The following is a 212,591-nucleotide window of genomic DNA, read 5'->3' on the forward strand; positions in this document are numbered from 1 at the left end:
AACAGATAGAATTCCTTTTCCCATGAGACAGCTCTTCTGCCTCTCTACTTTTCCTTCAACTCCTCCTCGGGCATTGTCTTTAGTCTCCTTTTCCTCCTGGTTGCCCGTCTCTGAACCTGTAACACACTCAGCTGAAGGGTGCTGAGCTCTACAAGCCAGTCCAGGGGCACTAAAAGGGAAATGAAGTGGGAAGGAAGGTATCTGCATTTGGATCATACCTGCTACATCTATAAGCTCCCTGAGGGGAGGGACCCTGCCTGGGCAAAGCTTTGTGCCTCCTTCAGTGCCTGGTAGAATTCTCGCTGCACAGGGCTGGCCCTTTAATGTTTGCTCAACTGAACTGACTTCAACACTTTAAGCCAGAATCCTTTATTTCATGATCACTATCTTTTGCTTTTGCTCATCTTTTTCATGGTTTTTATGGCTATTTCTGCATGTGATTGAATGAACAGACGGGTGAGAGAAAGATAGGAAGGTGCTCAAAGTGAACGATGGCATATTTGCTCAGGACCACCCCGCTCAGAATATTTTCTCGAACCTTTTCTTTTCTGTAGAAAAGTGTTCAAAGAAGTGTCCAAATTTCCTGCTGTTGTGTCCATATCACTGTGGAGGTGGCCTAAGATACCCCATATTTGGCATTATCCAGGTCACCCATCAGAACAAAAGATTGTGAAGACCTTTCTCCTAGATTCCCCCACTGGATCCGCCCAAAGAGGGCAGGTTGAGGGACTGTAGTCCTTGACCCTCAGGAGAGAGGGGAACTGGATTTGGAGCGAGGTTCCAAACCAGGACACAGGTACGGGCAACTGTACCAAGGCGTAGTTCTAAATTCCAGAATGCTAATGATAATGGCTGACTGTATGTTATACTTTCTGGTAGGGGTTCTGTGTGTGTGTGTGTGTGTGTGTGTGTGTGTGTGTGTGTGTGTGTGTTAGTCTAGTGTAGCCCATATCTTCTCAAAATCATGTTTTAAAATAATGGAAGGAAATGCTAAGTTATTAATGATGGTTAATCCAGCCCCTGCCGGCTGGAACTGTGAACTTCCCCATCCTGGCTCACAAAACCTCTGAAATCTATCGATGGAGGCCTTGGAAAGCCCTGGATGCCAGGTTAAGAAGCCCTACCCACATCCATGGTTTTAGGGTGCTTTATATCAGCTCATCTGATCCTTGCAGGGAGGCAGGGCACGAATTTCTACTCACTTGACAGAAAGGGACCACTGAGGTTCAAAGAGATGGGCTGAGCTGTCCAAGGCCCCACCAGTCGGTGAGTGTCAGTGCCCTGGCTCTGATGGTGGTCTCCTGACTCTACTCCACAAACAATTTGTTATCTGGATATTTCTGCTCCTTCTTGGCCCTATTCTGACTTTCAGACTATACGTATTCCATAGGGCAGATGTTCTTCAACATCATTATTCGGGTGTGACATAGGATGGTATTTCATTTGTCCCAAACTTGCCCATCTACATTTAGGAGGTTCCTAGTACCGGAAGCTTGGTGGAGAAATCAAATATTCCTGCCTTCCCAGGATGGCACCTCTTCCCATGCTTTGCATCCCTGCCAGCTGAAACTATGAACGTTCTCTGAGTTTTCCTCCATGAATCTGCCCAGAGTCCTTAGGCATAGGGTCGGTCCCACAGCAGAACTGAATTCAGTGAAATCTGTCTTCAGCATCGCCAGCCTCTCTATTCCTATATCCTTTGCCTCACTCTGACATGCCCTTCCTTCCCCTTCAGCTGCGCCTGTTAACATTCTCTTTCCTACATCTCTTCTATGGAAACCAATGTAGAGAAGAAGAATGAGGTAGTCAGTCACACCCCAGTGTAAATGAGTTTTAAGGGTCCCCCTGGACCCACTAAGTCCTAGGGGAGAAATCTCCTTGTAAAGCAATTCCAAATGAGAGTGAGGCAGTGAGACAAAATAGAAAAGAGTGCTGAATTCATAACTGGAGGACCTGGGAACTTTCCCATATGGGTTACTAATTATTATCATCATTATTATTATTACTTACAGCAGTGGGACCTGGGGTAACCTTTTAGGACCTTAGTTTCCTCATCTGTAGAATGGAGATAGTGCTTGTATCACCTACCTTACAGGGTTGTACAGAAAGTAATTGACAAATCTATAGAAATGTGAGCTGATTATAGGAGATGAGCTGGAAATAACCCCAGAGATCATCTAGTCCAATCACCTCATTTCACAGATGAGGGAACTGAGACCCAGGGAGGGGGGTGACTTGTCCCTGATCATGAAGCTGGTAAACTTTCTTTCTTTCTTTCTTTCTTTCTTTCTTTCTTTCTTTCTTTCTTTCTTTCTTTCTTTCTTTCTTTCTTTCTTTCTTTCTTTCTTTCTTTCTTTCTTTCTTTCTTCCTTTCTTTCTTTCTTGGAAGCAATCATGGTTAAGTGACTTGCCCAGCTAGTAAGTCTGAGGTTGAATTTGAACTCAGGTCCTCCTGACTCCAGGACCAGTACTCTATCCACTGCACCACCTAGCTGCCCCAGCTAGACAGTTTCTGACGCCGTATTAAAGCCCAGGTTTTCTGATGCCAAATCCAGTGAATTTCTCCCCACTAAATCAAGCTGCAGATGGGGTGTGTGTGTGTGTGTGTGTGTGTGTGTTTGTGTGTGGGTGGTGGTAGTGAGAAAAACAAGACTGACATTTCTAATCTACACATTGATCTGTGATGGCCCAATGTTTTTCTCTTCTGAAGAGGTGGCTGGTTGTAGCAGAAAGAGCAAGGGTCTGGCGGCAGTCAGGAGGACCTGAGTTCAAATCTGACCTCAGACCAAACACTTGTCACTTACTAGCTGTGTGACCCTGGACAAGTCACTTAACCCCAATTGCCTTGGGAAAAAAAAGAGCAAGGGTCTGGGTTCAACTCCTCACTTATCTGACCACGTTTCTCAGTTTCCTTTACTGGTCTTCATCCAGGCCATGTCCACTAACTTAGGGGTGACCCACAAGTCCAGGGCTCTTTCCTGGGCCCTTTCTCTTCTCCATCTAGACTAGACTACTTCACTTAGTGGTCTTAGCAGCTCCCATGTAAAGATTTTCATATCATCTCTATACTGATGATTCTCTATCTATTGTATGTATTTACCCAGCCCTAATCTCTCTTCTGACCTCCAGCCTTGCATTTCCAACTGACTATTGGACACCTCAAACTGGATGTCCTGTAGACATCTGAAATTCAATACATCCCACACTGATCTCATTATTCCCCTCCCAACCCACCCCCCTCCCAAACTTCCTTATTGCTGTTGAGGACATTGCCATCCTCCCTTTCACCCAGGGTCATACCCCAGGTATCACCTTTGTTCCCTCATGCTCTCTTTCCTCACTCTCACATCTAATCTGCTGCCCAGACCTGATAATTTTAACTTCATAATATCTCTTGCATGTGCCCTTTCTTTCCCCTGATACTACCACCACCCAGGTGCAGCCAGGTCTTTATTACCTCATGCCTGGACTATTTTAATAGCCTGCTGGTTGCTGTGCCTGCTGCAAGTTTCTCCCCACTCCAGTAAATTCTCCACTTAACTGTCAAATTGATTTTTCTAAAGCTCAGGTCTATGTCACATCTCTACTCCATAAACTCCCATGGCTCCCTATTACCTCCAAGCTCAAATATAAAATCCTGTGTTTAGTATTCCAGGCCCTTCATAACCTACCCTTCCTACCTTTCTAGTCGTCTTATGCCTTATGACCCTTATCCTTCATGTACTGTTCCATCCAGTGACACCAGCCTCCTGGCTGTTCCTCTAACAAGACTCTCTGATCTCTTGATTTCATCCTTTTCTCTGGCTGTTCTATATGCCTGGAATTCTCTCCCTCCTCAACTCCGCCTCCCGGGTCCCCTCTCTCTTCATCTCTGTCTCCCAGCTTCTCTCCATTCCTTCAGGTCTCGGCTAAGAGGAGGCCAAGCTCCTCTTAATTCTAGTGCCTTCCCTCTGCTAATTATTTCCAGTTTATCCTGTAGAGAGCTTGCTTTGTGCATATTTATTTGCAGAGTGCCTCTCTCATTTGACTGTGAGCTCCTAGAGAGCAGGAAGGTCTTATATTCAGCACTTAGCACAGTTCTTGGCATATAGTAAGCACTTAGTAAATGGTAATTGACTAACTGGATCACTTTATCATTTTATTACCTGTGTGATCCTGGGTCATCTACCTCTGAGCCTCAGATTCCTTATCTGTAAAATGAGTGGGTGTTACTGATTGATGGCCAAGGTTCCAGACTGCCCCAAGTGCTATGATCCTAGGGGAATGACATTCAACTTCAGTTGGTTCCGTTTTTTTCCCATTTTTTGGTTTCCATAAAGAATGACTTTCTGGGAGGAGGCTGAGGGAAGGACATACTGAGAAGGGAAAGTGATGTAAAAACAAAAGATTTCAATAAAATTTTTTTTTAAATGAATCGGTTCCTATCTCAAGTACTTTCATGGGTCTGTGATCTCATTGCCTGCCATCCTGTGTGATGCTGGTCCCTGTACTTTCATTTGTTTGCCATAGAGGATCCACCCAACATTGAGGCTGGGGGGAAGGAGGCCCTTCCTCACAGTCTTTAGGGTGGACATCACTGGATATGAATGGATCATGCTCTCTGTGTTTTTTCTTCCTCTCCCCCACCAGAGGCAAGAGGGAGCTTGAACTAGCTTAAATGGAAAACTTACTCATTTAACATATTTTCTGGGGGGTCAGGGTTAGGGATGGGCAAGTAAGAAAGAGGAAAAGAAAGGGTTTGGGGATATGTGGGGAGCCACTTTCTGAATTGGAGGGACAGAATAGGGAAGCAGTTCTGGCCAGCAGGGGGTAGTAGATGCTAGAGTTCTATTCCTCATCACAGATATAGAATCCTGAGTCTTATAATTCCAGATATGGACTGCTGCATTAATTCTTTAGTAGAGTCTGGGGCCTGAGTGATCTCAGACAGGATAATAAGTCTCTAACTGATCTGCCTGAGAGAGATCTGAAAAAGGTTTGACAGGGCATGGGAGAAAACTGACTGTAAAAAATAAAAGTTTTCGTAGACATCGAAAATATGTTGCTCCCTCTGACTTTGTATGGGATGGACCCAACCCTGGACCATCATGCCCCTGTAGTTCTGTCAATTGATGGGGGAAAGAGACAGAGGATGACAGAGATTAAGATGAGCCAAGTTCATACAGTTAGCTACTAACACAGCCATAACTAGAAGCAAGATCTCCTGATTCCCAGTGGAAAACATCCTTCTACAACACTGCTGAGCCAATTTTGTTGGTTTTGTCTATGCTTGACTGAAAAATCACAGGGAATATAGATGATGTCTTATCCAACTGTAGAATGTGAAATCTGAGAATGTCATCTATTTCTCTTAAGGTTTGGTCCTTTGTAAATACCATGATACCCAGTTTATTCGATTGAAGAGGTATTAGAGTCTTCTCTCTACATTCAGTCTCTTAACCTGTTTCATTAAAGGTTCCAGACAGGTCATCTGTGCCATGGGGCGTCCCTCTAAAGCTTTAGAGATGATCTCCCAAGGTGAGAGCTCAGGAAAAGTTCTTTGGTCTTGGATTAATTGCCAGAGTGGGGAGAGGGGCACTCTGGCCACTCAGTTCCTTGTCTGGCATGATGGTGCCAGCAGGGATCTATAGAATCCTCAAATCTGCCCTCTAATTCTCAGCTAGGAAAGCGACAAACTTCCAAATTGGTAGTTTTTCCTTGAATTGGGTGGAAATTAATTTCCCTCCAACTTTCATCCACTGTTGTCAGATCTGTTCCTTGTTTACATGTTCTTTGCAGATAGTTTTCATGTCTCATTTCTAAGTCTTCCCCAGGTTAACCATCCCCAGATCCTCATACTGGCCCTCAGAAGTCACATATTTTTCAGTCCTTTCAACATCTGGACACACTCCACTTTATCAATGTTCTTCCCTTCAAAAAAGTAGCTCCTAGAATTAATTACATATAATATTCAAAACATGTCTCTCCCTCCACGCCAAGATTGAAAATGCGTTTTACTAGGACTGAGAGCCTTGGGATTATCTCCTCTCTCAGCACAGTAACTATGCTCTTATTAATGGAACCTAAATCTGCATTAGGTTTTTTTTGGGGGGGAGGGGAAGGGGTCCGCCATATTCCCCTGTTGATGCCTGTTGAGTTTGCAGTCTGCTAAAAGCCAGGTCTCTGCTATCCTGTATTTATTCAGTTAATTTTGTGGAAGCCAAGTATAGGCATTTACATATACCACTATTAAGTTGTAACTTATTGGGGACCATAGGCCCATTGTTTTAGCCTACTGAGGTCTCTTTAGATCTTCATTATGCCATCCAACATGCTTCGCTCAGCCCAGCTCCTGGCACGTAGTAGGCACATCATAAATGTTTGTTGACTGATGATCGTGCCCAGTGTCTGGTCATCTGCAAATCTGATGTCCTTGTCTTCTATGTCTTTATCCAATTCAATGATAAAAAATGTGGAAAAGTACTGGGAGATTATTCCACCTGAGATAGGGCGGGGCGGGGACAGGACAGTGAAGGCAGTTGGGGCACGCGGTACAATTTATCCCCATCTCCCTCTCCCCATCTGTCCATATCTCTCCCCAGCCCTACGCACTTTCTCCTCATTTCTGCTTCTATGAATCCTTGTCTTTCTTGAAGGCCAAATTCAGGTGTCACCTCCTAGTGACGTAATAGCCTTCTGGCAGGCCTGCCTGCCTCCCACCTCTTCCCATATCAGTCCATCCTTTATTCAGCCACCCAAGTGATTTTCCTAAAGTGCAGGTGCAGCCATGTCAGGCCCCCAATTCAATTAAGTCCAGTGGCTCCCTCCCACCCCCAGGATCAAATATAAAATGCCTTGTTTGGCATCTGAAGCTCATCCTCTCCCACCTCTTCCGTCTTGTTAAACCTCACTCCCCGCCCCCTACTCTGTGATCTGGCCGTACTGGCCTCCTGGCTGGGCCTCACACACGACACTCTAAAACCACTCGGTGCCTTTTCATCGGCCCTTCCCTCATTCTTGAGATCCTACCTCCTGACCTCCCTGGTTTCCATGAAGTCCCAATCGAAGTCCCATCTTCTACAGGAAGCCTTTCCCAGGCCCTCTTCGTTCCAGTGCCTTCTCTCTGTTAAGCACTTCCCATTTACCCTACATATAGCCTGCTCGATACGTATTTGTTTACATGTTGTCTTCTCCGTTAGACTGTAAGCTCCTTGAGGGCAGGGACTGACTTTTGCCTCTTTTTGTGTCCACACAGTGGCTGACACATAACAGACACTTAATAGATGTTACGTGACTGACTGACCGAAGCCTTCCCTGATCTCTCCAAGTCTCCATTTCCTGTATATTACACTTATCTCTGTGTGTGCTGTACGCCCTCTAAGTTCCTTGAAGACAGAGACCTCTTCGTTGCTGTCTTTATCCTCACTAAGAGAATATAAGGTCCTTGAGGACAGGGGCTGTTTCCTTTTGGTCTATAACCCCAGCAGACACGAAATAAATATTTGACTGATTAGCGCTAATGTAGGGCCTCGAACATAATCAGCATTTACTAAATACGGCTGCCAATTTGAATTGAATTGAGCTGCATCCCCCTCCCCCAGGCCTGGCCCTGCTTCCTTCCCTTTTATCCCACCCTAACGTGTTTGCAGAGCTCGACTTTTCTCTGGTGACCTTAGTTAGCAGTATTGTCAGAGTGTGGGAAATGGTGACGTGCTGAGACGGCCCCGTGGTCCGTCCAGCCGGGACTTTCGTCTCTCGTGGGGCATCTGGGGACAGTGGCTCATTGTGTGGAGCAGGGCTAGCCTTACAGGAAGGCCCCTGCTTCTGCTGAGCTTTCCAGGACTCAGAGAAAGCCTGCCAAGTTCTACTCTCCTCCAAATCATATCCACCTGCCTGCTGGGTGAGGCCTGTGATGCCTTCACTGGGCTGGAGTTTTAGATTCCTGGGAAAACACAGACACCACCCCCCTTTGTCACTCCTTTGAGCTGTCCTCAGTCCTGACCCCTGGTCCTTGGGCTCTAATGAGAAAGGAGAGAACATGAAGGTGTCTCCAGCGGACACTGGGGGCTTCGAGACAGGGAGAACATTAAGAAGGTTGGAAAGAGTGATGATGCCCAGGAGACACTTTAGGGAAGTACATGGACAAGAGGCACCCAGGGGTGAGAAGTCCTGGATGGGGGCCACTAAACAGGTGGGAGGAAGCGCTCCCACCAGTGACATCACAAACTCGTGAGTGCCTCAGAGCAACTCTCCCCTTGGAAGAGAGGGGTAGTGCAAGGATTATTCCTGTTTTTCAATAATCTTTCTCTCCACTAGTTTTGGTGATTCATTTTGTTTTTATTTCATAATCACTTCTGAATATATCTCCTCCATTATTGTCCTGCCTTGTAACAAAAACAACATAACAAAAAAACTGCATTAAGCAGAAGCCAAGTGACAAGGTTACCGTGGCTGACAGAATCTGCACCATTCTTCATCTGAAGTTACCCATGTATCTACCAAGAGGGAGGAAGAGTGTTTCATTGTCTCTTGGCTGGGATCTAGCCTTGTCATCGCAACCAGCCGTAGCTCAGGAGCATGTTAATGATTGACTCCATTTTACCGATTAGGAAACTGACAGAGAAGTTAAGCAGCAGGCCCATACATGCACTAGGAAGTATCAGGTGTATTATTTCCTCCATTCCAATTGCCAGGGAACCTCCAGGAAAAAGCCAGGAAGTGGAGGGTGCTGATGGCATAGCACCAGAAGCGGGCCTTTCAAATTTTCCTCGTCAAAGACAGGTCTCAATTCATTTGATTTATTCAACAAACATTAACACATATGACAAACAAAATGTAGCATAACAAATATTAAATGTCTATTGTGTACCAGACAGTGGGGATCCTGAGACCAAAATAAAAGTCTCTGTCCTTGAGAAGCTTTTATCCCATTGGGAGGAAACTACTTGAATACAAGCAACTACAAATTAGATATAAACAAAATAAATACAAAGTGATTGTTTGGGGGCATATATTAGCAAAAGAGGGAATCAGAATAACCCTGTAGGAAGTGGGCCTTAAGCAGAGCCTTGAAGGAAGCTGAGAATTCTTCAAGGTGGAGGGAAAGAGAGAGTACATTTTAGGCACGGGGGGGGGCGGGGGGGACAACCTATGCAAAGAGATGGAAGGTGAGGTCATGTACTGGATACAGCAAATAGAAGAGTTTGGCTTGGACATAAAATGCAAAATGCATAGAGGCCAGTGATGTGCTGTTAGCCTGGAAAGGGATGTGGGAGTCAGCCTATGAAGGCTTTTAAATGACAAATTGAGGTGTTTGTATTTGCTCCTCAAGGTGATTGGGAGCCATTGAGCTTCTTGAGCAGGTGAGTAACATGGTGAAATGACAATCCATTCGGCAACTTTATAGAGGGTGGAGTTAGAATTAGGGTTAGGGGAGAAACTTGATGCATATACGGAGAGGCTACTGCACTAGTCCAGGTAAAAGTTGATGCAAGTCTGAACCAAGCTGGTGGCCATCTGAAAGAAGGTAAGTGGGGACATGCAAGAGATACTGAGGAGGCAACACGGTCAAGTCTTAGCAATGGATTGGCTAGAACAAGAGAAGGGGGCCATGTTTGCAGAGATGGAGAAACCTCAGCAGATTATTAATTTCTTTCAGTGCATCAAAGGATCTCATCACTATGATGTAGCAAGCAACCCATTACTACCTTCCTAATCTCTGCAACTTTCCTCCTTGTCTTCCTTTATGTGTTCCACTTGGGTTTATCCAACATGGCGATAGCCTTCCCTTTGACATTGGTAGGGGACGAATACAACATGAAAGCTATCTGTCAGTCTTCCCTTGCTCTTACTCCATGATTTCTCTACCTTTTTTTCTAATTGTGTGTCTCTTTGATGATATTTCATATTTCTTTATGCACTTATATTGGCATTTGTAATCTACCACAGTCTCTTTACTTCCACTATACCATTGCCCTTTGGGTGACCACAATTTTGATTCTTCATAGATTATGATATTCTGAGATTCACAGCCAATTTAACATCTGTCACAATCAAAACATTTATTAAATATCTGTTATGTGCCAGGCACTGAGGAGATAATTACAAATAAAATATAATCCTTGCCCTCAAGGTACCTCCATTTTAGTAAAGTGATACAACATAACATATGTCAGGGAGCAGTGGCCAGGGAAGGGAGCTTTGGTCTATGTAGTCATAGAGTTGTGAGTAGGGCTGTAGGGCTATAGATTGTCATATCTTTCTGGCAGCAATGGCAATACATATTTGATTGAAGTTTTCTGGGCAAGATGTGGAAACAAAATTGGGGTATGGGAAAGGTTGATTGACTCTCTCACCTTCCAAACTGGGCAGCCCTTCCCCAGGGCAGAATCCCCAAACTGAGTAAATTAACTCCCTGAGCTTGAGGGATGGCAGGGTCCAAAGGGATGCTGTGCCTGTGTGCCTCACTGGTAGCCAAATGATGTTAAAAGATTGAAGAGAAAGCCTCTAGCACACTGGGTGGGTAGGTTTACAATAAGACATATGCAGGAATCACACAGGATGTGTAGGCATGAATGGGGTGTGATATGCAGCACTTTTACATCACAGATTCATCCATGGATGGAAGTACAAATCCAATCCAGTCTCTTTTTCCTTTTCAACTCTGGTTTCAGCTCATTGTCCAAGATACATAGAATGTAAATGCCTCAAGAATAGAGACTATTTCATTGTCTGCCTTTGTATCCTTAGCCCCTAGCTCAGTGGAGTATGCAGCAGTTGCTTAATAAATATTGATTGATTACTACATGTTCTGATGGACCAACTCCAAGGGGTTTTTATCCAATTAAAACCATAGACTGGACAATAAATTTTTTTTTTTTGGCAATTGGAGTTAGGTGACTTGCCCAGGCTCACACAGCTAGTATGTGACATGTGTTTGGTCTGAGGCCGGATTTGAACTGAGGTCCTCCTGACTTTAGGGCCAGTGCTCTATCCACTGTGCCACCTAGCTGCCCCCAATAAATATGATTCATCCATTTGGTTTTTCCTGTGTGAATTGTTAGGCTGAACTCTTGAGTAATTATGACTTTCATTTTGTTTCATCCAGTTTCTGCATTGTTCTGGAAGTTGATGCAATCAGCATAATGTCATCTTCAAATAGGAGCATCTGGAGGGCTTTCTCCTCTACAGGGAATCCCTCTTCCATACGACTTCTGCCTAGGACATACTCCATCATGCTTGGGGACCACATGTCTTCCTATCTAATGGCTCAGTCAATAATAATAATCCAAGGATCACTGAAAATGTTATCTCTCTTTTTGTCCCTTTCAGGAAATCTTCAATGATCTTAACACATCTATGAGAGGCATTTTAATGAGGTATAGTCTCTAACCTGTTCTAGACTATGGCGGGGGTGGGGGTAGAGAAGGAGAAGGCAGAATGCTGAGCTTCAAGGAGCTCGCAGTCTAGTTAGTAAAATGTAGGGTCATGGGAAAACACTGGATTTGCTGTTAGATACCATGGGCTCACATTGCAGCATCCACTCTTTTCTCCTGTATGGGTCTGGGCAGCTCAATTACCTTCTCTGGATCTCACTTTGCTTCCACTTAGCACCTGTACGTCCCTGGACGACTCAAGTGCCCTTCCTGGACTTCACTTTTCTGACTATGTCTCTCATGCTCAGTCAATTCTAGTGACTCTCTATTACCTTTAAGATCGAATACAAGCTCAACTCCTTGGCATTTAAAACCTTTTAAAAATAAGGTCCAGACAATCTTATCAGGCTTATCGTACCTAGGCCCCTTTCATACTCTTTGGTCCCTACAAATTGGCCTTCTTTCAGTTCCTCCCTCCTGACGTTTCATCTTCTACCTCTGGACCTTTGTACGATCTACTTTCACGTCAAGCCTACCTTCCTCCTACTCTCTTCTTCTTAGAATCTCAGCTTTCCTTCAAGGGTCAGCTCAAGCAGCCTTCACTATGTGAAGCCTTTCCTGCCATTCCCCAGCTACCACACACTCCTATCCAAAACTACCTTATATTTATTTTTAAAAAATGTATCTGTCTTGTAGAGCCTTACTTCCATCCATTCTGTATGTGTCATATATACACCTACTATATTATACGCACATATCATCTCCCCTAATAGACTATAAGCACCTCAAGGACAGGAGCTGGTTCCTTTTTGGTCTTTCTATCCCCAGTGCTGAACATAGTGCCTGCAACATAGTGGGAGCTCAATAAATGCTTGTTGATTAATTGAGTCTTTGTGTCTATGTGGTCTCCCCTGAAAGAACATAAGCTACAGAGACTTTCCTTTTTGCCTTTGTGTCCCTGGTACCGAACATGGTGTCTGGCAAATAATATCCCAAGATTCACAGCCAATTTAGCACCTTACAGAACACAAAGCACACAATATCAGAGCTTGGGCCTTGGAGATCATCTAGCCCATTTCCCCTCATTTAGAAGAAAATTCATTTCATTGATGCCTTTTGTTTTTACATCATTCCTGAATATTCCCTACCTCCCTGAAATTGAACCTTCTCTTGAAACAAAGAAAAAGACTCAAGCAAAAACAACCTGTGCTGTGACTGCATCTGATTATGGTGCACAACATTCTACCTCAGGCTCCCTACCTCTCTGCCCAGAAGAAGGAAGTTTATTTCATTATGTTCTCCTGGGTCATTAGTGGTTTTTCAATTCCTCAGCGTTTGACTTGGGTGCTCATGTCATTACAGTCATTATGAGTCTTGCTCAACTTTTGTTTATTTTCCAGTGTGGCACCAAATATCTCTTTTTATGGAGGAAGATGTTCAAGCAGAGGCTGGATGAATGAGCCACTGTTAAGGAGGCTGCACTGGGGCTTCCTGCAGTAGGTAGGAGCTTGGGCTAAGTCTGAGGATCATAGAGGGATCACAGGCTTTAGAGCTGTCAGTAACCTTGGAGGTCATCCAGTCCCCAAACTACATCTTACAAATAAAGAAATTCAATCCCAATGAGGTCATCGCATCATGGGATCACAGATTTAGAGATTGGAAGGGACTTTAGAGATTATCCAGTCTAGGAGTTCCTTGACTGGGGTCTATAAGCTCTTTAAAAATAAAAACAAACCTTTTTTTTCCAATAGCTTTTCAATATCATTGGTTTCTTTTGTAATCCTTTGTATTTTATTTTATTCATTTAAAATATTTTTTCAGAGAAGCATCCCATAGACATCACCAGGCTGCCCAAAGGGGTCCAGGACACAAAAAGGGTGAAGAACCCATGACTAGTCTAGTATTCTCATTTTATAGGTACGGAAATTGGGACCAGAGATGTTAAATGATTTGCCTAGGGTTACACAGTCAATAAGTGGCAGAATTAGGATTGGAACCCAGGTCCCAGGCCTCACTAAGTAGCACTTACCCACCTGGACTGTGGTGGGGATGGAATGAGATATGTTTGTAAAGCTCTTAGCACAGAGCCAGGCACATAGTAGGCACTTAAAAAATGCTTGTTCCCTTCCCTTTCCCTTCTAAATCCTAAATGGTTCTGATTCCATTCTGCTACCTCCAGGGCAGGGGATGGGGGAGGAGAGAAGGAAGGAAGGAGGCAGAGGAGGGAGGGGAGGGAAGGAGTAAGGGAAAGGTTGACATTTTCTGGGGAGCAAGGAGAAGCCACAGACTTGACTGAACCACTTCCAGTGTAAACGGGGAGCATCTCTCTCGCGTATTACACGTCACTGATCACTTAAATTTAAGGTCATATCTCAGTTTCACTAATCCTCAGTGAATCCTGGACCACCTTTTCTCAGTCCTTTAAAAACTAGGATTGAGTAGAAAACTCCACGCCCCAGAAGTTCCAGAATTCCAGTAGCTGATTGGCTGGGCGTCCTGGGGGCAATTTGCATCAAAAAGCGCACTGTTCTTATTGAAATTCTCCTCATGATTCACTCAACTGAAGAGAGCTGGAAAGGACAGCTCCCACACTGGACAACCTGCAATTCCCAGACTTTATGAGCATGCTTCAAAACAGGGAGGGGGGAGAGGAGTTGGCTTTGGTGGGACTTTTGTCTCCTCCCCCCACTGCCTTAAGTTCTCTAGTTACTGTGGCTGCCTGCAAGTGCTCAGTCAGTCACTTTTATGCTTCTTGGGATCCGTTATCCAGTGCTGCCCAGTCAGCTCCTCAGGACCCCTTCAGCATGCCTGACAGTGAAGAAAACCTCAAGAAGAAAGACTTGGATGGGAGTTTAGGGAAGACTCCAGAAGGCTTCGAAACCAGGTACAAAGTCAGAGCCCATTCCTCTAAGGGAGCAATTCCCTGATTAGTCCCTTGGACAGATGGACAGGTGATGGTGAAGAGGCCAGGGCATCCAGGGCAGTGGGGCACCTCTTCCTCTCCGTCTGAGCATTAGGTCTCACAGGGGACCAGGTTCCACCTTTCAATGGCTTTTGGACTGGGACTTGTACGCTGACGTCCTGAGTGGAGGAATTTTGGAAGTTTTTTGGGTGTATAACAGATGTTCCCTCTGGAAAGAATGTGGCCATTTCACCTGAATACTCTTGTGAAAAAAGTGCTGGATTGAATTCTAGTTTGGCAGCTTACTAGCTGTGTGACCTTGGTCAAGTCATTTTCTTTTTCTTGGCTTCAGAGTCCTCATCTAGAATATGAAGGATCACTCAGAGTTGTAAAGGACCTTAGAAATCATCTAGTCCACCCACTTCATTTTGCATATATATGTTTTTATTAACAATATTTATGGTGTGTGTCATTTATGTACTAATTGTTTCAACCATTAGAATGTAAGCTCATTGCAAATAAAGATTGTTTTGTTCTTTGTACTTGTATTCCCAATGCCTAGCACAATGTCTGGTATATAGGAGGTGCTTAATAGGTACTTATTAACTGAATTGTACACCAGGATATTAAATCCTAGAGAGGTGACTTACTTAAGGTAACTGCCCCTTCTGCAATATCATCAAATTGGAGAGGGGAGAGGAGGCAGGGCACAAAGGGGTGGTTTTCCTGGATCAGAGATGTCCTGAAAGGAAAACAAAATCCATTGGTGGAAACTGGATATAGTGACCAGGCTGCAGCTAATTCCTGAGCATTGTGGACCGTCCTGAATCTTGGTTGGGTTGAACAGGAATGGAGGGGAAACATCTTGGGATGGGCACAGCCCTAGTGTCACCCATCTGGGAGATTTCTGGGGAATGATGGGAGAACTTCAAAGACAAAGGAAGGTAGACTGGCCTTTCCCTCTCACGGCTCTGGACTCTAGCTCAGAAGACTTTTCACCATGCTCAGTTCCTACGCTCACCTGGCACCCTGCTCAGGGCTCAGATGCCCACAATTTAAGAAACATTGTACTGAAAAGAATCTGATCTTACACCATCTTGTTGTTGCTCATTCCATACTGGCATACCCTATTTTGGAGGGAGGAGGGGCATGCTAGTGGGCTATCAATCAATCAACATTTATTGAGTACCTACTATGTGCCAGGCTCTGTGTTAAGCTCTGGGGTTACAGAAAGAGGTAAGAGACAGTCCCTGTCCTCAAGGAGTTTACATCTAATGATGTTACCTAACCCTACACACGGGGTCTATTCTGACACTATTGTCTCTCTCAGAGTTTCTCTAGCTCTCCCCCTCTAACTTGAGTTAGTCCCTCTCCATCACTTTAGTGCTGGACTTGGAGTCCAGAAGACCTTTGTTTGAATCCCACCTCTTAACTGTGTGATCTTGGGCCAGCCATGATGTCTCTGAGCCTCCATTTCCTCATCTGCAAGTGGGGATAACAATGGCACTTACCTATCTCATGGACTGTGAGAATAAATGAGAAAATGTTTGTAAAGTGCTCAAGGGATAGGGACTGGCCTTGTGATGTCCCTGGCATAGAGAACTTCTAGGTGAAGGTTAGCAGCTTCTACAGACTCAGAGAGGCTCCTAGAGCCTTGAGCAGTGAAGCAATGCGCCCGGGTCATGTGGCCAGTCTATGTGAGAGTGAGCTTCTCCTGGCTCTGAGGCTCTTCCTCCAGTGCTGCCTCTCTGGTGCTTAGAACATTCAAGAAATGGAAATCATTGTTATCATGAGGGCATCAGCATGGAATGGTGCCTAGAGAGCAGATTTGGAAGCTTGGGACATTTGTGGACACCACCCTCAGGACCCCAGGAAATCCTCTAAGCAGCTAAATTGCCAAGAATTTAGACCTGCAATGTAGACTGTTTCTCACTGGGATTCCTTTGACAGTGTTGAAGTCTCAGGTCTATTTTAAAAAGAAAAGTTGTTATGGAAAGTCTCAAAGACACTGCCTTGTTTCCCAAGCTCCATATTACCACTTGCCCAGCCTGCCTCCCTGATCCTCTTATCAAATGCAAATTTATTCCCAGAACAGCCTCTCATCACAGCCACTGACTCTTACTGGGGACCCACTCAACTCCAGGCTCTCAGACTGGTTTTCCAAACCACAAGCGTGAGAGAGAGGACTAGGCTTTCCTTGATCTTTCTGACCCCATTGCCCAGCACAACGCCTTGCCCAAGGCTGGCTTTCAATAGATGCCTTATAAATGGAATTGGATTCCCACTGCTCCTTGACACCCCCCACTGACCTGGCAGCCCTGGCTTCCTCTTGCAGCCATCCCTGCCATGGCAAGAGGGGGGAAGAAATCTGGTCCTGGTTCCCCCTGGGCTTCTCGCCATCTCAGCCCCACAATGACTCAACTTCCTGAAGTCTGCCCCTCCCCAATCCCCATCTTCCTCCTTTTTTTCCTGGGGAGAGGGACCGTCTCCTTCTCTCTGACTGCCCCAGAGAGAAAGCCACCTCATTCTTGCTGGGCTAGTGGGTCTGCATAAGACAAGTCTTTAATTAATGGCTTCTGAGCCCTTCTGAGCAATCTGTCAGGCCTCTTGCAATTCCTTTTGTCAATGGCCGAAGAAGTCTGCAGGCCCGCCTGGTCCACTCTCCTTTTTGCAAAGGTCTGTCGTCTGAGTTAGAAGCCTGAATTTAAAAGCCTGGTCCAGGCTTGGGGGTGAGAGTCTCCTCTTCCTAAAATATGAAGTCTCTCTTTGGGACTGAGGCTCTCTCCCCCCTCCCCTGTCCCTCCTCCTGGACCTTGCAGCCTTTCCCCTTTGGTGACTTTGGAGTTGAATCAGAATGCTCACTCTGCTGCTTAGCTACTCCTGTGAATTTAGGCAAGACTCTCTGAGCCTCAGTTTCCTCATCTGTAAAATAAGGGGCTTGGACTAGATGGTCTCTGAGCTCCCTGCCAGCTCCAAATTCTTTCCTATGATTTTAAGTTCTTTTGAGATCATGAAAGGGGTCATGGGCCCCAGTTTGGAGGAGGAATATTGATTGCCCAGTTTCTTATCAAGGTGGGGGTCATCTTGACTACATCAAAGGGCCTCCATATTGGAAGCTGGGGCCCTATGCAAACCCAGATCAGCTGTACCCTGGGGGAATAGAAAACTCTGTTTGCTAAATACCATATCTCTGCTTTCCTTTCCTATCCTGAACCCAGTATCAGGTTCACTGGTGGTCCAGATACCCCAGGACTCCATACTGAAAACGTGGGTCATGGTGGATCCTTTCTCATCAGCTCTGAGAAGGGGGCCTTCTTGTGTCAAGTGACTCTAAGCTACGTGGGTTTGGAAATCTATCTTCCTCAATCTCATGCTCTCCTCCTCTCCCCTGTCAAGTTGTCCTACCTCCAATCCATCGTGCACAGGCTGCCAGAGTAATTTTTCTCAGTATGGAGCAGCTAGTTTAAGGGGAAGAAGAGTCTGTAGTCAGGATGAGAGTGTGGTCCAATGAGCCTTGTTAGAGAAGGATTTTAATAGTTAGAGGTGGTATGGGCATGGAGTGAGGGTAGGAAGGTGTAGTAGTCGGACAGGGAACTTTCAGTCATGAAGAATGGCCTATGAAAAGGTTTAGGAGCTAGAAAGAACAGGGCAAGACTGGAGAATGTGGAGTAGGCCACTGGGCTGAAATGTAGCTTGGATGAAGGTGAGTGGCGTGAAACATTTCAGAGCAGTGTTGCAGAGACTATGGGAGAAGAGATTATCCATAAGGAGCAGTCAACGGTGTTGAATGATGCAGTCGGGTCAAGGATGATGAGGCCTGAAAAGAGCCCATAAAATGTGGCGATTAAGTATCACGGGTGGCTGTGGAGAGAGCAGTTTCAGTAGAATGGTAGCTCCAGAAGCCAGATTTCAAGAAGTCTGAGGAGTTCATGAGTGGTAAAGAAGTGGCCTAAGCAAGCATAGGCTATTCTTTCTACGTTTGATATTGAAAGGAAGGAGGGCAATAGGAAAACAGCTTCAGGGTCAAAGGAGGTTTTAGGATAGAGGAGATGGGGATACTAACACAATTTCGTAGGCAGCAGAAGATGAGTCAGTCCAGAGGAAAGAGTGAGAGAGAGACAGAGAGCCACAGAGAGAGAGAGACAGAGAGAATGAACGAGGGAGCAAGGTCATAAAGGACATGGAAGTGGATGAGATCAAGAATACGAGTGAAAGGGAAGGAGATGGGCATTTCCTCCTGAAACTAGAGAGAAGAAGAAGGTGGAGAGGGGATGAATTGGAACTTGGGGGTGATACACAGAAGTTTTCAGGTATGGGGGAGGTCAGGTGATAGAACTCTCAAGGTATGACCTCAGACCCATAAAGCCATCTGTCACTCAGCCACCTTAGACCTCAGTTTCCTCATCTGTAAAATGGGGGAAGGTTGGGCTAAATGGCCTCCTGGGTCACTTTCAGCTCTGTATCTGTCATCCTATGAAGACTGCTATTTTCTGAGTGGACCTTGACTGTATCTGGGTTCTTCCACAGCTGTCAAAGGGGCCTGGCTAGAGCCTTCACTGTCTTCCTCAGCTCTTTATACCTTATTTAAGGGTTTGGGTCCGAGGGCTTAAGTGGAACTTGCCTTCATAGCCATCTAGGTCTACCCACTTGGACCACTTCCTGCCTATTTCCCATAGCCTGGGAAGACTTTGGCTGCCCCAGCCCTGTCCACACCACCACCCCAAAGTCCAAAACCAAGAAGTGATTATTCCTTACTTGGGTGTCACAACTACTTCCCTGTGGTTTTGGGGCTGTGGTACCCCCCTCTTACTTTCCTTAAGGTCTGTAAACTCTAGTATTCAAATGAATGTAGACTCCACTGAGGAGGGCCTCTCTCTCACAGAGTCTACCATCTCTGGCCATGCTCTGGGTAATTGGAGTGCAGTGATGATGCTTGGTATTCACCTTCTTGTTATCCATTGGCTAGAGCCTAAGCTCCTCATGCATGTACATTTCACTAGAAAAAGCAGATGGTGGATATGACTGGCAACTCCTAAGTATTTTTGAGTCTTGCGGGGGAGAAGGAAAAGGGATACACTATCTCCTTTTGTAGCTAATATGATTCAACAGAAGGAGTCCTGGTTTGTGAAGTACGTACCTTTGTTTGAGTCCTACCTCTGTCCAAACTGGACCATGCTTTCTCATTTGGGAACTTGGACTAGATGATCTCCAAGTTTCCTCCAAGTTTTATGTTTCTATGAATTGCTTCGGGGGTAGAGGTGATAGAGAACATGGTAATAGCTAGATGGAAGACCTGGGTTCCAGTCTGGGCCCTTTCACTGACTTTCAATATGCCTTTAGGCAAATCACTTCTCTTTCAATGAGTCTCAGTGTCAGAAGACTGTGGCTTTAGAGCTGAAAGGGATCTCAGAAGGCCATCTAGACCCACCTGCCCATTTTACAGATGAGAAAACTGAGGCACAGAGGAGTTAAGTGACTTGCTAGACTGAAGTAGGATTTAAATTCATGTCTTTCTGACTCCAAGTCCAGTGCTTTATCCACTAAGCCATGCTGCCTCTTTAATGTTATCTATGCAATGAGGGGGTAGGACTCTCAAGTCCCCTCCAACTCTCAGTCTACGATCCTTTGACTGTCCCTTGTCTCTCACATCCAGAATTACAAGGTCCTGCTAATTCCTCTTTGATTATATTTCTTGTATCCATTCCCAGACACTCCATTGGCATTGTTACTACCCTAATGCAGGCCTTTATTACTGCCTTCTTAGATTCAAATGGAAAAATGGTTGGGAAAGCACTTTGGACCTTCCATTGGTGAGCTCTGATGGACCATTCGTTTTGGTGGAAGGGCCTAGATCGGCAGCTATGTGTGTGGTGCAGTGGATAGAGTAAGGAGGACTCATTTTTGTGAGTCCAGCTTCAAACACTTCCTAGCTGTGTGACCCTGGGCAAGTCACATAGCCGTGTTTGCCTCAGTTCCCTCATCTGTAAAATGGGCTGGAGAAGGAAATGGCAAACCACTCCAGCATCTTTGCCATGAAAACCCCAATTGGGGTCACAAAGGGTCATACGTGACTGAAAACAACCACCGGAGCAGCCACCCCTGATTCTCCGGACTTAGCCTACCCCATTACTTTTCAGTTCCTCTTTTACGTGCTGTCTTCTCCTATTAGGATGGGCAGGGACTGTCTCTCTTTGCCCTGTATTTGCATCTCCAGTGACTGGTGCACAGAAGGTGCACAATAAATGTTGGTGGTGGTTGTTCTTGTTATTATCATTGGAAATGAGAGAGCTTGATTCCCACATAATATTATCATCGTTATTGTAATGATGATAAGGAAATGCAGTTAATAGAGAGAGCCAGGAAGACTTGCCTCTGACACATATAGGCTGTGTGACCCCTGGGCAAGTCACCATACCCTGAGGCGCTCTGGACAGCCCTAAGACTGTAAGCTATGGAGCAGGTGCTGATCTGTGTTGGTGGAGGGAACACCCTCATCTGGGAGTTCCCTAAGCCAATGAAATCACACATCCAGTCCTTGTCCCAGTCCTATGGCCCTTTTAAGGTTTGCAAAGTAATTGATAGCATTATGTCATCTGTGTCTCACAATAGCCCCCTCCCTCCCTAAGGTAGGCACTGCTGGTGCCTGGGAGGGAGAGAGCTGGCTTTGGAATCCAAAACCTTTGATCTGAGGCCGAGTGCTTCCACTGTCACTCCTCTCCGGGCCTCAGTTCCTCAACTATGAAATGAGAAGTTTGGCCCTCGTTGGCTCTTCCAGCTACAAATCTCTAATCATATGATACACATTTTCCTGATGGGAAAATTGAGGATGAGAGAATCAAGGTGTCTTGCCTATTGCTAGTGAGGGTCACAGGCAGGATTTGAACCCTGGCCTTTCTGACCCCCAGGTCTGTTCTCCTTACACCTTTGTCTCCTCCAATAAGACCTTTCTGAATTTATTGACAATTCTTCCCACCATGAGATCGGATGCACCTGTGAGATGGGGGAGAGTAGGTCCGGTGGATTGGGGGAGGAAGGTGTGCAAAGGGTTAACATTCCATAGTTGATAGGATTCTGTGTGCTTCACTGTGTCTCCCTGGGTGTTCCTCAGAGGGATCAAGTAGGACCTCCTTCCCCCCCCCCATGTTCCTTTTGCCAAGGACACAGGGGAAAGAGTTCCTCCATCTGCTTGCCCCACATTCCTTTTAGGGGATTAACGTCCTGAATAAATGCCCTTTGTGTTACATAGATGGCTGTACTGGAAGGGGGAAGGGAAAGGAACAGAACTGAGAAGATCTGACCCTAATGACAAGGCCTTGGGTGGTTCATTTAGCTGAGTGACGTTTTAATACATCACATTTTTAAAAATTTCATAGATACTGGAGGGTGGGGTGGTCCTGGTGAGACACTCCCTCTCTCAATGAAGACTAACATTTTATTCTCTTAGAGAGTGGCCCAGGGCCCTCGCTCGGGGTCACACAGCCTGTGTGTATCAGGCGAACCATGTCACATCACCTTAATTCAAATCAATTGTCAATATTCACGGAATACCAGTGTCGGGAGATTTGGGTTCTACTCCTGGTTCCTCCATTAGTTCACTGTGTAGCCTTAAGCAAGTCATAGGGGTACAGGATTTTAGAGTTGGTAAATACCTTAGGAGCAGCTAGGTTGCTCAGTGGACAGAGCTCCAGACCTGGAGTCAGAAAGAATCATCTTCATGAGTTCAAATCTGGCCTCGGACACTTACTAACCCTGGGCAAGTCACTTAGCCCTGTTTGCCTCAGTTTCCTCATCTTTAAAATGAGCTGGAGAAGGAAATGCCAAACCACTGCAGTGTCTTTGCCAAGAAAGCCCCCCAAAAGGGGTCACTAAGAATCAGGCAAGACTGAAAAATGACGATAGTCACTTCCCTTCTCGATTCCCCAGGAACCGGGGCCTCAGGTTCCTTATTAGTAAAGCAAAGAGGTTGGAAGCAGCGTGAGTTGCTGTATTTAGAGATGGAGGACAAGGATTCAGATCCTCGCTCTGACACTTGCTCAAACATGACCTTGCCCTTCTGGGTCCTAAATGCCTCATCTGTAAAATTATGGGGCTGGTGTGGATGGCTTCTCAGGTCCTTTCCAGTGGTCCTAGGATCACATAACCTCTCTCAGTCTCAGTTTCCTCAACAAAAATAAGTGAGTCAGATGAGATCCCGTCTAAGATCTGTGATCCTATGATCTCTCTAAGCCTCCTGTGCTTCATCCATAAAAATTTGGGCTCTATGACCAAACACTGTCCAGTAGAGTCAATTCCAATGCTAAGTGGATCATCCTAGGCTAGATTATAGAATCTCTGAACTGGAAGGGAGCTTGGAGGTCAGCTTTCCCCTCGGTAACATCTCTGGGAAGTGGCATTCAGCCTCCCCTCGAAGACCTCCAGGAACTGGACATTCTCTTCCCTAGGCAGTCCACTCCACTTTAGGGCAGGTCTGAATGCTGGGAAACTTTTCCTCCAAAATGTGACTCTCAGAAATATCTGCCCATTACTCCTACTTAGATGATTTCTGTACTTTCTTTCAGTTCTTCCATTTCATGGTTTGATGCTAATACCGAATGGTGTGTGGGGTGTGTATAAACACAGGGCTGACACAGTCCCTGCCCTGTGGGAGCTCTCCTCGTAAGGGAGAGAAGCCATTCTGAAGCCAGTGCACGGACTGGCCGATGAAGGTCAAAGCAGCAATCTGGGCAGACAGGGACCCCAGGAGGTCGTACAAGGGGTCACACAAGCCTTCCTAGAGGAGACTGGACTTCGGAAGAGAGAAGCTGAGCCGTTTTCTAATGGCTTTGCTTAGTGTGGGTGGTCTGTTTAAGATCCTACAGGTCTTGAGCCTACTTGAGCCCAGGAGGCAGAATTAACACCGATAAAGGCCCAGACGTGTAACTTAATTGGTGTACAACCCAGGTTTCCAGCTAAACTTGGGCCACTTTGAACCACTTTGCAAGAGGCTCTCCTGAACAGTGGAGAAAATGCTGATGGATTGCTTCAGGGAAGGAGTTGGTGTGAGAGCTTTGGAGATGAGATACTTTTTCATGCTTTTTTTGAGAGAGGACATTCATGGTTCCAGATCTCTTTGGGACCAACTCCAGATGTATGAGGAAGAGAGAAAAGGACTTTGGGAGCATCAGATACATAGAGGAAGCCAGTTCTTCAATATGTCTCCGATTTCCAGCCTGTCTCCCTAAAGATTTGGGGGACTTTCCACTTGCATGAGATCTTTCTTGGTTTGATCTATTTTGCTTCCCCTGTGAAAGTTCATTCACTGTGTATTTTCTGGTATATCTTAATCTGTATGACTTTTCTGATTTCTGTTTGGTGTTTTTTGGATAAATAGGTTTATTCGCTATTCACTATTTGTGATCTTTTGTGTAACAACATTTGGTGAGCTGTCAAGTTGGTGAGTGTAAGCTAAAAGCTATCCTTCCCCTTTTAAGCAATCAACAAAGCTAGAAACTTTTGCTTTGACAATTTTATTTTTACAAACATTTATAATTATGTCTTCCACTGCCCTTCATCGAGCGATTAAAAAATAAATAAAAACAAAATAACCTTCTTTACCAACATGCATTTTTTAGCAAAACAAATTCCCACATTAGCTATGTCTGAATAATTTTTATCTTGCTTTCTGCACTTAAATTTACCACCTTTCTAGCAGGAAGTGAGTATAGTCTATTTCATCTTCAGGCTTTTGGTATATCATTGTGTCAGTCTGAGTTCTAAAGTCTTTCAAAGTTGTTTTTCTCTGAAATGTTGTCATTGTATAAATTGTTCTTAGCTCTGCTCACTTCACTCTGTATCATTTCATTTTCAGCAGCTTGTGCTTTGAATCAAAAAAATCACACACTTAGACAAGCAATATTTAGGGGGAAAATAAATGTGATTCTGCCCCAGTACCATCTTTTTGATGGGAGCACTGAAGCTCATGGCTCTTCTGCTCCCTCAAGGCAGGACTCATTGTCTCCCTTGAAGAGGGCTGGGCAAGGTTCCAGAGATCTCTATCAGTGCCTCCCCTGGAGGTATTTAGATACCTTGCATGGATGGACACATCTTACTTGGGCACATGCAAATTACATATGGAATTCCCAAGGTGGAAGCTCCTACAGCTGATACAGGTCAGCCACTGTTCTATAGCATAGTCTTACAGACTACTTAGTGGTTTAGTGGTTTGCCAAAGGTTACATGGAGTGTGTGTGTGTGTGTGCGTGTGCGCGTGTGTGTGTGTGTGTGTGTGTGTGTGTGTGTGAGAGAGAGAGAGAGAGAGAGAGAGAGAGAGAGAGAGAGAGAGAGAGAGAGAGAGAGAGAAGGGCGGGGAAGACAGATAGAGACGGATAAAGAGACAGAAAGTGCTGAGTGACACCTCTTTGAAGTGGAATAATGTGTCTACAGAGACTGGAGTTTCTGGGTAACATTCTCTGTGCATTTATATTTGTATTCCCCTCTGTTTTATATGTCAATAAGGAAGTCTTATGGTGTAATGATCATGACCACTGGAAACTCTCTTTGGGAGTCAGTGGGAAAAGAAAAAAACAGCTCTGGTTCTGATAGGAATAAGACAAAGGATATTGTGGGGACTGAGATGAGGTGGAGTGGCTGTTTCTCAGGTAAGATGGTGGCTTCATATGGAGCCAAGGCCAAGTTCTAGTGGAGGCGATTCCTTACTCTTCTCTATCAGAGGTGGGAGAAAGGGACTGAGAGGCATGAGCCCTTTCCATGGAACTGAAAGTAAGCCTTTCTTCAGAGTTTTAGCTGCTAAAAAAAATACATTAGAAAAAGCCAGGGAGCAGGGGCCAGGGTCATGCTGAGGCAGAGGATTTTTTTTTGTTTTTTAGTAAGATCTTTCCTATCCACCTCTCTCTCCCCTGCTGCTCCTAGTTCTGGAACCACAATCAAGTAAATTCTTTGAGTGTTCCTGGTTGGAATGTGCCAATCTAATGCCCTCTGGCCCCATTCATCATGACAGGAACTTTCTGGACCAAAGTGCACCTCCTGAGTCCCAGTTCCCTTTTATAGGTTGTCTCCCCTTATTAGAATGTATGTATATTGAGGGCAAAAACTGACTGCTTTCTCTTTCTATTCTAAGCACTTAGCACAGTGCTAGGCACATGGTAATCACTTAATAAATTCTTTTTATATTCATTCATACAGCAGAAATGTTGGTAGGGAGAGAATAATTGGTCATTTTGTGACCAAATTAAGGGGATTTTTAGAAAAGATTCCTGTCCAATGATTCTCTCTAAATTTGTTGCTGCTTCTGTGTTTTTAGAAGTTGCTAATAAGTGCTAGTAAAAGCCTTAAAAAAAACCCACTTCTGTTTCTGGGTGACCTATCTTTGTGTATGAAGTAAGAGGCATTAAACCATAATAATGCAGGTTAAGAAGTCAAGTCAAGGTGTAGTCTGTTGGCTGCCATAGAGAAAGGCTCAATCTAGAGATAGGGAAGTGGCAGACAGTATCATTGGTATTACTGATAAATACAAAGGTAGCTATGAGTCTCTGTGCATTTGGTTGGTGCAAAACCTTTACAATTTTATGTGTAACATGGCTGTGTATAAGGCATGAGTGCCACGTGAGGCATCTCTACCCGTGGACCCAACGAGCACCACACAAGGTAGACCCATAACCCCTCTCACAGGATGTGGCAGACCCCATCCCTGAGACGCACTTATTCTTTCTCTGCATTTAACTTGTTCACTCCAACCTGCTCTCATATTAGCATATAGCTCTCATATTAGTTCAGAGTTCCCAGAGATAGAACATCACCATATGATTCTGTTTAAACTCTTTCAAAGTCATAGGGATAACCCATTCCGCATAGTTACTATTACTCTAGCTCTTAGCCCCCATCTAACGTATTTTCATATAATCAACACTTTTAAATCTTAAGCATGACCATTTACTTAACAATAAAGCAAAAATAATCACAGATAGTGATATAGTAGAGCAAAGGCATAGATAATAAAATACATCGTAATACACATATAAAAAGAGGTGCTGCTCTCTTATCAGTGTACTCAATACCCATGGGAAGGAGTAGGCACACATAGGAACTTGGCAGAGAAACACACGAGGGAGAAAATTCACATGTTTAGGGTGACTCACAACTGTGGACTTAAGGTTTCAATATTATCGGTCCTGAGGAAAATCTCTTCTCTATTCAAACATAGAATTTACAAGCTCTTTCAATTAACCATCATCCTTTAAAGGGTATTTAGGAAATGTTAGGTCTTAATATAAAAAGCAGTTCTCTTGAAGCCAGAGAGCTACAAAACTCATCAGAATGGCTCTCTCTGAGCTCTACAGATGAGCCCTACCAATTGTTCACTCACCCAGATGCAATACTGTTTAATCAAAATGGAGATCACAGCAACATAGATAGGGTTGACTGTAAGCCACCTCACCAAAAAAAACTAATGGCACTGCAAAGCCCCCTGTGCTTTTCCTTCTCAAGCCAGAGGTGACAGCAGAAAGCAACACACTCAAACACTTCTTTCACTTCTAGGTGGCACAAAAGGGTAAGAGATGTCAATGTAGTTCTTGGCCAATGAAGACATCTCTTTCCTGGACCAATCAGGAATCACTCATCTGAATCCTTTTATCAGCTTCCCGCTTCTAAATTCCAAGGTTCTGACTAAGTAGCTTTTTAGACCCTCCTCCTCCCCCATCCAAATCTTCAGGTTTCTATGTCAGTTTCTTCTGCATTTCCTATATTGGTTCCTATATCCATTTCCTATCCTCCAGTTCTCTTACTTTCAATGGCATAAATGTGAACCTTCAGACTCTGTGATTCACTTTTCACTTTAAAAAGTCACAACTTCCTAAATTTCCTCTATCAGATCAATTATCCTTTTAAAAATCATACCTTCAATTGTTCATGTGATTTTTGTTTGAGTTTTACCCTCTTTAATCATAAAACATGTTTGTACAAATAGCTAATATGCCAGAATGCTTTATAGCTCTTAAGTCTTCAATATGGTCTTCCATCTCTTCGATGTCCTTGAAACTATGTTTCTTATGTCTACTAAGGAAGTGTTTTGCATAACTGCACATGTACAACCTATATTGAGTTGCTTGCCTTTTCAGTGAGGGAGGGTGGGGAGGGAGGAAGGGAGAAAATTTGGAACTCAAAGTTTTAAAAACACGTGTTTTTAAAAAAGTGTTTTCACATGCAACTGGGAAATAAGAAATACAGGAAATGGGGTACAGAAGTCTATCCTGCTCTACAGGAAAATGGAAGGGGTAGGGGATAAGAGAAGGGAGGGGGGAGAGATAGAAGAGAAGGCAGACCAGGGGAAGGGGTATTCAGAATGCATGCCATCTTGGGGTGGGGGAAGGGGTGAGAAATTTGGAACTCAAAAACTTGTGGAAGTGAATATTGAAAACTAAAAATAAATAAATTTATATTAAAAAAAAGAAACTATGTTTCTTAATGCTCACATTTCTCTAGTTCTTAATAAGGATCTTTCTCTGCCTTTTTATAACACTAAACTGCTCCCACACAAGACAGGTATCATTCTATATGATTCACAAAGAGATTCAATTCTTAATATTTTACACAATGTATCTTTTTCTCCTCTAAACTGTCCAAATATTGTCTGAAAGGTGCATTTTTTACACGTATATTTACCATGTGTAGTAAAAGAAAGTTCTTTTTTCTATTCCTATCAAGCATCAACATGTTCAACTACAATAGAGGCAATATCTCGAACCCTTTGGTAATTAATACACTTCTGTGTTTACTCAAAAACACTTCTCTGCCCTTTTCTTTTTAAAGTGGTTTAATTAAAATTTAAAAAAAATTAACAAAGATTTATTTTCTCTCCCTCCCATCTCCCCCACACAAACTGAAAAAAAGGAAAGAAAAACAAGTTTTGGTAACAAATATACATAGGTAAGCTAAACAAATTCCTATGTTGGTCATGTCTGGAAATGGTCATTTCATTCTGTCTTTTTGACCCATCATTTCTCTTTCAGAAGATGGGTAGCATTCTTTATCTTTTTCTGCCCTTTTCATCATTAAACTACTCCATAAGAAAAGAGCCTAAAAAAGGACAGTGTGACTTATGTCTGTAATCAAAATTGTCCCTCTTGTCTTCTGAGATACTCTCCATCCTTTGGTTAGAAATGAACTCTTCCCCTATCCATAGTTGCAGAATATATTTCCTTCCATGCTTCTCCAGTTTGTTTATGATGTCATCTTTCATATCTAGGTCATGTATCCACTTGGAGATTATTTTGGGATATGATCTGAGATGTTTGTCTAAACCTAATTTCCACCTGACTGTTTTCCAGCTTTCCAAACAGTTGTTGTTGAATAGTGAATCCTTACCCCAGCAATTGGGGGTCTTGAAATTTACTGAGCATTGGGCTACTATGTTCATTTGCTTCTATGTGTTTCATACCAAATATGTTCCACCAATCAACTTTTCCATTTTTTAATCAATGCCAATTTGTTCTGGTTACCTGTTCATTCCAGCAAATACTTGATCTCCTTGCCAAGTGGAGAAATGTGGCAGCCAAGGGCAACACTGGTTTCTAACTTAAATCATTGACAAAATACCCTAGAGGAAAATGGTGGAAGATTATGAGCAATATTTTTCTCATGAAATAATGAGCTGCAGTGGAGGCAAAAACAAGTCTACTGAGAGTTCAGTGTGAGATCCTGTTTTGGAATAGTAAGCAACTAATTAATAGCAACTAGGTCTAAGGCAAATGTACATTGAGTTCAGTCAAGGTGACTGGGGTAATTCATCCCTCTCTCTCTTTTGAGATCAGGACTTTCACAGAATTCGAGAGCTGGAAAGGACTTTAGTGGTCATCTAGTCCAACTTATACCTGAAAGGAACCTCATCATAACACTCTTCACAAGTGTCGACCCAACCTCTAATGGCCTCCGCAGAGAGGGGACCCTCCACTTCTCAACACAGCCTATTCCATTTTTGGACTGTTCTAATTATTAGAAAGTTTTCTCCAACATTAAGCCTAATTTGACCTTTTTGTAACTTCCACTCATTACTCCTGCTTCTGCCCTCTGAGGCCAAACATATTAAATCTAACCTCTTTTCCATACGGTATCCCTTCAAATACATGAAGGCTGCCATCATCTTCTTGAGACTTCTCCAGGATAAATATGCCTTGTTCCTTCAGTCATTCCTTATATGTCACAAACTCAAGACCCATCACCATCATGGCTGCTTCCCTCTGAACATTTTTTCTGCTTATCAATGTCCTTTTTAAACTGTGGTACCCAGAATTGAACATAATGTTCTAGATGAAATCTGAAGAAAACAAAGGACAAAGGGATTAGCATTTTTATTCTTGGACGCTATGCCTTTCTCTTTAAAAAAAAATAAATTTTATTTTATTTTTAGAGTGTCACTGTTTCTTCCACCCACATCCTCACCACCAATTGAGATATCAAGAAAAACAAACCCCCGATTATAAACATGTATAGTCAAGAAAAGGAAATGTGCACATTGTTCATGTCTGAAAAAAGTATGTCTCAATTGGTACTATGACTCTATCCACCTCTCCATCAAGATGTGGGTAACATGATTCATCTTGAATCTTCTGAAATTATGGTTGGTCATTGTGTCAATCATTGTTTTCCTAAATCTTTCAAAGTTGTTTGTCTTTATAATACTACTGTTATTATATAAACTGTTTTCTAGTTCTTCTCACTTCACTCTGCAATATAAGTCCACATAAATCTTTCCAGGTTTCTCTGAAATGACCCATTCGTAATTTCTTACCACACAATAGTATTCCATTATATACGTAAACCATATCTTGTTCAGTCATTCCCCAGCTGATGATCACCTCCTCAGTTTCCAATCCTTTGCCACCATAAGAAGAGCTGCTACAAATACTTTTGTACATATAGGTCCTTTTCTTCTTTATTTGATCTCTTTGGGGTATACATGTAGTAGTGGTATCTTTGGGTTAAGGGATATTCACAGCTGAATAGATTTTTAGGTATAGTTCTAAACTGCTTTCCAAAATTCCTGGACCAGTTTAAAACTCCAACAGTGCATTAATGTACTTGCTTGCCATAGCCCTGGCAACATTTGTTGTTTTCTTATTTTTTGTCAGCTTTAATAATCTGATGGGTGTAAGGTGGAACCTCATCATTATTTAAATTTTCATTTTTCGAATTATAAGTAATTTAGAGCATTTTTCATATGATTATTGATAGCTTGGATTTCTTCCTCTGACAATTGTCTATTCATATCTTTTAACCATTTATCAATTGGGGAATAATTCTTATACATTAAATTTTTTATGTTTTAAAATACTTATTATTTGTTCATTTTTAACATCCTTTCCTTCTTAAGTTTTGGGTTTCAGATTGTCTCCCTCCCTCCCACCACTCCCCCATTCACAGAGAAAGTAAGCAATATGATATCAGCTTTACATATGAAATAATATAAAATACTTCCCCCCCAAAAAAAAAAACAAGAAGAGAAAGTGAGAAAATTATACTTCAATTTGTACTCAAACTTCATTAGTTTTCTCTCTTTGGAGGTGGATAGCATTTTTTCATCCTGAGTCCTTTGGAATTGTCTTCGATCACTGTATTAATCAGAGAAGGAAAGTCTTTAACCATTGATCACAATTACAACATTGCTGTCACTGTGCACAATGATCTCCTGGTTCTTTTCCCTTCAATTTGCATCAGTCCATATAGGTCTTCCCAGGTTTTTCTGAAACCATTCACCTTGTCATTTCTTATAGTACAGTAGTACTCCATTACAGTTATATGCTGTAGCTTGTTCATCCATTCCCCAATTGATGAGCATCCCCTCAAATTCCAATTCTTTGCCATCGCAAAAAGAGCTGCTACAAAATTTTTGTACATGTAGGTCCTTTCCCTTTTTATTTGATCTCCCTGAGGTATAGACCTAGTAGTAGTATTGCTGGATCAAAGGGTATGCACAGTTTTTTTTTGCCCTTTGGGCATAGTTCCAGATTGTTCTCCAGAATGGCTGGATCAGTTCACAACCCCACCAACAGTGCATTACTGTCCCTGCCTTTCCACATCCCTGCCAGCATCTGTCATTTCTGATAGGTGTGAGGTGGTACCTCCAAGTTGTTTTAATTTGAGAGCGCTAGCTAATGGAAGCCCTCCCCCATTCATTGCCATATCTATCTTATATGGCAGGCTTGTGCCAGGTTTAGAACCTGCTTCCCAAACTACCATTCCCATGATATTTCTTCTTTCTGTTCAGGATAGCAGTCATATGCTGCAGTGACAAAACTACTTTCTATTTTTCTCTCCACCAGCTTTCACTCAAACCCTTTCCGCCATGCTTCCCTTCCCAGGTTCCTGGATTTTCTCACATGTATGCTCCTTCTTATCATATAGTTCTACCCCACCCTCCCTTTTAGCTATCCTATTCCTTTTGAATAAGGTCTAGGCATTCAGAGCCATGGTCCAGTCATGAACTTCATCCACGGGTAGTCTGAAGACAGTATACAAGCTCTTAAGAGTCCATTGTTAAATTTTCAGTGTGAATATTTACGCCTTGGAAATTGGCGGATGTTACAATTAGGGCTTGATTTATTGTTTTGTTGGTTATTTAGACCGACGGAAGTTATGGAGGAAATATTAATAATGAAGATTAAGCTCACAAGTTGCTGGTTGGTCTTGATGAAGGTGAGACGCCTTTTCCTCTTCCCCTAAACTTCATGCAAGCTTGTGTCTCCTAGGCCTGTTTAATCCCACATCAATATGAAGTATAAATGCAAAATGCAGCCATCCATTGATCAAGTGCAGTGTTGCCATATTCTCCACGCTATGTGGAATGAAAAGCCTTTGAGACAGAGAGACCTAGCACGAGAAATCGAGACCATGTGGAAACTGGATGAGATATGTATCGTCCTTTGGCTACTGGAGAGAAGATGAACTTACATGCCAATACTTTTATTCAATTATTAAAATTCACAAACAGTGATTTCCTCTCCTCCATGGGATGGTCTATAGAATATGACCTACAGAAGAAAAATAGTTAGAATACTGACTTATCACAGAAATGTTTCTATCTGAACTTCATAAAAAAATGAGGGAAATGAGATTAATAATAGTAATAATAACACCGACACATTTATATAATGTTTTAAAGGTTTGCAAAACACTTTATATACATTATATCATTTGATCAATTGGACCTCCCCTTTTCTGTCTTCTCTTGCTTTTTTCCTAAAGTGCTTTCTGTTTCCCTACTCCTCTTTTATGATCTGGGCCTTCTTATTATCTCAGCGGGTAAGGACAAAGTGACCTTGTCTGTGGTTTGATTCTTAGGATTTTTTTTTTTTTTGGTAACCGTCATGTATGGCTTGTTTCTTGCATGGGATTTACGGATCGATTTAACTGATGGATACATACAGACCCACAGAACAGAATCTCATATAGTGAGACTCCTTATAATATTTTTAAAACATGAACAAAAAGCAAAAGTTTTTTGATATAGTCTACTTGGTGATGTGCAAACATTTCTTTTATCAGGGGTCTCCTAAATAAAATCTTGGGTTTGCAGTTACATTGAAGGGTTTTCCAATATTTTTAGTTTGACCTAACAGCCAATTTATTAGGAATTAATTTGGGCTTCTTGACTTAGACCTAATGAAGTCATATCACCCCCAAGACCCCGCATGAATAAAGCTAGTGAGAGAATAATAAATCGATGTAAAGTGGAACAGATTTGTCATTGCTTCTGTAGTGATCTAGTGGTATTTTCAATACAACAGAACTAGCACATTTAGACCCCCTTTGTCTCCAGTGTGAGAAATGAGGAATCCAAATGGTGCCAAGAAGATGAAATTGGGAAGAGAAGCTGGACCAGACCAGTTATATGCTAAGTGAATCTGTGCTGGGGGCAACAAAATCTTGACAATGTCAAAGGATTGTTTTACAAGACATCTCAGGAAGATGGTAAAGTAGAAGTCTCCTAATATTCCCCTTCAAACAACTTTAAAATAACACAAATTGAATTCTAGAGTGGCAGAGCCAACCAAAGGTTGGGGTGAGACATTTTTTGACCCAAGACTATTTAGGAAGTGAGAAAGAGAGATCTCTGATGCTGGGATGGACACTGGCCCAGAGCATGTGAGGCAGAAACATCAGAGGCCTCAGAGGTGGTAACAGCAGCAGCAGCAGCAGCAGCAGCAACAGTAATAATAGCAGTATTAGCAGCAGTGTGCAGAGCTCTCAGCCCAAAGACGGTAAGGGGGTCAGACAACTGGTCAGAAAGAAATTACAGGTGATCCGGAGCTGACAAGGAGAGGGGAGGGGGGAGAAGCATGCACAACCCACTTGCCCACATACATTTCTTGGTCACATTCAAGGGTGGAGAAGAGCATTTGTGGTCAGTTACAAGGGAGCAGGGACCCACTTCACAGTTCCAGGGCAGAGAGGGGTGCTAGTGCTAATATTTGTGGCTGCAGGGGTAGCAGGAGCTCTTTCTGAGTAATAATGACCAACCAACCTATCTTTAGATCACAGCACCCTGCAAGCACCAAAAAGTTGCAAACCCCCAGAACTAGATCTGAAAACAGCAATACAAAAAGCCTGAAGCTTGGAACAATGTCTCCCCACCCCCAAGGGAGCAGAGCCGAACTTTAACATAAAGTTCAAAGTCAAGAAATGGATGAGAAATGAGCAAACAACAAAAATGAACCTGACCATAAAAAAACCTACATTGGAAGGTAAGACCCAGAACAAACTCAGAAGAAGATTTTTAAAATGTTGAAAATAGCTACAAGCAAAGCCTCAAAGAAAAATGCTAATTGGATCCAAGGCCAGCAAAAATTCCTGAAAAAGTTAAAGAAACAGATAAGAGGGTTTCAAGAAAATTATGGAAATACAATTAACAGTTTGGTAAAAAGGATACAAAAATATGCTGAAGAAAATACCTTAAAAATATAATTGGTCTAATGGTAAAAGAGGTACAGAAATTAACTGAAGAAAAGAACTTCTTTAAAAGCTTCAGTTTATATTCAATCAATATTAGTTCTTTCTCTAGAGGTGGATAGTATACTTCATCATTAATCCTTTGGGATTATCTTGGATCATTGTATTGCTGAGAATAGCTAATCATTCATAGTCCTTCATCAAACAATATTGCTGTCACTGTGTACAACATTCTCCTGGTTCTGTTCACTTCCTTATGCATCGGTTCATGTAAGTCTTTCCAGGTTTTTCTGAAATCATTCTGTCAAGCATTCTTGATGAAAAGACCATAGCTGAATTAAAAAAAATTGACATTCAAACACAAGACTCAAGAGAAGCATGAAGGTAAACATGAAAGAGAAATTTCAAGAAACTTGATAGGATTAAGGGCAATTAGAAGGAGTCTACATAGACAGAGGGCATGGGTGTGAGTCAATTACATTGGGATGATCTTCAAAAAGAAAAGAATGTAAGGTTGAGAAAGAGTAATGCAGTGGGAGAAGGGGTAAGGGAGAGGAAGAATGGTGGAAAATATCCCACATAAAAGAGGCATGCAAGGAAGAGCTTTTACAATGGAGGGGAAATGGGGGGGATGGGAAATGCTTGAACCTCACTCTCATCAGAATTGATTCAAAGAGAGAAGAATATATATACACACTTAGTTGGGTATTGAAATCTATCTTAACCAATATGGAAGTAGGAGGGGAAGGGGGAAAGGGATAAAAGAAAGAAGTAGGAGATAACAAAAAGGAGGGTGAATTAAGGGAAGCAGTGGTCAGAAAAAAAACAGACTTTTGAGGAGGGACAGGGTAAAAAAGAGAGAAAAAAGGATTGACAGAAATGCAAAGTTAGTAATCATAATTGAGAATGTGAATGGAATAAATTCACCCATAAAACAGAAGCAGACAGCAAAATGGATTAGAAACCAGAATACAACAATATGTTGTTTACAAGAGACATATTTAATATAGAAAGACACATACAGAGTTAAAATAAAGGACTGGACTAGAATCTATTATGTTTCAACTGAAATAAAAAGGCAGGGGTAGCAATCATGATCTCAAACAAAGCAAAAGCAACAATAGACCTAATTAAAAGAGATAATCAGGGAAACTATATTAAAATTTTTATAGCAAATTTCTCTGATAAAGGCTTCATTTCTCAAATATGTAAGGAACTGAGTCAAGTTTATAAAAATAAGAGCCATTCTCCAATTGATAAATGGTCAGTTTTCAGAAGAAGAAGTCAAAATTGATTATGTTCATATGAAAAATGCTCTAAATCACTGTTAATTAGATAAATGCAAATTCAAACAATGGTGAGGTACCACCTCACCTTAGCCTATCAGATTGGCTAATACGACAGAAAAAGAAAATAACAAAAGCTGGAGGGGGTGTGGAAAAATAGGGACATTAATGCATTGTTGGTGGAGTTGTCCAACCATTCTGAAGAAAATCTGAAACTATGTCCAAGGGCTATAAAACTGTGCAGACCCTTTGATCCAACAATACCACTACTAGGTTTTTGTCCTGAAGAGATAAAAAAAAAAAAAGAACTGATATGTACAAAAATATTTATAGCAACTCTTTTTGTGGTGACAAAGAATTGGGAATTGAGGGGACGTTTGTCTATTAGGGAATAGCTGAACAAGTTGTGGTATATGATTGTGATGGAACACAATTGTACTATAAGAAATTATGAGCAGTATGGTTTCAGAAAAACCTTGGAAGACCTATATGAACTGATGCAGAGTAAAGTGAGCAAAACCAGGAGATTATTATATGCAGTAACAGCAATATGGTAATGACAGCCATGAAAGACTTAGCTACTCTGATCAATACAATGACCCAAGATAATTCCAAAGGACTCATGATGAAAAATACTATTCACTTCCAGAGAGAGAAATAATGAATTTTAAGAGCAAATTGAAGCATGTTTTTCATTTTATTTATTTTTCTTGCTTTTTCATGACATGGCTAATATAGAAATATATTTTGCATGATTTCATATGTATAACTGATATTTTGTTTGTGTTCTTCATGGGTGGGTGGGGGACTAAAGGGTAGGAGAGAATTTGGAACTCAAAATTTTTTTTAATGTTAAAAATAAATAAATAATAAATTGAAAAAAAAAAAACCAAGATAACTTAGGAGAAAATACTCAAAGAATGGGGAAAATCATGACTGATGTCCCACACAAAAATGGAGATCAAGGGGATATTGTTGAATACTGTTCCATATTCCCACTTTCTTATATCCATAAAATATTTCTGAAATTGAACTACACATGTATCAATGATATCCTTGATATAAATAGGAGAAGAAAACAAATAGGCTTCAATAGGCAATTTTCTACTACAGATCACAGTTTTAAAAATCACATCACTATGCTATCTACCACAGGTATCTCCTTTTCCTTTTCACTCTCTACTTAACTCTTTGCAATCTGGCTTCTGATCTCATCATTCAACCAAAACTGCTCTCTCCAAAGTTAGTGATGATTTCTTAGTTGCTAAATCAAGCAACCTTTTCTTTGTTCTCATCATTTTTTACCTTTCTGCAATCTTTGACACTATCAATCACCTTCTTCTCTCTAGGTTTTCATGACACTGCACTTTCTTGGTTCTCTTTGCTGGATCTTCATGTCATACCTGCTAACTACTCTGGTCCCTCAAGGTTCTGCCTTAGGTCCTGTTCTCTTCTCCCTCTATACTATTTCACTTGATAACCTTACCCGCTCCCATGGTTTCCATTATTATCTCTACGCAGATGACTCTCAGATCTACTTCTCCAACCCTAATTTCTCTCCTGACCACCAGTCTTGCATCTTCACTTGCCTATTAGACATCTCAAATTGGATGTCCCATAGATGTTTTAAATTCAACATGTCCAAAACTGAACTCATTATTTTTTTCACATAAACTCTCAACTCTTCCTGACTTCCCTACTACTGTTGAGAGTACTACCATCTAGTCATCAAGGCTTTTATAACCTAAGTGTCATCGGTGACTCCTCACACTCCTTACCCCCATATCAATCAGTTGTCAAACCCTGTCATTTCTACCTTCATATCATCTCTTGTATATATGACTTCTTTTCTCTTACACTCTCACCATCCTGGTGCAGGCTCTCATTACTTCATACCTGGACTATTGCAATAGTCTGCTAATTAATCTCCTTGCCTTAAGTTTCTCTACTCTAGTGAATCCTTCAATCAGCTGTCGGGTTGATCTTCCTAAAATGAAAATCTGACCATCTCCCTCCCTCCATACCCCCATTCAATAAATACCAGTGGCTCCCTATTACCTCTAGGATTAAATATACAATCCTTCCTTTGGCATTCAAAGCCCTTCATAACTTAGCCCCTTCTGGCCTTTTCATTTTCTTTATGTCTTGCTTCCTACCATGTATTCTATAATCCAGTGACACTGGCCTCCTTGCTATTCCTTGAACAAAATACTCCCTCTCCTGATTCTGAGCATTTTCTTTTAATTTTAAACAATTACACATACACATGCACATATATATTTCAGTCAGCAAAAATCTGCCTTTTGTCCCATCTCAGCCCACACCATTACATTGATAATGAAGGAGAAACCCTGTTACCAACACGTGTAGTAAAGCAAAACTAATTTCTGCATTGGCTATGTCAAAACAAGATGTCTCATTATGCACTCTAAATCCTTCACCTCTCTGTTAGGAGGTAGGAATCATGCTTCATCATGAGCCCTCTGGAAATGTGGTTGGTTATTACACTGATCAGAATTTCTGATCCTTTCAAAGTTGTTTGTCTTTATTGTATTGCTGTCTTTGTATAGATTGTTCTACTGGTTCTATTCACTTTGCTCTGCATCAATTCATATAAATCATCTCAAGTTTCTCTAAAACCATCTCCTTCATAATTTCTTAGATTACAATAGTATTCCATCACATTTATATAATTTTTCAGACATTTGCTATTTTATGAGCACTCTCTCAGATTCCCATACTTTGCTACTTCAAAGAGAGCTATAAATATTTTCATATATTCTTAGGAATGGTTTTACTTAAGACTAAGCCCTTCTTTAGTCTACTTTTTCTCTAATTCCCCCATCTCCCTTTTATCCTTCCCCTCCTATTTCCCTGTTGAGTAAAGTGTGTGTGTGTGTGTGTGTGTGTGTGTGTGTGTGTGTGTGTGTGTGTGTAGCCTTCCTTACTTTGACAGATTCAGATGAAAGTGAGGATCAAGTGTCAGCTACTCTCCCTTGCCATTCTTCTTTGTACAGATGTCCACTTGTACATCCTGATTATATGATATTTTCCCTAACCTTGTTCTCCCTCTCCTCTCCCCAACGTATTCTTTTCTCCCCCTTTTTCCATTCTTTTCTTAAGATCATCAAGACATAACAGAATCATTCCCAGCACTTGTCTAATTAGACACTTTCTATAAACCCTGATTATGGTAGGGTTCACAGGGGACACATGTAAGACCTCCCCATATTAGAATGTAAGCATTTTATCCTTGTTTAGTCCTTTTATCATTTTTCACACTTACTTTTTATGTTTCTATTAATTTATCTATTTATTATCTATTTCTATTATTTTATCTATTATTTATTAGCTATCAATTTACCTATTTATAATGTATCTATTTATTTATGTTTCTATTAATTCCTATGTTTGAACTTCTAAGATCCTTAACAGCTCTGACCTTTTCATCAGGAATTCTTGGAAGTCCTCTATTTCATTAAAGATCTGTTTTCTCCTGTAGTATTATACTCATTTTTTTCTGGGTAAGTTATTCTTAGCTGTAAGCCCATATTATTTGCCTTCTGAAATGTCAAATTCCAAGTTCTCTATGTTCTAGGTGATGACAAATATTGGCCACCAGGATCTGGATAGGGTGATAAATTTGGATAGTGTGAACTTTAAAGGAGTCATGGTGGTATGGAGCAAGGAAGTGGTGATGGAGAAGGAGTATTCCAACTCTCCCACCTCAACCAGGTAATCAGCATGGGAGGAAAAGAATGAAAGTGCAACCAGCACTACAGAAGGTGATGGGGCAGTGTCATCAGGGAGAGCTAGGTCCCAGTGAGTGCCGAAAGATAGGAGTGAGAAAGAGGCTTAAAATGAAAGACAGTGAGTTTACTGTGGATGGGGTATTTCAGAGATCGTGGTGGAAGGGACAGGGACATTTGTAAAGGGACACTGGGGCCTGATGGAGGGGCGCATTAACAAAGACAGCTGCCCTCCACCCCATCCATCGGGCTTGCTGAAAGCTTCCCCAAATAGCCATCCAACTTGGGCTCCCTGACCAGAAGGAATGCAACTGTTCTGAAGGTTATGGGGCAGAGTGTTATCAACTGCCTGGCACACACTTCCAACTCCTGTTGCCATAGTCTTTGCAGCAGGATTTACATTTGTTTGCTTACCTCTTGGACTGGTAACTTATTGTGTGGGCTCTCCTGGCTTGTTTTTGTTTTGTTTTGTTTTAAATAGGATTACTCTTATTAATCTCTGAGCTCCTAGACCACTCGTAGCCTGTGGGTAACAAGAGTTTAGCTCTTCATCTCATGACTGGCCCCTGTGGCTCACTATTGTTCCTTACATGTGACTGGTGTTTTTTTTTGTTTTGTTTTGTTTTTTTGGCTAGGCAATGGGGTTAAGTGACTTGCCCAGGGTCACACAGCTAGTAAGTGTTATGTGTCTGAGGCCGGATTTGAACTCAGGTCCTCCTGAATCCAGGGCCAGTGCTCTATCCACTGCACCACCTAGCTGCCCGAACATGTGACTCTCTTGTCTTGTCTCCCCCACAATCTAAGAGCATCTCCTTGGTCTTCCCACAAGGTAGCTGAACATGGGATGGGGGATGGGCAGGGGAGGGGAAGGGGAGGGACGCTCAGAGAAGATGATTTTACACTTCTCCCCTATACAGCCCAAGGGTTGTTCTCTCTATGTAGATGAGCCAAGTATCTCAGTAGGGGAATTCTGCGGCTGCTTTTACTATGCCTGGACAGACTCTGTCTGTATACCTGCTGTCATAGGATTCAGAGCTGCAAGACACCTTAGAGATTGTCTAGGCCACTTCCATCATCTTACTGAGAGCCCCAGAGAGCTTCAATTACATTCACAAGGTCACACAGGCAGTAAATGACTGAGGTAGAAGTTGGACCCAGGTTCTCTGACTTTAAATCAAGATTTTCAGATTTAGTGTGTCACTGTGGTCCCAGGATCTCCTTGAATGTGACATTTGGGATTGGATTTCTCACACATGCACCCCCACACATTCATTGTGCATTCACTGAAGGAGATTGCCCTCCATGGTCCCCTCCCCTCCACCTCTCTGCCTCCTCCTGGGCTCTGCTTCTGTTGCTGCTAGCATCATGTTCTGGCTCCAAGCAAAGACAATTCCCATAGGCAGCCTCTATTTGTTTTCAAGAAACTTCTATGGGAGCAGCTAGGTGGCTCAGTGGAAAGAGCACTGGCCCTGGAGTCAGAGAACCTGAGTTCACATCTGGCCTCAGACAGTTCTAGTTGTGTGACCCTGGGTAAGTCACTTAATCCCGATTGCCTTGAAAGAAAAAAAAGAAACAAAACGAAATGAAACTTTTGTGGAATTAGCTGCTCCTCTGGGATCAGAGAGATGGGGATTCTGGGGGAAGGACCTAGGGAGACAGAAAGATTATATAAACCTCCCTTCATGGGTTGGGTATGGGAAGACCAAGAATGCAGGATAAAGGTCATGGCTGCTCTCAAGGTCTCACTGAGTGGAAGATAAACTTGTCTGGCCAGTCAGGTCCAGGCAAGCTGGGGTTTCCTCCTGGGCAGGTTGGAGCCCGGCATCTAGTCTAGCTGAATCAATTAAATTGAAGTCATTACTATGTACATTGACCTGTACCAGGTGCTGAGGGAGATATTAACATAAATAAGACCCTGATTCTGATCTCAAGGAATTTATAGTCTAATGAGGGGATGAGACACGTAAATCAAATAATCAATAGACTGTCAAAGTGAGAGAATACCATAGCAATTAGCCAGGACCCAGTCCTCTCATTTATTTCCCAAAGGAGGAATCTTAGGTTCAGAGAGTGGAAAGAGTTTACCCAAAGCCACCCAGTTAGCTATTCATAGCTTATACTTACCTGAAACTTTTTGGATGTTCGTTTCCTGCTAACTTATGCAACCTTGTGAAACTTTGCACCTAAAAGTTCTCAGGCAGGTAGTGATTGCACTACCAGGGAAGGAGGGGTGTGGGACACCACCATCTATACTCCTGGGTGTTTCTTCTTTCTTATCTTTTGCAAACAGCCCCTAGGAAGGCTTGATATTAACCTTTCTCCACCCCTAGAGATGTTTATCTATCTTTAAGACCAGATAAGAACGGCAATACAGTTCTCTCAGTAGCTTTGGGTTCTTGCAACGTAGAAAGAAGCCTGACAAATGGAGGTTCAGAGGTGGCAGGGACCCTAGGGGCCTCTAATCTAAGCCTTCTCTTTGAGAGTGGAAGAAACAGAGGCACAGAGGGGGACAGTGTCGGAGCAGACGGCCCTTGTGGGCCCTTCCATCTCGAAACCTAGGTCCTTGTGCAGTGACTTCCCCCAAGCCAGTCTATAGCTCTCTCTTCCTTGGTGGCAGTGAGGCTTTAAGATAAATGTGCATTTTGTTAATCAGAACAACATCTCTGCCCATTTGAAAAATAGTTCTTAGCATACTTTTAAGCTTTTGTTGTTGTTTAGTTGTGTCTAACTCTTCTTGATCCCATTTGGGGTTTTCTTGGCAAAGATACTGGGGTGGGTTGCCATTTCCTTCTCCAGCTCATTTTACAGATGAGAAGACTGAGGCAAACAGGGTGAAGTGATTTGCCCAGGTCACGCAACTAGTGATTGTCTAAGGACCGATTTGAACTCATGAAGATGAGTCTTCCTGACTCCAGGCCTGGTTCTCTATCCACTGCACCACTTAGATGTCCATTTTAAGCCTTTGTAGCCTTAAAAAAAAAGCATCGGACAAGAGTAGAGAGTCCATTCTTAGGCCAATGTCCAAGATGGCAACTTATTAATCAAAAACCAAAAAAGGCACATTTTCAAATGTTCCTTAAGGGTCCTGAGGAGATACTCCAAGCCCATCTGGCTCCTTCTTCCTGGTCCCGTATCTCAATGAAAGGCAGTTAACCTCTGAGGCCATCGCTGGGTCCTCTTCCATATGGCTCAGATCTTGCCTTCTAAGACTGGTGTAAACCATTGTCATTCCATTAGCCCACAGCTTGGAGAAGGGCTACTTTAAGCTTTAATAGTTTAAAGCCATACTCGGATTTTTGGGACACTGTACATAGAGGTACAAGACAGATTTCTTCTAAGGCAGGGATTCTTAATCTTCTTTTGCACCACAGATCCCTCTGACAGTCTGGTGAAGCCTATGAACTCCTTTATAGATAATGCTTTTAAATAGTTGAAGGAAATTAACAAGAATAACAACAACTGCTAACATTTCTATAGTGCTTACTCTGTGACAGGCACTGTGCTAAGTGCTTTACAATTATCTCATTTGATCCTCACAATAATCCTGGGAGGTAGGTGCTGTTATTATTATTATTTTTTTTTTTTTACAGATTTTATATTTACAGATTTATATCCCCATTTTATAGATGAGGAAATTGAGGCATACAGATTAAATGACTTGCCCAGGGTCACAGAGCTAGTAAGCATGTGAGTCTCGACCCCAAGCTTGGCGCTCTATCTAGTGCATCACCTCGCTGCCCCTAAATTCAGTTAGAAGTTGGTGAAAATGAGGATGTCATTTCTTCCCTATGCACAGACCCTATGAAGGGAGTTGTCTATGGACCCCAGGTGTAGGACCCCTAGTCTACAGTCTTCTGACTCCAAGACCCATTGCAGAAGATAATTCATTTATGCACTTAGAAGTTATTAGAGGTTTTTTTGACAACTCTTTTTCATGTAAAGTTCTTGTTAATAGCAGCAGAAAATGAAACCTCTGAGAGAATAACTAGGCAGGTCTGGCCAAAGTCACTGGTGAGACCCTGAAATCTTTTTCCTCTTCAGCTTTGGTGGAGACTGGCTGTGTCTGGGTCTTGTCCTTTCATTATTTCCTCCTTCCTATCAGAAGATGCTGCTGCTAGCCCATGCAAGTGCAGCATGGGCCAAGTTGTGTTGCTGATGGTATTTTTATCCCTCCCACCCTCTTGCCTAGAGAACCCCATGACCACTGATAGAGGATTGGTAGGAGGCCCAGGAGGATTAGCTATAAACACTTGCTCTACTCAACCCTGGAAAGCAGAGCAAGGACCGTGGGGGAAAGTTGTAAGGAAGCAGATTTAGGTTCTGCCCAGGGAAAAACGTTCTACAATCCTAGCTGTCTCAAAGTGGAATGAGATTCCTCATAAGGTAGAGTTTCCTGATATTGGAGGTATTCAGGAAGACTGGAGAACCACTTGTAGAAGGAATTCCTGTTCAGGGACAAAGAGACCCCTGAAGTCCCCTCCAGTTCTGTGACTTGGGATACACAGGACTGAGTTTTCCCTCAACGTTGATGCTGACTGGACCACACGGGCGCCTGATGTGTGCCATGGTTGGCCTCCCTAGCACCCCATTGTCATCAGCTGAACCAACCAACCCAGAGAATCTCCACCAAGTAAGAGTAACATTAGCTGATGTTGAGATATCTTAGTCGTCCCCTTCCATCTGCTCAGGAAGCTGCCAGGGTAGTGGCCTTGGAGTCGGGAAGACCTGGGTTCAAATCCTGGCTATACCACTTCAATTAATCCATCGGAAAGTATTTACTTGTGTCAGGCACCACACCGTGCTTTGGGCATACAGACAAAGACAAAAACCAGTCCTTTCTCCTAAGGAATTTATGTTCTAGTGGGGAAGACAACAAGTAAATTATAAGGTATTCAGTACACAAAATATATCCTGAGAAGCGGGAAGGCAGTCTGAAAGGGGAAGGCATTAGCAGCTGAGGGGTATGTGGGGTGTTGGGGCAAAAACTGGAAAGGTCTTGAAAGGTAAGATTGGAGCCGAGTCTTGAAGGAAGCCAGGATAACTACAAGGGGGAAGAACATTCCAGCCTTGGGGAATGGCTAGTGAGGAATTATAAGTGTAGCTAGATCAAAGGGTCTTTGGAAGTATAAGACTGGAAAGACAGGAAAAGATCAAGTCCAGAAGACCTTAAATGCCAAACAGATAATGTTACATTTGATCCTGGAGGTCATGGTGGTCCACTGGAGTTTATCAAATGGAAGGGTGAGAGCAGAAAATGACAAGATCATTAGTTAGGCATTAGAAAATATCAAGTAAGGAAGTAGAAAAGTCAAATTGTCAGCTGAGTAGACTGGGGAGACACTTGAGTCCGGGGTCAGTCGGAAGGCCATGGCAATAATCCAGGGAAAGGGTGAAAAGGGCCTTACCATCTTGAGAAATAGGGAGGTGGCAGGCATTATGTAAGGTTGGAGAATGTCAAGATATAATCAGTGATAGGTCAAGGGGGCAAGGGAATTGAGAGAGGAGGACAGTTTAGAGATGAGCTGGTCTACCAAGGGCTTAAGACAGGGAAGGGAGGAAAGTATAGTCAGTGGGAGTAAGATGGCCTTGAAAAAATGGAGGGGTGGAGGGAATGGAGGTCACAATGAGAACAAAGAACAGAGTTGGAGGCATGAGGCATGGAGGAAAAGTGAAATTATAAAAGCTTTATGATCAGGAAAAGAATTTCAGTGGGACACTTGGGTAGGTGAGATCAAGGGCTTGGTGTGTATCTGAAGTGAGATGGAAGAGTAAGCCAAGGAAATTCAGTAGACAGAGCAACTACGATATTAGAAGAATCCTCAGTATTTCTGTTGAAGTTCTGTTCTATGAGGGAAGCAGATGGAGAGAAAAGAAAGTCTGTTAGGCAGGCACTAAATTTATTTATTTAGGAAGGAAGGTATCCTTGGGGTCTATAGATAAGAGCCACCAGGATGTGGGTTGAGCGATAGATTGGGATCATGTGCACCATTCCAGTGGGCACAGTGGAAGGACTCCCAAGATCTGGAGTGGGCCAGTGTTGGGGGTGGGGGTTTGAGGGAAGTAAGGTTTGAGGTGGGCAGACCTGAGGAAGGACTGATTTGGGAACGGGAAACTATGAATGTACCTCAGCTGACAGGGGTTCAGGATCATTAGTGTGGGGGTAAGCATAAGAGGATAGGAGTGTCCAGGAAGGGTGAGTGGTTGGAATGAAGGCATTGAGAGAGGAACAAGAATAGACCGTTGAGGTCTCTCTGAGGTTCAGCCTCCTGGTGGAGGATATCTTAATACTAGTGTGACTTTGGTCAAACTACTTAACCTCGCTGAACCTCTGTCTTCTGACATCTAAACAAGCTCTGAAGTCCCTCCAGCTTCAAGTCCATGATAGTGACCCCTAGAACTTACCTACTGAGTCCCAGATGGGGAATTCTGCTCTGTTTTGGGGGAGGGGTTCCCCACCCTGACTGATCCTTCCCAATGCATGTAGTCAAATGGTCATCCTACCTCCTGGAGACCTAGAAGCATGTAGACTTTCCTCTCACCCAGATGTTAGAAGCTAATTATGATCCTCATTAAGATAACAATAGCAAAACAGGGATCTAAACAATGGTGCTAGGAAAAATTCCATGTGGGACAGACCTCTTTTTCAGGCTACCTCTTCAAGACCTGGGCTCTAATCATAGAGTCTGCAAGCTGGAAATGCTTCAAGTGACCAAGATTTGCCCTTAACCTCTCTGGCCAGCGGTCATTCCGCTTCTGCTTAGAAAATTATAGGGAGAGGGAACCCATTGCTTTCCAAGGCACCCCATTCTACTTTTGGATATCACTCATTGTTTAGAAAGTTTTTCTTTATTTAGAACCATAGATTTAAAGTGAAAAAAAACAACAACAACAATGAAGGCCCGGTGTGAGTCCATACAGGTGGGCAAGCTGAGGCACACAGCTAATAAGGATCTGAGGCAGGATTTGAACCCAGGTCTTCCTGACTCCAAGTCCAGTGCACTAATCCTACAATACTTATGTTGTATCTTAAGATTTACAAAGCACTTCATACGTGCTAGCTTTTTTGATCTTCATAACAACCTGGGGAAGCAGGTGTTATGATTATCCCCATGTTACAGATGAGGAAACTGAGGCTATGAGAGATGAAGTGACTTGCCCAGGGTCACACAGCCATTAAGTACCTGAGGTTAGTTTTGAATTCAGGTCTTCTTGACTCCAGGTTCAGCACTCTGTTTATTACAACATCAGCTGATATAGTGGAAAGTGTGCTGCCTTTGAAATCATCAAATCTGGGTTCAAAGTCAATCTCTGACACTTAGCACTTACCAAATAAGATACTCATCCAACCCCAGTTTCCTCATTTGTAAAGCAAGATCTAATTCTAGATCTATGACATGTTTAAATAGTTCTTTTTAATTAGACCTTTCCCTTACACTAGTCCATCCAGGGCTAAGCAGGGCTAACCATGCCTTTAGGAACAGCTGGTTTAACCCTGCCCAGCCTTTGGCAAATGGGACCTCTGCCTGGCACATGTGGCTTCCCCTTCTGCAGGGCTGCAAACCCATGGGCTTTCCCTCTCCTCATCACTCCAGCAGCTCCCTTCCTTTTCCTCTCTTCCTTCAAGTGCTGACACAATTCCTTCTGTTCTTGGGACATCTGACCCTATAGATCATTCTGGGACATGGATCATCACATAGTCATGCAACATTTGCAGATTTTACTTCACAATGACCCTATAAGGTCAGCAGTTAAAGTATTATCTCCCCCATTTTAGGAGAAAACGTGGAGAGGAAGGTACAACTTGTACACAGATATGCAAATACAGGATGATTAAAGGAAGGAGAGAAACCAGGGAGATCAAAGGAGGCTCGTAGAAGGGGTGGCCCCTAGCAGGATACCAAAAGTAAGCAAAGGATTCTAAGAAGTGGAGGTGAGAAGGGAAGACTTCCCAAGTGGAAAGGAAGGGCTGCCTCATGAGATGGGGAGTTCCCTGTCAAGGAAGCTCTTAACAGAGGCTGGAGAACCCTGATCTGATTTATAAAGCCTCTTCATTTTTAGGAATGAGTTAGACTAGATGACCTCAGAAGTTGTTTCCAACCTCTCAGATTCCATGGCCAGGTCAAGATTTTGCTCTGACTTGTCTTAGCTGGTTGACTCTGTGCTATGTCCCACTGTCACCTGCTCTGGTCAGACCACCCCTGGATGTCTGGGTTCACTTCCACATTTGATGACTGAAGAGGCTGGGGTTGTAGAGCCTGGAGAAGAGAGAACTCGGGAAGGGAACAAGACAGCTGGAGCTGATAACAAGTATTGGAAGGGCTGCCTTATGGAGGAAGGGTTAGATTGTATCTGTTGGGCCTCAGGGGCAGGACCAGGCACGATGGAGGGAGGCTGCAAACTGGCAGGTTTAGCTTTGATGTTGGTAGCAACCTCCTTACAATGACACCCATCCCAAAGTGGAAGGAGTGACTTCCAAGGGTATTTAGTTCCCTCTCCTTAGGGGTTTTCAAGAAGACTCTGGATGAACACTTGTAGGTGATAATGGGGAGCTCTGTTATGGATGGGTTGGATTGGTGGGTCACTATGGTCCCTCCAAATCTCCGATCCCATGACTGTGATTTGCTGCCATGTTTGGGAAGGAACATTGACAAGTCAGACAACATCTAGAAGTCTGTGCAAGATGTAAAGGGAATGGAAGGAAAGGAATGGAAGGAAAAGAATGGGAGGATCTTAGGTGGGGATCTGGAAGGGACCATAGAGGTCAGCTAGTCTAATGCCCTCACTTTCTAGAGAAAGAAACAGAACTCTGAGAAGGTGACTTACCCAAGGTCCCATGTCCCAAGTAGTAGTCCCATGAGTAGTGGCCCCCAGAGGTGGAATGCTGTGCCAAGTGAAGGAGGATCAGTTGAAGGGACTAGGCACGTTGGAGAAGAGAAGAGTTAGGGAATGTTCTAGCTGCCTTTGCCTCTGGCGGGTTGTCATGTGGAAGAGAGCCTCGATTTACTTTATTTGGCTACAGAAGACTAAACCAGGGGGTTTATGCTTAGAGAGTTTTCGTGTTTATTTATTCACTTCACAGATGATTTTCCAAAGCATGTCAGTCAAGGACCATTACCTAGCTTCAACAACTGCCAGTTTATCTATGACAACAGATACCAGAGAATTATTGGACAGCAACAGTGGATCTGTATTAGCTCCTAGGAAAAAAGGATAGAGAAAAAAATGGGATTTTTGAAATATTGACTACTAGGAACAAATCAGACAATATTTTTGAAAAATCAGACAATTTGAGATTCAGCAGCTCTTTTACACCAGTCAATGAATGTATCTAATTTTCCAACTGACCCAGAACCACAAGTTAAGTGTTACAATGGAATGCTGTCCAAAGGAACACATGCATATGTTTTAAGGCATGAAAATCCACTTTTAATGCCAACTTTCAAAATTGTTTTGATGGAAAGCTATACATACATTATTATTATCCTTTCTCAATGGTTTTGTGTTTTACGGTGAATTCTCACACATTCTATTATGAAATCTAAAACATTCCAGGGGCTAAATATGGGATAAGACATCTAGATTTTGAAATTGCTCCATAGTATCCACTGATAATATTTTTTGTGCAAAACATAAAATGTTTTCAAACAATGAGTCTTTGCTAGAGACTACAAAAGTATTTTGATCATTTTTACTGTTATACATTTTTTGATGGTAGTTATAGGTAAACAGATCTCAATTCAATTGAAAGGAAAACATTAAAATTATTTATTTTTAACATTCATTTTTTAAAAAAAATTTTGAGTTCTATATACTCTCCCTCCCTTCAGCCCTTCTACTGCCCTAGAAGGCAAGCAATATGATAATCAATTATTTATGTGAAGTCATGCAAAACATTCCATATTAGCCTTGTTGCGGAAAAAAAATGCAAAAACACAAGGAGAGTGAGAAAAGGATTCTTCAGTCTGCACTCAGGATTTGTCAGAGTTCTCTCTTGGAGGTAGATAGCATTTTTCATCACGGATCCTTTGGAATTGTCTTGCATCACTGTATTGATCAGAGCAGCTAAGTCTTTCACAGTTGACCACTCTTACAATATTGCTCTTACTGTGTACAGTGTTCTCCTGGTTCTATTCACTTCACTCTGCATCAGTTCATGTAAGTCTTCTCAGGTTTTTCTAAAACCACTTCCCTTATCATTTCTTATAGCCCAATAGCATTCCATTACATTCGTATACCACAACTTGTTCAGCCATTCCTCAACTGATGGGCATCCCCTCAATTTCCAATTCTTTGCCACCACAAAAATTGAATTGAAATCTGTTTTCCTGTAACTACCATCGAAAGTATATAACAGACAAAAATGATCAAAATCCTTTTGTAGACTCTAGCAAAGACAGTATTTGAAAACATTTTATGTTTTGCTATAAATATTTTTGTACATATAGGTCCTTTTCCTTTTTCTTTAATCTCTGTAGAATATAGACCTAGTAGTGGTATTGCTGGATCAAAGGGTCTGCATAGTTTTATAGACACCTAGCTGCCTGCTATGAACCCCTTCTTGGAAGTAGGTTTTTAAATGCATAAAATAAAATACATAAGATTGTGGAGGTAATTATATTGGAATATGGTTATCAAATTATTTAAAGTACTTTAGGAACTTTGCTCCCAGAGGTGAGAGAGACCCACTGGAGTTTATTGGGAGGAGGGGGTGCAGTGTGACATGATCAAAACTGTGCTTTAGGAAAGTCATGTTAGTGGCTGCACAGAGGATGGACTGGAGTGGGGAGAGACCTGAGGCAGGCAGACCCACTCCCCCCAATCAGGCAATTATAATAATACAGGTGTGAGGTGATGAGGACCTGCACCAGGGTGGGAGTAGTGTCAGAAAAGAGAAGGGGCTGTAATAAGAGTTGTTCCAAAGGTGAAATCAATAGGCCATGGCACCATATTGGATGTGAGGGATAAGAGAGAAGGAAGGGTCCAGAATGACTCTTTGGTTGTGAGCCTGGGAGATTGGGAGGATGGTGTTGTCCTCAATAGTAATAGGGAAGGGGGGGCAGGTTTAGGGGAAAAGATAATTAATTATGATGTTGTCTGTTGGATGTCTACTGGAAATCCAGTCTGAGGTATCTAGAAGGCAGGTGGATGTATGAGACTGGAGGTCAGCAGAGAGTCTGGGGTGGCCAAGATGGTCAGTTCAACCAGAATTTAATGATTACCTGTAGTATCTGCCAGGCTCTGTACTAACCACTGGGGATGCAAAAACAAAAACAAAACAGCCCCTGACTTCAAGGAGCTGGGATTCTATTGGAACACACACACACACACACACACACACACACACACACACACACACACAGAATCAATCCCAATCTCAGACATAAAGGAGACCTCAGAAACCACCCAGTCATACCCACATCTGTCCTGGAATACCTCTATCCCACATTTAACCAGTGGCTATTCAGCCTTTGCTCCAACATCTTCAGTGACAGGGAGCCCACTACCCCTAGAGTTGGACCATGTCATTCTTTTAAAGTTTATTTTTATTAACATCTTTCATCTTCATGCTACCTTAGCTTCTCCCATACTCTTTCCCTGTCTCTCTTACTTTTACACTTTCTCTCTCTCCTCTCCCATATCACCCTCCCATGATATGTATCTCTCTCCTTTCTGAAAGCCCACCATGAGGAGTGGCCACAGGGCTCTGGGCTGTCCTTCTCCTGCGCTCCCTCCAGACCCATCTATATCTCTTCCTATGCAGTGGCCCATCCCTGTTCTCCTGTAACTCCTCCTTTGCTTTTTGGGTATCACTGGCCCCTTTAGCCCTTTAGTCTGGGGAAGCCTATGGACCCATTCTCTTTTATTTTTCTGGGGCAGGGAAAACAATCAGGGTTAAGTGACTTGTCCAGGGTCATACAACTAGTAAGTATCTGAAGTTGGACTTGAACTCAGGTTCTCCTCATTTCTACCAACTGACTTCCCTGGCTTTATTCAAATCATAGCTAAAATGCTATCTTTTCCCAGAAGCCTTTCCCACCCCTTTTAATTCTAGTGCCTTCTCTCTGTTAATTATTTTCTATTTACCTTGCATATAATTGTTTGCATGTTGTCTCACTCATGAGATTGTGAGCTGCTTAAGGGAAGGAACTGTCTTTTGCCTCCTTTTGTATCCCCAGTACTTTGCACAGTGCCTAGCATGTAGTAGGTGCTTAATAAATGTTTATTGATTGACAGAAGAGCTAGCAGACAGATGGAAGGACAGAATGACTTACCCATGAAAGTCTTCACTGAGGAAGATGTAAAGTCTCATTGAATACAAATGTGTTAGAGGTAATTGATCCAATGTCAGTGAATGTACAGAATGTCCTAGATCTAATCAGCATATTATTGTTGTTCAGTCATGTCTGACTTGCTGTGCTCCCATTTGGAATTTTATTTTCTTTTTTTAATATAATATTTTCTATTCCCAATTACATGTTTTTGGTGTATATCTAGTATTTTATTTTTTTCCCAATTACATGTCAAGACAAATTTTAGCATTCATTTTTACAAGATTTTGAGTTCCAAATTTTTCTCCCTCCCTCCTCTCCTCTCTTCCTTAAAATGATAGGTAATTTGATATAGGTTATAATGTGCTATCATGTAAAGCATGTTTCCATGTTAGTCACACTTGTGAAAAAGAAACAGATCAAAAGGAAAAAGTCACAAAAAAGAATAAAGTGAGTGAAAAAAAAATAAGCTTCGATCTGTATTCCTGAGTCCATCAGTTCTTTATCTGGGTGTGGATAGTTTTTTTTTTGTTTTTTGGGGGTTTTTTTTTGGTGAATGCTTTGTACTTGGCTTAGTTGCTGAGAAGAGCTGAGTCCTTCATAGTTGATCATCATGCAATGTTGTTGATACTGTGTATAATGTTTTCCTGGTTCTGCTTATTTCACTTTGTATCAGTTCTTGCAAGTCTTTCCAGGTTTTCCTGAAGTCTGCCTGCTCATCATTTCTTATAGCACAATAGTATTTTATTATATTCACATACCACAGCTTGTTCAGTCATTCCCCAATTGATGAACATTCCCTCAGTTTCTAATATTTTGCCACCATGAAAAGGGCTGCTATAAATATTTTTGCACATGTAGGTCCTTTTCCCTTTTTCATGGTCTCTTTTGGATACAGACCTAATAGTGGTATTGCTGGGTCAAAGGGTACACACACAGTTTGGTTGCCCTTTGAACATAGTTCCTAATTGCACTCCAGAATGGTTAGATCAGTTCACAACTCCACGAACAATGCATTGGTGTCCCAGTTTTCCCGTATCCTCTCCAATGTTTATCATTTCCTTTTTTGTTATATCAGCCAATCTGATAGGTGTGAGGTGGTACCTCAGAGTTGTTTTAATTTGCATTTCTCTAATCAAAAGTGATGTAGAGCACTTCTTCATATGCCTATAGATAGCTTTGATTTTGTTATCTGAAACCTGCCTGTTCATATCCTTTGATCATTTATCAATTGGGGAATGGTTTATATTCTTATAAATTTGACTCAATTCTCCATATATTTGAGAAAGGAGGCCTTTATCAGAGACACCAGCTATAAAGACTGTTTCCCAGCTTTCTGCTTTCCTTCTAATCTTGGTTGCATTGGTTTTGTTTGTGCAAAAGTTTTTAAATTTAATATAATTAAAATTATCTGTTTTACATTTCATGATGTGCTCTATCTCTTGTTTGGTCATGAACTTGTAACTCACTTAACTTATCCTTTAAGAATTTGGATGCTATGCCACTTGGTGCATATACATTTAGTATTGATATTACTTTATTGTCTATGGTACTTTCAAGCAAGATGTAGTTTCCTCACTTACCTCTTTTAATTAGGTCTTTTTTGCTTTTGCTTTGTCTGAGATTAGGATTGCTACCTTTGCTTTTTTTTTAAGTTTCAGCTAAAGCGCAATAGAGTCTGCTCCAGTCCTTACTTTTATTCTGTGTGTCTCTCTGCTTCAAGTGTTTCTTTTTTTGTTTGTTTGTTTTGTTTTTCTTTTTGTTAGGTAATGGGGTTAAGTGACTTGCCCAGGGTCACACAGCTAGTAAGTGTTATGTGTCCGAGTCTGGATTTGAACTCAGGTCCTCCTGACTCCAGGGCCAGCACTTTATCCACTGCACCACCTAGCTGCCCCTCAAATGTTTCTTGTAAACAACATATTGTAGGATTCTTGTTTTTGCTTCCCTCTACTGCCTGCTTCCATTTCATGGGAGAGTTCATCACATTCACAGTTATGATTATTAACTGTACATTTCCCTCCATTCTATTTTTCCTCCTGTTTGTCCTCTCTCTCCTTTCATCCTTTCCCTCCTCAACAGTGCTTTGCTTCAGTCTACCACCTCCCCTGTCTGCCCTCTCTTCTGTCAGTCTTCCCCCCAGCCCCTACCTCCCACCTTTACTTAATCTCTTCCCCTCCTACTTTCCTGTCAGGTAAGATAGATTTCTATATTCAACTGATTGTGTATATTATTCCCTCTTTGAGCCAATACTGATGAGAGTAAGGTTCAAGTGATTCCCATAGTTCACCCTTCCATCTTTCCCTCCACTATAATAGGTTTTTCATACCTCTTCATGTGAAATAATTTACCCCCTTCTGCCATTTCTTTCATTTTGCTCCCAGTGTACTCCTCTTTCTTATCCCTTAATTATTTTTGTATGTCGATCCCTCAAATTCACCTCATACCCTTACCTCTGTCTATGTATGTTCCTTCTAGCTATACTATTAGTGGTATAGTTTTTAAGAATTACAAGTATCATCTTCCCATGTGGGGATGTAAACAGTTCAGCTCCATTGAATCCCTTATGTTTTCTTTTCCCTTTTTAGACTAGTTTTGGGTCTTGATGTTGGAGATCAATTTCTTTGTTCAGTTCTGGTCTTCTCCTTATAAAAGCCTGAAGCCCTTCTATTTCATTGAATGACCATTCCCCCCCTCCCCCCAATGAGTTACGCTTAATTTTGCTGGGAAAGTGATTCTTGGTTGTAGTCCTGACTCCTTTGCCTTCCAGAATATCATGTTCCATGACCTCTGATCCCCTAATGTTGCAGCTGCTCAGTCCTATGTAATCCTAATTGTGGCTCTCTGATAATTGAATTGTTTCTTTGTTTCTTTCTGGCCACTTGGTGGCATTTTTTGCTTTGACCTGATAGTTCTGTAATTTGGCTACAATGTTCCTTGGAGTTTTTATTTTGGGATCTCTTTCCTGAAATGATTGGTAGATTCTTTCAACACCTTTTTTGCCCTCTGGTTCCAGAACATCAGGGCAGTTTTCCTTGATAATTTCTTGAAAGATGCTGTCCAGGTCCTCCTTTTAATTATGACTTTCAGGTAGTCCAATGATTCTGACATTGTCTCTCCTGGATCTATTTTCCAGGTCAGTAGTTTTTCCAATGAGGAATTTTATATTCTCTTCTATTTTTCATTCTTTTGAACTTGTTTGATTGATTCTTTATGTCTCATAGAGTCATTAGCTTCCATTTGCCCAATTCTAACTTTTAGGGAGTTATTTTCCTCAGTTAGCTCTTGTACCTCCTTTCCTTTTTGGCCAATTGTACTTTTTAAGGAGTTGTTTTCTTCAGAGGATTTTTGTATCTCCTTTTCCATTTGGCCAAGTCTATTTTTTAAGCAGTTGTTTTCTTTTTCCAAGCTGTTGACTCTGTTTTCGTAATCCTCTTGTATCACTCTCATTTCTTTTCCCAGTTTTTCTTCCACCTCTTTTGAATGGTTCTTAAGCTCTTTTTTGAGCTTCTCTATGAGCTCTTTCTGGGCTTGAGACCACTTCTCATTTTTCTGTGGGGTTTTGCGGGCAGGTGTTTTGACATCCTCTTCTCCCAATCATTTTTTAGGATTAGATTATTTAGTTTCCAATTATTTTTTAGTCTATCTTTCCATGGCCCTTTATTACATATAATTTTTATTGCATCATGATCTGAAAAGGATGCATTTAATATTTCTGCCTTTCTGCACTGGATTGTGAGGCTTTTATGCCCTAGTACATGGTTAATTTTTGTGTATGTGCCATGTACTGACGAGAAAAAAAAATATATTCCTTTCTATCCCCATTCAGTTTTCTCCAGAGGTCTATCATACCTAACTTTTCTAATGTTCTATTCACCTCCTTAACTTCTTTCTTGTTTATTTTGTGGTTAGACTTATCTAGTGCCGAGAGGGGGAGGTTCAGGTCCCCCACTAGTATAGTTTTGCAATCTATTTCTTCCTGTAACTCCCTGAACTTCTCCTGTAAGAATTTGGGTGCTATACCATTTGGTGCATATATATTTAGTAATGATATTACTTCATTGTCTATGGTGCCTTTTAGCAGGATGTAGTTTCCTTCCTTATCTCTTTTGATTAGATCTATTTTTGCTTTTGCTTTGTCTAAGATCAGGATTGCTACCCCTGCTTTTTTTACTTCAGCTGACGCGTAATATATTCTGCTCCAGCCTTTTACCTTTACCCTGTATGAGTCACTCTTTTTCAAATGTGTTTCCTGTAAACAACATATTGTGGGATTATGGTTTTTAATCCATTCTGCAATCCGTTTCCATTTTATGGGAGAGTTCATCCCATTCACATTCACAGTTATGATTACTATCTGTCTTTTTCTCCATCCTTTTTCCCCTATTTATGCTTTTCTTTCTCCTTTTTCCTTTCTCCCCTTCACTAGTTTTGCTTTTGACCACCGCCTCCTTCAGTCCCTTCCCCCTTTTATTATCCCTTTCGCTTTTCTTCCCCTTTATTCTTACTGCTGCTTTCTTCCCTTCTTTCCCCCCTTCCCTTTTCTTTCCCCCCTCCCTTTTCTTTCCCCCTTTTCCCTCCCACTGCCTATAGGGCAAGTTAGATTTCTATACTTAACTGATTATATTATGCCCTTCTTGAGCCTAATCAGATGAGAGTAAGGTTCAAACAATGCTCCCCCCCTTCCCTCTGCTGTAATAGGATTTTGTGTCTTTTCCTATAATGTAATTTACCCTTGTCTGCCTCCTCCTTTTTCAGTACCTTTTCTAAGATTAGGTTGATCCACTTATTTGGATCCATTTAACTTGATTAGATTTTTTTTTATCATTACATCAAAGTCAACTAATATCCACCCTCTTTATGTATACTTCTTTAACAAGGTGTAATAACAATACAATTCTCGAGGGTTGCAAATCTCATATTCCCTTGTAGGGGTTTAAACAGCCTCCCCCCCTTATTCGTAATATGAGTCTATGGCACGTTTCTTTTTACTCATGGTGTTTCCTTATTCGCTGGCCTTTAAAGAGATTGAGCTCTCCTGTGGGGAACAGAGGGTACTGACCCAAGCTTCTTGTGTTGGGAGCCTAGGTCTTGGTCACTGGCTTTGCGTTCTGGGGCCTCTTATGCTGGGATTTGGAAGCTGTAGGTTTCTGGCAGCTTACCTTGTGCTGGGCTGGAATCAGCAAGGCTGGAACTTTGAGGCAATTCTAGGTTGCCTGCTTTTCCTTTCCTTTAGCTTTCTTCCGCTCCTTTTAGATGGGTGCTGCAGGGTGTTTATCCGCCTGGGGCCCCTTGCAATGCTGCCTCCCTCGGTTCTGCTAATGCACCGGGAGATTCCTTTGCGGTGGATTGCCGAGGCACCTGGTGGTTTTCTGAGCTGGTTTCCACCGGTTCCCCGGCCCTCACTGAGGCACTTGGAGGTCCAGGTGTTGGTGTTTGCCTGCTCTACCACGTGGGCTTCAGGATCTCTTCACAATTGGAGGCTTCCTACAGCTCACCTGGTGTTGGGTTGGAAGCAGCAAGGCCGGGGCTTTAGGAAGCCTTTAGGTTGTTTTCTTCAGCTCCTTTCAGATGAATGCCGCAGGGTACTTATCGGCGGGGGGCCCCTAGTTTTTGCTGAGGCACTGAGAGATCCGTTTGCTGGGCTGCTGCACTGCTGCTCCTTGTCTTTCTCCTAGTTCAGGTGTTCCAGAGTTTTTTTTTTCCTGGGCTGATATTTTCTGGGTTTGCAGAGGTTGACAGGGGAGAGTGAGAGCGACTACCTTTTCACTCCGCCGTCTTGGCTCCCGGAAGCGGACTTGACATCCTCTTCTGAGTCTGTATGTTGGTCTTCTCTGTCACCATAATAACCTTCCATGGTCAGATTCTGTTTTTGCTGGGGTATTTTGCTCATCTTTTTTTTTGCCTTTTTCCTTTCTTTTAAATTTGAGCTCTGTTCCCAGGGTGGAAGGAGCACTGTCTCAGGCTTCTTATGTCAGGGGTTGCAGGCTCTAGCTATTTACCTGGTACTGTACTGACGTTGCCCTGAGGCCCATGCAGAACCCTTGTTTCTGGTGCTGTGCTGAGGGGGTGGGGCAAGGGGTGGTTGGCACTGCTGGAGATTATAGGGGTCTGGCAATTTACCTGGTGCTGAGCCAGGGTCCTAGTGCTGGTGTCTGGTGTGTGCTGAGATGGTGGGGTGTTTCTGCATTTCCCTGGGCCTATGCTGAAGCATGTGGTGGCTGGCTGCTGGAGGCTACCTGTTTGCCCAGGGGCATATCCCATTTGGGGTTTTCCTAGCAAAGATACTGAAGTGGGAAAATGATAAATGTTGGAGAAGATGTGGGAAAATTGGAAAGTTAATGCATTGTTGGTGGAGCTGTAAACTGATCCAACCATTCTGGAGAGCAATTTGGAACTATGCCCAAAGAGCTATAAAAATGTGTATACCCTTTGACCCAGCAATAGCATTTCTAGGGCTGTATCCCAAAGAGATCATAAAAATGGGAAAAGGACCCACATGTACAAAAATATTTATAGCAGCTCTTTCTGTGGTGGCAAAGAATTGGAAATTGAGGGGATGCCCATCAATTGGGGAATGGCTGACCAAGTTGGGGTATATGAATGTAATGGAATACTATTGTGCTATAAGAAATAATGAGCAGGCAGACTTCAGAAAAACCTGGAAAGACTTGTATGGACTGATGCTGAGTGAAGTGAGCAGAACCAGGAGAACATTGTACACAGTAACAGCCACATTGTTTGATGACTAACTTTGATAGATTTAGCCCTTCTCAGCAATGTAAGGATCTCAGACATTTCCAAAAGTCTCATGATGGAAAATGCTATCCACACCTAGAGAAAGAACTATGGAGTTTGAATGCAGATTGAAGCATAGTATTTGCTCTTTTTTTCCCTTCTGTTTTGTTTTTTTTTTCTTCTTGTGGTTCTTCCTATTCTAATTCTTTACAACATGACTAATGCTAAAATATGTTTAACAGGAATATATATGTGGAGCTTGTATCAGACTGAATACCCTCTTGAGGAGGGAAGTGGGAAGAGAGGAGGAGAAAATTTAAAACTCAAAAGCTTATGGAAGTGATTGTTGAAAACTAAAAATAAATTAATTAATTGAAAAAAGATACTGGAATGGTTTGCCATTTCCTTCCCCAGCTTATTTTACAGGTGAGGAAACTGAGACAAAGAGGATTAGGTGACTTGCCCAGGGTCACCCAGCTAGTCTTCCTGACTCTAGGCCAGGCACTCTATCCACTATGCCATTTAGCTGCCTCTAGTGTATAACCAGAAGCAATCTTGTAAACTGGTATTTATTAAGTCTGTGCTCAGTGCCAAGTACAGTGCTGGCCTGTGGGGATGCAGATACAAAGAATGAAAGGGCACCTGTCCTCAAGGAGCTTGCATTCTGGTCCTAAATAAATGTCACAGCAGGAGCTGCTGAAAGAACAATCATAATCGCCCCTTCCAAAGTTTTCCACCAATGCTCCAGTGAGGAGGGCAGTGCTGGTATTGTTACCCCCATTTTACAACTGGACACACTGAGGCTCAGAGAGGAGACGCATCCAGTCCAGCAAGTAGTAAAATGGAAAGAGGGCTGGACCTGCAGTCAGACCTGGGTTCAAATCCATCCTTGGACACTAACTAGCTGTGTGACCCTGGGCAAGTCACTTAACCTCTGTCTGCCTCGATTTCCCTCAACTCTAAAATAGTAATCATGGTAGCACCTATTTCCCAGTGTTGTTATGAGGATTAAACCTAGTACAGTGCCTGTACACAATAGGCTCTTAATAAATGCTGTTTCCTCTCATCCCTCACATAGGCATCAAATGTCAAGGCTAGGATTGAACTTGATGAACTTGGGCCTTTGATTGAAGCCCTCCAGTGAGGAAGATCCAATTACCCTCAAAGCTGTTGTGTTAGGAAGTGTTAGGAAGTTTATCTCTGCATCCATCTTCAATCTGCCTTTCAGGAAGCATCCAGCCAGGCTTTTCCCAATCCCTCTGCCCTGTCTAACCCTTCAAGTGCTGGGAGAAAGCTGCCTTCTCCTCCCGAGGCTTTTCTCTTCTCCAGACTAAGGATCCCCAGTCTTTGAGCCCCTTCTTATATGGCGCCAACATGGACTTCATCATCGTGGCTTCTCTCCTTTGCTTGTTCTTTAGCTTACTGTATTTTTGTCCAGTCTTGTGATGTGGATGTGGGTTGGTGAAGTGGAAGGAGCCCTGGATCTGGAATCAGAGGACTTGATTTCAAAACCCACCTGGGATACTCACTACCTTCCATGTGACCTTGGTCAAGTCATTTCCCTTCCTCCAGGATCATCTGTAGATGGGGAGCTTAGCTGGCCTCCAAGGTCTCTTCCTCTTCCTCTGTATGAACATTGGAGCTCCTAGGATTTTATCAGCTCGGGAAACTCTCCCTGTGGAAACTTTTCCCACTGATGCAGAAGGATGCAGGTGACTCGAAGGAGCTGTGGGGCATTTAGCCTCAGGGATGGGATAGTGATCTTGATATTTTTGAAGGTCTGTCACTGGAGGGAAAGCCAACTTGTCCCACTTAGCCATACAGGCAAGACTTAGGAGCAGTAGACTTGGAAGTTCCAAAGATTAGGAAAAGTTTCTAGACAATTGAGGAATTCAGAAGTGGCTGCCTTGGGCCAACCAGGGTAAGCAACTTGGCAGGCTAGTAAGTGTCTGAGGCCAGATTGGAACTCAGGAAGATGAGTCTTCCTGACTCCAGGCCCAGCGTTCTGTGCATTATGACACCCCCCCCCCCCCGGCCCCCAGCTGCCCCTGGAGTCAGGAAGACCTGAGTTCAAACCCAGCCTTAGGCACTTACTAGCTGGCTTTCTTACTATCCCTGGGGGAGTCACTTAACCTCTGTCTGCCTCAGTTTCCTCCTTTGCCAAATGGGGATAATAAGAGCACCTATCTTCCAGGGTTGTGGTGAGGATTGAATGAGATATTTGTAAACTTCTTTGCAAACCTTAAAGTGCTATATAAATGCTAAGTGCTATTATTATTATTATCATTAGGTAGACACTGAGGTCCCTTCTAGCTCTGAGGCTCTGTGAAATCACTTCATCTTTCTGGTTCTCAGTTTCTCTTCCGGAAAATTGGTATAATAGCATGCTCTATCATTCCACGTAGTACTCTGAGAATGAGAATTTTATTGTAGGGGCTACAGCTTATCCAGACTTTGTATTTTTCCCAGTACTTAAATGGTGCTTTGTACCCACTAGACCCCCCCCCCACCCTGCCCCAGTAAAAATTTGCTCCCTTGGACTTGAGAGGTCTATGACTCAGAGCTATTCATAGTCCTGACCTGCTAAGGCCCAGGGAGGTTGGGGGACAAGGGTCAGGGGTAGATTTTCTCTGTTCCTGTTGGGCTTCCCAGTCTGCAGAATGAGATCTTCAGGTCTTCTCATCCTTCCTTACTCAGAACACTCCATCTCCCATCTTGAAGCCTTTGCACTGGCCATCCCACATGCCTGGAATGCCCTCCCCTGTTCCCCTCTATGTCAGCGAATCCCTTACCTCCTCTCAGATGTTCCACATGGAGGTGTGGCAGCTGTGGGTAAACAGAAGGGGGCTTCTTAAGAAGCTGCTGAGTAGGTAGAAGTGGCGCAATTTGTCAGTGGATTGGATCGAGGCCTCAAGGCCACATGTGGCCCTCTAGGCCCTCAAGTGCGGCCCCCTGACTGAATGGCCACTCTAATCTTTCTCTTTTTAGTTGTCTTCCTCTTCCTTCAATCCCACGCCATTCATTTATAGACTTGGACACAAGTGATGGTAAATGGTCATACGCTGCAATTGCAAATTCAAATAGCACAGGAGTGCAAATAAATATTTAAAGGAACATGCTTCCTCTTGGGTGTCTAATCATTTCTCCCTGCCCCCTTCATCTCTTTTCTCATTGATCACAGAGGAAACAAGAAGTGAGTGATTGGATGGTCAGTCAGCCAATAAGCATTTATTAAGTGCCCTACTGTGTGCCAGGCATGACGCTAAGCACTGGAGATACAAAAAGAGGTAAAGAACAATCCCTGCCCTCATGGAGATCACAGTCCAGTGGAAGAAACAATAAGCAAATAACCATGTACAGACAAGCTGTAGACAAGGCAAAGAGGACCTGACCAACAGAGAGAAGACACTCGGGTTGAGAGGAGTTGGGAAAGGCTTCCTACAGAAGGTGAGATTTTTGCTGGGACTTGAAGAAAGCCAGGGAAGCCAGAAGGCGGAGTGAGGAGGAGAGTGTGCCAGCATAGGGGACAGCCAGGGAAAATGCCTGGAGCCAAGAGATGGGGTCTCTTGTTCAGGAGACAGCCAAGAAGCCAATGTCCCTGCCCTCAATGAGCTAATAGTCTAACGGGAGAGACAGCTCGTACATAACAAGACACATTCAGAGGCAATGAAAGGTCATTTCATAAGAGAAAGCTCAATTAGCTGGGAGGGACTGGGAAAGGCGGAAGGTGGGATTTGAGCTGAGCTTTGAAAGAAGCACAGAAAGCTAACAGAGATGATGGGTCAGAGCCCAGGGATGTAGAACAGCCAGTGCAAAAGCCCAGAGATGGGAGATTGAGTGGCATGTTTGAGGAACAGTGAAAAGGCCAGGATAGCTGGATTATTGAGTACTGGAAGAACAAGGTGTAAGAAAGCTGAAGGGTCGGTCAGTCTGGCGACAAGCATTTATGAGGCATTTACTAAGTGTGAGGCACTGGGTTAAGCGCTGGGGATACAAAGTAAGGCAAAAAGAGTCCCTAATTCAAAGGAGTTCACAGCCTAATGGCATAGACGACATCACATAACTATGTGTTTACAAGCTATATAATATCAGAGAGAACACAGGTAGGAAGAAACTGGGTTATGAAGAGCTTTAAATACCCAGCAGAGAACTTTCTTTCTGATCCCAAAGGTAGTAGGGAGCCACTGGAGAATCTTGAGCATAAGGGTGATGTGTTTAGATTTAGAAAAATCACATTGGCAGGTGAGTGGAAGATGGCATATAGTAGAGAAGGTCTTGAAGCAAGGAGATCAAACCTCCAGCTTCTGCAATAGTCCAGACCTAAGGTGATGAGGGCCTGTACCGAGATGTAGTTGTGGGAGTGGGGGGGGGGAACTTATCCAAAAGCAATTGCAAAGGTAGAAGTGGCAAGATTTGGGCACATGGGAGTGACACGTGGGGTGAATGAGGAGTCAAAGATGGCAGCCAAGTGTGAGCCCAGATGATTGGAAGGATGGTTGTGACACGGAAATTCACAACAGCGGAACTTTTTTGGGGAAAGATAATGGGTTTGGCTTTGAATGTTGAGTTTGAGATGCCTGTGAGACATTCAGTTTGGAATGTCTAAGAGGCAGCTGGACATGTATGATTGTGACTCAGGAGAGACACTAGGACTGGATGTGTGGATCTGGGAATTATCAGATGAGATAATATTGGCAAAAAGACTTACCATAACACCTGACACACAGTAGGTACTATATAAATGCCTATTCCCTTTCTTTCACTTCCTTAGCAATCATTTGCCTTGAGATGATTACTGAAAATGTTGAGACAAAATGTAGAATGGACAGAGAAGGGAGCCTAGGATAGAGCCTTGGGGGACACCCTAGGTAAGAGGGTGCGAAATAGAGAAGGAAACCAAGACAGATCAGTTAGATGGATAAGAAGACCAGGAGCGTTATGGAAATCGAGAGAGGAGAGTACAGGCAGAAAGAAGTGATCAGCAATGTCAAAGGCGGCAGAGAGACCAAGAAGGGCCAGGATTGAGAAAAGACCATTAGATTTGGTCGTTAAGCTCACTGGTGGCTTTGGAGAGAGCAGCTTAGGCTGAGTGATGAGTCAGGCTCCCTCTGACACACTCTGGTAGTGTAATCCTTAGCAAGAGATGGTTGTATCTCAGGGTCTGAGGCAATTCTCTAAGACTGTTTTTTTTTTTTAGGCAATTGGGGTTAAGTGACTTGCCGAGGGTTACACAGCTAGTAAGTGTCAAGTGTCTGAGGTCAGATTTGAACTCAGGTAGTCCTGACTTCAGGGCTGGTGCTCTGTCCACCGCACCACCTAGCTGCCCCTAAGACTATCTCAGAGGAGTTGATCTATACTGCGAGGGCTCTCCACTACACTCTCCCCATGCCAATGAAATCTCAGGTCTGGTTTAATACTGCCCCCCTGCCCCCCCAAAACCCCTCACCAATCCTGTGAGTAATTTATTATCTCTAATAACAAGGGTCCCAGAGCTAGGAAGAATCAGAGATGGGATGTGAAGCAGAATCTCCCCCAACTCTGATGCTAGCTTTATTTGGATCTGGTGATGAGATTCCTGTCACTGACAGTGTTTAAGAAGGGTCTAGATGGCTGCTTGTCACGGGTATTAGAGAGAGGGTTCCTGCTCATATATACAGGCTGGATGGGAATGTCTGAGGGTCCTTCTGAATCTGAGATTCTGTGATTCTGAGCTGGCTCAGGCTTGAGCCTGTGGCAGGATGGAGGAGGTGGAAAGGGGCGGTGAGTGATGAGAAAAGACGCCTCGTTTCCCTCAGCTGAGTTTTATCAGGTATGTATAAACACGTTGGGAGGCTGGCTCAAAGGATTTGGATGGTGTGGTGTTATTGTGTCCCTGAGGAGTCTAGGAGGGAGTTGGGGCTCCATGCATCCTTTGGGAAGGGCATCGTGGCAGTCCACAAAGAAATGGCCCTATTTAAAGAGAACAGTCAGGCCTTTTGGATTTCTATGGCCTTTCCTGGGGGGTCAGGGATAGCTGGAGGTGAGGTAAGAAGGGGCACGGGGACCTGACTAACTCTGAAGACTTCAGCTCATCCCAACCTCTGCATTGTCTGGGCAGTTCAGAACAGGCTTTTTTCTAAAAGACACCCTCCTCCACTTCCCCTCCCCCATCCAAACTGCCACATTTCTGTTGGGATCATGGCTTGCTCTCCTGACCCTTTCCCTCTCCCACATAAGTTCCTCCAGGACTTCCAAACCCTTCCCCCTAAGTTGGAGACTGAGCTGCCCTTCCATCATCTTTGTCCCAGGCTGGTTGTTATCCTACCAGAAATGGGGCCCACCCACAGCTTCTCCTCTGCCTCCTGGCAGGGGAGCCTGCTGCACCAGGGAGTGATTCTGCATTCTTCCCCCTCCCACTTTCTTCTCTCTCCCTTCTACCTCTTCCAAGTCCTTTTGGGCATTTGCAGAATTATCTGCCAGGCTGCTGCTCTCCAGGTGGGTAGCTGGAACATCTGTCGCAAAGGTTGGGGCTGAGCAAGGAGAGACACACCTCCAGCCCGAGCAGCCAACAGGCCTGCTTTGGGGAAAGTCAATACAGTGGGGAGGAGGGTAGGTCTTTCCACACCCCACTGCTCGTATTCCCCTCCCATTGTCACCTGAGGCAACTCCCACATTCATAGATTCAGTCGCCCAGGTGATGCAGAAGGCCTCACCTATTACCACCTGAGGAGCCTGGAGGAGCCCTAGTCAAACAGAAGAGCTCTTGGGGCCCGCGTTAGCTGATGCTGAGGCCCAGCAGCAAACATCTGACTCTGGGTGCACCCTCTGCTGTGAGTTAACCTTGGCCATGGCTGGGAACAAGAAAGCCAAGACGGGGAATGATTAAGGTTTCCTGAGCTAGGGGCTATGGGAGAGAGGAATGGGGCTCTTAGCAGAAATGACTGAAATCTATGATTATGAGCTAAAAGAGAGGCCAGGAAGACTCAAGTGTATAAAATGACTGGCTTAGGTGAGCCCAGTGCAGTTGAGACACGCTGATAGGGTCACCACCATGAGGCAGGGGGATTTGGCTGGGGGATGGTACCTCCACACTGGATAGCTATTGAAGCCAGGCTCTTACTTGCCCCAGGACTTTATCTAGAGTATCCTAGCTTGTGGGGTGGCTTTCCAGGTTTGGCGAGGGAACATTGGGAGCCACTAGGTCAAAGGCGAACCAGGGAGGCAACCAAGGAAGGGTCCCAGCTGGACTTATCCTAGGCTGAACGTGTTAGAGCCTGGAGGCATTGGAGTCAGGCACCAATGGCCCCAGGGAAAGACAGTGAGTCATCCCCAAAATGGAGCCACAGGTGGGGATAGAGGCAGAGGAAAGCACCCCACCCTTCTCCTTTTTCAGGGTAGACGTGAAGCCTGGTAGGAACCTGACTCATTTCCCATCCATTTCTGTTCCAGAACCATTTGGGGTAGCCCAGCCACTCTCAGGCTGATGCAGTTGACTCTCATCTCCCCGGGGTAAGCAAAGAGCCATTGGTGGGGCAAGATGCCCAAGGTTCTACTGCTCAGGTCAGCTCGCTCCATTCTGAAGACAGTGTAAGGACCATGGACTGACCCATTCCCTGCTCACCGAGATTGGGTTCCCCTCCCCTTCCCCCCACCAGACTTCTGCCTGGCATTCTTGCTCCCAAAGACATGAAATAACTATCCCTTGGTGGGGCTGGCTTGGGCCCCTAAATTGGGGACCTACCAACATACCTGGGTTCAGGTTTCTTTTTCTTGTTCATTCACCATCCTATTTCTAGTATCATCCAAGAGACTTTTTCATCTTCCTCTACTCACTCACCAAGAGACCTGTGTGAGCCCCCTGACAGATATCGGTTGTTGGCCAGTGATATTGGAGGACAATCGGGAAGCCTTCCTGGGGGTGGCCTTTCAAGAGGGAGTGGCCTCTCGTGGGCACTAAGTGAGGCATCCAAGGCCAGTCTCAGATACCTCCTAGCTGTGTAACCCTGGGCAAACCCACTTAATGTCTCTGAGCTTCCGTTTCCTCATCTCAGAAATAAGGCTGATAATAATGACACACACTTCATAAGACGGTTGTAAGGATCAATGAAATAAGATAGGTGTGGTTTATTGCAGACTTTAAAGGCCGCTCAAAGGCCAACTGTTATTAATGACTTTTCTTTTTCTTTTTTTTTAAAATCTGGCCAATGGGAGGTTTTTGTGAAATCTGTCCCCTGGTGCCTTGGTGCAGTAGAGCTGACCTTGGGCTCTCAGAAGCTGTGCCAACAGAGGTCCTCCACCAAGCTGGAAAGGCCAGCCTACCAATGGGCCAGTCCTATCTACCTTCTAAGGACAGCCTAAATTCAGGAAGTAGGCTCATTACCAGAAGTCCAGAGCATAGGATCATGGGACCCCAGACCTAGTTAGACCTGGAAGGAGTCACAGAAATCATCAGGTCTAATCTGTTCTTTTTTTCAGATGGGGAAACTGAGGCCTGGAGAGGTGATATGATCTGTCTAGGATCACCCAAGTAGTATGTAACAGATGTAGGATTTGAACCCAGGGCCCTCTGACTTCAAAACTAGTTCTCTTTTCCCTGTACCTTCAGCTGCTCCAGGTGAGCATTTGCTGAAGTGGGAAGGGTTCAAACTGCCCTGGGGGAGGGCTCACACGCATTAAAGAAATCCCAGCTCTTCCAGGTGTTCATAGGAGTCTCTGCCTCAGAACTTGGGATCATGGGATTTAGGACCTTAACTATCATTATTATTACTATATTGCTAATAATGATAACAACAACAACAACAATAATAATAGATAACACATATAAAGGCTTTCAGGTTTATAAAGTGCTTCATATATTTTATCTTATTTGATCCTCACAACAAAGCCGTAAGGCAGGTACTATTATTATGCCCATTTTACAGATGAGAAAATAGAGGCTGAAAACTATTAGGTGACTTGCCCAAGACTATGCAGCTAGCATGATCTGAGGCAGGTCTTCCTGACTGAAAGTCTAGCCCTCCCTCTAAGGCACCATATAACTGCTTTGGGCTCTTAGCGTCCAAAGCTAACTCCCCACTTTACAGATGGGTAAACCAAGATGTAGAGATGTCACCCAGGCTAGTGAGAGAGCTGGGATCTGGAACCAGAACCTGTGACTCTGAATTCAGGGCTCTCTCCTCTGCCCTGCGTTGCCTTATTCCATGAACATTCCACCTTTCAAAGTTCACTATGGTAAGGTATGTGGCCTGAGGGATGAGGGAGGTAGGGAAAACCTTACCCTAAGAACTGAGATGATGTAGGATAGAATACATAGCAGGGAAAATGAATCCCTTTCTGTCTTTCCCTCCCTCTTGATCCCTGCCCAGCCCCCTAATCACTGTTGTCAAAAATGTTTGTTAAGCATCTCCTCTGTATCCAGTGACCTATGGGTGACCATGTTATAGTTAATTGGTGACCCAGCTCTGAAGTGGCCTCTAAGTCAAACCCAGTACCTGCCGGGAATGGAGCAGTTTGGGGGCTCAGCAAGCAGACTGGCAACTGTCCTTTCCAGGACCTCCGTTTTTTTTCTTCCCAGGAAAGAGTGACACCCAAGACTGTCTGCTGAGTGCCATATTCACTGTTATTATTGGTGTGATTAATAGTGATGAAATATCAGAGGAAGTAGCTAATTGCCTCAGGGGCCTCAGCCAACTTCCCTAGTCTTTCAATGCAGGAAGAGTGTCTTTTTTAATATGATCACAATAATTATGGTAGTGGTACCTCCCTGAGGAAGTCGGAAGCTGGACCTCTCTGGGAGGTGCTAAGAACCAGGAAGGAAGCAAACGAGGCCTCTCAACAGCCCAACTGGACACTGCAGAGTCTATGCTCTAAGACTGATAGACTGTATTCATAGAAGTAAATCCCTCACAGAAGGATTATTGACTCCTATTTTGTATACACTTCTAATAAGCCAAGTCATCTAGTTTGAGAGCCCACGGCACAGGGTTTTGGAAGCATTTTCATTGAGCAGAAAGACAGAAAAATTATTTTAAGAAAAACATTGGGCATGAATGCTCAAAAAACCCAGTATTCTATAGTCTTTTGGTGTCAAGGCAATCGACGAAGGCACCACCAAAGGCTGGGTGGGACAGTAGAAAGATCTCTGGGTTTGGAGTCAGATCCAGCTGCTGGGTTTTGCCACCGGGTATGTGATTTCACCTCCCCTTCTCTGTCAAAAGAAGCTAGATTACAACAAAGATTTAGAGGGACCTTAGGGGTCCTTTAATCCAACCTCCTTACCTTAGATCAGAGGAACTGGAGGCCCAAAGAGGCTGTGATTTCTACATGGTCACACAGCAAACGGCAGAACTGAGATTCAAGCCTCAGTCTTGGGATGGTAGATCTAGAAGGAACCTCAGGGCTAATTGGTTCACAATGCCCTCCCACCTATCCAATTTACAGTTGATAAAAATGAAGCCCAGAGAAGAGAATTACCCCAGGTCCCGTAGGTGGTAAGCATTTGGTGGTAGGATTTGAACCCAGGCCCTCTGACTCCAAAGCCCATTTTTTCCCCACTGTCCCTTGCTACCTCCCTTAGATGCACACCCGTCTCTCTCTTCCAGCTCTAAACCCAGAATTCAGAACCAAGACTCATTCATTGTGATGGTCCTGAACCACAGATAGGCAGGGATCTGTTAGCAGAAGCCCCAGCACCTATGAACCATAAATTTGGTCCACATCCTTCTCAGCTGTCAAACCAAGGCCTTGGACCTTCAAGGTCCTGCCCAGCTCTAACATTTTGATTCCATTTACAAACTCAGGCTGAATTCTGCTTTAAGAAGTTCAGGAAATATATGATGCATTTTAGAAAGATTTCCATTTCAAATGTTTAAATTTGTTTTTCTCAGCTTTGGCACATAACGAGTTAAGCTTTAGCTATCTGGGAAACTCAGGTATGTGGAACAGCTCAATCCCCTGCCAGGATGTGGGGAGGCTCAGCCCTTCTAGACTCCAAATGAGGGCTGAAGGGAAGAGGAATAAGGGACCAGCAGGACGTGTTTTCTCTCATGGGTCAGTTGAAGGTAACCTCGAAAGCCTAAGCCAAGGGCATGAGCTAGGTCTTTCCTGCCTGGCCTAGGCTGCTCATTGTCCAAATGGAGAAAATTTCAAACCAGAATGGCTCCAGACCCTTACTCTAAACCTGCCCTGAAGTTACAGGTCCCTTATTCCAAAGCAGGAGAGGAAAACAGGGTACCACAAGAGAGTTCATTGAAAGGGAGATAACGTGTGTATAAAAGCGCTTCAAGGGTATGAATTGCTATAGGGATGGAATTTACCAGTCCTGCTAAGGGGTTTATTATTCCTCCTCAACATGTCTACCTAGGCCTTAGCTTCTCCATCTGTAAAATGGGCCAGAAGAACTCTAAGGTCCCTCCCAGTTCTAAACCTATGACCCCAGATAAACTCTAATGCTCCCTTCCAACCCCAGACTAATGATTGATTTTGTTTCTCATTTAGCCATTTAAAAAATGATTGGCTTTTATTGTGAGAATGGTTTGATTGTGAGAGATACTCTGGCCATACTTCTTGAGGGAAAAAAATATAGATTCATTTTAGTACAAGCTCAGATAATAATAGATTGCAGTCACCTGTGGGTTTTTTCTTTTTAACCTAGATAATAATAGATTGCAGTCACCTCTAAGCTTTTCTCTTTTTGACTTAGATGATAGCTAGGGAAAGAACCAGGGTCAGCGAATCAACATTCCATATACTAATTCAATGAAGAATCATAGGTTGTCCAAGCTGAAGGGGACCTTAAAACTTAGAATGTGAAAGAACATAGAATGTCCGAGCTGGAGGGGCCCTAGAACTTGGGTGTCAACACTGCCTGGGATCCCAGAGATCGTCTAGCAGTTCACCTCCCTCATTTTACAGATGAAGAAATGGAGGTCCAGAAGAGTCCTACCACTTAGAACCTAGGCCTTTTGCCTCCATATTTGGTTCCCTTCCCATTACATTTTGACACGTTCCTTGTGGGAGAAGATGGTTTGAGCCTCAGGTCTGGCCTTGTTGGTTCTGGAAAATTTGTAAACTCCTGGGTAAAGTCTAGGGAAGGGATGGATCAGTTGAAGTAGAGACCAGGAGTCCTCCAGGTGGCGGATAATTGAGGGTCTTTATGATTGAAGTCCTGTGATTGCCTCAACCTGGAAGGGTTTCAGGTCTTTTGTTCCTCTCTCTTGACCTTGAGGACGTGTTCCTAGTGGGAAGGGAAGAGCCCATAGGGACGCTGCAGTAGCTGGAGACAGTCTTGGACAGTGGCTGGAGTTCTTGATGCTTCTCCCAGAGCTGGGATGGTGTTTTATAAACACAAGGGCCCTTGCCTGACTTCCATCACCCCTCTCTCTTCTATCTCCTACACCTTCCCACTAATCTTTTGACTTGTGTCACTTTAAAATTAATCTTAGGTTTTTGAACAGACTTCCTCCTGGAGGTACTATACAGGCTCGAAAACTCAGTTTGAATCCACTGCGTCTGAAAGGATTAAGACAGAATGTTCAGAGAAGGTAACTCAGCCCACGGTCTGTCCTCTCCCCACCCCTACCAGCAAGCCTTTGGAAAAGGGAAGGGACGGTGGATTGGTCTGGTCCTGTGGGCATCAGAAAGGAGGATGACTAGGCTGGTTCAGAGGCTGCAAATGAAGGCCTTGGGGTTGTTTTGTTTGGAGAAAAGAAGACATGTCTTCAAGTATTTGGGTTGTTGTTGTGTAGGGAAAGGGTTAGGCTTTACCTGTTGGCCTCCCAGCTATGGAAGTTATACAAATGCCTATTTTAATTCCTCATAAGAAAAAGCTTCATAAAAATGAGAACCATCCAAAAGTGACAAGAGGTAGCGAGCCGCAACTTGGAGTCCCTCAGGCACTAGGGAGTTCCTCATTCCTGAAGGTCTTCAAGACATGCCTGGATGGCCAGGGCTGTTTTACACCAGATTCCAGCTCCAAAAAGGGTTGGGCTAATCACCCCTGAAGGACTGACTCTGGACTGTTCCTGAGGCTCGATGCCCTGCTGTGTTGCCGGGCCTCTGGTAACCCCAGGCACCAACAGGTCCTTTGGTGTGCATCACTGGGGATGAAGGATGGTCAGTGACCTTGTCTTCTCTTCCACCAGAGGTTTGAAGTCTGCCTGAGATGGGGAGATGACGAAAGCATGCCAAGGGCAGGGGTGTTCTCAGCCCTGGAAGGTCTTGTGGGTGGTCCTGGGTCAGCATCCCTGTGGAATCCCTTGCTGTCCCCAAGAACACGTTGAAGACTCCATAGGAGACAATGTGGACCATTTAGAAGATTCTAAAGGAGGCTGGAAACCACTCCCATGTACTCCTAGGTGGCTGGGGTGTGGAAGTGGCAAAGTCAACCAAGAGCATTGCTAGGTCAACAACTTTGGAGAAAGGGAGCAAAAAAGGCACTGGGCAGAGGCAGAGTACGTGGAACGGCTGGGGGTCCAGGATGGAAGCCAAGGAATTCTTTTTTTGTTTGTTTGTTTTTGTTTTTGTTTTTTGGTGAGGCAATTGGGGTTAAGTGACTTGCCCAGGGTCACACAGCTAGTAAGTGTTAAGTGTCTGAGGCTGGATTTGAACTCAGGTCCTCCTGACTCCAAGGCCAGAGCTCTATTCGCTGCGCCGAAGCCAAGGAATTCTTGAGCCAGATAGTACCACTGTGAAGCTGCACCCCTTCTTCCCATGCCCAGGGCCCCAGGCAGGCCTTTCTCTTCATTTCGGCTGGTGAAACCAAGAAGCTTGGAGCAGAGATCAATCAATGATCCTCTATTAAGTGTCCACTATGTGCCAGGCATTGCTGGAGGTGCTAGGGATAGGAAGATAAAAATGAAACACTTTTTGCCTTCAGGAAACTCTCATTCTGTTGGAATGGTGTCATTGTGGTGCCAGCCCTGCCTGCCCGTGGAAGAGTCCCCTTCTGCCCCTAGGGATTATGCCAGCTGTTCTGGTTCCAGCCGGGGATGGCAGACACTTTGGGAAGAGTCCTGGTTGACTTTGGGGTCAGGGCGCTTGGGTTTGGTTCCTAGCTCAGCCACTCGCTGCTTCCCCTCAGTTTCCTCCTCTGTAAAATGAAGAAGACAGACCAGTTGATGACGCACGTGCCTCCCAGCTCTAGATTTCCTGGCAGATTTCTGCTGCAGGATTTCCAAACAGAATCAAGGACTCCAGTCTCTAGCACCACCTTCAATGTCAAGAGGACAGTGTGCCCTTTGGGCTTGACGTCAAGAGCCTGAGCTTCATTCTCAGCTCAGGCACCTCTGGGTCGTGTGACCTTGGTTAAGTGACTTCCTTGGCTTCATCATCTACAAAATGGAGATAATTAACTGGATGTTCCCTCCTCCGCACAGGTCGTTGTGGGGTGAGGTGGGGGAGGGAAATGCTTTGTGAATTTGAGTCCAATAGAAATGAGAGTGATTGTTATTCCAGTCACCCCTGAGAGAGGCGGACGGGCCTTGGAGTTAGGGTCTTGGGATGTGGGACAACAGGATGGCCTTCAAGGAGGGGAATGAACGGTCACTGCGGGAGAATGGCTTTTGCCCTCTCCTTACCGTCCCCCTGGCCTGGGCCCTGCCTTAAACTCCCCACCCAGCCCCTTGTCAGAGATGGAATAATGGAGCTCACATAAGGTGGGAAATATCATGGTGGTTGTTTCAAATCTGGGTTTTGCCATGTTAGAGAGACCCAGTCAGGTTGAGTCACTAGGGATTTATTAAGCATTTACTATGTGCCAAGCACTGTGCTGAGCTTTGGAGGTACAAAGAAAGGCAAGAACATAGAACCTGCCCTCAGGAAGTCCACAGTCCAATGGGAAAGGCAACATACAAAGACTGTGTACAAACAGATGAGGGAAGGGACCAGCATTCATGGGGTTCAGGATAGCAGAGACATAAAGGGAGCCAGGGAAGCCAGGAGGCAGAAATGAGGGCAAGAGCAGGCAGAATGGTGTGCTTGTTGCTTTGGGCCCGGCCATCTCGGTAGTATCCTTCTTGGGAACTTGTCAATTCAAACCTTAGAGCATTGAATATCAGAGCTGGAAGGGATATGAGAACGGAGACCAGACAACAGAGAATGTCAGAGATGGGAAAGACCGACCGCATCATCTTATTTTTATAAGAAAGGAAATTGAGGTGCCCGGATGAGAAGGGACTTAGCTGAGGTCACGGCATAGGAGTCTATGGCCAAGGGAGGACTGGAACTCACATCTTCTGACTCCCAGGCCAGGGCTCTTTCCACAACACATCCCAGAGGTTCCTTTGTCTCCATAGTTTCTTACTTTCTCTTTCTCTTTCTTTTCGGGGGCCCAGCATCCTGCCTGCCCATCAGCATCTCTCCAAAGAGTCCCTCAACAATGCCTTGGATAACCTGTACCTTGAGAGGGCAGAGGATAAAGAGGAAGTCTCTGCAGGTAAGTGATTACTGAGATACTTTGCGCACTTTGAACTCTGGGCATGTGTCCATATTGAGGTCATTAGCAACATGTATTAGTCATCAGAAAGCCCTGGGTTCAATTCTCAGCTTTATAGAAACAAGCTTTGAGGCCCTGGGCCTCAGTGTTACCATCTGTAAATAAAAGGTTGGACCCATTGGCTTCTAAGGCTCCTTGTAAAGCTAAATCCAGGATTCTATGATCCTAAGATGAGAAGACAGAAGCATGTACAGAAAGGAGGCAGAAAGGAGAACCAAGAGAGTGTGGAATCTTGGAAGACTGAGGGGAAAGATTTTTGAAGAAGGTTTGCCCGCCCCCACCCCACTCCAGCCTCCCTGCCTCACCTTATTGCAGACTAATTCCCTTTGCACACTCTGTGTTCCAGCCAAACTGGACCACCAGATCCTTAATCTCCCTCAGCTGGCTTGGTGCCTTTGGGCACAACTTTTCCTAGAGCTCTGTCTCTTACTTTAAGACCTAACCCAGCTGCCACCTCCCCCATGAAGCCTTTTAGGATCTCCCAGCTGAAAGGGACTTTTCCTTTCTCACATTTCTTAGGAGGTTTTGTCTGGATATCTTCTTTGCCTCCATCATGTTTCGTTTTACACGGGGATCATTTATATGCATATTATTGTAATTCTTGGAGTATTGTTACTATGGTCTGAACCTGTGATGTAATCACTGTAGGAAACATACCCACAAGTTAGCATCTTGGAGGCTTGCCCAGGACACTAGAGCTTAAGTGACTGGGCAAGCCCTGAACCCAGGTCTCCTGGACTCTAAGGCTGGCCCCTTCTCCACTCTCCCATGATACTTCTCCATCTTGTGCAGACAAATGCTGGGTTAGCATCTGCTGAATTTAATAATAATCATGAGATATAATAAGCATACATTTATATGAATGAATGAAAAAACATTTAGTAAGCATTTACTGTGCGCCAGGCACCGTGCTGCGTGTTTGGGCTCAGGGAGGGTTTGCAAGTACGGAAGACATCTAGTCCTAGCTTTCAGGAAACTTCCCCTCTGATTGGGGCTTGAGGCACATGCAGGGGAGTGTTGGCTGGGGAAGTCTGGGAGATGGTGGGTGGAAAGATGGGCACAGTGGATTGACACGTCTTTCGCTAGAGTAATGGCCGTGTTGATTTGATTGTTGGAAGATGTGAAGGGTCTGGGGAGGGTGAGTCGGGGCAGGGGCGTAACAGGCTGTTGTGGGCTCTCTCCTCAGTCGGGATGGCCTGGCCCGCGGCAAGGTCGGTGAAGCCAAGTGGTAAAAGTGAGATAACCACATAAACACACAGGCAGCCCTCCCCCTCACTTAGTTATTCCCAAAGTCAGATCTCCGAAATATAGAATGAGGGGGGTGAGCTAGTTTTGGTACCCCTGGTTTCTTTGACAGTTTATACAGTTCAAGTTCCCTGGATGTTTGCTAGTGTAGTATAGCACTGTAGTATTTATCAAGGAGGCAGTGCAAGTATTATTAACCCCATTTTACAGATGGGGAAACTGAGGCTCAGAGAGTTGAAATGGTTTGCCAAGATCACATAGCTTTTTTTTTTAAGGCAGTGGGATTAAGTGACTTGCCCAGGGTCACATAGCTTGTAAGTGTTATGTGTCTGAGGTCGCATTTGAACTCATGTCCTCCTGAATCCAGGGCCGGTGTTCTATCCACTGCACCACCTAGCTGCCCCCCTTCCCCCCCCCAGTCATCTAGCTTTTGAAATGAATTTAATCAGATGAAAAGAATCTGGCAGGAGAGATGCTGGAGGTGAGGGACTGGAGGCGAGACTCCTGTAGCTTATACAACAACAACAGCTGCTAGCGTTTATCTAGTGCTCTACGGTTTGCAAACACTTTACAGGGAAAAAAATGAGCTACATGGTATAATGGTCAGAGATTTGAAGCTGGAGTCAAGAAAACCTGGGTTCAAATGTGACCGTAGACATTTATGAGCTGTTTGACCCCGGGCAAGTCATCTAACTGCTGTCTTTGCTAAACCTTGAAGTGTACATGTGTATATTTACACACACACACACACACACACACACACACACACACACACACATACACATATATAGTGTGTGTGTATATAGATATCTATATGGGCAGCTAGGTGGTACAGTGAACAGAGTGCTGGGCCTGGAGTCAGGAAGACCTGAGTTCAAATCCAGCCTCAGATACATGCTAGCTGTGTGACCCTGAGCAAGTAACTTAACCCTGTTTACCTCAGTTTCCTCATCTGTAAAATGAGCTGCAAAAGGAAATGACAACCCAATCCAGTATCTTTGCCAAGAAAACCCCAAATGGGATCCTGAAGAGTTGGACATGACTGAACAATAATATAGTTTATACATGCATATAAATACATAACACACACATGCAGGCATACATGTAAATGGTAGCTATTATTACTTTTTCCACATCATGTGATCCTCACAACAGCTCTAGGAGGCAAGTGCTATTACTGCCTCCATTTTACAGATGAGGAAACAGGCAGAGAGCTGTTGGCTTGTGCTTTGGGGAGGAAGGAGAGAAGGAAGAGTTAAAGATGGGGGGACTGGGAAGAAGGTGGTGCCGTCTACCGAGAGGGGGAAATTGGAAGTAAAAGCTAGGGAAGGAGGGGAAGGGGAGAGATGATAAAGCCAACCCATGTTGAGTCTGGAGTTTGGGTAGAACCCTCATTAAGTCCTTTGGGGTCAGTGGTGGGTAGCACAGAGGTTGGTAAGACGTGAGTGTGAGCATAGCAGGGCACAAGACCCTCCAGCAGCAGTAGCAGGGCAAGGGGGGGATCATGGGGTCCTATATGAAGATGTACACAAGGCCCTCCCATTCTCACTCCTAACCTGTCCCTCAGATAATCCCATAGGGAAGTTGAGTAGAACAGCTGTTGCCTTGGGAATAATCATGGAAGCTTGCCTTCCTCTACTAACTCATGCCAGTGCTTGGGCCAAAGCCCCATTGGCCCTGTGCTTGTTCCAGATTTGGGTCCTAGGAAGGTATTGGGAGAAGCGTCCTAGAGGTAGCCAAGAATCTGAGTTTAGAGGTCAGTGCTGTGATATTGCCCATAACAGCAATTCCTAACCTGGGGCCCATGAATTTGGTTTTTAAGAAAAAATATTTTGAGAATTTTGTTTAAATATAATTGGTTTCCTTTGTGTTTTATTTTGCGCATTGAAAAACATGGTGTAGAGAAAGAGTCCCATAGCCTTCTGTAAGCAGACAAGGGGCTCCATGGCACAGAAAAGGGGAAAAGCCAGGCCACAGAGAGAGAGATGGGGCTGAGAAGAACTCCAAGCTTAGAGTCATAGATTTGAGTTTAGATCTCCTCTGCAGTTTGACATCTGGGATGTGACAACCAATGAGACAGTAGCTGGAAAGCACTTAGCACAGTGCCCAACACATTCTTCCCTCCCTGAGCAAGTCATTTTATCTTTCTGGGCCTCAGTTTCCAAATCTGTAAAATGAAGGGATTGGACAAGTGAGTCCCTTGTTTGAAAGCCTCTGGCAGTCTCTTTTGGATTTGATCCTGTCCTTATAGCTAATTAGGTGCAAAGCAAGAAGGAGTGAGTCCTAGGAGATGGAAAGGTGTGGCAAGACAGCAGACTTGGGAGTGGGAGGAGGTGGAGGAGCCAGGCATTCTGCTTCACTCCCTCTAGTCCAAGTGGATTTTCTCCTGGCCAGATTTCAGAGTGTTGTATGAAGGTGCAGTTGGGTAACGTGAGGGAAGGGCTGAGCCCAGCGCAGCTCCTCACTTGGCTATGTGGTATCCCTGGGGCATCCTGTAGCCTGGCAAAGCTGATTCTGCTCTGCTGTGCCAGCTTATCGCCCTTGGAATCTCTGAGGCTCCATTTCCAAGATTACATCTCTGAACCTCTGCCAGTTCCCAGGGTGGAGATGAAGGGAGGCACTGCCCCTGAGAACAAACTGGTTTGAGAGGTGAGAGTTGAAAGGTTTTGTGGTCAGGATCTAAGAATCGGGCAGACCTCTACCGTTGGAATTTTTCAGGGCCTATACACAGTGGACAAAAAAGACTTGAGTCTCTACAAGGCCCCTGGAACAATGTAAATATATTAGCTGGGAGGGACAAATCATCAAGCTGTTGTTACCCAGTGACACATTAATGCAATTAAATTTATTTAGATTAGCTTTTACCTGACAGGGCCCTAAGGGAGCTGGACTGAGGAAATAGGAGGCAAAGTTCCTGGTGGGCTCATGGACTCACACATTCAGAGCTGGAAGGGCCTTTAAAGGCCTATCTGACCAAAACCTGAAAGCAATTCCTCTTACAGCATACCTTTACAGCATTTTCTTGAAGACCACCAGTGATGGGGAGCCCACTATCCTTCTGAAACAGCCCATTCTGGTTCAGGGAAGCTCACATTGTGAGGACAGTTTTCCTTCTATCCAGCCTCAGCTTACCTCTTTGTAACTTTCATCCACTGCTCCTTGGATCCACCCAAGTCTTCTCCTTCTTCCACATGACAGACCTTCAGATATTTGAAAACAAATCTTGTATTTGCTCTGAAGTTCTTTCTACCTATCAGAGATAAGATGGATCCATGAACAATACAAGATCATGAGTGATTCAGATCATCAATGACTAGGGGGTCTCATTATTGGCTGAGACGGTCAGGAAAGGCTCTCCAGTGGTGTGACTTGAGCTGGACCTTGAAGGATGAGTAGGATTTAGAAGGGGGTTATTAGCACTCTGATCACCACTGTATGTGTCTCCATTGGACTGGATGGCTTTGGATAGCCCTTCCAATTCCCATGTGCTCTGCTTCTTAAGCTAGAAAGAACTCCAAACAAACATGAAGAAAGGTCAGGGGGATCTCAGAAGTTACCTAGACCAGCACTTCTATCTTTATGGATAAAAAAACTGAAGGACAGAAGGACAGTGACTACTCAAAGTCACATGGGCAGAACAGTTCTAAATTAAATAGACAGTACATCCACATATTTGTTGAGAGGACAGAAGTCAATTGCCTCAGACAACAGCCACTTTGATCTTCTTGCCAAACAGGGAGATATGGCTTCCAAGGGCAATGTCAGTTGAGAGAATATACTAACTTGTAAAATATTTCAGAGGAATTTTATTGGCGGTTATGAGGAGTATTGTATCACAAAATAGTGAAAAGCAATAGGAGAGAAAAGAACTTGAGAAAGTTTGGTGTGAGAACCCACTAGGGCAGATGGTACCAAGAAGGCTTGAGGGGGAGAAGAAGCAAAAGGACAAAAACAAGGAAACAGTGAGCTAAATCTGCCTGTGCTTTTATAACAAGCTATTCTCATCATTGATGTGTCAGGAGTGACCCATTTGGACCCAACGCTTCAGTCCTTGATGTGCCATGTGAGGAAGGAGAAATGGGATGAAAGAAGATGAATGTGGAAAAAGTAACTTTATCTTATCAAGGACACAAAAGACATCTGTGTTATAGGCAACATGGTTTGAGCATTGAGGCATTAATTTTTAAGATATCTGAAAGAGGAATGACTGAGTGATTGGAAAAAACCACAGTTGTTGTAATTACCCACACTCCAAAGTGATACCAAGGTGATACCACCCCCCAAAAACGCCGAGGGCATCAACAATTATTGACTCATGCAGCTGCTTTGTCATCTCTATAAAATTATCAGACAACCAAGAAACATTTATTAAGCACCTACTATGTATCAGGAACTATGCTAAGCATTAGGGATACAGAGATTAAAAATGAAATAGTCCCTGACCTCAAGGAGCTTACTAAGGGAAACAAGGGCTAAATAGATAGATCTACACAAAACTTATGCACATATACATATATATGTGTACATATGTGTGTATAAATATATATATATATATATATTTATATGAAAAGCCAAGAGTATTGATTAAATTAATTAGTATTGTGAATTGCAAATGAGTCCTCAATCAATGTGAAAGAATCACAAGAACTTTGGAGTCACGGAATGAAAGTAGATGTCACATGGGAAACATCTTGTGATTGGTTAAAGAGAATAGGTCATGCCCTGTGGGACCATGTATACCAACCACAAGCTAGTTTGGAACCAGTCAGTACCTACTGGGATAAGACTCCAAATTCAGGAGCTGAGGATTCCAGGCCCCTGAGAGAGACTATGTCTTGGGAGAAAGAGAGAGTCCCTCTCTGTCCTACTGCCCCTCATTGACCAGGTTATTGGAGATGAATGAATGAGGAGACAATGGAGCCAGCTGGAAGTAGAAAGACTCCTGCTGAGGGCCAACAAGAGGCTGCCTGTGGAAAGGTACGAGATGACCCAATAATGGAATTGACCAGATTATGACCTGGTGAACTTTTTGAAGGCTAGAAGACCCAGATGCCCCATCAGCATTGTTAACTGAGCCTTTGATGAAAACATTGTAAGATCCCAGGTGGGTGTTCCAAATGATATTATACAGCAGACTTGGAGTCAAGAAGACCTGAGTTTGAATCCTTCCGCTGTCACTCACGAGCTGTGTGATCCTGGGCTGGTCACTTCATTTCTCTGGACCTCGGTTTCCTCATTTGTAAAATGAAGGGCTTGGACTCACCGACCTCTAAGGTCCCTTCCAGCTCTGCATCTAGCATCCTATGATTTTTGCAGTCATACAATAATAATTGCTAGCATTTATATAGTATTTTAAGATTTGCGAAGTCCTTTATAAATAAGGTTTTATTCTCGCAATAACCTGGGAGGTAGGCACTGTTATTCTTCTTATTCTACATGTGAGGAAACAGAGGCAAGCAGAAGTCAAGTGACTTGCCTAGAGTCACACAGCTAGCAATTGTTGGAGACCATATTTCCATTCAGTTCTTGACTCCAGGCCCATCATTTTATCCATCCCATTGCATCACTTAACAGCCTCCTCAGTAACTGGAAAATGTAGAGAATCCCAGATCTCCTGTTCTTATTGTTTGTTGATTTTTTAAAAATTGACTTGATAGTACAAAATACAGCCTTAAAGGCTTGTCCTCCATGCATATACTATGATTGCACAAGATTGCTCGACATGTGCAGAAGTCATTTTATTCAACAGTCTTCTACATATCAACCTGAAGCAAGCTATAAAGTAGGGAGACATGTATTTACTAATGGTGTAAGTTACTGTCATCGAGCAGGTCTTCCCCAAAGTCCAAATGGAAAAGGAGTTTCCTATAGATGGAGAGATCCTCCAGATGTTCTTGTTTACAGATGTCATCGGGCCAATTACATTAAGGCCCACAGCATCAAAGAACCCCCTTGTACAGATCTACAATCACTCTGTTGAACTTGGCCACATGAGCTAAATAGAAAAAACCAAAATGGATGAAGAATGTCAAATGTCTAGATTGAAACATGCAGTGGGAAGAGCAAGTCATCAAAATGGTCCATCAAATACATGAGTCTTGGACAAGTTCTGAAAAAGGACGATGGGCTGGATGCAAATCAAGTTGACAGAATTGACTGGGAGAATGAGAGCAGGCTGGATTGAGTTTAGGAAATACTGTCAGGATTTTGGTATTGTGAGCTGAGCCTTGGCACAAAAAGTTGCTTTTCTAATACTTGCTTTCTTTTGGTGATGTGGATTCGAGTCACGGGCAATGAACTTCTAACTATAATAATTACGGTCAATGAAAAGTGCAACGGAGAGAACCCACGTTAGCATAAGTAGGCTTGCCCCCATTAGCAAAGACAATTTGTACTCAGAACATGATTTTTATTTATCTTAATATATTTTATTATATTTAAAGTTTATTTCATAACTTACTTAGATTTCCCTCTATGTCTCCTCTACTTCATTGCCAGAGAACCATCATCTATAACAAAGGATTTTTTTTTCAAAATTTAAAAAAAAGAGGAAGAAGAGAAAAAAATTTAAGCAAAAGTGACCAACACATCGGAAAAAGTCAGACGTTCTATGCAATGCTCCACGGCTCTGCAAAGTAGTAGGGGGAAGTGCCTTCTCATAGCTCGTGTGGGAGGAAGCTTCTTCTTTGTAACTTTGCAACATTCAGTTTTGAACATTTGTTCTATTTACATTGTTGCAGCCATTGCAGACATTGTTTCCCTGGTTCTGCTTACTTCATTTTGCATCAGCGGGTGTAAGTCTTTCCCTGCTTCTCTAGTCTCACGATACTTGTCATTTCTTTCAGCTCAGTGAGACTCTGTGACATTCAAGGACAACACTTTGTTTAACCATTTCCTGACTGCTGTGATACCAAGGAGAACTTTTGCTCAAAAAGTAACTTTAAAAAAGCGAGGACCAGCAGATGGAAACCCAAGTGCTGCTCTGGTACCCAGAGACTGTTCAAAGTGTCACAGCATCATAGATTTAGGGCTGGAAAAGCCCTCAGAAGCCACTTAGTCCGCCTGCTTCACTTTGCAGATGAGGCGGGAAAGTGATTTGCCCAGGGTTACTAATACAGTAAGCATCAAAGATGAGATTTGAACCCAGATCCTTTGATTCTAGAGACGGTGCTCTTGCCTATGCTCTGAGTAGACAGTTCCCTATGTGGAGGATTCATGGAAGGAGAAGGACAAGAACCACCCAGGAGAAGAAGGGTTGCCATATGTACTATAGAGCTTCCCCATGGACGAGATTATAGACCCACTGTGGAATATGAGATTGACTTCTTGGCTTCTCCCTCCTTAGCCCCCACCTTTAGCCTATTCCTTCCCTTTTGGACTGTTCTTTGGGTTCACAGAGGCAGCCTGGCCCTGCCATATACTAGGTGGGTGACCATGGGCAAGTGACCTAATTTTTCAGACCCTCAGTTTCCTCATCTGTAAAATAGGATGAATAATAAGGATGGCATTAAGTGGCCTCTTGGAGTTGTGATGAAGAAAGAGCTGTAAGAATGGCAGTTATTGTAGTTAGCAGGTTTTTGTTGGGGAGCAGGGAAGGGAGAAGGCAAAGTTCCTTGGGTCAGGGGAGGGTCGCCTGGCTGGGTCACCGTTCCCCAGGGAACAGGATCCGTTCCTGGGGTATGGCCCTCACTTAGAGAGGCAAGCTGACCAAATGGCTGAGCTCCATGGGTTCTGTCCCAGGGGAACCCGGACCACAGTGGAGCCATTATGACCCCCTCACAAAGGAGGTCTTTGTGCCCAGTAGAGAGACAGATTTTTTTTCCATCACTTTTGAAGTAGAGCAAAGACTGACAAGTAGGTAACTTCCTATAAAGTAGCAAGGTCCTCAAGCCAGAATGTGAGGTCGTGAAGGTGGAAGAGTTTTAGAGAAGAGGGGGCTCTGCAAATAGAGCTACCACAGATTTTGCCTTTGTGGGATCACTGATTTTGGAACTGGAAGGAACACCAAGTTCAGCCTTCTTTCTACTGCACCCCACTCTTGGGCCTGGGGACTTCCCTTACCCTGGCCTCGGGTCAATGCCAGGGGAGAAGGTGACCTCCTCAGGGATTCCCTCCAGTTGTCCCCTGGCTTCTCTGGGTCCCCTAGTACTGTGTCTCACAAGGAGGGCAGCCTCCTACGCTCCTCATTTTCTTCCCTTCCTCCAAACTTAGCTGGAGTCTGTTCCCTTGGGGCCCTGCTATCTATGTGGGAATAGGGTCTAATAGTTCAGTCAGATTTTATTGTTGTTGCTGAGTCATTTTTCAGTCATTTGGGGTTTTCTTGGCAAAGATATGGTTTGCCGTTTCCATCTCCATCTCATTTTAAAGATGAGGAAACTGAGGCAAACATGGTTAAGTGACTTGCCCAGGGTCACACAGCTAGAAAGTGTCTGAGGCTGGATTTGGGTCTTCCTGACTCCAAACCTGGTGTTCTAACCACTGTACCACCTGGCTGACTTTTTAATCAGTCAAATTAAAGTGTCCCCATTCAAATGCTAGCTCCTTAACATATTACCTCTGCTGGGTAGTACAGATGCAGGGCAGTTTAAAAGAGTGACCTTAGGGTTTCTAGTATATCTAGACTATTGGGAGGTATCTGATAGGATTCACTCAAGAGTCTAAAACTGTGAATGGCTGAAGATTCCCCTACGCTCTGCCCCCAACAGTCCCCCTTTGGAGTTACAGACCCATTTGGGATGTCATAGTTTAAGAAGGACACTGGCACACTGGTTACAGTCCAGAAGAGGGTAACAAGGGAAGCAAAGGGCCTCATGATCCTTTGCTATATGAAGACCACCTGAAGGAAATGAGTATGTTTAACCAGGAGACGGGAAACTTTAGTGAGTAGCAGGACAGAGATCTTTTAAGTATTTGAAGGGCTGCCACACTGGGGAGCAACTGATCTCATTCCACTTGGCCCCAGAGGGGAGGTCTAAGAGCTATGGGTGGAAGCTGAACAGGATCAAATCAGGCCTAAAAACCTGAGCTTTCCAAGAGTGGAACGGGTGCTCCAGGAGGTTATGGCTGAGTCTTCAGTAGAGGCAAAGCCTCAAGCCAAGGCTGGTTAGATGGCCACGGAGAGTTCTTCATGTCCTGAGGTTCTCCAACAGTTAGAGAATGTCAAGTGTTGGCAATAGGTTGGTAGAGGTGACATTTTGGAGTTCGTTCCTTAAATCCCACCACAAAGATGGCTTTCTATCCTCTCAGAGCAGCACAAGAGCAATCCTGGGCCCAGGGCTGCTGTCTGCACAGAATTATTGGTGGTTTGGAGCTCCGAGAGGCCTTAGAGGCCATCGAGGCCAACCCCCTCCCATTCTACAGACGAAGATACTGAGACCCAAGAGGGTACATTCAGGGTCACACAGCTAGCAAGTGTCTGAGACAGGGTCTGAACTCCCTGACTCCAAATCCACCATCTTACCCACTACCATCTACACTTCCCCACCTTCCTAGGATCATGGAATTTTAGAGCTACAATGAACCTTACTGATCGTTTAGTCCAACTCTCTTGTTTTACAAAAGGGGAAACTGAGGTGCAAAGACATGACTGACTCATATCCATATGTTATGTAGTCTTGGAGTCAGAAGATCCAAGTTGGGGGCCTGGGTCTGTCACTTCCTGGTTTCTGATCTTAGGCAAGTCGCTTTGTTCATTCATTCAATTCAACAAATATTTGTCAAGCACCTACTATGTTAGGCACTGTACTAGGTGCTAGGATTACAGAGACAAATATTAAAATACTCCCTAGAGAGGTGATATTCCCACAGAATAGATGGGAATGAAGGCGCTGAGCAGCATGTGCTTACTAAGCACATAATGTGTGCCTAGGCAGTATGGTAAGTGCTGAAGGGACAAAGGCTCTAACTCCTTCAGTCAAAGAGCTTACATTCTGTCAGGGGAGACAATATGGACACACACACACTGCCCCCCGCCACATATATACACATACACTTATGCATGTGTGCACATACACAGACACACAGAGATACACACATATACACATGTATGCAGAATAAACATAGAGTAAATACAAGCTGAAGGAGGGTGTGGTCAGACAAGATTCCATCTCAGGTAGGAGATGGCCCATGAGAAGTCTTCAAGTCACCAGAATCTTGAAGAGGCAGAGATGGAGGAGTGTATCCCAGACATACCAGAGACACCATGCAAAGACTCACACGTGGGAGATGGAATATCGTGCGTGGAAAACTGACTCCGTTTCCTCATTTGTAAAATGAAGGGAGGAGCAGCTAGGTGGCACAGTGGATAGAGCACCAGCCCTGAAGTCAGGAGGACCTGAGTTCAAATCTGTCCTCAGACCAAACGCTTGACACTTACTAGCTGTGTGACCCTGGACAATTCACTTAACCCCAAATGCCTAAAAAATAAAAAAAAAAGAAAAAAAAAGAAAAGAAAAAAGAAACTGCATTGTAAAATGAAGGGGCTGGGCCGGATGATTTCCAAGGCCTCTTCCAGCTCTGACATTCTGTGATTCAGGATTGTCAGCTCCTAGAAAGCAGGAGCTATGTTTTCCTCTTCCTTCCCAACAGTACCTGGTACAGGGTTGCTTGCTACTGAGAGGAAGAAAGAAGTGATTGTGAATGCATGGAACTTGCCATGAATAAGACTGATCCTTCCTTGTCTGCTCAAGGCTTCTTTCACGTCTTCAAGGATCACAGATTTAGACCTAGAAAGGGTTATAGACAGGATATAGCCAGAGCATTAACTCAGAAGCCAACCAGACCAGCTCTCTGCCTCTTCCTCACCCCTCCTGTAGAAAAAGAGCTGAAGCTCAGAGAGGTTGAGTGTTTTACCCAATATCTCACAAGTACTACGTGAGAGAGCCAGGACTTGAACCCAAGACCTCTGCTTTTGAATCTCCTGCTCTTTTTGAGTGTGATTCCACGGGGGAGGGCTCCTGGGGCCTCATCACCCAGGAGAAGTGTTCTCCAAGGGAGATTTTTTTCAAGGCCTAAGAATGACCTTTACCCCAGTGAGAGCTCCAACTGTTCCAGCCTGAACAATGCATCCCATTCTCCCCACAACAACTCAGGCTTCTTTCCCACAGATTTAAAAAACAAAACCAAACCCACAAACCCAAAATACATGAGGGTTTTTTTTTTCATCTGCTGACATATTTCCCTTCTTTCCTCCCCATTGGGAATAGCTTCCTCTGGTCACTGAGTCTTTTTTATTTCAGGGCCTTAGAAACCGTTCCTGGTACTCCAAATTGCCCTGGTGCATAATGAGTAGATTGATAAAGTGCCACCGAGAGGAGGAGAGAGGAGAGATGGTGTGGGGGAAGGGGGGGAGGGAGGAAGAGGAGGGAGACTAACCCTCCCTTTCAAGGGAGCACAATGAGTAAGCCGTGGCTTCAGGCCAAGCAAAGATCAAAAGTCTAACTGAGATCGAGGCAGCAGGGCCTCAGGACCAAGCCTCGCTCTGCCTCTTGGCATTTATGTGACCTCAGGTCATCTCCCTTGACCTCTGCGGGCCTTGGTTGCCTCTTCTCTAGAACCAGGACACTGGATCACATGATCTCTAAGGTTCCTTGTAATGTGCGTCTCTGCGGGCGATTGGCTCGCAGAGTCTGATTCTCCCGATCATCGTCCGTAGTGTTGGCTTGTTGGGGGCCGTAGGGGGAAGCTAAGAAGATGTTGCTTCAGTATTGGCTCTGTTGGTTTGTGGTGTCATCAGATGTGCTCTTGGTTGGAATGAGAGGCAGTTGAAGTAGAAATATAGGGGTCCTTGGGACTCTATCTGATCCCCTGTACCTGCATTCATGAGGCAGAGCCTGGCTGGTTCTGTTCACTCTACATTAGTGCATACAAGTCTTCCCAGGTTTCTCTGTAGCCATCCCTTTCACCATTTCTTACAGCACAATTCCATATACCATATGGAATTCCACATGGCATTCCATCACATTCATATGCCAGAATTTGGTCAGCCATGCCCCAATTGATTCATGCCTTTAGTTTCTTATCTTTGGCACCATAAAAAAGAGCTGCTATAAACGTATGAGTGGTTTTCCTCATCCTTTGATCTCCCACAAGCATTTTACAAACTTGTAAATCTTAACGTGTTATATAGATGGAAGTTAATATTAACTGCTTTTGGGCAGGACTCAAAGTCATGAATTTGGAAAGCCAGTGTCCTGGTCTAGGGGAGGGTTTCCTCTTTCAGCCTCCTAGTTTTTAGCCCTCAGCTTCTAATCTATGTGTGTTTCTGTGTCTCTAGAGATGAAATATTCAGGGGCAGCTAGGTGGCCCTGGAGTCAGGAGGAACTGAGTTCAAATCCAGTCTCAGACCAGACAATTGACACTTACTAGCTGTGTGACCCTGGGCAAGTCACTTTACCCCATTGCCTAGCCCCCCAAAAACAGAGATGAAATATTCATCACTTTGGGCCTTTCCAGATTCCCACTCTGTGTTACTAAGAAGGAATGGCCAGAGCTTTTCCCCAAGTGCCACCATTTTGGAAGGGACAGATTAGCTCCTAGAAAGGTGCTCTTTTTCTTTGAATCAGTAAGCAGACCACTCCCCATGGTTTGCAACTTTCCACTGGCTTATGCCCCATAGGGGGAAGTAGAGGCAGGTAGGCCTGGGGAGACGCCCAGTGAGTGGACTCCTAGGCCAGTGAAGACCAGGAGAGGAAGAATAAGGGAAGGCTGCTCCTTCTTGAGAGGCAGTTAGGTGGCTCAGCAGAGAGAATTCAGGTCTAGAGTCAGGAGGACCTGAGTTCAAATCCCACCTCAGATATTTACTAGTTGTGTGACCTTGGACAAGTCACTTAACCTCTGTCTACCTCAGTTTCCTCAACCAGAAAATAGGAATAATAACAGTATCTACCTTCCAGGGTGATTAAGAGGATCAGATGAGGTAATAGCTGTAAATTGATCAGCACAGTGCCTGGCACATGGCGGTTGCCATGTAAATGCTAGTTACTATGAGTATGACTGCACCCTTGGTTGTATTGTACTGCCATCCCCCTAGCCCATATCCCAATTCACTTAATCCTAGGTGCTGGGATTCTTGCTTACGGTATGTATAGAATATCAAAGCTGGGAAAGAACGTTAGGACATGGAATGCAGAATGTCAGAGGCCCTTCCAGAGATCATCAAATCTAACCCCTCATTTTCTCATCTTTTTCTTTGAACGTTCCCTTTGTGCTTGTCCCCACTTGGCTCCCCAATGCCCATAGTTCAGGCACCTTCAGCTTCACCCCCTCTGGTGGCCGCAGAGGCCCATGGCCTGGTGTCCTGCTGGCAGCTGTAGGCCATCCAGGGGACAAGACATTCAAGGATGCAGATGGTTCCAGGGAAAGGGGCAGCCAGACCTGCCTTCTAACTTGGTGTCCTGCCAGCCCCTGCCCAGGGCCCAGGCCCTGAATGCTCCTTGTCACCAAGTGCAGCAACAGCCCCAGCCAAAGAACATCCTGCTTGATCAGACCGTCCATCCCTTGACTCGTCTTCATGAGCTGAAACCAGCCCATGGGCACTGAGGCAGAGAAAGTTGAAAGCAGGAGGTGATGGGAGCCCTGAGTGAAGTTCCCTGGTCAGCCAGAGAGCAGCAGGGTGAGCCAGGGACACTCTCACAGCCATGGGAAGGAGGCCTTCCCTGATCTGAACACCGAACGGCCTTTCAGAGAATTATTGGCTCATAATACAACCTGAGCTAGAAGAGACCTCAAGAGGTCACCTTGTTGAAGACCCTCATTGTTCCAAGAGAGGAAACTGAGGACCAGGGAAGGCAAGTCTCTTACAATCATAGAATCACAGATTTAGAGTTGTAATGGACCTCTAGTCCAACCATTTTACAGATGAAGAAACTGAGGCTTAGGAAAATGAAGAGATTGATTTACCTAAGGTCACATAGGTCGGAGGCATTCGAGGCAGGATTTGAACTCAAGTCCTATGACTTCAGAGCCTGGACTTTTTGCTTTGTACATGCCGTCATTACTAAGATTACTCAGCTAGTCAGGAACCAGAGCTCAATGTCTGGATTTCCAGCCCAATATTTTGCATTTCCCCTCTTTTCAGGGAGAGATGAGTGGGCAGAGGCCTGGGCTTGGTGTCAAGGGGCCTTGGGGTTGAGTGCCAGCTCTCTCACCCTTGGGGAAGACCCATCTATAACACCCGTCTATAAAATGGGCTCGCTCACATTTGTACTCTCTGAGTCATAGGGTTGTGATATAAAAAGGGTGGTTTAAAGTATAATGCATCATGGAAATATGAGTTTCTCCATCCATTGAACTGGGTGGAGCTTAGGGAAGCCTCAGGGTGGCAGAGACCAGGTCTTGATCTGCATCTTGAACTGGCAACTGGAGCCAGGTCACTTAGCCAAACCACCCCCTTCCTGAGGGCCCTGGGAGTCGCCATTTGCTCTCCCCATTCTGGTCCTTAATAGAGATGTAGCAGTCGTGGGGTCGGGGTCTCCGCCATTCGACTCATGAGTCTGCTATTTGGAAGCCTAGCATTAGTGCAAAAGGCTATGGGTAGCCTGGCCTTTCCAGCCCAAGGCACGCTGTCTCTAGGTGGAACAGGGATCCGCCTGTATTTGCTTAGCTCTCCAATGTCAATAATCCATTTACAGCTTACCTTCCTAAGAGGATCCCAGGGACTTTGCTGAGCCTTGGCAGTCTGTTCTGAATTTATCAATTAATTATTCAGGCACCTCTATAAATGTGCTATCAAATTTCCGTGTCCTCCCCTGTATTTCCTTCTGTGCTGTCCACTCCCTTTTCTTTGATCCTGATTGTCTAAGAACGTGGCAGGGACCCTTGCTCTTTGAACTCACTCTTGGAGTGTTATTGAGTCTCTCACCACACAGGAATATTCTCTGGCCATGTCATAGCCAAGGACAGATAGATGATTCATCTTTCACATAATCAGTCAGCTGACCAGCATTTATTAAATATCTCTTATGTACTAGGCACTGAGTGCTAGAATACAAATAATAATAACTAACATTCACTCCTCTTCCTACTATTAATAATAGCAATCATTTATATCATGCTTTAAGGTTTGCAAAGCACTTTAAATATATTATATGAATGTAATCATTACAATAATATATTAAGATAATTAAGCTATAGTAATAAAAACATTAATGTTATCCCAATTAAAATATATTAACACAATTGAAACACATTAATATAAAATAAATATTGTTCTATAAATGCGTTATTATCTCATTTGAGCCTTACAACAACCCTGTAAAGCAGGTATTATAATTAGGAAACTGAGGCATTCCAAGGTTAAATGACTTGCCCAGGACCACACAGATAGTAATTAACTGAGGAGCGGTTTGAACTTTGATCTCGCTGACTCCAAGCCCAACACCCTATCCATTTTGCTACTTTAAGGATGCCAACCTTAAAAGTGTCCTTGTCTAGAGGGGCTTAGGTAGTGAGGACAGGACAGCTTAGAATTATAACTGACGTTTATGTCGTGCTTTGAGGGTTGCTGTCTGATTTGTATATGTTGTTGTTCAGTTGATCCAGTCGTGTCTGACTCTTCGTGACCCTGTTTGGGGGTTTTCTTGGCAAAGATACTGGAGGGGTTTGCCATTCCCTTCTCCAGCTCATTTTACAGATGAGGAAACTGAGGCAAATTAGGGTTAAGTGATTTGCCCAGGGTCACACAACTAAGTGTCTGAGGCTGGATTTGAACTCATGAAGATGAGTCTTCCTGCCTCCAGGCCCAGCGCTCTATATGTCATCACCTTTCAATAGCTCTGGTCTGTCCTGTCCCAGTCAAGGCTCTTTCTTCCCAGGGTTGTAGAATCAGACCTAGATTGGACCTTGTGGCCATCTATCCCAACCCCCTCATTTTTCAGATGAGGAATCTGAGGTTTAGGGAAGTTAAGGGACTCACCCAAGGTCACACAGGTAATGAAGTGTCAGAGGTGAGGTTTGAACCTGGGTCCTCTGCTTCTTGGGCCAGGGCTCTCTGCTACCCAGGCAGAGGATTTCAGAACACATGGTCCTTCAGGCATCCCACACCTGCTGCGGCTCCCCCGGGGCCAGGCTGGTGTGGCTCTAGCAGACGGGCAGCCATCTCACATGAAACTATAAGTTCCTTGAGGTCAAGGGCTGTCTCACTTCTGTCTTTGTACCCAAGTGTTTATCACAGCCTGATACACAGAATCATGGGAATCGTAGATTTAAAGATGGAAGAAAACTTAGATATCAGGAAGTACAACCTCTCCATTTTATGGATGAGCAAACTGCAGCCATGAGAGGCTAAGTGACTTGCCCAGAGCCACAGAGCTAATAAGCATCTAAGGTAGGATTTGAACTCATGCCCTCCTGACTCCAAGTCTAGTGCTTTCTTTATCTATCTAGCTGCATTTTTTTGGTGTGGTTTCTTATTTTATCTTTTTCAATTACATGTAAAATTTTTTTTTAACATTCTTTTTTAAAAATTTTGAGTCCCAAATTTTCTGCTTCCTTCCCCTCCCCCCTCGCTGAGATGGCAAGCAATTTGATATAGGTTATACACTTGCAGTCATGCACTAATATTTCCATATTAGTCATGTTGTTAAAGAAAACAGACCAAAAAACCCCAAGAAAAATAAAGTAAAAAAAAAGTATGCTTTAATTTACATTCAAACTCCATGAATTCTTTCTCTAGAGGTGGGGGTAGCGTTTTTCACCACAAGTCCTTCAGAATTGTCTTAGGTCATTGTATTGCTGAGAATAGCTAACTCATTCATAATTGATCATCATACAATATGGCTGTTACTGTGTACGCTGCTCTCCCAGTTCTGCTCACTTCACTTTGCATTATTTTGTGTGTCTTTCCTGCTTTTTCTGAAGTCAGCCTGTTTGTCATTTCTCATAGCACAATAGTATTCCATTACATTCATATATCAAAACTTGTTCAGCCATTCTCCAATTGATGGGCATCCCCTCAATTTCCAATTCTTTGCCACCACAAAAAGAGCCGCTATAAATATTTGCATACATATGGGTCCTTTTCCCTTTCCCTTTTTTTTAAAGTCTCTTTGAGATATAGACCTACTAGATATAAGCCTAGTTAGAGGGCATGCACAGTTTTATAGCCCTTTGGATATAGTTCCAAATTGCTCTCCAGAATAGTTGGATCAGTTCACAACTCCACCAACAGCATATTAGTATTCCAGTTTTCCCAACATTTGTCATTTTCCTTTTCTGTCATATTAGCCAATCTGATAGGTTTGAGGTGATACCTCAGAGATATGTTTTTCCTTCTCTTAACAGTATTTTATTTTTTCCAACTACATGTAAAGACAGTTCTCAACATTCACTTTCATAAAATTTTGAGTTCTAAATTTTTTTCCCTCTCTTCCTTCCCTCCCCCCTCCCCAAGATGGCATACAATCTGATATAGGCTATACATGTACAATCATATTAAACATATTTTCACATCAGTCATGTTGTGAAAGAAGAATCAGAACAAAAGGGAAAAACCACAAGGAAGAAAAAAAGAGAGAGAAAATAGTATGCTTCAATCTGCATCCAGACTCCATAGTTCTTTCTCTGGATGTGGATAGCATTTTCTATCATGCGTCTTTTGAAATTGTCTTAGATTCTTGCATTGCTGAGAAGAGCTAAGTCTATCAAAGTTGCTTATCACATAATGTTGCTGTTACTCTATACAATGTTCTGTTTCTGTCAGAGCTGTTTTAATTTACCTTTCTGTAATCAATAGTGATTTAGAACATTTTTTCATATAAGTATAGATAGATTTGATTGAAGTCAGGAATGTTGGGCTTCAAATCCCACCCCACCCCTGGTGATATCTGGAGAATAAAATTAAGGAGTGAGAGAGGATTATACTGAAAGAAGGAGAAAGGGAGAGGTAGAATAGGGTAAATTACCTCACATAAAGCAGACAAGAAAAGGCTTTTACAATGGAGGAGAAGTGGGGGAAGATGAGAGGGAATGAGTGAATCTTATTCTTGTTGGATTTGGCTTAATGAGGGAACAACATACATACTCAATTGGGTATGGAAATCTATCTTACCCTACAGGAAAATAGGGGGAACGGGACAAGAGAGCAGGGGAATGATAGAGGGGGGGGAAATTTGGGGAGGGGGTAATCAGAAGCAAACACTTCTGAAGAGGGACAGGGTCAAAAGAGCGAATAGAATAAATGGGGGGTGGTGGAATAGGATGAAGGGAAATATAGTTAGTTTTTCACAACGTGACTACCATGGAAGTGCATCATGTTGCTTGCCATCTCAATGAGGGTGGGTGGGGAGGGAAGAAGGGAGAAAATTTGAAACCCAAAGTTTAAAAAAAAAGTTAAAAATTGTTTTCACATGCAACTGGGAAATAAGATATACAGGCAATGGGGTATAGAAATCTATCCTGCCCTATAGGAAAATAGCAGGGGGGGATAAGAGAAGTGGGAGAGATAGAAGATAGGATAGATTAGGGTAAGGGGTATTCAGAATGCACACCATTTCGGGGTGGGGGTGGGTGAGATGCGGAGAAAATTTGGAACTCAAAATCTTATGGAAGTGAATGTTGAAAACTAAATAAATTAACGAATCCTACCCCTAACCATGTGATCTTGGTCAAACCCCTAACCTCAGTTTCCTTATTTGCAAATGAGAGGGTTTGAGTGGATGGCCTCTGAGGTCTTTTCCTGCTCTAAATCTATTATCCTCTGTTCCTCAGGCTTAGATCCCAGGTTGCCAAGAGAGCAATGGATGGGACTATTTACCTGCTGTTAATCTGACAGTAGGAAAGACAAAGAGGGTCCTTACATCAAAGCTTCTTCCTCTTCCTATATAACAGTGAGAAGCAGTAAGGGCATTAGGAGGATACTCAGTCATGGAGACTGACCTGGGCTTAGCGGAGGTCAGCCAGGATGGTGAGTGAGTGGACAACCATGTCATATGAGGATTTGTAGATAGAACTGTGAATGTTTAGAACAGAAAAGGACATGATGGATAGTTACAGATAGATATATATGTGTGTGTGTGCGTGTGTGTGTGTGTGTGTGTGTGTGTGTGTGTGTGTGTGTGTGTATATGTATGTATTTATATACAGATATTTACCTAGAGATTGTCATGGGGAAGAGGAATGAAACTTTTCTTGGGCCCCAAGGGGCAGAATTAGGAATGATGGGTAGAATATACAGAGAGGCAGATTTCAGTTCAATGAAAGGAAAAGTTTTTTTTTCAAAATTAGATTTTTTTTGTTGCTATCTTTTGTTTTACATTATCTTGATTTTCTTTTTTTTCCTTTTTTTTTGGAGGGAGTACCTGCATTATCTTGATTTTCCTCAGTGTCCCTCTTCCTCCCCCTTCTCAGAGACCCATCCCTAATAACAAAGAAATTTTTGAAAAGGAAAAAAAAATAATTAAAAAATTTTAAAACAGTTTAATACATCAAAATATAGTAACATATGCCATATTTAACTCCTGTAGATCCCCCACCTCTACAAAGGATGAGGAGGGGTAAGGAGGAAGGCAACTTCTCATAGCTCTTCTATTGAGCCAAGCTCGGTCTTTCTCATTTTGTAAGATTCCCTTTCCACAGTTTTGTGGTTGTTTCTTCTGTTTACACTGTCATGGCCATTGGGTATATCCTTCTTCCAAGTCTGCCTACTTCTCTCTTTGAGAAGCTCACCATCCTCACCTTTGTCTCTTAGCATCTCCAGCTTCAATCAAAGCTCAAGCTCCATCTCCTATGAGAAGCCAGGAATAAGCACTGGCCCCCTCAATATTCTCCCGTGTATTATTTTGTTTGGGTTTTGCATGTTCTATTCCTTTATCTATGTGCCGGGTGTTTTTCTTCCACTCTAGCACCCCCCTCCCCCAGTAGAATGTGAAATCCTTGAGACCAGGGACTGTTTTTGTTGTCACATCCCATGGACAAAGTGACTTAACAAATGGTTATTGAACAAGTGGATAATAACAACGATCACTTTAGATTCATGTTGTGCCATAAAGTTGTAAAAGCATTTTCTTCACAACAAAATTTGTGAGGTAGATAGAGCTATTTCTTGTTTTCATTTTTTCAAATTTTGTTGATTTATTTTGTTTTTATGTCATCTTTATTTTTAGTAAATCCCTACCCAGAGATCCATCCCTTGTACCAAGATTACAAAAAAAAAAAAGCTGTTTGGTGAAACCAATCAACCAACCATGGGCCATAGCTGACAGTAGCACAATGTTCCACACCCCCAGCCTCCCACTTGTGTTGTGAAGGGAGGGGCATGTACTTTCTCAACCCTTTTAGGGCCAAACTTATTCATTAAATTGTTTAGCAGAACAATTATCATCACCCCCCCCCTTTTAACTGATGAAGAAACTGAAGCTCAGACATGTTGCATGACTTGGTCAAGGTAACACAGTGAGTCATAGCGGGGACTGGAACCTAGGGCTCTTTCCATGAGAACCACAGTTTCTTCTCACAAACAGCTTCTGGTGATGATGGAGGTTTCCTCATAACAACCTGGAGGTAGGCCATGCTAATGTCATCATCCCTATTTTATGGAGGAGGAAATAGGCTCAGGAAGGACATTGGCTTGTCCCAGGTCACCCAGCTAGCCCAGGACTTAGAATTTAGGACTCCAAGCATTGCCACAAATGTAGCTGTTAAGTGGCCCAGGCAAGACTCAGCGCCAGGCTCTGCTTCCCAAAGGCAAAGCTGTTAGTTCAGTGGTGGGGTACAGACCTGATGGTGTTGGCTGCTTCCTCCAGAAGGTGATGCAGGGGTAGACTCAGCTAATACAGGGGAGGTATTCAGCTCAGCAAGAGGGCTAGAGAGCCTTCTCCTCAGACAATGGTTAACATTCCTGCCAATAAGTGACCTACCCAGGCTCACATTCTTTCTGGGTGAGGGAAAAGCAAGATCTCCTCACTTAATCTCTTGTCCCTCTGGCCCGTACACTGTATTCTTTTTTTTTTTTTAGTTCAATTCATAAGCTTCCTAGAACTCCTCTCACCCCCATCAATCCTTGGCTCTTTGGGCCAGTCTGTCCTTCCTGAGATGGGATTTATCTTCCTCCCCCAAAGTTCTTTTATCTTATTTCTTTTCCATAAATACAGAGGAAGAGAATTTCTAAGTCTGGGGGTGGGGAGGGAGGGATGGAGGAAGGATAGAGACAAAGAGAGAGAGAGGGAGAGATAGAGATAAAGGGAGGAGAGAGACAGTAAAGACAAAAATAGTGAGAGAAGACAGAGACAGTGAGAGAGATAAAGAGAGGGAGGAGAGAGACAGACAGAGACAAAGACAGTGAGAGAGACAGAGACAGACAGAGGGCAGAGAGAGACAGTAGAGACAAAAACAGTGAGAGAAGAGGCAGAGACAGTGAGAGAGAAATAAAGAGAGGGAGGAGAGAGACAGAGACAAAGAGTGAGAGATACAGAGACAGAGGGAGGAGAGAGACAGAGACAAAGACAGTGACAGAAACAGATCAAGGAAAGAAAGAGGCAGAGAGGAGGCAGAGACAGAGACAGTGAACAAGAGAGAGAGAAACAGAGAGGGAGGAGAGAGACAAATAATGAGAGAGGAGAGACAGACAGAGACAGAGAAACAGAAACAGAGCCTGAGACAGACACAGAAAGACTAAATCTTAGTCTACAGTGACTGGAAAGAGCATTAACCCTGAACGTCGAGGACCTGATTTCAAATCTCACCTCTGTTGTTATGTGACCATGGACAAACCATTAACCTTCTCTGGCCTCATTTCCTCTTTTGTGGTATGAAGGGCCAGACCAGCTGCCTCAGAGGTCCCTGTCAGCTCTGGATCTAGGTTCCCATAATTGGAAGTCAGGTTCCATGTTCATATGTCGGCTCTGTGACCTTAGGCAAATCACTAATCATCTATATGGCTACCAAAGTTCTTTCTTGGTGGGAGCGCCTGCGTCCCCGGCTGCGCTCTGATGCCGGCAGAGTGTGAAGAGAGAAAGAAACACGGGCCAGGTGAGAGCAGTGAAGAACAAGCTCTGTTTATTGATCTGAGGGCTCAGGCTTACATAGTACTGTATCAAGCAACAGTAACATTGTTATTCATGAAAAGTACAAACCTAATTAGGTGATTTCCTTACTTCCTTGTACCTTGTCTGTTACATTCTTTCCTGCGTCCTGTCCTGTACCCCATCCCGTTTCCTCCCTTCCTGCATCCTGTTTTCAAGAGACAGAACAGGGGGGTGGTCAGCCGACATCCTGAGTTTCACAGCTGTCGGGCTTAGTACAAGCTGCAGGTAAGACCCGGGCTGGCCTAAGCCTTCCAACTCCCCAAAGCCGGCCCTCTCCACTTTCTAATGCAGAGATTTGATGACTCTGGTTGAGATGAGAGAGAGGTTCCCATAAGTCTCTTCATGGCTCTGAGCCTCACCTTCGTCATCTACAAAATCCCGACATTTGTTCTGCTCAGCTCAGCTCAGAGGATGTTAGGAAGCTCAAAGAGGCACTGTTTGGGTTTGGATATTGTCAGCGTGGGTGAGGCTCCATCCAACAAAGCAATCCCTCTGTGTCGGCAGACAGTCCTCAAGAACTATTGTGGCCAAAAGACTCATCCCCTACCCTCACCCCTGAAGCCGAAGTGGGGTGTTTCAAAAACTGTCATTCAGCAGACGTACTCAAAACCTCCTCCTCCTCCTCCTCTTCTTCCTTCTCCTTTTCTCCTCCTCCTCTTCTTCCTCTTCTTCCTCCTTCTTCTTCTCCCCCTCCTCCCTCCTCCCCCTCTTCTGCTTCCTCCTCTTCCTCCTCCCTTATCTTGCTAGAAGTTCCAGTGGCCTCTCAGGGGCCCTACCTCACCACTAATCAGTGCAGGAGCTTAGACCTGCTGTTTCTAACCTGTATTAGTTTTAGGCAATGTGAGGGAGCCCTGAGATTCCTATGGGCTCACCAAATTAATACCAATTGGCTTATCCCACGGTAGCTCAGAACTTCCAAGCTCAAGAGATCCACCTGCCTCAAACCTCCCTGTTGTAGGACACAAGAGCCAGCAAGCCTCTCCTTGGTTGACAAGCTGCAATGGCTTTGAGGACAGATTCAGAGAAGGGTTTCTAATGTCTGAGATGATTTTTGCCTTTCTTTGTATCACTGGTTCTCAGAATAGTGCCTGGCACACAGTAAATGTTTAATACGTGCTTGTCAGCTGACTGATTGACTAAGTGCAAAGATGCTCATCACCAGAAGATTGGCCACCAGATGACAATTTTTTTTTTGGCCTTAGCAACTCATGAAGACTAAAAAGAAATTGCTATCTGCCCTAGTGGAGGGCAAAGAAAGCACCGATGTCTCCCAAAGAACTGAAGATGTCTTTTCTACCCAGTTAGATTACAAATTCTCTGAGGGCAGGATCAAATCTTTTTCTGTTTCCCCTACAGAATATCTGATTATTGGATTAGGTACACGATAATGGGGTGATGAAATGAAATGAATGTGATGCAACATGACTAATGTGGAAATATGTTTCCGTGACTGAACATGTATAAACTGTATCAGATTGTTTGCCTTCGGGGTGGGGAAAGGGAGAAAAATTTGGAACTCATAATCTTGTAAAAATGAATGTTGAAAACTATCTTTACATGTAATTGGAAAAAATAAAATGCTATTTATACAAAAAAAGAGAACATGATGGCTAGTTGACCCACACCTGTACTTTCCCCTGTAGAGTCCCTGTGGACCACATCGGCTGATGGGCTGGTCAAGATCCGGATGGACCACACCTGCTCACAAACCCCAAAGACTGTGCACCAGGTATTCCTAGAGAGTCTGGAGAAGTATGGAAATCTGACCTCCTTGAGCAGCAAACGGGATGGGAAATGGGAGAGGATCACCTACTCTCAGTACTACCTTCTCTCCCGAAAAGCTGCCAAAGGTTTTTTGAAGGTAAGTGAGAAAAGGGCAGGGGTGGGGACCTCCTAGCAGCTGCTCTGGTTGGGTTTTGAGAATGTCTCTATAAAAACATGTGTCCTCACTTACTCCAGGATAGTGAAGGAAGTAGAGACACAGGAATGGGCTGAAGGAACTGGAAATCTTTTACCTGAAAGGGGGAAGACTTAGATGGGACATGATAGCTGTCTTCAAGGGTTTGAAGAGTTGTTGCAGAAAATAAAATACATAGGATTACAAAGGAAATAAATATGCTGAAATACAGTTATCAAAAATTTTTTAAAACCATACAAACAGACAAGTTCAGGACCCTAGGTTAAGACCCCTACTCTATAGAAAGGGAAGTCCTTTAGGCCCAGCTCTGTAATAATAATTTTGGGAAGGGGAGGGGCAAACTTATAATCTCAATGGTTTAGGAGATTCCTAATGAGGAACCTCCCTGTACCAATGAAGGCTAGCATGTGTTCTTAAACTTAATAGTGTCGGAGGTTTGCTTGGCACACTGAGAGGATAGGAGACTTCCCATAGTCACACGTGCATCAGAGATAGGACTTTTACCCTGGCTAGCTCTCAATCCATGGCACAAGGCTGCTTCTGGTCATAATAACATGTCATTACCAGTATCCATTAATAAGTGCTTCTTAGGCCTCTATGCTTATGGGCTAAGCACTGTCCTAGAGACTGATGACACAAAGCCAGAAATAAAGCAGTAAGTCCCGTCAGTGAACAAACATTTATTAAGCACCTACCATAGGCCAGCACAAGGGATACAAAGAAAGGCACAGTAAAAAAAAAAAGTCCCTGCCCTCAGAAAGCTTACATTTTAACGGGGAGACTACATATAAATGACTAGGTACTTACAAGATATATACAAGAAGATGGAAAGGTGTTAGCATCTAGGGCACTGGGAAGGGCATCCTGCAGAACCAGGAATCTGAACTGCCTCTGAAGGAAGCCAAGGAAACAGAGTCAGAGGTGACGGGGCAGGGCATCCCAGGAATGATGGGCAGCCAGGGAAAAGGCATGGATGGGGAAGTCTTGTGCAGGGAACAGTGAGGACACTTTTTTTAATTGTTTATTTATTTTAAACATTCTTTTTAAATTTTGAGTTCCAAATTTTCTCCTTCCCTCCCACTGCCTCCCACACTCACTGAAAAGGCAAGCAATATACACGTGAAATCATGCAAAACATTTCCACATTAGCCATATTGCCCCCACCCCCCAAAAAAAAACAAACAAAAAAAGAGAGAAAATTATACTTCAATTTGTGCTCAGAATTCATCTGTGACCTCGCTGGAGGTGGAGAGTATTTTTTGGAATTGTCTTGGAACATTGTATTTGGTCAGAGTAACCAAGTGTTCCACAGTTGATCATTGTTACAATATTGCTGTTGTTCTCCAGGATGATTGCTGGTTCTTCTCACTTCACCTTGCAGCAGTTCATACAGGTTTTGCCACATTTTTCTGAAACCACCACCCTGGTCATTTTTTCTAACACAACAGTATTCCATCACAATCTTATGCCATAGGCTCAGCTAGGTGGCACAGTGGATAGAGCGCCATCCTTGAAGTCAGGAGGAGCTGAGTTCAAATGCAGCCTCAGACTAAACACTTGATACTTACTAGCTGTGTGATTCTGAGCAAGTCACTTAACCCCCAATGGCCTAAAAAAATAAAAATTAAAAAAAATCGTATGCTATAACTTGTTCAGCATTCCCCAATTGATGGGTATCCCTTCAATTTCCAGTTTTCTACCACAAAAAGAGCTGCTATAAATATTTTTGTATGTATAGGTTCTTCGCCTTTTCCTTTGCTTGCAGAGTGCATTCTTAAAAGAGAGGCAGTAACCTCCAGTGGAAAGAGCCCTGGCTTAGAATCAAGAGACCTGGGTTCCTACCCCAGTTCTAGAACTTCTTAGTTATGTTACCTATACAAGATTATCCAGGGACATTCCTCAGTATTCTCATAGGCTACCATAGAACTACAGATAGGGAAGGCACTTCCAAGGCCAACCAGGTCTTTGTTTCTTTCTTTTTGGGAGGTGGGGAGTGAGGGCAATTAGGGGTTAAGTGACTTGCCCAGAATCACACAGCTAGTGAGTGTTGTGTGTCTGAGGTCGGATTTGAACTCAGGTTCTCCTGACTCCAGGGCCAGTGCTCTATGCACTGTGCCACCTAGCTGCCCCTAAGGGCAATCAGTTTAACTGATACTTGAACACAACTTCCCTATTCAATATCTCTGACAAGTGGGTGTCCGCTTAAAGATTCCCAGAAATGGGAAATTGAGTTCTCTCTTCGGCAGCAGCTTGTGGGCAGCTCATTATTGGGAAGGTTTTTGTTGTCCTGGGCTGGGGTTTGCTATAGCTACCACCTGCTGCTACTGGTTATGGCCTTTGAGGCCAAGCAAAATGCAAACATCTTCCAGATGTTGATTCTTCAAATACCCACCCAAGTCTTCTCCAGCTTAAATGTCCTGTCAAATATCTTCACTAACTATTCCTTTAATAACATATGCTAGAAAATTCTAGAAATAGTAAGGGGTCGTATTGGTAGACCACTGAGTCTAGAGTTGGGAGAACCTGAGTTCAAATCCCACCTTAGACACTTACTAGATTTATGACCCTAGGAAGTCACTTAATCTCCATCTGCCTCAATTTCCTCATCTATAAAATGGGGTTAATATTAGCGCCTACCTCTCAGGATTGTTATGAAGATAAAATTAGATAATATCTGCAAACCTTAAAGCATTATATAAATGCTAGCTATTATTCCTATTGTTACTAGAATTTTGATAAGAACAGAAATCAAGTTCCCTGGTATAAAGCTTGCAGACTCCACTGTGTACCCTTTCAAAAACAAAATGGGCTATGTATCCTCCAGGCCTGAGATACTGCTCCCAGACCCCATGAATTTTTAAAGATCACAGACAATCACTTAGAAATCATGGCTGCTAGTTCTCTCAGCATCTAGGAATGCTGTCTGACCAGGCCTGGTGACTTGAATTCATTGAGGACAGCTAGGTGTTTTCTTACTCCCTCTTATCTTTGTTTCCATCGCCTTGTAAAAAAAAAAAAGGTTTTGCTCAATCCTTCACAGCCCAAAGATCATTCTCCTTAGAAAAGTGAGGGAAAGCATAAGGGATTGAGTAATTCATCCTTCTGAGGGTCAACCGTCACCACAGCCATTGTGAAGATCAGACCTATCCATTCTTGGGTTCTATCACTCACACTAAAGTTTTGGAAAAAAGAAGACTACCTTTGGTACCTCAGAGCTGTTTTTTTCCTTCACTTAACTTGTTGAAATTCCTGCAGGACTATGCTGCTTTTTTGTGTTCATCCTCAATTACATGGCCCTGTTTCCATCTTCTAAGCATGTCTTATAAAAATCTGAGTTAATCCGTGTACATCCACATTGGCTTTCCAGCTGACCCATTTCTATTGGTGTCTTTAAAATTTTCTGATACCTTCCTCAACAGAATTATCAATGCAATCAGAGCCCCCTTGTGCTTTCTTGGAACCTTTTGAAATGTAGGACATATCTCAGACCATGTTTAAGATTACCTTTTTCTCCATTTTGAACCTTGTGATGAAGGGGTCACTGTTATTTCTACTTTAGCAATGAGTTCTACCATGTGCAACAGAATCAGGCTGAGAACAGCAATTTCCTTGTTGTTTCCTCCATCTTTTGAAGAATAAAGTTCTCATTGAGACAAGTCACAAGTTTATCAGTTGAGCAGATGTCTAACCCTTTGACCTGGCAATAGCACTTCTAGGGCTATATCCCAAAGAGATCATACAAATAGGAAAAGGACCCACATGTACAAAAATACTCATAGCAGCCCTTTTTGTGGTGGCAAAGAATTGGAAATTGAGAGGATGCCCATCAATTGGGGAATGGCTGAGCAAGTTGTGGTATATGAATGTAATGGAATACTATTGTGCTATAAGAAATGATGAACAGGCTGACTTCAGAAAAACCTGGAAAGTCTTGTATGGTCTGATGCTGAGTGAAGTGAGCAGAACCAAGAGAACGTTGTACACAATAACAGCCGTGTTGTGTGATGACTAATATTGATAAACAACCCTTCCCAGCAATACAAGGATTTAAGACATCCCCAGAGGCCTTGTGATGGAAAATGCTATCCACATCCAAAGAAAGAACTATGAAAGTTGAATTGCTATTGTTTTCTCTTCTGTTGAGTTTTGTTTCCTCTTTCTGATGGTTCCTCCTATTGGTTTTAATTTTTACTTACAATAGCACTAATGTGAAAATATATTTAATAGGAACGTAAATATATAGCCTATATCAGATTGTGTGCTGTCTTGGGGAAGGTGGTGGGGAGGAAGGGGGAGAAAAGTTTTAAGCTCAAAAGTGTATGGAAGTGATTATTGATAAATCAAAATAAATTAATAACAAAATTAAAATAAGCAGATATCTAGATGTCATACCTCTTTGCCAGGCTTATATGTTTCCTGAGCTCTTCGTCTAATTCCTTCTTCTATTTAGATGGTCTGTAGTATACTTCCACAACATTAACTACGATGACAATATCATTTCTATTTATGAGGACACTTTTCTCCTCTCCTTCCTTTTCAGTCTTAACAGAAATCTTAACTCCTAAGTTGTTAGAGCAGGAAGAGGGGCTTTTAGAGATCATCATCTCATTTTACAGATGAGGGAACTGAGTCACAGAGAGGGAAAGTGACTTGCCCAAAGCCACATGACTAGAAAGTGCCAATATTTTGATGCAATTCATAGATGCCAATCCATGGTGGGGGGCAGGATAGGTAGAAGGTAAAAGAGGAAGCATTTCAGGAAGAAGGAACAGAAACTTAGAGGTAAGAAGTTTAAGTTCATCCAGGGAGCAGATGGAGATAGATAGATAGATAGATAGATAGATAGATAGACAGACAGACAGATATAGACAGATGATAGATATATAGACTGACAGATGATAGATAGATAGATAGATAGATAGATAGATAGATAGATAGATAGATAGATGACAGATAGATGATAGGCAGGTAGATAGGTAGACATCAATAATCAATCAATAGATATCAATAGATAGATGATAGATACATATATAATGAATTTCTCTATGTGCCATCTTCTTCTAAGTGCCATGTACTGTGCTAAGTACTGGGGATATAGATAAAAGAAGCAAGCCAATCCCTGCCCTCAAAGAACTTACGTTCTATTAGGAAAGCCAACATATAAAAGGAAGCTGGAGAAGGAAGGGGAAAATATACATAGTTTGGCTGGAGATGTCCAGAAATTGCTGTGAAATGATGACCAGGTCCACTATATAAGTGTAGGTGAGAAGAATGAGATAAATTAGATTATGGTGGGACTTGTAGATCCGGCTGAGGAATTCATACTTTACTCAGCAGGGAACAGGCAGCCCCTAAATGTTCTTCCCTAATCCCTCCCCAACTCCCACCCAGTTAGTCTGAATCAGCCTGGCTGTCTCCCAGTGTCCTTTCTGCTGCAAACGGTGAGCTCCCAGAGCAGGCATCAACCTAGTTATCTGAGGTCTCGGAAATGACTCTACCACCAGCTGCCACTCTACTCTCTCTGATTGTCAGGGCTCCTTTTCCCTCAGGGTGTCTCTGCGGGGGGGGGGGGGGGGGGGGGGGAGGCGGGGAGTTAACAGTTACAGCTGTGGACCTAGGACCTGGCGCTCCCTGCACAAAATATCTGACCTTCCCATTTGCAGCTTGGCCTGGAGCGTTTCCACAGCATCGCCATTCTCGGATTCAACTCCACGGAGTGGTTCATCTCTGCTGTGGGCACAGTCTTTGCTGGGTAAGCGGCTGCTGGTCAGGGTCTTGCCTAGGTTTGGGTGCACAAGTGTGGGAATGAGCATCCCACAGGCATAGGCAGAGTGGTGTGGCTCTGGTGTCTTTTGGGAATCTTTAATTCTGCTCATCAATCGCTTCACTGGAGGGAGAGGAGGAGGAGAGACAGAGACAGAGAGACATAGACAGAGAGATAGAAGAGAGAGAGAGGAGAGAGAGAAAGAGAGAGAGAAATGATAGGTAGACAAATGACAGATAAAAGATAGATACATAGATGATAGATGGGCAGATAGAGAGAGAGAGAACATTTATTATATTTCTATAGAATAGACCAATAATTAATTATTCTTATTTATTATTAAGTACTTCCTACATTAAGTCCTAGGTACGTAAGTATAAGTAAGCAATATAGTCCCTGCCAATGAGGAGCTTACATCCTAATGGGAGAAAGCATCACATAGACACTGGGGTTCCTCCTCCACCTCCCTTTGACTCCTTCTGCCCACCCAACTAATCAGTAAGCACTTATTAAGCACCATTGTGTGCCAGGCTCTGTGCCCCAATGACAAAGTTGAAACAGCCCTCCACCACCTTCTCCCTTCCAACCTCACATCTCTTCTCCTGTCCTAAGCATCTACTTGGCCTTATTTTTCCCCTTCTCCTGCTCATCTACCCCTTCTTGGCTCCCTTCCCCACTGCTTTTCTCTTAACTCTCTTTTCTTCTTCTGCCCATCTATTCCATATTTCCCCAATTTTCCTTTTCTTCCCCATCTTTCTGTATTGTGTGCCCCCTTCCCCCACACACAGTTCTCCCTTTCTTTGCCCAGTGGTCTGCCAGTTCCTGGGCATTTTCTTGGCTAGTTCTGAAGAAACGGGGCCTCCCAGGCCCAGCTGACTCCTTCAGTTTACATCCTTTGGGATTTATGCAAGAGACACTAGAGAGTCTGGGGGTCCTGGGCTGACATGCTTCACTGACAAATGTCCTCTCTGTGTCATTTCTCAGAGGTATCCTCACAGGAATCTATACAACCAGCTCCCCTGAAGCTTGCCAATACATTGCCAATGACTGTAAGGCCAACATCATCCTGGTGGATACCCAGAAACAGCTGGAAAAGATACTGAGGGTAAGAGGGTTACTTGGGCTCATGCCCCAAAGAGAATGGTCATCACCACTGTCTTCATAAAACCTGACCTCTCTATAGTGCTACAGTTTACAAAGCACATGAGGTAGGAATGAATTAATGAATCAATGAAAAAGCATGTATTAAATGCTTACTATATGCCCAGCACTAGGCTGAGTGCTAAGGATGTAAATAACATTGATGATGTTTTGGAGCTAGAAGGGACCCAGGAGGGTATCTAGGTCAACGTCCTCTTTTGCAGATGAGGAAACTGAGGCCAGAGTGGTGAAGAGACTCGGCCAAAGGTGCACAGGCAGTGAGTGACAGAGCCAGGATGCAAACCTGCATTCTGATTCCAAAGCCAGAACTCTTCCATTTATGCCATCTTGGTGATCCTCACAATACCTCCATTTTATAGAGGGGAAAGCAAGAGGCTAGAGGGGTGAAGTGTCTTGCACTTAGATCTCCTGACTCCCAGTGTGGGGCTTTCCACCCCATAGCTGCCTACTCTTAACCTGACCAATTTCCCCTTCTAGCACAGAGTTTATGATGACTCTGGACTGGGAAGATGTTCATGGGGATTTAGAAGGGGCATTGAGATTTAGGTAATGCAGACATTGTCTGGGGACTCTGAGTGAGAGATGCCATTGACTAGCAGCTCTGGCCATGAACCTGGAGTCTGGAGGACCTAGGTTCAAATCTTGCCTCAGACTAGGAATTGTGTAATCCTACCTTATTTACCTAATCCCTCTATGCCTCTATGCCTCAAAAATGGAGGGGGGGTGGTTTGGATTCGATCACCTTGAAAGCATCTTCCAACTCTCAACCTATCCTTTGCCGTAATCTCTGGGAACCTCAGGGACAGAAGAACTCTACCTGTCCTGGGAAGGAGTGGAGTTGGGTCCCGCTGACTTTAGGAGATTAGGGAAAAGCCCTGGAAGGGAATTGTGAGGTCATCTACTCCAACCCTCTCATTTAAAGAGGAAGACACCAAATCCCACAGATAAGTAGGTTAGAGGTATGTCTCTAACTTTTTGAGGGTGATATCAATGACTACATCAAAAAGAAGGTACCCTGGCTTAGCCAATAGAGTGCTGGGCTTAATGCCAGAAAGATCTGGGTTCAAATCCCATTTCCAATACTTCCTAACTGTGTGGCCCTGGGCAAGTCATTTCACCTCTGATCCTCAGTTTCCTCAACTACAAAATGGGGATAATACAAAATGGGGATAATGATACATAGAGCATTTACCTGTGAGGATTGAATGAGGTAAAGGATGTAAAAATCTTTGCCAACTTGAAAGACAACAACAGAGTCTTGGACCCCAGAAGGAGATGAAGGTTGGTTTCATGTCCCTGTGATATTTAGATAATTAGTCTTGGGACTGGAAGAGGGGTATCCAGTGTTTGGTCTTCATTTGGCTAGCTTTAGCTGGGCGGGCCTTCTCCTGTTGGGAAGAACCAGGAAGGGAAAGGATAGACAGAGAAATCTTGCCATCTTGTGGTGAGACAACAAATCTTCACTCTTCACCGGCAATCATCAGCTGAAGGTTGGACTTGTCCCACAATCTGTCCTGACTCTCAGCCTCTGCAGGGGACCCTCAGTAGATTTTTCAGCCATGATGTCATCACTTGTTAGAGGGTGGAAGGGACTTTAGAACGGAGATTTGTAGCAACTCACATTTCTATAGGAACAGTTCGCTTCTACTTGATTTTTAGGGTTACAAAGCACTTTGTCCAATGTGGGAACATGGAGATGTCACAGCTGGAAGCGTTTTTAGGGTATAGAATGTGAAATCATAGACCCTAGAATGTTAGTGCTGAAAGAGACCTTGGAGGTTATCTAGTCCAAAATCCTCTTCACAGAGAGGGAAACTGAGGCGCAGACAGAGGGACGTGATCGTTGCTCACTGTTGGCTCATATGACGTGTACAGTCCAGTAAGACAAAAATGGAGACAGTGACTGCCTTTGAGGCGCTTGCGTTTCATTGAGGAATAAAGTAGCAGTTGAAAAAGTTGGGTGGGGTTGACTTTTCTTATAGAATCATAATACCGAGTAAATGAAAACTTTACATAACAAGCTTCAACAAGGTTGAAACCAAACCTTACATAACATAAAGTAGCTCGGTTTTGTTTACCCAATTTATTTCCTAGGTGATTTTTCAATTTGGGGGATGTGTGGGAATATTCAATCATCCCTTGTAGCTATAAATTCTATAATCCTAAGTACTACAAAAGAAAGAGCTGAGTGATCAGGGTACTGTGACCCTTGACCCAGTAGGGAAGATCTCAGAAAGGGTTGTCAAAGATGCAGGTGTTGGGGGGCAGCTAGGTGGCACAGTGGATAAAACACCAGCCCTGTAGTCAGGAGGACCTGAGTTCAAATCCGACCTCAGACACATAACACTTACTAGCTGTGTGACTCTGGGCAAGTCACTTAACCTCAGTTGCCTCACCAAAAAAAAAAAAAAAAGATATGGATGTTGCTAAGCCCTGAGACACAGTCCCTTGGTTGGTGCTTTCTATGCCAGAGACCTTAGGCCGTTCCTAGCATAGCCTGGAACCCAAGACTTCCCAGAAACATACACAACATGAGAGAAAGCGACCCAGCAGACCCCAGGGTTGAGCTGCTCAGTTACAGAAGTCTTATCCAGCTTTGTCTTGGCCTCCTTTGACAGCCAACATTGCTAAGACAATCTGATAACGAGTCAACCTAGGGCACCAGCAGAGACATTTGGACTCGACTGCTCTTTCATCTGCCGCTTGAAATTCAGACTTGGATCTGGGTATCTACGTCCCCTTTTCCTAACATTGCATTATTGGAGGAAATGAAGTCACCAACCCAACACTCTTTACCATTCTCCCATTGAAACCCAAACTTGCTGGACGTGAATGAACAAGTGGCTCTTTAAGAGGGCTAAGTCAACAAGCCTTCACTGAAATCATTCTCTGAGGTCTCCTGAAAGCTATAGCATGTCCTAACCTGGAACACTGAGCACTGACTGGTGATGGGCTGTGTGTCCGTCATCCAAGGACAATTTTAGAGAAGAGTAATAATAACAATGGTCATTTTCCATACTGCTTTAAAGTTTGTAACATGCTTTGTATATTGGCCTCTCACACAACTCCTCCCTCTCAGGTTAAGTGCCAGGACTATTCTCATCTTGCAGATGAGGAAACTGAGGCTGAGAGTTTCTTGGTAGTTGCCTGGGGTGACATAGCTGATGAGTGTTAGAGACAGGATTTGACCCTGGGTCTTCTTAAGTTCACATCCAGTACCCAATCCTCTTTGCTATCCTTCCTCTCATCACCTCAGGATGATGGATTTAGGTGATGAATTTGGGGGGGGGGGTTGAGGGGGAGGCTAGGCAATGGGGTTAAGTGACTTGTCCAAGGTCACCTAGCTAGTAAGTGTTAAGTGTCTGAGGCTGGATTTGAACTCAGGTCCTCCTGATTCCAAGGCCAGAGCTCTATTCACTGCACCACCTAGCTGCCCCCAGTGATGAATTTTTTGGCCAAGCAGCTCAGGGAGCTATTGAGTAAGATACAGCAGAGCTATGATGGACAGAGGAGTGAGAGCCTTCACCTGTGACATCAGGGATATTTGAAACTAAGAAATGAGGACCCTAACTCTTTCCAAACAGTTAAACAAAAATTACTTTTTTCTTGCCTAATAATATCTGTTTTTCAAATGCCACAGATCTGGAAGAACTTGCCATACTTGAAGGCTGTTGTGATGTATAGAGAGACCCCGGCAGAGAGAATTCCAAACGTATATACGGTATGAGACTTGAGGCTAAGAAAGAGGGATTCTGGGACTGGCTCTTGGGGGGCAGCGGCGGCACCTGCCTTTTTAATTCAATACATTATAAAAAAGCATTTATTAAGTACCTACTGTGCACCAGGCACTGTACTAGGAGGTGAGCCTACAGAGACAAAAATAAGCCGAGCTCCTATTCTCAAGGAGCTTACGTTTCACTGAGGGAAATGACATCTGCAGAGGTAAAAAAAAAAAATACAAAATATACAAGATGCCACTGCCTCCATCTCTCAGGCTGGAAAAGCCAAAGCTCAGGACCTGCTCTCAGAAAACTGTGGGCAAGAATACATAGCTCCCATGTGCTTCTGCTCCTAGGCAGCAATTTCCAGCTCCTTTAGGGCATTGAAAACAGGAATGAGTCAGCATCTCATGCAGGTTGAACCTTTTCTTTAGCTGGTAACTCCTGACTCCCACTTCTCTTTTCCTATCTATAGATGGAAGAGTTCCTAGAGACAGGGAATGAGGTTCCTGACTCCACTCTGGATGACATTCTCAACTCTCAAAAACCCAACCAGTGCTGTGTGCTCGTCTACACATCTGGTACCACCGGCAACCCCAAAGGCGTGATGCTGAGTCAGGACAATGTAAGGTCCTGGGGACTGAAATGTGGTAGGGACAGGGGGTGGGGAATGGAGGAGGGGGTTATGGAAGGAGGGATAAGAGAAGACGCTGGGACCTTCTCACTGGGTAAGAAGGGAGATGCATGCGGAGATTTGGTAACTGAGTGAAGACATCAGAAGTGGGATGTTTCTTTGGCTTCCTCTGAGGGTCCACGGACCTCCTGTCCCAAAGGGAAGGCTCTCTTGGGCCTGTGGCCAGGCCCCTGTAGGGGCCCATTCTTTTCACAGACCCCTCTACTATAGGGAAACGGAGTCACGTCAAGAAGCATTTTGTTAGTTCCTACTACATCCAGGCACGCCCAGCCATCAAGGCGCTCGCAGTCTGACAGGGCAGACGTCATGTACAAGCAAGCTATATACAGGAGAACCTAGAAAAAAAACTTAGAGGGAAGGAGCCAGCATGAAGAGGGACTGGGAAAGGTTTCTTGCAGAAGGTGAGATTTTAGCTGAAACTTGAAGGAAGCCAGGAGATAGGAGATAGGGCTCTATTCAGAGGATGCTCTTACTCTTTGAGGAAGACATGTACCTTGACACTGAAATAATATCATCAATAATGTAATTTTTGAAATTGTAATTATAACAATTAAGGTAATTTTTCAACTAGAACATGTATTTAGCACCTACTATGTACAGAGCACTAACCTGCATGCTAGGCAAGATAAAAAGTTTAGATAAAATATTGTCCCTGCTCTCATGAACAGATATCACAAATAATTAAAAAAAAAAACCACATGATTAATACACAGAAGAGGTACAAGCTGAGTGCTGGGCGAGGTCTGGTGGGAGGTAGGGGTGTCTATAAATAAAATATTGATGAATCAAATATCAGAGCTGTGCCTTTCAGGAGCAAACAGATACGGTCTTTGAGGAAGACATAATTATCTGTCAGCCAAGTGAGAGCTGGCCCAGGCGAGGTAACTGGGAGCTGTCCAGCTGATGGGAACATCTAGCCACAGAGATTTTCAAAGCCATTGACTTAGGTGTTAAAAGGATCCTATTTGCCCAAGGGGAGGGAATCCCTATAATGATGAACTCCCACTGCCCTGAAATATTGGAGTATAAGCATGACAATTATAATCATACTACCATCTTAAAGACTTGCTCCTCCCAGAAATCAAGTGAGGCAGAATAGCCAGGGGTTAATTACTCCCATTTTACAGAAGAAGAAATTGAGGCTTAGAGAACCTCTGGACCTTCGTGCCCTTATCTCTCCTCTGTCTCCCAGATCACTTGGACAGCCAAGTTTGGCAGCCGAGCTGGGGACATCCAGCCTGCTGAGATTCAGCAAGAGATTGTGGTGAGTTACCTGCCCCTCAGCCACATCGCTGCTCAGATGTATGACCTTTGGACAGGAATCCAGTGGGGGGCCAACGTTTGCTTTGCTGAGCCTGACGCCCTGAAGGTCAGTCTGCTCCTGTCTTCTCTTGGGTCTGTGAATGTCTCATGTGGTTGTGCTGATTCTCAAGGTTGGAGGAAATCTACTGTACTTGAACCTCTAAACTCTTCAGACTCCACTTGTTTTTCTTCTCCTCCTCCTCCTCCTCCTCTCTTTCTCTCTCTCCCTCCCTCCCTCCTTCCATCTCTCTGTCTTTCACTTATCCCTGTGTTCCCCAAATCTTTTCCTCTCATATCCCTACCAGTCTTCCTCATCCCATTTCCCTCATTCACCTCTCTCCTGTCATCTCTCTGCTTCTCATCTTATTGGGGGTGGGGAATTGTGATATATTAGAAAGTGTTGTTAGGTCTGGTGTCAGATGACCTAGGCATAAATACAATCACTCCCTGCCCGTGTGACTTCCTCTGTGGGACCTTTCTCCAACTCTCATCTCACCTGTAATGGAAAGAGCAATGAACTTGGAGTCAGGGGACCTGAGTTCTAATCTTAGATTGACCACTTACTACCTGTATGACCTTGGGAAAGTCTTAATCTCTCTGGGCCTCAGTTTCCCCATTTGTAAAATGAGGGTGGTAGAGCCCTTCCAGCTCTTTCTATGATCCTATGATTCCCTCCATTCTCCATTTGTCTCCCTCTCATTTTGGGGGTCACCGATGGGGCTGAGGGTGGAGAAATGTGCCCTGGAAGAATCCCTGGGTTTAGAGTCAGAAAGACCTGGATCCGAATTTGAGCTTCGCCACTTTTGACCCACGTGACCTCAGACAAATCTGGTCCTCAATTTCCTCTTCCGTAAAAATAACGGACATGGATAGATGACCTGTTAGTTTCCTTTTAGTTCTAAATTTATGTCCCAACCCTCCCTGTGTTTTCCTTGCCCCTCCTTTCACTATCTGGTTGTCTATATCTTTCACTTGGGAGATGTCTGTTTCTGTTCCTAAGAATTACTGGGGGTTGGGAGTTGGGGTGGGGATTGGGCCAGCCCCTAGACATAGCTGCCTTACCAATAAGTATGAGATTGGCAAGGATTGGCCTGGCCAGACCCATACAAGATGCATCTGGGTGTGTGTGGGGAGAGGGGACCAGGGATCAGCCTGCAGAAAAGCAGTGTATATTGGATGTGGAATAAGCTGAGGGGGTAACTCTCCAGGCAAGGTCCTCACTGGGGTGGCCTGGTCCACTTCCGTCACCCAGACTCTCTTCTCCCCTGTCCTTGTTTTCTCATTGACAGACAAGCTTGGTGACTACGCTGAGGGAGGTGGAACCCACTGCCCACATGGGCGTGCCCAGGGTGTGGGAGAAGATCATGGAAGGGGTCAAGGGGGCATCAGCTCAGGCTGGGTTCTTCAAGAGGAAGATGTTCCTGTGGGCAATGTCTGTGACCATGGAACAAAACCTCAGCTGCCCAAGCAGGTATGGTGACTGCTCCCATCCCTCCACTCCCTCCCCTCAGGCAGCCTGGACTCTGGCCTCTGACATCTGGCCTCACACCAGCTGTGGGGCTTCAGACAAGGCCCTTCCCCTCTCTGGGCCAGGTAGGCTCATGGTTGACTTGGAAGCCTCTGTTGATTAGTGGCAGCTAAGTGTCCCTAATAAAGAGCCTTATTTCTTTACACTCCCATCTGAGGTCTTCCTGGATAGGCCTGGGTTACTTTGCTTGGCTCTTTGGGGAATTTGGATGCTTTAAAAAGCCTTGCAGAGTTTGATAGGACAGAGGCCCTGGTCTCAAGGAGCTCATGATCTAATGGAGGTGGGGAGATGGGTACCCAAATAACCATGATAAAGTAGAAGAAAAAGAGTTACCAGGCAAAGGTTCAGGCAAAAGGCCCTAAGAAATCTAAGGAAGGGGAGAGCAATTTGACCTGGGGTTTGGGGAGAGATGGAGATCATAAATTGGACCTTGAAGGAAGGGATGGTGTTAGGGAAGAGTCCATTCCAGGGGTGGGGCATGTCATAAGCAAAGGGATGGGCCTGATGAAGGGCAGGCTGGGAAAAAGAGATGGAGAGTGGTCCGATTTGGCTTAGAGACCAAGAACGTGAATTTGGTTTAATTCAACAAGCAAGTATTAAGTTCCAACAATATGCCAAGCCCTGTATTCGCCAATGGAGGTACAAAGACAGGAACAAAACCCTCCCCAGCTTCAAGAGGCTTACATTCTATTTCAGGGGGAGGGGGAGATGATATACACAGAGAAGTAAATACAGACAAAGTAGTGAGAGAGGGGAGAGAGTTCTGACCACAGGGGTGAGGTAGAGGGGATCAGGGAAGGCTTCCTGTAGGAGGCAGCATCTGAAGTAGCCTTGAATGGCTCTAGGAATTCTCAGAGGCCAAGGTGACAAGGGGAGTGCAGCCTGGTAGGGTGAGATAAATCCAGAAGGATGGGTTTGACCCAGATGAAAATATATGTCAAGTACTGGGCAAGCCTTCAGGTGCTATGTACGTGTTAGCTGTTAGTATTGTGAAGGGCATTGAATGACAGAATTAGGGGGTTAATACCTTATTTGCCAAGCAATGGGGAGCCACCAAGGTTTTCCTGTACAGGACTGATGTGAGCTTAGTGTTAAATTAGGAAGGCTACTTGGTTAACAATGTGAAGCATGAATTGGAAGGGGAGCAGGCCAGTGGCAGGAAGACCATTTAGGAGGTACATACTTAATGCACCTGGCATAATAATTTCCATGTGTATGGCACTTAAAGATACCCAAAATGCTCTCCTCATGATAGCCCTGGGAGGTAGGAAGGTGCTACTGGCATTATTATACTCATTTAATAGATTAGAAAACTGACTCATGAGAAGTGACTCACCCAAGGTCACACAGCACACGTCTCTGTGGGTAGACTTGTCTTCTTGTCAGGGTCCTGTGAGGGTAGACCCATGTGATACATCTGCACGTGTGTGACCATGTGTTCACCAGCTAGGTTGTCATGAAAACATGCTCGCATTGATATGTCCATGTGTGTTTTTCCCCCTGGCAACCAGTGACCTGAAACCTTTCACCATGAGACTGGCTGACTACTTGGTTCTGGCCAAGATCCGCAAGGCCCTGGGATTTGCCAACTGCCAGAAGAATTTCTATGGCGCGGCCCCGATGACCGCAGAGACCCTGCATTTCTTCCTGGGCCTCAACATCCGCCTTTATTCGGCCTACGGGCTGAGCGAATCCTCAGGCCCACACTTCATGTCCAGCTCCTACAACTACAGACTTTACAGGTGAGGACCCTGCGAGCAGCCCTCATGTCTGGGGCCCTCACAGCTGCCCCCACTTTACAGATGAGAAAACTGAGGCCCTCAGAAGTTAGGTAACCTGCTCAAGGCCACACAGCCAGTTAGGAGTCTGAGGGAGGATCCACAGAAGCATGGATCTAGACGTGGAAGGCATCTGAGAGGCCATCAACATTCACCCTTCTCCATTATACAGACGAGGAAACTAGAGGTTAAGCAATTTGCCTCAGTCACACAGGTAATAAGTAGGGGTAGCTAGGCGGCACAGTGGATAGAGCACCAGCACTAGAGTCAGGAGGAGCTGAGTTCAAATCTGGCCTCAGACACTCGACACTTACTAGTTATGTGACCCTGGGCAAGTCACTTAACCCCATTGCCTAGCCAAAAATGAATAAATAAACAAACACAGGTAATAAGTAGCAGAGCCGGGATTTGAACCCAGGTCATCTGAGTGCAAACCCACCTCTCTTACCCCATATTATGTCTTGGCGACAGCTGCTGCCTTCCTGCCCCACAGTTCAGCTACCCTGCCTCCTTGATTATAGTTAACACTAGCTGGAGTTGTGGTTCCCGCCACAGACTGACCCAATATCATCTTCTCCCCACTCACTGGACTGCCAAAAGTTTCATTACCAGGGTTTCATTTCTTTGGACTTTACTTTCTGGGGATTGATAAGATATCTGTGAAAATGAAAGTACTCCTGGACAGGGTTCCCTTTGTATTACTGGCCATTACCATTCCATTTGGGGTTCATTGGTGGCCATCCATGACCAAGGTAACTGTGGGCACGGCAGGCAGAAAGGACAGGGGAGCCAAGCAGGGCAAAGCTAAAGGATGAAGAGGATAGGGTGGCAAATACAATCCCCCCACGTTTACTTGAATTGGCCCGGGGGCCAGAGGCCAGGGATGCCAGAGCTGAAGGGGACACCACATTGTCAAGAAGGTAGTCCTCTGCCACTCTGCTCATCACCGCTGTCTCCTCACAGCTCTGGAAAGGCGTTGCCAGGCTGCAAGGCAAAGCTGGTGAACGTAGATGCTGAAGGCAATGGGGAGGTCTGTCTGTGGGGCCGGACTGTCTTCATGGGCTACCTCAACATGGAGGAGAAGACAAGAGAGGCCATAGATGAAGATGGCTGGCTGCACACAGGAGACATGGGGAAACTAGACAATGAAGGCTTTCTCTATATCACTGGGAGACTTAAAGGTAAGACCTTCCTTCAAATGTTTAGTGGGCATCGGTGCAAGGAGCTGAGTGGGAAAGGTGGGAGAAGAGTGGGTGAGATCCACGGGCTGAAGTGAATTGAGTAAGGCTTCACGATGTGAGGCAGGACACGAGCTGGGCCTCAAAGGACAGAATAGATTGAGGTGGGGGAAAGAAAGGGCAGGTTCCATCTCAGTACTACATGACCATCAGCAGCAGAAAGGAAGTACAGGAGGGACAGAAGGAGAGATAGATAGAGATTGAAGTCTCCTGTTGTGAACCTGACAGCTGAAGTGATAATCTTCACCAAGGGAGAGATTGTGGAGGAAGGAAGGGATTGAGCCCAGAGCCAAGGAGATCATCCACTTTCAGAGCTGAAGAAAGGGATGAGAAACCTTTGAAAGAAGAGGACAAGGAGCAGTAAGGGAATAACAGCAGACATTTATAGACTACTTTGAGGCATTGGGCATGAAAACATTTCCCAAAAGTTTTTCGGTGAAAGAGAGAAAGGAGGGGCAGCTAGGTGACACAGTGGATAGAGCACCGACCCTGGATTCAGGAGGACCCGAGTTCAAATCGGGCCTCAGACACATAACACTTACTAGCTATGTGCCTCTGGGCAAGTCACTTAACCCCACTGCCTAGCCAAAAAAAAAAAAGAAAAGAGAGAGAGAGAAAAGAGATTGGAAGATGACAAAATAAAATGGAGGGGAAGTTTTAGGAGATATTTGAGCCCATCTATAGCTGAGCAGAAGCCCGTGAAAAGGAAGAGATAGTGGATGACTTAGAGAAAGGGGATTTGGGATGGAAGGCCACCTGACTCGCTGTGGGTTGAGGTCCCTCACCCAACTGGGAACGCCCATCCAGTGAAGACGGGTGGGGCGATCTCCTGTTGTTGTTCTGCAGACTTGATTGTAACAGCTGGAGGGGAGAATGTGCCCCCCTTTCCCATTGAGGAGGCCGTGAAGATGGAGCTCCCCATCATTAGCAATGCCATGTTGATTGGGGACCAGAGGAAGTTTCTGTCCATGTTGCTGACTCTGAAGGTATCTCGTAATAATAACAGCTAATGTTAATATAGTGCTTTTAGATGTGCAAAGTGGCTACAAATATCATATCATGTGATCCTCACAACAATGGGGGGACAGGGAGTAGAAGTATTATTATTCCCATCTTAAGGCTGAAAAATACTGAGGCTGAAAGAGGTTAGATGACTTACCGGGGACACACACTGGGGTCTGCTGGTAAATGCGGAACAAGCAGCTTTTTGAAAATGCATGGCATGCTTTTAAATTTAACCTGTTTTATCACCATTTTCTCCATCACTTTCTTAAATCTAAATAATCAACAAAATAATAAAGCGAGCCCTGATTTGTTGTGTGTGCGATTTCCAAGGTGGAGAGGCTCAAACTGAACATTTAACCATCCCCTTTGGCACAGTTGGCAAATGCCCGAAGCAGGATTCAAACCCAGGTTTTCCTGACCCCCAGACCAGTGCACTAACTACTATACCCTGTTGTCTCTCAAAATGAAGGGGTTGGGGCTGCGAGGGGGTGCAGTGGATAGAGCATTGGCCCTAGAGTCAAGAAGACTTGAGTTCAAATCCGGCCTCAGACATTTGACACTAGCTGTGTGACCCCAGGCAAGTCACAACCCTAACTGCCTCACAAAAAAAGGAAAAAAAAGAGGCGGGGTTAGAGCAGGAAAGTAAAGCCCAAGGAAGTTAGGACTTTGTCCAGAGTCTCACTTTGCACCCAGAGCTGGCAGATGGAGACTCTTGTTCGTGGAAGTCAGGGGTCCTAAGTCACTGGATTGCAGAACACATGTGAGGCATAAGACATGTGGGGAGGGTGCAGGTTATGAAAGGCTTTGAATGCCACACACAGATGACAGAATGAAGGTACTAGTCAGCCTGATAGTCAAATTTACCTTAAATCATCAACAAAGTAGATAAAACATACATGCTTTGAACATAATTGAGGCTTATGACTTTTTAACTCAATCACAAGCACAGTTAACCAAGGACTGGCCAGATGCATTTACCATATTTCCACATAGGGCCATAGGTCTAAGAGCTGGCAGGGACCTCAGCACCTGTGAGCCCACTTCCCCATTTCCTTGAGGAAACTGAGGCCCAGGGAAGATAATAAGGCACTTCTCCTGGGTCACCCAAGCCCTAAGCATCAGAGGCAGGATGTGAATGCAGCTAACCTGAGTCTAGTCTTTCCATCAACCCATGCTGCTTCCTTTATGTTTGAAGGGCATCCAAATAGTGATTCCAGCCAGCCATCCAGCCATCCCCAGTGATCACTCCCATGATTGACCACAGGCTCTCCTTGAAATCCAGAGAGCTGGAAAGTGTGGGTGGGGGGGCCTGTGAAAACACTTCTCCAAGGAGAGCAGGAAGAGTGGTCCTTGGGTGATGGAACAGCTTTGTCTCGGGTGGTTATGCTAGTCTTCGTCCCTTATGCCCCCTAGGGTAGAAGCTTTGTGGTAGTAGTTGCTGTTCAATCATCTTCAGTAGTGTCCAACTCTTTGTGACCCTGTTTGGGGTCTTCTTGGCAAAGATACTGGAGTGGTTTGCCATTTCCTTCTCTATATCATATTACAGAAGAGGAAACTGAGGCAAACAGGGTTAAATGACTTGCCTAGGGTCACATAGCCTGTAAGTGACTGAGGTAGAAAATGAGTCTTCCTAACCCCCGACCTGGCGCTCTCGCCACTGGGCCACCTAGCAGCGGCACTACCTAAAATAATAACAACAGATACTAGCAGAGGGTTTAGTGAAGGCTTGCCGAGCACTTTCCTCCCAGCAGTAGGGAGTTGCGTCGGTATTGTTATCCCTGTTTTATGGAGGAGGAAATGGAGGTGTCTGAGGCAAGGTTACACAGTACGAGCTGCCAGCTCTTCCTGCTTTGACAGACAGCCTCACAGAACACCGGCTCCAGGAAGAGATGAGTCACTCACATAACAACTGTTTCTTGGATGGGTCACGTAGGGACAGGTTCTGTGATCCACCTGATCTCTGCCTCGCGGCTTCCCTTAAGGCTCAGCCCAACCTTCTTCAAGAAACCTTTCTCAGCACTCCTTAATCTTTGTGCCCTCCCCTGGCATCATCTCCAGTGGAGCCTGTCCACAGCTGCTTACTTCTTGTTGTCTCCATTAGACAGAGAGCTCCCGGAGGGCAGGGACTGGCTTTTACCTTTTTGTGTATCCTGGCCGCTTCGCATAGCATCTGGCACACAGCTGGTAATTAATAAATGCTAGCTGAGTGACTGATTCAGTAAGAAACGATATTAAGGATTCTGGGCAGACACAGTAACACCAAGATTTTTCTATTCTCAGTGTCTACAGGCATTGTGATTACACATCATATCAGAGATATTTCTATTTACAACATGTATCTACTTGCGTGTATTTATATTTATTATATATTTATTATGATTATGTTTATTTATATTTACATATGATACCTATGATAGAGAGGGAGCCTCTGTATTATATTTATATATAGGATAAGGATAAGGGTTTGGACCTGAGATTTCATCAACAGAGGGAAATTCCAGATGAGGAAATTCCCTCTGCCAATGTAGGTCAGCACCAACTCTGAGATTTACAGTCTTAAAAGCACTATATAAAATGGGAATGATATCTTCATCATAGGGTTGTTGGAACCATCCAAAGGGATAATAGTTGCAAGGCACCTAGTAAACCTCAGGGCAATATAAATGCCAGTTGTTGTTAAAGCATTTTATAGCTTACAAAGGACTTTACAATCATTATTTCATTTTCCAACAGGCTGGTAAGGTAGGTAATATCCTGTTCCTACTCCTATTTTCAGATGAGCAAACTGAGCCCCACAGGGGTGATGGGTCTTGCACAGGGACATGCAGCTAGGAAATGACATTGATAAGATCCAAGACCCAGATGTCCTAATTCCCAAGCCCAACGCTCTTTCAACTGTCAAAGATACTTCATCTGGCTCAATCCCTTAATTTTACAGAAGAGGAAACTGAGGCTGAAACTTGGATAGAGTCACATAAGAGTTAGCAGACTAGTCTACATGTAAGAGTAGAGCCAGGGTTAGAACCCAAGTCTCCTGGTTCCTAGCCCTTTACTCCTTCCACTATATATATATTTAGACTAATCCTAAGATACCTAGCCTGGAAATTTGGGGAATTTGGGATGATTGTCCCAGAGAGTCCTATCTTCCTCCATTATTATTCAGAGTAGCAAGGTGTTTATTGAGATTATTGGGCCTGGGGGTTTCTAAGCATACCTTAGCACTCACCTTCCAAACACTGGCATTTCAGTGCACTCTAGATCCAGAGACCTCAGATCCGACGGATTATCTCACCGATGAAGCCCTGGAGTTCTGCCAGAAGGTTGGCAGCAAAGCCACCAAAGTGTCTGAGATAGTAGGCAGAAAAGATGAGGCCATATACCAGGCAATTGAAGAAGGCATCCGGAAAGTCAATGAGAAAGCTGCTGCCCAACCTTACCGCATCCAGAAGTGGACCCTCCTGGAAAGGGATTTTTCCATTTCTGGGGGAGAATTTGGTAGGTTCTCTCTTGTGCTATGCTGCAGCCACTAGGGCTAGGGAAAACTATTAAGCTGGGCTCTTGGAAAAAAGGCCAAGTTTGATCGACATAAGCATGAATTTTAGGAGCAGCACACTTGACCCTGCCTTCCCTCCTACATGGCCTACTGTGTCATAATGGCAACTTCTACGGGGCTGGCAACTAACACCCCAACGTCTTTTCCTAAATTGCTTGCGTCTCCCTCCATCTTGGCCCTGTGAAGTTGGGTTTTTTGAACCTAAAAGTCCAAGGGATTTTGCATTTATCCCTATACAATTTCATCTTATTAACTTCAGGATGAGGCCAAATTGTTTTTGGAGCCAAGGATTCTGGTAGCACAAATCCTAGCTCAGTCTAGTGTGCATATGCTCTCACTGACAGCTTTTCACATTCACTGAAACACTGGATGAAGATGAAGAATCATCTGCACTCCTGCACTGTCCGATATAAGCAAAACCAAACACAAGGAGACAGTGTTCTAGGCAACTCCCTGATGTCCAACCTGAGCCCTGACCAGATTGAATTAGATTGGGCTCCTGGGGATTCCCTTCAATAACAATAGCTCATATTTCCATAGCACTTCAAGGCTACAAACTCCCTGATATGCAGGCAGAGCAACATTTATTGTTCCCTTTTTCACAGAAGAGGAAACTGAGGCTCAGAGAGAAGTGACTTGCTCAAGGTCACACAATTAGTGTCAGATCCAGGATTCAAATCCAGGTCCTTCTGGCTCTATGCCTTGAAAGTCAGAGAAATGAAGTGAAATGAACTAGAATGGATCTTGATGAGACACTGAGTCTAGCCCCAGCTGAGATCTTGATTCAATGGTTGCCTCCAAACGCAGTTTTCATGTAGTTCACAGCATTAGGAAGAAAAAGAGGCCAAGAATGATGGATTTGGAGTCAGGAGGCCTGAGTGTGAAACCTGGCTCTCCTTACCATGAGACCCTGGACAAGTTAACACTCTTCCTGGAGTCTAGATTTGTTTGAGATTTGTGTCCTTCTCTGCTCTAAAGTATACAATAATAATAGCTACCACTTATACAAAGCACTTTACATGTATTAACTCATTTAATTGGATCCTCCCGCAAGCCCTGGGGACTGTGATTATCCTCTAGTCCACCCCTCCCCTCTTCCCATCTGAGGATGTCACATGCATAAGCAAATGAATTCTTGGGAGCCCAGAATACCTAGAGGACCCCATTCTATCCCCGATCTTTCCAGCATAAACACAGGAGGTTATAAGACAAGCTGACAGCACAATGCCAGATGCCTATTTGTTTTGTTTTGCCTCCCTACCATGTAGATGAATTAATTTATTCACGTTCTAAAAACTGGTTCTAGTTACAGGAGCATCCTTGCTCTGCCCTATCTTGTCCCTGTCAGAGAGATCGGGGTCCCCTGGTTACTGCCTACCAGGTCACTCTGCTGCTGTGGTTGGTCACCTTTTACTTGGCATTTGGGGCTCAAGTGCTTGTTCTGATTTGTCTTTCAGGTCCTACAATGAAACTGAAGCGCTCAGCAGTTCTTGAAAAGTACAAAGAAGAAATTGAATCATTTTACAAAGAACCAAACAATTAATCAGGGCTTTTTTATAGTCTCTACCGAGCAGATGCTTTGGGTTCTTCTCCCCTGAGAATCAGGCCATCTTAAAGCAGGGGCACAGAAAGAATCTCCAACAAATCTGTTAGAACTCCAGGAATGATGGCGATTCAGGCTGGCCACAGCTGTCAGGCCACATGTAGCTCTGCAGCTGAACACCAGAAAGGGGCAAGCTTGCACTTGTAGATACTTACTTTGAATTCTATGTGATTATATTTGTTACCCCTAACAAATGCACCCAGCGTAACCCCTCCACCTTCCTGATCATCTTCAGGCTTCTTGGACTAATTCCTGTTAGATTTGATGAGCTTCAAATCAAGGCAGCAGAGAGAGGAAAGGCAGGCTGCTGCCTGTCCTGTTGTGGAAGTGATTTATGACCAACACATGAAATGTCAGGGAGAGTAGATCTGCTTAACTGCCAAGTACAATGGCTTTCCACCTGCACTTGGTCTGAAAGTGCCAGTCATCAAGGACTGATGTTACCACGGTTATGGCGCTTGCCTACGCCCTAGCACTTAATGAAGCTGCTGACATCTTTCTGATGGTCACAATTAAATAAACTTGAACACTAAACAAAGCTTTCAAGGGGACTAAGTATCTGAATGCACTCACAGTTGGCGAATAACAGCTAATCTAGCCCTCCCACCCTTCATGCGGCCTCCTCTACATTTCTGAAAAGATTATCTGCCAGACAGAACGTTACTCATTTTCCAAACTACTGAAGTTACACTCTGCTTGGGGGTCTGAAAAATTCTGCATAAAGTACATAACTTCCAAAGCACAGGGAGAAAAACAGTAATGACCCTGGCTACCCAATGTTCGATTCAACACAGGTAGCTAGTGTAGAAAATATAGACAGAATACATGAAAAGTACGGTCTGGTTACCTGGTTGAGTAGCTTCTCCAATGCTGGCTCTTCTACACTAGTTAGGCGTATTTTAGGAACAAGCTAGGCCCAAAGGATTCAAGTGCTAGGAAAGCAATTCGTCTTTGCACGGAACACGTGTAGAGAAATTCCAGGTATCTTTAACCAGTTTTTAAAATCTTTATTATTTCACTATGCATGAAGCCAACAGGCACTCTTAGAGCTAGCACAATCCAAAAAAAATGCAGCAGCAGCAGCATGAAGAAAAGAGAGTCCCTTCTGAGTGAGCTAAAGCCCTGGCCAGGGGCCTCAGGGAGCCTTCCCCTCACGGCAGGCTAAGGACAGACACAATCACTTTGACTGAGGGTATGATAGGAAATAGCTGCCATCTTGCCCCTACAGGTTCACAGAGATGAGAAAGGAACTGGCCAACTACAGGCCCCAAGCAGGACGCAGCGAGGAGGACTCCCCTAACAAGGGGACTGAATGCTCAGGAGTCAATCTCGTGGGCGTCTCAATGCAGCCTGAGAGCTGACCGCTCCCTCTGGACGGCCCCAGAGCATCGGCAGCACCTGCTCCAGCCGGGACAGCTGGCTCACCAGCAAGGTGACGGTTACAGACACAGCACGCACGACACATCCGATACAGTGACAGCTCCAGAGCTGCTGGGCCAAGGACTTCCAGGTATTCAGCACAACTATGCAGAAAGCTTTACCCACTCAAAACGTAAACATTTCATTCGGGGAACTGCCATCCCTTTTTTTTTTCACTGAAAGCACTAGGATAAGCAAAGAAATATTAAACTATCTTAAAAATACCTCCACACATAACATGTTGGATTAGAATGCTCTCTGTCCTCCATAGACTATCTAGTTTTATAGACAAAAAAATACATCTCTGATTAAATACATCTCGGGTTTGCAGTCTTTATTCATGCATACAATAAATCTTTTGGAGAGCAAATCTCTTTATTTCTTAGCTCACTACACAACTTTAAAATGTATCATCTGTGCCCTCTTTGATGTGACTCTCCCAGGAAATTCCTCTTACACCCGTTTATCTTCATAAGAATCTCATCTTGTGCTATGTTAATATCCTGGCTTTTTTTTCCATTATACTTTACATGCTCCAAGGAAAATAGGGGTTTTCTGTAAAAAGCTGGCTGTTTCTCCTGTTAATTCAGTATCTTGATATTTACAGCAAGTCTTTCAGCTGAGGAAAAAAGCTGTTCTAATTGAAGTGTAAAATGGTTAACAATGGAAAATGACAGGACAGGAATCCATCCTTACAATATAGAAAACACTTTCACCAGAGAGACATTTAATAAATAAAACAATGCATCGAAAAAAGTCCACTGGAAGCAGGCACCAGAGGGTCACTTGCGTCCCTGGGCACAAAGCGTATTAAGAAAAGGCCCAATTTAAAATGTTTGCTCTGTCAAGAAATATGCAAGCCCAATGTCGATGGATGGTAGATAGTCTACAACAGGTTTTTCTCTAGCGTGTCCATTAGGAGTGACTGCTTCCAAGGGCCTAATGGGAGAAGCTTTCTTTAATCGAGGTCTTTTACGCGGCGGCAGATTTCATCCGTGAAGTCTGAGCACTTGGCGTTTCCTCCCAAATCTTTTGTCAAGCTCTGAGAGGAAGGAAAAATGAAAATGAGACGTGCCTAGGTACTCTCCCCACCCACATCACAGCTCTGTGTTTCTAGCAAAACTCTCAATTAGAACAAAAAGGATTCCATTTGGGCAAGGCAACACCTCCCCTCCCTCCCTTTCCGAGTGGGAGGGGACCACACTGACCTCACAGGGGTGTATGAGACAAATAGGAATGAACGGATGTGAACAGTCTTTTAAAAGCATAGAGTTGTCACAACACATCAATTCGAGGGCTCTTAAAACTTTATTCTGGGCACATCAGCCAGGGGCTCAATGAACACTTGGTAAGAAAAGAAGTTTACATGAAAGGTCGTCTAAACAGCTGGGGCTCCAAGGCTTTTCAATAGTGGGCCATATGAATTTAATTACATAATTAGATTTAGCTTCAACCACAAATTCAAAACTGACACCCGGAAGCTAAAGAAGGCAATACAAAAACTAGCAGTAGGCAGGTCATTAAGCCCCACTAGTATGTTCACTAGTTTGGTAGAAAAAACACATTTTTATGAAAAATCTCTGGCAAGCTGTGCCCTGGGTCAGGCAGGCTACGTTAGGGCTCACAGGCCACAGGATGGAAGCCAGGGCTCCAGGGGCTTCTCAGCAATCCCTCATTTACTTTAAGCTGCAATAACTTCGGTTGCTCGGATGAAGCCGACAAGGGCATGAGCTTGAGAGAATCCAATCGAGAGTCACAGGTAAACTCTGCCTTTGCTCCTTGGTTTTTAAGCAAAGTGCCTGGAACAGAGCAAGTGCTTCGTAAATGCTTAAAACTGAACTGAAAGACACCCTGTCGATGCACTCAGCCTGCAACACACAACTAACGATGGCTTGCCCTGAAGCGGCACAAAAGCCCTCCTCATCCTCATTCTCCTAAATAGAGACAAGCTGGGCACAGGGTGCCTGCCAGGGAGAGCTCCAGTGCTGCCCTGAGCCCAGGGCCTCCAGGAAGGACTGGGGGGTTGGGGGAGGAGGAGAGGGGTGAAGGAAAGGGAGGGGAAGGAGAGACAGCCCCTCAGTGGACATGAAGGAGGATCAGGCAGGACAAAAGGTCTGGGAAGAAGGCCGCACACCCCTTCGCTCTCCACAGCTCTCAGAGGAAGCAGAAATAACTGAAACGATCTGCAAACAGCATTCACCACCAAGTTTCTCCAAGTTTAAAAAACCGTGCTGCACAACTGTACACAAGTTCTTACATAAAATCCCATGCTGGATTTGGAATCCGAGAGCTTGGGTTCAAATGGCTGCTTAACAACTATGCTTAACTTCTCTGGGCCCCGATTCCCCAGCCCGTAGAACAAGTCACAGACCATTGCCAGAGCAGAGAGCTGGCCAGAAGCCCCGAGGCCCCAGAGGAGGGAAGTGAGCCTCTGGGACACGGCTGGCCCGGGGCAGGCCAGGGAGATCTCAAAGCCAGGCCATCTGCACCTTCTCCTCAACTGTTTCTGCTTCTCAAAGCGAAGGAGCTGAACTGACTGCAGGCCCTCTGAGACCCATTCTAGCTGCAAATCGCTGATCCTGGGACGACAGAGGAGAAACAAAAACCCTTCGCGCTGCACAAACTCTAAGTCCATACCTGCCGCGGTTTCAGCCCTCCACTGAATGTTTGCAACTGTACATATTTTTGCGACTTAACACAGGGCATTCACAAAGTATTAACATGCATGTTAATACTGGGGTGGTAGACAGTTGGAATGACTGGCTATTGAAACGCACACCAAGAATGGGAAGGAAAGGGAGAGCTCACTCACACCCAGAGAGAGGCTGCAGCTCTCTGTCCATCCTTTGTCCTCAGCCACCTACAATGTCCACCCACAACGGAGTTCTCAAGGAGGTATCTCATGGTCCATCACAACTGACAATGAGTAAGGGATGAATTTTTTCTAAGTTGTGTCTCTCTACTGGGAATCCAGGCAGTGAGTGACTTTTCCAAGAGAGAGAATGGGCCAAGGGAAGGCCCACACCTGGCATTCAGGACACACACATTAGGGACTCCTAAACTTGATTGTGTCTGGCACCCATGGAGAAGTCTGGAGAAACCTAAGGACCCCTTCCTTCTTAGAATTATGTTTTTAAATGATTGAAGTACCGCTAAATTTCTGATAGAGGTCAATGAACATGAACGTGCCCACTTTTTTCCCAGCCAAGTTTATGAACTCCTTGACATCTACTCATAACACCCCTATCCAGATGGCACCAGTAATGGCACACTCTAACTCCACTCAGACAAGGTTTGCCTCTGGTAATGGCCAGGGTGAAAGGCAGTGAGCAGGATTCTCTGGATCAGAACGTACCTTCCCATCTTTAATTGTCGCAAAGCAGGCAGTCTCAATCTTTGCTGCGTAGTCATGCATCCCCATGTGCCGGAGCATCATCACGGCACTCAGAAGCAGGGCAGTGGGATTGGCCATGTCCTTCCCAGCAATGTCTGGGGCTGTTCCATGAACCTGCCAAGAAAGGAAACTATTGATCCTTGGAGAATTGCGAACGAGCCAATACCCACCAAAGCTGCAAGACACAGGAAGTGATACTGAAGAGACAAGCAATCACCCTTCTTTTGGGAAGAATAGCATGACATTGGAAAGAAAGGATTGGCACTAGAGTCAGAAACCCAAGGGTCTGACAGTCCAATGGTCATGGGCAAGTCATGCCTCTCAGCTTCATCTTCTCCCTCTGTAAAATGGGGATAATAACAGCACACTCTGCAAATCCTAATGCCCTCTCTAAATGTGAACTATGATTCCTTTACTCAAGTCTCATCCATTGCCTCCCCTCAGGACCCGAGATGACCATGGCTTTCTAAAGGTTAGGCCAAGGACAGCATGAGCTTCATCAGGTACTGGGGTCTGGCCCAGCTGAAAAGGCTTCAAGAATGGCCCTGGCAACACTGTGTGCTTGCACCATTAAGTTCTGGCCTGACCAAGATGCCAAGAGGCTTGCTGCCAAAGAAGTGAGGGGCCACCAGGTCATGGATTCTTCTTGGTCATGACACGAAGGTGTGGTGATCTGTACCAGTGCAGGCATGTGCACACAATGAAGTTGTAAGTCTTTGGAATCATGATTGTTATGTTATGTTATGTTATGATCGTGTTGTTACCAACAACAAACATTAAGAGGCAATATGGCTCCTCAGACCTCAGGGGCTCTGAATGTGGAGGTGGCAGGGACCTCTGCAGCCACCACCTGGCCTAACCTGCAATGGACCAACAATGCCCATGACCACACCACCAAGCAGGGGGCCAAGGAGCCTGACAAGGAGCAACCTCGTGACTCCCAAGGCAGCCCGTCCCACTGCGGATAAGCCCAAGGGCTGGGAAAGCTTCTCTCCTGACACCAGGCCTAACGTTGCCCTTTTGCACCTGGCTGCCATCATCTGGGGCCCAGAACAAGGCTCAACCCTCTTCCATGTGAAAGCCCTTTAAATTATCTCAAGCTTCATTCTCTGCATTTGTGTCCCCAACAGTCAGCCTAGTGCCTAGCACACTGTAAGGGCTCAATACATGACTGTTGATTGATTCAAGATGACTATCACCCCCGCCCCCCGTTTTCTCTCTTCCAATATAAGCATCAATCAACACTCACCCAGCGTAAACTCAAGTCACTCCACCATCTTGACTATCTTGGCTACCCTCCTTGGAACATCATCGTCTAGTTCGTTAACATCCTTTCCTAAAGGTGGCACCAAGATCTCAACAGTCAAGAAGATCTCAGTCCCAACTATGGCTCGCAATTTAAATATGGGTGTGACAATGGGCACGTCTCTGCTGGGCCTCAGTTTCTTCATATGCAAAATGAGTGTGTTAGACCAAACGGCCTCTAACGTACCTTTATGATGAATATCCACTGTGCTCATTTTTAGTGTGAAAAATACTGGATTTGCAATGACCAGAAATCTGAGTTCAAATCCTGTTCTGATACTCACTCACCTGACATGTGACTGACCACAGAATATGTAATAATACATTATATTATTACCAATTATAATAATAATGTAATATATAATATGATAAAAGGAGAATAATAATAATGAGAACAATAATATCTCTCTCAGGCTGTGGAAAGACAAGCCCCTGGTGTATGGTCGGTGAAGCTGTAAATCAGTACAACCATTTTGGAAAACAATTTGGAAGTATGCAAATAAGTGTTGATACCTTTTGACCCAGCGAGTGTCCTACTAGGCTACAACTCCGTGGAGGTCGCTGAACAAGATCAAAGTTGCCATAAGCACCGAAACATTGGTAGCAGCACCTTTTGTGGTAGCCAAGAAATGGAAACAAAGTAATGCCCATCCACTAGGGAATGGCTAAACAAACTGTGGCACCCAAATGTCAGGGAATATGACTGTGCTGTATAAAATGATGAGCAGATGAACACAATAAACAGAGAAGAGTGCAAAGAGCTATACAAACTGAGGCAGAGTTTAGTCAGCAGAGCCAAGAAACGATAGACGTGATCACTACGACGATGTAATGGAGAGCACATCTACCAATGTGAACGCCGCAAGACCACGTGTAGCCCCAAAGAAGAGAAATGTCAAGATACCCCCGCCCCACTCCTTCGTAGAGGTGGTGTGGAGTAGGGGGATCCATCAGTCTGGTGTTTTACACTTATTTGCAGGCTTTTCTGACTTACTGATTAAATTTGCTGACTTTTTTTCCCTCTTTTTTTTCTTTAAATGTTACATGGATTGGCTCTCTGTGAGGGAGAGGAATATGGGGGAAATTCTGAGGATATAAAAAAACGAGAACAATAAAAATACACTTAAAAGAAAAAAAATTGCACCTACTTCAAAGGGCCATTGTGAAGATGGGCACTTTGTAAGCCTCATAGTCCTACATGACTATCACAGGGTCTGACACTACATCCTTGAGAATAAGGCCTTATGTGACCTAAGGTCTTCATGGCAGGGAGAAAAAGATCTATCCAAAGTCTAATCACTAAGAAACCTTTTCCAAAGATGAAAATCAATCCAGAATTTTTTCCCATATAACTTTTGGTAAAAAACACAAGCAAGTCATCCATAAAACAGCTAATAAAGACAAGATCAAATGCAAAAATCAAACATAATTTTCCTATGGGGCTTCTTTTTAGCAAACAGATTCAGTGCTGCTCACAGTAATACAAAGAATGTTCTGAGCATTCCTGGAGTCACTGAACAATTTTAGCCTAGATATCACAATGAAGTTTCAGAGATCCTTACCGATTCAAAGATGGCGATTCCATTAGCACCAATGTTTCCACTAGGTGTGACACCAAGACCCCCTATCAGGCCAGCACATAAATCACTGAAAAAGAGAATTCTGAAGTAAACTTCCAAAACAAGATACACTCAAAGGGGTGCATCAGGCCCAAAGCCAGTTAAGCTACTGAATGTTCGGGGAGAGCTCAGACCTTAAATCTTTCTTTAACACTTAGTGATAGACTCTTCCACGTGCTTCTCCAGAATATGGACTGTGCCTTCTTAATGCTAATGTGCGGAACTTTGCATGCAGCCTGTGGAAGCTGGTAGGTGACGACTGGAGGGGATTACTCAGGATATTTCTTTACCAATGGAGCTAGGAGAATGGCAGACTTACCTAAGGATGTCCCCATACAAATTTGGCATCACAAGAACATCAAACTGGGACGGATCTTGTACCATCTAGAAAGAAGAACACATTTTTAGACTGCAGAAAGCAAGCACTCTCTGCCACGAAACCCCCAGGTGTAATTCTTAGTATATACTTACATTCAAACATACTGTATCAAGGTACATCTCATTAAATTTAATATCTTTACAGTTTTCTGCAACTTCCCTGCACTTTTGGAGAAAAAGCCCATCTGACATTCGCCTGTAGTTAATCAAATAAAAATTGTTGAAAGCAAAGCCTTAGAGAAAGCAAATGACTGAAGAACAAAGCCAAGCGTGCCAAGGCATAACTGCTGGGAGCCGACTTCGCTGGTTTCAGTTAGAATTTAAAACTGTTTTAGGTATTTGATGAAACATAGGCTGAGCCAAATATCCCATGGCTCACAGGCAGTGGAGAAGGGGAGGGGAGACAGAAGCCAGAGGAGGAGGCACAACACCCAGGGAGCTCCGAAGCATTAAAAGCCAGAAGATGAGTCTGATTTATGCCACTCTTACCCTCCAAAATCTAAGAGGCATCCAATGTTAGAACATTCTGACAATACTAAAATGGCCTTGAAAAGTCACTGATTATAAAATTTTAGACTTTACATACTTGGAACTTTTCTTGGTTAGGAAAAGAAATCTTTTACACATTTGGGAGACAGAGGACTGGGGTTGATTTATATTTCAGTTAATAAGGCTAGAAAGAAGCTCGTAGGAAAAGCCAGAATGAGGCAGCAGCTCTCCCGAGGGCCCTTGGGCTGGTGACTGCACACTCTTAAAAGTAGAAATCACGCCTATGCCTTTGGCTGAGTGATTGTTTGGCCTTCACTGTTAGCTCTTCAATTCTCCAAGGATTTCTGCACATAACGGCAGCAGGAAATCCAAGTGAGAGGGAGAAGATGACCTGGCTGCCACTCAAGTATCTCAACGGCCCGGGGCAATTTCTTTCCTTACCTGTAAAATGAGGAGGCTGCACTCCATGACCAGAGAGACCAAATACATGGGCCTGTGATCCTCCTGCCTTACTTCTGCAGCCTCACACCCTCCAGCTAGCATTAGCCCCAGTACTTTAATTCCCCCTTTGCTACAACAGTTTCCTCATCTGTAAAATGGGGTGAATAAGACTTGTTCTACTGACCTCCTTGAAAGGAATACTAGGAGGCTCAAATGAGGTGATGTATGTAAAAGCACTCTGTAAACAGGCCAGCATCACACAAACGCCAAGGTGATGGACTTACCATCATCCTCCTGCCATAAATTAATAGTATTCTATTAAACTATATTAAGAGACTCCAGCAGAAGAAATAATTGTCGAGACCTTGCATCCTTAAGAAAATACTCAAATCCCACTTTTTAGAGCTTTCAACAAACCAAGAGGTTTTCCGAAACCCCCTTCGGAATCAGAATCAGCCCAAATGCCCAGACCACATACATGATATTTGCTTTGTGCACAGCAGTCACGTTGCTTCGGTGATTGTTCCTGGCATACTCAAAAGCAAACTCGGCAATACGTTTGCTCGCTTCTTCAGTGATGAGTTTGATGCTCTGCACGACACCATCAACGATCTGACAAAGGACAAACAAATGGTCTCAGCACTACAAAGAAGGCAGACAGCTGCTACTGACTCCATTTTCTCACTCAACAGATAGGCTGAGACTGGAGAATTCCTAAGGTTCCACACTGTGAGCTCTAGCACAGGCTAACACACGGACCTGACCATCAACATCACTGCATGATGACCTGATCCTGACCTCCCAATAGTAGAGGGACTGCTCTGATGAAGAAGCTCCCTGCACTGAGGCAGACTGGCACCTTGTCTATCATGCCCCTGATAAACCAGTCTCACACACACAGGATGGGCTGGTTAGAGGCAAAACTTGACCCATGACCTCTGAGCTCTCAGGCTTATTTCTATCCAATCACTATACAACCCGGCCACATTTCATAAAAGCCAAAACTGACTGATCCTGCAATCCTTGGTCAATAACACTAACGTCTAGCTTTTACAACTGATGTAAGGACATGAAAAACAAATCAGTGCTAAGCCTGGCAAGGCTGCCTCCTGAGATAATATCAGAAGCACACATACCACATGCTCAATGCCGCTGTATTCGCCTTCAGTGTTCTCCCGAATCGTGACAATATTGACATCTGTGTAAGGGGTTTTGTAGCCTTCAATGGAGACACATGGACGCACGTTTGCGTAAAGGTCAAAAGTTTTACGAAGCAGTAGATTCATAGAAGGATGTCCAGCCGCTATTGGTGTCTTTAAGGGGCCTGGAATAAATGAAAATTCTTAAATGACAAACTAGTTAAGAACAAAGTGAAAGCAAAAGGCGACAGCTCTTGTCTCCAGTAACTCGTGAGATGCACCAGTTCAGAGCTGCCTGTGAGCAGACAGCTCACCCATACTCTTCTACTGACTTCTGGGAAGCACGAGGTGTTCACACCGAATTTGGAGAAATAAATGAGTATTTATCCTCCTTGTGACATTTCAGCATTTTGCCTCATGATGATAAAAACCCACTGGCCCCCAGGCAAGGCACCCAGCTTCCCTGAACAAATTTCTAAACTAGAAAATGGAGCCAATGCTTCCTACATGCTCCCTGCTCTATCAGAAGGATGTGAGGAAAGCGATGTAAATCTTAAAGCGTGTATGAGAAATACTGGTTAGATAACAAAAATAAATACACGGTCAACTAAAAAAATGACCAAAAGGCAAACTGGAATTTGAGGCTAGTCACACTTTAATACTCTTAATAGAAAAAAAAAAGAACTGCACAAACATGGAAAGCAAAAACCCTTGTAACACTGGTGACAATGCTTTAGAAGAGAATAGAACGATTTGGCCAAAACCAGAGAGAAGTAAGCAACACCACTGCGATCCGAACTCAGGCCCACTGACTCTCAAGCCAGTGCTGGGGTGGCAGCTGTGGGAACAGAGCATAAAGGATGCACCGGCAAGATGCCAAGGCAGAAACATCCAACAGCCTGGACTGGAGATGGAGCATGAAAAAGGGGGAAGATAAGACGAGAGGGCTGGCCTGGATCTGGCAAGTCTGATGGCAGAGTTAAACCCAAGTCCGGGCCTTCCAGCTTGGGCGTCTGCAGAAACACCTGTAACACTTATGCAGTGCCAGCCAACAAGTGAGCCAACTGTGCTGGCACCACAAAAAGCTGGGAGGAAGAATCGGGGGCAGGCGGCAGGGAGGGCGAGCTCCATTTGATGACCCAGGTGATGTGTAAGGAGACAGATTTACCACAGCAAATGACATACCACGTAAGACTCACGAGGCAGCATTCCGACTCCAAGGCCAGAAGCCTTCCCGTTACCCTAAGCCTCCCCTCTGCTTTGATGAAGAAACAGAGACAGGGAGTGAAGGCCATTCTTTGCTTTCAAGAAATCTGACACAGAAAGGGAAAAGAACTATGGGACTGAAACTCAAGGGGTAGGAGAGCACAAGGAAGGTTTTGTTTTGTTTAAGGAAAGGGAAGATCAGAATATGTTTGGAGGAAGACATAAATAAATATACATATATATATATATATATATATAACTACAGTAGACAGAAAGATGTAGAATATATATAGATATACATAGAAAGATACAGAAGAAATATATATAATATAGACATAAATATGAAATATAGATATATGAAATGTAGGTAAATATCTATATAAAATGTAGCTATACACACACACACGTATTTCCAAAATTATGCCACTTGTAACAAAACTAAACATGTCTCGTTTACTCTCATCAACTGCAGCCATACCTTTCAGCCCCATCTTGTTTTTGTCCATGGATTCTTTGGCTTCAGGAGGAATCATCCACTTTCCTCCAGGTCCTTTAATGGCAGAGACATTCCTCTCTTCCCACTGAATGGGTGCCTAAATACCACAAAACATGTCATTGTGGAGTAGGAATACTTATGACCAAGACTGACATGTTATTATAATGTCTTTATCCTTCACTATCTTAAATGAGTTCGCATTTATCCTCCTTGGAGGTCATGTGAAATCATGTGTTTAAAAGGTCACGACAGCCAGTTCCTATCACACAGTAACTGATCCTGCTGTGCTCTTGGCCCGGAGGATGGCTCCACATCACACTTGTCATATTACCCACAGGCACTAGGGGTATTAGAGGCCATGGTTAACAGCTGCTATATACCCACTCTTGTCTTCCCCATCCCTGCACAAAGATCTAAAGAGGTTCCTATATTTAGCTTAGGACAAGGCGCAGGGGAACTACAGAAACAAGAAGTGTTATGTAAGTGTGAGGTCTGGAGAACTCTAGCTCTGTCACTTACTACCTGTGTGGTCTTAGATAAGACACTTCATCTCTTGGCCTCAATTTCCTCATCTGTAAAATGGGGGAGGTAGTATTGGATTTGATAACCTCTGAAGTACCTTCCAGAGCTAACTCTCTCATTTTATGATCTAAGCAAGATAGGGAAGAAGTTAAGACATATTCTTTATTTTCTCTTTCACCTCAAAGAATGGAATTCCTGATGCTAACACTGTCCATTTCGTTTAGGCAGTGATTTTTTTTTTTTACAACTCTACTATCTCTTTATGGTGGGTTTTAATGCTAAAAGCACTAAAGTAATTATGTGTGAACAGTTTTAAATAAATGAGATTCATCTGCCTTTAGCTGCTGCTCCTCATTCACTGAGTAGAGACTTCCCAAATCTGAATTCTCTCAAAGCTCTTCCTGAGCACTGTGGCCAACAATATGGATGGCCTGGGGGATGAGGGCCTCTTTAAGGATGAGCCTCTCTCTCTTCAGTCCTGCTGGTCCTCAAGTGACAAGGCCAGAGAGGGCCTGGGCCCCACTTGGAGCCGTGGCAGCTTCAAAGAACCTGGAGTTTGTGCTCCCAGAAAGCGTACACCATGATGAGACGTCAGAGGAGGGTACCAAGGAAAGTAACCACGGACATCACAGCCTCTATTTACTGGGATTTATTGTTATGTTTCATTTTACTTAGTAGTGACTTATAATTAGCAACTATTAAGCCACAAAGCAAGTAGAATATAAGCCCTTAAAACTTCCCAAATAAATAGCATGTTTAAATACCTATACTGGGGGCCAGGTTTGTGCAAAGTATGGATGAGGGATGTTATCTGGACTCAGCACTAGCCCTCCCACCCCAAGAAAATATCCTATCATGTGGCAGAAAGAACAAGACTCTTTTAAATGCCATGCTCACACATTCAACAGCTATATTAATGCCCAGGATGCTCAGAGAAGAGCAGAAGAGTCACCAGGCAACAAATATGTTACCCTGAAACCAACAATTCCTCCCTAGAAGGTCACCTACGAGAGGGCAGGGGCTGTTCAACATGTCTTTGCAGCCATGGCACTTAGCACAGTACCTGGCATATAGTTAAGAGCTTGAGAAATGCTTGACAACAGATGTATTAGGCATTACTTATAAAATGGTGCAAGTGAAGCAGGTTTTAAAGTAAACTCTGCACTTGCTGCCAATGTTAAGAGACTTAAAATACCTACACCCAATTCGCCCTTCTAAAAATATAAGACAATTGATTAGCTGGGAAAGGTTTTTATATCAACTATGATTAAATGATTATAAATGCTCACATACTTTGGCAGCATCAAAAATCTTCATAACAGAGGCTGAGATTTCTGGTCCAATACCATCTCCTGGAATTAAGGTCACTGTCTGTACCTAAATGCAAAAAGTCATCAGAAAATGCAAAATAGATGCTGTAAGAAAGTGTAACATAAAATGAAAGCTATAAGAATGTATTACAGTATCAGAGCCAGTGAAGGCTATTTTACCTGTTCCCCAAGAGACCAAACGATCTTAGGCCAAAATGTAAAATTTAAATTTAAAAAAAGACATCATTCCCATAAGTGACCAATGATTTATCAAAACAGCAACAATGACTAGACCACAGGAAACTCTAAAGTCAACCCCTCCCCCGATTTCACTGTTTTGTTTTGTTGACAAGGACTCTGCTGATGCTTATTAGGCAAAGTAATAATTAGGTTACCAAAAAAGTTTTCCCAATGCTACCCTTTTTCTTTACAGAAGCTCAAGGTGACAAACAGATCATCCTAGTCTATATAATAAAACTGAAAAGAGAGCTAAGGGTTTCCAAAGTGATCTCTCTAGCCTTCTGTGAAGGCAAATTTCAAGTACTTGAAAAAAGTATTTGAAATTAAATTGGTACGATTTTCAAAATCTGACATAGACTTTCCCTCCAGCTCTTTTACTAAATTAAAGATACCCTGGGGGCAGCTAGGTGGCGCAGTGGATAGAGCACTAGCCTTGAAGTCAGGAGAACCTGAGTTCAAATCCAGTCTCAGACCAACACTTGACACTCACTAGCTGTGTGACCCTGGGCAAGTCACTCAACCCCAACTGCCTAAAAAATAAATAAATAAAATAAATTAAAGATACCTTAACATCTTTTTGGACAAATTTCTTGGTAAATTTGTAAATAAAAATTTACAAGTGGGGCATTAGCCCCTTGCTTGGGCTCCACAAGCTGTCCTAGTAGAATCTAATCCAATTAGACCGTTCCCACTATCACTCCTTCCACCACCAGCAGAGGCCACGTAAGCTAACCTCTCCTGGCATTTCTTGCAGACGTATACTCAAGATACACAATAGGGAGATGACTGAATATTTGGAAAACATGGCACAAACATTCAGTAATGACAGAAGACTGGGTGATTCAAGATGCTAAGCCCAAAATGTCATGTTCCAGGGTTTCTGTTTGAAATACCAACTTAACTATACTTGCAACTCTGGCAGCAAAGTCAATCTTAACCTTTGCGCTAGCGGAAAGCTAAGAATCCTTTAGGTTCTTCTTTCCTGTTCTCCCAATAACATTTGATTGACTGCAAATTCCATTGGGTGGTCACTGGATTACAGAAAAGGTCAGAGCCCTTCCATGCTGAAAAAGTGAGTCAGATTAATATACTGGGTTTTATGGAAATTTTACACTGTGAGATGTTATTTGGGAGTGCTGGAATTAAGAAACCCAAATGAGAGCATTTAAGGAGGGAATTAAAAAAAAAAAGATAGGGAATCACTGACCCACAACCTTAGATTGACTAAAAATGTGGAATCAGTTTTTAAAATCCAAGGTTTCTCTAATGCTGGGAAGTCTAAAAACAGCAGATTTAAAGTTAAGTAAACGAAACAATAAGATACTCAATAAAGAATGAATAAGCAGAAGCCTACAGGGACTATAAAAGCAAGAGAATTTTCTAAAAGGGAAGTAAATCTACTGTTTTTAGGAAAGCTCAAAAAAAAGGGAAGCCAGATTTGAAGGTTCTCAACAACTTTTGTTCCATTTGGATTAGTTTCACAGAAACTGCTTTTCAGAGATGAGATGAAATTGTGAAATGTTACCAGGCTCAAGTGGAATGTCCATCTATTTTTAAACAGGGCTGGTATGAGATGAGTGTGACAGGCCCCTCAGCCAGCTGGAATAGAATTCTTTTAAATGTGCAACTGACTTGATGGGTTCATGTACCAGTTAGTAAACAAATTTCACTTGCCCCTGAATTGTGGGCTTGTCTATAGGTTTTCATAAACAGAAATTAAGTTTTATGTAATAAATGTGCTAAACACCTTTCTTGAGAAACTTCTAAAATGGAAAAATATGAGAGGTACTCACACCACCAGCAAAACCTCGGGTCACCTGTTTTGGGTTGAAGGCCCTCAGCAGCCGAGATACCTATTATTAACACCCAAAAAGAAGAGTCAGTTACCACCAGCATTGAATAAACGCAGAAAGCCAAAGATAAGGAATTGAGGACGGTTGGTGATAATACTAAGATTTATGCAAACATAAGAGCGGTGGATCTGGAGTGAGGGGAACCAGGTACAAGGTCCACCTCTCCTATGGTTGGAGGTGTTACCTATGGACTTCTCTGGTTACCTGTGTTGTTACCTTGGACCACTCACTTAGTTGCTCTGGGCCTCAACTCCTTTATCTGTAAAATGAGAGGCCTAGACGACATGACCCCTGAGTTTCCCCTGTCTCCAAATCTACGATCTCATGAACTTTTTGGAATATTTTACTAATAGGTTATAATTTCATCTCCTACCTCCAAAATCTGATTGCATACTTTAAAATAAATTTTATTTGTCCAATTTGTTACCATATCAAAAGATTATTAGGAAGAAATTATACATTATCTCAAACCATTAATTTCTCTCATATCGTTTAAGTGGAAACTCACACATAGATAAAGAGCTGGAATCGAACCCAGAGGACCACTAGTCCACTTCTGGACCATGGGGAATAATGGAGATAACACACAAATGCTAATAAAGGCAAGCATTAAACCTTCTTATGGGGATTTAAAAATAATATGTCACGACAAGAGGAATTAAGAAACATTACTAAACGCCATTCGATTTTTCTGTATTTATCTAGAGGAGGGAATGAAAATGACCTTTAAAAAGGCCATCATTACTAAATCATTTGAGTTGGTCCAAAGCCACACTGGATTAGAGATAAGGCGAATGTATTATCAAGAATAATTAGAAAGAAGAGCCAAAGTGTGGAGTCTGACCATGGGAAGAGAACTGACGAGAAGAGGGGCCAGCTTGGGACACAAAGCTTGGGACTCGGAGGCAAAGGATCTGAGTTTGAATTTCCGGGCAAATCTCATTACCTTTTTGCACCTCAGTTTCCTCATCTGTAAAAGGAAGGGAATCAAACTAGATGATCTCTAAGGTCCCTTTTCAGCTCTAAAACTCTATAATTCCCCGAGAAGATTTAAAGAATTGTTTGAAAGTGTCTGACATTTAGATTTTTGGAGGGTTGCATTTCATCCTATCCAGGGAAAGCCTCTGCTGACTCTATCTTTATTTTCTGCAGTACTAACATATAATTTCTACTAAGAGATACCAAACAACAATGGACAAGAGGGCACCCATGTTTTGTTTGGCCTCAGAGGTCGGAACAAGCAATGGTAAGGGAGCAGCCGAGACAGGCAGCTTTCAGCTTGACATGTGGGAAAACTTCGTCAGGCTCAGTTAGAACTGTCCCAAAATAGAATGATTTGTCTTCCCAAGTGCTGAGTTCCCCATCCCTGGAAGTCTTTAAGCAGAGCAGATTCTGCTCCACTAGGCACGGGTCTGGATAAGCTCCCATGTGTTCCTTCTGACCCGGAGATTCTATGATTCATCATGGAAGGGCACTCATCAGGGGCAGCTAGGTGGCATCGTGGATAGAGCACCGGCCCTAGTCAGGAGGACCTGAGTTCAAATCTGGCCTCAGACACATGACACTCACTAGTTGTGTGACTCTGGGCAAGTCACTTAACCCCAACTGCCTCAAAAAATCAATTAAAAAAAGGGGCACTTCACCTACAATACTAGCTCTCTAGCACTGGCAGAGTGATGCTCTCATCACTGCACAGGGTGAGGACACAGGTTACAGGCTGAATTTCTCTTTCAACATTATGTTTTAAAGAGCACTGTGGAAAAACAGTCCCCAATCATCCTGTGCTCACACTGTACACAGACCACATAAATATCGCTAAGAAAAAGCCAGGGTCATTTTAATACCTGCCCATGGATACGATACTTTGTGATAACCACTAATAACTGCCCTTAGATGTTTACAATCCACTCTAAAGTAACAGAGGGAACAAAACCTCAAAAGTGGCATTGTGTTCTGGATGTAAAGCAGCCAGCCATCTGGCCAATATGGAGTAGAGGTTGGTCTACTTAGCACATACACAGTGCTACTTATAAATTATTTCCTTCACTGATTTGTATTTTCAAATGTAGAGCAAGATCTGTAATTTCATGTCAGGATACTGAGACTGCTCTGAGAAGGCAGCAAAAGCAAAGAGCAGAAGCCTAAAAACCAAAGGCCCTAAGTCTTAGGCCAGGCTCCCATCACGACCTTCGGCTGTTCTATGCTGTAAAGTGAAGGGGTGGCTTCCATTTCTCGATCTCTAAGATCCCTTCCAAGCCCAACAGTCCACGAGGCTGAGTGGACATGACTCAGGGGAGCTCTTGAAGGCAGGGACCCTATGTCCTCCCTCTTTTTAGGCACCCTCAGCCCCCACCATCTGAACACACTTGGTATGATGCTAGGCTCGAAGCATGTGTGCTGAACAATGACTGAAAGTTTACGGGTAAAGGCCTGAGAGAGGCTCTAGAGGTGAGCAGGTAAAGAGAGCTGGCCTTGGTGTCAGGAAACCCTGGGACACTGACTGAATGACCTTCTCTCTACAAGGCACTCAAGCTCTCCCTGCCACAGGCAGCTTTCCAAGAGCATAAATGGCCAAACAGCTGATGGTCCTCCTTGCTACAGGGAGTTCCCTCCCAGGGAGTTCCCTTTACCTATTAAATCATAGATTCTGACAAGAAAAACATACAAAAATTAAAAGGATTTTGGCACTGGCCTGGACATTACCTCATCTCTTTCAACAGCACAAGGGGAAATGGAGGCCTAGTTAGTGGCAGAGACAGGCCTGGAATTCCATTCTCCTTGCTGCCAGAACAGTAAATGCCTTATTACTTTCTCATTAGTAGGTGGTAAGTTTCTTAATTACTGGACTGACTTTGACTTGATTATACCACAAACTGCTGTCCTTGCAGGGAGCATCACTATAATACAACAAAAACAATTAAAACCACCCCCACAACAAGGAGAGGTCTTTTTAGGGTGACAGGGTAATACTGCCCTAAATGTATGGCCAGAGACCAATAAATGTGACTCCTTTTATGAAAGAATTTGAGTAACTATGAGCCTATCTTTGTCTATCACAACTGACAATCAAAGAGAAAAGGTCTGCGTGTGGCATCAAGTGTCCAGGAGAGGCAGCACAATGTCATACAAAGAATGCCCTGGCTTTGGACTTGGAGCTAGCAGACCTGAGTGCTGAGTCCTGGACCCTGCCACTCACTACCTGAGTGACCTTGGACCAATCACATCGTTTATGGGCCTGCTTCCGTTTCCTCACCTGGAAAAATAAGGAGGTCGAACTAGATGAACTCCAATGTTCTCTCTAACTCCCACATTAGGTGATTTGGGGATAACTACTCAAGGTAGAGGAGGAGGCGAGGTGGACATCAGGACACATGAGGTCTGTTCTCTCAAACCAATGATTTGCTGTGACCTTGGTCAAAACACTTAACCTGTCAGGCCCCAGTTTTTATAGGGGTAAAATGCTATCAGCATTCACTGTTTTCTTATCTCTTCAAGAGCAAAGTCAAGAGTAAAAAAAAAATACTTGTAAAGTACTTTGCTGTCCTCAGGTAGGGAAAAAAGATTCTGGCAGAGATCATGCAAGGGGTAAAAGAACTTAAGAAAAACCAAATCTGGCAGCAAAAGTACCCCAGGAACCCTGATCTGAAAAGATCTCTCACTCTGAAGGTCAGAAATGCATAAAGACAAATAGGGAGACCTAGGACAGTGGACTAAGGTTAAAAAGCCCTGACAAGAAAATTAAAATGTGCTACACAAAGATGGGAAAACACATAAGAGGAAGCATATTAACCTATGGTCACCTTTAGGTACAGGAGAACAGGGAGTACAGCTCAGTCTGAGAACTCTAAGGTCTAACTCCTTTGTTGGTACCAATTTATGCTAAAATCAAGAAGACCTGCTGAAAAGCTACCAAACAGTGCCAGCCATTCATTCTGTCATGGTTTCCAATATGCCCCACTACACCTGACAAGTGACATCACCACTCCAGTGACATTTCTTCTGGAAAAGTTTGAGCTGGCCACGCTGGACAGGGCTCCAAGAGGACATCAGAAAACCTACTCCTGCTGCATGAGGGGTCAGTTTGGAGAGGACAAGAAGGCAATGGACTCCAGAGACTGAACTCTCCGAGACGATCTAGTTCCAACCCCTTTCAGTGGAAAACTCTATAGAATCCCCAATAAGTGGCCATCCAACCTCTTCTTGAAGAGCCCCAAGGATGAGGAAGCCACTACCTCCTAAGGCAGCCCATTCAAGTCTGGATCAGCTCTCATTATTGGGAAGTTATTCCATAGACCAAATCTAAAGCTGCCTCTGTATCCTGAATCCCACTGTTCTCAGGTGGCATTTGGTAGCATGCAGAAGTAGACCCTGTAACAGTCCTTCCAATGCCTGAAGACAGCTATCATGTGCTTCTTCCCTCTAGCCTCCCAGCCCATTTTTTTCTCCAGTTCTTAGATGACATGACCTCCAGATACTTCACCATTCCAGCTGTCCTCCTCTGGACTAGCTTACCCATGTCCTTCTTAAGAAGTGGTCCCCACAACTGAGCCTTATGTTCCAAAGCAGGACAAAGGACAACGAGCCTATCAGCGCCCTGGTCTCAGGCTCTATACTCATCTGGCTGTAACCAAGGCCCTGGAGGGGTCCAATTCTCAGGATGCTTTTTCTTGGAACAAGCACTATCAAGCTGCCCCCTCTGAAACCTCCTCCCAGTGTTCCTATTTCTGCCTTCTGGGCACAGACACAGCAAGCTTATTCCCTCTTCACTATGACAGCCCTACCTGAGAACAGACAGCACAGGATAGGAGCTTTCATGCTGAAATGAATCTTGGAAGTCATCTAGTTCATGTCCCTGCTAAAGTTTCTCTTATGCAGATTAAACAGTTCCAAATCTTTCAATATGGCATGGACTCACACACAATGGAAAGAGCATTAGCACTGCAATCTGAGGTCCTGGGCTCAAATTCCTGCTCAGATATGTACAGGCTGTGTGACCTCAGGCAAGAGAGCCACCTACACTCCCAGGGCCTCCATTTGTCATGTGTACACGTACAGTGAAGAGTGCCGATTTCTGAAGTGAGGACATGGGTTCAAATATCAGCTCTGGTACCTGGGCCACCTTGGGCGAATGGCTTACCCTCCCTGGGCCTCAGTTTGCCATCCTTTTGTGATACAGTGGAAAGAGTGATGGACTCGAAAATCGGAGGACCTGGGTTTGCATCTGCCCTTCCTCCCTGGGTGACCTTGGGTAAGTGGCTCACCCTCTCTGGGCCCCGATTTTTCTCCTCTCCTTCTAATGCCCCTAAGATCCGGGGATGCTCGGCCTGGCTGGCCTTGGAGGTCCCTAGGAGCCCCTGGCCATCATGGGGGGCCTCCTGGTCCCCAAGTTTCCGCTCAGTCTTCCGTATGTGGCCTGATCGTCCTCCTCTGCCCTCTCAGGGCAGCCGCCGGCTGTCCGGGGCCTGGGGCTGCCTCTGCCCGGCATGCAGGCAGGCGCCCTGGGGACGCGAGTCCCGGGTCTCCACGCGGCCCGCAGCCAGCCCCCCCCCCCCGCGTTCGCGCTCCCCCCGTGACAGCCCTTCCCAGGGCCCCGGAGGTCACACCTGACCCGGCCTTGTCCCCCTCCCCAGGGCTCCAGGCCAGCCTGTGAGGCCCACGCGGCAGCTCCGGGCCGCCCCCCTGTCCCAGCGCGCCCCGCGGGCTCCGGGCGCGCCCATGACCTTGATACCGCCCCTGGGCCGGGCCGAACCCGAGGCCCGCACGGCGGGAAGGGCGGCGGCCCGAGGGCCGGCCGGGGGAGGGGCTCGGCCCGAGCAAGGACGCGAGGGGGCCGGCGTCGGGGCTACGGCTGGGGCCGGCCTCCCCGCTCCCGGGCCCCGCGCTCCTACTGCGGCCCTGGGGGTGGGGGGGGGTGGAGCCGGGAACGCAGGCGCACTCGCGGACCCCTCCACGCGGCCCACGAGGCCCGGCCCCTCCGCGCTCACCTTGGGGATCCACGCGGGTCCGGCCATCACGTCCGCTCCTCAGGCCCCGGCGGCAGCGGCTATGCGCAAACTCCCTCGGCCCCGGAGCCCAGGCCCGGCATCGCTGGCAGGCCCCGCCCCTCGTGCCCGCCGCCGGAAGCCCCCCGCCCCCGGAGGAGGGAAGGCCGGACCCAAAGTTTTCCTTTCCCTTCTCCTTCCCTTCCCTCCTTTCCCTCCCTCCCCGCATCTCGCCGCTGCCTCCTCCCTGTCTGCCGGATGCCCCTCCCCCCACGCTGGCTTGTTGTCTCCTCAGCCAATCCCAGCTCTCCCGGTGCGTGACGTAAGAGCGTCGGATCACGCATGTCCGTTGACACAGCGAGCCTCGAGGGGTGGGCGGGGGAGGGAGGAGGAGGGGAATAGCGAGGCGAGGAAGAGGCGGGGCGTGAGGTGAGCATGGGCGGGCCGCGCCCTACACAGGTGTGCCCGCTCTGGAGGAAGAGTAGTGGAGGAACTGACCTTGGAAACCTTCTTTTGCCTTAAAACATTTCTCGGTGTTTTATTAAATCTATTGGTAACCAGGACTTCCAGACCCAACACCCACCTGGGCTTGCTCATTCATTCATTCATTCATTCATTCATTCATTCATTCATTCATTCATTCGTTCGTTCGTTCCTGGCCAGAGTGGCTAGCTTTGGGGTGTTAAGGGAGTACAGGGTGTAAAGCACCTGTTCAGCAGAGGAGGGCTGCCCAGCCTACTCATCCACCTTTGGTGTCCACCTGACTCACCCGCCTCTCACCTGTGGCTCCAAGAAGCTGTTGCATGGGCAGCGGCCACACCCCAATAAAACCGTCTGGGCAGCCGGCCTGAACTAGGCTGAGATTGACCCATGGGCCTCAAACCCACCTGTGAGTTAGGGGGTTGTCTATCTCAAGCACGTGAAGACTTTCCCTGGTAGAATAGGTGGAGGAGAACAATTGTTCCAATGGCGGAGAAGGGGGCTGAAGCGGGTGCTTGGAGATTGGTTGAACATGGAAGACACCAGGGTCATCCCACCGCATCCCAGGCGATCCCCCTTCGTCTTGACTTTTGTCCTGCCACTGGACTTCAGCGATTCCGGAAAAGAGAGAGAGGCTGACAACTTCATGCAGCTCTGTTGTTTCAGTTGTTTTTCCGCCATGTCCAACTCTTCCTGCCCCCATTTAGGGTCTTCTTGGCAAAGATACTGGAGTGGTTTGCCGTTTCCTTCTCTAGCTCATTTTACAGATGAGAAAACTGAGACAAACAGGGTGAAGTGACTTGCCCAGGGTCACACTGCTAGTTAGTGTCTAAGGTCAGATTTGAACTCAGGTCTTCCTGACTCCAGGCCTGGCACTCTAGATACTTTGTCACCCAGCTGCCCTAGCAGTGCATCTCTGCCACCAGGAGTCCCAGAGTCTGAGTCCAGGCTGGGATTTGCCAGAAGCCAGCAAGTCCAGAGTTGGACTCAGCATAGACTGAATGCTGTGGAGTAGAAGCTATAATGATTTCATCCCTTGGCTCTACCAAATCTGAAAGTGAACTCTGTGGGGATAATGCTATAGAGAAGCCCCTAGGCTGCGCTACAGTGCACAGAGCATTGGGCCTCCCCTCAGTGAGAAATGAGTTCAAATCTAGCCTCAGATTTTCCTAGCAGGGTGACCCCAGGCAAGACACATCTATCTCAGTTTCCTCAACTGTGAAAAGGAGGCTATAACAATACCTACCACACGTGCTTGTTGTGAGGATCAAACGAGATAGTGATTGTAAAGTGCTTAGCACAATGCTGGGCACGTAGTAGATGCTATATAAATGCTTATTCCCTTCCTTTCCCAGTTTAAATTTGAGACCCCTCTTCCCTGGGACTAAGGTGATATAGGGGAGAATGTGCCCTCCAGAGATGAGGGGTAGGGATTGTCTTGTAGCTTTTGTTCTTCCTGTATCTTCACAGGAAAAATCTCTTTGTAAAAGCTAATAGATGCTAATTGGTTAAATGAACCTGGGACACTAATCATTGGCAGTTCCAATTAGGGGGAACACACTGGAATGGGACCTTGATCCGACAGCATTAGAGAAAGATATATCCAGTCCCCTTACAACCCGAGAGGGAGATGGAGCCTTGCTTTGGGGACCCTACCCCACTGCTGTGGGGAGTGGGATAAATGCATCAGTGTCTCACTACATATAAGACAAGGCAGGTGGGAACAGATGGTTTCTAAGGTCCTTCACAGCTCTGAATCTATTATCTTATGACCTTAGCCTGTGAACTTCCACCCATCTGATCCCCAGCATGGCTTATTCTATCCCTACATGCCTTCTTCCTCTGCCCAAAGAGGCAGGGATTTGACCCCTGGGGTGTCAGACAAAGCAGTCCAGGTGCGGTTGTGCAGGGCCCCGCTGGACACTAGGGAGACTTCCAGCATGGAGCCACCCCTGTGGAATTAGGAGTGACAGAGACGGCTGAGATTCTCTGAACACAGGAACACATTGGGAGTTAAGAATAATAACTCAAGAGAGCCAGAGAGTCCCGTTCAGAACTTTAAATCAAGGGAAGAAGTCTGGAGGGGCAGAAGGTAAAGAGCAGGGTGCCTCCATTGTTTGACTTCACACAGCATGGTGCAGTGGTAAGAGTGCTAAACTTCCTTGGACATTTTGGGAAAAGTAACTTTGCCTGTGTGAGCCTCAGTCTCCGCATCTGTAAAATGGACATGATAATAATGGCTGCAGTACCCACATCACAGGATTACTGTAAGGCTTAAATGAGATAATATGTGTATAGCCCTTGACATACCTCAAAGCACCGTGTATAAATGGTCACTGTTATTATTTCTCAAGGGTCACCCAATGTACCTCCTTCACTCAATATAGACTTATACAGGGTGTCCCAAAGTGCAGCTTTAAGCTTTAATGGCTTACAACCACACTAAGACTTTTGGGACACCCTGGTTATGTACATGCTGTTTTTCTGAATAGAACATAAGCTCCTTGAGGGAGCTTTGATTTATATCCTTGCTTTTATTTATATCTCTAGCACTTATTACAGTTCCTGGCACAGAGTTAAATGTTAAATGAATGTTCTACCTACCTGTCTATCTATGCATCCACCCATCTGTCTGTCTGTCCATCCATCTGTCCATCCATCCATTTATTTATCTATCTATCCATGTTTCCAGCCATCCATTCATCTATCTGTCCATCTATCTATCTACCTATCTCTCTGTCTGTCTAGCTATCTATCTCCCCAAAGTCCCAAATAGAAGATGGGGACAGGGCAGGATCAAGGCCTGGAGTCAGCCTTCTATCAGGGTGAGAAGGAGTTAGAAACAAGGGACAATTATAGAGAACCTGTATGCTCCATTAATTAGTCAATCAAGCAAACCTAGATTAAGCATATACTATGTGCAGAGCACAATGCTCAGTGCTAAGGACAGATGGAAAAAGCAAAAAAAAAAATCTCTCCCTGCTCTCAAAAGTTTACATTCTAATGGGGGAGACAACACATATAGGAACAAATAAATTAGTCAATCAAAAATTATGAACATTAAGGGACTCCTATGCTCTTGCTCCTGTACTAGGAGCAGGGCAGACAATCAGAGATAAGAAACACACCCTGTGTTCAAAGAGATTGCATTCTATCAGGGAGACAACATATATATATATATGCATATGTGTGAAATATATATTTGTATGTATATGTGATAAAGACTATATTTGTATCTATAGAAGAAACATCCAGAATAAACATAAATCAATGCAAAGTAGTTTAATTCCAGGTAGTTTAGGAGGAAAGACTCTAGCAGTTGGGGTGGGGCAGAGGAGGGGTGCGTAGGGATCAGGAAAGGCTTGAGGTAGGAAGTGATGCTTGAGCTGAGCCTTGAAGAAAGACAAGGATTCCATGAAGTGGAGGTGATGATCAAGTTTTCTCAGGTTCATGGGCTGGTCAAGGCAAAGGCATGGGGATGAGAAGGTGTTAGGAACAGAGAAGGCCAGTTCGGCTGGGTGGTTTGTGGGAGAGAGAGTAGTACCTAGTGAGGCTGGGGAGGTAAGCTGGAGCCAGATTATGAAGACCTTGTGGATGAACAGGGCAAATGAGGAACCAGGGATGGAAAGGAGCTTGCCAATCTGGTTGACTGGGAGGATGATGGTGCCTTCAGCAGTCATAGGGAAGGTCAGAAGAGGGGTAGGTTTGTGGGGAAAGATAAATTTCCTTAGAAAGGTTGAATTTGAAATACCTATAAAAATCCAGTTTAAGAGGTTCAATAGGCAGTTGATGCCTTGGGACCTGGAGCTCAGGAAAGACTCTAGGGCTGCATATATAGACCTGGGAATCCTTTCCATAGAGATGATAATTAAACCCATGGGAGATGATGAAACCACTGAGTGAGATAATATACAGCAAAAAGAGAAGAGGGCCCACAACAGAGCCTTGCAAGAGCCTTACGGGTAGTACATGAAGATAGATGACAGTCCAGCAAAGGAGACTGAAAAGGAGCAGTTAGGTAGAAGAGCCAAGGCAGAGCCGTGTCACAGAACCAGAGAGGAGAGAGTCCTTAGGGAGAAAAGCTTAGCAACAATGTCGACTGCCTGCAGAGAAAGCCAAGGAGCATGAAGACTGAGAAGTGGGCATTGGTTGCTTGGTCAACAAGCATTTTGGAGACAGCTGGGTATGAGTGGATAGAGCACTGGATCTGGAATCAGAAACACTAAGTTCCAATCTGACTTCAAGGGGAGAGCTAGGTGGCACGGTGGATAGAGCGCCGGCCCTGGATTCAGAAGGACCTGAGTTCAAATGTGGCCTCAGACACGTAACACTAGCTGTGTGACCCTGGGCAGGTCACTTATCCCTGTTTGCTTCAGTTTCCTCATCTTTAAAATAATCTGGAGAAGGAAACGGCAAACCACTCCAGTGTCTCTGCCAAGAAAATCCCCAGTGGGGTCATGGAGAGTTAGCAAGTATTTATGAAGCACCTGCCATGTATCAGGCACTGTGCTAAGCTCTGTGGACTAAGAGAAAGGCCAAACGGATGGCTCCCCTCCAGGAGCTCACACGTGCATGGAGGAGCCAACATTCTAATGGGATTGGCGTTGCCTGTTGGTATCCCATTGGTATTCGTGGTCAAGAGAATGAGTGGGAGGACTCCAAGCTTTGGGCAGGTCTCCTTCAGGATACTTGCAGGCGGACATCTGATTTGTGGTGTTTTCCCCTGGTGCAAAGATGGGACAAGACACCACCCTGTGGGGAGAAAACAGGTACAACCTGAAGTTTTGAGGACTGTTATATGGCATATGCATAGGAAGAGTAGAAAGGGAACATTTTATGAGCTAGAAGGGACCTTAGTTGTCTAGTTCAAACCCCTTCAGAAAAGGAACATGAGGTCCAGAGAGATCCTCGAGGTCCAAGTGACTTGTCCAAGGTCACACAACTAGTAAGTGGCAGATTTGAATTGACTCCCAAGCCGGTGAATTTTCCGCTGCACCAAAGGAGGAACTCATTTCAGCCTGTCGTCTTGTAGCTCCCTAATTTAACTAATTATTTTGCTAACTACAGCACGTGCTGAATTCTTTCATTTGCACTCAGCCAAAGGACCAAGGTGTCATAGCTAGTCATAGACAAGGCTGTAACCCAAGTCTCCCGACTCTGAGGCCAGAGCTGTCTCTTTTATGCTAACACTGCTGCTAACTAGAATTCGAAAGGGAAAAACACGTGTGGCTTAAAAATTGACTCATCCATCTCCCTCAGCTCTCATATCCAAATTGGGGAAAAGCTAGTGGTCCAAAATAGAATCCTCGCTCTGACGCTAACCAGCTGAGTGACCTTGGGCACTTTAAGAGGCCCAGTTTCCTCTTTGGTAAAAGAAAGGGGTTGGACTCAATGACTTCTGAAGTCCTTTCCAACTCATGAATTGAATGTCATTGAGTGAGAAGAACCTGGGATATCATGTGGGGTACCAGGGTTGCCCAATGGTTAGAGCTCTGGGCCTAGAGTCAGAAAGACTTGAGTTCAAATCCAGCTTCAGGCTCTTACCAGTTGTGTGACTCTGGGCAAACCAGTTAACCACTCTTAGACTCAGTTTCCCCAACTGTAAAATGGGAATAATAATAACACCTATTTCACAGGTTGTTGCAAGGATCAAAAGAGATATGTGTAAAGGGCTTAGCACCATCCCTGGAACATTGTAGGCACTCTGTAAATGCTAGATCAGTTTCTCAGTCTAATCTCTTTATTTTGGATGGTAGGTAAACAGAGTGGAAAAGTGGGGAAGTGATTTGCCCAAGGTCATAAAGGTCAGAAATGGCAGAGTTGAGATCCAAACCTTGGGGGCCTCTGACCCCAGATCCAACCTGTTCCCCACTATGCCACTCTAAGCAGATTAAGCAGCATTTATCTGATGCAGTGTCTTGGGCTCTTGGAGGCAGTGAATGTTTTCCGTTGCTGAAAGCTCTATACCAGGGACCCTTCACCTTTCTTATGTCATAGACTTCACTGGCACTCTGGTGGAGCCCTTCTCAGAATTGTTTTTAAATGCATAGGATTACAAAGGAAGCCAGTTATATTGAAATAAAAATGTAAATATGTTCCCCATTCAATTCATGGATTCCCTGAAATGTGAGGGCATGAAGACCCCAGGTTAAGAAACTCTGTTATATATAAAATAATAACAGCTTACATTTATATAACACTTTAAGTTTTCAATGTATGTTACACATTTTAAAATTCTTTTAGCTTTTTTAAAATAGTATTTTATTTTTTCCAGTTATATATAAAGACAAATTTTAATATCCATTTTTTAAAAATGTGAGCTCCTATTCACATCCAGAGAAAGAACTATGGAGTCTGAATGCAGATCAAAGCATACTATTTTCTCATTTTTGTGTTTTGTGTTTTCTTTCTCGTGATTATTTTCCCTTTTGTTCTGATTCTTTCACAACATGACTAATGTGTAAATATATTTAATATGATCATACATGTATAGCCTATATCAGATTGCATGCCATCTTGGAGAGGAGGGAGTGGAGGGAGGAGGGATTTATAACTCAAAATCTCATAAAAGCCAATGTTGAAAACTAAAAATTAATTAATTAATTTAAAATTTCTTTTAAAATAAAATAAATTTGAGCTCCAAATTTCCTTTCTCCCTTTGTCACCTCCTCCCCCCAAGATGGTAAAGAGTTTGATATAGGTTATATATATACATACACACACACACACACACACATACATACATACATATACATATATATATATATATATATATATATATATACAGTCATGTAAAACGTATCTCCCTATTAGTCATGTTGTAAAAGAAGAAATAGACCATAAGAAGAAAACCTGCACCTTACATATTTTATCCCGTTTTATCTTCTCAACAACCCAGGAAGAGAGGTGCTGTTGTTGTTTGATTGTTTTCAGTCAAGTCTCACTCTTCATTGACCCCATTTGGGGTTTTCTTGGCAGAGATACTGGAGTGGTTTGCCATTTCTTTCTCCAGCTCATTTTACAGATGAGGAAACTGAGGCAAACAGGGTTAAGTGACTTGCTTAGGGTCACATGGCTAGTTGTCTGAGCCTGGATTTGAACTCAGGTCTTCCTGACTCCAGGCCCAGCCCTAACCCCTGCACAACCGAGCTGCCTTTTGAATTGAAGAGAGGAACCTGGGAGAAAACTGATGAGACTCAAAGGAATGGTGTCAGAAGGTAGTTACTCTTTTATGATGAGAAGAATGCCTGGCTGGCTGCCAGGCTGACCAGGACATTCCCTATCCAGTAAGGGGGCCTGTTTAGGACACCAAACTGCTCATTAAGAAGGTTCTTTGTTGAATGTTTGTAGCATATAACCTATAAAATAATCTTACTTTGCATTTTCTTTCCCTCTGTCAATTTGTGCAGGGGCAGATGATTGGGGGAGGTGGTCCACAGAATATGTAAAAGGAAAGAGACAACTAAATTTCCCAGATTGCTGTGTGCCCAAGGCCTGTGGCAGAGAGGTCCCCAGGAAGGGGCCCCTAAGAGGAGAGGAGAGACAGGCTGAAGTGAAGAGGGTAGCCATGGGGAGAACCAGGAGCCAGCCCAGGCACATGGAGTTCACTGGGACAGTGAGGACATCCAGCAAATGGCTCAGAATCCAAGTAGAGTGACACTGTCCATCCATCAGTTTGTAAATCTCCCTTCCAGTGGCAGAGAGACTTTGCCCTGATGTCGATTATACCAAGTGTTTAGAGAGGATGGAAGCTCAAACTGCTTTGGTGTGCAGGAGAATTAGAAGGCCAGGGATATAGGGACAGGACTCAGATGCCTTCCTATTCCTTTCCTATTTATTTGAATCAATTTAGTGCCCATCGTGTGTTAAGCACCATGTATAAATATGGAAGTGAGATAGCTCTTGCCCTCAAGGAGCTTACATTCTAAATGGGGGAGTCCATTTATACAGACAGACAGACGTACGTTAGATGCAGTAGTCGAGGAAAGGAGTTTTGGTCTAGGGATTGACAGGAACGGGGACTGGACGTAGGACATGGGGGACGTAGAACAGTTTCCAGTAGAAACAATGGCTTTGAGTGTGAGAGGTACAGATGGGGTGATGGTGGGGTACATTGTACCAGTTAAAATTAAAATAGACTGAGGCATAAAGTTCTGGGCATGATCAATTTATTAGTAAAGCATAAATTTACCAATAAATGGGATCTTAGCTTCCCTAGCAAAGCTACGACCTCAAATGAGGAAGATAGAGCTCTCTCTTATAGTTTTGGGGAGTATAGAACAAAGAACAGAACTTCATAGGCGGGGAACAAGTTATAATTGGTTGAAAGAGCTCCAGGTCATGAGCGGTGAATCAGCATGATTGGTTACAGAGCTGAGGCATGGGAAACAATATGATTGGTTGGAATTGGGAATGAGGGGCTAGCACCCCCCTCCTTCTTCCTGTGACTAAGAAATGTTCATTGTTTGAGACCACCTGCAAGCTTAGAGATAGTGGACCAGACCTCTTTGGATAGCAAACCAGGAATCTGTGAAGGATAGCTCAGTGGTGTAAAGATACTAGACAGACTTCCTGGTGTCTGTCCACATATCTTGAGGATAACAGGTTTTCCCAAGGCAAAAATAGAACAGTGATTAATAAGAGAATTGGATTTCTAAATTTAATTCATTACAGAAAAGCTGAACTTTTGAACTAAGTTCAGAGACAAAGAACCATGACTTAGGCTGTTATAGGACAAAATCAATTAATAGAAAATAGGATCAATTTGAAAAAAAGACACAGAATGAATCTGATTATTTCAGCACACACAGTGGCAGCACAGATGGCAAGATATTCTCACTGTGCAGGTTCTGGTTTCCCGGTGAATGACTCAGTGGGATGTGAGGCATGGTCTGGGACCGACTACATAGGATGGTTAGGAAAGCTCAGACACCAATCAGGATAGCTCAGGCCTTGGGCACAGTGCCAGCTCCATCATCAATGAATACTTTGATGTTTCAGTGCCTTTAGGACCTCTGCTAGCAATGGCAGTGACTGAGAATGCCAGAAAGGAGCTAACTAGAGACATTCCCAGAGCTTACAAATCTGGCTGGAGACAAAATCAGCCAAAGGGAGAATTACTTCTCTAGATCCACCATGATAGGAATCCAATCTGACTGTCAGACCAGAGGCTAGCTAGGTGTGACATGTGGGTGATATACAGAATTAAGAATGCTATCAACTGGATATTCTTAAGGGATATTTCCATTAATCTTTGCTAATAATAATTCACATTTTTATAGCCCTTTGAGGTTTGCCAGGCACTTCCCTCATAATCACCTTGTGAGGTAGGTAGTGCATGTATTATTCCCATTTCACAGATGTGGAAACTGAATCTCAGTTAAGTGATTTTCCTTAAACTCATAGAGTGTCAAATATAAGATTCCGACCCAGGTTTTTCCTGATTTGAAGTCCAGTACTCTTTCTACCATAGGGACTAATCTGGTAAAACATCTTCCTTCATCCTGGTATTATTTCTGCCTCCCTGGAGGTTCAGACTGGTCAGCTGGAAGTAGAGTGTCTTCTTTCTTGAATGATGCTAGATATACTGTCCTGGTAGAATGAGACAGGGCACGAACAGCCAAAGAGATATGGGGAGATTACGAAAGTAACACTATGGCATTCAGTCTTGGGTACCATAATCTAGGAAGAACATCAGCAAGCTGAAGAGGATGGGAAGGACTTTGGGATCATACTTTCTGAGAAACTGAAAATATTTAACCCCTGCCCGTGGGCGGGCTGGGGGAGATAGGACATGATGGCCGCCTGCACGTTTTTGAGGGATCGTTGTGTGGAAGAGGAATCGGATCAAGGAGCAATGGATAGAAAGTTGTAGAAAGGTGGATTTGGGTTTGAGGAAACAACAGCAACAGCAAAAATATCCGTCCCGCATTGATGCTACGTGGCGGGCATTTTGCTAGGCACTGGGGATGTAATGACAAGAGAACTTCCTGCACATCTTACCCTGAAGGAGCTTACCTTCTCTGGGAATTCTAAATAAGGTAGGGAATCCTAACCTGGGTATGAGCACCTCCCATGGGCATGAGAATCTCATAAAGGGCCATGAGGAATCTTCCCCTCCTCCTGTCTCTGCACCAGAGGAAGCCACTGGAAGGAGGAGGTTCGGCCTACCCCTCGCCTCTCACCAGCGCATGATGTCCAAAACCTCCCTCAGGCCAGCCTATGCTCTGCCCCTGCAGGCTGAGTAGCTGGCAAGGCCCAGCTGGAGGCAGTCATGCCTAACTCTCTGGCTCTGGGGTTGGCTTTTTTTTTTTTTGCGATTGGGGTTAAGTGACTTGCCCAGGGTCACACAGCTAGTAAGCATTGAGTGTTTGATCTGAGGTCAGATTTGAACTCAGGTCCCCCTGACTTCAGGGCCAGTACTCTATCCATTGTGTCACCTAGCACCCCTGAGTTTGGCTTTCTTAGTGACATCAGGGATGGTGCCAGAGATGCTTCCAACAACCATTTATTTAGTACTTACACACCTCCGTCCTGGTTTCTAGGGAGACAAAGGTGAAAACAGCTCAGGGGGGCTTACAATCTAATAGGAGGACTACAAATCAGGGAGAAATCCACACAAAATCCTTCAGGAAAATGTGAAGAGAGACAAAACATTCAGCTGGGAGAGTCAGGAAGGGGTCGTGGAGGATGAGCTGGGCCTTAAAGAAAGAGAGTGGGTACCAATAGACACACATTGGGGGGGGCAGTCCTAAGGAAGGATCGGCCCCTCAGGCTGGTCCATGGGAGGAAGAAAGCAGGATAAGATGGGGGAACAGCCGGCAGACCCTGCTGGCTGGAGCATGGGGTGCTTGAAGGGAATAGGGATTGGGAGGGGGCCTGTGATTTCCTGGGTGGGCACCTCAGTAGCTATAGTCTGAGAGCACCAAGGGGCCAAGGGTCACACAGCCTTCAGTATCAGAGGCATCACTTGGACCCTAGTCCTAGGCTGGCACTCAATCTGTTATTCGGCAGCGCCTCTCACAGTGCCTGGCACATAACAGGCATTTGAATGCTTATTGGAAGGAAGGAAGCAAATGAACATTTATTAAATGCCTACTATGTGCCAGGAACTGTGCCAAGTGCTCCTTGAAACAACCCTGGGAGGGGTACTATTATCTCCATTTTACACACAAGGAAACTGAGGTTAAGGGACCTTCTTGATTGCAGCCCCATCGCTTTCTTTACTGTGACACTTAGCTGCCAATTGATCGATTGGAAAGATAGATTAGATCACTGTAGGGAGGGCCTTAATAAATAAAATGCAAGAGCGTGTGTGTGTGTGTGTGTGTGTGTGTGTGTGTGTGTGTGTGTGTGTGAATTCTAGAGGCAATAGGGAGCCTCGTCATAGTCAGTGACATAGCCAGGTTTTCCATTAGGAGCCTTATTCTGACAGCAGTGTGGAGGGTACACTGGAGGGGGCAGAGATCGGAGGCAGGGAGGCTAAGGACAACGTTTGGGGCAAAAGGTGAGCAGAAACTGAATGAAGTTGGGGTGGAGACAAGACACCCTTGCTTGCAGACCCCCTCTGGAGCTGAGGGGTGTTGAGACATAGGAGGATGCAAAGTGGGGAGGTACGTTGGGTGGGGGCTGCGAAAGGGGGTGTCAGAGACCTCCACGGAATGTAGGTGTTGGAAGAGGAGGACGCACGGACCTCTCCCCTCTGGCGTCTGCCTGCTAGCTCAGGTTCTCTGGAGGCGGAGCCTCCAGCCTGGTCTGGCCAAGGGGCAGCCTAGGGGCCGGGCTGGCATAGCCCCGCCCTCTGCTCCCCTCCCCTTCCCCGGGCTGGGCGGCCCCAAAGGCCCGGGCTCCCTGAGCTAGCGGACCTTGGCGAGGAGGCCAGGAGCCGGAGCTCTCCGGAGCTGTCCGGAGCTGTCCGGGGCTGCGGGCACACTTCGCCCTCCGGCAGCCCCCCTCTTTGCCCGTCCTTCTGGTTCCAGCCCTCCTGGGCGAAGCCATAGCAAGCCGGTGGCGTTGTCAGAGGCAGCGGCAGCAGCGAGGGTCCTCTGGGATGCGCCCGTTGGACTGACCCTCGGCCCCCGGCCCTTCCAGCCATCTCCCCATCTTCTTCCCTCTCCTACTCCCGCCCCCCTGACCCCTGGAGGGGCGATCGGAGTGAGAGGTAGCACTAGGGACACCTAGGAACTGGGCACTGTCCGTCTGAACGGGCCGCAGTGGCTCGGACCCCGGGGTCCCCGAGAGCCAGCGGGCGCCTTCTGATGGAAGACTTGGCCCGGGCCGAGCCCCGGCTCCGCGGCTAAGATGGGGAATAAGCAGACAATCTTCACCGACGAGCAGCTGGATAACTACCAGGTGAGGGGCCCGGCTGGGAGCAGGGGCCTTAGCTGGGCTGGGCTGGGGGGATTGGGATGGTGCGCTCTTCTGCCGCCTTCTGCCACCTGCCAGCTGCTCCTCCTCCATCCCCAGCCTATCCTAACTTAAGATCTCTAGAAGCCGCGCTCCGCTGCCCAGGAGGCAGGTTCAGCCGGGATCCGCCCTTTATCCCTAGCCATGTCTCCGAGCACTCGGGATGCTCGGGGTGGGGGCGTGCACGTGGGGGACTGTGGTCTGGGCTTCCAGTCTTCTCCAGCCCCCTCCGGAGCGGGAAAGGAAGTTTTTGCAAAAAAAAGACCAGGGTTTGAGCGCTCACACTACCAGCTTTGTAACCTTAAGTAAGTCTCTTCACCTCCCCCGACTCAGTTTCCTCTTCTGTGAAAGGGGGATAATATTTGAACTGTTTACCTCAGAAGACTGTTGTGAGGAAAGTGTTTTTGTGAACCATGAAGGACAGCAAAATGGTGAGCTCCTGTAAAGATATCTACCCTCTCTCCCTCCTCCCCAATCTGTCTTGGGCATCTTGACCAGAACTGCTGAGACATTTTCTCTAGTCGTCCCAGGGCTCTGTAGCATGTCCATTCTCCTGCCACATTTTGCTTCCTGAGTCTATCTCCTCTTTCAGACTCTCACTTCCAGATCCAGGTGACCTAGAATCAGAGCCGATCTAGGTGTCTGGAGCTGTCTTTCAGGTTCTCTTCTCATTCCTCTGTCTTCACCCCAGATGGCCTAGTCAGGCAGAGGAGCCCCAGAAAGGCAGAAATGGGACTGCCTCTGGAAGCTGCTTCCATCCCAATGCCCCTAAAAAGTGGGGTAGGAGAAAGTGTTAGAGGTTTGAGCCAGGGTTCTTAGCCCAGAGTTTATACACAAACCCTCTAACCTTGGGTCTCTTAGTCAATTAAAGAGACCCAGGGTACTCTGGGAATCAGAGGTGAAGGGGAAAGGATGTTTTTGGCTATCTCAATAATTAGAAAAAAAGAGAGAGAGAGATAAATAAAGGGAAAGGTGTCTGTTCAGGCTCCCAGGTGCATCTTTTCCTTCTCTTTTCTGAATTTTAATCTTAAGTAATTTTAAAGTAAAATTTAGCAAATATAATTAATTGAACTAAAAATGAAAGGAATCTCCAAGTAAAATAATAACAATAGCTAGCTTTAAAATCTGCAAAATACTTTGCAAATACCTTGTTTTATACTGATAACAACCCTGGGAGATAGATGCTATTATTATGCCCATTTTCCAGATGAGAAAACTAAGGGGGAGGTTAAGTAACTTGCTCAGAATCACGTAGTATCTAAATCTATATTTGAACTCCTATCTTCCTAACTTAAGGTCCAACACTCTGTCCAGTGTGACACCTAACTGCCTTAGAATTTAAGGTGTTTTATATTCTGACTAAAAGGGGGAAAAAATTGGTTTTTAGAAAACAATAGCAACGTATTTTCCCTCTGCTTCTTCTAAATCTGTCTGTGCACTTATAAAGTATTTTTGGTTTTTAAAATATGGTGATTGGTAGGTCTGTGGCTGATTAGTTCCTTCCTTCCTTCCTTCCTTCCTTCCTTCCTTCCTTCCTTCCTTCCTTCTTCCTTCCTTCCTTCCTTCCTTTTTTCCTTCCTTCCTTCCTTCCTTCTTCCTTCCTTCCTTCCTTCCTTCCTTCCTTCCTTCCTTCCTTTCCCTTTCTCCTCCTTCCTCCTCCTCAGAGATCATTTAGTACACCCCCCCCCTTTGACAGATGAAGAAATCAGAGCCCAAGAAGATTGTGACTGGTCCAAAGTCACATGGGGAGTAAGTGGCCCAGTTTGGGGCTGGATCTAACAAGATGAAATTCAATAAAGATAAATGTAAAGTCTTACATGTGAGGACAAAAAGTCAGCTCCTCCAACCTGAGATGGGGGAGGCATGGATAGAGAGAGATTGTTCTTTAAACAGTCTAAGGGTTTTAGTGGTCTATAAGCTCAATCTGAGTCAGCCATACACTATGGCAGTCTGAAAAAAGCTAACTTTATCTTGGACTGCATTAGGAAAGACATAGCTTCCAGGAATAGGGAGGTGATAATCCCACTGTATTCTGCCTCTGTCTGACTTCACTTGGAGTGTTGTGTCCAGTTATAGGTATCATGGTTTAAAAAAGATATTGATAAGCTGGAGACTGTCCAGAGGAGGGCGATCAGGGTGGCCAAAGGCCTTGACTTCATGATGTGTGAGAATAAGCTGAAGGAAGCCTGTTTAACCTGAAGAAAAGAAGACTCAGGGGAGACATGGTAGTTGTCTTCAAGTATCTAATGGACTTTCATGTAGAAGAGGGATCAGAGGGAAGAATTGGGAATGGCGGAAACTGCAGAGGCTGGTTTTGGTGACTGAACATCAGGAAAACTTTCCTAATAATAGGAGCTGTGCCAAAGTGGAATGGCTCACCTAGAGAGCTGGTGATTTCCTTCTCCTTGGGGATTTTCAAGCAAAGGTTATCAGATATGTTATAGTGGGGATCCCTTTGTGTATGAGAGGGCTGAAGTCAATGGTCTCGGACATGCCTTCCAACTCTCAAATTCTGTGATTCCCCTGATTCTAAACCTAACAGACCCTTTCCACTTATGCCACCATATAGACTCTTCATTTTTATTATTTTTGATTAGATCACAGTTGAATAAACTGCTTTTTTTGTTACTATGCATAAAACTGCTCTGAATATTTTATTTTGGCGAGGGAGGTCTCTTTTTCATTTAACAATGTTCTGAGGAAATAGTCCCAGCACAAGATCTGATTTGGGATTTATATTTTCTCTTTATGAGTAGGGGTGAGGGATGATGGAGAGCGGACTTGGAAATCTGCCTCCTTTGGCCCAGGAGAAGAATCTGAAACTCAGCTGGATGACCCAGGGCTCTCAGGTTGCTAGATGTCAAGTACACTTTGAAGAAAAAGAGAATGAACTTGGGATCTTGGCTTGTAGTGCCAACCTAGTGTTCTGGTTACTGGGTCTCTATCTTCTACCCAGCTTCATTTACAGAGCCTAGAGAAAGCCGTTGGTGTCAAGTTCAAAGTCTTCTCAGGAGCCCAGCCTGGTCTTGGCTGTGACGCTGAAGGGCAGAATAATCTATGTGAAGTTATAGCCCCAGAGACTTCTTTTTCTCTTCTTCAGCCAACATCCTAGAAGTTTCTCCCCTTGGAATGGCATCCTGTGATGCCTGGTCATTCCCCTAGGAGAGGGTGGGCATCACCCTTCCACTGCCCAGGATGGGTACCCTTGAAGGGCAGTGTCTTTTCTTTCATTATTATTTTCTTTTTCTTTTGTTTTGGTTTTGGTTTTTTTGGCTAGGTGATGGGGTTAAGTGACTTGCCCAGGGTCACACAGCTAGTGAGTATCGTGTGTCACAGGCTGAATTTGAACTCAGGTCCTTCTGACTCCACGGCTGGTGTTCTATCCACTGCACCACCTAGCTGTATTATTTTCAATGTGATATTTTATCTCCTATAGCTAAGAGCTACCCAAGGGCAACATGGGGCGCACAGTAGGTTTCCTATAAATACTCCCTGGCAGTTTGATGGACCCAAATGATGAACTAATAAGAATGTACATAGGATTACAGGATTTAGATCCAGAAGGGATGGTAGGGGCCATTTAGTTCAACTGTGCCTCCTCCTGTACAGATGAGGACCCTGAGTTCTAGGGAGCTTTAAGGAACTTGCCAAAGGTTACCCAAGGAGTGTGGCAGAGGCTGCAGACTCTGGGTCCAACCTTCTTTCTTCCACCCCTTTGCTGCTCCAAGGAAGGAGAGAGTATGTCTTGGGGATGAGGGTGAGGAGAGAAGACACAGTGCAGAGCCAGGATTTGAATCCGTATCCTCTGTCCCCAAAGGCAGGGAATGCCCTTTCCACTATGCCGTACTACCTCCTATAGACTGCACCTTATGGTATGGGTTACCCTGTGATTTATAGTGATAGAGGCTACCTCTGAATGAAGAAGGAAGAGTAAAGCTCAGGCTAGACTGGGCACTGGCCATCCCTGGGGGGAGGGGTGCTGCTTTTGTTCTTAAAACTTTCCAGGGCAGGAGACTTTGCAATCTTCCTTGAGAGGAAGTCACACCTTTTCGTCATTTTCCTTCTTTTCCTTTCTCCTTCCCTTCCTTTACCATACTTCCCCTTGCCTTTCCTTCCCTTCTCTAATCTTCCTTTGCCTTCCCCTTTCTCTTTCTCTTTTCCTTCCCTTCTTTTTTCTTTTCTTATCTTGTTCATATAACAAACATTTTTTTTTCTCTCTTCCCTTCACCCCTTGAGATGTTCTGCTGTTCTTTTTGTCAGGAAGCTATATGCATCCTTGCTCTGGTTCTGGGGTTCCAATACTAACCTGTATTTTCCTCACTGAAATTTGAACACCTTGCTTCTAAATTCTCTTCTTACTGAAAGTGGGGAAAGAACAAGTCATACACTTCCTATGGTTCCACATTCTTGTAATGTAAACTTCTCATGGTTTAAAAAAAAAGTCAGAGCATGTAGTATAAGGGGTAGAGAGATAAGCCTCAGAGCAAAAAGGCCTAGGTTCCAGTCACTCCTCTGACCCTCCAAAATCACTCAGCCTTTTGGTGCTCCACACAACTCCCTAAGACTAGACATTGCAGCAGAGTGCCAGCTTGTATTGGTAGCAGGAATTTCCTCACCAGAAGCTCGCTCTCAGTAAAACTCACAGATCAGTCTCTGTTCTTATCCCATATTTTCATAGTACTGCCTCATGACAACCTTGTGAGGAAAGTAGCATAGGCAGCATTTTCTCTGTTTTACAAAGAAGGAAACTAAGACCTAGAGAAAGGCCACGTAGCTAATAAGTTCTCGAGGTGAGATTTGAATCCAGATTTCTTGACTCTTAAGTCCAGCACCCCTTCTACAGTCCCATGATGCCACTCACGTGGCCATTACTTACCTCTGCTTTCCAAAAGAGACAACTAATGTTCTTGTCTTTTTTCCAAACCTTGTTTGACTCTTCACCAAGTCCTTCTTTTAGCTATGAAATGGGACTCTACTTCTCAGTTCATGGATGGACATACAATGAGCTCAATGTCTGTTCACCTCCTTTCCCTTCTCATTCTCCCTTCCAATCTTATAAGATTATAGATTTATAGATTGAAGGACCTCTGAATTCATCCGGTCCACCCCCTTCACTGTACAGATGAGGTAACTTAGGCAAGTGACTTGCTCAAGGTCACAGAGGCAGGCTGAGACAGTCAGAACTGGAATCCAGTTCCTCCGACTCCAAACCCAGGGCTTTTTTCTCAGCATATGCCACGCCACCTCTTCTCATTCTTAATGACAGACCTCAATGACATGTCCTAAACATGCAATAACGATTCCGACTGTTTCCACCAATGATAATGGAAGGATTGCTTTTGTAATAAACTACTATTATTCCACCCATTTTATTGTTGGGTACACTAAGAGCTACAGATGTTGAACGTGAATTCTCCAAGGTCAAACAGAGATGGGGGCAGAGCTGGAATTTGAACCCAGATGTCTTAGGCCTGTTCTGTTTACGCCATACCACATTACCTGCTGGTGAGGGTGATTTCAAGGTCATTGGCAGCCTAGCCCAGTGACGGTTTTGTAGGGGTCTTTTTTCTCCTGAATCAGAGCGTAATGACTAAGCCCTTGTAGGTCCATTAGAACACAAAATGATGCATCTCCTAATGCATCTGTTCTCATTCCCTCCCCCTCCTACACACACACACACACACACACACACACACACACACACACACACATCTCATCCCTTCTGCTAATCAGCACACAATTGAATTGCTGGCATTCCAATGCCACCCAAATGTCATTAAAAATACTCCAGCTTGCCAGGGCAGTGTCAACAACTCCGTCAAAGAGGCCAGGTCCTTTTCTAGGATGGACCTGGAATGCCTGCTGTTTGGGGAGCTGCTCAGGGTTGCCAGCAGAAGCATCTCTCATTGGCATGCACGTCACGCTGCCCAGACTCCTCTGGCAGGAGCAAAGGAAGCTGGAGCCAGGGCAGTGGGCATCCCTTGAAGCAACCTCATCATAATCCCAAAAGGCTGCGCTCCAAAGTACATTCAGAATCCGTTCATTCATTCATCACTTAGAAAGTGCTGGCTATAAGTCAAGTGCTGTGCTAGGTCTAGAGACCCCCCCTCCCAAAAATGTTTATGCTTTAAGAGGCTTGCATTCTACTGGGGTAAACAACATGAGCGTATGCACGTGAGGCAAAGGGGAAAGGAACAAGCATTGATTAGGCACCTACCATGTGCTAAGTGCTAAGCACTTTCTACATATTATTTCATTTGATCGCACAGATAAGCAAACGTGAAATGTCAGTATGTAGAATCAATAAAGGTAATTTTGGAAGTGCATTCACAGCTAGAGGAATAAGGCGAGGTGAGGCTCAAATACCCATAAAGGTTTGTCTTCTTTACAAGTCAGGAAAAGGGAAGAGGGAGGTGTAGTAGGAAAAGCCCTGGGCCCAGCTTCTGGGCCCAGATCCACCTCTAACTACCTGGGTAACCTTGCTTGAATGATTTCTCTCCCTGCTGGATCACAGTTAGTTCATCTGTCAAATGGGAAGAACATTTACCCTGCCTCCTTCACAGGGATACTGGGAGCACCGAATGAGATAGGGATGGGCCAGCCCTTAGCATCACAGGATCTCAAGTTGGATTCTCTTGTGGTCCAGCCGAAGACACCGAGGCCCGGAGAGATTACTTTCCCAAGGTTATTCAGGGAGTGAGTGATGGGTTGGACTGGATGTGGTCTTTTCCGACTCTGAATTCTGTGATTTCATAAATGGCTACACTGGGATTTGAGCTGAGGTCCCTTGACACTGAATCCAGTGTTCTTTCCATTAAAATAAGCTGCCTTGTTTGAAAGCTGTAAGGTGTTCCATGAATATTCCTCTCCAAGAATCATCCCTATACCCCCTCTGTAGCACAGAGGACAAGCGATGGGAGAAGGGGAAAGTAGCACTTCCATACAGACTTATGGACCACCAGCCAGATCTGTTCTCCCCATCCATCTCTCATCCTTTGAGGGCTTTCCCATCGAACCCAAGTCCTTTGTTTCTAAGGGCAATAAATGCTCTTTCCTCTGATCATGCTGCCTCCTATAGATGGCTGTTTCCCAAAAGCACCTCTTGGTGTGGGTCATGCTGTGGTTTATAGAAATGGAGCCCCCTATCCCCACCCCAAACTGGAGCTTGGAGCTATGAACTCTTCCTCTGTTCCTCCTTCCCAGCCCTCCCCACCCCACCCCAGCTGCTGAGACAGTCCCTTGTTCCCAGATGTTTACTTTCCCTGTTTTGTGTGGGTCAGTGGAAAGACCCTGCACTGGGGGCCAGACCTGAGTGCTAGACCAGCTGTGTCACCTCAGGCCAGTGACGTCCTATCTTTGGGACTCAGTTTCCTGCTCTGACAAGTGAGAATAATAATAATGTCTGTCCTGAGAAGGGCTCAGGAAACCTTATAGCAAAGCCAGGTGGTATTGTTATTGATCCAGTACTTTAAGACGGCGAGGTGAAACTCCGATGAGAATGAGCCCTCAAATAGTACATAAGGATCCCTGCAGGCCATGTACTGACTTAGAAAACCACGCACATCTCTCTTTTTTTTTTAATTAATATTACAACACATTAAAACCATCTGGGAACTACTAGGAATTTAATCTGGCTTGGGTGGTGCTCAGGGTGCCTCTGCTTTAGAGGCTCACGTGAGGGGCTCCCTCTGCCCATATGGACTGATCCTCTCCTGGTCTCAGGCTCTTCAGTATAGAAGAAAGCATTCGATCTGGGGTCAGCGTTCCTAAGTCCACAGCTCTGCCCCTTACACTGTGGCCTTGGGCAAGTCACTTTTCTGGGCTTCAGTTTATCTATAAAATGAAAGGATGAGACCATAATACACACACACACACATATACATACGTATGTATAGATGTATATGCATATATGTACATATAACATATTATATTGCAATATTATACATTTAACAATATTATATTATATAATGTATGTAATCTGCAAGGCTCCTTCCAGCTCCAAATAATATGGCTCTTTGTCCATAGATGGTCTTTGTGAGTTGCCTCCACCAAAGATAATCCAGCTTCTGGACAAGAGCGTTTCACATTTAGCCAGGCTGGCCCCCAGATAAAAGACACTTAGTCCCACACATAAAGCCACCATATGTCGGGAAGGACCTTCCCAAACTTGTCCTCCTTATTCGCATAGCATTTCAGAACCCAGGGTCACCATGATGAACCCAGAGGACCCAGACACAAATCCTGATTCTGAGGCTTATGGTCTACATGACTCTGGGCAAGCCACTAACCCTCTTAGCTTCAAGTTTCCTCATCTGTAAAATAAGATGGTTTAGCCACGTCTGTTGTTTTCAAAGTGTGGTCCAGGGATCCCTGGGTGTCCTCAAGGTCCTTTTGGGAGTCCATGAGGTCAAAACTATTTTTATAATAATACTAAGATGTTTTAATTCGTAATATGGTAAATATCAATAGATATAACCCCCATAAACAAAAGCTCTTTGCAAGGGGGGTCTTCAACAATTTGTAAGAGTGCAAAGAGGTCTTGAGACCAAAAGTTTGAGAACAGCTGACTAAATGAGCTGAGAAGTCCCTTCTAATCCCAGATCTATGATGATATGATCTTATGTAATGGGAAGACTTTAGTAAGAAGTGATTTTAAGCCATGATAAAAAAAAATAAGATGGAAAATGTGTTTTTAAAAGTGATAGCAATGGGGCAGCTAGGTAGTGCAGTGGATAGAACACTGGCCCTAGAGTCAGGAGAACCTGAGTTCAAATCCAGCTTCAGACATTTGACGCTTACTAGCTATGTGACCCTGGGCAAGTCACTTAACCCCATTCCCTAGCCAAAAAAAAAAAGTGATAGCAAGTTTCATTTTTCTGAGAACGTTTCCTGCTGGTCTTTATTCATTCAAAAGACATTTATTTGCTAAGACGTCACAGTGTGTGCAGGACTCAAAGGGGTGCTGATGGAGATACAAACTTTATATGAGACATGGTCATGGCCCTCACATAGCTTACAGTCTAATGGAACAATAAGTCATGAAAAAAAGTAGGCATAAACACACATCAAGTTATTTTAGACGCATCAGAGAAGTCTATTCTACAGGACGTGTCTGAGGGAGGACCTCCTCATAGACTGAGGGAAATCAGGGAAGGAAGAGAAAGCAATTAAGTTGGACTTCATAATGATGTTAAAAAAAAGACCTTGCAAAGATTTAAGAACTCTGGTGGATACAGTGAACAGTCCCCACCTCTTGGCAGAGAAGGGATGGACTGGAGGTACAGAATGAGCCATATTTTTTTGGCATTTGAATTGAATGTTAAAGTTTAGGTAACATTAAAATTTAGGAAGACATTGCAGGAATACAGAACAGGGTAGGCCAAAGTACAGAGGAAGAGGAGAATACAGCCCCTCTTCAGGGATCTGAGATCTAGAAGTGGGCAGGACATCAGAAGTCATCCCATCCAACCCTTGCATTCTGTAGATGAAAAAAAACCCAAAATGGTGGAGTGTTGGGTCCAGAGTCACACAGTGGCTTTGTAATAAGTAATTACAGGCAGGGTTTATATATTACCTGCCTTTGAAGGCAGGTCCTCCCACTTCTGATGTACCATGATGCTGCTTCTTATTCTTAACATCCCTCGTGTGGACAACTGATGGCAGCATGACTAATCAATTAGTAAGCATTTATTAAGTGCCAACTATATGCTAAACACGGAAGGGACTTCCTATCTGGGAGCCTTACTGTGCTAGAATGAACAAGGAGTTAACTACCTGACTTGGACTTCCTTAGACAATGTGAGCTGGGGACACCATCTGGGCCCAGGCCCAGTAATCAGACTCCTGCTACACTATTTGCCAGTAGGCTGGGTTTGAGGGGAGGCCAGGGAACTGGGATATTGGAGCCCTAAGCAAATGAAATCGAAGAGGACAAGCAGGGAAGTTTTCCATCCCTCTAGGATTACCAAGTGTCCTTTTCTAAAGAAAATTCCCTGGAGAATGAGAGGGAGTTCTAGAAGAACTCAAACCATAAAGGAGGACACTTTGTTTATTTAATTAACTTAGTGATCATCTTTGCGATTGTGTAACATTAATTGGTTCAGCGGCCATCCCTTGTCCCTATCCTCTTCTTTTTTTTTTTTGGCATAGCCAAGAAGAGCACCATCCTGGGACATAGGGATGTGAGGTCATGAATTTAGAGCTGGAAGAGACCCTCGGAAGCCATTAAGTGTAACCACCTTATTTTACAGATAAGGAAACTGAGTCACATTAGGGTAAAATGATTTCCCCAAGTTCACACAGATAGTAAGGGTCAGAAGAGGGATTTGAACCCAGGCCCTCTGTCTCCAGTCCAAGATCTTCTCATCGCTAATGGTGTGACCATGGATAGGCCATGCTTTTTCTCTGGTCCTCAGTTTTCCCCTCCATGAAGTGAAGCCTTTGGACTACATGAATTCTAAAGGCCTTCCCAGTTCCGATAGGCTGACTGATTTAATTACCACAGATTTAGAGTCACCACATTCCATTTTCAAGGTTTTGGCCTATGGGGTAAAAGAGGAAAACTCAAGCTTTACCTGTTGGTGAATTGGACACCACAGGTGGTCTCTCTGTGACATTTTGATATTAAAAGAAAAATTAGCAATTCAAATCCATTCCCCCCAGCTTTATTCCAATATATGTAACCACTATCTCTTGATTCAGACCATCTGCCCTATCTAGGAAAGGACTGTTAAGGACCATAGCAAAATGCTTGACTAGGGGGTCAGGAAGACCTGAGCTCAAATTCAACCTCAGACATTGACTAACTGTGTGACTTTAGACAAGTCATTTAGCCAGTGTCATCCTCAGTTTCTGTATCTGTAAAGATGGGGATAATATGGCATTATTGTTTCAGGATTGTTTCAGGGATCAAAGGGAATAATATGTGTAAAGTGCTTTTCAAAAATTAAAAATGTTATATGAATATTATGTATTACTTTTCTTTCAGAGATATCAAAGTAATTGAATGCTGCCAACTCACTCAGGTTTTTTTTCCCTTTAACAGGACTGTTCCTTCTTCAATCGGAATGACATCCTCAAGTAAGTAGAATGTTCTCTTGTCCATTCTTTTTTTGGGGGTCATGTCTGTTCATTGGCAGGACATTGGACTTCATACTCACCTGGTACCTGGAAAGCCCTTTCCTTTCCAAGCTGGCAAAAGAGAGAGGATGCTCTTTCTTGGATACAGGGCCAGGAAACATGCAGAACTTCAGACTGCCTCCCTGGCCCTTGATCTGGGGCTGTCTCATAACCATAATAACAAAAACGGCAATTTTAGCTCACAATCACAAAGGGTTTCTTCCCTAACTGATGCTTACAACATCTAGGTGATCCAGGTTAGTGTAATAGTCTTCATTAGTACTAACGTTAGTGTAATACTCTTCTCTCTATTTGACAGATGAGGAAATAGAGGCCCAGAAAAATGAAGGGATTTCCCTAAGGTCATATGGGTAGATGGTGGGATGGGAACCTAAGTCTCAGCTTCCAGTCTAGGGCTCTGTCAGTAATTAACTGTGTGACTTTGGGCTCATGACTTTTGCCCTCTGGTCTCAGTTTCCCCACCTGTAAAATGAGGGGATTGACTTAGATAATCTCTAGATTGACATGGAGAATTTCTAGCTCTGAGCATCTGTTGTTCTATAAAACAGATAGATTTGGTCATGGGAGAGGCTCAAAGTCATTCCAGAAGCACAAAGCAGGGAGAAGAATCTGGATAGAGAGATGAAATTTGTACCTAGTTGGTGGGAGGGATTTTTCAGGGGCCAGAGGGCTTTCTTGGTGTCCCTGAAATCAGCCCTATAAGTAGCCATTATATACATGTATATATATATATATATATATATGTGTGTGTGTGTGTGTGTGTGTGTGTGTGTGTGTGTGTGTATGTGTGATGATATATATATATATCTGTGATGATGTAATAATAAATTATACTTAGAGCTTTAAAGTTCACAAAAGTTTGCATATATTATTTGATCCTTACAAAAACTCTCTTACGCTGTTGCCAGCATTTTTCCTATTTTACAGATGAGGAAACTGAGGCTCAGGGAGGTAACTTGCTTGGACTCACACAACTACTAAGTGTATGCCAGGGCATTTCAATCCAGGTCCTCCTGACCCCTTGCCCCACTTCTGTCCCACTAGACTACCCTCTCCCTAAGCCTAAAATGCAGGTGTTGGCCCACCTGATAATCCTGTAGTTGCATCTCTGGGCTCCGCAGTGTGAGTTCTTCCATCTGTTACTGCCTATCACAGCTTTTCTGTGATTCTAGAACTGATTCCCGTATTTCCCTTTTATTGGTACTTTTCATCTTGACTCCTTTATTATTCCCTCCCCCACTGAACTTTACCCTTTGAAAAAGAAAAGCAATTAAGCAAAAGCACTTTATACAGAGACTATGTGTGTCCTCGTGGGACCCCCCTCCTCTCTTCTGTTTGCTGTGCCTGGAACATTCTGCCCCCTTGCTTCTAGTTTCTGGCTTCCTTGGCTTCCTTCAAGACCCAGCTCAAACCCCCCCCTTCTGGTGGAAGCCTCTCTGAGTTCCCCATTGCTTGTGTCTTCCCTCCTCTTTCACTTGATACACCCTGTATGTACTAGCTTTTTGTATGTTTCCTTCTCCATTCAGGAGAATCTCAGCTCCTTGAAGGCAACTGGGATGGTGTTTTTATCTTACTATAATTGGCACTTATAACAGAACCTGGTATGCAGTAGGCACTTATAAACATTTGCTGACTGGCCGAGGGTGAAATCTGAGGCACACATTCCTCTCCCAAAGTCACTTTTATGTTCAATATTAGTATTTTCCCTTTGATGGGCTTCAAACCTGAAAAATCTAGTTGGGCTTTGGGGATCCTTCCAACTTGAGCACGCCATGAACTTGTCTCAAATTATCGACTCGTTTCTGGGAGGCAGCGTGCATGGTTGAATGGAAAAGGCCCTGGCTCAAGAATTCAAATCCTGCCAATGATGCACTCTGCCTGAGGGACCTCTGGTCTCCAAGGTCCCTTCTAGCTCCAGATCAGTGATCTCAGGGGCTGGATTGAGGGAGGGAGTTTTCACACCAGGAACTCAGTGAAATCACCAACTTGGATCCTCTCGCCCTCTTCTCCCTCAAATGCTAGGGATATGCTCCAAACCTGTTAAAGACCATAGAGTTATGGGATTTAGAGCTGGGGGGGGTGCATAGAGATTATCTGTAGTCCAAACCCCTCATCTCACAGAACTAGAATCTGATGACCAGAGAGGAGAAGGGACTTAATCATAGGAAGTAGGTAGAGTCCCCAGAATTCATTGAGACTCTTCCTGACCATTCATAGAGATCCTGGGGGCTAGAGGAGAGCTGTGCTTTGTATTCATGACTGGCAACTCACCTTCTTTTTGACTGAAGCTGATTTCCAAGTCTGCTGCAAGGGTAAAGCTTGTATCCATCATAAGAGGCTTTACAGAATTGGGAAATAATGGGAAATTTCACCTCGTTTTTTGGCTCCACTGGGTCCCTTTCTGCCAGTAGAGGTATCAGATTGCCCTAAAAGCCAGAAACAGCTATAGAAGCTCTGGGATTTGCTTTCTCTCTGCTGAGGTGGCAAGTGCTGCCTGTGATTTAGCTCAGAACAGCTTTGCCATCGCCAGGTCCTCTCTGCAGTCCAGAAAAGGGGGGCTTTTCTCTGGACTCTGTCCTTCAATGTTGGCTGGTCTTCTCCAAGAAGGCTCTCCAGGAAATTCCCTAGTTCTGCATTCCTTCACAGACACTCCCCACTCCCACAAGTTCCTCATTTCCTCTTGGGGAAGGGGTGGCTCACACCAAAGGGAGGATCAGAGGTCCTAGGCAGGTACGACCTTGAGGCCTCATTTTACAGATGGGGAAATAGCGCCCCAAGGAAGTGGTGTGATGACTTAGCCAAGGTCACACAAGCACTCAGGTTACTCAGAAGCAGGATCTGAACCCAGGCTTTCTAATTCCAAAGTTAGCATGCTTGTACCATGCTACCCTGGGAGAAGTGATCAAGTGAATTGCTTTTATTTACAAACATTTCTCCAACGTTTCTTAGCTTTGGTATCTGCATTTAGCTAGGGAGATTTTTTAAAAAGTTTTATTGGTTTCTTTATTTTTAATACCAATTATTTTTAGATAGACTCACCCTCCCTACGTTAAATCTTTCCTTATGCAGCAAAGAAAGCCAGCTGAGCAAGGCTTGGAGTCTGACAGTGTAGGCAACTTCTTGCTGCCCCATCACTACCAAGAGGAAGACATTCCTCATCTTTTTTCCATGACCCAGACCAATAAATTTCATTAAATAATTAAGTTAATCAAATTCATTTAATCGGAGTTTCTCTACTTTTTCTTTCGTTTTAAAGCAGATTTTATTGATATTTTTTGTTTTTACATCACTGGCATTTCCCCCTCTAACTCTCCCTGTGCCCTGAGAGTATCCCTTTCAGGAGACTTTTAGAGTTATTTTGTGAATAAACTTCACAGTAGCTGTTGGGTAGATCTGGTCATGATGGGCAGCTAGGTGGCACCATAGTGCACAGAATGTCTGGCCGGCAGTCTCGAAGACACATCTTTGTGTGTTTAAATCTAGCTTCAGACACTTACTGGCTGTGTGACCCTGGGCAAGTCACTTAACCCTGCTTGCCTCAGTTTCCTCATCTGTAAAATGAGCTGGAGAAGGAAATGGCCAACCACTCCAGTATCCTTGCCAAGAAAACCCCAAATGGGGTCATGAAGAGTCAGACATGACTTAACAACAAAAATAACAACAGATCTGGTCATACACGTCTCCTAAAGTTTCCTTGAAATTCTTGGTTGTTGAAACTTTCTCTCTTGAGGCTGCCCAGCTTTTCCCTGAAGGCTGCTGAGTAAGACCCTTGATTATATTTCAAGGGCTCATGTTGAAAGGTCAGACTGCGAGGATGGGTTGGCTCATTTGTGAGATGGGTTGGAGATATATGTGATGGGGGAGGGGAGCACCATGAGTATCATCAGTTGTCCTTGAGACCGCCTTCCATGGTTAAGCAAGATTCATAATCTGGGACATTCTTTTCTGGCACTGGATAGAGAGCTTGACCTAGAGTCAGGACAACTTGAGTTCATATCTGGTCTTAGACACTTATTAGTTATATGACTCTGGACAGGTCAATTAACTTGTTTGCTTCAGTTTCCTCATCTGTAAAATGGGGGCAAAAATAGCACCTACCTGCCAGGGTTTTTGTGAGGTAAATGAGATAATAATTGTAAAACATGGCGCTTGGTACTATGTACTGTTACTGTTTTTATCATTAGATACTGTGTAATTAGGCAGCAGCATGTGAGGGAGCCCTAGCTGGCTAGGACTTAGGACTAGTTATCAGCCAGGTGATTCTGCGCTGGGTAGCTTAGTCCAATAGAATGTTCACCCCTTGAGCGCAGGGGCTGTTAAGTTTTTGTCTCTGGGTATGCAATGACAGAGTAGGTGCTTAATCCATGTTTCTGTAGCTGTTGAGGGGAGAACTCTTTTAGTCTGTGGAGAAAGGACTGTATTTCAATGTTGCTACTTAAAAAAATCAATCCTTGTTGAATTTGAAGAAGGCAGCATGATGTAGCAGCCAGAGGGTTGGCATGAGTCATTCACCTCCTGTCTCTGACGTACCAACTGTATGACCCTGAACAAGTCACTTACTCTCTAGTGCACAGGATAAGCTGTGAGGCTATATGTTTCAGAGAAGGTACCAGCAGGTACTTGTAGAGGGAGTTTCTCAAAGTGACGAAATCTTAGGTCTAGATTAAAAAAATAAATAAATAAAAATCAAAAAATCAAAAATCTCTGCTGAATGTGCTTGGAGGATTGGGAATTTGAAATTAGTGGAACTAGAGGAAATAATTCCATTTGATTCACTAAGTATTATGGTTTTGTGCCAAGCATTGTGCCAAACCCTGAGGCTACAAAGGCAAGAAGTGAAACAAGAAGCTTAAGTTCTCTCCAGGAGGAGAGGGAGGGACGCTATAGTACGGGTGGAAGAAGATGCAGTGTACAAAGCAATTTTGAGAGACAGAGAGTGCTAATAACTGGGAATTTTGGGAAATGCCTTGGGTGTCTGAGCTGGGCTTTCGAGGCAGCTGGGGATCCTGAGGAGGAAATAAGGAGGGAATGCTTTCCAGATGTGGGGACCCCCGGTGCAAGGGCTTGGAGATGGGAGATCAGGCATGTATGCAGCACAGCTGGGAGATCATTTTGATTGGAAGAGAGAGTATGTAAAGAGAAATCATATGAAATAAGATTAAGAAAACAGGTGGGAACCAGAACATGGAGAACTTTAAATGCTAAGAAGGGGATTTTTTATTTTACTGTAGAGGCAATTGTCATTGAAGAGTGGAGGCGGGGAGGGGAGGTTGATATTATCAGATCGTTGTTTTAGAAATACTTCGGCTGTTTCAGACCTGATACTGACTCCCGGTCACCCAGATTGGGGGCGTATGACCAAATCAGATCCCACTGACGGGGGGATGGGCCATGCCAGCTCTCTGGGGCAGCTATATGTTCAACCTATTAAATTTCTCAGCAGACAAGTTTTCATTCTGGTAATGTTTGATCTGCTCGGCCAGCTGGTCTGCCTTTATCTCTCCATCAGAATGAGGAGGCAGATTTGGCAGGTGCCTCAGACAGGGATGAGCAGGTATTTGGGCCCACCTCAGTGGGCCTATCAGTCTTTGAAGATGGCCAACTTGGAAGGAAGGCAAGCCAATCCATGAATTAGAGACCTCTATTGAAGGAGCCTGGGCTAGATGGTCTGAGGAGTCCTCCAGAGACATCAGCCACAGATGTCTGGACAACAGGAGAAAGCAGGTCTTATTCATGGTGTGTCTGTTTCATTAAGAACGTTCTCAGGGGTTGAGGAAGGAAGCCTGGGACATTTTGGTTGGGGCTTTAGTAGATCACCTGAAAAATGGATCAGATGATTCACTTCCAGAAGTCCCAGGTACTGGGTATGTGTTTGTACATAGATATGCCTATGTACATATGTGTACTTGGTAAAGGCGTACGCAAAAGCTGATTCTTTTGGAAATCAGACAGCCCGTCCGCAGATAGTCAGATGGAACCTTTCTGTCGAGGTCAGATTCAGGAGAGAATTCACTTAGACCTTCCCTTTAGCCATCGGGAACTTTATTAACATGAAAGCACACGGACCTGTATTGTAGCAACAAGGCTACAATTAAGGTGCTGGTATGTGTGGGAGCTAGGCTTACATAGCAAAATTCTGACAGAAAGCTATACAGCCTGTAGATGTTCTGAATAAGGATATAGCTTTATGGTGGTTCAAGATAAGGACAGGATAAGGAAGACGGGGAAGGGGGGAAATTTTATGACAAGGATGATGGGGACTGAAGGAATTCTTTTGGTAATTTTATGGTACATGATAAGGAGAAGTTTTATGATTTTTCAAGATGAGGGGAAAAGGACTTTGGAATGCTCTCAAGTTACAGGACGAGCTAGAGAATGAGCTCACAAAGTACTGGAAAAGCAGCCCTTAATATTTTCTTTAACCCCTAGGGTCCCGTATGCTGTATCCACATCACATCTAAGTGCGGAGAAAACAATAAAAATAATAACAATATTGTTGGGCCATGTATAAAGCACCGGGAAGACAACTTCAAGACCCACTTTTGACTCATATTGGCAGGGTGACCCTGAACAAGGCAGCCTCTTAGTATGTTCTACTGTCCATTGACCAGGCTGCCTGTCTCATCTTGCCCCCTCCACCACCAGGCGATGCTCTAAGATACCAAGGTTCAGAGAAGGTGCCAGTCTGCTTTGGTAAAGGGCAAGTTCTTGTCTCTCTTCCTACCTCCCCGTCCCTAAAATAACAGCTGCATAGAAAGTAGCATGGTGGAGCAGAAACTTGGAGAAAGAAGTCCTGGATTCAAATCCTGACACCACCACTTCCTAGCTGTGTGACTCACCTCTACAAGTCTCAGTTTCCTCACCTTTAAAATGGGAGTGAAAGGTGGTGTGGCATAGTAAATAGAGGGCCAATCCTGGAGTCAAGAATCAATCAGTCAATAAGTATTTAAGCAGCTGTGTGGCCATGGAGAAATCAGTCACCCTCTCTGTGACACAGGCACCTCTTAGCAACTGTTAAGTTACAGATAAGTTGGCTCTTGGCATCAGTAGAGGTATGTCCCCCAAACTGATGAAATCACAGGGTGTTTTGGGGGCAGAGTGGACAAAAATTTGAGAATAATGATACCTACAGAACCTGCCTATAAGAAGGTATTGAGAAATTTAGCTAGATAAGAGTTGGGGGGTTGGGGGGAGAACAGCTGGGACCTTTAGTAGCTGGCAGGGTAAACATGAGTTGAAACAGCTGAATGCAACCCTGGGCTGTAAGTGCCTCGATCGGGACATGACCATCTTTCTGTCCTCTGCCTTGGTCTGACCACGACTGGAGTCTTGGGCTCCCTTCTGAGGACCACGAATTAGAGCATGTCCAGATGAGGGTGACTTGGATGGGGAGAAAACATGCATGCCTTGTCCTGTGAAGACTGATTGAAGGAACTGGAATATGTTGAGTCTGGAAAACAAGAAAAGACTGGAGTCAGGGTGAGGGTGGGGAAATGACATGATTATGATCTTCAGTCCTCTTAAGGGTTGTCTTGAGGAAGGTCTGCTCAGCCCCAAAAGGAAGAAGAGGATAAATGATGCAGAGGCAGATTGCAGCTGGATAGAAGAAAATATGCCCTAAAATTTAGAACTGTCCACCAGCTAGATGGGCTGCCTCAGGCGACGGTAAATTAATTGCCCATGCCTGGATGTCTTATGCAGAAGGCAAGATAACCACTTTTCCGGGGACTTTGGTGAAGCCATATCTGGTCAGGTTGAAATAAATAGCATCTTACACTTAACTAGAAAGGGTTTGGACCCAGAAGACTTGGCTTCAAATGGTGCAGTGGAAAGAAGACTGAATTTGAAATCCAAAGACCTGGTTTTAAATCCTGGCCCTGCCACTTACTACTTCAGAGACATTTACCTCTGTCCGTCAGTTTCCTCACCTGTAAAATGAAGGGGTTCAACTAGGTGGGGTCTGAGTTCCTTTCTGGCTCTAAAGCTATGATCTAACTTAGTGCCCATGTGACCTTGAGCACATCCCTCCTCCTTTCCAGGCCTCCATTATTTCACCTATAAAATAGCAGGGTTAGACTAGATCAGAGGTTTTAACCTGGGGGTACTCGAATTTTTGTTAAACATTTAGATAACAATCTCATTATCTTTGCTTTCCTTTGGAATCTTATGAATTTTACTTTATGCATTTAAAAACATCATTCTGAAAAGGGGACTGGAGGCTTCATGGGACTGCCCGAGGGGTCCATGACAAAGAGGTTAAGATCCCCATTTGATAGCTTAAGGCCCTCCTACCTCTAAAAGTATCTGTGAGGTCACTTCCAACTCTGGGCTTCTGTGGTTGATTCCTTGCCTCATTTAGCAATTATTGCCAGACTTTCCCAACCCCAAATCAATCCAAATGCAGTAAAGCTGGTGGCTGAGGGGGCAAGATGAGACAGGCAGCCTCATCAGTGGACAGTGAGCTATTGGCGGAAACCCTCCAGTGTGACCAGCCAGCACCCTTGCCCCATTTTTTTCTTGCCTCACTGGTTCTAGAGTGGGCTATTGAAGCCAGAACTATTTCTCAGGTTGGAAGAATTGAGTAAACAAGTTTGGGGGTGAGGATAGATGCCTCCTTCTGCTACAGGACAGTGACTTGGGGGCAGTGTAGGGAGAGATAGAACCAACAGGTCTATCTCAGTACATTCATATCAAAAAGTGCCAATGGACTGGAACTTCTTATTGTTCTGGACCCTTTGTTTCCAAAGAGGACCAATAACATCCCGAGGACGATGTCTTGCCTTGCGCATGAAATGAATTTAAGTGAGGCAAAGTCATCGCTTCATTCTCTCCTCACTGGAGTCCAGTACAAGATGGAAGTCAAGACTGCAGGTGATGCTATCTTAGACTTGATGGAGGGGCAGGGTTGTGCTAGTAAATATTTAACAACCAGCTTTCTGAACAGGCAGGGTGGGTTTTTAGGTTCAATCTGCATCGTTAACATTTTCTGCATCATTATCTTAAGGCTGGATAATCAACAAAACACAGTAAGTCAAGCCTTGATTTGTAGTGCTTGCCAATTTCTAAGACACAAATGTTCACACTGAAAATTTAACAATTGGCCCAGTTTGGCTGCCTCTAAACACACCTCTGTGAAGGAGTTTCCTGTTGGCAGCTTCCTATACTCATGAGACCATAGGCTAAGAGGGTTATGGATTTAAAGCTAGCAGGGATCTTAGAGGCCGTGGGGTCTACTTCATTTTATATTTGAGAAAACTGAGCTTCAGAGGGTTAGGTGACTTATCCAAGGTCACACAGCTAGTAGAAGTCCAAGGCAGGATTTAAACCCAGGTCCTCTTTGCTCAAAATTCAGTGCTCTAGTCACTATAGCTCTGCCTAGGTCACAGGTCCCATACAAATCATTACTATAATGAAATAAATATATACATACCACCCCAGGTTATGTGTTACAAGTATATTTCTTTAGGGAAGGAAGTAAGCACTTATTAAGTACCTACTGTGTTCCCAGCACTGTGCTAAGTACTTTACAGTTATCTTATTTGATCCTCACAACAAAGTAACTAGGTGCTATTACTATTTCCATTTTACAGTTGAGGAAACTGAGGCAGACAGAGTTTAAGTGACTTGCCCAGGGTCACACTAGTAAGTCTCACACACAATAGTGTCTAACCTGGATTTGAACTCAGGTCTTCCTGGTTCCAGGCCCAATGCTGTATCCGCTGCACCAGCTACCTGCCTATTTATCCCTTCAAGGCTGCCCTTGCTGTTCCCTAAGAGGTGATGAAAGAGCTAGAGATGTTTTGTTTGGTAAGAGGAAGATTTGGGGTGGACATGATCGCTGGATTTTTATGGAAGAGGGAATTGACTGTGTGGCTGCCTAGACAGGAGCTACTATGGTCACAGAAATTCCACAGGATATCAGTGGCCATCTAGTGTAACCCATACCTGAGAGGAAAATGAAGAAGAATTCCCTCGAGTTACAAAGAGCTGTATTTTGGTTCCGCAGAAGCACATCTAGAGCTGTCCAACAGGGGACCTCGAGAGGGCCTTGATAGGTAGTGATCTCCCAGCCACTGGAAGCAGTTGAGCAGAGGCTAGACGCCTTCCTGACAAGGCCATTGTGGAGGGAATTCCCACAGAGGGTGGAACGTGGGACTGGTTGGTTTCAAAGGGCACAGAATTTGGGTATCGGAAGGAGCCTCTGCGACCATCTAGTCCAGCCCAGACAACAAAGGAATCCTCTACAACAAGGGCCATTGGGCCTTTGCTTGAAGGCCTCCTACGGGAGGCATTCTACTTCCCAACCTCCCCAAGCAGCTCCTTCCACTTATGGTTAGCTCCAATTGCTAGGAAGTATTTTCTGACATCAAGTTGGCCTCTTGGCATCTTCCCTTCCATTGTCCTGGTTCCTCGATCTACCCTCTGGGGTGAAAGAGAACAAGCCCAGTTTCTCCTCTTCATCACAGCCCTTCAGATACATGAAGGCAGCTATCAACTATCCCCCCTCCCCCTTGAGTCTTTTCTTCTTCAGGCTAAACAATCCCAGTTCTTCCATCAGTCCTTATATGACATGGTCTCTAGCCCTTCACCAATCTGGTTGCCTTTCTCTGGACCTTCTAAAGCTTACCAATATCAGTCCTACAAGATGGCCTCCAGAACTAAGCACCACCCTCTGAGGCCCATGAGATAGACTCTTCACCTCGAAGCTTCTGTAATCTAGCATGTTAGAATGTTCTTCTCCAGTAGCTCTGGTCCTGGCTGAATATTGGCTTGAGCCTGTGTTTGGGAAAGGATGCGAACATGGGCCTCTTCTACATTCTTCTCCTCTTCCTCTTTCTTTAGCTTCTTCCTCTCTCCCTAAGTAACCTGGAGAATGCTTGTTGGCTGTCAGACTGGGATGGATCTGGCGAATGGAATTGGCCTTGTGTGGTCAGACTCAAGCTCTTACTGTCTCTTTATGTGCCCTCATCAACGCTGCCTGATTCCTTGGGTAGGAAGTCAAGGAGCAGGAGAGGACAATGAATATATGTATAGCTTTGGACTTTGTCTGGATGACACCTCACATTTCTATAGCACATTAACATTTTAGAAAGCAACCCTGGGGTACAGGAAATACATCTTCATTTGACAGGCGAGGAAAATGAGCCTCAAAAGTGAAGTGACTTGCCCAGGGTCCGAGGGTTGGAGTTGCTGAGTGTCAGATATGAGATTTGACCTCTCTTGGGTCTCACCCCGACCATCCTACTAGCCTCCTAGCCCATCTCCCTCCAATTCATTTCCTCTTCAACCACAGGAGCATTGAGTGTCAGAGTTGTCAGGGACCTTAGAGACCACCTAGTCCAACCTGTGCTTGAAGAAGGGTCTCCAGGACAACACTAGAGGTCATGCAACCTCACCTCCCAAGGCAGCCTGGTCCATTTCCACCTCCATCTCGCTCTGTCCAGTTGTCTTCCACGTGTATTGCTGATTCTTGCAGGGTTCTCAGTAAGAAGGGAAGTGCTTTGCAAGTCTTTAAATGCCATGCAGAAGAGTGTTATTATTGTTCTCTTTCTGTATTTATAGTTATTTCTGTAGCTCTTTTTAGCGCTCTTCATCATGTCTTCCCCTGAACTGCTGCTGGCTTCGCTCATGTATATGTGTTTTGTTTCCCTGACTGGAAGGGAGATCTTGGGTCACAACTTCGGATGTGTGTCCTGCAGCTCCCAACAATGCTGGGCCCATTTATCAGTGCTGAACAAACACTTGTGACATGGTCGCATAAGTGAATGAATGAGCCAAAGGCTGTGTGCTACAGGGTTCTGGGTGCAGTGGACAGACACAGGATTTATGGGTTGAGAGCAGAAAAGGCTCTTAGAGATCTTCTGGTCCAGCCTCCTCATCTTATAGATGCAGAAACTGTGGCCCAGGGGTGCAGAGGCTGGCCCACAGTCACACTGGAAGTGACTGTGGTGGTGAAGCAAGATTTGGACGCAGACCCCCTGACCTCAGGCCTCTCTGGCCTTGTCTGTTTCTCTACTGCTGTGGGAGCCTTCGGCCAGGAAGAGATCCAGGTGGGGTTTGGGGTCATTGGGGAAGGTGCAGAATGGAGAATAGGAAGTGATCTGGGCCTTGAAGGATGAGCAGAATTTGGAAAAGATAAGAACATATGGTAGAAACCAGCAGAAAAGCCCACAGTTGGTGGCTGAAATGAGTCAATTGTCACTCAGCAGCCTTCTCTCAGTCCCTGGTAACTGTCCTCTTGTAATCCCTGGTGGCCCTGGAGCTGCTGCCTCAGCACATACCAAGGAAGTGGCTCAGCCCTTGGGCCCATGGTCTTCACTATTCAGAGTTCAATTTCACATTCCCAGTAACCGAGCTGCTGAAGCAGAAACTAAATATATAGCTTCTCTCTCTCCCTTCCCCCATTCCCCCTCCCTCTCTCCTCTCCCTCTCCCTCTCTCTCCTTCCCTCTCTCCCTCTCCCTTCCTCTCCCTCCCCCTCCCCCTTCCCTTCTCCCTTTCCCTCTCTCTCTTCCCCTTCCCCCCCCTCCTCGCTTTCCTCACTCCTACCTTTAGGGTGCTGAGTCCTTACACCTAACCTACTGGAACTAATACCCCAAGCCCTCTGTCTCTCTCCTCTTCCTCCATCATCTTTCTCTGTCTGCACAGGACAAGTGCCTTGAACCTATGATATTGGTTCTATATGGTACCCAGAGAATCCTCTCTCTGTCTCTCTCCATCTATCCTTCTGCATTATTTAAGTTGTCCCACCCTCTATTTATCCTCTCTTCCCTCTCCCCTACCCTCAGCTTGTCGCCATGAATACTGGGTTTTTGCCCCTTTGATGTCAGGACTTCCCAGTGCTTAAAGACTCTGTCTTCTCTCTCCATAATTCAGATGCCTTGTAACTTGAATGTTGGGGCTCCCTGTACTCTGAGAGTCTTGCTTCCATGAAACTGGGTCTTCTTCTTCTTTCACTAGGGGTCAGATGCTTCAAAGGAACCCCTCTTTTCTTTCCCATGGACAAGATAAAAAAGAAATACTCTCAGAAGGAGACCATCCTCTCTCCAGCAAGCCAGGCTGCCCCTGGAGGGCAGGACCTGGAACACAGAAGGTTCAAGGCTTGGACCATTCATTCCTTCCACACCTACAGCATGTCTGACCATTGCAGCTCCTTCTCTCCCAAGAAATGGCTAACAGGCCAGAGTCCCCATTTCCTTTCTAGGCACACGTCCTGTTTTTCCCTAGGAAACTCTCTTCAGGGACAACTCACTTACCCACTCTCCCTGGGTCTCAGTTCCCTCCTTCATAAAATGAAGATATTGATGAAATGATCTCCAAGGTTGCTTCCAACTCCAAATCCTCCACTTTCCAACCCACCTTTGGCTAGCCTTGGAAAAAGGAGACCAAGTTGGATGAAAGACACTGTAATGAATAGAGATCTAGATTTGGAGCCAGGAAGACCTGGGTTCAAATCCTACCTCTGACTCTTCCTACCTATATGACCTTGGGTTTCTCCTTTGTAAAATGATAGGGTTGGGTTAGATGGTATCTGAGGTCCCTTTTAACTCTGTATCTATGACTTAACCTCTAGGACAATGGTTCTTTACCTTTTTTGAGTCATGGACCCTCTTAGTAGTCTCATGAAGCCTAAGGGCCCCTTCTCAGAGCCATATGTTTTACCTACATTCATAATAGAAAGAAATATTAAATTTCAATTAGGTTATTGAAAATAAAGGTGTAATTTTCCCCCTCTCCAAGTGCATTGACCCCTGAAATCTATCCCCCAGGGGTGTGTGGACCCCAGGTTAAGAACCCCTTCTCTAAGGCAACTCTATCTATCTATGAAGTAAGAGGACTGGCTTTGGAATTGGAGAATATGGGTTTAAATCTCACCTCTGATGCTCACTACCTGAGTGATCTGGGTCAAGTAATTCTTGGAGTTTCTGTTTCCTCATCTGTAAAATGAAAAGATTGGACCAGAAGGCCCTGAAGTCCCTTCATGCTTGAGATTTGTGATCCTCTAATCTGAATTTCCTTATACTATAAAAGCCACAGCACCTTCTACATTCCCATGTAGAATGAGGAGGCTGATTGTACTGACTTCTGAAGTCCCATCCAGCTGTTAAGACAATGACTTTGGGTACCATATTTGCTCTAGGAATCTCTTTGAAGACTCAGCCCTTAAGTGTGTGATGGGACCTGAGACTCATCATTTGAGGCCACCATCTTCTGGTTGCTTTGTAGGTTGCATGCCCGGTACTACGAGCTAGCGCCCAACATCGTGCCCATGGACTACCGAAAGAACCCTATCGTCACCGTGCCCATGTCGGTCATCATACAAATGCCGGAGTTCAAGGTACTCTTAAGGACTTCTTCGGGAGAGGGCATAAAGAAAATCTTTGAGCTCTTCCAGGCTAGCCCATGAGGAGGGGCTGTAGAGAGCTATGGTGCTGTCTCATAGATTTGTCTCATTCATCCACATGAAGACTATGTTTTAGCCAAATTGGACGACTGACCATTCCTTGAACACAGTATTCCATCTCCTATATCTGTGCATTTGAATAAGCCCTTTCAAGTGCCTGGAAGGCATTCCTTCGTTTCTGCCTCTCAGGATCCTTGTCTTCCTTCACAACTCAGCTTAGGTGCTGTGAAGCTTCTGTGAAGATCATGACTCCTCCCTTTCCCTCCTCCCTCAATGTTCATTCTGTTATACTTACTTATAAACATGTTGTATGTTACCACCAATCTCAGTTTGGTGGGGTCTGGCTCATTTTTGTCTTTGTATCTCACCCAGCATAATGCTTTGCATGCATTAGGTAACTTAATAAATGTTTTGTTGAATTGAATTGGGTCTCTCCTCTCCCTCCTGCCTCTCTTTGTCTTTCTTCCAGTATCATCTAGTAGGGGAGATGACATATATTGATATAGTTATACAAAGGGATAGAATTGTTAGGAAGATCTTCCTTATGTGAACTGAAAACGTTATCAGTGGGGTGGAAGGTGTCAAAGGACTTGGGTTCAAAAAGTGGCTCTGCCACCAACTAGATGTGGAATCCCAGGCAAGTCATCTGATCCCTCTGAGATACTGTTTCCTCCTCTGTAAAGTTCCTTTCCAGCCTATGATCTTGTGATCCTAATGAAAAGATCCCTACTTGTATATATGTCAGCCAGATACCCAAATAAGCATAATACAAGGTAGAAAGGGTGAGTGTCACAGAAAGCAGTGAGCAAAGAGCTGGGGGAGGAGGTGGTCCAAACCAGAAGCAGATGGGGAGGCTGAGGCCGGGAGGGGTGACATCATCCAGCTGGGGCCACATGGCTAGTTGACAGCCAAGCCAAGACTAAAATCCCAGCTCTTCTGCCTTTCAGTCTAGGACTGTTCCTGCTAGGGAGGCAGGTTTCAGACAGAAAAAAAAGAGCTTCCTAACAATCAGAGCTTTATATATAAATATATATTAAATAGGAGCAAAGCAAAGTTGCAGTAGCTCAAAAGAAATGTGAGACGTGCAGATTTAGAGATATCTCCACTCTAAATGTTCATATGGACTACTTATAACTGATCAGTGGTAGAGCCTTTCAAGCTGATATTGGTCTGATCAGCCACAGTTGGACACACTGTACCTTGATCCCAATATAGTGATGGCTTTGTGGTCCTCTTTGAGCACAAAGGACAACAATCAATCAGCCATCTATCTACGTTATATACATGCAAGTACATACACATGGGCATATATCTATGTACATACGTATCTGTGTATGTTATATTACGTGTCTATATTTTTACATATTTTTTTTTACCAGACTTTTGATTTCACCTATCCTGGTTAGGAGCTCCTTCTTCCCAGGCAGATCTCCACCTGCACAAGTCTAAGGTTAAGTGACTTGTCCAGGGTCACACAGCCAATAGTATTTGAACCCAGGTCTTTCTGACTCTGAGGCCAACTCTGTCCACTACACCACCCTGTTTTCTCTCTATATATATGTACACATACATGTACACACAAATACATGTACACAAAGGACCAAGTGATAGAAAGAGAAAGCTGGACCTACACAGACATGGCAAGTAAAAGAAATATATTTTAAGAGGTGAGGAGGGGAGAAAGAGAGAGCAGAGAGGCAGAAAGAGGAGGGAAGGAGAGAGACAGAGAGAGGGACAGAGAGAGAGAGGTGGTAAGTTCTAAGTGAGTGTGTGAGCTCCTACTCACTCTTTCTGATTTTCACAGGAGAATCCCTTCAAGGAGAGAATTGTGGCATCTTTCTCTGAGGATGGTGAGGGGAATCTCACCTTCAATGACTTTGTGGACATGTTCTCAGTCCTCTGTGAGTCGGCGCCCAGGGAACTCAAAGCGAGTTATGCCTTTAAGATCTACGGTAAGTAGTGCCCAGCTCGTCATCACCGACATCCAAGGCAGTCTAGAATCCAGTGTGGTGAGGGAGCAGGTCCTCACTTGGGGCCTTGCCTTGGAGTTTCCTATGCTTAAGCGTTCTAGGTTAGGAAGGAGATATCCAAAGACTATCAGAGAAGAGGGAAACAATGATTCTAGATCTGAGGTAGGAACAGTGGTTGAAAGTTACAGATTTCAGCTTAACGTCAAGAGAAACTTCCTGCTAATGAGAGCTAAAGTGGAATGGGCAGCCTTAGAACATCCTCGGTTGGACCCTGAAAGATCTCTTGTTAGGGGTGCTGGAAACAAGGATTTCTTCTGATGGGACTAGATGACATTTAAAGTCCCTTCAGCCACTGAGGTTCTTGTGATGGAAGCTTCATTTTCAGTTAATCAATTAAATAGAACCAATCATCAAATCCTCAAGCATTTATTAAACACCTCCAGTATGCTTGGCACCATATACAGTGCTGAAGCTACAAAGACAAAATCCCAAGAGTCTATCTCCTCAAAAAACAAAGACAAAGTGATGGGGGGGGGGGTGATCTTGTCCTCTGCCATAACCAAGATGCAATATTTTTGTAGTTCCGTGACCCAACCCAGTCCCATCAGCCTGCCTGTATTGAAGGCTCTGGGAGCTGCATGCATTGTTCCACTTGCCCACTAGAGGGCGACGTGTATACCAAATGCTTACAATGATGGAGAAATCACTTGGGAGAGTAACAGACTGTCAGAAGTGGGAGGGACCTTAGAACATGGAATGTCAGGACTGGGAAGGACCTTACAACATGGAATATCAGAAGTGGGAGGGATCTGAGAACATGGAATATCAGAAGTGAGAGGGCCAAGGTGGGAGGGGAAAGGTAGGTAGTGTAAGTATTCTTATACTCATCTTAAAGATGAGGAAACAAGGCTTAGGGGCTAAGTGACTTGCCCATAGTTGCCCAGCTAGCAAAAAAGAGTGAAGACTAGAAGCCAGGTCTCCTGCCTCTAAATCTGGGACTCTTTATATAGCTGCAATTCAGTGACATCATCCCAGAATCATTTCCAAGGCCAGAGGTCAGCATAAAGCTTTCTGCAATGGATTGTCCAGTGAGCTGGACTTCTAGATTCATAGACTGTTAGAGCTAGAAGGGACCAAGTGCCATCTTCCTACTTACCACCCCTCTTCCCTACATTATTACAGAAAAAGAAACTGAGGCCTGGAGAGGCAAAATTATTTATCCAAGGTTATATCCAGGAAGTAAACCAGAAGTAGAGCATATACAGGTCTTTTGGAATGCAGGCCAATGTTTTTTTTCAAACATCCCAGGGTATATTTTCTTAGATAGTAGAACCTGTTTCTAATCTTTCTTCGGGACCTAGAGTGCTTAAAGATTACACTAAGGCCATTACAAAAGTGATGATGCTTCAGGAATCCAAGGATCAAAACTTTCAGAATCACAATGAAAGGCCTCAGAGACTTCCATTTTGATGATGATGATGATGGTGATGATGAGACTGGTCTTCTCTGTCCTTCCCTGAGTAGACTTCAACAATGACAACTTCATCTGCAAGAAGGACCTGGAGCTGACCCTGGCCCGGCTGACCAAGTCGGAACTGGAGGAGGAAGAGGTGATACTTGTGTGTGATAAGGTCATTGAGGAGGCTGATCTGGATGGAGATGGAAAACTCAGCTATGCTGACTTTGAAGACATGATTGCTAAGTCCCCTGACTTCCTGAGGTATGGACAGCCTTTGGGATTCAAACTCAGGTCTCTCCTGACTCCGAGCGCTCTTTCCACGATGCCTCTCTGCCTTTTGGCCTCTGGAGACTCAGATTTTTCTCTTTCTTAGCCTCAGTCTTGCTGCTCAAATAGACCTAAGCTTGGAGCTGAACCGTCTCTCCCCTTTGGGAAGCTGGCTTGAAGTCCAGTGTCCAATGTTCACTGAGCCACTCAGAGCTCGAGGGTTGAAATAAATGATCTTCTTACTAAAAACATTTTCCAATGCCCCCAGGTAGATGCAGTTCCTTAGGAAGTTAAAAGCCAGCAGGAAGGAGGTTCTCTGGAATCTCAGGAGCTTCCTGCAAAAGCACTGAGAACCACACTTTCATATTCGTCTTGCCAAAGGGCCCATCACTTAGGACCAGGTCAATCCACCTGGATTGAGACAGATGATATTAACTAAGGACTTAGCCCGTTAGATGATACTTGCAAAGTGTGTAGCACAATGCCTGGCACAATATAGGGGCTTAATACATGTTTGTTTCATCCATCCATTCCAGAGCGAAATGTTTTCAGTAGCTTTAGCCAGGGAACTCAAGCAGGATGAGCTCTAGTGGACAACAGATGTGAAAAACCAATTCCAGAAGAGGCCTGCCCACCCCTCCCTCCTTGGTCCAGTCTCCTTCTCTGGGTACCTACAAGTCTGTAGCTGGTGGTTTCCCTTCTGATAGGCAATGCTGTGGCTTCCTCTAATACCTGTGGTCTGGCTGCTGAGGAGATCTGAGTTCCATTCCTTGTTCTAATAATCACATCTGTTTAACACTTTATAGAGTTCTTTACAGGAGTTGGCCCATCTGATCCCCTTCGCAATCCTATGAGGTTAGTGTGACTGCTATCCCCATTTCACCGAGGTGCAAGTAGAGGCTTAGAGGGTTTGGTTAAGTAGCCTTTAAAGAGAGGACCAAAAGTAACTCAGTGAGTCAGCTTTAGAGTTGGGCTCAAACTCAGGGCTCCCGACTCCCAAGTCTTCCTTACTGTATGTACTTCAACTACCTCACCACTGATGCCCAGTGTGACCTCTGTAAAATGTGGAAGTCAAGACTAGAAGATGGCTTAGGACCCTTCTAGTTCTCCCATGCTATGATTCTATAATTAAGCTAACATTTTCTTTTTTTGTTTTGTTTTTTGATTTTTGCTAGGCAATGGGTTTAAGTGACTTGCCCAGGGTCACACAGTCAATAAGTGTCAAGTGTCTAAGGCCAGATTTGAACTTAGGTCCTCCTGACTCCAGGGCCGGGGCTCTATCCACTGTGCCACCTAGCTGCCCCTAAGCTAACATTTTCTTACCCTCTGATTATGGACATTTACCTCAAAGGGTCCTCTCAGCCTCCCCCACCCTCTTCCTGGTCCTACTTCTTCCCTCTGACATCTCTCTGTTTCTCCCCAGCACTTTTCACATTCGGATCTGAAGCTACCCAGCAGACCCCCAGAGATGACATCAGCTCAGCCCAGGCACCTCCAAGAAGCCCCTAGGACCCTCCTTTTGGAGAGAAGGGTTTTTCCAGCCTTGTGTCATCAGCAGATGTGGCTTCCTGATTTTATACATGTGAAAATATATTATGGCCCTATCAGCAAAAAACAAAAACAAAAAACACAAACCCAACACCAGAAAAGTAACAATAACCACCTCGCCTCCAAGGAGGTTCTCGTCTGTCTCCCACGTGCTCCCAAGATCTCTTGCTCTCACAGCTCTCTCCCCCATACAGAAGATACTCTCAGCCAGCCAGAGTGCTGGGACTGGTAATGATCTCTAGCCAGTTTGCATGGCATCGAATCTGTCCATCTGCCTGTCTGGAGGGGTCACAGGCAGGGGACCATATTTTGATTCCTGGCCTAAGGTTTGCCAATCCATTGGCTCCACAGTGGAGGCCAAGCTGGGTCTAACTCTGTCCTGCCTTGGGAAATGAGGCTTCAGACATGATGACAGCTGTACCTTTTCCTTCCCAAACATCCTTAAAGAACCAAGAAGAGGAAAAGGGGAAAAACATCCTTAAAAAAGAGAGCTTCACTCAATTGAAAGCTGGCAAGATTTGTGAGAAGCATGGGAGGCATCACAAAAGGAAAAAAAAAAGGGATGAGGTTTTGAATCAGCTATGCAATCTTTCTCATTGAATGCCTGTATTCAGCTCTGCCTTTCTCCCTTTTCCACTCCATCTCCGGGCCTGGCCTGGGACCCACTGCCGCTTGCCTCTGGCAGTCAAAGGAAGGGCTCTGTCACTCTTAACTGCATCCCTCTTTTCCCCATTAAATATTCTGACTGATCTGACCGTGGCTAAATAGTATATAGACTTTGCCTCCATCATTCATTCATTCATTCAGGCAATTAACAAGTACCTACTAAGTGCCTACATTGGGCTAGGTACTGGGTGAGGATAAAAAGAAAAATAGGAGTTTCCAGTCTATTTGGGAAGACAGCCTGTGTGTATATAAATACATAAAAATAAATATTGAAATAACTTGTGGAGAAGGCCCTTAGCATTTAGGGGAATTCAAAAACAAAAGGTTGTGTTTGAGCTGAGCTTTGAAGAAATCTGGAGATTCTAAGAGGCAGGGAGTATGTTCCAGGCTTGTACAAAGGCCAAGTGATGGGAGATGAAGTATCATGGATAAAGAGCCAGTTTGGCCAGGCTGTAGATTTCATGAAGGGGGGTGGTGATAAGACAGGAAAAATAGGGTGAAGTTAGTGTGCCAAAAAAAAAGTTGATAATTTATCCTGGAAGCAATAGGTAGCCATTTGGGGTTTGCTGAATGGAGGAGTGGTGTGTTCTGACCTGAACATTAAGACAATTGTGTTGGCAGCTATGTGCATGATGGATTGCAGTGGGGAAAGACTTAACTCAAGGGCACCAATTTGGAAGCTATGGTAATAATCAAGAAGTGATAAGAACTTGAATTAAGTTGGTGGCTATTTGAAGGAGAGAAAGGGATGGATGGGAGGATATGGAGGGAGAATTGGCCAGACTTGGCAACTGATTGGATGGGAAGGTGAGGGAGAGAGGAATTGTGGATGAATCTGGGAGGCTGGAAGGATGGTAGTAGTGAGAAAGATGATTTCCATTTTGTATTTGTTGAGTTTAAAATGCCTACACAGCATCCTCTTGGAAATGTCCAATAAGCAGTTGGTTATTTGACAAACATTATGTATCTACTGTGTACCTAGTTGCTGAGCCCATGGGGACATGAAAAGTGTAGGAAGCTATTTCTTGCATAGTATTATTTGAGAAAGTCCACCATCAAAGCTTCATTCCTTTGGCTTAAGTATCACCCTCTCCATATTCTTCCTTAAAAATGCAAACTCCATCCCCCCTCTCCCCAGGAGTGGAAATTTACTTGGTCCCCTGAACCAGATGTATATGGAACTTCTTACCTAGATTGTAAGCACCTTGGTGGCAGGAACCATGTCAGTCGATCAATCATAAACATTTATTAGGTGTCTGCTATGTGGCAGGCACTGTGCTAAGAGCTGGAGATGCAAAAAATGGCAAAAGACAGTCCCTGTCCTCAAAGAGCTTACAATCTAAAGGAGCAGATGGCATGCAAATAAAGATATATAATGCAAGCTTTATACAGGATAAATCAGAAATAATTTATAGAGGGAAAGCCCTAGAATTAAGAGGGATTGAGGAAGGCTTTCTGTAGAAGGTATGATTTTATTTGGGACTTAAAGGAAGCCAGGGGGGTCATGTTTTGATATCTTTGTCCCTATTTCTCTCTTCCCCCTCAAGTATCTAACAATGGTTGCTCTGGAGGCACTTGGGAAATTTTTGATGATGAATCAATAGAGATTTACTGAACATTGGCTCTTCCCTCAAGTAAAGGCTAAGTCAATTGGAAGGCCATTCAGTGACACTCTGCCCCCTGTCATTGCTACCATTTCTCTGTAATGGATATGATATGATTCCCTGGCTCAGGTGGCAGGGGTTGGAGATATCTAAGGAGGAGGAGTAGAGATGAGTGAATCTGACCAAGAGGGCTTTAAATGAAAGTAAAAGAATAAATGACCCACCTTGGGTGTTTAGCCAAGAGAAGAAATGACTGGGGGTGGTAGAGGTGGGGGACAGGATCATGCCTGCTTTAATTATCCATTCTTCCCATATTTCTATAAATGAAGGCTCACTCTAGGAGCAAACCAAATCCCCTGAGGATCTCTACCCAGTTCTCTATAGATTGCCCAGGGAACAACACCAATATACCTCCACAAACACAGACTCTCTCAGATTCAGGGTATTGTCCCTCTCCAGTCACAGCCATCAACTACTTAGAATGCATGCTACTGTGAGGGGGACGGGCATGGTCCTTTGTGTTTGCACCATTTTGCCTCTATGCCCCTTCATATTTCTGCAGAAAGGAGGTAAAGGTTTTCAATGTCTGTTCTCTAGGGCCTTGATTGGACATTATTGTACTTAATTTAAGGGAAGAAGAGATCCCTGTGAGCTGAAGTCATCAAGGGGGGTTTCATAGAGGACTTTGGACTTGGACTGAGCTTTGATGATCAAGGCCATCCCCTTCTTATCATAGAGTGAGGAGTGGGAGAGCTATGGAGCAGCCATTAACCACATGATTGACGAGGTTCAGTTCAATACCACAAACATTTATTAAGCAACTGCCATGTGCCAGGTGCTGTCCTAGGTGCTGAAGACACCAAGACAAAGATGAAACAACCCTGGCCTTTGAGGCGCTTCTATTCTATCACCTAGTGGTTTCCAAGACCCGAAGTTCACTAGAGTCCAGCTGTCTGAGGCTCCCTGGTCTGCACTAAGCCCTGGGGCCCAAAGCTCTCAGTCTGAAATGCTTCAGGGGCTCCTAAGAGCACTCTTCAGATAGCCCACATGGAGTGACACTGAAGGGGTATTTTATTTAGAAGGGAAAGCTGTCTTCCATCAGTGTCCAGAGCAGAAGGTTCTCTGTAATTGTAGGCTGCTGAAACTGTGATGGGAACTTACAATCCTATAGCACATAAAATTTACAAAGTACTTTTCTCCTATCAACCCTATTGGAGGGTAGGGGACAGGGATAGAGTGTTGACTAACTTACTTGCCCAAAGCCACACAGGCTAATAGATGTCAGAGCTGGGGCACCAAATCAGACTCACTGATTGCAAATGTAGGGATTCCTAAAGAGAATGTCTTAGCAAATCTCATTTTGCCAACATCTGCCTCACGAATTTCTAGCAGTGGACAAATTTTAAATGGGACAGCTTTCTTTTGGGTGCCCCCAGCATATATCTTCCTCTTCAACCCCCACATAATGAATGTGTGCTTTGAGGATTCAAATTCATATTAGTAAAGCCCTTAGCCTGGGATCATTTCCTGATCATGTGCCATTTTGCATTTTCTATATGACATTCTTCAATTCAATAGAGAACTGAACTGTTACACTGTCAGAATTGAAATTGGAATTGAAACAGTCTTCCTGCTTCTTTCTGGAGAGGTGGTGGGCTGTGGGTGCCCGATGAAGCATATATTGTTAGAAACGTATTAACTTGTTTTGCTTAAGCGTAGATTTTGTTAAGAAGGGAGCATTCTGTTGAGGAGAGAGTAGGCATTGAAAAGTGACAGCAGTGTATGCATTTATGTCTTTTGAAGAATGTTGGTAGAACATTTCTTTAAAATTGGGCAAACTTTTTTTTACTATCTCTTTGCTATCAAGTGGGATAATATTTGTAAAGCACTTAGCACAGTGCCAGGCACGTAGTAAATACTTAAAAATGCTTATTCTCTGCCTTCCTTCTTCTCTTACTGGCCTGCCACACAGTAGGGCTGCTAGTGAGAGAGGAATAGGGAAGAAATGAGTGAAGGCATGAAGTGGAGGAATCACTGGCCTAGGAGGCAAGAGGCAGGCATTCCGAGCTCTGCCACAGCTTTGCTGTGTGACCCTGAGCAAGCTATTTCCCTTCTCTGGGCCTGAGTTCCTTCATCTGTAATTGGGGTTAAGTGAGTTGGCCAGGGTCACACAGCTAGTAAGTGTCAAGTGTTTGGTCTGAGGTGAAATTTGAACTCAGGTCCTCCTGACTTCAGGGCCAGTGCTCTATCCACTGCTGCCCCATATATTCATTTCTTCTGCAAAGTCCAAGGCCTCAGGCTTTGTTCCCTCCCTCAAGTTTTATTTTTAGGCTCCTGGATTCAGTTTTGTGTCCAAGCTGAGTCGGTGGAGTCTGGGAAAGCAGAGCTTTCCAGTTGGCTGGACTTCGGAGTGTGGATCTGGGCCCTCTGGGCAGCTGTTGGCTGCCTGGGGAGCCTTCCTCAAACCCCAGGCTTCTCTCTTCTGGCCTCTTTGCTGCTGAAATAGCCAGCGGGCGCTGGCGTCACTGTTTATTCTTCCAGTCTGTGAAGAAGAACCTTCGGTGTTTTTCATCCTAGAAGGTGGAGAAGAGGAAAAATGGAACGAGCCTGGGGTGGGGAGAAGAGAGGAGGGGATCGGGGCATCGATAATCACAACTGCTATGCCTCAAATAGAGACTCTTGAGAAATCAGAGCTAAAAGGGACCTTAAGTATCAGTGAATCAACAAGGATTTATCAAATGCTTACTATGTGCCAGGCACTCGTGATAGGACCACATCAGGTCAGATCCCCTCATGCCCCAAATGGGGAAACAAATCCAGAAAGGCCATAGGATCACGCAACAAGTCAGTGGTGGAGGGAAAATCTAGGCCTTAACACACTCTGTCCCCCATGCCTCCCTCTTTCCCTTGGCCTCCTGGCTTCTTTCCAGGCTCAGTTTGAATCCCACCATCTGTAAGAGGCCTTTCCCAGGCTCCCTCTCCCACCTCCCCCCCCCACTCCACTGCTCTGCCTTCTCTCTGATGTCTTCCATCTCCCCCACGTACATCTTCTATGTTAATGGTTATTTGCATGTTATCTCCCTCACATTAGACTGTGAGCTCCTTGAGAGCAGAGTCTGTGTCTTTGCTTTTCCTTGTATCATCAGCACTTAGCCTAGTGCCTGGCACGTAGTAGGTGCTTAATAAGTGTTTGATGACTGACTGCCCAACTTGAGATGCTCACGTTAGGAACTGTCGAGTTTTAAGTGGCAGAAAGGGGACCAGATATTCTATGGTATCTCAGAGGGCAGAGCTAGGACTGATGTAAGAAATTTATAGGAAACCAGATTTCAGCTTAGCATAATGAAGGATTTTCTAATAATCAGAACTGTCCAACATTAGAATGGGTTGCCTCAGGAAAAAGCAAGCTTTCTATTACTATAACTGTTCAAGCAGAGAAAAATGAGCCCCCATCAGAGAGGCTATCCCTAAGATTGCACGCTGGGTGAGAGATTAGGGTAGATATTGTTTAGGGTCCTTTCCTGACCCCAAAGATCAGTCATATAAACTACCAGGTGCACTAAGCAGGACAAAGACAAACATTTCCTCATTCACAGTTCTGCTAAGGGCCAGGACTGAGGCCAGTTTTCTTTGAGGGAATATGGTGGACAGCACAATGAATTTGGAATCAGAGGATTTGGGTTCAAGTTCTGTTTCTGATGCTTAGGATCATAGATTGAAAACTGGAAGGTACCTTAGAAATGATATAGTCCATCTTACAAAAATGAATGTTGAAAACTATCTTTACATGTAATTGGAAAAAAGTACTATTAGGTTAAAAAAAAAGAGAGATTATATAGTCCAACCTCAACCCCCATCCCAACCATGTGGCCTTGGAGAGGAGGTTAAATCCCTGAAACTCTCGTAGTCCTTGGCTCCCTCATCTGTAAAATGAAGGGGTTGGAATAAGGGTCCCCCCCACTTTTAGCTCTGATAAAGCTCTTCCCTCACAGTAGTGCAATGTTATTTTGCCCATTTAATAGATAAGGAAATGGAGGTTCTGGGAATGGAAATGACTAGGCCTGGATCAATGGGATAAGTGCCCAGGTCCCCTGGGCTGCACTGTACCTTGTGTGAGTGCAACTGTTTGGTCTCCTGGAACTTCAAGGTGGGCATCCGCTTGTAGGGGTTACTTGGTAAGGAAGGTGTGGGCACTGCCTGGCTTCCTGGGATCTTCTCATAAGCATTATCCATCCAGCCTCCACAGCCCTCCAGCTGATTATAGGTGGATTTGAGTGGGAGGAAGGCTGACTTGGGCAACCTAGCAGGGACAGGCTCATAGTCATGGCTTTCTGAGGCCTGGGCCTGATCTTCCAGAGAATAGGAGTTGTTTGCCTTTGGCATGAGTTCATGGGTGCCTGGAGGGCTGGGGTCCCTGGACTTATTGGGCCCCGAGCCTCTGAAGGGCTGAGGAACAGCGTGGATGGCGAGTCCCTGGCTGCTCCCTCTGGATTCAGGGGAGCACCAGGTCATGAGAGAAGCCTGATGGTATGGGGAGCTTGCCTTATCCCCAGGAGAAGTGGAGATGGGCACAGGGGAGCTGTGCTCCAACACAGGGCAATGGGGGACAGTGGCAGATTTCTTGGTGGGATCCCCGTTTACCCCCAGAAGCTTAGTGGCACTCAGAGAAGCGAGGAGGGGGGCATCCCTGGGCTTCAGAGCCAATTCTTCTGCACTTAGATTGCCGGGCCTTCTCTGGTGCTCTTGGCCAGGGGAAGGGCTCTGATGGGGAATGTCTGAGGCCTCCGGGCTCAGGCTCTGCTGGCTGTGATTCATCTTCTTCAGCTCTGCATATACGACGTTTCCCAAGTACCTGCTACTGAGGGACTCCGTCACAAGGGAGGAACTTCTCTCAGGCAGAGGAGGCACTTTTACTGGGAGCTGAGGGAGGGGAGAGGCAAGGGCAAAACACACTTAAAACCCACACATCAACTCATATTGAAAATCCCCTCGATCTCGGAGACATCTATTCAAACAGATAGAATGCAAGCTCCTGAAGAGCAGGGACTGTTCTACTTTTTATCTTTGTATGCCCAACACCTAACACCAGGCCTGGAGCATAGTAGGCACTTTAAGAAGCTTGACTGATTAACTCATTGGTTGATTGATAGAACACCAGGGGTGGGGAACCTGTGGCCTTCTAGGTCCTTAAGTGCCGTCTTTGGACTGAATCCTTTTAGGGTTTATTCTATAAAATTTAGGTCCAAGTAAAAGGCCATACTTAGGGACCTAGAAGGCCACAGTAACCTCTCGTAAGTTTCTTCCCCCTCCCCCACCTCAATTTCCGCATTTGTAAAATGAGGCAATTGGCCTAGATCAGGAGTTCTTAACCTTTTGTGGGTGCTGAACCGTTCTAGCAGTCTGGGTAGAGCCTGGAGAAAGGGCCCTTTCTCAGAATAATGTTTTCAAGTGAATAATATAAATTACAAAGGTAAGTGAAGATAAACGCCGTTTTTTTCCCATCTAAGTTCATGGATCCTCTGAAATCTCTCCTGGACCCCGTGTCTGTGGACAGTAAGTTAGGAATCTGAGACCTGGAGGTTTTCGAAGGTCCTGCCCAGCTTTAGAATTCTATGGTCCTGTGATCCTATGTTCAATGTCACGTTCCGGCTTTTCAGACTCTCCACTATCTGACTCTGTCCTACCTAAGTGTTCTTCTCCCCAGATCCTAACACTGGGCTTGGCACTCCATAGTAGGTACTCAATAACCACTCACTGATTGATTAATCATACTTCTGACAGCACAACTTCTAATCTTGGAAATGGATGTAAAGCCGGAAAAGACCTCATTTCTGTTGACAGAAAGGAGAGGAGGATGGTCCTTAGCCTGCCCAAGAGAGGAAAGCACTCCTGGGGCATGAATTTTATAGAAAGAGTATTGGGCTGAGAGATCAAGCAGGCTCCGCTGTGTGATTTTAAACAAATAGCTTAACCTCTCTGGGCCTCCATTTCCTCTTCAGATAATGAGAGGGTTGGGCTAGATAATCTTTCTAAATGATGGTTTCATTTGATTCTTCCACTCCCCTGTGGGACAGCAACATAGAATTTAGAGGCGGAAAGGAATTGTTGAGACCATCCAGGCTAACCTTCCCCCGTCATACAGAAGAGGAAATGCAGGCCCAGGGAGCTAATAAGTGGCAGAACCACAATTAAGAGCCTGGCCTCCTGACCCCCATTCTGGGGCTCTGCCCATCATGCCACACCGCCTCTCCTTGAGGGAATACGTACATCACTGTCCCCTTCTGAGAGCTTCCAAGGACATTCTTTCAGGGATTTTTTGGAGTGGACAAAGGAAGTCTTGGGCTTCAGAGCAGGGCTGTCTTTAGCAGATCTCAGCTGTTCTGAGTCCCCCAATTCTTGCTTCTCCTTGGAGGGGCTGGTTGCTTCAGGTGGGGGAGCCAGCAGAAAGTTCAGAGAGATGGCATCGTACAAGTTGTTCTCCTCGGCCTGGCAGGGGCGAGGACAACACTACTGAGCACCCCTCGATCCAGTCCAGAGTTGGGCTAGAGGGTCTGGGAAGAGTAGGAAGATCTTCCCGGGTGGAGGGGGAAGAGCGCTGGTCGTCAAAGGACCTTGGTTCTGTCACCTACCAGCTTTATGGCCACTGGCTGACACAGTGGAGAGTCCTGGAGTGATGTTTGGAATGTCTGAGTTCAAATCCTGCCTCAGATTAATACCAGCTGTATTAACTTCTCATCAGTTTCCTTATCTGTAAATTGGGAATCACAAGAGCATCCACTTCCCAGGGTTGTTGTGAGATGCAAAGAAGATGTAAAGTGCTTTGTAAACAATATAAAAGCTAGCTAGCTATTATTATCTTTTGTCTGAGTCAAGTCACTTAATTTCCCTGGGCCTCAGTTTTCACATCTGACAATGGGGACAACAGTACTCGGCCTTTTTTTAAACTTAATAGTACTGTTGTTAGACTAAGGTGAGATAAAAGAAGAAAAATTAATAATAATAATAATAATAATAATAATAATAATATCTTGGGGCAGCTAGGTGGTGCAGTGGATAGAGCACTGGCCCTGAAGTCAGGAGGACCTGAGTTCAAATCTGGCCTCAGACCAAACACTTGACACTTACTAGCTGTGTGACCGTGGGCAAGTCACTTAACCCCAGTCGCCTAACCAAAAAAAAAAAATATATATATATATATATACATATATATATACATATATATATATGTATATGTATATATACATATATATATATGTATATGTATATATATATACATATATATATGTATATGTATATATATATACATATATATATGTATATGTATATATATATATACATATACATATATATATGTATGTGAGGCAAAGGACTTTGCATGAATGATGTCAAAAATTAATAAACTCTTGTTTTTGAAATGCTACTCAATCCTCAAAACAGCTCCCTAAGATAGATAGAATTATTTTCCCCATTTAACAGATAAGGACATTGAGATTTAATGAAAGGTCAAGTGACTTGTGTGGGTTTCTGCAGCTCATCATTTGCAGAGTCAGAACTCAGATCTCACTTAATCTTCCCCTTCTACTACTTCCACCTCTCTGCTCCAGAGATTTTTGGTGTGTATAGACATACTGAGTGTGTATAGACATACATCTGCCTGTAAGACCTGAGGAGGGGGAGGGATCATTGGGGGAAGGGAACCTAGAGTATGGACCAGGCGGTGGTCTCCCCACCCTCTGACTCAGTCCTCCTGCAGGGGAAGGGGGAGTGTTTAGGAATTGCCCTGACCCTGGAACTCAAAGTCTCCCACCTTTGGGCTTCCGCCTCCTGTTTGATCTTCTTCCCCAATTCTCCCTTCCTGTACACCCTACATTCCAGCCAGACTGGTTTGTATTCCCATGCTTATGCCATGCTTTCCCCTTTCCACAACTTTGCTCATGCCATCTCCTCGTGTAGGGCTCCAGGATCCCCCATCTCTTGGAAGAGATGTCCCCACTTCTGCCCCAGATGAAATCCCTCCCTTCCTTCAAGGTCCAACTCAGATCTGCTCCCCAAGACCCACCCTTCCCTGTCCCCTACCCCAGCTACATTTCATCCCCCCTTCTGTGTTTATCTCATTCCTCCCAGTATTCCAGCGACTTAGATCCATGTCTTCTCTCCCTGATTATTCTCTAAGCTCCCTGAGGGCAGGGCCTATGCCTCAGCCACCCTCGTACCCTCACAGAATCCATCTCAGGACACTGCCCACCATGGATACTTAGTACACGTCTGATGAATTGGGTGTGAGACTCAGCATACCCGAGGGCAGGCGGTGGTGAGGCTCTCCCCAAAGGGCTCTATCGTTGCTCCCTGGTAGTAGGTGATGAGGGCAGTGAGTGTGGGGTGGTTGCAGATGTCACCAGAGATCACATACCTCCGGTTCTGAAGCTGACTGATCACAAAGTGGCGGCAACGGTCGTACCCCCTGAAAAGCGACAAGTCACAGAATCTCGGGGTCAGAGGATCTAGAGCCAGAGGAAACCTTAGAAATACTCCAGGCATTCATTTTATTCATCCCCTCATCGAGCATTGATTAAGTACCAAGGATGTGCTAGGCATTGTGCTATGAACTGGAAACACAAGAACAAAAAGGAAAGTCCCTGCCCTCCGGTTGCTTACGTTCTACTGGAGAAAGACAACCCAACTGGGGATAAGTAAATAACAGTTATGTACAAAACAAGTAGAAAAAAAATTGGGGGGGGCACTTGAACTGAGTCTGGAAGGAAGCCAGGGATTCTGGGCCAACACCTTGTGGTTCCAACCCATTTCACAGAAGAGGAAACAGATGCCTTGATTCTGGAGGCTCGTAGAATCTCTGCAGGTCAGCGTTAGGGGACCTGAAAAGCTTGCCCAGGAAGCCAGAGTTCCCCAGAGTCAAGGGGCTATTTCCTAGCGTTGCTGGGGGTCTTATCTATAGGAAAGGATGTAACCCATCGCCTTGTCGCTCAGCCTGATGAGAAAGCAGCCCACTGGTCTGTCGGTCAGCAGTTCTTCGGCTTGCCTGGGGGGAGGAAATGCCTTTGACCCTGAAGCTCTGACCACCGCCTCCTCACCTCCAACCTATTCAGGGACCGTTTTCTTTTGTTACTCAAGCCCTCCAGGATTTCAAAACATCCTTTCCTTGTGTTTGCTACTGAGCCGCTCACTCTGGTCGAATGATTGGTAACGTCCAGCTACCTTAAGAGAATTGCTAATGACTCTCAGCTTTCTCCAAGATACCCACCATGAATTATGTTGATGCAGATGTCCATGTCCCAAGGCCCCATTTCTGGCGCTCTGCTTTGAGCTCTTTCTCCAGCAATAGGGATGAGGGGGCCATATTTTCTCATACCATTCCTCATAGAATAAAATGACGTACTAGGGAGACATCGGGCTGAGGTTAGGACTTCACTGTGGCCAGAATTAGAGGGTAGATCTGTCGATGCAGTTTGGGGCCATGGGTGATGCCTGGGCTAATCTGTCTGCTTGGTATATGATCAGATGCCAAAGTCAGTTTGTAGCTGGGCTCTGGGGTGGCTGGAGCTGGAGATGGGGGTGGGGGGTGGGGAAGCCTGGAGACTTAGAACAGCCCGTGGTCTCAAAGTTAGTTTCATATTTGTTTGATTTTATAGTCCACATCTATTTGCTTCACTACCATCTCAGTTTTGTTTCTCTTCACAAAGATTTTAATAATTGATTTCATGAGCTGTACAAATGGACAAAGGAGGGCATAATATGACTGGGCAGGCGGGAGGCTATAAATAGATCCTGTAGGCAGAGATATGCTGGTAAGTGTTTAACAACTGGTTCTCCAGGGGAAACAAACGCTAGCAGGACACACTTTTAAGTTTAATTTGCACTGGTAATATTTTCTCCATCTTCTCTTTTTCTTTGCAAGGGAATTAGAGTTTAAGTGACTTGCCCAAGGTCTCTGAGGCTGGATTTGAACTCAGGTCCTTCTGACTCCAAGGCCAATGCTCTATCCACTGCGCCAGCTAGCTGCCCCTCCATCTTTTCTTAAGTCTTAAATCAAGCCCTGATTTGTTTCGTTTGCCAATTTCTAAGTTGGAAACAGTCACACTGAAAATTTAACAACTGGCTATAGGCCTGTGGGTTGGGGGTTTTAGATTGCTGTTCTAATACGACACTAACAAGTTACCAAGGCTCCAGTTAAAGGCTGAGCACGGAGATGTGGAATCGTTGCAATCGATGGGGTTTCTGTACCACACTCCTTCAAAGACCCCATACAATCTCTTCCCCCATCTTTGATGTCCCCATCTTTCCAGACCCGAGGCGTTTGCAGCTGTGTCTACATAATGCCGAATATTTGGATGAACAGTGAAATATTCTTGTCATCTTCCAGCTTTTGAAATTGTGTCAAATAGTGGGGTAGAGCGTCAGAGCATTGGGTTTGGTGCCAGAGACCTGGATTCCAATTCTGGTTCTGTCATTTACCTCTCTTGGGCAAGTCACTCGACCCCCTTAGGACTCAGTCTCTTCCTCTCTAAAATGGAGAGGAGGTTGCCCTAGCTGACCTCTGAGGTCCCTTCTGGCTTTAGATCTATGATACGATCGACAATATTAATTGATTCACTGATTCTTTTGTTTGTTCCTTCATCCATCCATCCACTCATTCCGTGCCTTTCTGTATTAGGTACTCTCTATAGGGCTTGGGATTCACTTCACCTGCATGGTTGGGATATTGTTGACCCATCGAAAGCCCAGAGAAATCAAGGAATCACAGCCAAGAACTGAAAGGCTCCCAGATTTGTGTTATGGAACCCTTCGGCACTCTGGCGAAACCTACAAAACATTTCCTAAAATACAGTTTTTTAAAAAAATTATCAAATAAAATACATAGGACAAAGGAAATCAATTACTTTGAAATATCTCTATTGATACATGGTTTTTTTTGTTTGGGGGGGTTTTTTTGGGCTAGGCAATGGAGTTAAGTGACTTACCCAGGGTCACATAGCTAGTAAGTGTTATGTGTCTGAGACCGGATTTGAACTCAGGTCCTCCTGAATCCAGGGCCAGTGCTCTACCCACTCTGCCACCTAGCTGCCCCAACACATGTTTTTAAAAGTTCATAGACCCCAGGTTAAGAACCTATTCTTTTTCTAGATCAACTTTCTAATTTTACAAATGAGGAAACTGAGCTCCAGAGATACTTAAGTTATTTGTCCCAGATCACACAGCTGTGGCCAAGCCAGGATTTGAACCCCAGTCCTTTGATCCCAAACCTAGCCCTCCCGCCTCTTTTGGGTAGGAACAGCAGCTCAGAGAGGGGCTTTGCCTTGTGGCAGCTGGCTTGTGTGAAAGTCCCTACCCACTCCTCAATTTTAGCAATCCTTTTCAAAAAAACCCCAACACTTTGACCTCCCCTCGGTTTGTCCGCAGGGTGATCAATAATATTAATGTCCTTTTCCCACCTTCCCCAAATCTCTGCTTGTTTTAAACAAAGCAAGGGGTAATGTGTGAGATCCAGAGGCCTTAAAAATCATCTACCCTGCCGCCATTTTATAGATGGAGAAACAGACCTGGAGAAGGGACTTCCCTAAGAGCACGTGAGTGAATAGCTGAGCTGGGATTCTAACCTAGAGCTTCTGCCAACAAATCCCTTGCTCTCCCTGTCACCTCTCCCAAACCACCTGCTCCATCTCTAACAATATAAACAATATATGATATATTGTGATAATAATACAATATAGTGTAATAACAATAATATATATATATATATATATATATATATAGTACGACATAAGCAATGTCGTACAATATAAATAAGGCAACAACACATTTATCTCATCAGATGACTCAAAAGCCACCCTGGTCACCAGCCTGCCACCCTCTGTGGTCCAGAGAGCGTGCAACCCCCCAAACAAGCCCATTTCCCATACTAGCCAGAAGAGTCAAGCTTACTTTCTTGTAATGAATCCATGGAACCACTCAGGTAAAGCGCCATCTTGTAATATGAGGGGTGCCTGTGTCTCCATAAACCATTTGATAGCAATGTCTTTGAGCATGTCCATGGCCGGGCTTTCTCTGTCCATCAGGATCACCCCTTTTTCTGGCTCTGAAGGCCTCGTCCTGTCCTCCATGCAGACGTCAGGTGTCCTGGAATATCTAAAGGGGGGATGGTCGATGAGAGAGAGTCCCCAATTCTATTTTTCAGTCCCAGTTACCAACCTCTCTATATCCTGGAGGAGAGCTCATTTGTTTAATCCTGACTTCCTTTCCAGCTAATTAGCAGAGAACAGAAGCCCTTATTGATAGCCAGACCATTGATGAGTTTCCACTCTGATGACAGGCAGAGGCTGGAAAAATCATGTCAGGTGCAGGAATTGGGTAATTTCAGAGAGATAGCCTCTTTTGTCACTTCTCATTGAGGCTAAATCTACAAGAGGAGATATTGTCTATTAGAACAGCAGAAGACCTAGGTTGGAGTCTCAGCTGATACTTCTTAGGTATGCCCCCCTGGTCAAGTCATTTTACTTCTTTAGGCCTCTGTCTCCTCATCTGTACAATGTGGACAATAACTCTTAATTTCAAAAAAGAAAATTTTATCTATGAGAAATTGTTATCTTTTGTTTTATACCACCTTCATCTGCATATATCTTCCCCCCTCCCAGAGGACCATTCCTTATAATCAAGAATATGAAAGAAAGAGGAAAAATAAGAACATTTTAGCAAAATTAAGTAATGCATCAATTAGGCCTGACAATTCTGCATCTCTCCAAGTCCCAAAAAGTAGGTCTAGGAGGTGTAAAGCCATAAAGCTAGATGGAAAGACAAAAAAAAAAAAGAAAGAAAAATCTAATTATAATCAGACAACGGGGCACCAGGTGTCTCCGTAGTGCACCAAGTGGATAGAGAGATGGCTTGGAGTCAGGAAGACTCCTCCTCCTGAGTTCAAATCCAACCACAGATAGTTAACTAGTTGTATGACCCTGGGCAAGTCACTTAACCCTGTTTGCCTTAGTTCCCTCATCAGTAAAATGAGTTGGAGAAAGAAACAATACAAAAAGAGGTCTTAGCCACTTGGGAGTCATGGCAAGATCAAAAATATGACCATAACCAGAAAATCAGCAAACTGTGCTGGTCCTCTATTCTTTGCTTTTGAAGACCTCTAATGAGATGGAACCCACCGCCTCTTCAGTCAACCCATCTCATTTATTTGCTGTTTTCCCCAATGGAATGTAAGCGCCTTGCCTCAATGGTCTGGTTATGGTAGCAAGCAGAACCAGGAGAACAATTAGTACAGTAATAACAACATTATTATTTGTTTTTTGGAGGGGGGAGGTAAGTGACTTGCCCAGGGTCACATAGCTAGTAAGTGTTTGATATCACTTTTGAACTCAGGCCCTCCTTACTCTAGGGCTGGTGCTTTATCCACTGTGACACCTAGCTGCCCTAACAGCATTATAAAGAGAAACAACTTTGAAACATTTAACAGCTCTGGTCAATGAAATGACTAACACAAATTCCAGAAGACTGATGATAAAGCATGTTATCACCCTCCTGATAGAGGGTGAACAGATTTGGTACAGAATGATACATACATAAAGGTATATAGTTATAATTTACATATTTTATATATATCACATTAGACTTGATCAGTGCAAGAATTTGTTTTGTTTAACTATGCATATTGTTCAAAGGTTTTGCTCAGATCCTCCTCCCCCCCATCCTGGGAGGATGTGAAGTGAGGGAAATGGATTTTTATTAATTAAAAAAATTAAAATTGCAAAATGTTCATTGATTGATTCACCTCATTGTAAGGAAATTTTTTTCCCTGACATCAATCATAAATTCGCCTCTCCTCTGTAACTTTCTTCCATTAGGGCCAGAACAGCCTGAAATTCACAGAATTGGGACTGGTTGGGGGACAGTCGCTACCGCTATCTTTTGGCCCTAATAATTCCAGAGTTTTCTCTGGTTGGAAAAACCGGTCTGGGAGTATTCAAATACAGCTCTGGGAAGGTTTGACTCTTTCCATGAAACTGGTCCTCTTCCCCTCCCTCTTAGGCAGGACACAAAGAGAGGTGACCATTTTTATGGACTTGGAATCTAACTTTTTTTGCATAAGGAAGTAAAGGGCTTTGTGTGCATGGAAAGTTCCCCTCCCCTGGAGGGGTGAAAGTCAGCCAGGGCTCCAAGGATTTAGAAACCATGCAAATGATGAAGATGCTGGCCCCAGCATCTGTGACCTTGGACCTGATGGAGGGCAAGGGGGTAGTAGAATTGTCAAGAAGGTGATGCTTTCTTCTGACTGTAGTCTTTCTGCTCCATCCATCAATGAACATTCATTTATTAAAGTCCGGCTCCATATTACTTGATGCAGAGCTTTGGTTTCCTCATTTGTAAAATGGGCATATTAATATCCGTACTAGCTACCTCCTAGGGTTGTTGGAAAGCAGACTTTGTGTTCATTGTAAAGCCTATTGATTTTTAGTGATCCTTCCCCACACCCATTCAATACTGAATGAATGAAAAAGTATTATTCCACACTTGGTTTGTATCAGTCACTGTGATCCAGGCACAGTGTTAGAGATACAAAGACAAAACAATTCCTGCCTTCAAAAAGTGCATAAACATATAAAAGAAAAACTAATATAATTTGAGGAGACAGCAAACACTAATAAGGTCAAGAGAGGTAAGGAAGAGGTGGAATTGGACCCTGAGCTGAGCCCAGAGGCCAACTCAAGCCCCTAAGAGGCAGAGAGGTTAGGAAGAGGGGGCATCCCAAGTGAACTGGACAGTCTGTGCATAAGCCCCTCAATAACACAACAAGGAGTCTTCCATTCTCCCCTTGAATACCTTGAAAAATGAGAAACTTACTTCTTCCCTTCCCTGGATTTCTTCCCTTCTCCTTCTCCCTCCCCTAAGTCCATTTCCACTCATTTTTGGATAGCTCTGAGGCTTAGGAAGGTCTTTAAAGACTAAGTGAGGGGCAGCGAGGTGGCACAGTGAATAGAGTTCTGGCCTTGGAGTCAGGAGGACCTGAGTTCAAATCCAGCCTCAGACACTTAACACTTACTAGCTGTGTGACCCTGGGCAAGTTACTTAACCCCTATCACCTCACCAAAAAGCAAAAAAAAAAAAAAAAAGACGACTAAGTGAGACATCAGGTGGCAAAAGAGGAAAGGAAGAAGGAAATTTCAGACATAAAGAAAGGCTCCAGCAAAGGTCAGGGAGCTGGAGAGCCCTAGGTGGGAATAGGAGCCAGAAGCATAGAGTCTAAAGCTTGGAGTCGAGAAGACCAGGGGTTCAAATCTACTTCTGATATTTACCAGCTATGGGATCTTGTGCAAATCTGTTCATTTCCTCACCTGTGAAAGGAGAGGTCAGCTCTGAACCTAGCATCCCATGAAGAGTCTGATTTGGCCGGGGTTGAGAGTACAGAGGAAAGAAGTGAGATAAGGCTGGAAAGCAGGGTGGAACTAGGCTGCTGAAGGCCTTTACTGCCAATCTAAAGAGGCTGAATTTGGTTCCATAGCTAGGTGGAAGCCAGTGAACAGTTTTGAGTGAAGGAGTGGAATAGCCAGATCTAGGGATGAGGGAATTTAGTCTGGAAGTAGCCTGCAGGATATATTGCGGGTGTTTGTGAAGTATGGGGCCATGGATTTGATAATGGAAAGGACCTTAGGCCAACTCTTCATTTTGCAGACAAGGAAACTGAGGTGCAGAGAGCCTTGCTCAAAGTCACACGGGAAAGTAGTTGGGTGGGATTTAAACCCTTATCGTGTAACTCCAAACCCATTCATCTTTTTCCAGGAACATACAATAGGCAGCTCACTTTCTTCTCTCTTTGTTCCTTTCCAGGAAGACTCTTTTTTTCTCTTTCCTTTTGTGTGATGGATTTGAGGGAATTGGAGCAGCAAGTGGTGGTGGGAATTACACAAACCACATTGACTCCATCTTGTGACTCAATTCTGGAGCTAGCCCTTTCTATTCGATTATGGGTCTAGTCCAATTTGTCTTGTGAGAAAATTTGTGGGAATTGGGAGAAAACTTTATTATATTGTTGGAACCTAGCCCTGTGGCTAGATGGCTGGGAAGCTGCACCATCTCTGCCTGCTGCTTAGAGACCCTTAACTAAGGACCTAGGTTATGCTGACCAGAAACCTGGTCAGGTCTGAAAAATGATGCAAGTTTTCTCATAATTATACATCTCAAGCAACCCGTTATCTTATCTGAAAACTGCCCCCCCCCCGCTCAATTTGTTATTCTTCCTATGTTCCTTTGATTATTCACGGACACTTGGGGAAGTAAGACAGCTCTTTTTCTGATCTCTGGGAATTGTACCGGATCACTCTACCCATCTGTACTTGGAAACTCCCTAATCTTCCCTCCAATTAGAATTCAGATTACCTACTGTTGTATTCTAGTTAATTGTTTCCTTTTAATTAATTGGCCTCATTTGATTAATTGTTTTTAACTATAAAAGTCTGTCTCCCCCTGTATTTGGGGTCCAGTGCCAAAGACGAAGAGGAGGCCTGGTCCCAATTTGTTGGGCGATTGGCATGCATTGCTTAATCAACCAAGATGCTTAGAAGCTCAAATTTTTCTTTCCTCAGTCATTTCATCTTGCATGTAGGGCAGTAAAAAGAACACTAGGCTTAGAACTGGGAGGTCCAGAGCAATCCTGGCTCTGCTACTAACTTGCTGCATAACTCTGGGGTAAGTCCTTTCCCCTTTCTTGTCCTCACTTTCCTCAGTTTTGAAGGTATCTGGACTTCATTAAGATATAACAGACTTCACGATTGTAGAATTCAGAGCTGAAGAGCCTGTAGAGATCTAGACCAGGCCTCCAAGGACTACAGTAGAGACCTATTGACTCCCAGACAGGCAACCTTTCCCCCTATATCATATGGCCTTTAACACCTCTCTAACACCTCTCTTTACCCATCAATCCTATACTGGACCCAGGTCTTCAGCCTGGGACTTCTGTGTCCTTGAAATGTTTTCCTTGTGAATAGAATGGGGGGGGGGAGGCATTCCATTATTTGCTTTCCAATTTGATAGGAAAATATCTTCTGCCCCGGTGGAAAATAGTGTCACACAATGACTAGGACAAAAGATGGTTCACTTGAAGACTTCAGAGAGGGCGGGTTCAGGTTGCCTTTATCAGATATTGAATGAGAAAGCAGGACAGCCCATATGGCGTTGCCTGATTCAAGTCAAATTAGATCACAAGGCTTTGGAGTTGGGAAAACGTAATCTAATTCAACCTCCTCATTTTTTTTTTTGAGGCACTTGCGATTAAGTGATTGTCCAGGGTCACACAGCTAGTATGTATCTGAGGCCACATTGAACACAAGTCTTCCTGTCCCTAGGGCCAGTGCTCTATCCGTTGCACCACCTGGCTTCCACTGTCCTTTTTTTACAGAAGAAAACCATATGATCACCAGTTTAAAGCTGCAAGGATCCTTGTAGGCTGTATATTGACTTAGAAAACCACATGTGAACATCAGCTATGTTCTATTGTATTTTTATTTATTTTGTTAAAAATTTCCCAGTTACATTTTAATCTGGTTCTGCTGCACTTAGGAGTGGCCTAGGGTTTAGGGGTGGGGGGAGAGTGGTATTGGACACCTCTCGTCTAGATGACCACTAAGCTTCCTTCTGGGTCTGAGGGTCTATGAGCCTCTGACGTTTCCATATGTTAGCAGGTCCCTCACTGGGAATCTGGTCTCCTCTTTTTCTTCTGGGTCTAAGGTCACGTGGACCAGGACAAAGTGGGGCTAGGCCTAGCCTCTCACTTTAGCAATGGAGCCAAGGCTTCTGCCTGGTCTCTGTCCCCAGTTCACCACTTTCAGCACAGCTGGGTTCAGCACCCAGTGACCCTTCAGACCCTGAGCCCAACACAGGACGGTGAGAGCCTACCTTGCCTGCTCTTGCTGCTGCAGCTGCACGCCTCAATGACTCACAATGTCTCAGAGCTAGAGCAGGCCTCAGAGGCTATCTTGTCCAACCTCTACCTCTCCATAGCATCCTTTGCTCCATTTCCTTTTGAAACACTCTGACGATGGGGGACTCACTACTTTCTGAGGCAGTTTGGAATAATTAGAATTATTAGGGAGTATTTTCCTTACCTCCAGCAGAAAATTGCCCCTCTGCTACTCCCTCCCCCACCTCAGTTCTACCCTTTGGGGCCAACCAGCTCCCTTTCTCCTTAATGGGCTTTTGGGTACTTGAATCCAGGACCACAAGGTTTCTCTCTTCTAGGCTCCTCTCCTCTGTCCCTTCACCCAACCTCATGTGGCCCAGCCCCGTCATCACCTTATTTACCATCAGTGTCCTTCCCAAAGTATGGCCCCAGAACTGTGCATGCATGGTGCTCCAGATGGGATCTGCCCAGGGCAGACAGTGATGGGATTCCTCACAGCCTTTAGAGCTGGAACAGGCATTAGAGACCATTAAGTCTGATTCCTTTTTTCTTTTCCAAAAGAGGAAACCAAAGCTCAGAGTGGCATGCAGCTCAGATGATTAAGAAGGGGAGCTGAGGTGGTCCCTCCTTTTGGTTCTAATTCTTCCTTACAACATCACTAATGTGAAAATATGTTTAATAGGAATGTATATGTAGAGCCTAGATCAGATTACATGCTGTATTGGGGAGGGAGTTGGGAAGGGAGAGGGAGAAAAATTTAAAAAAAAACCTCAAAAGTTTATGGAAGTGATTGCTGATAAATCAAAATAAATTAATTTTTAAAAATACAAAAAATACCAAAAAAGAGAGAGGGAAGAGAGCTGAGACACCAACCCAAGTCCATTGAGTCCTAGACTTTTTGCCACCTCTCCATACCTTTGAAGGAAACTTTCTAAGTCTGGCAAAAAAAAAAGAGGTCTTAGTTTGGTCCTTCTGCTCCATTATGAGGGGCATAGGGTGTTCAGGGAGGACTAGCACCTCTGGGGGGAGGGCTGCTCATCCACCTTTGGTGTCTACCATTCATCCAACTCTCACCTGTAGCTCCAAGAAGCTGTGGCACGCACAGCGGCGGCACCCCAGTGAACCATCTTGGTAGGACGGGCTAACCTGGGTTAACAGTAACCAACAGGCCTCTAACTCCTCGGTGGGTTAGGGGATGTCTACTCCAAGCATGTGAGGACTTCCCCTGGAGGAATGGGTGGATGAGACCAATTTGTTCCAATGGCCACGAAGGCAGTTGAATCGGATGCTATGGCCCGCTTAGAGCTGGGTCAGGAACACTCCGAGGTCATCCACTGCATCCTGGGCTATCGCCAGTCATCCGCGCTTTTGTCTTACCACTGGACTTCCGTGGCTCTGGAAGAGAGAGTGAAGCCCATGACTTTGTGCACCTCTGCCTCCCCTAAATTCCGTTTACAAATGAGTCGAGATATCATTCCATGATCTCATTGGTCCTCTTTGAAAAGAAAGGACAAACAACAATGAGAAGTATCACTGGGGAGTACATAAGGCACTGAATTAAAACCCTGTCTCAGGCACTTTCTGGCTGTGTGACCTTGACGAAGTCACTACATTTCCCTGAGTTTTAATTTTCTCCATAAAAAGGGAAGTTGGGCTTATGATGCCCCTTCCAGCTTTCTACCTATGATCCTATGATTTCAGAGGGATCTTCCAGTGGCCAACCTCTGCTTCTTAAGGTTAATTTCAGGCATAAATCTGGACTCCTTGGCTCTCTTCCCAGGTCCTTATAGGATGGCACTCATTCCCCATAATAGCGGTGGCGCCTTCTCCTTGAGTTGAGGTAAGGGTGGAAAAAATAGGGACACACAAATTATAATCTGGCAGAAAGCAAAAGTAGGTTGTGTATCTGGAGGCTTTCTCTAATCCCATTTGCAATTTTCCCTTTGTTTTGGAAAACCCAGAACAAAAGCCCCTTTTCCTGGGTTAGCAGAAATCATTAAAAACAGTGTGAGAGTGCCACCTGGTGAGCAACACCATGCATGACAGGGGAGTTCTCCCACCCTGGGCTTGTAGAATTGGAAGGTACATGAGATGTCTCTTAAAGCTACCCCCTCCAAGTATAACTGAGGCTATTTAGGCACCTAGTGGGAGAAGTCTCCTGAGCTGTGCTTCAAAGCAAACTCGTGATTCTGTGAGGCAGAGAAGAGGAGAGGGCTTTAAATTTCTAATGGGGATACAGCTTGGGCAAAGGTCAGAGGTGGGAAATGAGGAACATATAACAAGATAATCAGAGTGGGACAAAGTGGAATTGTTAGGAAATTTGTGGAGGGAATGATATGAGATAAGACTGGGAAGGCAAGTGGAAACCAGACTGTAGAGACTTTTAAATGCCAGGCTGAGGACTTTGTATTTGATTCTAGAGACAATACAGAACTACTGAAAATATTTGAGCCAGGCAGTGATGTGTCGCATCCCCAATAGTATAACCCCCCAACTTGCACTTGTATTAGTGAATCAGGCCCCCTCAGGGGACTCCCAGATTCTAAGGTATTGGCTATGGGTAGTGGCTCCTAAAATTACATATTTCATGAGTCCCCAGTGGTGCGTGTTCCATTAATATTCAGCCAGTAGAAACAATTAACTCTTAGCAAAGGCATTTACTAAAACAGTATAGTAAAAACAGTAGCCACAAAACATCTCCCCCATAAATATGGGGCACATTTGTTTACAAATACCAATAGAATCCATGGGAAGAGTGAACAGAAACTTACAGAATAATGGTAATGAGGCAGATTTGTAGGGAATACATTGTCAAGGCAGCTCACAACTCTGGTACCATAGGACATCATGGTCGTCTCTCTCCACATGGAGTCCTCGTGAAGCTTTACACTCAACTGGGTAGATCTGCTGGTCTTCCACAGTCTGCTACTCTATTCAGTGTAATTTTCCGATTGCCCAGGCTAGCTTTCTTTTGAGTTCACAGCTGGCTTCCTTCTCTGATACAAGAGGTCAGGCTCCTGAAAGTGACTTCCTCCCTCAAATGACTGTCTCTCTGTATTTGTGTCTGTCTAAGGTCTATGTCTTTGCTCCCGAAACTTTGCTTTGGACTCTCAAAGTTTTGCTCCAAAGTAATAGGTCCAATAGTGGGGAGAGGGAAGGAGGAGAGAATTTCTCTTCCATAAGATGCACCTGACCCACACCCTCTCAAACTATTGAACATATCTAAGATTTAACTATTTAAAGCCCTGAAAAATTATGTCCATTTTTTTGTTCATTCCATGAAGTTGTTCCTCTTAATTCCAACAGAAAAATGTTTGGATTTCATAAAGGGACTTCAGTTGTTTTTCAGTTGTGTCATACTCTTCATGACCCCATCATGGTAAAGATACTAGAGAGGTCCATTTCCTTCTCCAGCTCATTTTACAGATAAGGAAACTGAAGAAAAACAGGATTAAGGGATTTACTCAGGGTCAGACAGCTACTAAGTGTCTGAGGCCAAGTTTGAACTCACAAAGATGAGTCTTCCTGACTCCAAGCCAGGCTGTACCACTTGCATAAAGAGATTACTGGTGTTAATACAGTAAAACCTGATGGCCTCGGTTCTGTTATCTGTCCTTTGTTTTCTATGACTGACCTGGGAACCAAATCCCCTTTCCCTTACACTCAGATCTGAGGGTTAGTGATTTTAATTTGGTAGCTGGGTGTAGAGTGGGTTAGACAAAGGAGACACTGGAGGTAGGGAGACCAATAAGGAGGCTAATGTGATAGCCCAAGTGATAGGTGATGAGAGTCTGTGCCCATATGAGTGGAAAAAAAGGGACAGATGTGAGAACAGTGTTATGGAGATAGGTTCAACAAGACTTGGTAACTAATTGGATATGGGTATTGAATGAGAGGACAGAGTCTGGGATAATTCCAAGATGGTGAACATGGGTAACTGGAAAAATGGTGGTGCCATCAGCAGAAGTGCAGGCATTTGATGGAAGGAGGAACTGGCCAGAGTTCCATTTTGGACGTGATGAATTTGAGATGACAGACAGGTGGAGCTTTCCAGAAGGCAGCTGGTTGATCAGAACTGTAGATTCAGAGACAGATAAAGGCTGGATAGATAGATTGGGAGTCATCTCAATAGAAATGACAGGCTACAGAATTCCTAGGTGTAGCCCCGGGGAAAGGAAAATGAAAAGGTTCTGAGCTTGAGTGATAATGGGGTGGAGATAGAGCAACTTCAGCAATCAATGCAAGGGTTCTGGGGTGCTGGAGGGAAAGAAGCATCTGAAGCAAGGGGTGTGACCGTGATTTTTAGGGACTAGGAACCAGGTCAAGATGACCAGTTGAAGAACCTGGTATATTGATCCTGGAGAAGAAAAGCTTTAGGGGAGTCAGGATAACTTTCATTTAAGTATTTGAAAGGCCATCACATGGTAGGGACTGCCATTTGCCTTCTTTTTGTTTTCTAAGCATTTAGTATAGTGCCTGGTACATAGTAGGTGCTCAATAAAAGTTTGTTCATTGACTGTTTGGTAAAGGGGTTTGGCTTGTTCTTCTTGGTCCCAGAGGACAGATGAAAAGAGGTTTCAGGGAGGCAGTTGGAATAATAAAAGCTTTCATAAAAGTATAATAAACTCCTTGAGGACAAAAATGATTTCATTTTTTTTCTTTGTGTTTCCAGGAACTGGAACTATTCCTGACACAGTTGACAAATGCTTGTTGAC

At 44.5% G+C, this 212,591-nt stretch overlaps 4 protein-coding genes across 5 annotated transcripts; 2 read left to right on the forward strand and 2 right to left on the reverse strand.

Moving 5' to 3' along the window:
- The first annotated feature begins 13,910 nt into the window (after positions 1 to 13,910).
- On the forward strand, positions 13,911 to 123,971 carry ACSBG1 (acyl-CoA synthetase bubblegum family member 1). Its single transcript, XM_020975980.2, has 14 exons — positions 13,911 to 14,238; positions 73,548 to 73,648; positions 98,616 to 98,833; positions 104,554 to 104,642; positions 105,639 to 105,759; positions 109,456 to 109,536; positions 110,010 to 110,159; positions 111,421 to 111,597; positions 112,820 to 113,001; positions 114,570 to 114,800; positions 115,800 to 116,017; positions 116,921 to 117,060; positions 120,328 to 120,574; positions 122,090 to 123,971. Exons 1-14 carry the CDS (start codon positions 13,973 to 13,975, stop codon positions 122,173 to 122,175), a joined length of 2,307 nt encoding a protein of 768 aa, XP_020831639.1. The 5' UTR covers positions 13,911 to 13,972; the 3' UTR covers positions 122,176 to 123,971.
- Positions 123,972 to 123,973: 2 nt separating this feature from the next.
- IDH3A (isocitrate dehydrogenase (NAD(+)) 3 catalytic subunit alpha) lies at positions 123,974 to 144,228 on the reverse strand. The gene is made up of 11 exons (XM_020975982.2): positions 144,031 to 144,228; positions 137,987 to 138,046; positions 135,937 to 136,020; positions 134,104 to 134,218; positions 132,417 to 132,604; positions 131,759 to 131,892; positions 130,444 to 130,546; positions 130,292 to 130,356; positions 129,916 to 130,000; positions 127,010 to 127,162; positions 123,974 to 124,696 (listed from the first exon to the last, which is right to left on the reverse strand). The coding sequence occupies exons 1-11, from the start codon at positions 144,055 to 144,057 to the stop codon at positions 124,613 to 124,615; spliced, it is 1,098 nt and encodes a 365-aa protein (XP_020831641.1). The 5' UTR covers positions 144,058 to 144,228; the 3' UTR covers positions 123,974 to 124,612.
- A 12,092-nt stretch (positions 144,229 to 156,320) lies between these two features.
- CIB2 (calcium and integrin binding family member 2) lies at positions 156,321 to 188,452 on the forward strand. 2 transcript variants are annotated; one of them, XM_020976020.2, is made up of 7 exons: positions 156,321 to 156,858; positions 167,957 to 167,991; positions 182,277 to 182,388; positions 184,259 to 184,406; positions 185,949 to 186,144; positions 186,957 to 187,005; positions 187,574 to 187,660. In XM_020976020.2, exons 1-6 carry the CDS (start codon positions 156,808 to 156,810, stop codon positions 186,982 to 186,984), a joined length of 570 nt encoding a protein of 189 aa, XP_020831679.1. In that variant the 5' UTR covers positions 156,321 to 156,807; the 3' UTR covers positions 186,985 to 187,005; positions 187,574 to 187,660. The 2 variants fall into 2 exon arrangements, with proteins under 2 accessions (XP_020831679.1, XP_020831680.1); XM_020976021.2 differs by lacking the exon at positions 186,957 to 187,005 and having other exon boundaries at positions 187,574 to 188,452.
- A 5,491-nt stretch (positions 188,453 to 193,943) lies between these two features.
- Positions 193,944 to 202,105, reverse strand: SH2D7 (SH2 domain containing 7). The gene is given in 5 exon segments (XM_020976008.2): positions 193,944 to 194,888; positions 196,236 to 196,454; positions 198,264 to 198,429; positions 198,904 to 199,005; positions 201,906 to 202,105. Coding segments are annotated over 5 exon segments (1,584 nt in total). The 5' UTR covers positions 202,085 to 202,105; the 3' UTR covers positions 193,944 to 193,970.
- Positions 202,106 to 212,591: the final 10,486 nt, after the last annotated feature.

The sequence above is a fragment of the Phascolarctos cinereus genome, unplaced genomic scaffold (genome assembly GCF_003287225.1).
Source record: "Phascolarctos cinereus isolate Bilbo 61053 unplaced genomic scaffold, phaCin_HiC Scaffold_3;HRSCAF=262, whole genome shotgun sequence".
Lineage (NCBI taxonomy): Eukaryota > Metazoa > Chordata > Mammalia > Diprotodontia > Phascolarctidae > Phascolarctos > Phascolarctos cinereus.

Coding starts and splice junctions, on each gene's coding strand:
- IDH3A (XM_020975982.2), bottom strand. CDS start 144,057: ATGGCCGGACCCGCGTGGATCCCCAAG. Junction 131,893..132,416: donor ACAGCGGCATTGAGCATGTG/GTATGTGTGCTT, acceptor GTCCTTTGTCAG/ATCGTTGATGGTGTCGTGCA. Junction 130,001..130,291: donor TTGTATGGGGACATCCTTAG/GTAAGTCTGCCA, acceptor TCTCTTTTTCAG/TGATTTATGTGCTGGCCTGA.
- CIB2 (XM_020976020.2), top strand. CDS start 156,808: ATGGGGAATAAGCAGACAATCTTCACCGACGAGCAGCTGGATAACTAC. Junction 184,407..185,948: donor TTATGCCTTTAAGATCTACG/GTAAGTAGTGCC, acceptor TTCCCTGAGTAG/ACTTCAACAATGACAACTTC. Junction 186,145..186,956: donor AAGTCCCCTGACTTCCTGAG/GTATGGACAGCC, acceptor AACACTTTATAG/AGTTCTTTACAGGAGTTGGC.
- ACSBG1 (XM_020975980.2), top strand. CDS start 13,973: ATGAGCATGCTTCAAAACAGGGAGGGGGGAGAGGAGTTGGCTTTGGTG. Junction 104,643..105,638: donor GTGGGCACAGTCTTTGCTGG/GTAAGCGGCTGC, acceptor GTCATTTCTCAG/AGGTATCCTCACAGGAATCT. Junction 111,598..112,819: donor CTGAGCCTGACGCCCTGAAG/GTCAGTCTGCTC, acceptor TCTCATTGACAG/ACAAGCTTGGTGACTACGCT.